Source organism: Podarcis muralis, chromosome 4, assembly GCF_964188315.1.
Source record: "Podarcis muralis chromosome 4, rPodMur119.hap1.1, whole genome shotgun sequence".
In the NCBI taxonomy this organism is placed as follows: Eukaryota; Metazoa; Chordata; class Lepidosauria; order Squamata; family Lacertidae; genus Podarcis; species Podarcis muralis.
In genome coordinates, this window is record NC_135658.1 from 103,452,916 (window position 1) to 103,741,273 (window position 288,358).

At 41.8% G+C, this 288,358-nt stretch overlaps 2 protein-coding genes across 8 annotated transcripts; one reads left to right on the forward strand and one right to left on the reverse strand.

The window, feature by feature from the left end:
• Positions 1-16,299: 16,299 nt before the first annotated feature.
• Positions 16,300-81,921, reverse strand: TDRD3 (tudor domain containing 3). Of its 5 annotated transcripts, none has more exons than XM_028728408.2 (14): positions 81,690-81,920; positions 69,165-69,249; positions 66,816-66,881; positions 61,747-61,907; positions 58,212-58,353; positions 56,185-56,256; positions 55,084-55,233; positions 53,541-53,675; positions 51,167-51,323; positions 48,981-49,106; positions 41,444-42,276; positions 40,352-40,477; positions 20,287-20,412; positions 16,300-16,521 (listed from the first exon to the last, which is right to left on the reverse strand). In XM_028728408.2, exons 1-13 carry the CDS (start codon positions 81,728-81,730, stop codon positions 20,293-20,295), a joined length of 2,214 nt encoding a protein of 737 aa, XP_028584241.2. In that variant the 5' UTR covers positions 81,731-81,920; the 3' UTR covers positions 16,300-16,521; positions 20,287-20,292. The 5 variants fall into 5 exon arrangements, with proteins under 5 accessions (XP_028584241.2, XP_028584247.2, XP_028584242.2 ...); XM_028728414.2 differs by lacking the exon at positions 81,690-81,920 and adding an exon at positions 67,479-67,513; XM_028728409.2 differs by lacking the exon at positions 20,287-20,412 and having other exon boundaries at positions 81,690-81,921.
• Positions 81,922-108,977: 27,056 nt separating this feature from the next.
• On the forward strand, positions 108,978-234,369 carry DIAPH3 (diaphanous related formin 3). 3 transcript variants are annotated; one of them, XM_077927788.1, is made up of 29 exons: positions 108,978-109,148; positions 112,124-112,156; positions 113,837-114,013; positions 115,756-115,860; positions 118,220-118,350; positions 120,305-120,379; positions 121,323-121,392; positions 124,728-124,864; positions 126,693-126,798; positions 129,765-129,875; positions 130,249-130,367; positions 130,705-130,821; positions 134,134-134,252; positions 134,693-134,757; positions 136,349-136,453; positions 138,732-139,061; positions 141,643-141,757; positions 147,757-147,846; positions 150,666-150,760; positions 152,887-152,988; positions 153,754-153,993; positions 158,639-158,768; positions 160,690-160,813; positions 165,865-166,030; positions 166,972-167,107; positions 169,628-169,723; positions 169,932-169,997; positions 195,456-195,514; positions 233,258-233,297. In XM_077927788.1, exons 1-28 carry the CDS (start codon positions 109,017-109,019, stop codon positions 195,497-195,499), a joined length of 3,336 nt encoding a protein of 1,111 aa, XP_077783914.1. In that variant the 5' UTR covers positions 108,978-109,016; the 3' UTR covers positions 195,500-195,514; positions 233,258-233,297. The 3 variants fall into 3 exon arrangements, with proteins under 3 accessions (XP_077783914.1, XP_077783913.1, XP_077783915.1); XM_077927787.1 differs by lacking the exon at positions 195,456-195,514 and having other exon boundaries at positions 233,258-234,369; XM_077927789.1 differs by lacking the exons at positions 108,978-109,148; positions 195,456-195,514 and adding an exon at positions 113,219-113,366 and having other exon boundaries at positions 233,258-234,369.
• The last annotated feature ends 53,989 nt before the right edge of the window (positions 234,370-288,358 follow it).

Here is a 288,358-nt window from a genome sequence, read left to right on the forward strand (position 1 = left end):
ATCCATTATTTAATGGCCAAAGGCCTGGGTAAAGAAGAATGTTTTCGCCTGGTGCCTAAAGACATGTAATGATGGCACGAGGCAGCTGCGGAGCTGGCCACTCAGGTGCCTGGAGCGGCACATGCACCCTGCAGCCAGGGACAGAGCATTCCACCTACGGCGGACATTCGATGCACCGTCTGCCCGCGACTCACAAGCCTCTGCTAATCTGTCAAAATGAAGGGGGAAGGGGGGAATGCCGCTGGCAAAGTGGTGCAGCTCGTCCCCCTTCCCCAATGGCTTGGGAGTTGTGGGCGAGTGACGTGCGAAAGTCACCCCCCTCTGTAATGGCACCTGGGGTGGAGTGCCCCCACTGCCACCCTTCCTACGCCCCTGACACTAGGGAAGCATCTCTGGAGAGAGCATTCCACAAAGGGGGAGCCACCACAGAAAAGGCCCCATTCTCATGTTTCCACCCTCTGGACCTCATGTGGAGGAGCCACACAAAGAAGGGCCTCAGAGGATTAATGCAGAGTCCGGGTTGGCTTATATGGGGTTAGGCAGTCCTTAAAGCAGTGGTTTTCAACCAGTGTGCTGTGGCACCCTGGGATGCCTTGAATGATGGCCAGGGGTATCATGGGCAACCGTGGCCTCTGTCCCTCTTTCCTTCCCTCCCTCCTCTGATGCCCTCTTGCGTCTCTGCTTCCCAAAGGCTTGCACAGCTGTTTGTTGCAGCTGCCCTGGCTACAACCTCCCCAGGCCAATGGTGCCTCTGGGGCTGGCCAGGAGGTGCTAGTTGCCAGGTTCATCTAGTGTAATCATCCACCAGTATGAGGTAGAATTGGGCCTTTCCTAAACTTAAACTAAATGGAGCTGCAAGTTCAGCATGGAACAGTTCAATAGGTCTAGTGGACTTCCTATAACTACCGTATTTTTCGCCCTATAGGACGCACTTTTTCCCCTCCAAAAATGAAGGGGAAATCTGTGTGCGTCCTATGGGTCGAATACAGGCTTTCGCTGAAGCTTGGAGAGCGAGAGGGGTCGGTGCGCACCGATCCCTCTCGCTCTCCAGGCTTCAGAAAGCTATCAGCAAGCCTGGGGAGCCCGCGGGAGTTCCCGCAGGGCTCCCTAGGCTGCGGACAGCAGCCTGCCGCCTGGCGCGCAAGGCGCCCTGAAGCAGAGCTCCCCGCGTGCCAGGCAGACATCTGCAGCCTGGGGAGTCCTGCGGGAGTTCCCGCGGGGCTCCCCACGCTGCGGATAGCAGCCTGCCACCCGGCACGCGGGATGCCCTGAAGCAGAGCGCCCCGTGCGCCGGGCAGACATCGGCCAGCCCCACAAGCTCAGCCGCCACCCCGCTGTTCCCCGACCTGGTTATTTCCACCCCCCAAAAAAATTAGGTGCGTCCTATGGGACGGAGCGTCCTATGGGACGAAAAATACGGTATGTTATGCTATTGGCTTCCCAATAGGCTGAAAGCCTAAAGCTCAAAAGGAAGTCGTCTGATCCTGACAAGGGACTGATGTCAATATCCCCCACTTTCAGATAATCCATTTCCTGCCCAGTTGAAAAGACAAGATCCAGAGTGTGACCTGCTATGTGCTCAGGCCACTGAAATGTTGAGGCAGCCCCATGGACATCATGGCAGCCATGAAGTCCTGAACAATCGGAACAACAGTATACCTGTCATATAGACATGCTGATAACATGGCTCAGAAATGCCATTTTGCAAACGTGTTTCTCAAAGTACAGACAAATTCAAATCAAACCATTTGATTAAATGATATCATGATGAAAAGCAGATATTTTGGGTGTTTTGTAATGTCATCTAAGTGTCCCAATTAGTTTCCTAGCAACACCAAAGCTGCAGCAACCAAGGTTTTAAGTAGAAAGAAAGATGGACCATTTTTAAGATGACCCAAAGTACCCCATACTGTTTGAGTGTTACACCTTTAATTACTACTGAAAGTATACCCTCCAACATTTCTACGATGAAAATAGGGATGTCCTATTTCATAACAACAACAACAACAACAACAACAACAACAACGCATTTATAACATTAATCCTCAAACAAGATCAGGGTGTATATATATACAGGGCTGCCTTCAGATGTCTTTTAGAGGTTGTATAATTACTTACCATATTTTTCTCTCTATAAGACACACTTTCCCCCTCCTAAAAATTAAGGGGAAATGTGTGTGCGTCTTATGGAGCGAATGCAGGCTCCATGGCTTCAGCTAAAGCAACATGAAGCCTCAGGAGCGCTCCCGCTGTGCTCCGGAGGCTTCGTGTTGCTTTCACTGAAGCCATGGAGAGCAAGAGGGGTCGCTGCGCACCAACCCCTCTCGCTCCCCTGGCTTGGCTTCGCTGGAGAGGCACTGTGCAGCTTTCCTTCTCTGCGCAGCACCCCTTCAGCGAAGTGGGAGGAGAAACGGAAGGGGCTCAGTTTCTCCTGCCGCTTCGCTGAAGGGGCGCTGCGCAGAGAGGGAGAGAATATTTGTTTTGTTGTTCTCCCCCTCTAAAACTAGGTGCGTCTTATGGTCGGGTGCGTCTTATAGAGCAAAAAATATGGTGTCTCCTTGGCTCAGGGGTCACATAACTCCATACCCTCCTAAATTTCTCTGATGAAAATAGGGACATCCTAGGGAAAAGCGAGACTTTCCGGGATCAAATCAGAAACCAGGATGGCTTCTGTAAATCTTGGGCTGTCCCTGGAAAATAGGGACACTTGGAGGATCTACTGAAAGTGACTGGGTTACTGGGGTAATTCATATTCAAGCTGATAAAGGCAGAGGGTTATGTGGTTTATTACTGTATAAGAGCCACTAGGTTGGGAAGACCCTGACTGAAATCTCTACTTGGTGGGCAGCTTTTGGACAGGCGCTACCATACTAAGTTCACAGGGTTCTTTGGAGAGCAGAATGAGGGAAAGAACCGTGTGTTCTGCTTTGAGCTCCTGGGAAGAAAGGTAATAAATAATGTGAGGGGAAATGAAGCAAATTAAGATCTGTTAAATATATTGCAGAATCTTCTAAATTCATTCAGCTTATGAATAAAGTTAAAGATGTGTAAACATCTGAGAAACAAACAAGCCCAGGAAGTGTTGTATCAGGATAAATGACAATGGAAGCAAGAACTTTTTTTCCCCCAAATTTCTCTCTCATTTCCACCTGTACCTGGCCTGATATGATCCCACGGCTATACTGAGTCATTAAGCATAACTTAACATCAGCTTTAATATTATGTAGCACAAATTTATGTACTATTGCTAGCATTTAAAGAAGAAGAAAAAAATAGGGACGCGGGTGGCACTGTGGGTAAAAGCCTCAGCGCCTAGGGCTTGCCGATCGAAAGGTCGGCGGTTCAAATCCCCGCGGCGGGGTGCGCTCCCGTTGCTCGGTCCCAGCGCCTGCCAACCTAGCAGTTCGAAAGCACTCCCGGGTGCAAGTAGATAAATAGGGACCGCTTACTAGCGGGAAGGTAAACGGCGTTTCCGTGTGCGGCTCTGGCTTGCCAGAGCAGCGATGTCACGCTGGCCACGTGACCCGGAAGTGTCTCGGGACAGCGCTGGCCCCCGGCCTCTTGAGTGAGATGGGCGCACAACCCTAGAGTCTGTCAAGACTGGCCCGTACGGGCAGGGGTACCTTTACCTTTTACCTTAAAGAAAAAATAGTTCAGTTAGAGGAAAATGTTGAATTAAATATAAACTCTCCCCAAGAGGAACAATTAGCACAAAACATAAGATGGCAACCCCGGTCTCCAAGGTTTGTTTTGTTTTGTTTTGTTTTTGCATTGCTGAGAAACGCCTGTCCTGTGTGTCATTAGTACAATCCCTGCCTGTGGCTTTGAGTAAAGAAACATTGAGTCTAAGCTTGCCATAGGTCAGGAGAAATCCTGACATGTCCTGAGTTTTGGATGTAAAAATGGTGTTTTCTCAGCAAAATGTCTGTGAAAACCCAGATGTATGGCAATGCAATGGAAAAAGCAGAGGAACCAGCTCAAAATGCTTTGAGGTGGTTTGTGGAGGTGGTTTCCCCCAAAAAAGTTCAACAACTTTACAGGTGTCAGGCAACCCTAATTGAAATATGGCAACCCTAATTGAGTTAAAACCTTGATTCCATCTAAGAATGTCTTTAGGAGAAGCCTTCAGAAGATTTACAAGATCCATGTGGATGGAGGCATCATTAATTGTTTTATTAATTGCGATATAATTGATATAATTGAAGCTGTGTAATGGCTCTCAGAGGTGAGGTATTGTTACAGATCTGGGGTTACAGAGTTTGGGGGTGCCAGGGTACCCATAGCTGCTAGAGGTTGTGGGTGGTAGAAATCAATAAAGGGGTGGAATTTAGCTGATATTTGGAGTATTGAAGGGAGGATGCCAGGCCAAGGTCTCACCAGGGAGAGACGTTTCTAAGAATGACAAAAGGTGCTGGAAGCAAGTCATTAACAAGTCATGGGAACTGTCAAATTGAAATTGCAGAGTTTTGAGAAACTAAAAAATAAAGTGCGAGATTGCCTTCATTATTATCAGATAATGGAGGCATATAATTTGGACAAGAAAATTGGCTTCCAGGTGGAAAAATCAAAATTGGAAACAGAACTGTTAGATCCCAAAACCAAGATTCTGTCAAAGATGTATAACTTGCTGTTGAAATGGAATACCCAGGATGAAACGGTGAAATCTGCTATGATTAAATGGGCACAAGATGTTGGACATAACATAATGATGGCTGACTGGGAACAGTTATGGACCACTGGTATGAAGTTTACGGTATGTAATGCCTTAAGAGAGAATATTATGAAAATGATATACAGGTGGTACATGACACCAGTCAAGCTTGCAAAAATCTATCATTTGCCCGATAATAAATGTTGGAAATGTAAAGAAACTGAAGGTACATTCTTTCACCTTTGGTGGACGTGCCCAAGGATTAAGGTTTTTTGGGAGATGATTTATAATGAAATGAAAAAGGTATTTAAATATACCTTTCTGAAGAAACCAGAGGCCTTTCTCCTGGGCATGGTTGGCCAATTGGTGTCAAAGAAGGATAGAATGTTCTTTATGTATGCTACAACAGCAGCAAGAATACTTATTGCAAAGTATTGGAAGACACAAGATTTACCCACTCTGGAAGAATGGCAGATGAAGGTGATGGACTACATGGAACGGGGGGGAAATGACCGGCAGAATCCGAGACCAGGGAGAAGAGTCGGTGGAAGAAGATTGGAAGAAATTTAAAAACTATTTACAGAAATACTGCAAAATTAATGAATGTTAGAATGATGCTGGATTGAAGTTAAGTGGTTTTTAGCAGTAATGTTAAAGGAATATGTAAAAATGGATTGTTAACAGGGGATAATTTAAAGCTATAATATATTAAGATAAAAAATTAAGATAAAATCAAAGAGGGAAAGGATTTGCTGAACTAACTAATTGAACTGGAATACAAAAAAGGGAGGTGTGAGGAGGTCAGGGAAACAAGCAAACGAAAGATAAGATATGGAAAGACTAATCTGTTTTTAACTGTTTTTACTTTGTATATTTTTCTTTTTTCTTTTTTCTTTTTACTTTTCTAATATGTGGAAACTTTAATAAATATCTTTAAAAAAAAAAAGGGAACTGTCGTGAGAGCAAGAGATTCTCTGCCAGGGAGGGGGAGGTTACCCTGCTGGAGTGCCTGCAAAGCCCTGGAATCTTGCGGCTGCTTGGCAGAGATTGGGGGTAGCTGCAACCTTAGAAACAAGATCTTTGTAAACATCCTATGACCTTGATACCTCAAATAGAAACTGCTCAATTTCATCCTGCTTTTCTAAAGAGAATGTTTATTTTATTTTTTAAAGTGCAAAAGTAGCATTACAAAAAAATACAAAGAAATGCAATAATATTTCCATATAGCCTAAAAACCAATTTAGGAAGAAGATTACCTCCTTTCTCTGCTGCCCACGCCTTTTGCTTGGTTGGTATAGACACGCAGGTGCCAGTCACAGTCGTCTTAGCATCTTGGCTTTTTATCTGTTCAGAAAACTGCCTGAATGGGTGTGCAAGTGTGTGTGTGTGTTGTACAGTTGTGTGGATGTGTTCCTTACAAGGAAATGTGGCATTTCCACTTTAAATGGCTGGCTATCCCTAATCAAAATTACCAAGCAGCAACTGAGTACTGAGCATGAGGACAAGAAAGTGCTTACAACAGAAGTGGGCGACCCCTGTTTGGGGAGCTTGATCCAGCCTCCCCCCCCCCACCAGCTCCACCCACACATTTTTTTCTGGTCTCCACCAATTTTGGCAACGAAAGGGCGGAGGCCTCGCACTGGGCTGGGTGGAGTGCCGTGCCCTGAAAGAGACGCAACACCACTGGCATTTGGGCCCCTGGGGTTTTTGCCAAGGATGAACAAGGCGTTTGGGCCAAAAAAGAGCACTATGTCTTTAAAGAGCACTATGTCTTTAAAGAGCACTACGTCTTTAAATCCTTCATCAACAATTCCACCCAACTTCTTGGGGCAAACCTTCATTTTTTGACAGAGTACTGGAAATCATGGAACTCTTACTAAAGGCAGATCTTTTCACGATATGTGGTCCTTAATTACCAACTGGCTCTATATCCTCAAACTTTTTTTATTCCTATTAAATCGAAAAACACTTTAGGATATTTCCCAGTGTTGTTTGAAAGTTTAAATACTCTTTTCTTTATGCATTATTCACAACAGCCAGATGCTTTGGGGAGTTTGGCTGCCTTTGGAAGGGATCTAGCATTTCCAATTTAGTGTTGTAATTTAAACTGAAATATCTAGGTCTGTGCATGCTTGCTTTCCATTCCCTGGCTTGAAGAGTGAAACTTACCCTTCCAGTGCTAGGTTGCTGCTATAACTTTAAGCTCCCGTTTTTGGAATCTTATGTGCTGTATTTCTTAAAGCATATATAACAAGCATTTTCTAGAGTACATTCAAATTTCAAAGGCATAATAATATTATTTATTTTTAGCTGCTCTATTGCAAAGTAGCTCCCTGAGTGATGTGAAGTTGTTGTTGTTTTCATTCAAATGCAGTATTAAAATTGGACATTAAAAAGCGAAAGGGAGACATGGCTGGTGGAGCAAAGTGTGCAGGCGCCAACTTTGCTAAAATTCTCTGAGCTCTTCTTCCCTTTCCAGTGCCCATCCTCCTGCCCTAAATGCAGTGTGTGTTTCTGGTTGTCTTCTGGGGCCAAGCAGGATTTTTAGGTCCATCAGCATATTGGCCAACCTGACATCGCCTTCTCCCCAGCCCCAGGCTGAAATGTGGGTGCGGCTCGCATGGTGGGGGGCAGCTGTTTGATAGGTTCATTTGGTCACATTTGGCAGGTAGGCATGGAATGTTATTAAGATTTTGTGAGTACCCTCAGGCACGTTTAAGTTGAGAGGTGTCATCCTGAGACTTCCCTTCTTGAAATATAGCAACCCTGAGACTTTTCTGCAGGGCTGTGGGGCTTGGTGGAAGGGAAAGGAGCACCTGTGAGGACAACCTGTAGTACCTGCTTGGGGTTGTGAGGATGGATCAGGATGGCAACTCACAGGGGGTGATATGATCACATAGGTCAGGGGGTGATTTCTCTCAGGAAATCCAGCACAGGGCCATAAGAATTGACCAAGGGCCCATCAAGTCCAACGCTCTACTTCCAATAGCAGCTAGACTAGGCTTCCTCAAACTTGGCCCTCCAGATGTTTTTGGCCTACAACTCCCATGATCCCTAGCTAGCAGGACCAGTGGTCAGGGATGATGGGAATTGTAGTCTCAAAACATCTAGAGGGCTGGGTTTGAGGAAGCCTGAGCTAGACTGAGTGCTCTGTCAAGCTGAGGTGTTCAGCTGATGCAATGGGGGAGGGGACACCTGAACATGGAGACAGCATTTAAGTATCATGGGTGACAGATGTTAAGGGAGCCATCTACCATGAATATCTTTCATTGATTTTAAAGCAATCTAACTTTGTGACAAATAATCTCATCTATTGTGTATGGTGTATATTTATACTCTCCACACCCCAGACAAAAAAAAAAAAAAAACAGAAAGCATATTTAATTGTATTTTACCTACCAGGCATCAGACAGTTTTAGTGATCAAAGTTGTCTACATAGTTCATAGTTACAGAGAGAAAGAAAATGAGCAAAATGTATCAGTAAAAATTTAAGAAGTACATCCTTACCTAGATCCGTTAAATTTTGATTGCTGTTAGAGCAAATTCTGCTGTTCTGAGTACCTGCTGTAAATAACTTTCATTCAGTGACTTCAAGTTTATTATTTATAAGATAAAGAGATAACATTTTCACTATCTGAACATTCACAATATGACCATATATTTAAAGCACATGGCTTTCCCCAAAGAATCTCGAGAACCGTAGTTTACCCTCATAGAGTGCAGTTCCCAGAACCTTTTACAAACTACAGTGGTACCTCGGGTTAAGTACTTAATTTGTTCTGGAGGTCCGTTCTTAACTTGAAACTGTTCTTAACCTGAAGCACCACTTTAGCTAATGGGGCCTCCTGCTGCTGCTGCACCGCCGGAGCACGATTTCTGTTCTCAATCTGAATCAAAGTTCTTAACCTGAAGCACTATTTCTGGGTTAGCGGAGTCTGTAACCTGAAGCGTCTGTAACCTGAAGCATATGTAACCTGAAGCGAATGTAACCTGAAGCGTCTGTAACCTGAAGCGTATGTAACCTGAAGCGAATGTAACCTGAGGTACCACTGTACAAGATTTTCTGAGGGAGTTGATGTGCGTTAAATGTATGGTGAAGATGTGATTGGGCTTCCTGTTCTGTCATGTCTGATATGTCAGGGTAGTTCTGTACACTTGATTTTGCAGGGCCATCTGTACTACCTTTGTAGGTATTGTAGTCCTCCTCTGTGCTTGTATGTTGCAGCAACTGTTTGAAAAATAACCACATGGGGAAGTTATAATTAATACGTACTTCTTTTCTACTGCTAAGAACCAGTCAAGATGTGCAATCTGAAAAGAGGAAGAGCCCAGTCTGGGGACATTCTGCTGAGAAAGAGCTTTTCACTGCTGAAACTCTTTCCTATTGGGAAAAGGGAAGCACCCGGGGAGCATTGCCCCAAATCCTGTGCATGGGACTGTTTTAAGGGATTGATACTTCTTTTTTAACAGAACTGTGCTATATTTCTCTTTGTTTGATGAGGAGGATGCTAGGCGTTTTGCAGATGTCGTAATGATTTTTTCATTGCACCATGAAGGAGTTTAATAACTTAGAAAAGTAGAGCTTATAGTTTTTAAAGGCACAAGCTCCCTTGCTAGGCAATCCTGAATGACACAGCCAAACTGGCACACGCAATAAGTCACAGCCATACACAAAGAACTGTGAAAACATAAGTTGGATTTATAATGCATCTGTCACTTACTTAAGCCATTAAAAAATGCACAACCTCTGGAACTTTCAATGTCACTGGGCAGGAGCAGGGAACCTGCTTTTTCTTCACTGTCTGACTCATCCTCTTCTTTCTCTTTCTCTTTCTCTTTCTCTTTCTCTAACCTCTCCCTCTGCATCCAGTGTGCTGTCATAGGAAGGTCAGATCACTGTGGCCAGAGGTCACTTGCAGAGGCTTTCTACCACTCCATCTGCGTTGGGTTGTTGTCGCTCATTTTCTCTTCCCATCCTTCTTCTCTAGAGTTTGAAAACCCCACAAGCAAACATCTGGATCCAGCAGGACTCTTAATCAGGCTCAAGTTTGTCAGGAAAATTGAATGTTACAAAACTAGGCAATGCTAACTTAGTGGGATCACCTTGACATTCATTCCTTCACATCTGCAGAGCTCACTGACCCGTTCTTGCTGAGCAAGTGAAAAAGACTGAGGATATATATGCTGTAGTTCTGGTAGGTATCTTTTTGGTGCCTGCCAGTGCCCCCTTCCCATCACAGCCATCTCACCTGTCCTGCCCCTCTACCAATTTTACTCTCTCACTATGATTCTTTTCATTACCTCCTTAGTGTGTCTGAACAACCCCCTACAGTTCCCAACTCCTCTCCACCTAAGTTGCCTTCCCATGCATCTCGGCTTGCTTGCAAAAATGCTCCCTCCCACCCCTAAATAGCTACTGCGATAGCCTATGCTCACCATCCCATTAGCCATTGTCTCCATATCACCATCACCAGTAGCAATTCCATGGTGGAATCTACACACATATAAAAAACACTGAGAAAATGTTTTTTTAAAAAAACATTTTGAAAAATATATTGAAATTGCCATAGTTCACTATCGCTATCTGGTGTCACATTTGTATATTGCACTTTACAAGTCACTTAAAATATTTTATTTGCAGCTGTATAGTTGAGCCTCATGTCTTCCTGTAAAGCAGGGAGAGGGATTCTGTTGCCCTCCAGATGATCAAGTCCCAGCAACCCCAACCATGGCCAACAGACAGGAATGATGGGAGGTGTAGTCCTACAAAATTTGGATGATCACAGCTTCCCCAATGCTGTTGTAAATGCTAGCAATTTGCAAAATTCCATGCTTTGTTTCAGCGTTCAGTTCCGTATATTTGCTACACTCACATACTGCTAATTTGTAAAGAGGAAGAAACAAAATAAATGGCACTGTTGTTGAAGAGTAAACCCCTTTACAACTAAGGTACATATTTTCATTAGCTCTGAAGATGGCTCAAGCACTTGCTTACAATGTAGATGAAACGCTATGAACCTTCTTAGGCACAGGAGAAAATTTGTGGAAGCAGCAACATTACTGACCACCACAGTCAGATCTTTGGTCATGGAATTAGGTTTTCCTACCCCATCCTCCATAGTGAAGGCCCTGCACCGCCTGAACCCCCCCCCATGTGAAATATGGAATGAGGGGAGTGTCCATGGGCACCACTTTGGCACTGCTCTTCAAAAGCCATGTCCCCATCCCGACTTCTGCTATTGAGGAGGGACACGCTGGGGAGGGGGCTCACCCGTCACAGCACAGAGGTGTGCTTTTATGCAATAAACAGCAGAGCCATGGACTACACCTGGAGACTGGCACCAGGAGGGGCAGCCCTCTGGTCAAAGTTCCACCAGGCCCAAGCAGAAAGTTGAGGGTGGGGTGGGGGAGGAGCTGCCCCCCCCCCGCCAGAGCAGAGGCCACAAGAGGCCTCAGATAGGCAACCAATGCCCACAGCAGCACATCAACTTCACCTGCACCCGCAGAGAGTGGAGACTTTGTCTGAGATCCTTGTGATTCCTGCATTGCAGGGAGTTGGACTAGATGCCCCTTGGGGTTCCTTCCAACTCTATGGTTCTATTACTCTATGATGGCTTCAGCTGGAGAGTGAAATCTGCAGAAATTGTGGACCTCCCTTGGGCAAGAGGAAATGTCTTCCATTTATGGTAGGATCCCCTTTAAATCAGCCCACTGAAAGCAGCAGCACTTCACATCATGCCCATAGGAGAGTCTTGCTGGATCATGACCTTTATTTTGTTCTTCACACATAATTTACTTTAAGTACATATCATTTTGTAAATGCACACTTTTGGATCTTTTGAAAACATGAACTTAGCAACCTACACAGAAAGCAGGTGGCATTCATCTTACTAATTGGGATGTCAAAGACCATTGGTTTTGATTAAATCTCTACACTTCACATTATGTAAATTATTCACAGCTCAGAAAAATAAATGCAGAGTTACGGGTGGCAGCAGCAGGAAAGCAGGCAAAACCAGCAAACACATTAGGGGCTGCCTGGTTCTTTAATTTACGTACTTTACTTATACTTGAGTCTTTGCGTAACAGCATTTAGTTCTTCTTGGTTTCACGGGAGTTTGCATTTAGCTAAATCTCTTCAAGAGCTGTTGTGTTATTAAGACTTAATTTCCTTCTTCTGAATTTCATCAGTTGAATTTAGTCTAATTACTCTGTGCTTACCTCCCACAAAGTCATACCTCAAAACCACACAAAATGCATCATCTTGAAATAATTAAAGTATGTTGTCCCAAAATCTGCAATAGTGTCAAACTAAGAATACATTAATACCATGTTCAAATATATAAAAGGATGTCATATAGAGGAGGGAGAAAGGTTGTTTTCTGCTGCTCCAGAGAAGCGGACACGGAGCAATGGATCCAAACTACAAGAAAGAAGATTCCACCTAAACAACTTCCTGACAGTAAGAGCTGTTCGACAGTGGAATTTGCTGCCAAGGAGTGTGGTGGAGTCTCCTTCTTTGGAGGTCTTTAAGCAGAGGCTTGACATGGAGTTCAAATGCTGCTGGCAGCCTGACTGACCTAACAGATCTATGAATGAGAGACTTGAAAACGAACTTAGTACACTGGAAGGTTATAGGAATTGAGTATTTGGAAGTGAACAAGTGGCAAAGACCACTGTAAGGCAAGCAAAGTTTAATCCATTATATCCATCTTATACCATAGACCTTGATACAATGACTGAAAGCTGGAAGAGCAAAGGGGATAGGAAGATCTATTTGTGGTGATATGTCCTCATCGGTGCATGTACATAATAAACGTGTCAATATGTCTTCACAAAGCACTACATCACACACACAACCCCTGAAAACCCAGGCCATTTCTGGCACCTTTTTCCAGAAAAATAGCACTGAGTATGACTCTGTTTACCCAGACTGTCTACTGAATAGGATGTGCCGGTTATGTAGATTGCACACAAAGTCACCTGTTTGTAACTCATTGGAATGTCAATGCCAGGTGTAAATTCTGTCTGGAAAGGTATAAGGCTTGTAAATTCCAAATGCTTTGATTGACACAGGCAATTTTGACCTGCCTCACCTGCTGTAACCCCTCCCAATTTTGGGATGTCTCTTTGACATTTGCCTACGCTTCACTGACACTTGTGGGGTGGGATTTTTTTACTGTTTTGCGCCAAATGTAAGACTTGAAAGGCAAAACCCCCTTTGTCTCAGGGTTCTCCTTTCTTTGCTTTTAGAGAGGTTGAATCTTTGTCACGACAAATAAACAATCAAAGGCTGAGCAGCCCATTGTGCTTTGGGATTTTTGCCTGGTTGTGTTCTCTTTATTTTTCACTCTGACCCGGGAACCTAGCTTTTGTGAAGTACCTCAGGTAAGGGGTTCAGCCCTAAAGCGAGCACCAGAGGAGAAATACCTGGTGCCCCCTTGTAGCATTCATGCCCATGGGGCAACTTTATAGTGTTCTGTTTGAAGCATACACGAAAAAGATTTTTTTATTCTCTTATCAAAGTTTCCCAAGAAAATACAGCCATCATGAAATAAGAGATTCTCTTTTGGATTAGCACAATAGCACTTTTATCTCCTTCCCTAAATGTACTTATCTTGCATTAAGCGACTGTAACTTTTTTCTTTCTTATTTGCTGTCTGTTATCTGACGTGTTTTATGCCATTATTTCAGACTAAATAGAATTTTTCGAAACGAAAGAAAACAGTTCTCATAATGGAAGTAATAAACAGTTATGTAGCTTGAGGTTGTGGATTGGAAATGACGACCTTTGACATTAATGGTGAAATCTTTAACAACGGTGCCTGGGAGGTGAACTTTCTGGTAGCCTCCATACTGAGACTGTCGTGATTGAAACATGGGGCTCGTCCACACTTGCACTTTCTCTACTGCTTTCCCCTGGGAAAGCACTGAATCAGAACAAATGGCAATCGGGTTGTCCACGGAGCGCTATTTGTTCAAGTTTAGCACTAAAGAGCAGGTTTTCCAGGGGGAAGTGTCAGAGCTAAGGCAAAGCTGCTTGGACCCATTCTTTCTAGGGACAGGCAAAGTGGAAGTGCAGATGATCCCATAGTTGTTAGCTTGTTGCTTCTCACTATGCCTCATCTAAGACAAGGTCACCAAGGTTTGCTCGAATCTAACTTTCAACAGCCCCAGCTACTTGACCAATGTGCAACAACATGTAGAGGTCCCCCATTCCTGAGCTAAATAGTCTCTTTTAACTAATTTCTTGATGTCTTGTTGCTTCTGCGACAACAGGCAGATAAAGTTAAACCATTGTACTGCACCTTACATTCCAGCAGAAATAGCTCCTCAACAGTCATGTCTCAATAGATGGCAGTACAATCCTATGCATGTCTATTCAGAAAAACAACTCACATTTAGTTTAAAGCGCTAACGGCTATGTGTATAGAATCAGGGGTGTAGCACCCCCAGCCTCAGCAGCTTCCTCGCGGGGGGGCACCTGATCTCACCCCTCCCAAAAATGTGCCTGAGGCTGCAGCCCCCTCAGCCCCCCCATGCCTCTGTATAGACTACATACAAATTTGCATGATTTGAAGCCTAAGAGTGTCCTCAGTTTATGAACAAATTTGGTGACAATCTACCTTTTCCTAGGTAGATATATTATGAAATATAAACTCTTGTATGGCAGTTTTTCTTGCTATGTATATAATACAATTACAATTATCTCAGCCTTTGTTGTACTTTGAAAAAAGGATAATGTGCTGCATTTTTTTATGTTGGAATACAATCTAAATGCACCAAAGTAGCATTTTTAAAAAAGTGGCCCAAGGGAATATCTAAAAGCAGGAGAACACTGAAATCCATTGACTTTTGCACATAAGAGCAATAATTCCTTTTTAATCCCCTTAAGGGAGCCGGGGAGTGGGGCTGTTTCTTGTCCAGACGCCCAACTCAAGGGCTGAAGGGCGGTGGGTCATATGCAGTGCGTGTCATACGGTGAAGCTGACCCTGGTCAAGCCCTTCCATCCATCAACCAGCAGGCAGTTGATTTAAGGTACACACCCAATGCCTACACCAAACCTGTTTACATCTGTAATCAATCAGATACCCTAAATTGGGCAAACTTTCAGAGAACAGGATTGCATGCTGGTGGAACAATACACCTTTGCCATGCACATTTGGCACAAAGACTGAGCTGCCATCTCATTGTCTCCCAAAGCAGCAGCCTAGTAGCCCATGAGTCTGTGATCAGAGTGATTCACATGCTTAGACCGTTGAGGGAAATTGAATGAGAGCATGGGAAAAGAGTGTTTCAGTGGTTATCATGCCATCTTGGGGTCCCAATGTCTGTTAAAGAAGCGCTTATGGCTCAATTCAGGAAGCAGCACTGTCAAACTATTGTTCCATCCACATCAGCAGTGCCTGGCAGCACCTCTCGGGGGGTTTGAAGAAGTCTTTCTCAGTCATCCCTGGAGATTGAGCCTGGTACCATCTGCATATAAAGCATCAGCTGTAACACTGATATGCAAGACTTAGAATGTGATCTGTAGTGTTTTTAGAAGTACAATTGCAAAGCATAATACATATTTCATATGTGCTTCAAGTGGTTTAGAACTTCTGTGCTACTTTGTATTAGAGTTTCACAAATCTAATTTTAGTTCTCTCCATGCCTTGACTGCAGAAGTCACAGCGAGACAATCCAGGCTGTGTTGTGGAAATGCAGCATTATGAGTCAGAATGAAAGGCCTATTGAGTCTCTAATCTCATCTGTAGGAGTAAACCTTTGGCTCAGTCCCCTCGCTCCTGTGCACTACTGCATGTAAGCCTGTAACTAAACCTAACCACAAGCAATTGAAACATTTAAAATTTTATTCCCGGTTTACCCCTGCCTCATCTCCCTCCCCTGTGTAGACTGTGAGCTCCTTTTGTCCTTTAAAATAGTGTTCTATGTTGGGTTGCCAGTGCAATGAAATTGATTTCTAGCACAGGAAGGTGTCTCCAATTGGGTGGGGTTTTTTTTTAAGTATTAGATTGTCCAGTAGAGGCAGGTGTTGTTAATTGGACTTCTGAGTAGGAGGGTATGGCTGGGCTGGCAAGTTGCCAGACCTCCCCCCTCCCCCAGTTCTTATAAATATCCTTAGTAAAACTACATGACACACTTTTTAGACTGCTGCTTCCTGGACCTGCTTTGTGATGCACTTCAAACGCTACCTCCTGGACTTGCTGTTTGGCTTTCTTTGGAAGACTACCTGTCTGCTAAACACTTCATATGCCATCTCTTTGTGGTACTTTCGTGACAGCCAGGTCATGTGACCAAGCTGAAGAGGTGTAAGAACCAGCCTAAGTCTTTCCTCTCTGGTGGGGCTCAGCCAGCTTCAACCCAGCCAGCTGAGCCCTGGCTGAGCTCGGGAGAGTAAGTGACTCTGGTGTAGCTTCAGCTGAACAGGGTTGGGAATTTGACACCAGCTGGGTCTGCCTGAGCTCAGGCATCCTAAACTGCTCATCTTGCCATAGGATTGCCTAATAAATGTACCACCACAGAAAATAATGTCCTCTTCAGATGCTAAAATATGAGGAATTAGGATTGCACTCAGTGATAATCTGTGCAATAAAAATGGTTGATTCCAGCCAAGTAAAAAAAAAGACACAAAGCAAGGACAGGGAAGATCATGGTGGCTTTTATTGATGGCAATATTAACAATGGTTTTATTTCATATGTAAAAAGTTTAGCTTCATGGAACTTTAAAAAAAATGTCTCTGTTGAATACATCCTATACGTACTCCCTGCTCGTACCAGCCTTCTTTATCAAGTGCCATCCATGAGGCAAAGTGAGACGTCTTGAGCACCAAGGAGAACACGGAGAACTTTTGCCACAACAAATACCTGAAATGCGGAGGAGAGGAAAAAGGTAACATGGAGATCTCATTGTCATTTGCACTCCATCTCCCATTGTTAATCAACAAAATTAGCAGATGTTGTATAAAAACAGGCTTCAAAAAACTGCAATTTCGTCTCAAATAACTTTTATTTTTTGAGGTAAAGCTGTTTTGACATTATGAGGTAAGACACACTGTTGATGGATTTTAAAGCACCTTTTAGGATTAAAGAAAGAACCCAATAGTAGGTTAGGTATTAACTTAATGAGTGTTCCTCATTAAGTTCAGCAGCCAGGTTGCTCACCAGGGCAAGACAGTCTGAGCATATTACACTGATCCTGGTCCAACTGCACTGATTACCAATTAGTTTCCAGGCCCAATTCAAAGTGCTGGTTTTGATCTATAAAGCCTTAAGGACCACAATACCTCAAGGACCGCCTCTTTCCATATGAACCTACCCAGACCCTGAGATCATCTTCTGAGGCCCTTCCTCATGTGCCTCCTCAAGAGGTATGGAGGGTGGCAACACAAGAACAGGGCCTTCTCTAAAGTGGCTCCCCCTTCTGTGGAATGCTCTCCCCAGGGAAGTTCGCCTGGCGCCTTCATTATACACCTTTAGGTGCCAGGCAAAAACATTCCTTTTTAACCAGGCCTCTGGTTGACTAACATTCTATGCCCTTTTAAAATGTGCTTTTGTGGGGGAGGAGGGTTGTTCTTTTTTATTTTGATTATGTATTCTGTGTTTTTATATCATGATTTTATCCTGTGAACTGCCCTGAGACCTGGGGGTATAAGGCAGTATACTAATTTAATTAATAAATAAAGAATGCAAAAATCACCACCCACATTCATGTTAGCAATGAACTGCAAAACGGAGAAGTGGGTCCACAATTTTGTAGTTTGTGTTTTTCCAGCTCGGGCCCATCCCAGGTACTTCTGATATTGACAGAAGCCCATGTTGCCCGGCTGCCATACTTGGCATCCCAGTAAAGCCGGGCATGTGAAGGTGGCAACTGCTGTCTCTAAGCAGCCCAACAGGCTACAGCTCTGAAGAAGAAACATGTCAGGAAAGAAATCACATCAAATAGTGTAATTTCTGTACACTAAATATGAAATATAGAAAAAGAGAAGGGCAGTTTATAACCTTGGAAGATAAATAGACCCACAAGAAAATGTTGCCATATGGATTGCTCCTGTTAAGTCCAAGCTCCAAGCCAGCCATGTCCTGTTTGTGGATATTCCACACTTCCGCTCCCTCTCCCCCCTCGTTTCCTCCCCCAGCCTCAAAAGCCACTTGGCATTCTGTGCTCTTTGGGCAAGGGCTGTGGCTGCGTGTTTCTCCATTGGTGAGAGCTTCTGGCTGAGAACATGTGACGCCATTGTCCACACAGCTCCACTGGCTGCCCATCTGCCACCAAGACAGGCTCAAGGTTCCTGTACACCTCAGGGATCGCCTGATATTCCAGCTCTAGCACTGAGAACATTTTGCGTCTTTGGTCGTTCCTGAGCTGGTGAGACTCGTTTGACAACCACAAGAAATCAAGCCTTCAGCCATCGGCCCAATCCTGTGGAACAGCCTGCCTTTTTAAAATTTACTGGGAAATCTTCTATCATCACAACTGGAGTTAGTGGGAAAATTACTGGTATCAACTTTCCTTTATATTTTACCCATATCTCAACGATGTTTCTTAATAAGGGATTTTCAGTATTATCCCACCACTGCCTATTTGGTTTGATGAAAAATCTATTCACTAACTTCTCCCTCATTTCCTGTGTACCACTCTCTAACCATTCTAACTCTCCTTGTTCTATTATCTCGTCTATGATATATCTTAACTCATTTGCTATATAATATAACTATGTTGGGAAGACCCAGTGCACCTATTTTCTGGGGTTTATACTCCATCTTCTTTTATTAATTCTGGGTTTCTTATCCCCATTACAGATTTATTAATCATACGTTGCTAACCCTTTATCTCTGTCTCCAATATCTTAATTGGTAACATTATAAATAAAAAATATTATTCTAGACAAAATTTTAATTATCACTATTCTTCCAAACCATGAAAGATTAATTTTCTAATATTCCTTCAGCTTTTCCTTAATTTCAGTCTAAAATTCTCTTGTTCTAAATTTTCTAAGTTTCTTGTTATATTTATTCCCATTTATTATCTTTATTACATTTCTTAATTTTATATCTATTTTATTTTTCTTCAAAAAAATGTTTTTCATCTTCACCATAATTAAAATACATCATCTCTGATTTGGACCAATTAATTCACAACCCTGTTATTTCTCCAATTTTTTCCCCAAATGTGCTTCTATTACCTGCATATTTTCCAATGGATTTTCAGTTGTTAGCAAGGTGTCATCTGCAAATAAGCTTATCTTCTCCTTTCCTTTACTGCTTATTCCTTTCATATTTCCATCTTCTCTAATTACATTGGCCAGAGTTTCAATGACCGATACAAATAAGATTGGGAAAAGGGGGCATCTTTGCCTTGTACCTCAGGCTAGTGTTATTTGTTCTGCTATACTATTGTTCACCATAACATATGCCTTGTTCCTCAAGTCTAAATCTAATCCTTTAAATCGTTCTCCAAATCCAAAACTTTCTATAATCATTTTTAACACCGGTCATTCTACACAGTCCTATTAAACTAGACATCTGTCTTCCTGCTATAAAGCCACATTGGTTTTTATTTATACATGAAAGTATTCATTCTTTTTGTCATTATTGTTGTCAATATTTTAGCATCTTGATTTACTAGGGAAATTGGCCTATACGATTCCGGGTCTTTCAAATCTTTTCCTGGTTTTGGAATTAAGATAATTATTGATTGTTCCCACAATGGTGGGCTCCTCTCACCCTCTATTATTGAATTATATAATACTTTTAATTTAGGAAACAGTATTTTTTAAAAATACCTTATAATATTCTGTTCCCATACTCCTGGGGTTTCCCTCCTTTTAGTTTCCCTATAATTTCTGCTGTGATATATTTTCATGATACAAAGATATATAAATATTTTAAATAAATAATAAATAAATAAACTGTAACCAATCAACACTAGCATAGATTTATACTGTTAATTAATATAAAGTCCTAAACCAATCAATTCCATGGTTGCCACGTACTTGCTTTAGTCACATTTTTTTATCCACAGACCCAGTGGTGGGTAATGCTTTTGGCAAGTATTTCTCAAATCAAGTATCTCACCATTCACGGTATATTGAGCCGCTTTGTGGTTTGGTTTGGTTTTTAGCATCTACTGAACAGAGAGGAATCCAGGCATGACCATGCTTTGCCTGGCGCCTTCACTGTACACCTTTAGGCGCCAGGCAAAAACCTTCATTTTCAACCAGGCCTTTGCCTGACTTGATCTACATCCTATACCCTTTTTTAAAATGCTGGCTCTTTTGAGGGTTTTTATTGGGTTGCTGGTTTTGTTTTGATGTTATGTATTTGATATTTTATGTGAACCACCCTGAGACCTTCTGGTATAGAAACAAACAAACAAACAAAATGCTTTAGCCAGGTCCACCACATTTGCCTCAGATACCCATTCCTTTTCAGAGGTTATCTCCGTGACTAGTAATTTTTAGCTGACTCAAAACAGTAGCCCCATCAGTGCAAATTTCTAGACAGCCCCGCAGCATCAGCTAAGTTCCAACAGAACGTCCGTGAGTTATTCTCTTATTCTAGGAAGTGATAAATGTTTGCAAAACCAAACATTAAAAGGTTTTGTGCACTACCATCATCAGTATTTACCCATTATCAGTTCCTAGCTCTTGGAGGTTGATAAAACTGTTGAGTAGGCCGTGTTGACCGCCGGGGCTGTCCATCACCACCTCTTCGGAATTCTAAAGTTTGTTCATAAGCCAATTCTTCCTCTTCCTGCAGGTAAACAACATTATTTAAAAGTATACACTGACAGAATTATACAGAAAGAAGTTCCCTTTCTAGGCAAAAAGATCTTTAGCTAAAATGGCCCTTACAAGAATGGCTGGGCCAGATCACACTCATGTTTTCTTAAGGACAGACGCCTGAGAAGTGAAATCTGGATACTGGAAACAGCAGGGAGAGGCTGTATGTGTAGCAAGGAATCGTACAGATAGAACATCTTTCCCCCCAAAAGTCTACACAAACTAATCTGCAAAAAAGGGCCAGAAAAGTGACTAGTGGGACTTTTAATGATTAAAAACATGGCATTGGAGTGACAACTACTTAATGTGCAAGATCCAACAGAGAAGCATCAAAGATGAAATGAAAACGTGAAACAGAAAAATGTTACTACTCTTTCTGTAGGAACCTTATCTGTGAGATAATGTCTGTAATGAATAAATAGACAAGCTCTGAAAACTATAGTTCTATGTATGTCCCACACTACTTTGAGGTTGGCTCAGAGTGATTAGCTAGCATGGTGCACAAGTTAATGACACATTGGAACTGGGGAGACCTAGCACTGAAACTCCTTCTGTGAGCTCAGATCAGTCACACATTTTTACTCTAGGCTACATCACAGAGTTGTGAAAATAAATGGAGTGCGGACAGGGGGCAACCATATACTGCATGTCGCTTTGAGCTCTTCGGAGGAAAGGTGGAACACACAAAAAACAAAATCATAGAATTGTAAAGTTGAAAGGGACCTGAGGGTCATCTAGTCCAACCCCCTGCAAAGCAGGAATCTCAATGAAATCATATGTGACAGAAGGCCATTCAACAGCAAGCACTTAAAAAACTAATACTAATTATAGTTTTTTGGCCGTAAATTGTTGCTCCTTACTGAATTGGAAGCTCACCATGACAATCCCCATAGTCATGCCCCAAAAAGAATCCCCAAATGCAAGCTGTTCTGTTGATGCCTTAATAGATAGATGATAGATACAGAGATACTGTAGAATGTAGATGATAGATAGATACAGTGCTTTTGGGGGGGGTCACAGAGGTCGCATAACCCTAAACATTTTGTGAATCTAAGTCTGGCCTCATTGAGGGGCAGTATTTCAATATGAGTAGGAAAATGAGAGTACCCCTAAACATTTTTTTAGATATTTTGGATAGATGATAGATAGATATAGATAGATAGATAGATAGATAGATAGATAGATAGATAGATAGATAGATAGATAGATAGATAGATGATAGATAGATAGATAGATGATAGATGATAGATAGATAGATAGATAGATAGATAGATAGATAGATAGATAGATGATAGATAGAGAGATGATAGATAGATAGATAGATAGATAGATAGATAGATAGATAGATAGATAGATGATAGATAGATAGATAGATGATAGATAGAGAGAGAGATGATAGATAGATAGATAGATAGATAGATAGATAGATAGATAGATAGATAGATAATAGATAGATAGATGATAGATAGATAGATAGATAGATAGATAGATAGATAGATAGATAGATAGATAGATATAGATAGATAGATGATAGATAGATAGATGATAGATAGATAGATAGATAGATGACAGAGATAGATAGATAGATAGATAGATGATAGATAGATGATAGATAGATAGATAGATAGATAGATAGATAGATAGATAGATAGATGATAGATAGACAGATGATAGATGATAGATAGATAGATAGATAGATAGATGATAGATAGATAGATAGATAGATAGATAGATAGATAGATAGATGATAGATAGATAGATAGATGATAGATAGATGATAGATAGATATAGATAGATGATAGATAGATAGATAGATAGATGATAGATAGATAGATGATAGATGATAGAGATAGATAGATAGATAGATAGATGATAGATAGATAGATAGATAGATATAGATAGATAGATAGACAGATGATAGATAGATAGATAGATAGATAGATAGATAGATAGATAGATGATAGATAGATAGATAGATATAGAGATAGATGATAGATAGATAGATTAGATAGACAGACAGACAGACAGACAGATAGATGATAGATAGATAGATGATTGATAGATGATAGATAGATAGATAGATAGATAGATAGATAGATAGATAGATAGATATAAGAACACACAAGAGTTCATAGCATTTGTATGTACTATTTATGAGGCTCAGAATGACTGCAATCCTATGTAGTTTCTGGAGGAAATTCCATTGAACACTTGGGTGCTTACTGCTCACTGCAAGTGTAAAACACTGGCTTGCAAGACACACTAAGCCTTGCCTTAGCGAGACCATGCAAGCACGTGGGTTCCCAAAGAAGATAAATTCTGCAGGGATTAGCTGCTCTACAGACTTCCTAGTTGTCAACTCCCTGCTGCAGCCAGTTCCAGCAGGGAGAAAGATATGGTGCTGACAGCACAGCCTCCTCAACAAGCCCTGCTGGGATCAGCTGCACGGAGTTCCTGACTGCACAAAGCAGGGCTTGCTGTAAGTGCCAATCAGCTAAAGGTCATAGTGATCTCAGGAGATTGACACAAAATGGGGATGGGAGTTGGTGGAGCTCAGGATGTGGTCTCCTGGTTGGATCTTGTTTCCCCACCTGTAACAGACTGTAATTAGATTGAAGTATCACAAATCAATTGAAGTCTGGTCCAGAATACCGTTTGTGTTTCTTTTTCACAATCTGTGCAAATTTCTCACTCCAGCTACACTAGGTGGAGGTTAAGATTGTAAGGGGAAAGAGGAGCAGTAGGCATTTCTATCAGTGCTTTTTTGTACAAACTCACATGTTTTGCTATGACATTAGAGAGACCTCTTGTTCACATCATTTATAGAAAGAACTAGCAGGGATAAATGGAACAAGGATTGAACAGCATGGGGGGGAAATAGGAACACCTGCTCCTATTTTTATTTCAAAGCCAGTTCAGTTCTCCTAGTGTAAAGGAAAAAACCAAAACATATTAAGTAGAAGATTTCTCACCTTTAAACTTCAGATACCTTTTTAAAGTGTCAGCAGCTCTTTCAACAGATGTTACATATAACAACTGCAATAGCTATCACCACTGAGCATGAATTTAAATTTAAACTTGAATTTTTGGCCTCTCATCTGCTTCCCCACCTCTTATTTTAAATTATAGTACAACCTCCTGTCAGAAAGATTAAAAGCAAAGAAAAGAGGAGGAAATTAGTAAGTGACCTAAAAAGCTAGCTCATAGTTGCTAGAAGAAGACTTCCCATTATTCTAAATGCAGGTTAAAATGCAGCTCTGTCCTTTTCTTGCTGTGCTTAAAGCACATGTGTATGTTTTAGTCTACACTTTTTCCAGGTGGCTCAAACCTTTTGGCCAGGGGTGTGGAGCTGCATTTGGCCTGTGGGAGAGCACCCTGGCATTCCTCTGCAGCAGCGCAAACTGGGATACAAAGGAAAAGCCAAGCAAGGCTTGAAGCTCAAGTCCTGGTTTGGCAAGGCATAGCTGGGCTATGAATTCCCTACAGGGAACTCTCTAAGGAAGCTGATGCTGGTGCCTTTGCTCTCACTGCAAGGGTGAGAGCAAGCCTGCATTGCCAATAAACCCTCAGGTGCACACGATATGGCTCACGACTGTGAGCTAACAGCAATGTCCCTACCTGTCCCACATCTGACATCACATATGATGTTGGGTAGGTATGTGTGGTTTCATGGAACTGGTTAGCAGACCTAATTAGGCCCACAACCCAGAGGTTCGCCAGCCCTGGCATAGGTGTTGCCCTACACCTCGCTTCAGATATTTGAAAGGGAATTGCATGTGCTACACTCTCAGATAAGGTTAACAAGAGACTTTGGGACCATGCTAAATCAAGTGGGGGTTGGCAGTGAGCTGGTCTGCAGTCATACCTCATTTCTGACCAAACATAGTACTGTTATTGAAGCTGTTTATGACCGGATGTGCTTCAAATAAAGTAGCCCCAAGTGAACTTATCAAATGCCCTCTCAGCATCCACCAAAGACCATCAGCAGCAAAAGTGTATTCTCCACAGTTGCTATTAAGCCATGTGAATGCTTTGCTAAGACAATGGTTAAGAATGAGCTTAGGACATAGATTTCAGCCTGCCTTTGTAAATCAGATCAGACATTAGCTTGAGCAGAAAAACTTGGTTTCCTCACCGGAATGACTGGGGCATGTCTCTTGTATCTTGCCTAAGACTCTGAAGAGCTGTTGATGTACCCCAAACCTTTTCCCAAAGCTACATTGTCCAGTGAAGCAGATAGGTTTCTGGCACAGTGGCAGCTAGACCATTTTGTGGCACATACCATGTCCATCTAGCGAGTGAGAAGTTTCTTACCACACTGACCAGCAAAGTACTATGCCAGTTCACAGCTACATTCTTGGGGCTCTCGTTGCAGATGAAAAAAGGAAGCTCATACTGGAATAGGCTGTTCTAAGAAGAGGGCCATCACTGCCTGGGTCATTATGGCCATGGCCTCCCACAACTGGCTTGTTCGTGGCAGATTAGCTCAGATTCAAAAGGTGTAGACTTTGAGGAAGCACAGACAGTCTTTCTGTAGGAGATCACTTGTTCAGTTGTTTTACCAGCATGAATTGAATGGAGAATGCAGATAACTCTGATTAAAAACAAACTTGGGGAGTGAATAGGTGGAGCTTGATCCTTTTTTGGTCTGCAAGCTTTGCAGCCTCTCAGAGAACTGAGAAGGATTTCTTCTAACTGGGAAAGTTCAGGCTAACAGGGTAAATGTTTACAATTCTTTGTCAGATTGTTTCCATTTCTAATTTAAAACTAAAGGTTGCATTTCACTAGGCTTTTTAAAGCTCAATATGTTTTGCTAAGAGGGACGCGGGTGTTGCTGTGGGTTAAACCACAGAACCTAGGACTTGCCGATCAGAAGGTCGGCAGTTCAAATCCCCATGACGGGGTGAGCTCCTGTTGTTCGGTCCCTGCTCCTGCCAACCTAGCAGTTCAAAAGCACGTCAAAAGTGCAAGTAGATAAATAGTGCAAGTAGGTACTGCTCTGGCAGGAAGGTAAACGGTGTTTCCAAGCGCTGCTCTGATTCACCAGAAGTGGCTTAGTCATGCTGGCCACATGACCTGGAAGCTGTACGTTGGTTCCCTCGGCCAATAAAGCGAGATGAACGCTGCAACCCCAGAGTCGTTCACGACTGGACCTAATGATCAGGGGTCCCTTTACCTTTACCTATGTTTTGCTAGTTAACCTACATGTTCAGAAGTAAGCAGCACAGAGCTCAAAGGAGCTTAGCCCCAAGTTAAGTATAGAAACAACTGCAGTTGTGTCGTAATTCTTTTTAGTTTAATGGAATAAAAATCCTAAATAGTTGAAAGGGTGGGGGGTGTCAAAAACTGTGGAATTAATACCAGCTGTCAAATAAATCACATGAATGATTCATATACTCATCAATCTATGTAACTGGCAACACAATCACATTAAGATTCTTGCCGTTTAGTCAGAAATAATCCCCAGGGAGCCAGCAGCCAATGGGCCAGAACCAGCCTCCTCAACAGGTCCAAACAGGATGTTTTGGACCACTGCTCTCTTAGGATACTGCTTGAAACTACTTGGGAAAGGCAAAGGACAAGGGAAGGTATCCAGAGCACCTTCAAGTGAATGTTCCCAATGGTGATTCTGCATCCCTTGCCATTTCTGTCACAAAAGGTGAGGGAAGCGGGATATGCTGGGAACTACTACCTCAAGGTTCCTGGAACACCATGAAGCTGTGGTTCTCAAAGGACCAGCATCCTCTTCTATTGTGGGGAGGGGGAAACTGGGAGGCCGTGGAGATCTCATTCTGTCTCATTGCTGCCCTGGTGATTGGGAACAGCTGAACAGCCGCACCTACCTTTGTCTTGGCCAAGATTACCACTTGAGTGTGGTCCCTTGCACCAAGACAGAAAAAAGGTTACCTACCCCTAAATCACAAACTGAGTTATGTAACTCTTGTCAGGTAATATCTGTGCTGGTAACTGCATGAGTATTGTCGCACTATCATGATGTAGCTATATGTTACAGCTGACTAGTAGAAAGTGGTTCTTAAGGCCAGTGATAATTTGTTGACCCATCACTAGTTATTCAAGAGGAAAGCACCACCAGACGTCTCCTGTACATGCCCTTCTGGCTGCAGAACTATCATTGCACTACCTGTTGGTGAAGGTGACAAAAACCTCTACCTGCAGCATCTCCTAATAGAGGAATAGGTAGTGGAAAGCACAAGGGTCCACCTGCCAGAGTAATGAAGTATGGTTCAGGTGGTCTGCTGGGTCAGTTTCTTTCACGGCAATATAAATCACCACAGGAATGATAACATTAGGTACACACCAGTTCCACAACTCCAGTGTAAGGGCAGGAGAATCCTTGAACCAGTGCCAGTTTGCTTGTTTATGTAGAGGCCGCTTGGATGGTATGGCTCCAAAAGGAGAACCTGAAGACTCTGGTGATGGCCAGCAGTTCAGGGGAATGTATGAGAAGCCTTGGCTCTACTCAGGAACACACAGCCTTGACCATAAGTCCCACAATGTGCCCCCACCCCACACAAAAGTGTTTGTGGCAACTACAGCAGTCAAGGACTGAGGGGTGAAAGAGCAGTACAAGTCGATCATCTGCATTCACCACAAGGAGCACTGAACTCCCAAAGGTGGAAGAAGACATTTGGCATGGGAGCCCACTCCCTGCTGGAACATATCTAGGAGCCAATGCTAAAGAAGGTGCCTCTTCAAACAGATGAAGAGGTGACACAGTTGAAGTCATTGATCCTAGACACTTTGGCAGCTGGCTGTGTGAGCAGGTTCAGAAACCACACTGGTAGCCAATACAATAAGGTTTTGAGGTATGCTAGAGGCCAGATGTGCATGACCATCCAAATAGCATGTGGGAAGAAGTCACACATTCTATGAATACTCTGGGGGCCATGGCCAGTAGAAATAGGAGGAGTTGGAAGCAATGGTCTCCCTGAGGATGTGAAGGATGTGATGTTTGTGTCAGATCGCTATGTGGAAGTACATATCTTCAAGTCTATGGGTACAAATTCCCAACATAAAGGAATGGAAGGATGCTGGCAATCCTGAATTTCCTTGGTCTCATGAAGGAATTATGTCAAGAAGGTCTACAATTGTCTAGAGGCATCTACCTTTCTCAGGATAGTGAACAGAAGCCCTGAAGTCTCAAGGCATCAGATAACGATTCCATTGTCTCCTTTCAGAGGAGGGTTCTGATCCATCTCTCTTAAGAGGAGACAAAGGTTTTGAACAGGAAATGTCATCTCCAGGAAGCAAGAAAAAGTCAACTGCATATTGCATGTGAACCATGGTGACAGTATGCCACACCAAGCAGAAGTGCCAGAGTCTGGTCCCAAATGCTGGTGGGTATAGCTCCCAACTATGACATGTCACAAGTCAAAACAGATGCTTGGGATATCTGCTGCCCTGGGATGGTTAGATAACTGAACTTCACAGATGGGAACGACCTCTTGGATCAATGTGAAGATGACTAACAGGATAATTGTGCCTCTGTTGACTGAGATACAGGACATCTGGAGAAACCTCCATGACAAGGGCATATGGAACACTGTGGGCCTAGGTATGGAGCTTCGGTACAGAATGTCATTAGTTTTAGAACTAATGAGTCCCTTACCACTGAAAGTCAGGCCTTCAGTGTGGGATCAGGCATCCTGGTTATGCCGCACTTAGTCTAGCAAAGTATGCAAGCAGAGGGCAACAGCACCTGCCATGCTCAAATTTGAGAAGGGGTCAAGTCCCTAAGGTGTGGTGTTGTAGCCATGTCAAAGGAAACTTGTGACCTCTCAGTCTGAAAAAACAGTCTGCTGTCAACAACAAAATGAATGGAACCAAAGTAGAGAAAACCCCAAGTTTGTGATGGTTGGAAATATTGGCATCGGTGTCAAGCACCACGGAGGCTTGCTCTCACAATGTCACTTGGTAGACGGCATGAGTGGTTTTGGTGTGCCTGGTGGAAATGCTGGCAATGACTGGGTACATGTCCACTTTTTGTCCCTCAACAAGACATTCATGCCCATCAGTGGAGGGTGGAATGCTACCAAAAGCAAACATGACCAAAAGGCCACCCATTGCATCATAGGCTCTGATGGAGGGCAGCGAAGGTGTCCATCAGTGCAGAATGGACCAAAATAAAATAACACAAATGGACAGAGAAAAATAAACTGTAGAAGAGAAAGTAAATGAAGGAAGAGATGCCCTGTTTCCTGCTGCAATGAGGCATTTTAGATTAAAAATATCTGCTCTTCTTGCTCTTCCTTTGTCATTTTAGTGCTGCAAGTTTGGGTTTTCCAAGTTTCCATGACATTGTTTGATGTCAAAGTATGTATCTTACATTAGCAGATTGTTTTTCCTTTTTTAAAACAACATCCTTTTCCTGTTTAAAAATTGAAGCCTTTCTTTGGGTAATTAAAAGAGGAGGAACAAAGAAGACTCAGAATCTTGGTGTAAGTCACAAATTGATGGAGGATTAATTTTTAATGAATAAAATTATTTGAGGATGTAACCAATGAGAACCAGATTTAAAATGAAATTTTTTATTTTAGGGAAAGGGCCTTCTTCTCTCTCTCGACCTTTCTCTTACAACTTCTAGTTCACATGGGATTTTCCTCCAGCAACATTTTCCTCTCCAAACCCACCTTCTATGAAAGCAGGAACAGTGGTTTGGTGTTTTGGAGAAATGAAGAATCAATCTATGCTTTTATTGGGCACACTGGTTTGTTCGCTAAGAGGAGACTTGTACTCCTTCCAGGTCAGGTCTCAAAGAGGATAGTTTTCTTCAGTTTTTTCCTGTTTTTGTTTCCTTTTTTATTCTTCCTGATCCTTGTGGACTACATTTGCTCAGAAATCTTCTAATGGAAAACAGTAGACCTCACCCAAGAAAGTCTGGTAAATAAGGTTGTTTTGATTAACATTTTCTCAATTTTCAATAATTTATTTACTCATTGTTCCACAAAGTCTTTACATCTATCTTTACATGTCATCTTAATCTTTACATGTCATCTTAATCTTAAGCAGTTAATGCAACCAGCTAAATTTCCCCCTATTTAGTGTTTGTAGTAGTCCCACTGAAATTGTTTCATCTATTATATTGCATTCATATCTATTTAATTTAGTGTTTATTTTGCATCATGTTTGCATTGAATATTTCAAAATTTTCACCACTTGTCAGTTGTTTTTCTTTCTGGTGTGGTTCTGGTCTTTGCTCACTATCCATATGCTCACTAGAGCAAACTAATGTAGACTTATTTGAAAACCTGTTTTTCAAAGATAGGTTTGGAGCCTAATGCTTTCTTCTGGCAGGGATTGGAGGTCATGTCCATTAACATTTCAATTATTCTAATGGCTCTGACACATGATGCTTTCATATTTAAATCATTCTAGCAGTCAGAATGAGAATATGAAATATCAAGGCTTTCATTGTGAATAAAGGATAACAATTGTTTGCAAGTGATTGGTTAGAAATACAACTATTGTTCATCTGGCACAGTTCATAAGGGCTGTCCTTTTCCAAAACAATTTGTTCACTTTGACAAAACATTTAGGGGTTTAAGTTTTGTTTTTGCAAAAGTAATGTACTGCTGTCCACATACCCATAATATCAATAAATTATCACATTTCAGCACAAATATGAATGCTGCCTCATAATCCTCTCACACTCTTGCACTGGCAACATGGTTTTCACTGGCTATTCCTATGTCCCAAGCAGGGAACAATATTTTTCTCCACAACAGGTCTTTTGACCTGAATAATATCAAGTTACCAAGATACTGGCTGTATTTGAATGTCATGCTAAACCAGAGTTTAATGCACTGTGAAAGGGCTTAGCCTCCTCCTAAGTTGACAGGCTCCTCTTGCCTTACCTTCTCCTTCCTACAAAGCTGAGATTTGTTTGAAAGCTCTTGCTTTTGGTTTTTGTTAAGTGCAGCCTCCCATGTCTTCCATACAAGGAACTGTAATTGAAACTGGCTTATTTTTTAGCTCCAAGTGACACAAGAAACTGTGCTATCCTAAAGAAAAAGGAGAAGCTTCGGAATTCCTCCTTTTGAACTTATGGGATGATAGGAGAAGTGTGCAAACACTGGATGAGTCTAGGACTATTCTCCACATGCTAAAACACAGTTCAGCCTGACATGCAAATGTGGTTCAGTTATGATGTAGTCAACAAGTTAGAAAAGGCTCCATCTCAAAACTCAATAAACTCTTCTCCCAATGTCTTAAAGATTAAAACAAGTGTGCTTTCAAAAGCATAAACTTACTGAATTTTTTAGATCTCTCTGAAAAGCAAACAGAACTGAATTAAAGCTAGAAAGGACTTGTAATTTATACTTGAAGGAATTCAATCAAATAAACCATCTTGCTTTGCTTACTAGACTAATTCTGACTTCAGGCTGTTCACAGCATATGCCTATACCAAGTGTTATTTGACAAGATTGGGAGTCTAGGCTCATAACAGACTCCAAAATTAAATAGCTTTCAGAATGGAATACCTTCCACCTGAAAAAATGAACCCTTTTTGAATCAATGTTGAATCAATGTGTTAGGTCCAAACAGCTAGCCTATATAACATTGGATAATATGCCTTCGTACTGGGGAGTGTTGTGGGATGAAGTGAAGCACAAATACTGAAAATAATGAGATACTTTGTTCAAATTCCTTTATTTATATGTTGCACTGCTACATCTCTCATCCCCTAACTGCTGCCTAGTAGAGAAGGCCCAGAAAAATAAACAGAATATGTGTTCATGCACATGTACCTGCATGTGTGTCTTGTGCATTAAGAGTGTGTGGTTGGTAAATCTGGGTAAACATTGAAAAAATATGTGATGAAATATTTTCTAATTTTTAAAGCAAGCAAAGTTTTTAAAAATACTGCTATTAATTGCTGATTATGCCCTCAAAATGTTTTCTAGTCACCATTTAAGACAATTTATAAGGCAATCTATCCCATTTACCGTATTTTTCGCTCTATAATACGCACCAGACCATAACACGCACGTAGTTTTTAGAGGAGGAAAACAAGAAAAAAAATATTCTAAATGAAATAGTGGATATATGATTTTTGTGGTTCATGCTGTGGCCACAGACATGTGATCTGACAGTGAGTTTGGAGTAGCCCAATGCAAAAATCCTGAGGATCCATGTGGATCCATGCTTTGTAACCACGGAGGAGGGAAGGAAGGGGAACCATGGATCCTCTGCTCACGACTGCAGGAGATCCCCCCCGCCACCCGCAGGCATTCGCTCCATAACACGCACAGACATTCCCCCTTACTTTCTAGGAGGAAAAAAGTGAGTGTTATGGTGCAAAAAATACGGTACTCTAGAGGTGTAAAATAAAAATCTTGTCAACCTTCATATTCCTATTGACACACGAAACAAACAGCTGTTTCAAAATATGCGTGCCATTTTTTAAAGGAAAAAAAACAAGCTAACATGCATAACAAAAAGCTTTTTTCAGCCTCAGTAAATATTCACTTTTGTTAGGTTCATGAAGATAAAAATGGAAGTCCGGAATCAGAAGCTATTGATCTTTCAGCAATACTCTGAGAGAGAAACCTGAGGGCTGTACTTTTAGTTTTTAAAATGACCCGAGTTTCTTGTGGCTAACTTTGTCTAGTTCCTGTGGAATTGTATAATGATGATATACTGCTGAGTACTTCAGTATCATCAAGCTAACTCAAGCATCTAGATGTACTAATGGTCCTTAATAATGTGATCAGTGGAGGCCAGGGAACAGACTTTTCCAAAGTAATTTCAACCCTCTGTAGAAAAAAGTGCTTATGGTGTATGCTGCTGGATCACGGTTGCCTCCAGTTAACAGGTTTCATTTCTTCTGTTTCTGGGTAATGTTGATGGCATGAAGGGAAGCCTGTTCCTAAGCCAAGATGGCATTAAGGCCTTTTATTTCAACTCTTCTTCTTCTTGTTGTTGTTGTTGTTGTTTAGTCGTTTAGTCGTGTCCGACTCTTCGTGACCCCATGGACCAGAGCACGCCAGGCACTCCTGTCTTCCACCGCCTCCCGCAGTTTGGTCAGGCTCATGCTGGTAGCTTCGAGAACACTGTCCAACCATCTGGTCCTCTGTCGTCCCCTTCTCCTTTTGCCCTCCATCTTCCCCAACAACAGGGTGTTTTCCAGGGAGTCTTCTCTTCTCATGAGGTGGCCAAAGTATTGGAGCCTCAACTTCACGATCTGTCCTTCCAGTGAGCACTCAGGTCTGATTTCCTTAAGAATGGATGCGTTTGATCTTCTTGCAGTCCATGGGACTCTCAAGAGTCTCCTCCAGCACCATAATTCAAAAGCATCAATTCTTCGGCGATTTCAACTCTATTTTTACTATATTCTCAACTGGCAAAACTGAAATATGCCTGACTACCTTCAGTGCAGCTGCTTCTTGCTCCTTCTCCAATACTGGAAATCCTTTTAATTACTAATTTTTAATATTCAGGTATTTTCCTAACAGGGACGCGGGTGGCGCTGTGGGTTAAAGCCTCAGCGCCTAGGACTTGCCGATCGAAAGGTCGGCGGTTCGAATCCCCGCTGCGGGGTGCGCTCCTGTTGCTCGGTCCCAGCGCCTGCCAACCTAGCAGTTCGAAAGCACCCCCGGGTGCAAGTAGATAAATAGGGACCGCTTACTAGCGGGAAGGTAAACGGCGTTCCATGTGCTGCGCTGGCTCGCCAGATGCAGCTTGTCACGCTGGCCACGTGACCCGGAAGTGTCTGCGGACAGCGCTGGCCCCCGGCCTCTTGAGTGAGATGGGCGCACAACCCTAGAGTCTGTCAAGACTGGCCCGTATGGGCAGGGGTACCTTTACCCTTTACCTTATTTTCCTAACAGTATCACTTCATGTGCAAAGCTAAAGAAAACTGTTTCTCTCTTTATCACTCTAAGTTTAGAGATGGCAAATGGGCACCAACAAAACCTTACAGTGCTGTCCCATCCCCCAATGGTAACATTCCTGTGCTGAGTCTCTGGACAGCACGGGATTAGGTCTGTGGAGCTGTTTGCAGAACACCTTAAGCTCACCTTCAGACCCAGTTCTCGCCCCATCTATTTTGATTTTTAAAATAGATGTGGCTTAGCTTCGTCAACTGCAGCTTAATTTCTAGACTTACAGTCTGCCAAGCTGGTGCCAAACATATTGCTCTACTCTCCTTTAGGCCCCATCAGTGAGGCTGAAGGGGGCGGGGTCCTGTCTGGGCAGCCCAGGACCTCCTTACACACTGCCCAGGCTTGTGCCCCAGGGATGTCACCTCAGTGCTGCTAACCCAGACGCACTTCATTGCCTCTTGAGACAGACAGATGCCAACAACAAAGGCCCTTGCAATTCCATAGGCTAGGGGAACCACTTCCATTGGATGTGTCAGATCAAAATGCAGCCCTCCACATTTGACAGATGGGTGGGGCTGTCCAACTATCAATCAACTTTTATAAGGCAGCTGTGGTTGCACTCTAAAGAAGCAGGGTGGCATTCAATGCCAAATGTAAACTGCAGCCAGGGCTGCAACAAAACAACTGAGAACCACCCTAAGGCTTTGGATTGTTCCTTTGCCACCATGACTTTAGCTGTTCCATTCCTGATGTATTGTAAGCAGATGAGTAGCAGGCGACTGTGGCTATGTGAACATGGTCTGGTGGGTCTAATTTGGGCATTCAGCTGAGGTTCCTCACTGCCAACTGTAGGTCCTGGAAGCTCTCTCAAACTGTAGAAGTAGAAACTCACCAGGAAATGATAAAAAGCATAGTAAATATTCTACTTTCTTCGAAAAATTTATCTTTCATTCTCTCCACCTGCCCACCCAAATGGGAGAGGAAACATTTCGTTCCTCTGTGACACTGAAGTTGATGGAATTTTTACTTTTCTAAGTATCCGAAATCCTGCTTATTCCTATAATTTACCAAAGTCTGCCTGCTTACAAAATACCGGTTTGGCAGAATTCAAAGACTATTCAGTGCAAAAATCCAGATTGTTGGTTCCATAGTTTGCACTTAATTTTTGATAATCGTCCTGTCATGCCCTCTTCCAGCCTTCCCCTAAGTCTCTATTTCAGATGCAGCAATAAAAAAACATGGTTGTATCTTATAATATTGTCCCACTAATGCAATAACTTCTGCCTGCAGAATGGGACTTCCTCTCCTGTCCCGAAATGTCTTCCCTTCCCTCCACAGTTTGTTCTGAGGGTTCTGCCAACATTCTACAGCAGATGGGAGAGACACAAGAAGCGAAGTCCCATTGTGCAGGCTAACATCCTTGCATTAATGGGATGTCTTTGCTGAATATAACACAGTACTTTGTTGTTTTACCACCACTGATGTGGTTTCAATGCATCTCTGCTCCAGTTACATTCAGAAGGCCATTTAACACATCACCTAAGAGCACACATAGGAATTTCCATCAAGTGGAAATTAAACAAAAAGCCATAGCCAATCACATATTTCTGAAAAGTGTAGCTATATATCTTCACTCACAAATGTTGTTGATGTTGTTGTTTTGGCTCCACACTATAGTTTTCAGGCATACACATAAAAATGGTGTATCTGAGTCCCAAAAACTCCTTCCACTATGAAAGAAGTGCATAATAAGTCTATGGAGTGGGGTGGAGTCCATGGGGTGGAGCATCTCCAGCCTGAGGCTTAAATGGGTCCAAGCCATGACCAAACCATGCCCATAAACTCTGCACCTGGCATCACATATGACATCAGGTGTGGGGCAGATAAAGACCTGGCTGCACTGCCAATCAGCTGATCATCAGGGGTTACAAAGCACTGGGTGTAGAGCTCTGCCATCCATGAGAATCCGATGATTATCTGCACAAGCAAAAATAAGTCACTGTATGTCATTGTGATAAACTTGGTCCATGGGGTCTATATGGATTCAGCCCACTGGCCAGATCTAGTTCCCCACCTCTGTGGCAGACTAACAGATGGATTGCAGCCATACTAATCTCTTTCAGAATGCTGTGTGAGTGATTACTTCCATTCAGCTATTCACTTCAAAGTTATAAATGCTAAGATGTACAAGCAGCACTTTACAAGACATAACACAAGTACTGGCCCATATAAAACTAATGCACTGATGTCACATAATCCATAAAGTCATCCCTGAATGGCACAGTAGTGCATCTGACTTCATCAAACCAGATGATTTCACCAATAACTGCTGCTTATCATTTGTGATTATCGCTATTAAGACTTCTGAAAAGACAGACAGTCCTATTTTAATTATCTGAAGCCTTTCCACAAATTGTGTGAGATACAGCACATGGATAGAAGAAGCCAGACCAAATGGCTTAACTGGGGAAAAATGGGCAGTTTTCTGGAGTTGTGAGGTAAAGTAGTCTGCTCCTAATATATACAGTGTGTGTGTGCATGCATGTGTGAGAAAAATGAATCCTGTCTCCAGCAGCATTGGGGGGAAGTGGACCTCCCTCTCCCTCCAAGGCTACTGGATGACATCATGATCAAGAAAAGAGACTGGCTACTGTTTACCCAATATTTTTGACTTCATGGAATATTTGACTTTAACCAAATATAGGTGGTGTGTTGACCAGCCAGCAGATCAGCATCCCAAACGAACACACATTTTTATGTCAACCGTGCCTAGTAAGTAGAAGTAGGTTTTTATTCTTCAAAAATCATATATACCCTTCTGTCACTTTGTATGGTTTGCACCCATGGCACTAGTTTCACTGCAATCAAATCAACAGAAAACAGGTTTTTAGAACTGTTTCAAAGTCACTTTTCAGTGCTACTATGGAAACTACTTGTAAATGAAGGCAAGATTCACATTTCACTGCTAATACAGGAAGTACATTTAAATCAAAGAGTTTTATTAGTTTATGCTAAAAGCCTTTTCCCCACACACCTCTAAACTGACGTGTAGCACTTGTTAAGAACCTTCAAGAGCAGCATGTAAACAGCAGTACAGGCCCCTATAACAGCTCACTACTTATTCAATAATAAGGTTGCTAACCCAATTTGAGTTCATGGAGAATGATTTCCGCGTGTGCGTGTGCGATTCAAAACACAACACAAAGGTTGGGCACTGTGTTCCTGGTAACCAGCACACAGCAACTGCATATGAACTGTTTTCTAATGTTTTACTTTCTTCCTATTACAAATAGGAGCCTTACAGATGATCATCTTACCACACATAATCTTCACCTTGTGGGTAGCAAAATTCTCCTTACCCCTCTCTAGTGTAACACAGGTGGTCCAGATACCCTGATAAGAGAAGTCCCTCTCAGATTGGTCACCTCTGTGGGATGGAGACAGAAGCACTTATCCTCATATACACAGAGTACAGCTTTGCTCATGTGGACAAGGATATGTTCCCTTACCTAGAGCATTCATGCCAATTCACTGTCTTATTTTACTGGTGGTTGCCAACATACCACCAATAAGCTAAAACTAAAGTGTGTGAATTTGGAAAGAGACTTCAGATATGCAGTAGTATTACTTATAGTGTTCAGATTTCTGTAATGACTAAAAGGCTGACAGAACATAACTAACTTCCAAAAGTTTGGTGTATTTGTTCTAAGGCACACGCAGCTCATCAGGCCTAGCCAGTGCCTCCTGTGAAGTTTGTGTGCAACCTAAAATATGCTTGAGAATGCACCAGAGCGCCTTGGCAGGCATGTTGAAGTGAAGTGTTCTCTGAAGATGAAAAGTTTCAAAATTGCTGACTGATGCAAGAGGTACTTGTTTGAAAAGATGTGCTCCTTTATTGAAGCACTGTCACTTGAAAGTACCTCATTATTTCTGTTGGGCTACTGTAGGGTTAAGAGTACTCTTAGACAGCAACCATAAACAGCTCTATTATAACCAGATGCTTAAGTTCTACTTCCAGAAATAAAGCCAAATGCTAGAGATTACTGAGAAGCACACGGACGTATGAGAGTAAGAAGAAAAACTAATACTGATAATGAAATTAGATGCTGACAAGTGCATAATCATTTGTAACCAATGTATTCCTGAAATCTGAGAAAAACATAACACTTTAGGTTTAAGTTATCTTGTGTTTATTTTACATTTCTACAGAACAGACTTAATTTAGCCTGAAGTCTCTGAACAATGCATGCTTTTCAAATTTATTTTAAATGTTGCAAAAGAAAAAGTTTATTGTTGTGATGGCATTTAATTTTGGGCTCTTTTTTGCAAACATATACCTTTATTTTGTGATCACTGCTACATTTAGCACAACAGTGGATTGCATATATAAGGGTACATATCTATAGCCAAGTTCAACGTTCAAACAATACTTGAGCGATGGAAAGTGCAAGCTTCTTCATCTACATTTTCTATTGAAAGACCTGCATGTCTGCTTGAAAAGAACTCATTCAAAATCTCACATTTATTGCTTTAGGAAATATACAGAATTCATATAGCCCTTTCTTTTACTTTTAATATAACTGAAATGCATTTATTACAGTAACATTCCTTGCCTTTATTCCTTATCAGATACTTTAGTATTAGTCAATGTATGCTATTTTTCTTCTGCCAGGACTCAAACAATATTGTGAAGAGCTTAAGAGTTGGAAGCATATCGGGATCGAACCTTTAAAAGACTATCCATTTTTGTTTATTTTCAACAAAATGGAAATTACTCAATTCCATGGTAAGGAAGCAAAAATTAAAAACTGCCATTTCTAAGTACACCTCCAGCTGCAGGATCCAAACAAAACAAGGGACAGCTCTCCTACTGGCCACTGTTTGGAGATTAGGCTGGATGCCTTCTGCAACCAGAGAATCATTCACATGCACTCTCCAAATCAACCAAAACCTAAGGGTGCATTATTTATGTTGCTTTGATGTCAATTTAAGTGTGTGTGTTATGAGTATCTTCATTATGTAAAATCTGAGGCAAGACAATTAGAAAAGGCCACCACGGGGTGTGGGTGGGTGTGGCACACACACCTGTCTTTCAACAGACTGCCTCCAACTCACTGAGCCTCTTCCTCTCTCTTTTCTCTGTCCTTGTATTTTCACCTGCTACTTGCAGCAGCTGCTGCTGTTTCAGGCCTGCCTACCAGTTTTCCTCCTGATGCTATAGACTGTGCATGACCATAGTCTCATAATGAAGCACGCTGGCAGGAACTGGTATGTCTGCAGCCACCACAAGCAACAAAAGCACAGTGATGTCCCTCAGATCAGGCAACAGGCTGACCAAGCCCATAATCAGACGAACACTGAACTAGCATAACTCATCTTTAGCAATGCATCAATACAAATGAGAGCTTTGGGTGGGTTCTCTTATTTCATCCTGAAATGACCCAAATTCTTTGCTGGATATCCACAGGACATCTGAAAACTAAACAGATTCTGAATGATGAGTGTACTGGGTCTCTAGGTCAGGAAACAGATATGACAAAAGTTGGGCTTTGCAGTGGCTGCCACAATATGGCCTGCAGCGTTCTTTGCTGCCTCCAACTGAGGCTCTGAATGTTGCACAGGACCAAGATGCTAGAAACCATGAGATGCATAATGCTCCTGGGTCCTATCTCGAGATCCTGCAGAGATGTGTGACAGCACTGATGGCTTCTAAACCTACTTCAATGTCATCTGGAAATCTGGGAGTCGTGCAAGAAGAACTGCATGGGGACCCATAACAGGGACTGTGACAGTACATGATACATTTCAGATTGGGCTGGATGCCAGAGAATCTGAGAGCTAATCTGATGGGACGGAAAAGAGCAGGAGACTCTAGACATCAGTTGACTGTCCCCATCCTGAATTACAGAACAAACCTCTTTGCTAGAAGAAACTAGTACTAAGAGAATGCAGAAGCTTGTATGGAAAGAAAAACAAGGTCCTCCACTTTAGATAATATGTTTGCAGCTATATGAAAGAGAATAAAATGTGAGGAATTATCAGCAGCATGAAAAAATGTAGCACGAGTTCTGGTAATTACTACTTGAACTGCTATGTTAAGTCATAAAATTTATAAAAAACCATAATGGATTTTTAATTTTTCTACTGGGTTGTCAAAAAAACTCAGAAAGAGAGCACAGAAAGGACTGAAAATGTAAAAGCCAATTCAAGCGTTCACTCTTCTGTGTACCATTAACAGGATAGTTATAAAGTGTCATCATAGCCAATTATACAGACAGTCCTAGTAAAATGGAGTTCAAAGCAGTGGGTGGTAACCAATGCTGCACTCATGCAAGGGTGCTTCTATAGGATCGGGAGCGGGGAGCAGTGTGAATGGGAAATTGAGAATTAATTGAGGGGGAGGCAGTTTGGGCTTCACTGGATACAACCCAATTGTTCTTGAATAAACGTGCACTAAACAAAAAGGTTTTTTAAACTCTAGTTTTACCTAAACAGAGCTTTCCATGAACATGTTGTATAAGACCTTTTAGAATGGCATATTTTATGAAGCACTTTAGGTCTTTATGGTTATTGTACCTATCTAATATACTTAAGTAGCATTTGTCAAAATAATGGGCACAATGAAAACAATGGTGGAAGCAGCTCTAATTTTACCTGACATACAGATAGAATAAAAAACCCTTTGGAATTTAAGACTTATGAATTCATCATCTCCTAAACTAAAACAGAACCATATGGAAGCTGTCAGTCAGAACCCTTAATTTGACAGAGCAATTTAAAAAGCATCCTGTTAATTTTTCATATAAATATTATTTTGCTAGTGACTCGAGAATATTGCCCGAACAATTTACATTTTATTACATGAGTGTAAGACCACATGCAGATTCTTTAAGGCATTGTTATGGATGGATATGTAATAAAGAAGGTCTTAAACCAGTTCTAGAATTCTCTTCTTCAGGCTTTTACTTCAAACTCTCTGCACGATTACCAGTCATCTGTTTATGGCTTCATTGTTCGTATGAACTATGCACTTTATCTCTTTGTATACAATTTATTATCACGTACCCAGGTGTCAGCTTGAATGGGTCTGATGTTGCTTAGTAACACCTCTTCATAGTTTCCATAATCACAGAACTTAACAACTGCAGTTGTCCCAGAGGAATGAAGAGCTTCAATTTCTGCTCGATAAAACTGGAAAAGACATTTAAAACAGAAGTTCACATATTTTAGTTGCAAAAGCAACAATATATTCACAAACCATGTAATAAAAACCAATCTGTAATAGGATTAGGAAAAATGTATAAGAAACAGCTGATAGTAACTTTATCCATTTTCTTTTAAAACATTCCTAGTGAAAGATTTAAATCTGCAATTTAATCAACAAATACTTTAGCTGATTAAATGACGGGACAATTTAATCAGTGATGTGTGAGTTGGCAAACTGCATTACATACTAGAGAATAATAATTAAAAATTAAAAGATGACAAATCACCCTAAAAATGAATGGTTGATTATATCAGTTGTAAATATTCTTCCATATCCTTGATTCTTAAAAAGGCATCTGCAGTTCAATTTTAAAGGTTTTACTAAATATGCAGATATAATCTATTGTTTAAAAATTAAAATATCCTTAAATTGCTCAAGTGCCTTACATTTTATACACTTTGTACAGAGGGAAAAACAAGGCTGCACATCTGTCTCTTTAGGATCACTTATTCAGAGAAAACTCACTCTTAAGGAGTCCCACCTTCTGTGTCACACCTATTACCCAGGATTACTTCAAGCCTACTGCTTTTAAGGAAATATCCTCTGAACACCCATTACTACAGATATGACAAAAAAATTCTTAGTTCCACACAACCCAACGGAGTGCCACCAAGGACAGGAAGCCAGGATAGAAAAACTTTACAAACCCAGGCAGCAAACTATTTACTTTTCTTATTTATTATCGTTTATTAAATTTGTATACAGCCCTATACCCATACACCTCAGGGTTCACAACACAAAACCACAATATAAAAAACACAAAATACATAATAAACAGGGATATTTTATCAACGTCCCTTTCCCCAAAACAATGGCCAGAGTTTGATAGTACAAAGGCGCCTCTTGCACTTAAAACAGAAGCAATAGAATTTGACTTGAGTAGGGCATACCTTGTTATCTTCCCAGTAAAGGGCGAAACATTCATCCCCTGGTTGCCAGCTTTTCCCATATTCTCTTGAAGTAGATGGTTCCACCATTTTTTCTGGTTTGATGGGTCCAGATCTCTTTTTGGGCCCAGTATCATAGTACATTTTTACATCAAATGCTGGGGCCATGTTGGGCGCAGGCAGTTTAATAGGTCCAACTCTCCTTCCTTTCTGAAAATGTTCCACATCGCCATTTGGTACAGAACTAAAACGATCAGTTCTAACAGGGTTTTGATAATCTATGTTCATACCAAAGTGCTGCTCATTTTTTAAGCCAGTTAAAGTTTCATTGGTTAGCATTAGTGTTTTCCTATCATAGAAATTGTCAGGATGGTGTATCTGGTTTTCCCTACTTCCCTGTTTCTGATTATTGTTGTCAGATGCATCTTGAGCAGCAGAATTCTCTTTCATTTCCATGGGTGATGCAACTTTCCCTTGTCTGCTTTGCACTGGGATGTCCCGCTTAAAATGAAAGTCACCAGGGTGAACAGCTGTGGGATAGGCAGTATCTTTTCGAGCATAAAGTCTATCACACCGATTTCTCTCCTCAGTCCATTGTTCAAGGCCCAAAGAATTTTGTCTTTCGGAAGCTCTGGCTCTCATTGAAACGCTCCCCTCCATGCCGTGCCTCAAATTTTGACTGTCTCGCTGAAAACGAGGTGGCTTCTCGTTCCTTGGCTGCCTGGTGTCATTTCGAGGAACATGCCTTTGCTGACTGTATACTTTTATGCCATTCTGCTCAGTATTCATTGCTCTGTGCTGCCCCTGATGCTGCAGTGACATCTGTAACTTTGGTTCTGCAAAAGAAAAACAACGGTTATTAGTGACACAGCTAATCAGTATCAAACAATTTTAATTCCTAAAGACAGTTTAGATATTTGACAACCGATATGTAATTGATCATCTGGTGTATAAATAATACATGGAGTCTAAGGTCACGTTGTCACTCTCAACCTGCATTTATTTTAGTTATATCCTGCCTCTCGGCAAAGATTCTAGGATGCCAAAATTACACATAAAAGTCAAGAATTCACGTGAAATTAAAAAGGGAGTTAAAAATAATAAAATCACAACATAATAAAACTTCATAGAACATTCTCATAGAACTATTCTATAAGGTGCAATCAAGAAGCATGTCAATAATCTATGTTAGCAAGACACATGGGAAAGTGTTCATATGGCATTAACCTGAATGACATTTTCACAAGCTACAGGAGTTAAACACTGGGGGATGAGCCACCTAAAGATAAGCACTTTGAAGCTCTTGATTTTGAAGCTGTTAATAGAGCAACCTATGGCTACCACTAATCAGCAACTGCTACCAAACCATGCTTTGAAGGGTTCATGGTTTGGGATGTTTCTTATTTTGCAGGTAACCATAGTCCACTCAACTCAAATGTCTGGCAAATCGCGTAAGGGAGAATGAAAACAATGCCTCAGAGGAAAGTATTTCATGGAATGACCACAACCTCTAAACCATGGAATGGCTGTAACTTCTTAACTCCATCAAGGAGAAAGGAAAGAGCCACAAGCCTAAAGGTAGTTTAAATCCAGGGGGCTGAGGGGTGAAATGGCCAGGAAAGAGACTATAAACAATTCACAGGCTTCATCTTGTGCAGGTCTAGCTTAAATAGTAAGCGAAGCAAACCCAATCTTTATTGTTGAGCAGAGAGTATAAAAGCAGAAGTCATAAACGTTTGCTTCTTTGTTGTGTCCAACACTTGCTTTAAATGAAAAGAATTCATATATTGGTGCACCTGGTAAGATATAAAGGTAAAGGGACCCCTGACCGTTAGGTCCAGTCGCAGACAACTCTGGGGTTGCAGCGCTCATCTCGCTGTACTGGCCGAGGGAGCCGGCGTACAGCTTCCAGGTCATGACTAAGCCGCTTCTGGCGAACCAGAGCAGCACATGGAAACGCCGTTTACTTTCTGCCGGAGTGGTACCTATTTATCTACTTGCACTTTGACGTGCTTTTGAACTGCTAGGTTGGCAGGAGCAGGGACCGAGCAACGGGAGCTCACCCCGTCGTGGGGATTCGAACTGCTGACCTTCCGATCGGCAAGCCCTAGGCTCTGTGGTTTAGACACACAAACACTATGTTAAATCCAAATATAAATCTGAAGGTGCATGCTTTGCTTTGAATAATATTAGATTTCCACCCCCCCTTCTCAAATCAATTGTTTATATTGCTTAATTAATTCTGTCTGAAATTTGTGCTGGAATTCTTGAGTGTACAAGGTATCTAATTTGGTTGATCTCCCTAGCAAATTTTACTAATTCAGGCTGAGCACAGACGAAAAACATTCATTAGAACTGTTGCAGTCAGAGTCCACCTTGAGACAGGTAAGTCAGTGGACTGGTGTAATTTTGCTACCCTGTCACTTCAGACTATTTGTATCTGACAGTAATTTTGGACTTTGAAAGCCACAATCCATTAAAAAAGCATTGATTTTATTAACCATCACAGCAGATGTTTCCAACCCAATGAATTTCTGTAGCTTTCTGCAAAGGGAAAGAGGTTAGTCTGGCATGATTATTTCAAGGTCACAGATTTATGGGAACCTAAGTGAATAAAATGACTGACTGACAACTTAAAAGGGAAATGCTTGTCATCTTAAAACTACCTAGTATAAGACAAAAGCTTTCCTGTCTTGCAATTAAGGCAAAGACTGAGCCATTTTCCAAGCTATTTTCCCCAATTTCATTTTACCATAATAGCTGAAGAGGTGTCTAGCTGTGTGACAAAACAGCATGTCCTGCTCTTGTGTCAAATTAGGTTTGTTACTACTGTCCAGCAAAAGCATATACGCCATTTGAGAGTTTGGGCTAATGGCTCACTGGAGAAGGAATAATACAAGAGGAAATGGTGGAGTTGGAGTTCCTGTCAGTTTCCTTTATGCTACGAAAATGAACTGCTGATAAGCTTCTAGGAGTGTTGGACCTGAGGCGAGCCCCATAATTGTGCAGCAATCCCCAAGTTCTTAGCTTAAAGCAGAGATGGGGAACTCATAACCATCATGCTGGCTGGGACAGAGGGGAGTTGGAGTCCCACGTCATCTGGAGGGCCACAAGGTCCCACCATCCCTGGATTAAAGTTCTCTGCAAAATTTCCTGCAGAAGACAATTCTGTTTTTGCACCAGGTCAGTGTTGTTGCTGCTTATTAAATTTGTATACTGTCCTTCATTTATAGATCTCAGGGTGGTTCACATGTGTTGAAACCATTTGGAACTAAGCTTCCCATTTTTGGACGGGGGCGGGCGGGGGGAGTGTGCATCTGAAGGAGGAAAAAGCTGAGTTTTCCCATTAGCAAGAATTCCATCTAGCTATACAAGACATCGATAAGGATGTCAGGTATTGCCAAAGGACATTCAACAACAAATCACAGAAACTGGGAGTAACAAAACTCAAGCATAGCTCGGAGCTTCATAAATTGTGTTTTACACAACAACAAGCTTATTTCCAGGAAGGGTGCCTCAAGTAGCTGCTGAAACAACTATCTCTTTGTAAAATTTGAAAGTGGTTCCATAACAAGTAAAATCTCCTTTTGCGTGTAGTCTAAATACTTCAAAATACTCCAAGTTAAACTACTTTTAGAAGGAAACCTTTCATTAAATAAAATGCTAAAGAATACTGAAAGCTTCTTCACATGCAAATAATGCAGTTCTTTTAAAAAATAATTTCTAGATGGTGCACAGGTTCTCTCCTCCCCCTTAAAGTGTTTGAAACTGTAACTTCAGACACCTTTCCTTAATTTTTGCAACAATGGATTCAAAATGACTGGAAGAGATCAACAATATAGTGCATAAGATGCTCGGAATAAAACTTGTGCTGTTGTTTTTTAACTTAAAGGAAGAAACAGCTCTTAGCCCCTTGGTCTTCCAATTGCACACTACATACCAAACTTCCTCTGTTTATCCCACTATCTGGAACTATGCAACTATCACATATTAGAGTATAATTTGTAATGCAAAATATCACACCCGTTACACCAGTAACATCCCTCACAGTAGCTTCAGGTTAATGCCACGTTTACTGTTTCACTTCATACAAAATAGTTGGGGAGCCAACATATGAACCATATGAACTGACCTGGACCCTGCAATCCTCATCTGAGGCCCTTCGTCCTGTGACTCCTCCTCAAGAGGTCCAGAGAGTGTCAACACGAGAACGGGCCTTTTCTGCAGTGGCTCCCACTTGTGGAATGCTCTCCGCAAGGAGGCTCACCTTCATTACATATCTTTAGGCACCAGGCAAAACTGTTTCTCTATAACTAGACTTTTGGCTGGTTAACATTCTTTAGTCTTTTAAACCGAGGGCGGAATACTTGTTTCTTACTATGGTATGTATTTTTGTGTTTTTATGTTGTAAACCGCCCTGTGATTTTCGGACGAAGGGTGGTATAGAAATTTAAGAAATAATAATATACAGACATTTCAGAACAACTTCAAGCTGCATATTCTTACACTGGAAAATCTCAATATTATCTGACAGCATTAAAGAAAAATCGAAAACACAAAGCAAAGGAACACAACAACATGAGCATTACAGCAACTCTCCCTACTTGTAATTCCCAGCAACCGGAATTCAGATGCATATTGCCTCCGACAGTGCAGACAGAACATAGCCAATGTGGTTTGTAGCCATTTTTAACAAGGGAAAAATATACTACATCAATTTGTCTTACCCTTTTTTTAAAAAAACAAAACCATTCTAGTTGGAGGCCATTACTACTTCTGTGGGAGGCTGGCTGGAGAGGGTATTAGGCTTTAGAGCTCAACCAAAACCATCATAGAGAAACAGACATTCTGGCACCACAGAATTAAATGAGTCCAAGTGTTCTGGTATATCCTATGAGCTGAGTCCCTTTGGGCTGCCAGTAGAGTGTAAAGTACTCCACAAGAATATCCCAGAGCCTCCTAGCCCTGAACTTTGAGCCTCTACAGTAAAGCTGGAGCAAGTCCAGTCTAAAATAAAGGAAGAGCTATTGGCTAGGAAAGTTTGGGTAGACTGTACAATGCAACCGTGGTGAAGTCTGAGCTATAACAAACACAGGCAAACCATACACAACCTGGCCAGAAAGAAGTCTCCAAGATGACCAATATGCGTTTTCTAATTAGATCTTGGTTAATATTCTGGGCATGAGTGGGAAAGACAAGGCAGCATACCAAAGGTCCCACCAGGACTGGTCTTGGAGAAAAAAACATTCCAGTCTTTTCACTAGATGATCCAAGTATAAGCCAATTCATGGATAACCCATTTGCTGGGATTAAAATGTTATCTGTTCAACCAGTTGCTTTTAAATTTTCCCTCTTTGCTGCCTTGATGGATTACACCAGAGGTTCCCAAACTTATTTGGCCTACTGCCCCCTTTTCAGAAAAAAAAATACTCAGCGCCCCCCTGGAAATCCACCGTCCTTAAGTGAACAAAGAGAAATATGCAGTGACAAATTTGCATCGTTTATGTATCTATATTTCTACCTCCGTCCTACACCACAGCACAGAAAAATGTTGCAAATAAGACACCTTGAAATTCGAAATTATAAAATTATTTATTAAAATCAACCATAGTAACATTTGCATTACACACACAAAATGAAGATAACAAAGGATAATATTAAAATAAAAATTACAAATAACATTAAAAATAGTCCTAATGAGAAGGATGAAGCTAGTGCACTGCCTTCAATTTATTAATGTTCAGCTCTATGAGGTGAACTAGGCCCCAGGATTAAAAACCCATGGGCCGTACCAGAGTGAAGCCGGCTGGCTCAGTCCGATCCGCCCCAGTGGTGGGGCTGGCGCCACTGCCCACCTGCCATTGGCCAAATAGGCAGGCAAGCTGCGATCTACTTCCCGAGCCTGGGTGAAGCTGAAAATGGCTCACCCAAGTCTGGGGAAAACCCTGGCCTCCAGCATGACCGCTGGAGCCAGGGGAGGTGGTGTCGCTTCCACCGCCCCCTCAGCTTTATTCAACACCCACCAATTGCACCTGGATCTTTGCAGCCTCCCCAGGGGGCGGTATCACCCATCTTGGGAAACACAGGATTAGGTCTACTGTTCTGCCACTCTGAAGAACCGTGTGGGCTCTGGGTGACGTGCAAGTGAGGAGGCATGTGGGTCTGGCGTCGTTATCCTCAACATCTGTCCTCAGTGTCGCTGGCAGTGCCAATGTAGGCTGCAGACCTCACTTCAGACCCCGCTCCAGACCCAAACCTGGACATTTCATATAAAATGCAAAAATCCGCCTGGATGGGTATGCTGGCCCCCCAAAAGAGGACATGTCCAAGAAAACTCAGACTTAAGAGGACAGCTATAAATGTTCAAGGTGATGCCTGCTCCACAATACTAGGTCTATACAGTACAGTGGTACCTTGAGTTACAAACGCCTCAGGTTACAAACGCTTCAGGTTACAAACTCCGCTAACCTGGAAGAGTTACCTCAAGTTGAGAACTTTGCCCCAGGATGAGAACGGAAATCGTGTGCCGGCAGCAGCAAGAGGCCCCATTAGCGAAAGCACGCCTCTAGTTGAGAACAGTTTCAGGTTAAGAACCGACCTCCAGAATGAATTAAGTTCATAACTAGAGGTTCCACTGTACAATGGAATGCCCAGAGGTCAGGGTGGGAGGAGGATCACTCTGCAGGGGCCCTAATAACCTGAATCAACATGGTATATAGATTCTCTTTGCTCCAGAACTTTCTCCTACCCCATTGATTATTACCCTAGATCAGGGGTCTGCAACCCGCGGCTCCGGAGTCGCATGTGGCTCTTTTACACCTTTGCCGCAGCTCCGGGGCGGATACTAGCAAGGGGGGGGAGGAGCATTGTGTGCCCCGACACTCCCCACTGTGGCGGGCGCTGTACTGGCTGTGACGTCGCATGGGGACGGTGCGTGCGTTAGTCACGCACTGTCCCGACGTCACCTTCCCGCCCGCTGTCAGATCGCGGCTCCGGAGATATATTTGTTTTAAATGTCGCAATGGTTTTGCGGCTCCCAGTTTTTTTTTCCTTCGGAAACGGGTCCAAGTGGCTCTTTTTGTCTTAAAGGTTGCAGACCCCTGCCCTAGATCAATCTTAGCCAATGGGGTGCCCTGTTTCAAACTAAAACGTCCATGAACCCCAGCCAGTGTGGCAATGGTCCGTATCCTGCTGTCAGGGAGAAGGATGCCAAGAGTCAGATTTCACTTACAGGGTGATTCAGAGTGAGACCAAGGCACGGTCCAAAGTTTGGGCAACAGGAATTCCAGTTAACAGTCTAAGATCATATACACACAGAGGCTCACAGCAAAGAGAGCAAATAAGTCAAGGAGATAAGTCAAGGAGTTCCAGCATCTTTCTATAAGGACTGAAGACATATGCAGGAGGTTTTCTAAGCCCCACCCTAGGCACAGCAGTTGGGACTTGTCAACTAGCCAAGGAGGTGGATCTACTCATATGGATGATGGATGTACTCATGGTGTCGTGCAAGAAGCTGCAAACTCCCACCCTGTCTACATACCTTCTACTGCAAGAGTACCCATTTTAGACTCCAGGAAGTCAAACAGTGTGCTTGGAGCCGATGGCCTGGCATTTCCTAGTTCTTCCTCATCTTCAGGTCGTATCCGGCCTCTGCCTTTCCCCTTCCCTAGAGATAAATCATATAACCTATTTAGTTATAGTCAAATGAACTTAGCTTGAAAAATAAAGCAATTCAAAGTATTTTAAAGTTAGGTATACAGAGAAACCTTAAAGGAATGTAGTAACTTATCAACTGGATTAGCTTCCACCAATCTTGTGTTCCCCGACGTTGTTGGGAGAACAACTGCATCACCCCTAGCCAGCATGGCAAATGCTCTCCAACAACATCTGGGACACAAGGCTGGGGAAGGCTGAAATAGATGGCTGAAGACATTTTCCATATTTTTGTTGACAATATCTTACACCTACCATGTTAAGGTGTATTAAAGTAGGATATATATTTCAGAGAAAATCTTTGCACCTGGATGCAAGGTAAGTTTTTCATGCTCTGGCAAATTCCAAATACTGTAAGCAATTAGGGTTCTAATTCTACAGGGAGCTCCCACAATTCAGCATGGGTCCATTAGAAACATTCATCCTCCAAAGCAGAGAGAGGAGCTAGGTTGGGAACCAAGCTAGTTATCAAGCTCCTTTTCTCCCTCTCATCATGTGAGATGATCACCTGACCAAGGCATGCATGGCCATTAAAATGAACCGTTTACCTTATGTCCACTCAAACTTATTTATCTGAGACTTTTTTAAAAAATTAGGTATACAGCAGTCTGTAACAACACTATTCTTATTTGACCAAAACAGCAAGCTTGCCTTGCCTCTTCAATGAATGACAAAACTTTTAAAAGTCACTGAACCTGACCACTATAGAAGGTCCCGTGGGAGTTAACTGCAAATATTACAGGAAGAATCCATGAGCTAAATGGGGTGGGATGGGGAGCCAGAATATAAAAGAAAGTGGAAGTAATAGCCAAAAACCTTCTGTAGTATCCACGTTTTGAGGTAGAATAAGACACAGAAGCTGGTAACTGAGCACATTCTACTTTTACCACATAGCAGTGATAGTAAGGAAAGTAAGGAAAGAATTGGTAAAATTAGATATGTTATTTACAAGATCCTGCCAAAGTTAAAAAGTGCGCTGATCACAGTGATGGAGTGTTCATCTCCACTGTGGATAAGAATTAACTCCTCCCTTTCTGACCCCTCTTTCCCAGTCAGTGCTACTGTAAATAAGCATATGTGAAAAATAAACCAAGTGGAAGAAATTCCAAGAGGTTCTGTTTAAACTGCTTTTTGGCATAATTCTACTAAAAACCAATCTGGCCTCTTTGATCATCATGAGGCCCTTCTTCATGTGCCTCCTCCATGAGAGGTCCAAAGGGTGGCAACACAAGAACAGGCCTTTTCCGCAGTGGCTCCATTTGTGGAATGTTCTCCCCAGGGAGGTCTGTTTGGCGACCTCAACATATGTCTTTAGGTGCTGGGTGAAAGTGTTCCTCTAATCAGGCCTTGGGCTGATTAATTTTCTAAGGCACTTTAAAAGTGTTTTTGGCAGGGTGGGGGTGCTGCTCTGTTTTTCCTCTATTTATTTTGTGCTTTTATCCTGTATTTTTGCTGTGTGAACCTCCCTGAGATCTTAGGATGAAGCAGAGTATATAAATTTAATGAAGAAAAAGGAGAAGAAACTTTACCCTTAAGGTTCCTAGATACGTGCACCTCTGCACACCCTTTCCTAGTTTTCCTGCTCCTGTATCACTCCCTTCTTCCAAACAACTTTTTCCTAGTTCCTTGTGCTAAGTCATTTCCTGGGCTCATGTGCCCCCTTTGGCCTTGCTGTCTGCCATGTTCCTCTGAAGGATCTCATCAGCTCAACCCATGGTAGCCAAAGAACATTCTAACTCTCAAGACCTTGGTGACATTAAGGCAGGTTAGACATTTGTTGAAAGAAGCTTTACAGCACCACAACTACAGAATCCCTTGGGGTGTTGTATTATAAATCCATTATGTACTGTGTTACAATAGCCTCATGCTCTACACATCAACAGCAATGTTAACTGGGCAGTAATTATAGTTGGTGGCTTCACAGAAAACCACCAGAAACCTTTGGTTGTAGTTCAGAAGTAATTTGTTCCTATTCAAATGCTTTTCTGTAAGAAGCAGCCTTTAAAGTTGTACCTCTAGGAGGTGGCCCTTGTACAGCCATTTGTTTATTGCTGTTCAGAAGGAAGTTCAGTGAAGCTTCAAGGTTGTTGCTGTTATCCATAAGCGCTTGCCTTGCTGCTTCCTTACTGAAACCCATTTCTGTTATATGTTTGAGAGCCTTTTCATCAACCTGCAATAGAAGACATGAATAAATGTAAACCATGGATACAATGTACCCCATAAAACTGTTTACTTTTAAAGTGAATATTTATATTAAATTAAAACACAAATTAGTATTTCATGTACACACAAGACAAGACACACAAGACCACAAGACAAGTCTGTTTTGCTAAATTAAGAGTAATTTCTTACAAAGTCATAATTTCATACAAACCACAGACAAAGGGAATATCGAAATATGCCCTTTATTTATTGCCTTTGATTAAACGTCTTTCCTGAATTATCTCCAAGGAGGGCAGGAGCAGGTAGGGGATGCCACCACCTAATTGTGATCCCTATACCGCCCACTAATTTGGAGCTCTTCCCATTCCACTGCAGTCCATGTGCCACATTTCAGGATATGCTCACCACTCAAGGGAGTCTTTTAAGGAGGTTCAGAAAACTGCAATGGATTGGAGTAGTCAGGAAAGCCTGGGATGAATACACTTCTATCCCCACATCATTCAATACAACCTGGTGTGTTCTGGGAATTGTGAACTGTTGCACTATGATGGAAACAGACCCGTCTTATATGCAGCAATCACACTGCAAGTATCACAGCCCTCTCACTGTCAGGGCTGCACACAGATCCAGCAGCTACTACCTGCCTTGAATGAATTCAGAAGAAGGCACTTTTCAGCCTGGCTGAGTGACCCAGTATCCATCTGGGTTCTTGCATTTGAAAGTGCTTTTCAACCAATTTCAAGAGGGATACACAAGCACAGGTAACCTCAAACATTTAAATTCCTCTTGAATAGCTAACCTCCACGCCAAACTGCTTTTGAAAGCTCCTTCAGCTTCAGAAGAAGTTCACAGTATAGCACAGGGAACTGCTGTTCAATAAAGACACAAGGTACTAGCTTTGCACATGATACTAGCTTTGCATTTCTCTGGATCCTGGCCACAGCTTGCAAGAACAGTTCAACTTGCACACTGCTGCCACAATGACTTTTAAATAATTACTAGCAAGGCTGATGTCAAACTACAGATTTGGCAAAAGAACAACATTTTAAACCAGTTTTAGTGGGGGACAGGGGGCGGGCGGGTGTGGGGGACTCCCTGGTCCTGAATGGGGCAACTGTGCCCCTGAAGGACCAGGTGTGCAGCCTGGGGGTCATTTTGGACTCACAGCCATCCATGGAGGCGCAGGTCAATTCTGTGTCCAGGGTAGCTGTCTCCCAGCTCCATCTGGTATGCAGGCTGAGACCCTACCTGCCTGCAGACTGTCTCACCAGAGTGGCACATGCTCTGGTAATCTCCCACTTGGACTACTGCAATGCGCTCTACGTGGGGCTACCTTTGAAGGTGACCCAGAAACTACAACCAATCCAGAATGCGGCAGCTAGACTGGTGACTGGGAGCGGCCACCAAGACCATATAACACCAGTCTTGAAAGACCTACATTGGCTCCCAGTACGTTTCCAAGCATAATTCAAAGTGTTGGTGCTGACCTTTAAAGCCCTAAATGGCCTCAGCCTAGTATACCTGAAGGAGCGTCTCCACCCCCATCGTTCAACCTGGACACTGAGGTCCAGCACCCAGGGTCTTCTGGCGGTTTCGTCACTGCAAGAAGTGAGGTTACAGGGAACCAGGCAGAGGGCCTTCTCAGTAGTGGCACCTGCCCTGTGGAACACTCTCCCATCAAATGTCAAAGAAATAAACAACTATATGACATTTAGAAGACATCTGAAGGCAGCCCTGTTTAGGGAAATTTTAATGATTGGTGTTTTAATGTATTTTTAATCTTTTGTTAGAAGCCGCCCAGAGTGGCTGGGGAAACCCAGCCAGATGAGCGAGGTAGAAATAGATGATGATGATGATTGTTGTTGCTGATGATGTTGTCACTAAAATCCAGCAATATTTTCATAGTTGAAAAGCTCAACATCCATCTGTATGGGGGAGAAATCTGGATTATAAGAAACATATCTGCAAAGATGTTACCTTTCAGCCATGACAATTGGATTTCAATTTTCTTGCAATTTAACATTTTACTTTAATCAAATATTGAGTTAGGCTGCACTCCTAACTGAAGTACCCTTCAGTAAGCTCCATGGAATATAACACATAGGAATTGTACTAGTAGTCAAGATGTCTGCATACCTTGCACAAAAACATCCCCTCACCTCCCCCTGAACATCCTTCATATAAAATACTGATGTTTGAAGGCTTGCTGAGATTCCAGCCTTACCAGTTCTCGATAGACACCTTCGTTTTTCCCCTCAGGCTTGATCTTCTCTTTTTGGAACACTTCCCTGATTCGATTCCCTCCTGTACTCACACTGAGATTGCTTCTAGTACTGCCACCTCCTCCAAACGTTTTAGTCTTTAGAGAAGAGATAAGGAAAATAATCTTTCAGTACCACCAGTACTAACTTTCTTTATATAACCACTATGGAAAGCCAGTCTGAAGATACTCATTTTTAGCATTCCTGCAAACAAAATTTTGATTTCTAGCTCCACTTCTGGTCTCTCTAGAAATCACAAAATACTGTAAAAAGGCTTTAACAAGCATAATTGGGGATTATTATTACTATAAAATTTATTACCCAACCTTCACAAACAGCTCCCAGGGTAGGTTACAACAATCTAAAACTCAGAATAAGAAACATGTAAAACAGATTATAGTTATAAGAACAGAGTGGGCTATGAAAACACACATTTCAGGTGTCAAAGGCACAGAATGAAGAAGCCAGACACACCTCTGTGGGGACAGAATCCCACAACTTATATAAAAAACAACTTAAATCAGAAATTGGAAGGAAGAATATTTCATCACCGATACATTATAGAGATTACACAGGCAGTACGGTTAGGCTTTTAGTTTAAGGGACCTTTTACATTACTAAAACTGCTTGCTTTTATACATAACAAAATGTTTTGGTTCCAAAACATTCTATGTACGAAATAAACCAGTCAAAACATCTACCCTAAGTCTGACATATTTATGTGATTCAATATACATATTCATTTTAATCTTTGGCTAGTGTGATATCTGAACAATCTACTCCTCCTGTATTTCTGGTCTTTCCAAAACAAGCAAGCAAGCAAGCAAACAAGCAAGCAAACAAACAAACAAACAAACAAACAAACACCTGGGTACTGAGATAAGTTACACTGAAACATATGTTTCCAATATCTTTCTTTCTTTCTTTCTTTCTTTCTTTCTTTCTTTCTTTCTTTCATACAGTGGTACTTCGGGTTACAGACGCTTCAGGTTACAGATGCTTCGGGTTACAGACTCTACTAACCCAGAAATAGTACCTCGGGTTAAGAACTTTGCTTCAGGATGAGAACACAAATCGCGTGGCAGCAGCGGGTGGCTCCATTAGCTAAAGTGGTACCTCAGGTTAAGAACAGTTTCAGGTTAAGAATGGACCTCCAGAATGAATTAAGGTCTTAACCTGAGGTATCACTGAACTCAAGTTTTCTAATTAGCTTAAATAACTATAATCAATGAATATAGAACAATGCATGCTTCTAAACTGATTGGGTGATTTTCTCTTCAGCAGTACTCCATGCCAAATTCCTTTAGAACCCCCTTTCTCCTCACAGGATAATTTATTTTGTGGGAACACAGCAAATACCTTCATATTCATTTCTCCATACAATACCAAGAAGAGAACGCACAGACATTATAGTACCTCCACAAATTACAAATTTACTGTAAATAATAATAATAATAATAATAATAATAATAATAATAATAATATACTGCAGACCCTCTTTCTAACCTCTTTGCTTTTTGCTACTTCTGCAATAGCAGCTGTTCGCTGTTTTTCAAACTCATCATTGTCCCCGGCAGGTTTCGCTGTGCTTGTCACTTGCAGAGTTTTTCTCCGATCCAGCTCCCTGCTGTCCACTTGAAGCTGAGATACACACTTCTGGAAATGTAAAAGCATATTTAAAAAGCAGCTCCATCTACCATATATTTCATTTTTAATATAATAGAATCAAATCACAATCCAGCCACATGCCAGATTCTCGTTGTGATCTGAACTTCCCAGTCTCTACTACACAGGAAATAAAGACAGATAAACGATAAGAGAGCAATTGTGTTACTCAAGCAGCCCAGCATGATCCCCTGTCTCTTCCTCTCCCTTAAAGGTCTTTTGGGACTGCGCAGGTTCCAAGAAGAGGACAAGAGGCTCCAGAGGAAGCCTCCCAGTCCAGCCCCACTCAGGTCTTGCTTTGATTAAAGAATCCTCTCTACTGGATTCTAGACAACCGGTTTGTACCAAATAGCGGAAATTGAAACTTTCTACCCCACAGATCAAGCTGCTTTTAGAATATAGTCTCATTGACATAGGTACGTGCACAAGAAACTGGGTGTGTGTGTGCGCGCACTCTAAAAACAAACCAATACTGATGGCCCATGTACACACAGCTAAGTACAAAGCAGGGGCAAAACTTAAAATGAAAAAAATATCTAACCAAACATTTAACTGCTAAATAGAAAGTATCACGTAGCTGATGTTCCTTGTGGCACTTGAAAGAATGGACTGGGAAAGCACTTGGCCGCCGCTTGAAAGTTCTCAAACATGTAGAAAAGCATTATGTTCAAACTAGTTTCTTACAGTTATATCAATTTGTAAATTAATGCTTAAATATCTTTTTCCTGCACCATATCCTGTTAAACACTAGACTCTAAAGAACACAATGCCAAAGTATTAAAATAAAAAGTCCTATATGTAGCTTTTTTTAAATAAAGCCTCTGGGTATGGGGCGGTATATATATTCAATAAATAATAAGAAATAATAAGAAGAAATATTCTAAGATACAACAGAGTCGCTTCTGTTTCAAAGTTTAAACCTATTTTAAAAGCACGTCATACCTGCCCAAAAGGCACAAAGGGAGGAGGTCCACCTTCCGTTCCTATGTTACTTCTGTTGTGTTTCGATAAGCTCTGTGAAATTAAGCAGCATTATCATTAACTGGTATTGCCACAGCAAGAGGTATGACATTCTACCTGTCATGCCCTGTATCTACCAACTTACTGATCAACCTTACTAGAAGCACCGGTGTCATGAGAAGAGTGTGAAGGCACAGGAAAGCTTGAAGGAGACAAAGAGAGAAGGCAAACTTTCTAAACAAGCAAATCAACTACCCAGTTTGAATTGGGCATTAAGCTTGTGCCGCTAGAAAGAAATACATATGAAGTCTTTTTACTGAGGAATAGGAAGTTCTGTGGATTCAAAGAAATGTAGGGTGGAAACATGCTACACAAACCACAGAACTTCATGTTTTACACACTGTGTCTTCAACCAGCGCTGGATATCAATTTATTAGGCAGGAGAAAGACCACCTTAGAGGCTGCTCCAGAGGGACTATGCCCTCCCACACCCCAAGATCTTTTACCACGTGACCTGCCTTCTGGGAAGGATCCTGCTTAATATTTTGATAGTGTGATTGCAGTTTTATTAACAGTTTCGTTACTCTGCAAGCTGCCTTGGAAAGATTTACATCATGAAAAGCAGGTTATACATTATTGCAATAAATGCCGTATTTTTCGCTCTATAAGACGCACCAGACCACAAGACGCACCTAGTTTTTGGAGGAGGAAAACAAGAAAAAAAATATTCTGAATCTCAGAAGCCAGAACAGCAAGAGGGATCGCTGCGCAGTGAAAGGAGCAATCCCTCTTGCTGTTCTGGCTTCTGGGATAGCTGCGCAGCCTGCATTCGCTCCATAAGATGCACACACATTTCCCCTTATTTTTAGGAGGGAAAAAGTGAGTCTTATTGAGCAAAAAATACGGTACATATAATCAGACAAAAGCCACTATTCAAGAGATGTACAAGGAGCGTTTGCTAAGTTCTTTCTGAAGTGCCTCAGGAAGGAGACAGGTTTTCCCACAAAGTGAAGAGGCAAAAAGTAGAAAGCCTCAGCAAGGAAATCAGAGAGCTTTATGACATTCACAGTGCCACACTGACACTGGATAGGAGGCTGGCATAGAAACGGCCCACCTCCAGTGTGGAACTTTTGCCAGCCCATTTTTCTCCAACACCTCAGAATGCTAACAAAATGCTAAATTTTCTGGGTTTAAATCAGGGATGGAGAACCCCTCATGAGCAACCTGACAGCAGTTTAGGGCCAGAGGCAAACATGGATAGAGCCATGGATGCTCTACTTTCCTCTGTACCCTCCCACATTCTGCCCCACAGACACCATGCATCTCTCCATCCAGGCCAGCAAGAAGCATCAGCACAAGGACACATTCCAGGAGGAAAATAACTTGAGGAGAGTGTGGAGCAGGACTGGTGAAGGCTGTGGTCTGGGGGGGGGGGTGGTCTTGGGGAGCCCCAGAGGCCAGGTATGGCCCCCCAAGCCTATGATTCCCCATCCCCATCTTAAATCCTGACCTTTCCATAAAAACATTTTTAATGCACATTACAATGTGACTTAATTAAATGTGCTTTGTAACACAATCACAATGCCTTCATTTTCATATACCTAATAAATAATTTGAAGTTTAACTAATATACCTGAAGGAGCGTCACCCCCATCATTCAGCCTCTGAGGGTCTTCTGCTGGTTCCCTCATTGGAGGAAGCGAAGTTACAGGGAACCAGGCAGAGGGCCTTCTCAGTAGTGGCAATCTCCCTGGGGAACACCTCAGATGTCAAGGAGATGAAGAATTACACAACTTTTAGAAGACATCTGAAAGCAGCCCTGTATCAGGAGGTTTTTAATGCTTGATATTTTTATTTTAGATATGCTGTAAGCTGCCCAGAGTGGCTGGGGGAAACCCAGCTAGATGGATGGGGTATAAATAATAATAAAATTTGTTGTTGTTGTTGTTGTTGTTGTTGTTGTTGTTGTTGTTATTCAGCTTAAGGTAGGAAAAACCATGTTACCTCACCCTTTGCAACTCCCACTTTTCTATAAGATGGTCCACTTCACCGCCAAGAATCACTGTGTTGCTGTCATCCAGAAGGAGGATGCCATTTTTCACTTCCACAATTCCCAGCAGTTTAATTTTCGTTCCAGGAGGAGTGTTCAGACTAAACACAAGAACAAGAGGAACTCCACAAGTATTGACGAAAGTATTATTTCAGTATTTTGTTCTGAATCACCATTACACTGAATCAGTTCTAAGTTATTTATTATGTGATACATATTAAATAATTTGGTAGTGTGAAACTACAGTGCATTCTGTTTTAATGCTAAATAGCTATGTGACTTATTTAGGTATCACTAGAAAGGACTCACTGCACTTGAAGATATCTGCATTTGAAGATGTAGTCATGAAAAAACACATGGCCCAGCACTATCACCTTATGCAGGAAGCATAGTAAGAATCCATCTCCATATTGCTTCTGGAAGCACTCACAGAAAACGTGTTTTACTGTACTTTTTTTCCAAGTGCCTCCATTGTTCAGTGGCAAAATAGGTAAACAAAAAACACATTTTCAGTGCTGCAGCATCTATAGAACATCAATCATTACAATGGTAGTTTTCAACTGTTCACTCATCTGTCAAATTGACAGAATATATTAAGAAAATCAGCTGTCAATCACTTCAGAAACTGAGCTCCGACTAGGGATACTTAGGTGAGAACAAACCCTGTTCCTGGAAATGGAACAGCACACAAAGGAGATATGTGATTCAGACATCTGAATATGGGGCATCTCATGACTGAGACACCTTTACAGTAGCATGTGAGAATTCACAGCCTTGCTACTGGGACCTTGAGGATCCAAAGCATGCAGCCCTCCCAATGAAGCAAAGGGCTTCAGACATTGGCCAAGCAGCACAGAAAGGAGATAAGAGACCCATCACATATCTGTAATCCACCAACAGCATCAAGACACCTCTAGTACAAAGTGTCATGAGAAATTCCAAATCCCTGTCAAGCATTACTGAATGAAAAAAGATGTTCATTCTACTTTCACCATTTGCATCTGCGCTGGTCACAGATGAAGGAAGGAGCCCAACTGTGGAGTTTGGTCTTCCATATTCCTAGTCTAGCATTTTATCAGATGGGCTGGTGGTCTAGATCAGGGATAGGCAAACTCTGGCCCTCCAGATGTTTGGGAGTACAATTCCCATCATCCCTGACCCACTGGTCCTGTTAGCTAGGGATGATGGAAATTGTAGTCCCAAACATCTGGAGGGCTGGAGTTTGCCTATGCCTGGTCTAGATATTGCTCAGTCCTGCCCTTTGCCAACAGCTCTATTAAGACAGTTGAGGTGATGCGAATTACTTCCAGATCTCCATGAATACTACAATCATAGTTTATTAACTAACATAATATGTGACAACTTCCATCCTTAAGAAAAAGAGTGCTGAAGTAAAGTCAGCAGGCTCCTTCTGCAGAGCTGCCATTTTGTTCTAGTTCAAAAACTGCAAATGGTACAAGGGTGGTCAGAGCATGTTGCAGTAATACATTGTTTGTTTCCAGGCTCAGTTTAAAGTGTTCTATTAATCCTCAAAATGTGTAAGCAGTCTAGAACCAGGTTACCTTAAGGACTGCCCAAGATCAGCATCTGAGAATCTAAACTCCAGCCAGTCATTAGCAAAATTTTGATCACTGGCACTGCAATCACAGAATTCTGAACTTGAAGAAACTAGAGAAGGCCCCGCCCGCCTTTTGGACAGATGCTGAAAATGTTTTAAAGATATTTTGTAGCCAATTTTTGCTTATGTAAAATCTTTTTTAAAAAATGCTGAGCATTTAAGCTGTGCTTTTACTGTCACTCTATTTTGTTTTCTTTCTAGAAACTGCTTTGAAAAAAATATTTTGACAAGCACATGTGCAAATAAACTTTATTCTTCACTTAGGTTTTATTTAAAGGACAACTTTTTCCAGAAAGAAACATGTTTCTTTTAAAGAACTAAGATGACAAAACCAGCATTTCACATTTTCAGAAACAAAAACGTTGTCTTTGAAACTATTTAATTAAATAGTATACAATATATTCAAATATAAAATTGAAGGTTTGTCCTGTAGGATCTTGCAAAGCTGGACCGATCTTTTGGTACTGGAGTACAACTTCACACTTATTTTTGGATGCCTAACATGCTTTCATCTACAGATAATGAGAAAATGGGCACATGAGCTCTGGGAAGAAATATGGGCAATTAAAGTCAAGCCACAGTGGTTCTTGAATGGTTTTATACTAAAGTAGATCTAAAGGATACATACAACTATGAAACCAAATACCTAATCCTGGCCACCACACTACCTCCAGTGCTGTCTTGTTGCAAGATTTAAGGCAACTGTGTAGATAATATAGGATAAAACAGGAGCATACCTCCTTGACCAACATGGAAAAGGACAGAATATCTAATATGGAGGCAGTGTTCCAGTTGTACTGTGGCCTCTAAAGCTGTGGGGAGAAGTTGTGTAAAGACAACAAGTCTTATGATTAATCACAAACTAGCACTAGGGTAAATGTATCTGGGTGCAACCTTGCACAATCTTGCATATCCCTATGTAGTGTAGCTATGAATGTACATGGGGGCGGCAGCTTTCTGTTAGAGAAGCTTCAGGAATGTTGCAGGGCAGTTTTAAATTGGTGCTGGCAGGGGTGCCAACTTGTATAAAATATGGGGGGCAGGTAAGTCCCCCCTGATGCGGTGCCTGCACACTATTTGAAGGGCAATGTCCATCAACTTTGAGGGCCCCAGCACCCTCAAATATTTTATTTGGGGAAGAAGCCCCCTCAGCCCCTAGAAGTTGGCTCTTACTCACAGAGAGAAAGGCTTTTGTATAATGTTAAGATATTCTTGATTTTGCTCACCAAGTAATTTCTTAGTGCACAAACTGCTCTGCAATCTCTTTATGGTTTACCATACGTGTAAAGCCAATGAGCTTTGCACATGGCTTCTCATCAAGTCACTAATTCATATGTAGTCTAATCCAGCGTACCTATTATGCAATTCATTAGCATTTTTAGTAATGAAATTCCACTCATTTTATGTACACAACTAATCAGCTGGCCAGATGGCCTTTCAGCTGTTATCACCCTATGTTAAACTCCAGCTGATTACTTGAATGGGTACCATATAGGCACACAATTGCCCAAAGAATCCGAAGGACAGCTTTAACTATAGCTGTGTATAACACGTAACACCCTAAAGTTTTCTATTAAATTAATTTCTTATAAATGTTTTACTTTTACAGTGTACTTCTGTGTTTTCAGCTATTGTAAACCAAAGACCACTATGAGAGATTAGCAGTCAATTTATTCTTGGAGGCATAAACCACAAACAGAAAAAGATATGAAGGATTTCTTCGTATAGGACTATTATTTCTTCACTTCTGGGACAAACTTTTTCTCCTTCAAAAGATATTGTAAACTCAGACATATTCTATATATTGAAATGCCTTTGAGAGTTCTAAAATGTAATGTGCTTTCAGTCAATATAAAGCAAAATAAGTATTGTTTACCTTATTTTGGACATATAATTATATTCTATTGCAGTGCAGCTTGTGTGTCCATCAGTCATCTGCAAACGCAGCATTCTTGGAGCAGCCTGAGATTCTTCATTATCCTTTGGTGCAGCTATATTGCGTACTTTTTGGATTTGTAGAACACATGGACCTTCTAGCTGTGAAGACCAATGGCAAAATTACTTTAATTAGCTTTGTTCTATTTTGTGTAACTACTATAGGAAATGGTTCTGGTAGGTATTAGGTTACCTAAAACAAACATTTTTAATTATACTTCATTATTATTGTTGCCAGAGCACTGCCATCATTTCTATGGACACTAGGGTTGGGCGATATCTGGTTTTCAACATCACGATATATCACCAGCTAAACACTGCAATATTTCAATATATCACGATATCTGAAATAAGGCTGGAGCTATGTAGAGGTGAACGTGGTAATGTCCTGACAACTGCTACTACTTATGAGTCTAATTCTAAAACTGATAATTTTTTACTTACCTTTAACATATTGTTACAACTGCTATGTTATAGTGGTACTGTACCAATAATGTTTAAATCAGCACATCTTCTCTAAAATTAAAGCTGTAGAAGTACCGTATTTTTCGCTCTATAAGACGCACCAGACCACAAGATGCACCTAGTTTTTGGAGGAGGAAAACAAGAAGAAAAATATTCTGAATCTCAGAAGCCAAGAAGAACAAGAGGGATTGCTGCGCAGTGAAAGCAGCAGTCCCTCTTGCTCTTCTGGCTTCTGTGATAGCTGCACAGCCTGCATTTGCTCCATAAGACGCACACACATTTCCCCTTATTTTTTAGGAGGGAAAAAGTGAGTCTTATAGAGCAAAAAATACGGTAATCAGTAGCATATATCAAAAGTAAGGTGAGAGAATGTTTACTAAAATTTTAATTACATTACTAAACAAGCAAAACACCAATTCAGTGTCACACTTTTAGATATTCAAGTATCCATTGAGTCTTATACATCCCACAAACCAGTTATCTGATTGATGGGTAATTTTCTTTTCTAAACCAGGCCAAACCAGAAAGAATGGATAAAATTTTACAGAACAAAAAATGATTAAATGAAAATTTTTGCAAGGAAAATTTGCATTTCAGCATTCTCTGGCAATAGAGATGCCATTTGTCTCTGAAGAACATATGCTGAACACACTTTCAGAAGGCACACTTGTTCCTGGGATAGCCCAAAACTTCTTTGCATGCACCATCAATATTGGGAAGGATGCCTCATGTGCCATTCACCATATCAAAGGGCATTCATCAATGTCCACTGTTGGCATAGCCATATAGTTATTTTAGGTCTTTGGTCCTCCACTTGAAATAAACATTTTTCTATGGAGCATGGTGAGTATTTGGCTCTGTATAAGCAGCAGAGTCCCATGCAAGTCTGTCATCTTCTTTATGGCATCCTGTCTGACAGCCTCAGGAGCCTCCAAGAAATGCAGGTGGAACCATGTTCAGATATATAAAAGGATGTCACATAGAGGAGGGAGAAAGGTTGTTTTCTGCTGCTCCAGAGAAGCGGACACGGAGCAATGGATCCAAACTACAAGAAAGAAGATTCCACCTAAACATTAGGAAGAACTTCCTGACAGTAAGAGCTGTTTGACAGTGGAATTTGCTGCCAAGGAGTGTGGTAGAGTCTTCGTCTTTGGAGGTCTTTAAGCAGAGGCTTGACAACCATATGTCAGGAGTGCTCTGATGGTGTTTCCTGCTTGGCAGGGGGTTGGACTCGATGGCCCTTGTGGTCTATTCCAACTCTATGATTCTAACCTTGGGTCACACAGAGGCTAGACCTATAATGGTTGCAGTAGGCTCACTTTCATTCTTTTCTAACTGTGCACCCAAACTTCACATTTAATATCAATGTATTAATTTGTTATTAATAACAAATGTGTGAGAAACCAAAAGGGCCAGGAGAGAATTGGGAAGAGTTCTAGGGTAGGGTATGGGATTGGAAGAGAAAATGGGGGGGGGGGCATAATGAGGGGGAGAGACACAGATGCAGATGGGGAAAAGGTTCAAAAGGCAGAGCAGAGTGTTTTGTTTCTTTTACTCTGAAGCAACTTGCAAGCCAACAAGCATCTCGAGAGTGTATTTCCCTCCTGCTTGGACTGGTAAGCTGGAAGACTCACAGAGTTAACATGGGGCTGGCTGCATAGGCTGGGTTAATAAGAAACCTGTGGGCTGCTTCTGCCCGAAAAGAAAGGTGCACACAACAAACACAGGGGCTCCCCCCCCCTTTATTCTGAAGCAAGTTGAAAGTCAAGCGGGGGGGGCAGCCCCTGTGTTTGTTGTGTGCACCTTTCTTTTCGGTCAGAAGCAGCCCACAGGTTTCAACCTCCTTGTTGAATTTACCAAATGATTCCTTGTCTAAGGACAATTTATCTCCCTCCTCTAACAAATGGGTCCATCTAGAGGCCATCTGACCCACAAAAGTGCAGCTTATACTTTGGCACCCTGTTTTTTCAGCTTCTCACCTGATAGTTACACCCATTAAACATATACATTTAATTACAGTGGTACCTCGGGTTACATAGCTTCAGGTTGCAGACTCCGCTAACCCAGAAACAGTGCTTCAGGTTAAGAACTTTGCTTCAGGATGAGAACAGAAATTGGGCTCTGGCAGTGCGGAGGCAGCAGGAGGCCCCATTAGCTAAAGTGGTGCTTCAGGTTAAGAACAGTTTCAGGTTAAGAACAGACCTCCGGAATGAATTAAGTACTTAACCCGAGCTACCACTGTACAGAGCTAAGGCTTCTGAAAAAATTCGCTTAAACACCCAGCACTAAAAAGACAAGAGAAGATCTAGTCTCACCGTCAGCATAACAATATATTAAAAAGATCCCTAATTTTGATTTGTACAACCAAACAGATATTAAAGATATTTGCAGAGAAGACCAAGACTGCTAACCTAAATTGATTTCAGCACTTAAACCTAATATTCCAACAATAATTTGGAAAAAATGCTAACTGCGCATAGTTTGGATTAGCTCTAAATTTGTTCAAACCCTTCATACACTGAGAAGTATCAGATTTCCTGGCTGGATTGGAGATGGGAAGTTGGATAGATCTCCCTACGCAGGGATGCCTTGACCTTTGGGATCTGGTTCTGGACCAGGAAGAGACTGGAGCTGTGGGGGCCTTTAACTTTGGAGGGACATTGAAGCATGATTTGAAATTTCTTTTGGATTTTAGTGCTGACCATGGAGAATGGGCTGACCTGTCGAGAAGGGCTAAAGACATTGTTAGGTTGGAGTTTCCCCGAGATCTGCTCCCTAGTGACAAAGGAAGGAAATTAAGAATAAGATCAGCAGAAGACAAAGTAAAGTGCAGGTATAAATATGAAGAAGATCTGCAGAAGGGACATGGAAAAGAGCTAAGAGCCTCGGATAGAAGATCACCAGGTTGATGGACTAGAGGGAATTGACAGAAAGGACTGACAGAACCCGAGACCAGGAAGAAGAGACGACGGATGAAGATTGGAAGAAAGTTTAAAAATTCATTTAAAGAAATATTGTAAAGTTAATGAGTATTAGAAAAATGTTGGAATGAAACTATTTGGCTTTAGTAGAAATGCTATAAGGAGATAAGTATAAATAAGTTTTAAGTTTTAGGGCTTTTTATGGTAAGATAAGGTTAAAATAGGGACGGGGTGGCACTGTGGGTAAAAGCCTCAGCGCCTAGGACTTGCCGATCAAAAGGTCGGCGGTTCGAATCCCCGCGGCGGGGTGCGCTCCCGTTGCTTGGTCCCAGCGCCTACCAACCTAGCAGTTCGAAAGCACCCCCGGGTGCAAGTAGATAAATAGGGACCGCTTACTGGCGGGAAGGTAAACGGCGTTTCCGTGTGCTGTGCTGGCTCGCCAGATGCAGCTTTGTCACGCTGGCCACGTGACCCGGAAGTGTCTCCGGACAGCGCTGGCCCCCAGCCTCTTAAGTGAGATTGGCGCACAACCCTAGAGTCTGTCAAGACTGGCCCGTATGGGCAGGGGTACCTTTTTAAGGTTAAAATAAGTTAAGATAACTAAATGACAGAATATAGTGAAGATGGAAAGGATTTGCTGAGATAATTAATAATTAGAATACAAAAAAGGGAGGTGTGAGGAGGTTGATGAAACAAGTTAATGAAAGATAAAGATATGGGAATAGTGGATTTGTTTTTAATTTTTTTTCTTGTTTTTGTTTTTGGTGTTGATGTTTTGTGGGTTTTGTATTTTTTTCTCTTTTTATTGACTTGTACTGTTTAATTACTTTTTCTCTTTTTTCTTTTCTTTTTCTGTAATTTTAAATTCTCAATAAATATCATTTTTTTTAAAAAAGAGAAGTATCAGATTTCCTGTTTAAATACAATAATCATTGTATTAAACACCATTTAACTCTACTCACGATAAGGCACGCTGTTACATTATCTGTCACATATGCTGAAGTTCAACATTTTCCTTCAAATTTAATGTAACACAGCCATCTTGTGGCTGAAGCTTGTATATCATGATTCTAAGTTCCATGAAACTGTACTGTTACACCCTAGTTATCGTTGTTCCGACAAGGGTGGGGATGTGTTTGGGGCTGTTTCCCCCACCTGCCCGCATGTGACATCATATGTGACGTCAGGTGTGGGGCGGGTAGAGAAGTGGCTGGATTGGACAACTCAATCACAGCAGGAATCAAGTTACTACCCAGCTGATAGCGAGTGAGCTCACCTTGCTGGTTTAGCTGTGCCACCAAGTTCCCTAGATAAAGGAACTAGATCACACAGCTGATCCATGCAGCAGGCAGCACTGTCATCCTGGTGCCCAGGGCTTGCACAGTGCTCTCCAAGTGCCTAAAAGCTAGCTCTGTTCCCAAGCACCTGACAATCAGCTGGCTCCCAGGCACCTGAGAAAACCTTGCAAGAGACTTTGACAACCCACCTGTTAATCACCTGATACCAGTAGCCCCTGCAGGGATGATGCCCAGTAAATGGAGAAGGGAGAAGAAGAGAGACAAGTTCAGCTGGAAAAGCTGCAGGAATACAAGTACTGTATGAACACAAAAGCCAGCAATTTTACCTTTTCCACCTTTCCGCCATTGATGTCACTTGGAAGGAACTTCTTCCCAATAGCTCTTAAATCTGTCTGAAGTCAAAATAGAAATTAAGTTTGAGTACTGTTTTCCAAAATAGATACCAGAAAGAAAGTAACAATTCATAAGAAATAATTTATTTTAAGAAGTAATAACAGTATTTCACAGTCACGCATACTGGTAAATATACATACCCATGAACAAAGTAAATATTATCAAGCTCATGATTCTCATACACAGCTCTTAAACAAAATAATCTTTTATGCAACTTAATGCAAATCTTTAAAAAGGAATAATCCCTACTTAAGAAGAGTAAAATAATTTATAAAAAACTTGTTGCCTTTTTACAGAAATTACAGTTCAGACCTCTAGCAGCTATGTATGCTTGGTTCCCTCCATATTTCCTAATGGTTTCTAAGATCCAGCTGTTTTAGTCTACATTTACTTGAAGCAGGTTTTGTATGTCATATCCTTTAGCTAGCTGTTACTGATATTTTTATTTTTATTTAGAATGGGTTTTTTTAGTTAATTGTTTTATGCACACACATACACACTATTTCATTGTTTTATGTTTTTATTGTGTAAAGCACATTGAGATGTTCACTTTTAAAAGGAAGTATACAGTATTTTAAAAAAATGAATATTACTACCCAAGACACTGCAACACTCAGATTACATTTTCTTCCTATAAACAAGCAGATGCACAACAGAATTAAATGATTTATGCTTCAAGTTTTTGTTTTAACTTTGAACTAAACATTTATAGTATTGTTCCAATAGCTGACCCAACGCCAGAGACACCGCTTGTTTTTAAAAATAGAAATCATTAAAACTCTGTGGTTTAAATGTTGGTTCTTTACCTGCACACCCTTTACAATTAGGATTTACATAACCTTCATTAGTTATTTACATAACTATATTTTGTTCATCCACTGTATTAAGCAAGTTTCTAGCATGCATGGCTGCAAAAACTCCTGTGGGATCATGTAGGTGGTATTATTGAATGAAATCTAAAGCATCCTGAAAAGAAGCAGAAATGACAAAGGAGTTGTGTACATGGGCGCTAGACTATTTTCCTGCTGACTGCAGCTCCTTATGCTATCCCTCTAGAACAGATTTGCAAGATGTATGAGACGCACCAGCAAAATATGGGTGAGGAAACCCAAAGGGAATACAATGAACACTATAAAAGACTAAATATATATATATATATAAATTGTCCAGTAGCACCTTAGAGACCAACTAAGTTTGTTCTTGGTATAAGCTTTCATGTGCATGCACACTTCTTCAGATACTATAAAAGACTATAATTCTAACGAGCGAAAGAGAGAAGGCATGACAGGGTCTTTAGTCTTCCATTCTGTTTCCTTAAATGTCTGCTCATAGATTCTGACTATCTGCTGGTTAATGATAACATATGCTTAGTCTATTACCTAAATATTCAACGGAGACAATACAGTACACTAGCACAATTTTTGTTGGTATAAAAAAATTTGCTGTGCTGAAGAGGTAATTTTAAATAAAGGCAAGAACCAGAAAAACTATTGCTTGCCTAGTATAGAAGCATGAACAGAAGGCCACAGTTAAATTTTCAGAGAACACATAAAGTTAGTAATTGATATACTATACAGAATTATTCTTAAGAAATACAAAGAGAATTGTATGAAGCACTAACAAAACTTAGAAAAAAATGCTTATATAACACGGATGCAGTCAACACCGATAGTTCTACCTTGTTCCCTTTGGGAAGAAGCAGGAGAAATAGTGATTTCAAAGAATGAACCATATCACTATTGTTTTCTATTTAACAATATTATGGCAGAAGAAACTGCCTCCAGTTAAATCCCCAGGTAATAGACTAAAGAATGCCTATACTTCTATAACAGCAATAGTATTTCTAACTTAATTTACCCAACATACTTAAGACCAAAACATAAAAACAAGGTAGAATATATACATAAAACGGCTTCAATCAACTTCTATTACAGATGGAAACCTGTTCTTTAAACCCAGCAAGTAAAAACAAAATTGCAAAACTTTATTTCCATAACTCAGAATGGAAATTAAATCTAGCAATTGTTATTGTGATGGGTCTATTTTATTCCTTTTAAGACAACAACTCAAGTCACCCACCCTAAATAATTACTAGGCAAAACTTTAATTTGTATAATACTATTCTAACCTATTTTGGGGTTTTCTAGTAATTATTTTACAATAATAGCACCTTTAAGAGCTATGGTATTTCATTTTGTATTATATCAGCCAACCCATAAGCTAATGATCACAATAAGTGACAATTAACAAGACAATTATGAAAGTTCACATATGCTACCTACATTAAGTGCAATCAGAATAATGTTGTTTATGTTGACTTTGTCAGATGAATTTGTGCAGGCTTCAATTCCTTCATCTGACAGATACCTATTAAAAGAAATGAAAAATGTTGATTTAGTATACGGATATCTCAAATGAAAACATCCCAAATCCTTAATCTATCCATGAAAACATTTTTAATGCATTTTAAGTTGTACAGCAAGTTACAATTTCACTGAAGCAATTCTGGGATGTTAAACTGTTGCACAGTAAGTCTCCAAAATACAGATGATGAGGAGAACAAAGGAGAAGAACTCTTGTCCTCCTAGTTTGCTTGTGAGCTTTTATGGAATGACTAGTTGGTCACCGATAGAAGCCTTGGGTGAGAGCCAATGTAGCAATGTGACCTCTCTCTCTCCCACAAGCCCCACAAGTGACCTCCAAAGATCTGCTCTGGAGGCTTATGGGACTATGAAACAGAGTTTAATGGCCTGGGGAGGTGCTGAATGAGGGAGTAAAGGAATCAAGTCCTGTTGCACAAGCACATAGGTAAAGTAAAGGTAAAGGGATCCCTGACCATTAGGTCCAGTTGTGCCCAACTCTGGGGTTGCGGCGCTCATCTCGCTTTATTGGCCAAGGGAGCCGGCGTTTGTCCACAGACAGCTTCCGGGTCATGTGGCCAGCATGACTAAGCTGCTTCTGGTGAACCAGAGCAGCGCACGGAAACGCCATTTACCTTCCTGCCGGAGTGGTACCTATTTATCTACTTGCACTTTGATGTGCTTTCGAACTGCTAGGTTGGCAGGAGCAGGGACCGAGCAACAGGAGCTCACCCTGTCGTGGGGATTCGAACCGCCGACCTTCTGATCGGCAAGTCCTAGGCTCTGTGGTTTAACCCACACCGCCACGCACATAGACACATAGGCACAGACAAGCACATAGACCTCACTAAATGTTGCTCATTATGCTGGACATTGTCCTGAAATAACAAAGTCATTCTTATTTTCTAAGTAATTCAACCAAGAATTGTAGCAGCTGAAGCTAATTCCTTTGCTTTCAAAACAGCTTAGTTGTAAGTAACTTTGACCTGATTGTTCCAAGATATTCAAGAGCAACACCCTCAATTAATATGAACTTGATTATGTTTTGTAATGCAAGGTTGATGCTTTTACCTTTTTTGCCAGGTTATCAAAATATTATTTACTGAAGGTGTTCCTCAGCAAATTCTGATGCCTCAACAATACCCTTACCATTCCATATACCATATTCCCAAATACTTATTTTCAACCCCCCCCCCCCCCATTTTCCTGTTTTGAAGGGGAAACAATATGGTGGATCACCATTACGATAATGGTAAAGACCAAACAGCCATGCATAAAATTCTACTGATGTAGCAGGGGTTTTCAGTTCAGCCTCTTGAACGTCCGGAAAAGACACTCCTTAAAAATCAGGAGACCCTCCATGTCATAAAGGGCTGCAGCTGGACAGGAAACATTGGGTGCTGCGCAATTAAGTCTTACTCACTGTAGATGTACTGAAATTAATGGTCCTAACTTTTGGATACCACCCATTACTTGTCCATGCAAACATGAACCTATCGGGTTCACAAACACCATTGTTTGTTTTTAAACCACGCCTTTATTGAAAAAGAAACATTTTCATGCAACTTAGTCAGAAATAATCAAAAATAAAAAAATGAAGCTGAAGCCTGATAGGAAATTTGTTTTCTACATTCACACATTACACTAAATGACAGGTGAGGAAATGGATCCAGCCAACCCTCCAAGAGCCGCACATCAGGTGACTTGGCTCAAGGGAAGAATTAGAAGTGCACTCTGGATTATTTTTAATTTTTACAGTCTCAGCTTGCACCAAATCACAGATGCAAATATTCCTGCTGAAAACAGGGAAGGGATTCAATCCCAAATGCATGCTGTGCTTTGGGTGGGGATCAATTTAACTCAGAAACTCTGGAGCGGAGCCAATCCCAGCAGGGCTTATAACTACAGTGGTACCTCGGGTTAAGTACCGTATTTTTCGCTCTATTGGACGCACCGGACCACAGGACGCACCTAGTTTTTAGAGGGGGAAATCAAGGAAAAAAATATTATTCCCCCCCCCAGCCCCAAAGAGCAACGGACAGGCTGCACGCAGCCTGTCCACTTCTCCCAGACCTTCTCGGGGCTGCGGGGGAAGCCCGGGTTCCCCCCCCCAGCCCCAAAGAGCAAAGAAGCCAAGACAGCGCGCGGGGTCCATAGCTGCACAACCTCTCCAGCCAGGAGCTAAACCTCTCCAGTGCAGCTAAAGAAGAAGACAAGGCAGCAAGCGCGATCCATCCCGCTCGCTGCCTTGGCTTCTTCTTTAGCCTTGCGCAGCATCTTTAGTCTTGCGCAACGGGATGGATTGTGCATGCTGTCCACCGGGGCTGGACTAGATGACTCCTGGGGTTCCCTTCCAACCCTGCAATTCTATGACCTCGGAAGGTGTTTGGGGTCTCCACCACTGGAGGCTTTTAAGCAGCGGTTGGGGGACCATCTGCCTGGCGTTCTTTAGCTGTGATTCCTACATTGTGAGGGGGCTGGGCTAGATGACCCTCGGGTGGCCCTCCCAACTCTATACAGTCCTACAGTTCTGCGGCAGGAGATCCACAGCCACTTCACACAATGCCCACTCCCAATTTTCATTGGAGAGACATGTGGCTTCACTGTCTAGGTAGGTACCCCCCTACCTGCCACACTTCCCCCACCCCACTTAAGCTGGGGGGGGGAATCTGCTTAAGCCTCCAGCAGCGGAGGATCCATGGTCCCCTTCCTTCCCTCCTCCGTAGTTGCTTTGAAGGAGGAAAGTGGGAGAGGAGCTGCTTACACGAGTGTAAGCTGCCCCCCTCCCACTTTCCTGCTTCAAAGCAATCACGGAGGGGGGAATCTGCTGAAGCCTCCAGCAGCGGAGGATCCATGGTCCTCTTCCTTCCCTCCTCCGTAGTTGCTTTGAAGGAGGAAAGTGGGAGAGGAGCTGCTTACACGAGTGTAAGCTGCCCCCTTCCCAGCTTCAAAGCAATCACGGAGGGGGGAATCTGCTGAAGCCTCCAGCAGCGGAGGATCCATGGTCCTCTTCCTTCCCTCCTCCGTAGTTGCTTTGAAGGAGGAAAGTGGGAGAGGAGCTGCTTACACGAGTGTAAGCTGCCCCCCTCCCACTTTCCTGCTTCAAAGCAATCACGGAGGGGGGAATCTGCTGAAGCCTCCAGCAGCGGAGGATCCATGGTCCTCTTCCTTCCCTCCTCCGTAGTTGCTTTGAAGGAGGAAAGTGGGAGAGGAGCTGCTTACACGAGTGTAAGCTGCCCCCCTCCCACTTTCCTGCTTCAAAGCAATCACGGAGGGGGGAATCTGCTGAAGCCTCCAGCAGCGGAGGATCCATGGTCCTCTTCCTTCCCTCCTCCGTAGTTGCTTTGAAGGAGGAAAGTGGGAGAGGAGCTGCTTACACGAGTGTAAGCTGCTCCCCTCCCACATTGCCGCCTCAAAGGGAGCCCGGGAGGAGGGAATCTGCTGCAGCTTCCCCCACCTCCCGCAGAAGCCGCACGCTCTTTAAAGGGGCGGTGCGGCTTCTCCTGGGTTTTCTGGGAGGTGGGCGGATTCCCCCACCTCGTAGAAAAGCCTGCAGGAGCCGCACAGCCTTTAAAGAGGGCGCCGCTCTTGGGGGCTTTTCCCCCAGGAGGGAGAAGGGACTGCTACAGCCAGTCAGTCCCTTCTCCCTCCTGGAGAAAAGCCCGCAAGAGCGCATGAAGCTTGTGTGCGGCTCTTGAGAGCTTTTCCCGCCTGCCTCCCCCCTGCATTCGCTCCATAGGACGCACACACATTTTCCCTTGCTTTTTAGGAGGGAAAAAGTGCGTCCTATGGTGCGAAAAATACGGTACTTAATTCGTTCCGGAGGTCTGTTCTTAACCTGAAACTGTTCTTAACCTGAAGCACCACTTTAGCTAATGGGGCCTCCCGCTGCCGCCACACCGCTGGAACACAATTTCTGTTCTCATCCTGAAGCAAAGTTCTCATCCTGAAGCAAAGTGCTTAACCCGAGGTACTATTTTTGGGTTAGTAGAGTCTGTAACCTGAAGCGTATGTAACCTGAGGTACCACTGTACTATAGTGCTAAATTTAAAAGGTGATGAATTCAAGCTCTGCTTGCAGAAGATCATTCAGGAGAGCACTCTAAGAGTAACACTACATCCAAACCAGTAGCTGTAAAAAGAACTGCATTTCCCCCAAAGCTATCTTCACCACTCTATTGAATTCCCTGCCACACACACACCCTTTTAACCATTAAGTAGGTTCAGAAGACAATCAGAACATGGCTTGTTTGGTATACACACATGCAATAACTTCCTTCTATACGTCAAGCTATCAGTTATATAGCCACTAGACATTTAACAGCTACACAAAGGAGTAAAATACTTGATTTTGCTGCCTGCCACTGCCGAAGCAAGGGGTTGCTAAGTATCTGGCAGGCTTTAGCACATGGGAGTTGAGCCGTGTTTGGCTTAGTTGGTCACAACTTGAGCAGGCTTACCAGCTTTAGATCAGAGTTAAGTACATCCTCTACCTACAAAAATATTTATTTATTATATTTATAAAGTTAAACAACTTTAGTGCAGGGAAGTGCACTAAAAACAAAGAATGAAAATAAATATTAAAAATATGATACAAAACAATTAAAGGAGTATGAAGATTTATTTCTGGCAGATACACAATAAGGATGAATCATAATTTTGAGAACCTCAGATTAAACAACTTGTCTGTTTAATCTGAGGTTCTAACTCTTTTAATGTGGGGGAAAAGTATTTATCTGATGCTGAAAAAACTATAAAGATGGTGCCAGGTAAGCCTCTTGCCTGAATCTACTTCATAAATTGCTGTCACCAAGACAGCCCTCTTTAGATGTCACCTATCTCACTTCATCTGCTGGGGAACTTAGAGCAGGACCGTCAATAAAGATTTTAAGGAGATACACACACACGGTGAAAAAAGTATTACAAAGCCTTGGCTTTTCTGAAGCAAAGCTCTGATTTGGACCCAAGTTGAAGCAAAGCAACATAAGCTGAACCATCCGGCTTTCTAAAGCAAAATCCAAACCAATGTAATCTTTGTTGTTTTAAAAAACACACACCTCAAAGCAGTGTGCACCAATGAAAGAAAATAAAGTATAATAATAATAATAATAATAATAATAATAATAATAATAATACTTGCAACAATAATTCATAATGCTACTCAAAAGTATTTTTGTTAATGTTTTGAAGTAGGAACTGGACCAACACTAAAATATGGAATGATGTAATTGAGAATGTCACTGAAATACTGTAATATACTGTTTAGTAAATAATAATAACATACAATATGCTGTGCTTACATCTTACTTTCAGCCTGGAAGCAAATTATACTTAAACAAAGCAAACAGAATTTTCTGGTCTAGGAAACATCACAATGTACAACTATGGAATCACCACTTGGTGGAACTATTGCTGCATGTCAAGTCCTTGTTCCTTAAAAAATAAACGAGTGTTTTAAAATTGGGGGAGAATGTCCAAGTATAAATAAATAGTTTTAAATTTAACACTAGTTTTATGGAGTTGCATGTTTGAGCAGAAGAGTGCAGCTAGAATATGTATTTTCGGTTCCATTTCAGAAAGTCTATAATTTATGCAGAGCAAAAGCATGCAGGCCAACTCAACAATAAGCTTCACTGAATTCTGTGGGACTTCCTCCCAAGAACAGGCACCTACAATTACAGCCTAATTGTCTTAACACATTATCCACAAAACACTCAAACCTACTTGACACAATAATTTCCTATACACTTACCAGCATTAACTAGAGCCAGGGGTAGGCAACCCTAAGGCCCATGGGCCAGAAGAGGCCCACGGAGGCCGTTTAACCGGCCCAAGAGGCACCCCCAAACTGAGCTGCGCTAAACTGGAGCAGCATGGCACAGGGACTCTCTTCCGCAGCTCCAGAAATTGTTTCTGTGCATGCCCAGACACCGGAAATCACTTCTGCACATGCCCAGACACTGGAAATCACGTCTGCACATGCCCAGACACTGGAAATCGCTTCTGCGCAGGCACGATTTCCGGTGTCTGGGCATGCACAGAAGCTATTTCTGGCATCGCGCTGCGCCGGCCCGGCCCACGGAGGATCTCTGTGGGAGTGATCCGGCCCATGCCTGGTAAGCCTTGCCAACCCCTGAACTAGACTATTATGTGCGGCAAGAACAGCACATAAATGCATGTTCTATGAGACTTCCATCAGGTCAAAAAGGAATAGGGGAACCAGGGAATACTTGGGTGTTAGAATAATGCATTTGTATAAAACAAAAATATAAAATATAGCACATTTTACTTTTGGGGCTTAACATCTTACAAAGGCAGCTTACAATATCATAAGAACACAATGAATACACCAACCACTGGTTGCACTGCTGTTGTGCAAAGCACTGCCTGCTCAGAGACACAAAAGCCCCTCTCGAAAGGCGTTCTGTTGGCTTTTGAAGAAGTTTCTGACAAAGACATTCGCTTGATCTCACAACCAAAATCTCCTGTACTTGATATATTGTTTTAATGCTATTGTCTTATTGCTCATTTTATTTATAGGTGTTTATATATTAATGTTTTCGTAACCTGGTTTTCTATATTTTGTAAACCACTTAGAAACCTAGTTTGGCATTAAGCAGTATATAAATTAAAACAGGAAAGTTGCTAAAATTGACCTTTTAGAGCACAATTACAGATACTGGAAGGAATTTTTTTTGTTTTGACTATGGCAGACCAACACGGCTACCCATCTGTAGCAAGGAACATTGTTCTATGTACGTTGTGGTTTATGCAAGAGATGCACTGGATGCTCACAACCTTTGTGTACAGTGGTACCTCGGGTTACATACACTTCAGTCTACATACGCTTCAGGTTACAGACTCCGCTAACCCAAAAATAGTACCTTGGATTAAGAACTTTGCTTCAGGATGAGAACACAAATTGTGCTCTGGCAGTGCAGCGGCAACAGGAGGCCCCATTAGCTAAAGTGGTGCTTCAGGTTAAGAACAGTTTCAGGTTAAGAACGGACCTCCAGAACGAATTAAGTTCTTAACCCGAGGTACCACTGTACTTTGAGTTGACTGTGTGCCCTTCTTTCTCTCCCCACCCCCCAGTTATGCACATCAGATTTCAAAACTATTATTTTAAACTATGCAGTGAGTTGGCTGGGGGAGCGGGTGCATGTGAATAAGCAATTAATATAGACTAACGTAATGAGCAACAGCTCTTCTCACTTAAGGTCTTAAATGTGTTAGTCCTTCCTTAAACAGAAAGACAGAATCTCTCATTTATCTCAAAGCCTACATAATTTTATTTCGGATCCTGAATCAGAAGCATAACTAAATTTAGTTTACTGCTACAAAAAAAAAAAAAGAATCTTGTTGAAATCACATGATTACACTCCAGTAAGTAGCAATCAAGAAAATTGTGCCAAAAGTTCAAAAGAGATATGTTCACTTGCATTTATGCCCAGAGTAGTATCATTTAAGCCATGTTTTTTCTAATAATTATTTTATTAAAGAGTTTCATGTAGATGTTAAATAGAATAGGGCATTGGCTATCAACCAGTGTTCCATGGCACCCTGGGGTGCCTTGAATGCTGGTCAGGTGTGCGGTGGGCAACACTGGCCTCCATCTCTCTTTCCTTCCTTCCCTCCCTCCTCTGATGCCCTATTGCATCTCTGCCTCCCAAAGGCTTGCATGGCTGTTTGTTGCAGCAGCCCTGGCTCTGGGGCTGGCCAGGGGGTGCTGGTTGCCAGCAGCTGAGGCAGCCTCGGAGGAAGCAAGCAAGTGGATGAGGGAGCCCAGTCTGCCAGCCCTTGCTGTTGGGAATGGACAGACAAGCGGGAGGCTGGGCAAGCAGGCGCCGTGCTGGCCTTTCTTGTGCTTGCTGCGTGCAGTGCCTGTCTGGGAGCTGAGTACCCAGCACTGAAGGGGTGCTTTTCTGCCATGCAGGCCCAGCGGCGCCTGCTGCTGCCACTCAAGGTGAGTAAGGTGATGGCCTCACGTTCACTTTCAGCTAGTCTCTCTTGGGCTGCTAAGGCTGGGGACATCCTCTTCCGAGGCCCCTGTAGGGTAGTATGAGGCACCTCTTTTGGGCGGGTGGCTCAGAGACCAGGGGTGGTGGCAGCGGCTGCCTGGAGGACTCCCAAAAAGAGGGGAGAGGAGGCTGGGGAAACACTCCACAAGGGAGGGTGTTTGAAAAAGGGTGAGGAGCTACAGGCAAGGGTTGACATAACTGGGCTCCTGAGCCCCACAGGGGTGCCGCACAAAGATTGCAGTCGGTCAAGGGAGCCATGGGCTCAAAAAGGTTGAAAACCACTGGATTATGTGTTGCATGAAGAATGACTTTCTTGAATCTTCCAATGTTCAGCTTCATTGAATGTCCAAAAGTTCTAATGTTATGAGAGAAAAAATTCTCCAGCCACTTTCTCCATGCCAGACATAATTTTATAAACTTCTATCATGATACCTCTTATTCCCCCTTTCTCTAAACTAAATGTTCTGAACACTGCAACCTTTCCTCATAGAGGAGTCGCTCCATCCCCATGATTATTTTGGTTGCCCTTTTCTGAACCGGTTATACAATATTCTTTTTGAGGGGAGGTGACCACAACTGTATGCAGTATTCCAAATGAAGCCACACCATAGGTGTGTATAATGGGGTTAGGAAACGGGCGGTTTTATTTTCAATTCCTTTCCTAAAAATCCCCAGCATGAGATTTGCCTTTCACAGCTACAACACACTGAGTATACATACTGGTATTTACCTAATTTTAAGACATGCTAAGGAACAATTGGTTGTTATTATGTCTTCATATGTAAAACCACAGAATTCAAAGAGGCTGCACTTTCTTTTTCCCATGACTGTAAACAATCTCAGCAAGCAATAAGCAAATAATAATAATAATAATTTATTTATACCCCATCCATCTGGCTGGGTTTCCCCAGCCACTCTGGGCGGCTTCCAACAAAAGATTAAAAATACATTAAAACATCATAAATAAAATAAAATAAAATTCCTTCCGGTAGCTCCTTAGAGACCAACTAAGTTAGTTATTGGTATGAGCGTTTGTGTGCATGCACACTTCTTCAGATACACTGAAACAGAAGTCATCAGACCCTTATATATAGTGAGAGGGTGGGGAGGGGTATTACTCAGAAGGGTGGTGGGAATGGGTGATTGGCTAATAGATGTGGTAAACCTGTTGACGACTGTTAATGACTGCAATTGGTCCTACAGGAAAAAGCAAGGGGTGAGATGGCTAAAAATAGCTTTATCATGTATAATGAGATAAGAATCCAATGTCTCTATTCAGACCAGGTCTCTCCATGGTTTTAAGTTTGGTAATAAGGTACAATTCAGCAACTTCTCTTTCCTGTCTATTTCTGAAATTCTTTTGTAATAAGACAGCTACTTTGAGATCTTGTATAGAATGTCCTGGGAGACTGAAGTGTTCTCCTACTGGTTTCTCTGTCTTGCGATTCCTGATATCAGATTTATGTCCATTTATCCTTTGGCGTAGGGTTTGGCCTGTTTGTACAATATAGAGAGCTGAAGGGCACTGTTGGCATTTGATGGTATACACAATGTTAGAAGATGAGCAATTAAATAGTCCTGAGATGGTATGTTTGATGTTGTTGGGGCCAGTAATGGTGTTCTACCATCTTGTGGGTTATCTTTGGGAGAAGAAAAGGCTAAGGAGTAAAAACTACACAAATCCAGAGTGGAATCCCCAAGACAGTTGGAGGGCACCTTGTATGCCTGTTTCTGGCAACTCTTGCAGCTGGTGCCAAACATATTGCTGTGCTTTCCTATGGACGGCATCAGTGAAGCCAAGAGATGGATCTTGTCATCTGGACAGTCCAGGACCTCCACACACACTGCCCAGGCTTGCGCAACAGGGAGGTGACTTTGGTGCTGCTAACACAGCAGTTTGAGTTCACCCCTGGAGGAACACTCTATTCTCTCTGAAGATGGGCACCAACACACACACACACACACACAGCATTAAAAGAAGTACTGAATTAGTAACATAATGCATGAATGTACATAATGCAAGTAAATATCAATTGTAACGTAGCTTTTTTCAGATAACTATAGCCCTCTTTTCAAGTTTTCATGGTCTATCCATATGTTCTATCAATATATGGTGGGCACCTAGACTGTACTTGTTGGTCCCTCATCTCTGTATGTTTAATAAAAAGTCAGAATAGGCTTTCCTCATTTTGAGTATGTGATCAAGAACCCTGGTCTGCACAGGGACTCCAAATTACCTGAGCATAGCTATACCGTATGCACAAAACCTATCTTCACCTTCTGCCTAACACATAGAACATGAGGACAGGGCTAATGGGTGGAAGTCTGCTCTCTCTGCACCTGCTGCCCAAAAGTGTTGATAGGAAAAGTAAACAGTATTTATTCAAAATATATATAGAATTCCTAATGCCAGTTAGCTCAGTTGGTTAGAGAGTGGTGCTGATAATGCCAAGGTTATGGGTTCGATCCTCATACGGGCCCCCTGAGATTCCTGCATTTCTGGGGGCTGGACTAGATTATCCTTCAGGTGCCTTCCATCTAGGATGCTAATGCACAGCTCAATGCTAGAGTTAGTGGGTGGGAGCCAGATTGTTGTGAATGGAAGGGCTCCTTCCACTCCTGGAAGGCACTGAGGTCCAGCAAAAGCTTCCCACTGGTGGAAGAGGGAAAGGGAGGCTTTTTAAAATGACTCCTTCATCCCCCATGCAGCCACTCGTGTCAGATGTTCTCTCAAACCTCCAAATCTTGAAGCGGGAAGACCTGGTGAAGTCTGCCTCTCAATCCTCTTCACCCAATGCTAGCAGAACTTCATTGAACATGATTTTGGATGCAACTCAGTTCAAAAGTGTATATCAGCCCCTGATTCTCTATCAAAAGTCAACCAATGTAAGGGGTCTTCTCCAATAAAAAATAAATTTTCAAACAAAGCTTTAAATGCTTAAGTCATATTATTTTACACATTTGGCTACTGGGGGGAAATTGGTATAGTTATACAATACATAAAATTAACAGGGAATATGTTTTGTGCATCAATACAAGTTAAATAAACACGTTGCTGGCCACATGCCTGCCAGGTACATCATGTTTTCACTGCAGCTTTCAAAATTATTTTAGAGTATATATCTAATGAAGAAGTACTGAAGGTAAACTTAAAAGCAATACAAAGAATTTCTAAATTTTCACTCTAGTATGATCACTTTTTCTTTGTCTATTCTACTTGTCCCTGAACTCCTGGCGGGCTGGAAGTGAGTGGGTGAAGAGTTTGCCTATCACCTCCCTCACTCCAAATAATTAGCAACATTGCTTCACATCAGTGACCAAATATGTTTTCATACTGTTGTGAACTTGTCAACCAAAGCCGTCAACCTCGTGGTTAGGCCCAAGTACTACTTTAAAATATTAGCTTTGCTAGAATACTTTAGTATTCAGCATTTTACATTATTCAGCTTTCTCGACCAAAGCTGCTAAAGTAGAAAATGGTTTGTTTCAACAGTACATATACTGCAAGCAATGTAATTATTAGTTATAAATATAGCACTGAACAACAACAAATGAAATATACCTTGCAAGGTTCTTCAAGTGTACTTTCATTAATCTCTTTACTGTCAAGCTAACCTCAGCACATATCTGATGAAAAGTAAAGGGTGAGGACAGATTTCCACAGAAAGGACTAAGAAAAAAATGCAAGCACAACTGCAAAAACCTTTAAATCGTGCCACCTTGATTTCCAATTGCACAGCAGCTAGTTTAACCATTCCTGGCCTAATCTTCACAAGCTGACAACATATCTTTAGGTGAAAGAGTGTACTGCGTGAGGAGTAACAGAAAGGTAGGTTCAAAAGCTGGGACAGCAGTTAAAAGACTGACATGATAGAAATGCCTCAAACTTCAAACTTTGACTCATCAGGTGAACTTAAGCAAATCTCTTTTCTTAGTCACTACACCTATGAGATTGCATTACTGATCTGCCATACACAGTTGTAAGGTATGCTAAAATAAAGTATACGAAATTCAATACAGGAGGCGACAAAGGGCTGATAAGAATATTTTTGGACGGTGAGCTGACGACAAGCCAACCCCAAGCCAAGTTCTGCAAACTTCCGAAAAGCAGCCCAGGTGCAAAGCGGTGCTGCCCTTGCAACCCCCCCCGCCCCCCCCGCCCCGCTGTCAAAGCCCGAGAGGCAGAAACCCCTCGTTTCCCCGCCGGGCACGCAGGACGCGATATTCCCACCCTCCTTCGCCCCCAAGCAGCCTGTCTCTCGGCCTCCAAGGGATAACTGAATGAATAAACAGACAGCGGTGAGAAAGAGGGACCCGCTCGGGAGGCCTGCGGGGAAAGGCCGCGCCAGGCAGGGGAGCCGCCAAGAGGGGCGAGAAGTCGCTGGGGGGGCTGCCCTCCTCCCCCCCCCCGCCGCCGCCCCACTCACCAGCCGGCCTCCGGGAGCGCCGAGGCGCCTCTCTCCGCCATGGCGCCTCCTCCTCCTCCTCTCCGCCCCCCGCGGAGAAAGGGCCACGCCGGGAGGCCCCGGCCCCGCCCGCCTCAGGCCCCGCCGCGCAGGCGCAGAGGCACCCGAGGGGAAGCACACGAAGCCGGGGGAGGGAAAAGGAAGAACGGCAGGCCCCCTCCCCCCTCCCGCCCGCCCCTCCCGGAGCGCCGCTTCGCCGACTCTCACGCTGCCGGAAGTCGGGGAGTCTCCGGCGCCCCCAGCTCCGCGCTTCCGCCGCTGCTTCCGCTTCCGGGTCGGAGGCGGGCCTTTCCGGCGAGCGGGCCGGGTCTTCCCCCAGCGCGCCCTTCGGGACCGAGGCTCTGGGGTCGGGGAGGCGCTTGGGGGAGCCAGGCAGCGCAGCCCGGGATTCCGCGGAAGGGAAAGGGCTCGGCCTCGGAAAGGGGCCCCGCCGGACACTCAGTTAGCCTTTGGCTGAAGGGGGGGAGGGGCGTGTTATTGTTTATTTTGTTTTCAGGTAATGTATTGTTCTGGTTTTATACTGTAAACTGCCCGTGATCCTCGGGGGAAGGGCAGTATAGAAATGATAATAATACTACTACTAATAATAATATAACTCCATGAATAAATTTAGTCCTGCAGTGTGTACCCCACCGTTCTTACAAAGAGAGGAAAACGTGGCTTGTGGTCCTGCAGTGTGAATGTGCTGATAATATAACAAGGTCAAAAAGGCTGAAGTTGGGTGCCGAACACCCTTCCTCCAGGCTGCTTGACCCGCTCCCTCTCAGACTCCTTAGTCCGCTTTTTCCATCACTGCACCAAGAAAGTGGAAGGACTCAGCCATAAAGGTTTGGGAGGCAATGAGACCACAGTCCGTGACTGCTGGGAGGAAAGGATTCAGTGGGGATCTTTGGCTTTTTTGTTTCTGATTTTAATAGTTTCAAAAAATGATATTTGATGGATGGCTAAAGAAACAATTCAGAAACAGTTATAATCAAAGCATGTATTCGTACCATCCATCATTCACACAGCAAAGGCCTTATGTTTCAGGAGCTAAGTTCTAGTTAAGTTGTTGTTTAGTCGTTTAGTCGTGTCCGACTCTTCGTGACCCCATGGACCAGAGCACGCCAGGCACCTCTTTCCTCCACTACCTCCCGCAGTTTGGTCAAACTCATGCTGGTAACCTCGAAAACACTATCCAACCATCTCGTCCTCTGTCGCCCCCTTCTCCTTGTGCCCTCCATCTTTCCCAGCATCAGTGTCTTCTCCAGGGAGTCTTCTCTAGTTAAGTAAATAGCGTCTAAAGGAGCTGAATCCTAGAGTGCTAACCCTGGAGAATCTACTCTAGCAAAGCAGTTTTGAGGGACCACAGTAAATTGCAACCAAAACCTAGATTATCAGTGCAATTCCAACCATATCTACTCAAAACTAAGTCCTGTTGAATTCAGTGGAGCTTGCAAAATGTAAGGTTTTGAACAAAGCCTAAGGGAACATAGTCCTATGCAGAAGAAGCTGGCCAGGGTAAATTAAGCCAGCATAATGTTACAGTAGTAGGGCTGTTGCTGCTGCTCTGCCTAACCCTGGCACAGTGGATATTTCATTTAATTCATTGTATCCCACCTTTCCCCCAGGGAGCTCATAGTGACTTACATGTTTTCCATTGCTCCCCATTTTATCCTCACAACAACAACCCTGCAAGATAGGTTAGGCTGAGAGGCAGGGACTGGCCCAAGGTCACCCAGGGAGCTTCATGGCTGAGTGGGGATTAGAACCTTGGCTTCCCAGGTCCTAGTCCAACAATATTAACCACGACACCACACTGGAACACAAGCTGCCATCGCCATTGTGCGCACAGCCCAGGAGGGGAAAACACATACAATTAAATTGGCAGAGACATTACAGTAGTGCCCAACAATCAGTGACTGCTGGTGATGATACCCACATTGCCACTCATACATGAAGGGAGACAGTGAATTCATAGTGACAGGGATATGTCACCAGCACATACCTTTGCACACAATATGCAATGCAAGACCTCTGTGCTGCCAATCTGTCAGTCTCAGTTGCACAGCCAGCAACAAATGCACTGCTGCAAATCTCAGTGCACCCCTGCAGGCAGGGGTACAAACCCCCTTACACTTCTCAAAAGCATATTTATGTTTAATTATTTTACTATATCAATTTTTTTGAAAAAATATATCTCCCATTAAAGTCAGTGGGAGAGAAAAAATCCATGTACCAGGTTTGGAACAGGAGAAAATTTGCACCATCAATAAGGCCTCCAGCCTGTGGGCCTAATCAGGCTTCCCCATTTGACCCATGAGGCCATTACAGTGAAACCACACCCACTGCAACTTACTGGGGTCAATTATATGAGAGTTTCCCACTCATTTGCCAAATTCTCTACTATTGAACCAATGATTTTGTGTGTCTTTCCCACCCAATCAGCCTGACCCTACATGGTTCTGGTATCTCAGTACCCAGCAAGCGTCGCCTATGCAAGTTTAGAGTATATGAAGAGGGATTTTGAAATCAGTGGGCTTTATTTCCATGAAAATGCATTTTGAGTCAGAACTCCAGCACAAGAACGTTCATTGTCAAGTATCATTTAACAGTTTGTTCATAAATAGCAGTTCATTCATGAATGGAACATTAAGTACCACTGATGGCATTGCTGTAGATCATTTATGCACACCATCTATATAAACTGTTAGTAGCCTGAAACTATCACCTGCATGAGATAATTGATTCATGTATTTAATAATAGGAAATTAAATTGTATCACAAAGCTGACAGATCTTTTAATTGATTACTTGCCCTTTTAACTGATTATTTTTAAAAAATTTAATCATGTACCAAACTTAAATATGTGTCTTTTTGAGACATTGAAAGAAGCATAAAGCAATGTAATTTCCAAAAGCTACCACTCATTGCAGTAACAAACTAGAAGCAACATAGCTTCAGAAACCAATGCACTTTATGGGCCCCTTAAATGGTGTTAAAAACAACAGATGCTGCAACATTACTGGAGATATGCAGGTACAGGTTGCTTCAACATTACAGGCCTTTAGTGCTGAGGCCTTGCTTTTCATAATGAGCTGAACTGGAATTAAAACAGAGCACTTAATATAATGCTATATAACCCAACATAGCCCCTTTCCCATGGCCAAGATCTTTCTATAATGTCACAACAAAGTCCAAGTCAACAAAGGTCCTCTCCAATGTTAATTAAAAGTCTTTTTTAAGTAATAATTTTTATTAAATCTGCAGTTTTACCTCTTAAAGTCAACATTTTACATACTGTTAGATATCCCATGACTTCCATCTTTCCTTGGTTCATTTTATTTATCTTTCATTCCTGCATATTTTGCTGTAACCATTTCAGTCAGTTCACTTTTACATCACTCAAACAATAATTACACAGTTGACTTTATCTTAATGCTACCAGCATTTTCAGTTGTGTACAGTTATTTTCCATATACTCAACAGATGTTTTCCACTTTTCTTTGAATATATGTTCTCCTTGCTCTCTTACCCTACATGTTAAACCTGCAAGCTCTGCATATTCTACCATCTTAAGTTGCCCGTCCTCTTCACTTGGGACCTCCCTCACTTTCCATTTTTGGTCTAACAATTGTTGCATACATAAATAAATTTTGTTGAAACTTAGGGACTTGCGTTTGAATTATTCCAAACAAAAATGACTCCAGTTTTTGGGGAAAGTTATTTTAAATATTTTTTTAACTCATTATAAATCATTTCCCAATATTATTTTCCCTTTTTACATGTCCACTACATATGAAAAAATGTTCCCTTCATTTCCTTACATTTCTAAATAAAACATTCTACCCGAGTAGAAAAAACGTTTCAGATCTACAATGGTGGTATACATAATATTTGTGCTTTTCTTGCAATATTTATTATTAGTTAGATGTGCCAAGATGAACATGCTACCTAAAACCTTGGCTCTAAAACTTGCTTGCTCATCTGGGGTAATATTACTTTTGCGCACCCAAACTTCTATTTTAAGAAGCAAATATTTAGCCTACAGTTAAGCAATGACATTTGTAAAATAATGAGTTTGTAATTTCTAGGTAGTGCTCTATGGCCCTTCTTGTAAAAATATATAATAATAAAAGCAATAACTCTCCACCACACACAAAAAGAAAAAGCTGATAGCATCAAAATGTTTAAGAATCAAAGGAACCCACCAATGTTTTTGTGTGATTCTATAAAAAAAAATACTGCAGGAAATACTCAAATAATTCATTTTTGGTCAGATAACCAATTAAGTTTTACCTTCATGTCAATTGCAAGATGTCATTTAAATTTCATGCAGTCAGTATGAACTACAGAGGTCTGAACTACTTTATTGAATGTGTAATAAAATATTACTCCTAGAACTATTTTGGAGATGTATAATCTATAATCAACTCGCATAATACAGCTGAACCCAAATAATGAAGCAATTATTTCAACAGGAGAGGAGTTGTCCTTTTTTGCATTTTCCAGGTCTATAGAATTCCCTTTGAAATGCAAGAATGAAATGATGAGAATTGTGCATGGCATTCAAAGTGCGGCTGCACCATATATTTGTATTAAGACATCATAATGTTGACAACTTTCCTAATGATCCTTCACACAGTATGCTTTTTTCACAGCTGCTGTTCACTGGGTCGATGTTTCATTGAGCTCCATCATAACTCCTAGATTTGTTTGCTTGGATATTACATCTTTTCAAATTTGCATCCATAACTTTTAGACAGGTTAAAACATAAAACTAAAGATTATAATAAATGTTCATTGATAACATATCAAACAAGTACTAAACCATCAAATAAAAATAACACTGTTTCAACTGGCACTGCTTAGAATTTGAGACTTTATGTGTAATAAAAACCCAAAACAAACAAATCATAGCGAGCAAATGTGGAGACAGCTTGTGGGCCACAAGCAGGCTTCCAGTGAAACATTGGCTGCCTGCTGGTTGCCTGGATGCTGGGAAAGAATCCTGGATCATGTAGACCTTGGTCTGATTCAGCAAAACACTTTTGAGGTTAAGGTGGCAAGGTGCAACTGGAATCAGTACAGTCCCTTAGCTTCCAGCCTGAATCTGCATTGTATTGCAGAGTTTATACCATTTTAATTAATAGTACCTTTACTGCTGAAAGTATGGAGAAAAGTCACACATCAATCCTGTTATTAGCCATCATAGGTGCTTAGATTGGGCAGGCTTGATCATGACCTTCTGCACTCTATCACTGCAACTTTCCCCCTTGTTTTGAATGACACTGCAGAAGTGTGATGGGCTGGACTTAGGAAACTTGGATTCAACTGGTCACCCAGACCTGAAGCTCATTAGGGGTTTCTGGGCAGATCAATAATTTGCCCAAACCCAGAGGTGTTGCAAAGATGAAATAGGATAGCCTCACATCAATTGCCCTGAGCTTGCAGGTGGTGCAGGGTATAGATGTGAAAAGTAATATTTTATCTGTTTTTGGCATTTATATGTCATTGCATAAATATCTCCTAATCAACTGTCATCTGAGAAGTTCACAACTTAAAAAAACAAAAATCTTACTACATACAAAGCTAAATCAATCACAGCAGCATAAAATCCAGCCAAGGGTGAAAAACAGTTCAAAGCCTAAACAGCAATAGAACCATAGTTGTTTAACAGCATTGGAAATTATAGCAGGTCTTCACCGGGTTTCAAAAAGTTCATAATGTAGGTTCTAGGCGAGCTTCTCTGGGGAGAGTGTTCCATAAAATGGGTGTCAGAGCTACAAAGACAAATACTATAAGAACAGTCCACCTAAACCACAAAGCATTGTTAGCACTCCATCTCTTTTTAAATCAGTTTTATTTATTTATTTTAAAAAAACTTTCTTACATTTATATTCCAGGTTGGCATTGGCTACCACCCCAACCTCAGCACTGCCACTGCTTCTCACTGGCACCGAGAGGAAGAAAGTTGGCCCTGGGCAATGGGAAGATGTGCAGGGCCAGCCCAGTGCCCTTGAATAGAGGAATTTGAGTCTCATGAATGCACAGTCATCTACCTGCCCAGCCGCTTTCCTTCCTCCAGGCCCCTGGTCTCTCCCGTCCTCATTACTCTCCCTATAAGAGCAGAAGCACTGCAGTGTTTCACGTGTCCCTGCACAGGGAAGCTGCTGTTCCCACTCTGCCCGGCTGAATTGCTCCTCAACGCGGCAGCAGGCATGCCCTTCTAGTCATTCTTTCTGCTTGGAGCTTAAATGGTGGCTCACAGCAAGGTGGCTGACACTCCCGAATGCCTCTTCTTTTTAGGCCTGCTTGGAAGGAAGCCTTTTGATCTGCAGTCCAGAAGCTTTGTATCACAGTGTGGTACGTTGGCTTGACAGCCATGGACAGAAAGTCTTTACAGAGGGTGGTGAACACAGCACATGATATCATGGGCTGTCTCCTGATCCCTCTAGATAACATCACAAGAGATTGTTGCCTTAGGAGAGCGAGGAAAGTTCTCAGGGACGATTCACACCCCGGCCAGCACCTCTTTAATCTTCTACCCTCGGGCAGGAGACATAGAAATATAATCTGTCGTACCAACAGGCTAAAAAACAATTTCTATCCGTGGGCTGTTAGGCTGCTGAATGGAAAATAATATAGTGCAACTGACTTTCGGGGTTGGTGTGTTGTGTGACAAGCCCACAGAGTGCAATGAGACTGAGTGTTTTGGAGGGGGAGGGAGGCTCAGTTAATTTCATTGTACACAGGTTGTACATTGACAATAAAAGTAGTATTATTTGCACTTTGTCAGTAGAAAACATTAAGCAAGTGAACAGGCAGTACAGCAAGCTTAGTTATTATAGAAGATGTTAATTTGCATTATTGCTGCTTAGAGGGAGCAGGGAGACACATCAACATCCAACTAAGGTAAAGGTAAAGGGACCCCTGACCATTAGGTCCAGTCGTGGATGACTCTGGGGTTGCGGTGCTCATCTCGCTTTATTGGCCGAGGGAGCCGACGTACAGCTTCCGGGTCATGTGGCCAGCATGACTTCTGGCGAACCAGAGCAGCGCACAGAAACGACGTTTATCATCCTGCTGGAGCGGTACCTATTTATCTACTTGCACTTTCACATGCTTTTGAACTGCTAGGTTGGCAGGAGCTGGGACCGAGCAATGGGAGCTCACCCCGTTGTGGGGATTCGAACCGCCAACCTTCTGATCGGCCAGTCCTAGGATCTGTGGTTTAACCCACAGTGCCACCCACATCCCTTAACATCCAACTACCGGTAATTAATTTAAACCACTTGCTGAAACTACTCTGTTGCTGACTCTTTGTGCTAGCTTCTGTGGATGATTTTGCCTCTCCAAAGTGAGCAGCTTTACCCTCAAAGCAGAGATTCTTTTGGTTTTGGTTTCTTGCTTTGCTCTTCATTTCCCCTCATAATCTTTTTGGAGGTTGGAGGAATAAAGGTTTGCCCACTCTGTTTGAAACAGGCTCTCTTGGTAGGCTGTCCTACCCTGCTACCCTGAGGAGATACAGTCCAAGAGTTAATAACTGGGTCTTCTGTATTGTAATCAGAGCAGATCCTTTAAAAAATCCACCATTTATTGATGCTACTGCATCAAATTTGCGTGAGATATAATTACTGGTTATGTGTTGTTTGCCATTCTTGAACCCCGACCTGTACTTCCCAGCTCCACCATCAAAATAGAAAAAGAAGAAAAAGCAGCCTTTCCGTTTCAAAGTGTTTTCCCTATTCATCAGTTTTGGCAGTGAGGATTTGGCAGATGCCAATACATACCCTATGAAACTGCATTTTGCTCAGTCAAGCCACCTGGCCCCACACTGTCCAGTCTCTGAATTACGGCCACTCCTCAGTTCCGCTTTTAAACTTGTTCACAATCTGAAGTTAGGGGTGAGCAGTGAAGTGGCCAAGCTTGCTGATTAGGACACCAGATTGCTCAGGGCAGTTAAAACTAAAAAAGAATGTGATGAACTCTCAGGGATCTCTCCAAACTGGGTGAATGAGCATTGAAATGGGAAATCTGGTTCAATGTATTCTAGTGTAAAGTAATGCACATTGGGACAAAATACACACATCTACACTCATGGGCTCTGAACTGGTGATGAGTGACCAGGAACAAAAGTTTGGGGCTGTAGTGGATAGCACAATTAAGATGGCAGCTGTGAAAAGGGATAATTCTGTGTTAGCAATAATGAGAAAAGGGGTTGAAAATAAAGCTTACACAAGGCTATGTTTCACCAACACTTGAAATACTGCATACAGTTCTGGGGGCCACAACTCTTCAAGGATATTGTACTGCTGGCAGATATCTAGAAAGGGGCATAAAAAGCTAACTCTGTCATCCTTACTCTTTAATCTCAGGTTCCCAGAAGGCCTTGGGGGCAGAGGCCAAGGCATGCCATACGCAGCTGCCTTTTGCCGAGGCAAACCAAGTCCCTGAAAGGGAGCCAGCAGGCTTGGTAGGTTGGAATTGGCTCCACTTGGAATTCCTCTGATTCCATCCAGAACAAACAGTGTCTTAAAACTGATTTGCTTTGTTGTGATGCTCATTACTATACAGTCCTTGTTTACTTTTCATATTTGCGCCCATTACCAAAGCATGCATTACAACCAGTTACAGGAAAACTCAGTAGCACATTGCTGTGATTCACAGCTGCAATATTGTTTTATTTTCAGTTTTATTGCTTATATTGTTTGTGTGTACATATGTATATTTCATTCTTACAAGGCAGTAATTTAAACATAAAACTGTGTTTTATTTATGTATTTACTCAAAACTCTGGAAAAATTAAAGTTAAAAAGTAAAATAAAGTAAAAAAGGGGCAGGTGAAAGTGAGAGTGAAGTTGTAAATCTTGCTTTATGTTTGGGTTGTATTCAGCTTAATTTGCCAGCAAGCTGCACCCTGCGTTTGTTAAATGTTTGCCTTTACATTTTCTAACAGATGGAACATGGGCATTATCAATGTTTCTACTAAACAGCAAATGGCACTGCAACGTAAACACAATATTGTGAGAGGTTGGTCTTACATTAGCATCTTTACAATCTGGCAGATAGTTTGCGCATTTAAAGGCATCTTATTTTTAGACCAACTGCTCCTGCATTTCCACATATTGATAGGGGGCATTACTGATGCTTCTGTACCAGAACTTGCTTTTCAAACCATGCCTAATGTCTATTCCAAACTGAAGCAGGAGACCCATTCTTTTCTTTAAAAAATAAAATAAAATTTATTTTATTAATAAAATAACTCCAAGATTAAAGAGCATAAAGAAATATTGCTATAGCAGGTTGAAAGCAGCATAGGGTTGGGCATTCTCATTGACCTTATTTATTTATTTAGGTCTGTCTTTAACCATTATTCTCCTATGTCTTTCGTCTCAAGGCATCCACAACTCTGGTATGAAAAAATATATATACTCAGTAGCGACAAACATTAAATATGCTTTTAAATCAACCTTATTTCTATCCCACTTCCAAACCATCTCCATCTCACATGATTTTCTCTGATACATCTTAGCCCATTTTGCACAGGTTTCAAAAGTTTTACCTTCCAGTACAGAATATTCCGCCTGGGCAACAACAGCAAGGGAGAAGCAATGCCTCTTCTTCCCTTTCAGCTCATAAACTCTAAACTCCAGCTGACCTTTTCTGGTAACCGCCCAGTTATACTATTGCAATGTATTTAATCTGTGGCTTCCTTTGAAGATGGTTCACAAACTACAGCTAGTGCAGAGTGTGGCTGCTAGATTGTTAAGTGAAATTAGAAGGTGTGAACATAGAACGCAGGCTCTGACCCAACTACACCAGCTGCAAATTTGTTTCCTAGCCCAATTCAAAGTACAGTCATACCTGTTGAACATTTTGGCTCCCGAACGCTGCGAACCCAGAAGTGAGTGTTCTGGTTTGTGAATGTTCTTTGGAACATGAATGTCCGATGTGGGTTCTGCCACTTGCGATTGGCTGCAGGAGCTTCCTGCAGCCAATCAGAAGCCGCGCCTTGGTTTCCGAACGTTTTGGAAGTCTAATGGACTTCTGGAACGAATTCCGTTCGACTTCTGAGATATGACTGTACGGGTTTTGACCTTTAAAGCCCTATACAGATAACTTGTGCACATTCAGCTTTAAGTGTTTGACAATAAAAAAAAAATGGAAAGGAGACGGACATCTGGGGAAAAAAACTTTGGCAATTCCACCCACCATTGAACCCAATGTGTTTTGACTAGGCACAATTTTGGCTTTGGAACATAACCCCCCACATGCGTGATGTCACAAACACTAGACTTTTTGTTATTTATTTATTTATTTATTCATTCATTCATTCCAATGATTTTCAGACCACCTTTCAGCCAAAGGCTTCCATTTCTTCATGTGGGAACCTATTGCAATAATTTACAGTGGTACCTTGGTTTTCGAACAGCTTAGTTCCCGAACAACTCGGAATCTGAATGCTGCAAACCCGGAAGTAGGTGTTCTGGTTTTCAAACTTTGCCCTGGAAGCCGAACGTGCTCCTGAGCTTCTATTTCACTGTTGCACCGCTCAGTTGAGTCCCCCATCATAATTAAAGCCTCTTTTCCTTGTGCTGCTCATTTGAGACTCCCCCGTTCGTAATTAAAACCTTCCGTTTCTGATTGCAGTCTTCTGAGGTGATATTTGGTACTTTTGTTTTTGCTTTTTTTTGTGTTTTTGCTTGTGTGGCTTTTTCATTTTCATGACTGTGGCTTGTTTTTCGTTTTATGATTGACTGATTGTGTAAATGCGGAAATGGATAAAAGCCACTCATCCAAACAATGACTATCATCAACGCAGGTAAGAAAATTTTTTAATTTTTATTTTTATTATCTACAATACTGTCTTATTTATTTTATAGTACAGAACTTTGATTATTGCTTTCATTTTATGGATCAATGGTTTTGTTAGATAGTAAAATTCATGTTAAATTGCTGTTTCAGGCGTTGTTTTTTAAAGTCTTGAATGGATTAATCCATTTTGCATTACTTTCTATGGGAAAGTGCACCTTGGTTTTGGAACGCTTTGGTTTGGGAACAGACTTCCAGAACGGATTAAGTTTGAGAACCAAAGTACCATGGTATCAAATAGAATGACTTTCTGTCAGCCTTGTTAACAAAAGTCAAGAGTACTTGCTGTTGAAGAAACTGAAGAATTTGGGCATTTGAGTGCATTGATAAACTATTAGAAAATATTTAAAGATGAAAGTAGGCATAATTTGCCACAGCTTATGTATGAGAACCCTGTCCAGGATCCAAAGGGTGCTTTAGGCATGCCCAAGTACCTTGTAGGGACACGGGTGGCACTGTGGGTGAAAGCCTCAGCGCCTAGGGCTTGCCGATCGAAAGGTCGGCGGTTCGAATCCCCGCGGCGGGGTGCGCTCCCGTCGTTTGGTCCCAGCGCCTGCCAACCTAGCAGTTCGAAAGCACCTCCAGGTGCAAGTAGATAAATAGGGACCGCTTACTAGCGGGAAGGTAAACGGCGTTCCATGTGCTGCGCTGGCTCGCCAGATGCAGCTTTGTCACGCTGGCCACGTGACCCGGAAGTGTCTCCGGACAGCGCTGGCCCCCGGCCTCTTGAGTGAGATGGGCGCACAACCCTAGAGTCTGTCAAGACTGGCCCGTACAGGCAGGGGTACCTTTACCTTTTAAGTACCTTGTGGCATTTGACCTAAGACATTTTGCAAACTGTTTTCTTTTTCCATTTCCAAAGCAAGCAATGGGAGGATGAAGTGGGGAGAAAGAGGAGGAGGAGGAGGAGAAGAAGAAGAAGAAGAAGAAGAAGAAGAAGAAGAAGAAGAAGAAGAAGAAGAGGAGGAGGAGGAGGAGGAGGAGGAGGAGGAGGAGGAGGAGGAGGAGGAGGAGGAGTAGTTTGGATTTGATATCCCGCCTTTCATTCCCTTTAAGGAGTCTCAAAGCGCCTAACATTCTCCTTTCCCTTCCTCCCCCACAACAAACACCCTGTGAGGTGAGTGGGGCTGAGAGACTTCAGAGAAGTGTGACTGGCCCAAGGTCACCCAGCAGCTGCATGTGGAGGAGCGGGGAATCGATCCCGGTTCACCAGATTACGAGTCCACTGCTCTTAACCACTACACCACACTGGCTGCTTGCCTGGGGATTGGGTCCAAAGTTCTCTTGCATGTGTGGAATTAGTCATGTAGCTCTTTATATCCTGGTCACTAATCATCACTCCCTCTAATTCCAGTTTTAGTTCCATTGATTAGGTAACCCTCACAAGAGGTGAATATCAGCAAGCCTGGGGAATGCCAGTGTTCAAAAGCAACTGTGTGTGCTTCGTGGCCACAGAATGCTAACTGTTGTGGGGAAATGGAATAGAGAAGTTGGAATGGCTGCTTACCCAGTCTCAAGGTGGGCAACTGTTGCGGCCCCATCTTGGCAGGCTCTGCCACCCCAGGGAGTAATGTTGGCTCAGCAGCTGGCATTTGTGGAAATTCCCTGGCCAGTCGATTGGATTGGCAGACTTTGCCACCACCTGATATTTGAATTCTGGCCAATCCGGCCTTGCTGGGTGGGCAGGGCTTGGGAGCAGACCAGAGTGGCCCACCCCCAGCCTATAAAAGCCAGCTGTGCCCAACCCTGGGGACTGCAGTCAGCCAAAGAACACCCCTCCCTCCCGCCCTATTCAGTAATGCTGTGGATTTTGTATGCCAACTTTTTCTTCCCTTGGGCATTGCGTAATGATTGCCAAATATGGGGCCAGGAAAAAAATTGCCTGCAAACAGATTGGCCCCCTTTGAAGGTTTTGCCTTCCCCATAGCCATAGTCACAACTTTGGCAGATAAGGCATTGGGTGGAATACTTTTCGTCTAACCTCAGGTGAAGGGTTAAAGCAGCGCATCACCCACCCATCCCAAAACAGTGCAATAACAGGGTACCCCGTTAGAGGGGTCCAGTTGGAAGTCTCTGTCCAAAAGCCAAGGTGTGCGGCTGATGGGTCACAGAGCTTCCTCCAGTGGCTTGAGAGGGCTCTCAGTGTAGTAATATTTACATGTGTATTAGGATAATAATATCAAACTTATAAAAGAATGTATGGGTTAGGGTATTTTTCATGTATGTTCATATTTCTCTACACATTTCTGTGCATTTTTCTTTTTCTTTTCTTCTTTTCTTCTTGTTTGTATCACTTTATTTCTTTATAACTGAAAACTTTTCAATAAAATATTAATATAAAAAAACCACACATGCCAGTGTGAGTTAAGCCAGCATAAAGTTATACATGTCCCTGATAGAAGGAAAGCAAACCTTTTAAAAAGTGCTCTTTGCAGGGTTGCCAGGTCATGTGACCAAGCAGACTGAGTTTCCAATACTGTACAACCTTAATCCTCTCTCTGTGGTCCCTCCGCCACCCGAATGCTCCCACTTTTAGATTTACACCAGCCTTGAATTAGCCAAAAAAACCACTGCATCCTAAACTGCTGATATTCATGGATCTTGTCATAGCTTTACCTCCTAAACACATGTTGTATCTCTACATACCATCCTTGCACTAAGATGCATAAGATTAATTTTGTTCACTGAACTAAAAACGGGGGTGGGATTATACCATTTGTCAACGTGGAGGGGCAACCTAAGTTTGTATCTGGATTGATATTAGACAGCAGGAAATTATTCTTGCATTAGCCATTTAAAGCACATCTTGAAATCTGAATATGAAGAAGATTTATATCTAAATGCAATACCTTCTCTTGATATTTATGCAGCAGTTTTCCTGGCACAACAGCAATAGCTGTCTGTCGTATAAACTCTGCTATTTTATGAATTGTGTGCTCTAGGAGTTTCAGTTTTATCCTTTCTGTACATATTGAGGCATTTATTACCATGTGTACCATATTTATTAAAATGACTCCTTGATAGATACCAAATTGCAAAAGTCTGTGATGTAACTATGCTATAGAATCCACAGAATCATAGAATTGTAGACTTGGAAAGGACCCCAAGAGTCCTCTTGTCTAACCCCTGCAATGCAGGAATCTCAATTAGATCATACATGAGAGATGCTTAAAAACCTCCGAGGATTATTCATTCGTTTCTCAAATTTATACCCCTTCCTCTGTGTAGGCATAGTTTCCAAAGGCTGATTGAACCAAGTATTTTGGCTAGCCAAACTCATGAGCTGGTGAACTGTTTGTTTGTTTCTTACATTGACGTTCAGAAGTATGTGGCATCTGAAGGAGGTTCAATCTGCCCATAGTGGACAGATCTACATCATGCATTTAAAGCTCATGACTTCTCCCAAAGAATACTGGGAATGGTAGTTTTCCCCTCCCAGAGCTACAACCTATAGTACCATTAACAAACTACAGTTCAAAGGATTCTTTTGGAGTAGTCATTTGCTTTAAATGCATGTTGGGTGTGCTTTAAGTGTGTGGTGTGGATCTGCCCACAATCCTATCGTCCGTGAGTTTGTTTGTCTAATCCCCTAGTAAAGCCATCCAAGATGGTAGTCATGTGACTCACCACATTTTGCAGAGTTGTGTGAAGAAGCACTTTATTTTTTGTCCTGAATTTACTTCTTTGGGTGGCTCAGAGGTCAAATAACATGTTTTGTCATGTTTATGTTGATTATATGTAATGTAAATAAATTTGAGACTTGTTTTTAGTAAAAAGCAATATGAAAGTCTAATAAATCTAATCAAGTTAGACTATTATGTAAATAACAACATCATGCTAAATAGACTGGTATCTGTTGTGATCCATTAGGACAACACACGTGCATGCAACTACTAGAAGTTAATTTGTTTCCTGCTTGGCAGCTTCCAAACTGAACCACCAAAGTCCATTGAGGGTGGGGTACTAGCTTAATGGAGGAGCAGAAACCTTTTGTGCAAAAGATTCCAGGTGCAATCCTTGGAACCTCTGCATGACTGGTAGAGATCCGTCTGAAATCCCGGAGAACCACCTCCAGTCAGTGTGGAAACAGAGCTGAGCTAGAAGGAGCAGTGATCTATAACTCATTAACAACAACAACAACCCACCCTTCATCCTAACATCCTGGGGTGGATTACAACAATTTAAAATACAACATTAATAACAATTTTAAATGAGGCAGCTTATTCTGTCCCAGTTCAGGAGATCAGCCAAGAAACAAATCATAGAGGAGTAACTTTGATCCTGTCCCAAGTTTGGTTCATGGACCATTCTGAATGGCAGCCAATGCTTTGTCACACAGTCTGCGAATCCAGAGTTGGGCAGGCATAACCTTTATTAGACTAACCAAAATGTCTCACAATAGTGGGAAAACTTTCAAGTTCAGGAGAATTCAAACACTTGCTCCCTATCGTAATAAAGACATTTACCAACATGGCTGCCTTTCCTTTCAGCATCTCATGAAGTAGCCGACTGTGTACCCTCTGCCTCATGCCTCAAGCCCACTCACTCACCCACATAAAAACACACCCAAAGAGATAGTGCTCTGTGCAATCGCCTGTGGATCTTGAAAGGCAGCATCTCTTTTTAGAACTTTAAGCCAACTGCCTGAGCCCAGTAGCTTAGTCCTTCTGTTCCAGTCAGGAAAGTCATCTTGATAGGAGACTCAACACTAAGCTGTGGAGAGAGTGGGGAAGCCGGGGGGGGGGGTGGTCTCCATGTAAAAGAAACAACTGGTTGCTAATTCATGGCAGACACAGGCCTGTCACAAGTGTTTCTCCATGCTGTAGTTTTGCAAAGAAACTTATAGTTGTAAAGTTCAGGGAGAAAGTTCTGCTCCCAAAGAGTCCAGTTTGGGCAGCCATCCCATAACTACTTAACTTGAGAGTAAGCCCATTAAACTCAGTGGAACTTTCTTCTTAGCAGCCATGTATGGAACGGCAGTGTAAAATTGGCTATTATTAAATGGAAGCAATTTATCTCTTTTGTCTTATTATGCAAATAACCTTCCAAAATCGAACTTAACATGCAATTTTTATCCAAGAATATTTTTGTGTGAAGCTATTCTGAAAAGATTTGTATCTTTATAATTAGGAAGGGCAAATATATTAAGAAGGATAAAAGGATAATTTTCTAATCTCCTGTTATGCAAATTAGTTTATAATTTTTATCATTTACTTCAGAACTGGAAGAACAATGGAGCTTTTGTTCACATGCAAGGGAGTCTCCGTTGTCTGCTTGACATGGTGCAACTGAAAATTATCTCAAGGAAAGTATTATTAATGGCATGAAGAGACTGTAAATACATATCAATTAGCTACATGCACACATATTAAACTAGTAAAATAAAAGTTCATATTTTACACACTAACTTTAGCTCTTAACCTCTTAGCCCTTCAGTTTCCAATAATGCAATTTCTACCCTTCTGTGTTCCATATTACAGAACTCTGTACTTATCTGTAAAGGTAAAGGTACCCCTGACCGTTAGGTCCAGTCGCGGACCACTCTGGGGTTGCGCGCTCCTCTCGCTCTACAGGCCAAGGGAACCGGCGTTTGTCTGCAGACAGCTTCCGGGTCATGTGGCCAGCATAACTAAGCCGCTTCTGGCAAACCAGAGCAGAGCACGGAAACGCCGTTTACTTATCTTAGACGAAGCTTATTTCATTAGGGGTTTTCCACTCAACATGTATTCCAAAATGTTAAGAATAAACCTCAACAATAATTGATATAACATGTTCTACATGTATTGAGTATTGAAGTAAATTATTAGAAATCAAAAGAACAATATTGTTGGTCCGATCACAAAACATCCCCAGAGTGGATTATTATTATTATTTTCTTGTTTTCTCAAAATTAGCCAATACGAAGGAGGAGTTAAGCAAGAAAGGAACATAAAGGAGGTTTTCCCCTGCTGGATATACTATGAGGCATCCTGTCTTTGTTGGTTGAAGGAATGGATGACATCAGAGAATTCTCATATTCTAGACTTAGAAGGTCATTACTATTTTTGGTTGGCACGCTTATTTATGGTATGAAAAGGTGAAAGTTCATAAAGGACTTACAAATCATATAATTAGGGGGGAAATGTACAATGTATGAGATAAATACAAGAATTTATTAGAGGTAAAAACACCACTTTAGCTCTCACCATTGGAAGCTATAGCGGTAAAGAAAAAGAATATGATAGAAGGGTGGGTATTATTGGAATGGGAGACAAAGGATGAGCAAGGATCCTCAATGATACATTGGGCAATAGATATTGGTCATAATATAGACATGGAAGCATGGGAACAATTGTGGAATATGGATATAAAATTTACAGCATGTTAGGGTCTAAGAGGAAATTATATGGGTCTTAGGGTCTAAGAGAAAATGATATGAAAATGTTATATCGATGGTATCTAACACCGAGTAAATTGAAAAAATGTATAAATCTAAATCAAATAAGTGTTGGAAATGTAAAGAGAAAGAAGGTTCTTTTTATCATATGTGGTGGTCTTGAGGTAAGGTTGAAGCTTACTGGGAAATGATGTATAATGAATTGAAAAGGATGTTTATAATAACGCTTGTAAAAAACAACAACCCAGAAGCTTTTCTTTTGGGAATTATAGGGACAGAACTACCTAAACTGTATAGAATCTTATTCATGTATGCTACTACAGCGGCAAGAATGTTACTCACCTCAAAATGGAAAGAAGTCCCAGCAAAGGTAGAATGGATACAAAAACTTATGGAATATGTAGAAATGGCGAAACTTACTGGAAGAATAAGAAATCAAGATAGCATTTTTTTTTATAAAAGAATGGAAATGGTTTATTGAATATTTACAGATAAACTGTAAACAGATAAGAACATTGGCAGGAGTATTGTAATAACTTGCAGTTTTATAAGAGTATATATTTAAAGTCAATGAATAAATGAGCAAAATAAGTTAATTTGGATATACGGAAGTTATTAAAAATAAATTTAAGGAATCGCAGAAAGAGGGGGAAGGAAGTCAAGTTTTGAAATGTTAAAATGATTGTCAAATCAGTGAAATATATAAACCTGAAAGCATAATTAAATTTCTTTTTTAAAAAAGTAAGTGCTCATTCTTCTTCAAGAAGGTCTTCTCAGTAACTGATAGTAAATAATGCCATGTTATGAGGGGAGGGCCATTTTCACTTATTTCCAGGGTGCACCTATCTGTATATGTATGTGCATTTCTGTTGGATGAGTGATTTCAGCAGGATACAGCAGACAACAGTCATGATTGATAAACATGGCTTGCTTTAAGCTGGGCCCTTTTAAATGGAGAGACTCCTCTCACGGAAGGTGGAGCTAGCTTCTGAGCTAGAGCTCAGCTCCTGTTCAAGGCTCAGACAGAGGATGGCTACCTATCATTGAGTCAGCATCTGAACTCTGCTTTTGCGGAGTCTCCAAACTGAGATCTGTATGGAACTGTCCAGGGTGCTGCTGAAGCCTCACTTCGCATCTGCATTGCCCAGGTGCTCACCAGTCACACCTGCTGCCAGTTACCTGGTGATGGGACTTTGGTACCACTCCGGTGGGAAGGTAAATGGCGTTTCCGTGCACTGCTCTGGTTTGCCAGAAGCGGCTTAGTCATGTTGGCCACATGACCCGGAAGCTGTACACCGGCTCCCTCGGCCAAGAAAGCGAGATGAGCGCTGCAACCCCAGAGTCGGCCATGACTGAACCTAACGTTCAGGGGTCCCTTTACCTTTACCTTATGCCACTACTGTCTCTGGGCACTTGGGCTGTGTCTTCTTTGTATGATTCCGCCCATGGATGGTTAAGTCCAGTCAAAGGCAACTATGGGGTGTGGCACTCATCATGCTTCAGGCCAAGCTGGTATTTGTCCACAAACAGCTTTCTGGGTCATGTGGCCAGCATGACTAAACTGCATCTGGCGTTTATCTTCCCGCCACAGTGGTGTGTATTTATCTACTCATGCTGATATGCTTTTGAACTGCTAGGTTGGCAGGAGCAATATACCATGAATTAGACATTGTATATAGTAAAAGTTGAATCCATCCAAAGGTTATTTGTAATATAAAAAATGTTATATAACATTTGTAATATAGTGTATAGAAAGCTTTTCCAAACATGTCAAGTGGCTATTAAAACATTCCTTCCCCCTCCACCCACACCCACACAGTTTGATATCGATAAAGTAACTTATAATTATATGTGCTATGCATATGCTCTTTGTGTTGCTGTAGTGGCATTAACAGTTAACAGCCTGAATAATGTTTCAAGACATTAGAGATATTGCAGAATTTCTACAGAGTCCCTATCATCCACTCTTGCACTTTATTTTCTCTTCTTTCAATGACAGAAATTAACCCCCACATCTTATTCAAATGAGTGTTTCTGGGTTGTTGTTTTAAATTCCCAAATGCATTATAAATGAGTGCCACACCACAAATGTGTATACAGTACTGAGTGATTAAACATAAGCTGTGAGACATTTGAAATAAATTCTTGAACAAGTGAAGCTGTACAATGAGTGTACAATGGTAGTTCAAGGTCAGAGGATCAAGGCACAATCTTGAAAGAAAAATTGCAGGAGAGAATCAAAGACAAACTGCTGTGGGAAGTGTTTATCATTCTTCCTTGAGTTGCTCTTATGTGTGGCAAAAATCTGAGAAGGAAAGTTTTGTCTCATCTCTCCACAGAATTTGGGTGGAAAATTGTTCTTTCTCAAAAATATCATTGGCATGTGGGGTCAGAGCAGGGCTCCATCTTTCCCAATATCCCAACACTGCTCAGTTAGATGTTTCTGTGGTGCCCACAAGAGCAGCAAGCCTTCCTTATTGCTTACCTTCCAGGAACACGTGTTTTCTCTTACTGCCCAGAAGTGAAATCTGAACTGATACTTAGGTGAAACTTTAATTTAACCACATTAATAAACCAGAGGACAGAACTTTAGGTCCTAAGCAACCAACAGAGCTTAACTGAATGGCTGGGGTACTTTTTGGCCCAAAGGCATTTAAATATTTAGGACTATATAGAGTACATATTCCTATAATACTGGGTAAACTATATAATTTATATTAAAAGCCTTTAGTGAAAGCCATTCAAAAAATATAAAGAGGTAGGGAAAGAATAATGTATGCTGGGCAGAAATAGAATGGCAGAAATGAAACTTATTCCAATATTCCTTTATTTGTTTCCCTTTCCCGACTCCCACTATTAAGGCTAAAAATATTCAATTTTTTTCAGAGAGAAAGATCTAGAATTACCATGCATTTTCTTTTTTGTTTTTTTAAGTGAATGAATGGGGAGTCTCTAATCTGGCTATATATGAAGATGCATTCCATCTTCAGCAACTGTGCTACTTGATTTTCAAAGAAGAGTAACCATGGATAAAAATAGAATAAACAAAAACTATGGCAAAGAATCTTTATGTGTATTGTCATTCCACCCATTGTACCTCAGCAGTTTGGAATAAAATAAAAAAACCCAATTATCAGGTGCACTTTTCAGGTCTGGAAAAACTAGCAAAGCCTCACCTCTCCAGGAATTTCTCCAATAATGCCACCTGATTATCACCCTAGATTCAAATATGATATACCCAAAGGTAAATTAGTAAAATGGGAAGAAAATTGATATTTTAGACCTAAATATATATTCTTTACCACAGAGCTGATATTGGACAATTTGAATACACAAGTTAGAATGATGTACTCTTAAGGATGATGGCATTGCTATTTACTGGCTTTGAAAGAATGGTAGAAGTGAACAATGTTTCTGAATGGGGGCTAATATAAAAACTAAATACACAATATTTTCTTTAACAAGCACTATGACTAGTTTAAAGATAGCATGGGAAACCAATGTGGAGCAGTCTATAGACTATTATGATTGGAAAGCTATTTGGTTAACCAAGCAATCAGTTTTTGCATATAAAAAACACCTTGAAATTTTGGGAAACATATACAGTATGGTATATGACTCCCATGCAATTGTAGATGGGGTTTCCATAACGTGGGGCATCTGCTACCACCTATGGTGGACCTATCTGATGAGTGTGACTTTTGGGGGGAAAGTACAACAGGAATTTACTTTGAATTTGAAAGAACCCATTAAGTTTGCATTTTAGTGAATATTATTCTCTTAGGTGAGAGGCCAGGTTAGATATTAAAACATAAGAATTGCTTATGTTTCTTATTATAGCAGCTAGACTATCTGTTGCATAAAATGAAAATCCCTAGAAGAACTAAACATAGCATTTATAGAAACATTTAAAAGGCTGCAGTGGCTGTAAAAAATAACACAGGCTATCTGATGAGAGACACCGATAGACAAAGTGTTTTATGTAGCATGCCATGCCTTTATTTTATATGCAAATCAGAAATATATGCAATATCCACCATCCTCAGCAGTTCTTAAAATATGGAAACTGTAACTATAAAGCAATGTTTTGAAAAGAAGCTATTTTCTGTGATACATCTATGTAATTTACTTAATTTTCAACTTGCTTTTACATGGTTTTTTCCACATCAGAAGGAGGAAGAGGAGAAGAAGGAGATATTTTACAAAGATTTTACAAATTTTACAAAGAATATTCATTTAAAAATAATATATTTTAAAATAATATATTATTTGCAGAGCCCAGGAACTACTAAATAATTGGTGGGTTATTATATTGGTTTTATTTTCCCTCCATTTTTGTTGTAGTAGTGCAGATTAACATACCTAAAAGATAAAGAGATGCATTTGGTTCTATGAAATTGAATTCTTCACAACAGCTTGGATCTGAAATTCATGGTTATCCTTCCACTGGGCCATTTGATACATGAGGCTGGTCTCCCCCAGATTATTTCATGTAGCCCTGTCAGCTCCATGTTTTCCTCATCAGCCCCACTAGAACATGCTTCTGCTATAACCCTTTAACCCGTCTCTTTTCTTTCAAAGCAACAGGTAGTGGAAGGGTATTCTTCATCCTTGGAGTGACCAAAATACTACATTAAACCCTTTGGTGGCTGCTAGATAGTCATTCTAGGGCACCTGAATCTGAAAACGGACGATAGCTTGCAGGTGGTGTGGCAGCACATTCATTGCCTGTGACGCACATGCTTTTCCATCCTCAAATCATGCAGGATTGATGGTTCTTCAAACACAGGTTACAAAGGAAATGGCAACATATGGCCTCTATCACACCACCACCAACGCTTTAAAATTATTGGCTGGTATCCAAATAACTAATTTAGATATGCCCAAAGACTTCTGCATGCCCAATGGGAGTTTTGCTTTTTTAACTTTGGAAGACCCTACCTGTGCATCATATCACAGCTTACTTATGAAAGTATTTTCCATTTTTATGAAGTGTTTTTTTTCACGTGACCAGGTATGTGTGCTTATTTTGAGAAATATAATCCTGATGCTAATGTGGCTATGTATGTCACTTCAGTTATACCGGACCATATTGGCACTCCAGCCTTGGAAATGATGGAAATACGTAACAAAACCCTGTTCTTCTTGTGCACAGACATTTAAGAGGGCACTCATTTGCCTCTAATTAATTGGTCCGCAGGTTTTGTGTTTTTTTTAAGCATGCAGCATACCAGAAAAAGGAATTCCTCCTCTCTCACATAAAGGAAATTGCTTTTCCAACACATGCATACAGAATCTAAAACATTTCTCTCCTTTGGAACCCTCCCCCCATATACTGTCCATACATGATTGGTCAATCAATTACTGATAACTTATACATTTAATTAGTTAAGATTTCTTTAATCAGATGTTGTTGGCATCTGCCTGTCTTGGGAGACTATGGAAGGGTGTGCTTTCAAGGGTAAAGTCAAACCACTGGAGAGTTACAGCGTCTGCTGAGGCTGCAGAAACCTATATGGGAGAGGCATGTTTTATTGCAAGTGGGACAGATGAAGGCATCCAGTTTTGCTGCTCCAGGGGCACCATGGCATTTTTTCTCTCTGAGTCCCTTCCAGCCATCAGATGTCATCTCATTTTCACACAAGAGTTAAAGTGTTCAGTTTTTTCCTTTATTCCCCCCACCCCACAAAGAGATTGCTTTGTAATACTGTATCACTGTACAACCTTCACTGCCTAGACCATCTATTCAAATTACAGATTTCTCTATAGATTTAGCAATGATGACAATCACATAAAAAGCACAGGCAGGCTTGAAAGTGATGTAAACCTCCTGTGAGAATGCTCCAAGAATTAGAAACACATTTGAATCAATTGCAGACCAAGGTGCTCAAAGAATAAGCACACAGAAGTGAGTTCTAACATACAGATGTCCAAACCGTAGCAAAGTCCTGCTGGCAAGGGAAGACCAAGTCATCTCAAGCCACAGGCATATGACTGCCACACTTTATAACTGCCATCTTTACACACCTATGGCACACTTTTTTTGGTCAGCAGTTTGTGGCACTCATTATTTTGATCTTCCCCTAATTTTATTATATTGGAAGCTAGTGTATTAAAAGCATTTGTGACCTGATTTCCATATTAGCTATATTGCAACAGCTACACAGCCATTTGTCTTTTTATGCTCTTTCTCTCTCTCATATTTATTGGCCCATTTTTATTTTATGGTTTTTTAATTGATCTTATACTCATTTGTGTTGTATTGCTGTTATTTTTATTGTATTTCTATGTTTAATGGTGCAATTCTATACTGTACACACTTATATGAGAGAAAACCCATTAAAGTCACTGGGAATTACGTCTGAAGACAGGCATTGGATTGCATTGTTAACTTGGAAATTACCCTGGGGATCTATGGGAGTGAGAAGTCGGGACCAAAATATTTAGATAAATTTTACCTGTGGTTCTGTCCTACATCATTGTAGCACTGAATTGGTTGGGACCATTCTGATCATGTTGCCCTTTCCCATGCCAGAATCTAGATGGGTAGGAGTGTGTGCATGCATACCACAGATGAAACCAAACCAAGAAGGCTTGAAACTATGTAGGCCTCAAGAGTGCAAGCATGAATAACTTCAGCATAAAGTAAGCAAAACTAAAAGATAAAAGAATTAGGAATCACTGTTCCCTCCTGTTAGAGTGTCAGTGCCAAACATCAGTTTAGTTTCTGCTTATTTAAAAGCAGCTTTGTATAATTTTTTCCTGACACTACATGAAGCAGAACATGCCTCAGGCTATATCTTTTTAAAGCTTCTCAGATGCTTTTGTATATAAATTCTTAGTTGTCACAAGGTTGACCAATTCTTGGCATGCATTCTGCAAAAGGAGAAATCCGTAGCAATGTTCTACAAATTGAGATACTGTACCAAAGTTTCATTAAAATGCCTGGCTCTGCTGCTGCATCCTTTTTCTGCATATTTGAGATATGTATAGATTTGGTACATGTACGAGATAAATTATTTCGGGGGGGGGGGGGGGACTCTCTTCCTAATAATTTTAAAAGCCTGTGTGAAGTTTAAAGGAAACCAATTTAACTCATAGTTTCTGTGTAAACTTTTAAATAATGAGATAATATTTTATAACACTTATGAATTATGTTGTAAAAATTAGAAGTGGTTTAGTGGAGTTTGGGCCATTTTGAAAGTATGAAAATGCATAAATCAGAAAGCTGGCAGTAATTTGGCCTAATTTTGCTACTTCATATTTAACTCTGAGTAAGACAGTAATGGAACATCATTACTCTTTGGAATCTAGATATCACAAAAACCTCATGATAAAAGCGAAGTAGACTTTCATTATGAAAGTTCAACCTTTGGTGCTGAATGGTAGGTATATTCAGTTTTAAGTCAATCTTTTCTGTCACCATTTTGTAATCATTTTTTATTTTAAAAAGTTTTTATGCCTCATTCAATAACAGCACCATGATCCTTATTTGCTCTACCAAGTCAGGGGAGCTAGCTAGACTTTTTGAGGCTAGCAAGTGCTGAAGGGACACAGCAGGACAGCCTCCCAAAATGATGTTACAGTGAATGCCTCAGAGGTAAATCTCAAAGGTGTTACAGTGCTGGCTCCAGAAATGTTCTATGCACATCTGCAAACTCTTCTCCACCTTCAGCAAATAAGTCCTTCTGCAACACAAATAGCACAGGGGTGGGATCTGACCCAGTGCTAAGGGAACCTTATAAAGACTGCAAGCTTGTCTTTATATTGCTGGAGGACAGGCTGCCATCTGTCTAGTGGAGCTGGCCCAGAAACTAGCACATTTATGAAACTAGCTGTACACAGGATGAAGAAGAAGAAGAAGAAGAGTTTGGATTTGATATCCCGCCTTTCACTCCCTTTAAGGAGTCTCAAAGCGGCTAACAATCTCCTTTCCCTTCCTCCCCCACAACAAACACTCTGTGAGGTGAGTGGGGCTGAGAGACTTCAAAGAAGTATGACTAGCCCAAGGTCATCCAGCAGCTGCATGTGGAGGAGCGGAGACGCGAACCCGGTTCCCCAGATTAGGAGACTACCGCTCTTAACCACTACACCACACTGGCTCTCGATGTGTAACTTAGGGATGTCTGGGAGGTGGAAAGCCTTGCAAGGCATCCAGGGGAACAACAAACACAAGAGTGCTCCCAGAAAAAGAACTTTTACTGAAAAAGTAAAACAACATTTTGTTCATTTTAAGTTACTGAAGGGTCTCATGTACAAAGTTAAGGGAGGATAATAAGGCAGACAATGGCAAACCCAAGTGGCTATATGGTTATGCTTTAGTATTTGGAGGGGGGAAGGAGGGTGGCTGCTGACATGGAAACTGGCAGGAGAAAGAGTGTTGCATCTGTCCTTACTTGTCTTCTCTTCAACACATGGCGTGGGTGGGGGTTCTTCACACATGCGGATGAGAAACAGTGTACAGGTGGTTTAATGTTTGTAGACACTAATGGAGTTATGAAATGCAAGCAGGGAAGCCAATATAATTAGCACCTCATTTCTGTATGTCTCATCACAAATAGTTGTTAAGGACATGGGGCAATATGGGCTTTGGTTTGGAGAATATTACACAAATAGGTAACATGGCCATGATTACACTGTTCTGTCTTTTTTTCTTCCTCAGCAGTAGATTAAGATTTTTCATTTCATAGGCCATCTGCCTCACAAGTATGATACACCTGTTGCTCTGAAATTCTGTTAGGATGGAATGTAAATCTGCAGGTTTTTTTCTCGGTATGTGTTCAGATTTTTTAAAAAAAAAAAACATTTTAGCAGGAAAACAACATATTGGCCAAAGTAATCTGAACAAGTGGAATTTCTCTGCCCCAACCACCAAAAAAAGATTGATGTTTGGTTTGTGACACGTTTGAGAGCCTCATGGAACAAAACGATGATTGTATAAGCCTAGACTGTCAAGTAATGATTAGAAAAGGCAGATGCTCTGTTTTCAGCACAGCATCTGCCAGAGTGCTGAACTTGTTCTGCTCATTAGAGCGGGCCCTTCGGAGAGGCAGGAGTAATAATGTTGGTTCAAGTCCAGTTTTCAGTTTTTACCCTTGAATATCTCATGTCAGAGAGTGGAATAGAGAAACTGTTGCTTTCCCCATTTTATTTTCCAGGTAAGAAGAGAGGGTGTTGCCATATATATATGCACCCCTGGGTTGCTTCCTAAGTGGCCGATGGGTGGTCCTGATTCCATCCCATCCCCTCTAGGGCTCAGGGGGGACATTGGGCTGGAACATATTCCCCATGATGGAAGCCCAAAGCAGCCTCCCCAACCCACTCTCCCCCACCAGGCAGGCTGGAAATCAATGGGAATGATGGTAGTATACAAACTTTATCAAATAATATAAATAAAAACAACAAACATTTGTGTGCACCTTGCTCCCCCCCCCCGTGGGGACTCAAGACAGAGTACAGCTAAAAACAGCAATTTAACATTGATAGAATTAAAACTATATTGATAACCAGAGAGAGAGGGAGAGAGGTAGATATGGGGGAACCAATCATTAAAAATATATATAAAATTCTAGAATCCAAACAATATTTATTTGTTTGTGTTTAATAACTATGGAAAACAAGAGAATTTTTGTTTGCATATAGAGAGAGATGAAGCACGAGCTCTCTCAAGCACATACAGGCCCAGAATAAAGCGCCTAGTCAGTCTTGGGTCCCGCGCACGCGCCCAAGCCAAAGGGCAGCCAATCGGCTCAGCGATTCCCTGGCGCCTCCGACTCCCGTTCCGCGGACGCCGCTCCATCCGGGACTTTCTTCCTCCCTCCCTCCGGAGAGCTCCGTCTCCACCTATCAGAGAGGAGAGAGGCTCCTTGGCCATGCTCGGCGGCCTGGGATTGGCTGCGCAGAGGCGGGCGAGGGAGGGAGGGCGGGGAGTCCGTGGCGGGAAGATTCGGATGCCCGGGATTCGAGCCGGGGCGTGGCGGGAGTTTCAACGGCCCGGGGCGCGCGGGCGAGAGGGGGCGGGGCCTCGCCAACTGCCCTCAGCCGAGCGCGCGGCTGCCATGGAGCCGGGGGCGCCGCCGCGAGGGAAGAAGGGCCGAGGAGGGAGCAGGATGCTCCGCGGCGACGGAGACGAGCCCGGCTGGGAGGCGGCGGCGGGCGGCGGCGGCGGCAGCACTAAAAAGCCCAAGTTTGTGAGTAGCCTGAGGCAGCTCCGGGCTCCCGGGAGCCTCTCCTTCCCTCCCTCCCCAAGGCCCGTCTCTGGAAAATGCCTCTGTTTGAAAAACAACAGCGCGCAACTGATTTCCCTCATGGGGGGGTTGGCGACCCCCCCCCCCCCAATTATGCTGCCCGGGAACTTTCCTTCGGAACTCGCTGCCTCTTGAGGTCCAGGAGGCGCCTTGACTCTTTCCTGCAGCTGCTGAAAAAGATAATTGGTTAGACCAGTGTTCCCCAACTTTTTTTGGGCAAAGGCACACTTGTGTCATGAAAAAAATCTCGAGGCACACCACCATGCCAGATGGGGAAAGGTCACTTTTTACTTATGTAAAAAAAAATAAAAAAATAGTAACAGCATAGAAGGTAATGGTAGATGACTGTTAGGGTCTCCCCCCAAATGCAGAATTCTATTAATATCTTCCTTAGCGAGCCGCGTTAACCCCTGTAATGCTTTCTATAGAGTAAGCATAGGGGACACTGGGGGATGTGGAACCAAGGGGGCAGTGGGCCAAAAGAGTTCGGGATCTACTGCTTTAAACAGAAATAAGAGCCAGTGGGTTCTTCCTTTTTTAAAGTATCGTTTCAGCGGGTACAGCAGTCCGGATTTCCAAAAAGCGGCGCTTTTTTGCGTCTGAGCAAAGAAGAGAGAGGGGGGGGGGGAAAGAGAGAGAGATTGATTTGTGGCTGCGCAAAGGGGGGAGGAGCCCAGGAGTAAAAGTAGGAAGGACGAAGGGAGGGGAAAGGAAAGTTAATAGGAGGAAAGGCGGGTGGGAGAGAAAGAGAAAGGAAGAGGGAAGGAAGGGGGGAAGAGAAGTGGAAAGGAGGGAGACCGAGGCGGGGGAGAAGCGTCTGGAGAGTTGCTCCGAAGTTTGGGGGGCCGCGGGGGTGGGCGCGCGTCCCAGGAGGCGGAGGCCAGCCCGGGCTGGGAGCCGCGCCGCAGCCCGGGGGCGGTAGGCGGACCGCGGCTCCTAGGATGTGGAAAGGGGACGGCGGCGCAGGGGGAGGAGACCCGCACGGCTAGGGCAGCGCGCAGGGGGAGGGGAGCGGGCCGGAGGCGGGCGAGGGGGGCCGCGATCCCGCGTGCCGCGAACATGGCCTCCTTCCCCGCGGGCCCCGCCGAGCCCCCCGGCCGGGGAGGGCGGCGCGCCCCCGCCGCCGGAGGAGAGCAGAGGCAGGAGGAGAAGGACGAAGGCGCTGCCGAGGAGGCGTGCCAACTTCTGCCAACTTCGGCGCCCGCCCCGTCGCCGCAGGCTCCTCCCGGCCGAGAGCCAAAGGACGGCGGCGGAGCAGGAGGAGGAGGATCGGGTTTGGCGACGGCTGCTGCGTCCTCTCCAAGCGCGGGGCTGGCCTCCGCCGTGCCCGATCCTCCGCGCTCGCCCGCTTCTCGGCGGAGCAGGTCTCGTGCGGGTGCGAGGCGCTGCTGCAGGCGGGCGACCCCGGCCGGCTGGGCCGCTTCCTGGGCTCGCTGCCGCCCGACGCCGAGACGCCGTGCGACTCGCCCGCCTCCCTCCCACGGCACACCAGGCAACGTCTCGCGGCACAGTAGTGTGCCGCGGAACACCGGTTGGGAAACACTGGGTTAGACAAGCCCACCCAGAGGCGGGGAAACTTATGCCAATTCTGAGGGCTGTGCATTTTTTATTGATATTCTCTTTTTGTAAACCGCTTTAAGGGTGAGGTTTTTTAATATATAAAAAACCTATAACTAGGATATTTAAACAAAAGCTGCTTGAAGGCTTTTTCTTCCAGCACGAGGCCAGTCGGGAGAAGGGTCTTTGGGCGTCTCTAGAGATGCTGCCTCTGCTTGCTTCCTCACCCTCCGGCAGAGGTTTCCAGACTTTTCGAGTCCCTTGACGAAGCACGTTCTTTCTGCAGCTCCCCTGTGGGGAAACATGCCTCAGAAGTCCAGTTTGGTTCCCCCCCCCTTGCCTGCAGAGCCAGCAGCCCCTCACCCCTTTTCAAACATCCTTCTTTTGTGGAGTGTTTCCTCAGCCTCCTCTCCCCTCTTCTTAGGAGTCCTCTAGGAAGCTGCCTTGTTCTCCGAGCCACCCGCACCCTGCCCCAGAGAGAGGGGCCTCCTCACCACGTCCCACTGGGCCTTAGCAGCCCAACAGAGACTGGCTGAAAGTGAACGTGAGGCCATCACCTTACTCACCTTGAGTGGCAGCAGCAGGCGCCGCTGGGCCTGCATGGCAGAAAAGCACCCCTTCAGTGCTGGGTACTCAGCTCCCAGACAGGCACTGCACGCAGCAAGCACAAGAAAGGCCAGCACTGCGCCTGCTTGCCCAGCCTCCCGCTTGTCTGTCCATTCCCAACAGCAAGGGCTGGCAGACTGGCTGGGCTCCCTCACCCACTTGCTTGCTTCCTCCGAGGCTGCCTCAGCTGCTGGCAACCAGCACCCCCTGGCCAGCCCCAGAGCCAGGGCTGCTGCAACAACAAACAGCCATGCAAGCCTTTGGGAGGCAGAGATGCAGTAGGGCATCAGAGGAGGGAGGGAAGGAAGGAAAGAGAGATGGAGGCCAGTGTTGCCCACGGCCATGGCACACTGGTTGATAACCACTGCCCTAGGGTGTTTTACTCTGATACTGATAAAGGGGACTCTTAGCCACAAGTTCATACAGAGTTCGCAGGGAAGGGATGGTTGTCTCCTTATCTGCTAGCTTTTCTGGGCATAAGCAGGTTAAAAAAGGGGGGGCAGCAGGGGCAGTTCTTCACTTACTGCCAGTCAAGCCAAGCCAAGGAGGCCAGGGACTTGTGGCTGTTCCATGGGATGGGTTCTTGAGGTTGTCCAGTGGGGTATCATCAGGGTTACCTCCACATTTACAGAGACCAATATGATGATGGAAAGTGAAGGAATATTGCTTGCATAGTGAAATTATACCTAGAATTTCTTTGCTAATTTTTGGTAGACTATCTGAACTGCATTAAGAGCTTGTTTCTTTATTTACAGCATTTGCACATCAAGACACTGACAGATGATGTGGTAAGATTATTTTGCTTTTATTCTGCTGTGACTATGTTTTACCACACAGATAACGGAAACTTGTTTGTAAAATAATTCTGGTACTTAACTGAAATGCAGTAACTCACTTCAGATGTAATGCCAAATAATGATTTTGTGTTACATGAACTTGCCTAGGGCTAATGTGCTCTCCCACTGCCCATAATGCCATCTCATATTTTTTCTTTAGTTAATGGGTAAGTGAACCAATAAATGGATAAATGTGAGTAAGAAATAATAACAATAAAAACTATAACAATTTGCTGTGGCATCCTACATTGGCAAGTTTGCTTGTAAACTAGAATTGGGAATTAAATGTTTGGTTGTAAATAATAGTTTGCCCAGATTGGATGTAGTGATAAACTATAGTTTGTGACAAAACAAGTATAGGAGGAATAAATGGGTATCCTAAGCGTTGTTCATGCAAACCAAGCCAATAAGTTGAGTGTGCCATTGGTTAACTATGCTTTAACCATGCTTCCACGCTTATGAAAGAGATGTCCTGTTTATTGTGTTTTGGCTGGAATTCTCCATTACCTATTCAGCTAACAACTTTCTACGTCTGGGAGGTCAGAGTTATAGATGACAGTTCTGGGTCCTACCTTATTTTTAGGTATTTTGCATTGCAAGATTTTGCTGTAGGAATGTATTTAGGGGTCCTATTAGCTTCTTTGGGCATGATACTAAATTATAGTTTAGAATTATGTGTATGAGCCTAAGTTTACTTCAGGCTTGCATGCCAGATCACCTTTCTAGTGCTGCTGTGAGGAGATTGGAAGCTTTAACTTGTGTGTCCAGTCAACTGCTTATTTAATTATTTTAGAACCCTAAACTGTAGTTTATATTTACTATGGTTTGTTGAGTAAAGCTATTGCTGATTAGGTAGAGAGTTGCATAACCCCAGTATCACCATACTAATGTACATTTTTGTTGTTGAAGACTGCCACATGTGGTTGGATATGCCACAGCAGCAAATTGCAAAGTATGGGCAGAGGTATAAGGAATATGGCAATTTTTAAAGTACACTTGTGCCATGTTTTTCAGGACTTTATATACTTACCTTGATAGCATGCTTGGTAGCATGCTGACATACAACGCAGGTGTCAGTAGCTAATGCCCATTAACATCTAGATTACAGAATTCTTCAGTGGCTGCAGCTTAGAAACCAGCTTCAAGGGTGGCTCACCAAAGGGTGGGTTATAATACTTTATATTCAGGGCTAGTGATGCTTGAACCCATGCAGCCAAACTATCCGAATCCAATAATGGTTGCAGCTGATGTACCAAACGAAGCTGATAAAATGCGGTTGTAGCCACTGAGGTAACCTGAACCTCAAGTGACAAAGCTGGGAGTACCCGTAAACTAGGTACCTGGTATATCAGACAAAGTACAACCTGGCTCGTCCAGGCTCAGTCCTGTAATATCAAACCATAGTTTAGTGTTTGTCTAAGCAAAGCCACAATGAGTCGGAGTCACCTAATGATGGTAGGAATGAAATAGTACTAGGTAAACAACATTTTTTTAAAAAAATGTTTTTGCTTTTTTGTATTTCAGTGCCACTGTAAAGAGATACTACTGATCCCACATATAAGAAGTATTTTTAGGATGCACTGTGTATAATATGAACTTGTTTAGACATATTCATTCTTAGTTCTTGTTCAGTTTGATAGATTTTCAAGTATACGAATTCCTGGGAGCAAAAAAGATCGACCAACTATAATGAATCTGAAACAATTGCATTCCACAACCAGCAGCTGGCCTACATCTGCAGATTTGGATGACTTCATTCCTAATCCTTTATCAGATGGGGAGATCCTATCACTATTTGAAAAAATGATGGTAAGATAAATTGTTCAATTGGCTGTGAAGGTGTAATGATATCTTAAACAGAATACTAAAGTTCACACTATGCTATTGGGTTTCTCTTTCTGCACAATAAAAGCACTGTTAAAGTTATATCTGCACGCCAACTCATTAAAAAAAATAGTTTCAACTAGTTGTGTTTGAATTTTAGCAGTGGCAGATAGTATTACAGTCCATTATATGAATGGCTCTCTCCTACTAAGAATCTTGCCTGTTGATACAGCCTTGTCCACTTATGGCACCAGCTTAATTTTCATATTATTCCATAAGGGTGAATGGTACCTTTCAAAATAGTTGTGGCAAAGATTATACTAGTACCATTACTCTTGTTTTATATGTATGCGACAAAAATATTTTTGACCATTTTTCCTTGAAAAATCGACGAGAGCAATTTATAAATGAGCAGCAATAATGAAGGAAATGGTTACCAATAAATCATATATATTAGTAAACCCTAAATAGCATCTTTCTATAATTTCTACCAGTCCCAACTAATAATAATTAATAATAGTAATTTAATTATTTGTACCCTGCTCATCTGACTGGGTTGTCCTTGCCACTCTGAGCGGCTTTCAGCATATATACATAGTAAAACATAGTAAAACATTAAACCTTGAACAGCTTCCCTATGTAGCGCTGCCTTCAGATGTTTCCTAAATGTTATATAATTACTCATCTCCTTAATATATGATGGGATGGCATTCCAGAGGGTGGGCACCACTACCAAGAAGGCCCTCTGCATGTTTCCCTGTAACTTCACTTCTTGGAGTGACAGAACCGCCAAAAGGCCTCAGTGCTGGATCTCTGTGTCTGGGCTGAGTGATGGGGGTGGAGACGCTCCTTCAGGTATACAGGGCCAAGGCTGTTTAGGGCTTTAAAGGTCAGCACCAACACTTTGAATTATGCTCGGAAATGTACTAGGAGTCAATGTAGGTCTTACAGAACGGGTGTTATATGGTTCCAGTGGCCACGCCCAGTCGGCAGTCTAGCTGCCGCATTCTAGATTAATTGTAGTCTCCGCGTTACCTTCAAAGGTAGAAGTGCATTGCATAGAGTGCATTGCAGTAGTCCAAGTGGGAGATAACCAGTGCATGTACCATTCTGGTGAGACAGTGCACAGACAGGCAGGGTCTCAGCTGGTATACCAGATGGAGCTGGTAGACAGTCGCCCTAGACACAGAATTAACCTGTGACTTCATGGACAGCTGTTAGTCCAAAATGACTCCCAGGCTGTGCACCTGGTTGTTCAAAGGCACAGTTACCCCATTCAGGACCAGGAAGTCCCCCTTTCCCCCAGAAACATTGCTTCTGTCTTGTTGGGATTCAACTTCAATCCATTAGCTGCCATCCATCCTCCAACTGCACCCAGAAACTCACACACGGCATTCCCTGCCCTTCACTGGTTCCAATTTAAATGAGAGGTAGAACTTGGTATCATCCACATCTTCATATTCACTGTAACTGAGTTGAGCTCACAGTCCTTCAGCACAAAAATCCACTCCAGGTTAATCTAATCTTTCTACATTTCAATAGTTAATAGGATCATTTTGTTGCTTTTGTTAAATAAAAAAATCCTTGCAATCTACAGCAAATAACTCAGGATTGCCAGCATATTCTAATGAACCTTTTATTCATTCCTGGTTTATGGTAAGGTGATTTTGTTTGTAGAAGGGAGGTAAATCATAGTATGTAATGTCTGTTTTGCCTTTTCCCCTTAGGAAGATATGAATTTAAATGAAGATCGAAAGGCACCATTGAGAGAGAAAGATTTCAGTACCAAAAAAGAAATGGTGGTGCAATATATTAGTTCTGCTTCTAAAGTGGTAAGCACTCTTGAGTGGAGTGGGTGTTTGGGTGGGAGAAAAACTAACGGATATTAAGAGGTTGATGCAAATCCAGGAAAACACTACTTTTATCAGCAACTGCAATCACAGCTCCCAACAAGTACAGTCCAGTTCATGCCAGACTGCATGTTATTTAGTTAAGATGTTTATATACCACTTAATTATTCACATTTCTAAGTGGTGTAAATAAAAACAATCCACAGAAAATGGGACAATAGAATGATAAGACTTTATCATGAAACCAAATATCACCTTAAAATACCTGCTAGAACAAGAAAGTCTGAGTCAAGTGTCTGAGGTTCAGCAAGGAGGGCGCTCACCTGGGAGGGAGTTCACAGCCTTGGGTCCACTATACTTAATTCATAATGGGGGACCACTGACAGAGTGATTGGACCTGGATATAAGGGATTATGGACTCACTGTTACAAATTAACTTTGTAAATTAACGCACGAACCTTGAACCTGGACCGGTTAAATATGGACAGCCAGTGCTTGCTTTTAGGCACTGGAATTATGTGCTGGTAGAAGTCCTCCCTACCTCATCAGCAGACTAGCCACAGCATTTTGCATCAGCTGGAGCTTCTGAACCAGGCACAGGGTAGCCCCACATAGAGAGCCTTGCAATAATCAAGTTTGGAGGTTATCAATTCAGGAATTTCCACAGCTAGGCTAACCCTATTGGTACACTAGCTATAGTTGGTAAAAGGTACTCCTGGCTATTTAGGCTACTATTAAATCTGAATGTAAGTTTGTTAGTTCTGCTATTTTTAGAAATTGAAAACAGTGCCTCTTTCATTTAAATGAAGTATGAATGATTTACAACACTTTATCTACCAAACAGGTGTGTTTCATTTTCATCTGATGAATTGCTTTAGTTTGCCCAGTAACTATCAGTCATGGCAATTTAGTTTTGTTTGGGTAGGACAAGGCAGAATGAAGCAGAAAGAAGCAACTCTTGAAAGAAGAGAGGACAAAGCTGTTCAGTATAGTTTCCTAGGTTGTCTATTTCTACTGCCTAGGAATGGAGTGGATTCAACCTTTAATTCCAATTTGGTCTTGCTCCCTGAAATGGTGCTTTCACAGATGTCTTAGTGGAAACTAGGGCCAGAAGTAAAGATCTCCTCTCAAAAAGAAAGAAAAGAAAAGAGGCTAGATTAAGATCTAGGGAATACCCAAGTTGTAAACCCTCCTGTGTCCAGAGACCTATTTACATGTCCTTATAGGCCCCTCCTCCCCAAAACACAGGGGATTCATAAGGTTTGAAAGACAAACCAGTATTGGTAAAGACTCTTCAATTCAGTTAGCTTCCGAGTCTTTTCAAAATGAACAACCTGTGCCTTAAAGGCATTTAAATTTACCTATATTCAGAAATGCATCAGGTTCCCCTGCCGTTCAAGGTCCCACTAGGACCTGGCGAATACCTTAACCTGTCTTCAACAATATGGCTTCCTGATAAACTGGCAAAAGAGCCACCTTTGCCCCTTGCTGCAGATCCAGCATCTGGAGGCTACTATAGATATAGCATCTGGGTGAAACTATAAATACAGCAACCTTTGCTCATGAAATCCATATGGCTTTTGTTGCATTTTTAAAAAGCTGCTGCAAAGGGCTGGGCATCATTCTGCCCAGCTTGATGCAGTTGTGGCCACAGTGTATTAGATAAGTATTCATTTTTTAAAATATAGAATTTAATATGTTTGTATTGAGATTTAATTTTAAATTGTATACTCCTCAGTATGCAGGTGGGTAATGACACGTTTCAGTTTGTTCTGTACTGCAGGTCCCCCAGCACATGCCAAGCTAGCATGTTTGGGAGGATACATTAGGGAGGCACTTGCAGAAGATTAGTGTATTTGTTCTTAGAGTGAGTACCCAATCTAGTAGTTTTAAAAGTGTTACTGACCATTATGTGTTGCTTTATGGTTAGTTGTTTTTAGTTAATTTTATGTAACTTCTGTACCCCAGCCTGGAATCTATTGTAATGTAGGGCAGGCTATAAATACATTTTTTATTTTAAAAAACAACTACTTGTATAAATGTAAGGAGGTAGTTAACTTTAAACATGTAATTCTCTCCAAGTAATCCTATGTACCATGTGTAATTGCTTAATTTTTATCAGCTATATATAATTTTAAATTATCATTTATTTTATTGCATCTATATTCCAGCTTTCTAAGTTATACATTCTTCATATTTTATGATTTTAAACTAGCTAGAAAATTGCTTTAGTTAAACACTGAGTTTCTCTAAAAGTTAGTAGTTTAATGAGATGCTTGTGAAGTGTAATTGGTAAAATGCAGTGAACTGAGATATTGAGCAAGTATTACTTTCGTTGCAGGGGTGCCTCAAGAGTAGCAAGCAGATTTCACCACAGGAGTTCATATATGAACTGAAATCAGGAACAGTAGATGAAAAACTTGTCAGTTGCTTAGAATCCCTCCGCGTGTCGTTGACTAGTAATCCTGTCAGGTAATTCAATTAGTAAAATTTTATAAGGTGTTGTGTTTTACAAGGTGTGTTTATGACTTTAAGGTAGAGTTTCTCCAGAATCTTGATCTCTGAAAATCAGTGGTAGTCACTTTCCTCCAAATGCCTTTCCTAGATGTCTTGTTAATATATACAAGTGGTATTAGAAATATGAAGTTGCATGTCTAATATTTTTGCTGAAGTTGTAGGGATAGCAGAATTGGACTTTAAAGTAGGAACAAGTGACTACAGTTTGTGTTGTGATCCAGAGAAAAGATGGTGCTTTTGTTTTATAGCAGCTCAATGATTCTCCTGTGTGTGCATTGCTATGCTGCTCGTGTACTTCATCTGTGTTGCTCATTCACTGGATACTAAATTAATCTCCATATCATTATGATGTTGCCAAAAGGTCTCTTGAACTAAAATTAGAATTTGATTAAATCAACAGTTTTAATACTAGCTGTGATGTTTTATGGCAATGTCTACATATAAATTGTTTAGAGTCATTTATGAACACTAAATGTTCACGCATTTCAGAACTTATTCTCTAGCATTGTCTATGCACCTTTTCAAGGCCCTTTCTGTGTCAACTATTTGTGTCCCACAGTAGGGCTACTGAGAAGAGATGTTGAGCAGAGCTGCAATATTAATGCTGCATGATCGGCATTCTTACTATAAAGCATGAATCCTCCTTATCCATGTGCAGATAAGTTGATACCAAACAGCAGTAAACAAGTTGGGAAATGATATATGAAACACACACACCCCTCTCAAATATCATACAGGTTGCCTGCAAGTCTTTGCCTATTTTTGAGTGGTGTCACATGGGGAGTTTAGATTTCGGAATGTGTAAAGATTTTCAGTGCTGTTAAAACTTGTATTTCCTAAGTATGTGACAGCTGTTTTTAAGTGGTAACTACTGTTACATGGTTAAAATATTTGGCACATTAGGCTAAGAAATTTAGTTTCCCATGTTTGTGTCTGTGTGTACATAGGAAGCATTGTATCACTAAAAAAGTTTGGTGCTTGGTTGAAAAACATTTGGTCAAAATGATACATTGGTGTTAATCATACATAAGCATACTTTTGTCTGTTTTTCGTTACCTGTTTTTCAAATTATTTTTCTATTTTCTGTGGTTATACTGTATTTAATTGTATGTTATTTGAGGGGTTTTTTCTTCTTTTCTCAACTTTTTTGCTGCTGTCTTGTTTTTTGAATTTCAGTTATATACATCTACATTTGTTTTTTTCTTTTGGTACCAAACATTAGCTCATGAACAGCAGTCAAAATGTTGTGCAGGGTATGTACTGCAATTATTCACTTGCATAGTTTGCTGCTGTTGGAAACTAACTTGCCCAAGACCCACTAATCATTGTGGGTTATATTGGAAACAATTAGCAACGCCTGATAATTGCCTTGCACAAAAAAGAGGCTGTGGAAGCCCCAGCCCAGATTGTGACTGCAGCATAGGATAGAGACCTTGTGCTCTGCTTTCTTGCAGCGAAATATCTCTGCTTAGCTGTGACTTGCCATGATTGGGAAAAAATGTATGCTCACATAGAGGAAATAGTATCTGTGGGAGGAAGGGACACATTTAAGTGGAGATGGTGGTGTGGGTTAACCCCCACTGTCCCACACCATAGTCCTGGTCTAGATTACAAGCTCTACAGCCCCTATAAAGAATGAAAATAAATAAATAAATAGTTGAGCTGGGAGATGTAAACCTGACATCTCTTTCTCAAAACCAAGACTAACATTCCAATCTAGAAATCAAACTGGCCTGCAAAAAACTGTGCCTCCTGGTCTGTGGGTGTCTTGCTGCCCAGCACAGGGAAAGGATTCTGAGCTCTTGACGCTATCTCTTTTTATATAACTATAGTAATTGCTTGAAATAAAAGGTCACCTAATGGATACAATATTCAAAATGTCTTTTTCACCACCTCTTAATACTTGCAGTTGGGTTGAGAACTTTGGACATGAAGGACTTGGATTACTACTGGACATCTTGGAAAGATTGGTTGAAGCAAAGCAGTAAGATTTTTTTCTACAATTATACAGTCTAGGCCTGGGTGATGTATCGATTCATTGCCCAAACCCAGTTTTGAAACCTGCATTGCGGCAATGATTTCACAATTTTAGGCCAGGCAATATACCATGAATGCCAGCAGGTGTTGCCAGTGTTTCAGGCATGTCCTCCTCAATCCTCAGCAAGCCCAGCAGGGCCACTCAAGACCCGCTCCCTCCCTCCACAGCCCAACCAGCCATCCCCAAAGATACTGGAGTGGGGTTGGGGGTGGCAGCGTGCTTGCACCTACCTCTTGTGCTTTGCGCTGTGCTCGCTGCTTGCCCGCCCATCATTTCTTCGGCTGAGCAAGTGGGCTGCTCCTCCCTCCCTTCTGCCTCACACCTGGTGCCTCCTGCAAGCCCCTGTGATGGGAGCATGTGGGGAACAGCAGTAGCAGCAGCACTGGCTCCTTTTCCTCACCTCCGGCCCTGTACCTTCATGGTTGATTGGTGGTGACGGTGCCCATTTCCCTTCAAGTCGCTGCTTGCAAGATGGAAGTAGTGGGGCTGGCTGTGGTGCTGGAGCTGTTGGGAACGCAGTGAGGTGGCAATGGCCATGGGGTAGGCTAGGAGGGAGCTGGTGTGTCTGCTTGGGGGCGGTGAGGTGCTTAGGCAAGGTGATGCTGTGCTGTCAGTGTATGCTGTCCCATTGGTGCAGATGGGAGCTGCATTGTGGTGTAAATGAGCTATGGAGGGTTAACTGGCTACTGTACTGAACTCGTTCAAACCACTTTGAAGTCCTCCTTCCTCCTGATTTTCAGACATTGTGATATATCAATATATTGTGATGCTTTGCTGGTGATACATCACAATGTTGAAAAGCAGATATTGCCCAGCCCTAATACACTCCTCAGTAAGAGTAGAATAGCTTGCATTATGATATAAATTTCTTGTCCTTAATTTGTTTCAGACAGGAACAAATTCTGAAGAAGTTACAGCACAAGATCATACAGTGCTTGAAGGCCTTTATGAATAATAAGGTTAGCAACGTCATTTGCTTATTTAAGACTGCTGTCGTATACAGTACTTGGTTACTTGGAAATAAGCCCTATTAAACTCAGTGACGCTTTCATTTCAAGAAGAAATGAAGTATAAACACACATAACTGTTGCTGTTAACAGTAGTTAAGTGACATGCCAACCTTTGTCTCATATCCTTAATTCTACTGGCACTTACATAACTAGATACACAAATTGAAGCTGCAATCCTATGTTCAGTTCTTGTTGGGGTCAATATCTGGTATGTTATGGTTTAACTGTTGTCATGCCTAACAGAAAGCTATGCCTATGCCAGTGGCTTTAAAGTGCTGCAGTAGTAGTAGTAATGATGATGATGGAATATTAATTTCATTTCATTTCTATATTGCTTTATATTTTAAAGAAAAATCTCAAAGCGGTTTACAGCATATTAAAACATCAATAAAACAATCCAGAATTAAACATTTCTGAAGAAAGTCAAATATAGAGTATACAGTCAAAGCAACATGATTGACAGAAAACTAAAATATTGCCTTAAAGATTTCAAAATAGAACATTACAAAGGAAGTCAACTACAGAATACATATTTAACACAAAGTTAACAAAAAATACCTTAAACATTTCCAAAAAAAATTGCTAAGTGAAGTCAAATATAAAAGGCGCATTTAAAACAGCATAATTAACAAGAAAACAAAATATTATCATAAGCATGACACGGCTGTTTGGCAGGCACAAAAAGATGGGGCAAAATAATCCAATAATTAGGATTTTTTGTCAGGCATAGTAATGCCCCTCTGGTCTTACCAGGAGCCTCTTTAGTAGAGCTGGGTGAGTCTGGGCCCTGTCCTCTAGGCCAGGTGGAAAAGGCCTTGCAGGGAGCGGCCTTCAAGACTCACAGCCGGTTGATGTCTTATCTTTTCTGTAGCATTTTTTATTTACAGTTGCTGTACCATCTTTATTGGACCCATTTCTGAACAAGCTCATTTTATAGAACTGCTGATTCTGGCATGTGCAGCTAATAAAATGCGTGCTTTGCTCCTCTCCCACTACAACTGTTGTTGTTTCACCAGGAAGCAAGCCAGATTTGAACTTGTTGTGATATCTGAACCAGACTCATGGTTTGTCTTTCTCCAAACAAACAACATGTGATAATCCAAGACCAACCTTGGCTTGCAATTGTGCTTTATTTAGAAAGAAACCATGAGCCCAGGTTTGACATCACAACAACCCATACTCTGTCATGTTTCCCTGTGGCATAGCAATAGTAAGAGTGAGGGTGGAGAAAATTGAGCACTCTCTTAGCTGTTAGTACTAGCATGCTGCACATTTCCATTCAATAATAGTTTATTTTTTGCATTACATGTTAAGCATTATCTGCGAATCAAGCCAGTGAGGTGCCAAAAGATCATAGTTAATCTACAAGTTAATCTTGTAGTGTCCAGTGGGGCTCCTCTCCCTTCCCCTTGTGTTTAGGATTTCAACCTCATGGTACTAATTTAGTTTCCTCATTAGGAGGCCTTCATGCATTTTTATGAGGTGTCAGTTGGAAAAAGAAGGTAGCTTAGTCCACTGGTAGAATCAAACTTCAACATTTACACACTGAAACTAACACATTTATTTTAAATCCAAGTCCAGTTTCCTTTCTTTAGGACAGCATTGTTTCTATATAAGACCCTACGCATGTTCCAAAAGCAGCAGAAGATACTGTATCTGTTGCACTTCCTGCTAAATATTCACTTAAAATTTAAATATGGCAGGAGTAAATCAGTTGGCACATACAGAGTATATTTATGAAAAAGTAACTTTATGTGCTTACACAGATAGCAGATGATGCATATGAAAATGAAACATGTAAAGCCAAAGACTGGACGTGAAACGATGGGATTGTATAAAAATATTGAATGTTGCAAATTAGTCATTTGCCTACGACAGTGGTTTTCAACCTATTTGAGTCCATGGCTCCATTGACCAACCACATTCTTTCTGTGGCTCCGCTGTGGGATACAGGAATTCCCACTTATATGGGGGTTTGTGCTGCCATATACAACAGTTCTTTCCAAGGATATCAGCACAAAAGGAATGAGGAGGTGGAAGGGGAACAAGAACAGTTTTATTAACAGGCATACAAAGCATTAGCAGGCATACAAAGCATAACATAAAACATACCCGACAAGGGCTACCCAATCTCCCCTTCAGCTGCCTGGAGCCCCAGGTAGAGCAGTAGGAAAAAGACCCCGACCGGCAGTGTCCCATCATCAGGTCCTTTGGTCTGGGCAGAAGCTCACCGGGCCCTTCCCACCTATGGCTTTCATAGCCTGCCTTGATGCAATCAAGTGCACCTGGCATTACTCATGATTAATACAGAGCGGCTGAGAGTCTCCCACTACCTGCAGCCGGCATCCAGCCAGCACTTGCAACACAGAAGAACCCAATAAACTCCTGACAGGTGAGAATCCAGCAGACCTCAAACTGGGGATGTTAAAGGGAAAGGGACATGCCACCTCACTCCTCAAAATACAATTGTCTTCCGCATTTCCACTACAGGGTTGCATTCCGGCCCCCTACTTGCATCACTTGGATGTGCGTAAGTGGGGATGTCCCCCATTCCACCCCACATGTATGATAGCACACATACAATAGCCAGGTTCTTTAAAAAACTGAGCATGCAAGGCTTAGCGACAGATGTGGAAGGACACAGTGTGGCGGTATTAGGCAATTATTAGACTGCGTGTATGCCTGTAGTATAAGTTTACTGTGTGTGAGTAATGTGAAGGGTGTGTATAGTGTGGCTGAGTATTACCGTATTGGCCCGAATATAAGCTGCGTCTGCAAATAAGCCACACCTTTAAAATTCGGGGGAGGGGAGAAAATAAACTACCCAATATATGCCACTCCCTTAAAATTCCACAGGCTCTCACACCCATTCCATTTTACTATATGTTTGTTTCAGCAGTGTTATCGTAAAAGCCAATTTTTGCAAGGTCGCAAATTTTAGCTGCTCTTTTAATGGTTCATGGTCAGAATTTGGAAAAGAAAAGACTTATATTCAGGCCAATACGGTAAATATTCTGAGAATTGTAAGAGCCTAAGCAAATTTCCACTTGTGTATTCTTCCTTGTTATTTTATTCTTATTGCTATAAGGTTTTTGTATGAGTGCTTCAACAAAATACTACCTGGTAGTTTTTCAGTCATTTGAGTAGTGTGCAGTCCTGCCTACCTGGAATATTTGTATTTTGAAAGTGGCTAGGAGAATTGATAAACTAATAGAAATTACTCTTTTTATAAATGGATGGCACTTGCCTTCTTTCTGTTAACTATCGCTTTTTGTTTTGTCCAGTATGGTTTGGAAAGAATAATGGGTGAAGAGAGAAGCTTTTCATTACTGGCTAAAGCAATTGATCCTAAACAAATCAGCATGATGACTGATATAGTTAAACTTCTTTCTGCAATATGTATTGTTGGAGAGGAAAACATGTAAGTACAGCACTGAATATCTAAGTTGGTTGGTGACTTAGAAGTCAGTAGGTGAAAGTTGTTAATTGGAAATGGTTGTATTGAGACCTAAAGTTTAATCTTGAAAATACCAATACCTTGGCAGTAAGCATTTTTAAACAATGCACGGAAAGCTTGATCCATTAGCACACATTGCTTTGGTGGTGTTTGCAAACAAGGTTTTGCCAGGATGTACAGAAGGGAGGCCTGTTTTACAAACATCTGTACAATCACAAGGGTTAAAGCTAGGGAACTGGTGCTTCACTCTCAAAGGTGGCAGCAGCCAGAGACCCTCAGTGGAGGAGGTGAGCTGTTTATCAGGCCCTCTTCCATAACTGCTGGAATTCCTCCTTCTCTTAAGAAAGCCAGCCTTTTTGCACCTTTGGCTGGCAGAGGGAAGCCTCCCCCATCTCACCCCCTGCTGACTGAACGATTGAGAGCCCATCTGGGCTCAATCTACAAAGGAATTGGGGGCTATATCAAGACAATGGGCGGTTGTCCCTTGGTGGGAAATGGCTTCAGGAGGAGGCAAGGGCAATCACCCCCGCTCCCGCCCGTAACATCATCTTCTCTGGTGATGGCCTTGCCTTATTTGTTTAAAATGTTTTTCAAATTTTTTTTTAATTGCTTTTAAATTTGTGTTTTTTAATTTGGGTTTGTTTGTTTATATTAAGGGAGGTAAGATGTGTATGGGAAGAGAGGAACTGCGGAGAGCAGGGGGACTCCAATTACAGTGGCTCTGGGCAAGGGGAGGTGTGGTGTAGGGGTGGGGCATGCCTGGTAAGGGGTACACTGCACAGGCAGTTAGTGACTGTGACTGTGCCAGCCCTCAGAGGCTGATGGATTCAGTTGGTTTCCAGAGGGCCCTGGTTGATGTGACTGGCACACTTGTTGAAGCCCGGGCTGACTTGTAGAACATCCAAATGGTTCAGGCCATTGAAACAATCACATGAGTGCACTTTCCCACTTCGTAGAGCCCACTTGTGGCTCAAGTGTTCTTGGTGGTGCAGAGTGCCTTTCATTGGCTTCGACTAGTGGCCCAGCTGCACCCCTGTCAGGGCAGGAATAACCTAACATATGTTGTCTATGCTCTGGTAATCTAGGTTAGATTATTGGAACATGTTATACATGGGGCTGCCTCTGAGGACGGTTTGGAAACTTCAGCTGGTGGGGAATTCTCCCAATTCTCCTAAACAATCTGGCCTTTTAAACTGGGTGGGTGGGTATTGTTTTTGTTTGTTACTAAGTTGGGTATTTTTGTAGTGTAAACTGCCCTGTGATCTTCGAATAAAGGGCGGCATACAAATCGTAGTAGTAGTAGTACAGTGGTACCTCGGGTTGCAGACGCTTCAGGTTACAGACGCTTCAGGTTACAGACGCTGCTAACCTGGAAGAAGTACCTCGGGTTAAGAACTTTGCTTCAGGATGAGAACAGAAATTGCGTGGTAGCGGGAAGCCCCATTAGCTAAAGTGATACCTCAGGTTAAGAACAGTTTCAGGTTAAGAACGGACCTCCAGAACGAATTAAGTTATTAACCCGAGGTACCACTGTAATAGTAATTAATAATAATAAAAAAAAATGATGATGGTGATAATAAGTAATAATAAATAGATAAATAGATAAATAAATATAGAGAAGATTCCATTCCAGTTGGTAATCTTTATATAGAATTCTGTATGCATAGTCCTCCTCAAACTTGCTTTAAGGACATTAAATAAAGAAATTGCTTTAAAATTAGTTTTATGCTATTGTAACCCATTTCTTTTTATTGGTAAATATAAATTATTTATTTGGTTTTTCATGTTATAGCCTTGAAAAAATTTTGGACGCTTTGACTACAGCAGCAGAAGAGAAAAACATTGACAGATTTTGTCCCATTGTGGAAGGTCTTCAGGGGAATTCCATCCATCTGCAAGTAAATGATATGTTTGTGTGCTTTTTTTTTTTATAGCAGAGGCAGCGTCTAAGGAAGACTAAAAATAAAGCTAGGGTGGGGTATATGTACCAGTTCTATTTGTAGATGGGCAGACAGTGACATTTCTGTGCAATCAATTGTATTGATTTGTGGCTCTATTATGATGATGACTTAGGATGTCAGAGCTTATGTGCAACATTAGTAACATGTTGCAATCTACTGTACCACTTGGAAAAGCTACTTTTTCCTGAGACCAATAGCGATGGATTTTTTAAAAAGCAAAACCAGAAGTTCATATTTTCCCAAGTGTTATGGAGTTTGAGGGTTTGAAGTACTGTGGAACATGTGCACTAAAAGTCTTATATGCCCAGATAACATACTTGGTCTGAAAAAATAAATAGCTGAATAGTGGTTGGGCTTTTTATCTTAATGGCTAATGGTCTTTGGGGTGTTGGATTTAGAACTGCAAAAGCTTTTTTCTCCTGTTGTAAGAATGTTACGGTGTGTAGGTTACTGAACACCCACCTTCCTTTGCATTGGCAATTAATTTTAAGACAGCCTGTGTTGGTGCCAATGGAAGGCTGTTGTTGATGCTTATTGGCTGAGCTAACCTTCTCCTCCACAGCTTCAATATATGAATATCCCCCTCTTCCAGCAATTAGGTTTGAAATTTAATAAATTTAATAAAAAGATAGATGTATAAAAAAAGAAAAAAGCCAAACTGTTTTCTGAAGCCTGAGTGCTTCATGAGAGAGTATGAGAAACTGCATATGGCTTGTGCTGCATTTATTTTGAAGTATTTTATCCTGCCCATCAGCTGCAAAAAGCTCCCAGAGATCAATAGCAGCACCCTCAGACTTCTGTAACAGAAAAAGAAATGGTACTGGGGGAGGAGGAAAAAAGCAAACTTGGGCAACTGCTCTTACATGCATTTTGTAATGGGTATTTGCCTATGGGTGGGTGTGCACCAGCTCTGACCTCACCTGTTTTGGCCTCGCCCATTGCAGTCATGTGGATCCTGGAAGGTTGGCTGTAAGAAAATGTGGCCCTTAGGTTGAAAAAGGTTCCCCACTCCTGATTTAAAGGAAACTTTGTACTAATGTGTAGGTTTACTGTGATGTGTGAAATGTATTAAGAATTTACATACATTCTATGTGTAGCATACAAGGTAAAAATATATATACCATATTTTTCTGTGTAGAAGATGATTTTTTTTGCTAATTTTTTTTAGTCAGAAATTGGGGGTTGTCTTATACATAGATGGTTAAGAAAAACACTACTTACGAGTAGCATAGGAAGCCTGGGGGTATTTCAAGGTATTATTTGGGGGGGGGAGCACACACACACACGATGCTCGACTAAAGCCTGCAAGGGAGAATGAGGAGGGTCACTTTTGCAGTAGGAGGTTTGCAAACGAACAAACAACCACCGAAAGGGCGAGAGCGCAACGTGGCTTGGAAAAGGCACTCAAGACAGTGCACCAAAAAGGGGGATGCCCCCCATACACACACACACAACTGAAAGGGGGCTGAGCAGGCCCTGGAGCTGAGACCTAGGTGGGCTGCAGCTGCGGTTGCCGGCCTCTGCTGCTGCCTCCTTGCTGGTCTTGGAGGGAATCAGTCCATTAAGCTGCTGCCTGCGTTGGCTATGAATGGAGATGCGACGTGGGCCAGAGAGGCAGCCAGCAGCTCCTTGTCTCTTATGCAGTGCTTCCTTCGCAGCCTCAGTGGAGCAGCACGACTGCCCAGGCATCTCATACTTGACGTGTTGCTGTTGTCACCGCTGCTGCTCCCAGTTCCTCCAGCCTCTCTTACTTTCCCCTCTCTGAATCTCTCTCACACACTCACAAACAAGACTCTTCAACTCTCACCCACAGGGTCCTACCGCCTGACAGGCTCCACTCCCAGTTTCCATTCAAAGGGCATGCAGCTACTTGGCACAAAAAAAACCTGGACATTTTGCCAGATTAAAGAAACCCACTGCAGGCGCCATGAAGAACCGCCTGTCATTTCACTTACCACTTCTGCCAACCAGTGCAGACCACTGCGGCAAGCCAGGTTAGGCAGAGCAGGAGCTCTCCCTGGCACTCTAAATGAAAAGAAAAAAAAGTTGTTCTGTTTGATGTTTAAAATACTGATTTCTTAATTTCGGGTTCAAAAAAATACGGGGCGTCTTATACACAGAAAAATACGGTATATTTTTTGTAATATATGTATATATATAGAGAGAGGACATGGGTGAAAAATTTAATTGTTTTATTCATCTTTTGTTGTTTGAACTGGTAGGTTATTGGTTTATGTTGGCATACATTTCCAGATGTGTTGGTTGTGTCCTATTGAGTCTAACATATATGCAGTAGTCATCTAAAATGATTTGGATCAAAGTGGCCCAAAGTTTCATGCCAAGTGGGCTGCAAGAGTACTTTGACACGGAACCTGTAGACCACACACTGCCTTGTCACGCAGGGGGCAGGAGCAAGGCCAAAATTTGACACACACCCCTAAGCCTTCACACTGCCTTCCCTAAGCCAGGTGCTGAGCTTTGGGAAGGAACCACAAGACTCTGGCAGTCCTAGTGCCCTCCCACCTCCTTCCCAAAGCTGGGAAAGCACTAACTAGGTTTTGGGAAGAAGGTGGGAGGACTCCTGGACCATGCCAGAGTCCTCATGCCTTCTTCCTAAAGCCCAGAATCTCCTTACCTGGCTTTGGGAAGGCAGCATGAGGGCTGAGGGCGTGAGTGTGTCATGTTGTTGAGGGCTGCCAAAAAAGGGCCGCCCGTTGGATCACCCTGATTTAGATACTCTCTAGCAATATTTAACAAGTATCACACTGGGTTGCATGTCATGGCGACTTGATACTCCTGCACTCTTAGTAATAAAATATCAAGTCATAAATGGTTGTAAGCTGAGCACATGCAATTTAGTATTGTTTGGTCTGTTTTCTTCTCAAATATTATTTTTCTTGCAGGTAGCCTGTATGCAGCTGATCAATGCACTAGTTACGTTTCCTGATGATTTGGACTTCAGACTCCACATTAGAAATGAATTTATGCGTTGTGGATTGAAAGAGCAAGTGCCAGTAAGTCCCCTCTAGTGTGTGTGTGTGTGTGTAAGAGAGAGAGAGATAATTAATATTTAAATTAGTTTATTTTTCTTGGCTGAGGAAAAGTTGTGTTAAGCCCCTTTTGGTGTAATTTATTAAGACAGAGAATGAAAGATTACATATAAAAATTGATCCACAAATGTATAGATGAAAATAATCTTTAGTACCAGTTTTGTTTTATGTAATGTATTCCAAATTTTAAAATATATCATTTGTTTATTTGAATAATTAATGTAAATTCTCCCAAATAAATTCCTTACTATGTTAAAAATTGGATTTTGTTCAGAATAACTTATATTTATACACAGTCATTAATTAAGCACTATTGTATTCTCCCTTCCTGCTGCAGCAACTGAAATGCTTAAAGAATGATGCTTTGGATATTCAACTAAAAGTGTTCTGTGAACATACAGAAGAAGACATGATTGAATTTTCCCATCGTTTAGAAGATATCAGATTGGACTTTGAATATCCTTTGAAAGAGGACAGAGAACCCAAAAATTTTAGACCTGGGATTGGTAGCAAGCATCCCATTGGTGATGCCTTTCTTTTTTCCACTTTAAATGGAAGTAAGAGGTGCTGATGTAGAAAATGAGAGTGTGCATGTTGTTCCAGGACTATGGGTCCGGGCGAGCAGGGAAGGCAGTTTGGGCCAAACACATGAAGTAGCTGTGCTTAACTTACACATCTCAGCTTTGTTATTTAAATGTTGAAATTATAATAAAAAATAAATTTTGCTTTGAAAGAGTAAAGTACTTGTATGGCCTAGAATACAAATTAGCTGTATCATCCTTGACCTGGATACTGAAGCAAATGATGTTTACAATGTGGTGTGGAACACTGTAAAGGACACAAGTGCAGAAGGCTATTTTCTTTCTATACTTCAGCATCTCTTGTTGATCAGAAATGACTCTTTTATAAGGTAAGGAAAACTTGCAATAGCTCCTACCTAGGTATTTATTATAAAAGATTGTATAATGTTTACCACCTGGAATTTTTCCCTGCATGTTTTTTTTCCCCCCTGTGAAAAGGGAATAACTTGTGAACTGATGCAAGTTACTTAGTTTGATAAGAGGAGGAATTCCAAGGGAAACTGGGCTTTTCCTAGACTAAAGTTAAAATGGGCCATATGCTTGCCAAGGAAAGGTGGTCTTTGCTGCCAGCATATCTAAGAACCAGTTCATATACAGTGGTGCCTCGCAAGACGAAAATAATCCGTTCCGCGAGTCTCTTGGTCTAGCGGTTTTTTCGTCTTGCGAAGAAACCCTATTAGCGGCTTAGCGGCTATTAAAGGCTTAGCGGCTAAAAGGCTATTAGCGGCTTAGAAAAAGGGGGGGGGGAGCGGAAAAAAATCGCAAGACTCGCAAGACGTTTTCGTCTTGCGAAGCAAGCCCATAGGGAAATTCGTCTTGCGAAGCAACTCAAAAACGGAAAACCCTTTCGTCTAGCGGGTTTTTCGTCTTGCAAGGCATTCGTCTTGTGGGGTACCACTGTATTGGAACAAGCTCACTTGTAAACAACTATTCACATGATCACCCATGGTAGCAATATAATTCTGAAAGTGACATATGAGAAAACTCTGCTCCCTTCCATTATTTTGTTTTTTTAGGTAGTGTTTTTTCTCATCATGAAAGAGAAGTCTTGATTTGCAGGTGTTCCCTTATCTGGTTACATGAGTAGATTGAGTAGTTATTTGCAAGATTGAGCTGTCTCCAATGACACATGAACTGTCACTTAGATTATGATGATAATGATTGATTCAATATATATACTACCCTTTATCAAAAGATTCCTGGGTGGTGTACAACATTTAAAATATATTCTGTGGAACATAATAATAAAAACACAATACAAAGCATAATAATAGGCAGCATAATAATAATAAAATCATAATATCAGTCCCCCTTTAACAGACCATAAATTATTTAATGACCAAAGGCTTGGGTAAAGAGAAATGTTTTTGCCTGGCATCTAAAGACATGTAGTGATGATGCCAGGCAAGCCTCTCTTGGGATAGTATTCCAGATGGGCCACCCCAGAAAAGGCCTGTTCTTGTGTTGCTACCCTCTGAACTTCTCAGAGAGGAGGGACATAGAGAAGGCCTTGGAGGACAGGTCTGGGTTGGTTCATATGGGGAGGGGCGGTCATCCAAGTATGACTGGAACCAATGCAAAATAGTGGCCATCCACCCCCAACTCGGATAGCCTCTCCAGGAGGATACAGTGCTTGATGGTATCCCTGAAAAGTCAAGGAGGATTAACAGGGACACACTGCCCCTGTCTTTCTCCTGACAGAGGTCATCATGTTATGCAAGCAGGGTGGTTTCTGTGCCAAATCCCAATTGACAATTCTAGAAAATGAGTCTCTTCTGGACTTCCCAACCTTACCTCCACAGTGTTTATACTCAAACCCTTTCTACTGCATTATATCTTCATTACAAAAAGTTTCTCTTTTACAATTTATCATTTTTCTTATACTGCTTTTATCTCAATTCCTGCCTGTGATTTCACTTGACTGTAATACTTTTTAAAATAGTCCATGAAAGTCCTCCATTCTTCTATAAAAAGTTCATCATTTTGCTCCTTGCCATTTCTGCATAGTCCATTATTTTCAAAAGCTACTCCTCCTTTGTGGGAACACCACATAGGGAAGAATGATGCATCTATCTGCATACATTTCCAGTATTTACATGACACATTTTTATACATATTGGCCAGTTTATTTGGCATTAAATACCACCTGTACATCATTTTAAGATACTTTCCTCTTAGTGCATAACAAAGCAGTAAATTTCATATCCTTTCCCCATAACTTCTTCCAAGAAGCCATATCAATATTATGGCCTATGTCTTTAGTCCATTGTGTTATTTTTTCCTTAACCAGTTCATCATTAGTATCCTATTCTACTAACATTTTATACATTTTAGAAATCAGTTTTTCATTACTCTCAAGCAACCCCATTAGGAAATCAGGTCTTGGTTCCAGTAAACCAGTGGTTTTCAACCAGTGTGCTGTGGAACCCTGGGGTGCTTTGAATCATATGGTCAGGGGTGCCATGGGCAACACTGGCCTCTTTCCTTCCCTCCCTCCTGATGCTCTCTCACTTCTCTGCCTCCCAAAGGCTTGCACAGCTGTTTGTTGCAGCGGCCCTAGCTACAAGCTCCCGAGGTGAATGGTGCCTCTGGGGCTGGCTAGGGCATGCTGGTTGCCAGGAGCTGAGGCGGCCTCGGAGTAAGCAAGCAAGCAAGCAAGCAAGCGGGTAAGGGAGCCCAGCCAGCCAGTCTTCCAGCCCTTGCTGTTAGGAATGGACAGACTTGTGGCAGGGCAGACAGACAGGTGCCGTGCTGGCCTTTCTTGTGCTTGCTGTGTGCAAGGCCTGCCTTAGAGCTGAGTGCCCGGTGCTGAAGGGGAGCCTTTCCTCCATGCAGGAGGAAGGGCACAAGCCTCTATGAGGGATAGCAACTATGGCGGTTTCCCTTTAAGTAGATTCTTATACCTGGACCATACAACAAAAAAGCTTCTCCTTACAGTTTAATTTAAAAAGTCTTTATGGACCTTTGCTTTTTCATGCCACAGATATGCATGCCATATCATACCCTTACAGATCCAGCAATCTAGTATTTTTTTAAATATCATCCATTCCTTTATCCATGTCAAACATGCTGCATCATAATGGATGACTATGTTGGAAAAAAACCACACACATTAAAGCCTTGTTTCATGTGAACATATTATTGTTCTCTTGGCCTGATTTATGTAGTGGGACAAGACATATTATGACACTTTGGTTGTAACCAATGTAGCACTATGTAAAAGGCCCTTAGCAGTTTTCTTTTCTTCTCTGCTTTACAAATAGTCAGCTGTTACATCATTATTGCAAGTAACACTAAACAGTTCAATCTTAAATCAGATTTTGATTGTTAAAATCAAACCACATAGGACTGGCATGTATCACATGAGGCAGAATAATGCTAGGGTCATAGAAAGTAATGTTTGATCAGGCCTCCAGGCTTCAAGAGTGCTTTTTTCTGAAATGAAGTTTCTTAAAAATAAATAAAAAACCTTAACATACCACTGTGGGCTCCTTTGGGGGAAAAGCAGGATATAAATTGAATCAATATTAATAATAAACCCTGTAATATGAAACCTTTGCTTCTCAGAAGCAACATTACTTGTAGAATGAAGAACTTTCAGCTTGTTCTGCAACATGTATTTTTCTCTTTCACCTGTATAGGCCACTATATTTTAAGTTAATTGAAGAGTGCATTTCACAGATAGTCTTACATCGAAGTGGAGTAGACCCAGATTTTAGTTATCGTAAAAGACTGGATGTAGACTTCAGTCATTTAATGAGTAAGTCTTTTTATATTATTATTCTTCCTATAAAAAGCATGTTTAAAAAGATTAGCTGGTATGTGGTTAAAAGCAAACCTATTCCTCTTTAAAAAAACTGCTTAGAAAGCATAGCTGTGGGCCACAATAATGGGTCACAATTACCTTCCCACTTAACACTGTTTTCTGGGGTTTCTGATAGCTACTGGGCTTTCTAGCTATCCTGATATCACAGCTGGCTATGTGTTGACATGTCTTATTATAAGAAGGGAGAGAAGTAATACTGGGCAACTGAGTCACCATTAAGCAGTCTTCAATACTCATCTTCTGTTGATTGCTCTGACACTGCTGTGTGTGGAATGTGAGCCAAATAGAGCTCAGCCTTGGGGCAGGCTGACTAGGAGCTGAAAGCTTGCTTTTCAAATTACTTTTTAAAACCCCAAACCTTGGCTTCCTATTAGATATTTGTATTGAGCAAAAGAAAATAGAAGAACTTGAAGAGAGAGCTTCAGAATTTTCAAAAAAGGTTAGTAATTTCAGGTTGTTTTATTCAGATATGCTTAACTTTAAATGTATACATTACAATGTGTTCTGAGACGTTAATAATTCATGATTTTAAAGAGCTAAAATAGGCCTGATGCCCTAGACCTGTGATTCAAATCCAACATTTTAGTTTTAACATAAAAAGCAATCAAGTGATTTCTGTTTCCTGGATTGGTGCAATCGTTTGGGAAAGGGCTGTCTAAACCTTCTTTTCCATGTCATTCTCCTGATGAAAATCCTCTCCCAACTGCTATTACGAATTCCACATGATACTTGTTCTGTGCTTGTAAGGTTTTGGTCTGTCAGTGGGACAGCACCTGCACTTTGGAACTCCCTGCCCATTGATATTATTATGCAGGAATATTTGCTGTACAGTGGTACCTCGGGTTAAGTACTTAATTCGTTCCGGGGGTCCGTACTTAACCTGAAACTGTTCTTAACCTGAAGCACCACTTTAGCTAATGGGGCCTCCTGCTGCGCTGCCGGAGCACGATTTCTGTTCTCATCCTGAAGCAGAGTTCTTAACCTGAAGCACTATTTCTGGATTAGCAGAGTCTGTAACCTGAAGCGTATGTAACCTGAAGCATATGTAACCCGAGGTACCACTGTACTGTTTTCAGTGCCTACTAAAACTCTGTTGTCTAAGCAACCCTACCCTGACATATAATAATTGTTTTATAGTGTACATTTATAAAATTGCTGGTTTTATTTTGAAATGTTTTAGGCTAATTTTTTTTGGGGGGGATATCTGTTTTTATTATAAATATTAATGTATATTTTATGTAAACTGCGAAGAGGTTTTTATGATTAACTAGTACGTCAACCTGTGGAATAAGTAAAAGACCTGCTTCACCCTGCTAGGAACTAGACAGGTATTTGTACTGCATTTGTCCTTATTTCCCCAGTGTGGCTAATGGAAGATGGTAATTATCATGATTGGAAAGACAGTTTTGGGGAACACTTAAAAACAAAATAAAAAGACCAGCATGCTTGAGTGCCCCTTGAAGTCTGTGTCTGCACAACAGTACCTTGGGAAACTACCTGTTTCCGATCTTCTGAATTGCCATAATTTTTTGGAAGTGGTTGAAGAACATAACACACTAGAAAATGGGCATCTGTGTAGTCTGACTGTCTACCATTTTTATTCCTACTTCAGATTTAAAAGCTATTTTACATTTAACTGGCTATTTTCCAGTTACAGAAGTAATGGTCTCATTCTACTGAAAAGAAGATAGAGTGTGCTATAAAAGACCAGTTAAATATGAGCACACAGTCATGTGCATAACAGGTTATTTCTGTGGAAACTGTATGTTCTTAGTATTCAAATCTATTCATCTTAGTCATTTTTTCCACTGGTGTCACACTATTATTGGCCATATTCTATCACTGTAGCTTAATTTTTACCTGTTCAATGGTGTAACCCTGTGTACACTACACTATGACATATTCCCAGGTAAATATGTGCTGAACTTTAGTTTAAATGGATATAAGTAACGTTTAAGGACCGAGGAGTTATATTAAACATTGAAAGAATGAATAAAATGATATATAGCACTTTAATGCTTGTATTTCAGTTTGAAAATGAATTTGTAGCACATCAAGAGACAAAAGCACAACTTCAAAAAATTGAAGAAAAAATTATTCACACTGAAGCAAATGGAAAAGTTTATAAGCATAAGGTAAATGATTTTTTATTCCTAAAATTTGGTTTTTAATCAAACTATTTGAAAACAAGTTTTCAGATAATGATACAACTAGTTAAAGGTAAAGGTAAAGGTACCCCTGCCCGTACGGGCCAGTCTTGACAGACTCTAGGGTTGTGCGCTCATCTCACTCTAGAGGCCGGGAGCCAGCGCTGTCCGCAGACACTTCCGGCTCACGTGGCCAGCGTGACAAGCTGCATCTGGCGAGCCAGCACAGCACACGGAACGCCGTTTACCTTCCCGCTGGTAAGCGGTCCCTATTTATCTACTTGCACCCGAAGGTGCTTTCGAACTGCTAGGTTGGCAGGCGCTGGGACCGAACGACGGGAGCGCACCCCGCCGCGGGGATTCGAACCGCCGACCTTTCGATCAGCAAGTCCTAGGCGCTGAGGCTTTAACCCACAGCGCCACCCGCGTCCCTTGTGGACTATAATTAGTTGTTATAGTAGCAACTAGTTACTATAATACAATTAAATAAAAGGTCTTTCATTTTTATAAATACATTTAGTTGTCTTTATATAATATGTACATGATATTTATATTTGTCAGGTCTGTAGATAGTTGCTCGTGAGTAAACAGTCAGGACTCCGACCTGTCTTTTACAGGTTTTATTAAGTGCAAACTATGTACAGTTCAGAGATTCAAAGTTAATGTCTGTCTCACTCACTTGCAGATTCCTGGGGTGGCCTTTTCCGGTCCGTCCCCCCCAGCATAAGAACTTAGACACCCCAAATCTCCGCCTTCCCTCCTTACGTTTGACCCCCTTGCGAAAACTGGGCATCGGAAGCGGCATGTCCATTTCCCTACCAGCCTGGCTGAGCCGAGGTGCTTGGACTCACAGGAACGTCTGTGAGCCTTTGCCTCTCTTTCCTCCTCTGCTTCGCTGGAGGCATGACTCTCCACTGCCTGGCGAAGTGCTACTGCTTAGCAACTTTGGAGGCTCCCTGTACTCTTCTGCCCCCTTCTCCCCTTTTGATGGCAGTCCCCTGACAATATTTTTAAAACTAAAATTTTTTTAAACCATTGGGCAGAATGGTTCCAATGTGGAGATAAGAGAATCTTGAACAAGAAGCTGCTGTTAGTCCATGCTAGATAGAACAGGAAGAACATTTATGCATTTCAGATAGAATTCTAATATTGGTAGTGTCTTGTGCTTTGTTCATATTTTTACGTTATACTTTTATTATCTTCATAAAAGTACAGTATTTTTTTTTAAGATAGACATATTTCATGGAGGAAGCCTTTTGGGAAGGATAACTAAATGTAGCCTCCACATGTGGAGACAATACACTTCTGAGTAGCAATTGCTGGTAGACAAACAAGGTTGGATGGGGACTTTTGCTACTGTGCTCTGCTTGTAAGCTTCTTAGGAACATGTGATTGGCTGCTATTGGAAGCGGGATACTAGACTAGATGGACATTTAGTCTGATCCAACAAGGCTTCCAAGTTATTATTGTCAGGACTGGTCGTTGTCCTCTTCAGATCACCACAGAAACGCTTCTTGTTCTTTTATAAAACTTTTTATTGCGTATTAACAAAACATTCTTATAAACAGTTCTTAACTATTCTTCCTCAGAGTCACTTCTTTCAGATACCTTCTGAGCTCTGCTTCTCCATGACCAGCCACTCTCCAAATGGCGAAGGCGCCTTTCCCTTCGCTTTCCCGCTCTTTTTTCTAACCTCCTGGCTAGAGCTGGCTTGGATCTCCCCTCCTCCCAATCTGAGCTAGAACTGAACCCTGGCCTTTCCTGGGAACAGCCGGTCCCTCCCGGTTGTTCCTCTTGCTCCCTTCTATTAGATTCACTGCTCTCCTCCCCCCCCCCCCTTGGGGAATGCTTTCTCCCTCTGATAAACTGAAAACCTCTAACTCTTCCCTGACAATTATGTTTCCTAACTGGAAACGTCTGAGAAAGTTATGTGATATGAATAACATACAGCATTGTAGCATTACTAATTTGCACAAATGTTGGGTCTAAGCTGCATAAGGCTTTTGTACACAATGCTAGTTCTTTGCATTGTGGTTGGTAGCAAATGGCTAAGCAACACAGTGGACCTGCATGTTATTGATGAGCTTTGCCATCAATATACTGGTTAGGGAATAGAATTGCCTCCTAAACTGTCTCATCACATGTGTAGGCATTGTATTTTACAGTTTTATGTCAAATTTACAACAGAGTAGTTATGCTGGGTTTCATAAGTTTAACTTGATATTATTAAATGATTGTATTCATAAATCGGAAACTTGCTTTTCAGGATGGCTCAATAATGAACGGCGTAGGTGCCTGTCCAGTGACATCTTTGGAAGGAGACGTGACTCCAGTCCCATTAGCTGATGCAGCACCCAAGTCATTGCCACTTTCAGCTGGAGCTCTGCCACCGCCACCCCCATTGCCACCTTCATTGACTAGTAGTTCAGGAAAGGCTCCTCCTTTTGGTGTGCCGCCACCACCACCACCACCACCACCACTACAGACATTGCCAGGAGCACAGTGTTCTCCTCCTCCTCAAGTACTGCCTTATGGATTGAAGCCCAAAAAAGAATTTAAACCTGAGGTCACTATGAAAAGACTGAACTGGTTAAAGGTAAATAAACGGAAAGCATATTTTGCAAAATTCTAAGTAGAACTGAATTATTAGACACTGGTATTAGTTTATTTATTTTTATTCCTTTATTAAGAGAACTGTATCTCAAATTTTAGCACAAATGTCCTCACAAGGTGTTGTACGGAAATAATAAAACATTAAAACCGGTTTAAAGTGAAAACAGAGACCTTTAAAATGAACCATAAAACGGACATAGGTGACTTTACTTTTTTTTTTAATCAATTGAAATAAAAATGTTTTGAGAGTCATTTTCAACATTGCTAGGTAGGGTGCCATGCATACTTCCGAGGTGATTTTATTCCGTATGTACCACCACTGAAAAAGCCCGGCCTCTGCTTCCCATCAGCCTTCCCTGTCTCCTATTATTGGCTAGAGAACAGGGCCACCAATGGGAAAGTTTTGGCAGGCTCATATAGGTGCAGATGGTTTTTCAGGTAATGTAGTCCTAATTAACTAGAGCTTTAAAGGTCAAGGGCAGTATTTTAAAGTGTGTCCAGAAAGAAATAGCAATATAAACTGCACATAATAGTTATAATAGACTCTGGTGGTTTAGTTTCTAAGCATTGTGTTGTACCAACTGAAGTTTCTCAAATGTTTTTAGAAATGACTCTTATGTAGAGCACAATACAGTAGATCTAGCCAGGCTATAACCAGAGCATGTGTCGTTGAGACAAGGCCTAATTTCTCCAGGTAGTGTTATGGTAAAGTTCTAATAACTGTTATACGGTAGTAAATAACTCTGGTAAGGTACCATATAGCTGGAAACATGCTATAGTAGTCCCAATCTTTAAGAGAGGCCACCCAAATGTACCCTTCAATTATAGGCCAATTAGCCTGCTCTCAATAATTGGGAAGCTGTATGCCCGATTCCTCAGTAGCAAACTGACAACTTTTCTAAATGAACATAATATACTATCTGAAGCCCAGGAAGCCTTTTGTCAGAACCATTCAACATCAGACCACTGTAATGCTGTCCTTCCTAGCCGAGAAGTATGCCAGGCCTCTACAGGGTAAACTCTTTGTGGCCTTCATGGATTTGAAATCAGCGTTTGACTCCATCCCCAGATCCCAGCTATGGTCCAAATTAAATCTGATTTTGCAGGACAAACGACTCCTCTTTCTTATAAAAGCCCTGTACAATGGAACCAAAATGCAGGTCTGAGGGTTGACAAAGGACAGATATCGAACAGCATTGAGATCACTAGGGGGGTGAGGCAGGGATGCATTTTGGCCCCCACATTGTTTTGTCTATTCTTAAATGACCTAGAAGAGAGCTTAATGGACCCAGACACCTTCCAAAAATAGGAATAAGAAGGACCCCCTTGTTGTTATATGCTGATGACGCGGCCATCATCTCACGTTCCAGACCGGGTTTGAATTATCTGCTGAGGAAATTTTCTGATTACTGTTCTGGAAATGGTTTATCCATTACTTATGAAAAATCTAAAATTTTGGATTTCGAAAAAAGCTCCCAGTCTAAATGGGTGCTAGATGGCCATAACCTTGAACAGATCAAATACTTCAGTTATCTAGGGCTCACATTCCATCATACAGGATCTTGGAAGCACCACTGGCAAACCTCCCTTCAAAAGGCGGAGATCACAAAGCTAGCCATATTCAGATTCTTTTTCACAAAGGGTGGCAAATATGTTCCAGCAGCCTTAAGGGTTTTCAACGCAAAACCCGTTTCCCAACTCCTGTACGCTGCAAATGTCTGGCATAATGGGAACCTGCCAAAGCTAGATGGCTTTCAATCAAAATTTCTATGATCTCTACTGCAGGTACCCAACTGTGTCCCCAACTCCATACGTCTGTTAGAAGCTGGTGAATGCCCAATTTCAACTAAAGCGTGGTGGGCTGCCCTAAAACATTGGCTCAGAATTTCAGTGTTTGATCTAGGGAAGGGTTTGTACCAGCACCTGACCAATGAGGAATTTGTCAGCAAATGGCAGAAAACCATGGCTAGAAAAGCCACCTCTATTGGTCTGTCACCCCCCAACTGTATTACCTGGGTTATGAAGGCGCCCAAAAGATACTAAAGCAAAGATTCACGAAGTGAACGTAACGTCTGTGCGTGCGTGGGTCACGTTTCGACACTTCTGCACATGCGCGTGACGTCATTTTGACGGTCTGCGCATGAGCGAACGGCGAAACCCGGAAGAAACGCGCTCCGTTACTTCCGGGTCGCTGCAAGCGCAACCCGAATTTGCCTAACCCGAAGCGTATTCGTCCCGATGTATCACTGTATTGTCTATCCTTAACGTATACTTTGAGGCTTCAAAGCACCTACATTTCAGTAATCCTTGAGTGTCAGCCAAGGGCAAAAAATGGCACCCAGACTTTCTGAGGTGCTCACAAATAGAGAATCTTTAGGTGAAATTCACCTGGCGCCCTGCTAATTTCGAACTCTTCTAAGTCATTGGAAAGAACTAATATTACTTTCTCTTCATCGTTATCAGCTATATTAATGATCAACTTCCATATTTCGTGCGTGACTTCTAGTATTATATATCTGTAGCTAATGTGATATCACTCAGCAGTTATGTTATTATATTTGCAGATTAGACCACAAGAAATGAATGAGAACTGTTTCTGGATTAAGGCAAATGATGGCAAATATGAGAGTGCTGATCTTTTAGGCAAGCTGGAGCTTACGTTTTGTTGTAAAAAACCCCGTAAGTAACTAATTGTTTTGTTTTAAATTCTTATTAGGTTAGAAAATGAGCCTAGTTGATTTTGATTGAAACATCAGAATTTCTTACAACTACAGTTGAATATGTCTACACGTGCTGTCTGAGAACCAAGTTGAATAGTACTTTGGCTTACCTAAGGCCTTTTATAAGTGATACCATATGAACTGTAATTAGGAAGAATTAGGAAAAGGAGCATATAACATACGACAATTTTGGGTCAATGTTTTGTAATGGGATGTACAATGGTTCAAAGTTGGGGATGCAAGACACAGATCTGTGATTTTTGAGGGTGTGTGTGTGCGCGCGTGTATTAAACTGATCGTGACTTGATGGCCTTTATTGAAAAACGGAGAAAGTAGGGAGCCCAGGAAGTGACTGGCTAGAGCGCCATGTGCTTCAGTGGTATAAGAGAAGTGCAGCTGAAATCAGAATATCACTATCTCCATCTCCACGTTAATCTTCATTGGCTTTAAATAGATGAGTGGTGCTCTGGTGGTGGTTCATGAAAAGCTGCTATTCATACTTTTGATTTTGAGTATGAAACTTGTTCAAGTTGCAGATGCTTGCTTGATAAACAACTCTTGATTGTTGATTGTGTATTAAATGCACTGTACAGTGGTACCTCGGGTTACATATGCTTCAGGTTACATACGCTTCAGGTTACAGACTCCGCTAACCCAGAAATATTACCTTGGGTTAAGAACTCTGCTTCAGGATGAGAACAGAAATAATGCAGCGGTGCAGCAGCAGGAGGCCCCATTAGCTAAATTGGTGCTTCAGGTGAAGAACAGTTTCAGGTTAAGAACAGACCTCCAGAACGAATTAAGTTCTTAACCTGAGGTACCACTGTATTTGGTTACAGTGATTTGAAAAATAGCTCAGCCCATAGCAGTTTGATGTTGTGTGGGCATAGCTTAATTTACATTTTTAATCTAGTTTAGCAATACTTTTCTTAGAACCAATCAAATCAAGGCAATCTACAACTGTGTATTTGGGAGTTTTTTCTTATGAGCTAACATGGCTGCCTTTCTGGTTTTTTGTTTGTTTGTTTGTTTTGTTTTGTTTTGTTTTTGTTTCTTTAAAGGAAATGCTGATTAAACTTGAGTAAATTGGTTTTATAGTGGTACCTTGGTTCTCAAACTTAATCCGTTCCAGAAGTCCATTCCAAAACCAAAGCGTTCCAAAACCAAAGCGCTTTCCCATAGAAAGTAATGCAAAATAGATTAATCTGTTCCAGACTTTTAAAAACAACCACTAAAACAGCAATTTAACATGAATTTTACTATCTAACGAAACCATTGATCCATAAAATGAAAGCAATAAACAATGTGCTGCAGTCACACAATCAATCAATCAATCAATCAGTAGCTGAACTGGGTTCAACACAGTCATAAACTTAACAAAAAGAGCCACAAAAACACAAAATAAATAGCAAAAATAGTCAGACCTCAGCATAACACTCAAAATGGAATTGTGGCACTCAAAATGGAAGCATAACAACCAAAATGGAGCATGTCCAGCTTCTGAAAAAAGTTCGCAAAGCGGAACACTTACTTTTGCAGTGTTTTGGTGTAGCCTTATTAATCCATGGGTAGGAATAATTGTTGCACCCGAGCAGAGACAAAAGGAGCCAAACGACACCAAGGGGTTAATCCAGAGAAAGAGCGTTTTATTCTGCCATCCGGGGGGGCAGAAGGCACCTGTGTGATTCAGTTCACAAAAGACAGGCCGCACCGAAAACATTTTACAAGCAGGTTTTATCCTTTTTTGCAAACCCCTTTTTTCCTCTCCCCCTTCACAGGTTCTTACATAGAAATGTTGCTTTTCGTTCTCTGGCTCTGTTCCCGGAAGTATGTTGCAAGTCAATGTACCAGGACAAGGTTATTTGGATCTGGGAAGCGAAAAGCTTTTCTGTTCTCAGCTATGGGTTTGTTACAGCGTTTTTGTTACAGAGAGGACTGCTTAGCTCGTGCTTTTTGTCTTAGAGGAATATGCAGTTTTAAAATGCGTACGCCGAGGCCTGGCTGGGGGGGGGGAATTCACAAACAGTTTTTTTAGGGCTTTCTGGGGTAACCCTAACTGTACCCCTTCATTGGTTCCAAGTTGTTTGAGTACCAAGGCGTTTGAGAATCAAAGTACCACTATATATTTATCCTCAAACGGTAAAATAAAGAGGCAGTGGGATAATCCTCTAAACTTGATAGTCCTTGAAAGCAAATAGAAGTTCTTTTCATTTAAAAAGTAAAAAGTAGAAAGAAAGGGGAAGGGATCCCTTTTTTTTAATGATAAGCATGTGAACCTGCCCTGTGGAGCAAGCTGCTCTCTCTCTCTCTCTCTCTCTCTCTCTCTCTCTCTCTCTCTCTCCCTCCCCCTCTCCCTCCCCCTCCCCTCCAATTGCAAGAGCCGCAAGAAACTGTGTCGGAGTGTCATGCCCAATCCCAACTCACTTGCCACCCAGCAACTCTTTGACAAGTTTTCCCCTGCCAACAAGCACGCCCTGGTTGCGAGCAGAGGTTGGGTGATCCATGGTTCATCATTGTGGCTTTCACTGTGCAATTAACAAGATAAGTAAGTCCCTTGCAGGGGATGGTGCCGCAGACCTCCATAGTGGTGTTCCACAGACCCTCAGGGTCCCCAGACCCCTAACTGGGAAGCACTGTTTTAATAAGTTCACCTCCCCCCCCCCCCCGACTTAGGCATGGTTTTCAAGCTTTAATTTTCTTTCATCCTTGTTCAAATCCAAATTCTATCACTGGTTAGCTGATTATTTGCAGCTCCTGTTTCTGCTTGCTCTACCCAAGGTCACAATAAGTGAATTCTTCCTTCTGCAACACCAAACACCATCCAGAGATGTTCGTAAATATAAATTACATAGTCACCCAGTCACTCCTTGGTCGGAGGGGGCAGGCATAGTAAAACCTTATCCAATTCCTTATAAAACATAAAACAGACATCTGATCCCCTCTTTTTTCTCTGTAGAGCAGTCCTTTATCCAACAACACATGCCATTTTTTTCTCATTAATCAGGAGAGGGCAGAGACAGAAAACCAGAAGCAAAAATTGTAGCAAACATGAAGCAGTCTGCCTTCTTCCTCCATTCACAATTGCTGTAGGGATTTTTCAAGACATCAAAATACAATTTAAGTACCTTCAAAAGTTCCCGTTCTTTCGGCAGCTGATTTAGTCTCAGCTTTATTTGCATATCTTGCATAGAGAGTGCTTCTCGGTTTGCCCAGTTTGCCAGATTAAGGAGGAACCTTTCCACAGATCATGCCAGAAGTGGAGGCTCTTTCTTTGGCAGCGGGCATGCTCCCAGTGTCTCCCCAGTTCTGCCTTCTGAAGGAGTAGACACAGGGTCAAATGGCATTTGCTGGTGCCTTGGTCTCTCCAATACTTCTCAGAGAGGTTTGGGAGCGATGATGCCTCTTTCCCTCCCTCGCCACTGCCTTAGGGGCTGTGAAGAACGTTCACCATGAAATGTGGGTGTGGCTGGAAACTGAGATACAGTGGTACCTCGCAAGACGAATGCCTCGCAAGACAAAAAACTCGCTAGACGAAAGGTTTTTCCGTTTTCGATTTGCCTCGCAAGACGAATTTCCCCTATGGGCTTGCTTCGCAAGACGAAAACGTCTCGCGACTTTGTTTTCTTTGTCTAAAAACAAAGACATGTTTTGTTTATAAAGTTAATTTATTTTCCCTTCAATTTTTGAACTGCTCTTTACAGTATGTGTGACTTTAAAGAGCAGTTAATAAACTGTTGTTGTACCAAATTTGGCTTTGTTTGGACTTTTTTTGACCATAGGAACGCATTAATTGATTTTCAATGCATTCCTATGGGATTTCGTGCTTCGCAAGACGAAAAATTCGCTAGACGACAAAAATTGCGGAACGAATTAATTTCGTCTTGCGGGGCACCACTGTAACGGTTGTTTTAATCTCTGGAGATACAGCAATGCTGCTGCCGCCACCTCTCCTACACTCCTGGTTTAGACCTGAGGCTGGGCACGAGGGAGCTGGCAGCAACTCTGCTGCTGCCACTTCTCCACTCCGCCCCCCAAGTCAGACCTGATCTGAGAGCGGAGCTGTGGCTAGGTGTGACTTGCGCCCCAGAGCCAGTCTCCAATAATGGAGCCTGGGGGGGGGGTGCCTGGTTGCGCCTCCACAAAAATACCCCCCCCCAACCTCCAACAGATCCCTGCTTCAATCCCTTCCATTACCCCACTGTTTTCTGGTTTCTGCTTCCTGTACCTAATCATCTTAATTCTGTGGCTACTGAGCAGGCTTAGTGTTCATTGGGCTGACTTTGGTATGTGGGCACGTGTGTTGTCCTCTTGCAATTTTTTAAGTGATTACAGTGGTGCCTTGGTTCTCAGATGTAATCCGTTCCATAACCAAGGTGTGCTTTCCCATAGAAAGTAATGCAAAACGGATTAATCCGCTCCAGACTTTTAAAAACAACCCCTAAAACAGCAATTTAACATGAATTTAACGGGACCATTGATCCATAAAATGAAAGCAATAATGAATGTTCTGTACTATAAAATAAATAAGACAGCATTGTAGATGATAAAAATTAAAATTTAAACAATTTCTTACCTGCACTGATGATAGTCACTGTTTGGGTGGGGGGTGTTTATCCATTTCTGTAGTCACACAATCAGTCGTGACAATCAGTCACAAAAACAAATTAACCAAAAAACTCAAAAACAAAATAAATAGCAAAAACAAAAGCGCCAAACTTAATCCGTTCCAGAAGTCCGTTTGACTTCCGAAATGTTTGAAAACCAAGGTGCAGCTTCTGATTGATACAGGCACCTTGGAAACAATAGCTGACAGTCGCTATTTGGCTTCCAAAAAACGTTTGAAAACCGGAACACTTCGGGTTTTTGGCATTTGGGAACCAAGGTACGACTGTTTTTTGTAATTTTGCAAACCTGAGGGTTCTCTGAAGCATGCTAATACCCCTTTTGTTTTTCATTAGCCCAGTTTTAGCTGGATAACAGTTGGCACTCACAACATCAGTATGCTGTTAGAGAAAGTTGTAGGCTCAAACCAGAAATAGAGATGGGCGTGCAGTAGAATTCATGTGTAAGAGCTACACATGTGATGTACTGACTAGTTATTCTTATGTACCACCAAGCTATGTGTGCTACTGTAGAGTCATTAGATTGGTACCTTGCCTTGGTTCCTGCTGCTGGTTTGGGGTTGCACATTGTGGTCCCAAGCAGATGGCTATATGAAACCTAACTCTGTGTGTGTGTGTGTGTGTGTGTGTGTGTGTGTGTGTGTGCGCGCGCAAAAAAATGTATGAGGAAGCAATTTCTTTCCACAGCCATAGTTGATTGTGCTCTTGAAGCCAAATTGCTGTCACAGGTGTGTGTGTGTGTGTGTGTGTGTGTGTGAGAGAGAGAGAGAGAGAGAGAGAGAGAGAGAGAGAGAGAGCACTGTTGGGATAGCAATCCAAAGCCCCAACTGAGTTGTGGGGCAGAACATTGACCACTATGAAGTTTTCCTGCTAGCGCCTCCTGTGGTGGAAGGCTTTTACTTTTTTGCTTTGCCAGTTCCAGGTTGGCACAGTAGAGAAGTTTGGATTGTGATCTTACATGGCAATCAGACTGGCTTTGGTACAGTGAATGCATCACTGTCCTGCTTTGTCTTCAACATAATGCCACATTTTGGGGCCTTTTGTCACCCATACTGCCCATGACTTTAGTGGGAATATCTCCACCCATTCCTAATCTCCAGCAGTGGTGCAGATTGGGGCTTAGGGTTGTGGCTTTACTGCTTACTTTTAAAATCTAGCAACATGAATCTTGTTATGTGCTTCTCATATGTAAGGAATGGAACTTTCTGCACTTGCATATTCATATTTAATTTCAAAACCACAACAAAATATGTATCTTTAGAGAAATATTTGATGCTTAACATTATTGTGTGCTAATAACATTGTGTGCTAATAACATTGTTGTGCTTTTTGACAGTAAAAAAAGATGAAAATATTGAAGAGAGAAGTATTAAAAAACGAATCAAAGAACTCAAAATTTTGGATCCAAAGATTGCTCAAAACCTTTGTATGTAAATGCTTTACTTTGTTTAAAACATTTTAGAGTATCAGATTTTTTTGAAAATAACAGTGTGTTCTACTTACTGAATTGTATTTATTATTACTATATTTAGGACTCAATGTGGCTTACAGCTAAAATAGAAACGGCTTAAAACAGAAATTTTAAACTTTTAATTTGTATTAAAGCACGGATTGTCACCATGGTGTCCTCCATATGTTGTTGAACTCCACCTCCCATCAGTCTCAAGCAGCATGATTCCAACATATGGAGGAAGTTATGTTAGCTTACCCCTGTATAACAACAATATCAACAGTAGGTTTAACTTATGTAATGGTGAGCGTAGGATTCATTACTGTACATACCAGAGCTTTCAGACATTTGAAACTAAATTGCAAAAGTACATAAATTTCTGGAAGATTATCCATCAGAAACAAATATAGCTATCAGTAGATGGTTGTTGTTTATATTTAAAATCAGAAATTCTCTTTATTCAGTATTTGCCATCTTCAATGGGGATTTTTCTAATGAGCTTGTTTCTCTTGGCTTGTCCACACTTCAGCTTGTCCTGTACTTTCTGAGAGGTTTTTCATTTGCCCTGCCGCTTCCCCAGGGAAAACCCTCTGTTTACAGTGAATCGTAACAAACGGCAGATTGACATTTGAAACAATTCAGTGGTAAACAGCAGATTTTCCCAGGGTAAGCAGTGGGGCAAACAAAAAACCTCTTGCACTCTTACCTAGAAAGCATGGGACAAGCAGAAGTGCGGATGAGCTCTCAACTTGCTCCCACAGCAGAATTAGTAAGTTTCTCCAGTGGCTTGGGAGAAGAGATAGTTATTGACTAGACAATGGTGACTTCACCATCCATGCTGTTGAGGTGAGGAAATTCCAGTCATGGCACAATCTCGCATCCCCTATGGTATTCTTCTGGAGCAGCTGTTTTGAGTTGGGGGGTGGGCAGTCAGGGGCATAGCTATCTTCTCCGGTACCTGGGGCAACCCGCCCACGAGGCTGCTGCCATGAGCCCTGCGCAGGGGCCACCATCCTCCTTCGCAGCTTTGCTGGCAGGCAGCGGCCCCAACAGCACCCGGAGCGCACTGCACCCACCTTGTTCCGCCTCTGGGGGCAGTACTGCTTTGCAGACGTTTTGATCCTACTTGGCTGACCATCTTCAGAAAGTGGTGATTGGGCTCATGAGCCGCCTTTGTGAGGTGCTGCAGGTTTCAGAGTTCATGAGCTTAACATCTATGTGGAAATGCTGAGTGGGATTATCCAGAGTTTTGGAGTGCATTGCACTCCTTTTGTTTCCTGAAACAGACAGATGCCGTCCAGCCCAACCTATCAGCTCCTGGTACACAGCTCTATTCCTTCTTTACATCTGCAAGTGTGGCAGTGAGTGTGATAGCTCTGTTTCTGACCGCAGTAATGAACTGGATAAGAGCCGTTAAACTGAAGTTTAAACCACATAAGATGATAGAGTTAGTGGGTGTTTCTCTAGACTGGAGGGTGGGGTGTGATCTGCCATGGATGGGGTTGCACTCCCACTGAAGGAGCAGGTGTGTAGCTTTTGGGTACTTCTGGGTACTTTAGGCTCACATGACTTCTGTGGTGCAGAGTGCCTTCCATCAGCTTTGTCTGGTAGCCCAGCTATTCTCCTTTTAAGAAATGATAGTCTGAACACATAACCCCAATCTTGGCATGACTGCAGTGGCTACCAGGCACGATTTGAGTTGTAAAGCCATATGCAGTTTGGGAGTCTCGTACCTCAAGGACCGCCACTCCCCACTTCAACCAACCTGAACCCTACTGTCAGGTGTTGGTGTGGTTGCTCGAGAGCAAACAGGCAAGACTCCAACCTGTCTTTTCCAGGCTTTATTATCTGTACAAAGTATTTACAGTGCAGAGCGTTGCAAGTCCATGTCTGCTCAGTCGCTAGCAGAATCTGGGAGTTGGCGGTCCTTATACCTTCCCCAGCATAACAGTCGTGTGACCCCCATCCTTCTCCTCCCCTCTCTGCGCGCAAACCTACTGCGCAAAGTGGGCATTGGCAAAGGGGGACTTGCCTCCCCTGCGCTTTGCTCAGGCTCGGTGTTGAGGTCTCCCTAGCATCTTCTGATCCCTGCACCCCTTGCCCACTGGAGACGGGGCTTTCCTCCTTGCCAGAGGAAGAACTGCTTCGCAAGATTTTTAGAGGCTCCCTGTAACACAACTGCCCTGCCACCTCTCGCCTCTAAGCTGATGGCAGTTCCCTGACACCTCCATTCATCATTGTGGGCCCTTCTCTGCGTGCGACTTCCAAAGGAGGTGGCAACAAGACAACAGGCCTTCTCAGTAGTGACTCCCCATTTGTGGAATGCTTTTTCCTTGGGAGGCATGCCTGGCACCATTGCTTTCTGTTTTTAGATGCCAGGCAAAAGCATTTTTATTCACTCAGGCCTTTGGATCCTAATTTTATGCTTAGCTTGTAATGGGATAGGGTTCAGTTGGATTTGCTCTCTGATGCATATTATTGATTAATGTTTTAGATTGTTTGTAATGTCTGTTTTTGTAAGTAGCTTTGAGATAACTGTTGTGAGAAAGGCAACTAATAGGTTTAATAGAGAATTTTATTTACTAATTTATCTTCCATTTCTCTTTCCTTATTTGAGCTCATGTATCCTGCTAAAGTTATTGATGTGCCACAAATTTATAAAGTGAGCAAGTGGTCACTTTAAAACTTTTGGTAGACATCTCAGCAAGCACTGTAGCTGGACAGCATTACTTTTGCTTAGCCAAAATGTGTTCCCATTTGATAAGCATAGTTTGTGTTTGTGTGCTTTTCCTTAGCTATCTTCTTAGGTTATTTTCGGGTACCTTATGAAGAAATAAAAATGATGATACTGGAAATAGATGAAGCCCAGTTGTCGGAGTCTATGCTTCAGGTATGGTGAACTGATAAGCAGCTTTATAATCAGGTTTTTATGAATACAAAACTGTTGGTTTAATGTTTAGCTGACTTGGCTTCTAATGCAGAAGGGCAGGATGTAAGTTTAAAATAAAACTAGCCTGATGTAATTCCAGTGATGAAAAGAATACTCTCCTAAACGTCTCCTAAATCATCATCATTCCTTCATCTTAAGGTCCCTGGGCTGGTTACAACCATTGAAAAAGCTACAATAAAACATGGAAGGAGCAAAAGGTCATGAAGTTCAAGCTAATGCCTCAAAGCACTATTCACTGCAAAGCCAATCCATTGCAGATGTAGTCACTTAGTAGGCTACATGATATAGCAAATAGGGATAGTTGAAATATTGGGGACTGTCTGGAGTTTTGTTTGTTCCTGGGCTTAAAGACTTTGGGGTGGAGGGAAGAACTGGTTTTCTTGAAGTGTGGAGAGTGATGGGATGATATTCAACATTGTATAAGCAGAATTCATTTTCCTCTTCACCTGCTTCTCCAAGCGCCCCACTTCTACTTTGGAAGGTCACATCAACTCTCTGGAGTCGATTTGGAAACTGCACAGGTGGGAGGGGAAGAAGTTGTTCTGTTGTGAGAGTGTAAGCCACTTTTGCCTGTGGATGGGCTTCACTAAATATCACTGACTATCCATATTTCAGTGATCAAGTTTTCGAAGTGGCAAGTGTACTCTATTCTTGCAGTTCAGTGACAAACCGCCCCAATTGCTTTAGCTTTCTAAAAACATTCAGTTTAAATATCCCAAGTGATAGGAAATGAATAAAATGGCATGAAATCTCTCTGAAGCAACACAGCAGCCAGGAATTAGAGCAAGAAGCGTTGTATAAATTGTGGTATATATTGATACCTCCCCCCCCCCAGCTGTGCTAGTGAATGTGATGATGTAAGTGGAGATGGGTGTAATTAGGCCTTAACTAATGTATGGTCTCTCTTGCCAGCCATCTAGTAGCATAGGCCACTAGTGGGAGAAGGAGAATGTTCTAATGAAGGTTCTACATCATTCACTTTCTATTAGGCCATGTGTGATATGAATATCAAACCCTCCCACCTTTAAGGTACAGGGTTTTGTTGTAAAACCTCAGGCTTTATTCTGTCAAGTGGGCTCACACAGCATTAGTTTGTTGGTTAAAACCTTTGTGCAAAGCTCTACAGAGCTACAGAATTTCCAGCCCTTTTGTTTATATCATCTGGTACAATTTGTAGCTTGAATTGAGTGCCATCATGCTGTAAATTTGTTATTTGTGCTGAATAATGCCATTGGTGTAGATTGAAATCCTAGTGCTAAATACCTTGTCTAGATCAATTCTTAAGTTAGACTGTAATGATGTACTTTTAATAGTTTACTTTTATTTAAAGGTTATATGTTTATTGGCACAAATTTTCTACGTGGTATCACCATACAAACAAAAAGCAGTTTGCCCAAATAAACAAGCATAGTAACTGATGTAAATAATAACATTTTTGGCTTTTTTTAAAAAATCACACAACTTATGCAACCGTGTAATCAGAGTAATAACATAGTCAATGTTTAAACTCACATAAAATTTAAGGAATATTTATTGTAGCATAGAAATTCAACATTGGTGTTTTCTGGGAATTAGAATTGCCAGGTTCTGACTAGGAGGCCAGTACAGTAACCCACTTAAGAGTTCACTTCTCCATGAGAAAATAATTTCCAGTTGTCAGCATTCATTAAAAAACTGTTTCCCCCCACCCCCATATTCTTGTATGGCATTTCTTTTGAAGGCTGTTTATTGACTGCTACTTAGCTTTTTTTTCCTGGGGCTATGATTACAACAGTTTTCAAGTAGTGAAGAAAATGGAAACTTGCACTTTTAAAAATCAGGAATTTCCGCTTTTGCACTCAACACTTGAATTCTATTTTCTCACTGGAGTCAGTTTTAGTTTTCATTTTTTTAGTGATAAAATCCTTTTTTCATGCGTTGCTGTTTGAGCAAATTCCTTTGATTCTTTGTGAGACTGAATTGAAATTTTTTGAACTGGTTGTGTAAAATAAAACCTCATGGGAACATTTACTGAGAAAAGACCGTGAAAACTCTAAATATATTTCATATATTTTCATGATACATAGAATCTAATAAAACACCTTCCTGAACAAAAACAACTGAATGAATTGTCCAAAATGAAGAGTGAATATGAAAACTTGTCTGAACCAGAACAGTTCTGTATTGTGGTGAGTAGAACTGTTCCTTCTGCTTCATATGTGATGCTAACAATATCACTATAATTTTTGAATTTTTGAAAAGTATTTTAGTATTTTACCTCAAGCTGTATTTTTGGCTCTTCTACATAAGAAATGTAGAAAACTGGACACTTGCCTTCTAGTTTCTTTTGGTTGTTCGATGGCAGTAAGGGCTATGAGTGTTTGAACAGTGTCCTTGTTAGAGGCAAAAAAAGTCCAAGATAATGCTGGGGTTTTGATATACTGCAGGGATTTTGCTTCTGCCACCTTATCCCCTGAATTTAGAATAGTGAAGCAGAAAAAGAACGAAGAGACTTGCAGTCCCAAGAACACATGTACACAAGTAATTCTCCTATAACATTTTCTGAATAATGATGCTTAGAACTATATGTGTCACTCAAACTTTATTATGGCCTGAGCAACTGCTTATGCACTAATGTACCCCAGTAGTAATGTGTGGTGCTGTGCAAACAGCTTGATAAGAAGCACCTGGAAGACTAGAAGAAATGCTAGTGGGCTTTTTGGCTTAGTATATTCACAAGTTAAATATAGCTGAGAAGGATAATTATTCACAAGTTAAATATTGCTCAAACAAGTGTTCCTCGTTCATTCATCTATTTTGGGATAGTATATAGGCATGAGCTTTGGCTTCAGTCCATTTGTCATACCTGTAAATCATCCAAGATTAAACCAACCTGCTCCATGCTAAAGCATAACATAGGTTTTAAAAGAGAACTTTTTTCCCTTTTCAATCAGATGAGCGGTGTAAAGAGGCTGAAGCCACGGCTGAGTGCTATTCTTTTTAAGCTTCAGTTTGAGGAACAGGTGAATAACATCAAACCTGACATCATGGCTGTCAGTGCTGCCTGTGAAGAGATAAAGAAGAGCAGGAGCTTCAGTAAGCTTCTGGAACTAGTATTGCTAATGGGAAACTACATGAATGCAGGATCTCGAAATGCACAGACGTTTGGATTTAACCTCTGCTCCTTATGTAAAGTGAGTCTTTTTAAAGAGCTGTGAATGCTGAGTTCAGTGCTGCAATCACTTGCTTTTCATATTTACAATGCAGTTTAAATTGCTTTCTGTTTTTTGACACCTAACATCTTCAATAATTTCAGCTTAAATGTCTATTCATTTACCCCCACCCACTTATAAAAGCAGTTAATTTGTTTTGATCTAGACAATAGTAGATATTGTAAATGTGTATGCTCGGTTTCGAGATTGCTGTACAGTTTTAAAAGCTTTGGTGTTTCAAGCCGACAGAAAAAGGTGTGACATGGTGAGCTGTTGTTGCTGCTCATTGTCTCAATTACAAATATTTTTAGTAGTACATCAAAAATGAAACTGAAAGCTTGCACTTAGTGAATTCTGTTAAGGGTTCAACGGAGCAAATAATTGGTCCCAGTTCTGCAAGTACTTCAGATTTGTACAACATGGAGTATACTCAGTCAGAGCTGAAATACATTTATTTCAGCTTTTTCTTCTGATTTTGAAGGCTGATATTCTCCAAATATGCACTGGATATGTACATATTTGGCTACTATCTGATACTAAAGCATCAATATTATAATTGAATCTTGCAGTAAAGATAAAGGGACCCCTGACCATTAGGTCCAGTCATGACCGACTCTGGGGTTGTGGTGCTCATCTCTCTTTATTGGCCGAGGGAGCTGGCATACAGCTTACTGGTCATGTGGCCAGCATGACTAAGCCGCTTCTGGCGAACCAGAGCAGCGCACGGAAACGCAGTTTACCATCCCACCAGAGCGGTATGTGGCAAATTGGTATTTTGGGACCCCGCTAATTGATTTATTGGTCCTCAATTAGCTATTTATGGCAGCCCGGTCCGGCGCGCTTCCCTCAGCTGCGCCACTCAGCTCCGTCGTCCGGTAGCTCTCAGTCACACCTTAGCAGAGATAAACACAGCGGTGATGAAACTGTCACGTCCTTTGACAAACACATACAGAGTCCAGGTTTGTCCATTTCAGTTCTTTATTCCGACATTCCCCCAGGGATCTCCTGGGCTCCTTGCAGCCATTAGGAGAAACTGCGACTTTCTCCCTCAAAGACCAGAGGGGAACAGACAGAAACTCCTCCCAGGCTCCTCCCAGCTTCTACAGCTGACGTCTGAATGTTGAGGCATCATGGGAACTTCTTAACCTGTTAAGTTCCAAACCTGACACCCCCTCTTGCCGAAACCATTCTGACGAGACCCTTTGAGTTCAACACCTTTCCCTTTGCCTTGTGCCACTTCCCGGCATCTTTCCCAGGCACCTGTTGAACCCCTTCAATACTCCCAGAATCACACTGTGCAACACTTTTCCACGCACCTGTGACCTGATACCCTACTGACCCATTAGGGCCAGTAGTTGTGTCTTCTCCGTCAGACTCTTCCCCCTCTGACCTGACAACCCTTCCGTGAGCTTTCTCCATTACCGGAGATGAAGCCTCACACCTGGACACTCCTTTCACAACCCTTGGAGATGCCCAAACCTGCCCTGAACCCTGACCCTGGACTTGGTCCCCATCACCGGGTTTTGAACCCTGATTCTGGACCTGATCCCCCGTCACCGGGTTCAGCCACAGCCTCCCTTCTCCCTTGAGAAGACTTTGCACCCGTCACCTGGTGACGTATTCCCTTTTCCTTGAAAAATTCCTCCAGAGCAGACCCAGTAAACTGTGACCCTCGGTCGCTCTTGAACCCTTGCACCTTGGTGGAAAACCTTAGTTCCACCTCCGCAACCCAATCCTTGATCAGTTGCGTCGCCTCCCTCTGTGATTTGAGAGAGAGACACCAGCCAACCTGGCTGTGGTCATCTGTCAGCGATGGCACATACCTGGCCCCACCCAGACTCTCACACCTCATGGGTCCTGACAGATCTGTGTGTGAACAAGCTCAAAGGGCTTCTTTGGCTACCCTCCCAAACCCGGGAAAACCAAGTACCTTTGCACCTTTGCATGCCCTGCACCCTAGGGACCTCCCACATTTCCGGAGTTTACACCCTTTTGTGCACCTGTGCAACTTTTGCACATCTTTGGGAACCTTAGCACACTGCACCTGTGCTTTCCCAGCATTCCCACCACCCTCCAGAGGTGTCTCCAGAACAAAGAAATTATTCTTGCTCTTCGCCATGTTGATCCGTTGTCGCCCCCCTCTGAAAATGGAACAGGTGTCATTTTCAAAGCATTTTTGAACCCCTGCTTCGTTAGAGCAGATACAGATAACCGACAACTATTCAGTCCCGGCACAACGTAGACCTCTTGCTCCTCCTGTAAAGGAGAGAAAAACACGTTAGCCACACCACAGACTGATTTTCTGTGCTCCGTCTGCGAACATAACAGTCAATCCTGTTGAAACAGCCCTGCAGTTCCGCATTTTGCCTGCAGGCTTGCCTATCAGGTGCTGCCTGATAGTAGAGTCCAAAACACCCAGCGTGTCACCGTGTCCTGGCTGGAGTTGTTCTTCACAGTTGCCATAGAAGCAACAAACGTCCCGCTGCCTCTGTCCTTGGCAGCGTCCGAAACCGCAACATCCTGCGTTGCTCTGAAGACTGGACTTATCTCAGAGTTCCCAGACAACTCTGCAGCACGTATCTCCCTCTGCAGCAGATGGCTGGCCTTGAAGCCTGTAGCTGTGTCCTGTTTCCCAGGCTTCGACTTTCGACGCAAACATCTCTTGGCAGCCTTTGGAAAAAGAGGCTTTTCTGTGCTTTTACTGCTCACCGCCCCCCCCCCCCTGCTCCCAGGGCTCCCAGGACGCTTTCCTGCACCCCCAGTGGTAGGTAAAGGGCTCCCAGCAGCTTGCCTCTCTCCAAGCTCCTCACGCAGATGTTGAACTCCAGTGGAAAAACACTGCCTGGGGCTCCTCCCGCTGGCCTCCTTCTCCTTCTTCCGGAAAAGCACTCCTTGCCAGCTCTGCCCCCTCTGAGCCTCCACTGCATTCCAGCAGGCTTCTTAAACTTGCCTTTGGAAACCTTCGCCCCCCCCTCTGGGGCCCACAGCCCTTCCCAGCTGTGCACCGGCTCTCACGAAGGTGGTCAGCGCCATCTTGCCTTTCTGTTCTGAAGCAGCCATCTCCCGGCCCTTGCTGTCCGCCTCCAGCCTCACAAACTCCCTGGAGCACTAGCCAAACGGCCTCTGGCTTCCTGGCACCCAGAACAGTAGACTTCAGATCAGCAGCCAGGTTGCCCAACTTCTTAAAGTGAGCATGGAATGTCCTCCAAGACCTGGCAGCCTGCCATCCTCTTCCGTTCTCCCAAGGGGCCCCAAGCTGTACTTACAGTTCACAAGCTCCTCTGGCACTCCCTTCCGTGGAGAAACGATTTTCCAGCTGCTCTTCAGCTCTCCGCAGCTACTCCTTGCCTCTTAACACCAGGCAAAAAAACCCACCATCTCCTGCCGAACTTCAAACGCATTCCGGCAGCTCCAGTGACAGTTTTACAAGCGGTGATTAGTACCCATAACCTGTGGCAAATTGGTATTTTGGGACCCCGCTAATTGATTTATTGGTCCTCAATTAGCTATTTATGGCAGCCCGGTCCGGCGCGCTTCCCTCAGCTGCGCCACTCAGCTCCGTCGTCCGGTAGCTCTCAGTCACACCTTAGCAGAGATAAACACAGCGGTGATGAAACTGTCACGTCCTTTGACAAACACATACAGAGTCCAGGTTTGTCCATTTCAGTTCTTTATTCCGACATTCCCCCAGGGATCTCCTGGGCTCCTTGCAGCCATTAGGAGAAACTGCGACTTTCTCCCTCAAAGACCAGAGGGGAACAGACAGAAACTCCTCCCAGGCTCCTCCCAGCTTCTACAGCTGACGTCTGAATGTTGAGGCATCATGGGAACTTCTTAACCTGTTAAGTTCCAAACCTGACACGGTACCCATTTATCTACTTGCACTTTGACGTGCTTTCGGACTGCTAGGTTGGCAGGAGCAGGGACCGAACGGGAGCTCACCCCATCACAGGGATTCGAACTGCCGACCTTCTGATTGGCAAGTCCTAGGCTCTGTGGTTTAACCCATAGCGCAACCCGCGTCCCTGAATCGTGCAGTATCTTCCAGGAAATGATTCCTGGTGTGCAGTCTTATTTAGAAATTTTGCAATATCTTCATCCATTAAACATTTTGGGAAACATTCCCTGAATAAAAAAATTTAAACTTTGATGTCAAAATCTGAAAAGCTTATTATTTTATTTTTATTTTAAACATTCCCCCCCCCCTTTTCCATCAAGGAACTCAGAGCAGATGGTCTCCCACCTACTCAGGCTAAACTTGGTCCTGCTTAATTTCAATAAGGTTGCTACATCGTGTTCCTTTACAAAGCTGGTATCTTTTAGATACTTTACACTGCATCATGGGAGTTGTAGTCCAAAACATTTGGATAGCACCAAATTGGCAAGGACTGCTTTAGACCATGTCCGTGCAAATTGTAACTCTGTATTAGAAAACAGAATTTGAATATGAAAATCAAATTTTCAATTAAAATGGCAAATTAAATGCAATTAATTTTTTTAAATGGTTCAAAACTCAGTTTTCAGATATTGTGCAGGTAAACTGATTTCAATTTCTATAGTGTGTAAATCATAAAATATATGATCAAAATGTATTACTGCTTCTGAATATTCACTTACTAATTTCTAGTTAAAGGACACCAAATCAGTTGATCAGAAGACAACGCTGCTTCATTTTCTGGTGGAATTGTGTGAAGAGAAGTATCCTGAAGTCCTAAGCTTTGTTGAAGACTTGCAGAGCTTAGATAAAGCAAGCAGAGGTTTGTATTAAAGAATGGGCTAATATATTTTATTCAGCTGTTGTCCAGAATGAATAATTTTTTATTTGAGTGTTGAAGTTTGTATCCACACCCAAGAATTTACATTGCAGAATCCACACCCAAGAATTTACATTTCAGAATTTTCTACTTTTCAAGCTTCCTTGTAAGCGGAAGGTCATTTCAGGAAAGTTCATATTGAACTAAGAAAATGTCCAGAACAGAATAGTCGTGTGCAATAAGAAAGCAGCAACACAGAGTTGGAAATATTGTACATGATACTGGTATGCATCTTTGAAAGGTAAGAAGCTACAAGACTGGCACAAGAATTGTCAAGATTCCAAATCTGAAAAAGATGAGTAGTCCTGCAGTACCAGAGGCTCAAGCAGATGTATATCCAAACTGACAAGCAGCAAGCCCTCAAGAATTCTTCACACTTTCAGCCATAGGGATCCTCCCCCCTCCCCCTCCCCCCCAGAAAGAAGAAGCCATGCTGCACTTAATGCCAGGTTATCCTGCACATCCTGTATACTTTTGCTTTGCACCACAGTAGCAGGCCAACATGAATGTATGGGCTGAAAAGTTGGTCACTGAAATTTGCCAGGAGTGTAAGGAACAGATTTAAGACCCCCCTGAGATCCAGAAATGAGCGCCATTACTGGCTCACGTGCTTAGTCATCAAACATGCTGGGCATTGTACCTACTGAACATTTAGTTTCACAGGCCAGAGGCACTCTGGAGTCTTTTTTATGGTGCAACAGAATGGGGATTTGTGGATGATTCTGCTCCAAAGTGGTTCTACATATTCTGAATAAAAGAGTCAAGATGAAAATATTGAGGTCCATTCGGATAGTGCTTGAACTACAGAGTACCCAGGCACACAGAAGAAGACACATATTCTGATATGGTGCTCATGAAAGTTCAACACTTCCCCCAGTATCTCAGCCACTTCCAGTACAGGTAGTTGCTATTTGGGTTCATAGTCACATCCAAAGTTTCACTAAGGTACTAGTGGTGCTTGGGGCACATCTCAGGATACAAGTGGTGTTTTGTTATCCCAGGGGCAGCTAATCTGTGGTCTTTCAGATATTTTTGGATTCCAGCTCCCAACAGCCCAGGCAGCAAGAGAAATAGTCAGAGATAGTGGGAGTTGTAGTTCAGCTAGAGATGGAAGTTCAAAGGTTAGACACCCTGCTCTACTTAGCTGACATTTTATTTTGAACATAACTCAAGTATTCTCCGTAGAGAGGATTATAAATTCTGGAATTCATATTTATTTGCTCTTGCTCCTTGAATCAAGTGCTTCAGCCCATTCAAATATATCTCACCTATACTAGAGACCACAGTTTCACGGTGATCTGAGAGAAAAGTTTTCTGGAGCAAATCCTGAAACACAGGAGAGCAAAACTAGAAGTTCAAAATTTTAACATGTTTCTATCTGGAAAACAGACTGGCTGGTACATGAAGTCATGTGCACCTCATGGTTATTAGTCTACTCTTGGTAATTATATGCTTCACCAGGATACTATAAACAAGTTTTGCACCTACCACTGAACAACTTTCTCCCTTTAAGATGAGAGAGTCTGGCAGAAGCATATGTCCCCATGAAGAGTAAGTACTATAGTATGTTTGGTACTAATTGTATACCTATATACTGTCTCAACTGTGATCAGTATGCCCTCTCCAAATCACTCAATTGGTGCATTAACTAGTCAGAGCCTGAGTACATTTGCTGTTTCCGGTGATGTGACTGAGTAAATTTATTAAACTGATCATTCATGAAGATATTGAGTAGATGGTAGAACTCAACACATGACAAAAGTATTTCATAATGTGGACTTAGAGGAATCTTTTCAAGAAAGCATCTACTAACCGTATTCACCTTTTGATATGTGTGAGGTTTTAATTATAAATATATGCTTAGTTTCAGCAGAAAGCTTGGAGAAGAGCCTGAAGCAGATGGAAAGGCAGCTTATACAACTTGAGAAGGATTTAGAAACCTTTCCCCTTTCTGAAGATATTCATGACAAATTTGTGACAAAGATGTCCATATCCTTTTGCTGTTAAATAACTTATCTGGCTTTGTCTAAGGTTCTTTAACACTTTTAAAATTTATTTGCATAATCTTTATTAAAGTTATAGCCATCACTTCTGACAACCCTGACCTCATTTCTACCTTGAATTACTAAGAACCTAAAACGGCTTTAATGAAGATTCACCTATAATTCATAATCTGAAGGTAGTCCTGTGTCATCTCCAGTGGTTTGGCGTTTTCATCATATAGGCATGAAAGTGCTCATTGAATGGAAAATATTACTGGAGGAAACAGTTGAGAAGTTGACTAGTTAAGCACTACAACTTAAATTGGATGGAAAACAGCTTAATTTAGCAATGAGGGAAGAGTTGCCAGCTTGGGGTATCAATTTAGATTGCCCATTTTGATTATTTTTTTAGTCTGAACTACAAACTAATTTCAGTTTTTTAAAGCTTCTTTTCTCTTACTGTTTGGAATTGTATGTGTAATTATTCCTTTGAATTTATAGGAGCCGCCATCATTCTTTTCCATAAATCCTGTGCATCTTACCTGCTAATTTTGGTTCAGGTTTTTTCCTTTCAGATGCTTTTTGATGTGATTTTTTTCCCCTGTGTCTGGTTTGTAATTCACTAAGAAGCAAGTAGCATTAGCACAAAAGACAGCACCGGGGGGGGGGGGGTTGCACAAAAAGCAGATAGATGTGCTCTTGTGGGTTTCTTGTTTTTGTTGGCCTGTAGGAAGGTTTAATGAAGGTATGAAAGAACTAATTCTCTGCAGCTCTAAACCATTATGCTTCACATTCAGTTCCCATGACACTTCATGTTACTAACCAGAGTAATGTTAGCTGTTGGCCATTTGAGGCTACAAAATGTATTTTCATATTTAACACTTGGTCAGTACATTGGTATTGTACATAAATATCTATTTATTTCTTAAAATGTATATACTACCTGGTTGTAAGAAACCTCAAAGAAGATTACAAAAAGAATAAAACAATAAAATTATCAATTAAAACAATTAACAACAGTTTTAATCAGCAATAAAGTAAAAACAGATTAAAACACATCAACATGCTAGGTATCTGGTAGGCCTATCTAAACAAAAATATTTTAGCACATGCCGAAAAGTGTACAGTGGGGGCACCTGTTCCATATCAATAGGCAACAAGGCCCAAAGTATAGGTGCTGCCGCAATAAAATATTGATTTCTTATAAATGTGGAACAGGTATTATGTGGCACCTTCAACAGCGCTACTTCTGTAAATTGAAGCAATCAAATGGGCGCATGTGGGGTAAAGTGTCTCTGAGGTGAACCAGTCCCAAGGGCTTTATATACTAATTGCAACACCTTGAACTTGGCCCGGTAGCAAATCTGTAACTAGTGCAGATCACTTAAGAGCACGTATTATATGCTGACAATGCCTTATTCCTGTCAGCAATTGTGCTGCAACAATCTGCACTGACTGCAGTTTTCAGATCAAGCACAAGGGAAGCCCGACATAAAAGCGCATTGCAGTAATCTAGTCTTGAAGTAACCAGAGTGTGAAGTACTCTGACCAAGCTTTTCCTGTCTAGAAATGCTCATAGCTGTCAAATCAATTGTAGTTGACAAAAGACACTTCTAGCCTCTGAGCAACTGAGCCTCCATTGACACAGCTGGATCCAGAAGCACCCCCAGAATGCAAACCTGCTTAGTGCAACCCCATCCAGGATGCGCAACTGACCAATTTCTCGGACATGGGAACCACTTGTCCATAGTGTCTCTAACATGCCCAGATTCAAGTCCAGATTGTTTTCAGTCATCTTTCTCACTACTGTATCCAAGCAATGGCCCACACAGTTGCATGTCCAGGCCTGAACCCGGATTGGAATGAATCTAAATAATTTGTGTCATCCAAGAATACATTCAGCTGCCACACCGCAGCCATCTCCACCACCTCCCCCCAAAGTGGGTATATTCAACTGGTGAATAGTTGTTCCAGTCTAGGGTCCAGAGCTGGGGGTTTTTTAGGAGCAGCCGCACTACTGCCTCTTTCAAGGCAGCAGGGATCACCCCTTCACATCCACTGAATGGATATAAATGCATTCCATTTTAAAAGAGTCCTGCCTGAATGTCTCTTGCACCATACTGAGCGATACAGTTTCTACTGGCACAGTCACCAAGGTGTAATGACACTTCTATAGGTATTTCTGCCTTCTAGCCTATGATTGTCCAGAATCAGCAGTTGATAATCTGAATGATAAGGATTTGAAGCTCTCAGAATGGTTAGCAATTTTCTGTGCTTTCGCATGTAAGCATGACTATGCATGCACATGGTAATTTTAATTTTGTCTTTGCTATCTTAACTGCCACCTTGAAAGCATTCTAGCATATACATTGCTTACCTGAAGGACAGCACTGAACATGGAAATGTATTCATAAACCCTACCTACAGGTTTACACACAGGTTACTCTTATTTATAAGAGAGTGTATTATCTGAAACTTCACAGAAATACCTCACCATTTCAACCAAATTCACATGTGACACTTAAACAGATGGTTTGATCTTTAAACACTGTTAAGATGCAATAGTTAGCTCTCTTCTGCTAACACTCCCTATAGGCAGGGAATAATTGAGGAACAGTGGAGTTACATGTGGTTTCTGGTAATGGCTGAGAGCTTTCTAATTAAAGACACTCACTTCCAGGAAAACTGGAGTTACGATAAATTACAAACCAAAGGAGACTTGATGTAAAGGTTAGATGAACCTGCACAGCGTGAAGAAGTTGGGGCCTGTCCGAGCTCTTATTGTTATGACAGGGGAAGTTGAATGATGCTGATTTCTTTTGAAAGGCACACAGCTCGTAAAAAGCATTCGGTGGGAAAGCTGAGACAGGAAGGATGGGGCTTTGTGAAAACTAATTTCTCACTTGCCATACAATTACGCTCTGTAGGCAACTTGGCTATTACATCCTGTCACTAAATATCATAACCTGGAGCCGGCTAATGAATTGATTAGCATTCATAGTTCTTTTAGAAGTCAGATATGTGCACAGTCAGTGGGTTCTATTATTGATAGAATCTATAATTATATAAAAGACTTCCTTGCTGGATTATTCTAGTTAGCTGTCCATTGCAGTTGTGTACACTACTTTACATGCAATTAAATCCCCACCCCCGCTTTTTTTGCTGTAGATGGGAATTCCAGAGAAATAAAGCATAGAACATTAAAACCATTTATGCAAACATTATGATGAAATGTAATTAAAATTACTTGATAGGTATAGATGTGCAAACAAGTTAAATGAAAATTGGGTCCTTGAACAGTTTTGAGAAGCTCACATTTCTCTTTGATTATAATACAGGCACACCATTATCAAAATACACGATAAGCTCTAGAGCTCTTATCTACAAAAACAAATTGATAAAATACTTTTGTCAGTTTTTCTTGCACTACTTTGTCACTTTAGAAAGCCATTTAAATATATATTGCAAGAGACGACAAATCTATAAAAATAATTTTATGAACTAAATGGTATTTTGTACTTCTGTACTTTTTCAGAATAGCAGGAAAATAGTGTCTCATTTTATCAAGAAAATGACAGTTTTGGAAATAAAGCATTTAGTACCCTGCTAAATTTTGCTTGATTAATAATAGTAATACGTTTTAATAGTGTGCTGATCGTTAAAGGGATTTGTATAAATTGTTCTCTGTGAGATGATAGTATTGGCTATGTATGATGATCTGTTGATGTAAAATTAAATTGCCAGTGGAGCCAACTTGATATAGGTACATAGTGAAAATGCTATCTGAATGATGACTTCCTATTATGCTTAGCAAAATTATAAGAACTGAGACTCTAGAAACACAGGAGGCGAGAAGTTTAGGAATATTGGTTCGGTTGTAACAAGCACCTTTTCATGTTTGATTTTCATTGTGCATTTACTAGCATGGTTTAAGTATTAAGAGGCTTTAAAGATTATCAGAAATTCAGCCAAAAAATCACAAAATGACATGTGTAGAGGAATACTATGAAGAAAAAATAAAGTACCAGCTGAGAGTGTTGCAAGGAGATCTGTAACATTGTGGTATACTAGATAAAAGAAAAAGTGATGATTACTAATTGTGAAAAATATAGATATGTTTAAGAAAATGTTGGCAATGTTGTGTATTTTAAACCCAAAAAAAGTTGCAGAGGCATGGAAGTGAACAATTATGTGAGTGAACAGAAGTGAAAGTTTAATTAGAATATTAAAGTGCTGAACTGTTTCCCAATACTTTTCTTTATTAAAATTACTGACAAACATTTATTTTTGAGCATTAATAAAATATTAGTTAGAGAACAGTAATTCTCATTGATTTTTGAGAAGGATCAGTAAGTTTGTTACCAAAGAAGTTCACTTGTTTGAATGTTTCAGAGGACTAGCGCTTTGAGTAACTAATCTATGTATTTTTGCAGCGTTTAGTTTGTGTTGTATTGGTGCCCAAGAAGAAATCTCTTAGAGTATTTGCTCCCTGCTCTTCGAGGTGGGGGGAACAGCCTCCCAGAGCAGCTTACATGCAGTTAGTTAAAGCAAGATATTCCCACTAGTTTGTTATCTAAGTGGGACTTGGGTTGTGCAGAGGCAATTAATCTTTGAGGTATGAAAAATGTAGGAAGAATAGAAAGGAAAAATCGAAAAATGCTGACTATGAGAAGAATCACATGCTATTGGAGAGGTGTTGTTACTGCTGATAACTTGCTATTTCCTCTTTCCTGGAAACTTAGTATTCTCTATTTATTTTGATTGATTGATTGATTGATTGATTGATTGATTGAATTTATATCCTGCCCCTCTTCCTGAAGAAGCCCAGACTGGCAAACAAAGCAAAATAATTGTAAAACACTAAAACTTTCTAAAAACGTACTCTCTTCCATCCAGTGATCTTGGAGTTGCCAGGAACAATATTCTTCAGCTACCAAACACCTGAGTAAATGGGAATGTTTTCAAATTCTTCCTGAAAGTTAGTGAGAATGGAGACAGGTGCACCTCAATATGGAAGTCATTTGACAATCAGTTTTGTAACCTTAACAAACTTAATACACCTTTGCAATTCAAGCACGGGAACAGTTCCAGAAACTTTCGAGGATGCATAACAGTATGGAAACACTCTATCGAAATGTAATGGAATTTTATGCCGTCGATTGGAAGAAAGTTTCAGTGGAAGAATTTCTAACTGACTTGAACAATTTTAGGACAATGTTTATGGTAAATCTTATTACAATCAAATTCTAGACTCTGCAGAAGTAGTATAGATGAATATGCTTTTGCTTCACAGGTTCAGCTATTCTTTACATCACTAAGAACAGCCAGCCACAACCTTGTGTCTCCATATATTGTTGGACTACAATCTCAGCATGGCCAGTTGTCAGACATGTTGGAAATTAACAGTCCAACATCATCTGGTGGACTGAAGGTTGGGGAAGGCTGACTAGAAAGATGAGTATATATTTTGTTGGTAGCAGCAACCTAATATGCAAGCATGGTGGACCATTTTACCCCAAGTTACATGAGAACCAGATACATTTGAAACAGCAGCTACTAGTCTAGGTATATAACTCTGCTGCTGCCCCTTACTTCAGGTGTTCAGGGGAGAGTGCTGATCCTGATTCTTACATAGCCATAATGGTATGATCTCTCATATCAGTACAAGAGGCAGGTCTCTGCATGCTTGGGGTTTCCCAAGGTATGCACAAATACAAAAAATATTTGTCATAAATAAATAGAATGGGGCAACCTTTCCCTGCCACCCCTCCCCCCTAAACAAAACATAACAATAAAAGCAGGGAGGAATAGCAAGTGGGATGCACAGGTGAGAAGAGTGGTCTACAAAAATTGCCCACTCACTGCTTGAACATCATTTTTTAACATTAAGGCTAAACAGCTGGGCTGACTTGGATGTGTGCAAGAGGAAGAAGCAATAGGTTGAAGGAGTGAAAGTGGGGTAGGAAAGGCAAGAGATGCCAGCTTTTTAAAACAACCCTAGTACTATAACAGATTCTACTGCTGTGGTGGTGTTTTATTGTTGTAAACTGCTTTAGGATTTATTTTCAAATGAAAAGCAGCATAGAAATGATTTTAAATAGGCATGTATACATTTTTCTAAGTCATAATTGTTTATGCTGGTGAAATTTAATATATTTTGCTAGCAAGCTGCAAAGGAGAATATGAGAAGAAAAGAAGCAGAAGAAAAGCAGAGACGTGCTAGAATTGCTAAAGAAAAAGCAGAAAGGGAAAAAATAGAAAGACAAAGAAAGAAAAAGTGTTTGTTGGAAATGAAAACAGGTAATGTGGACAGGAACCTTGTTCTTGTAATATTGCTTGTGTTACTAGCTCGATGACTTCTAAAAGCAGAACTGGTTGTTTCACTTCACAAATGTGCTTAAATCTGACTAATCATTTCAGGGCAATATTTTGCTTGTGTGGAGAATTAAATTCCTATTATTTCCCGTTAATGCCACACTTTCTTTGCTTTCCACATTTTTCTTGCCCTCAAGCTAACATTAAGATGCTCGGGAAATGCGGTGCACTTTGCCCATGCTCTGGCCCCTCTTGCCTTACCTCTGGTTGTGCTGATGTTTGCCTCTTGGCCCTTGGCTTAGGGGGCTAAGTAAGGTAAGTTCCTTGCTCACCCATGCCAGCACTCTTTCCTTGATTCAAGATGCTGCATGCTCCTACTTTCCAGCTTTGCACGGCACACCTCCCACAACATGTAGAAGTAGTGGGTAGGTACCTCCCAAATTTTAAGTGGACCTGAAATTGGAAAATGCTGCAACTATATCCTATCCTAGGCCAGCCTTTCTTGACCTTGGGTCCCCATGTGGTCTTAACTACAACTCCCATCATCCCTGACCTGGCTGGTTAGGAATGGATTGAGAACAACATCTGGGGACTCGAGGATGAAAAAGACTGTCCTAAACTAATCTGTCCATGCTGAAAATCCCATTTACTTTCTGAGCTGGAGGAGAGTTTACTGGGGACATGGTGCTCAGTTCATAATGTAGATTGTCCTAAAAACTATCATTTTTAATCTTGATTTCTTCATCTTTTGTTCTGCTTATACAATTTCCTTAGCATAGGGGAAAAAAACTACTTATGATGTTATAGGTTCAGAGCTATGCAGCAGTACAATCAGCATATACCTAAATTGTTAAAAGGGGGGTTGGCATTAGCTCAGTTTGTCAGCTGGCTCAGCAAGCATATCGGTTTCATTTCAGTAGGAGAAGAATATTACTTCAAAGTTAGCAGTAAAAATGGTAACTTATTGCTGCCTACAGATTGTCCTTTGATCGAAACATTTAAGGCAGTTTGCAATTCTGCATCCCAGCTCACCTGGGGTTCATAAAATCATAGAAGGGACCCCAAGGAAGGGAAGGGACCTTGGAAGGGACCCCGAGGGTCATCTAGTCCACCCCCTGCAGTGCAGGAACCTCAGCTAAAGCATCTATGACAGATGGCCATCCAACTTCTGCTTAAAACCCCCCCAAGGAAAGAGAGTCCACCACCTCTTGTAGGAGTCTGTTCCACTGCCAAACAGCCCTTACTGTCAGAATGTTCTTTCTGATGTTTAGTCAGAATCTCCTTTCTTGTAACTTGAAGCCATTGATTCGAGTCCTACCCTCCAGAGCAGAAGAAAACAAGCTTGCTACATCTTCCATGTGACAGCCCTTCAGATGTTTGAAGATGGCTATTATATTTATTCTCAGCCTCTTATCTAGGCTAAATATACCAAAATCCCTCAACTGTTCCTCATAAGACTTGCTTTCCAGAACCTTTGTTATCTTGGTTGCCCTCCTCTACGCACATTTCAGCTTGTCAATATCCTTCTTAAATTGTGGTGCCCGTTGCATATCTTCTGTCTGAGAAATCGAAAACAATTTTGTGCAGATTACTTGACGTAACTTGAATTACATTTTTTTGAAACAAACAACTGCAAAATTATTGTTGAATGGGAAGTGTATGTGCATATCTGCTTTAAGTAGCTCTTTTGAAATTGTATGTAGCTGTATAAGACCCTATAGCAGAGAAACTAAACTGTGTTGGCTCAGACGTAGTACTGGCTTATGGACAGTCCTCCCAAAGGCTGCAATCCCATGGAGGGTGCAGCCAGTGGGAGTAGGCGTTACTAAAGTTGGTATGACTACTTTGTACCAGCTATCTCTGGTCTGTGTCTCTGCATATGTGTGTGTGTGTACGCGCGCATGCGCGTGCACACACACACACACACAAGTGTGCATAGTTTCAGATCAAACTATACTTTGAATGAATTCTGCTTTTTTAAATGCAACGTTAAATGGTTAAAAAAATACAGAGGGTCGAAGTATTTAGTGAATGAAAGTATATTTTCATGAGTGGACATTCACAAATCCATAAATGATCCATTTAGGGAAGCAGAATCTGAACATCTAATATACTGTATGCAAGTAATCATTTTCGTCTTGGAAGATGATGTAACCTGCTTCTGCAAACCCACATGGCTTTAGGATGTGGCTTCATTCAGGGTTCAGAGATATTAGAAGCATATGAATGATGTTGCATTATATTTAAAGTTACTGCTCTATTTCATTTTAGGACGCAGTGGTGTGAGGTGAATCAAATGAACTTTGGTCTGCATTAGTGGACACAATATGAACACTAACAGGGCTGACTTCTTGGAGATCTGATTTATGAGTAAATTAAAGGCTTGTCTGAATTTGGAATTGCCAGCTTTTTATTGCTACGGTTTCTTCTCCAGCCCTGTAAATCCTTTGGCATTGCTATGGTAACCATGAAAGCTGAAGGAATTCCCTCCATCTCTTTTTACAGAGGGTGATGAGACAGGTGTGATGGATAGCCTACTGGAGGCCTTGCAGTCAGGTGCTGCTTTTCGAGACAGAAGAAAACGCACAACAAGGGCTAAAGGTGAATACTCCTCCCCCTTCTTTTATAGATTTAGGGCACAGGACTATTTACTACAGAATGCATCAGTTGGTGGAGAACTACTTATAGTAACAACATTAAATGATAATTTGTAAAGTTTTCAGAGTACACCTTCCAGGAAACTACCTTTTGGAAATACACTTTTGTGTAAATATTAAAAATACTTGTTTTTTTCTTCTTTTTCCTTTAGATACAGATGTGCCACAGAATTTCAGCCCAACCTCTGAAAGACCTGTTCTGAAAGCTTGTAACCATGGTAATTCACAAATCATATGTTTTTATTGTTGATTCCTATTGATTTCCATAAGGGTCTGTTATATTCCTTGTTTACTGTCATATCTGGAATAAGCCACTGGGATTGGCTTGCCAAATGGAAGTCACTTAGTGTCTACATTCTTAAAAGTTTTCTTCTTATCTTTACATATCTGACCTGCATTTTTACTTTGTCTAAAATCTGAAGAGTTGTAGATGCCAAATAACATAATTCAAAATACTAGTAAAGTATGTCTTTAGCTCTTGAATTTAAATATATTGTCTTATTTATAAAATAGGTCAAGTGTTACTTTGTTTTAAAATAGCATTAAAAAAGAAAAGGTTTTTTATTTATTAACTCAGTGGTTTATAAAATATCATTGTTAAGGACCTGAGTATGATTCAGGAAGGACTGTATTTCATATTATGAAGAATGTAAGTACCATTTCACATGTTGGGCAAAAAATAATAATATTAAATATTCAAGTTTGTGAATTTAAGCAGAGGATTTTATCTGTTTATTTCACCTACAAAGGAAAAGAATATTTTCTTTACCTTATTTTATTAAGTAATTTCTTTTATTAAGTAATGCTTACTTAATATATGCACAAAAATCATGGGGGGAATATAGCTAGCCATTTTATAGTTTTAGAATATGATGCATTCCCTGTTCCCTGTGGTCCGAAGAACCTTGCTGAAGTGAAGCAGGTTTAGAACTGGTCAGGACTGGGAGACTGCATAGAAGTCCTGTGTACACTGTCTTGAATTCCATGGGAAAAAATGCAGTGAAATACATTTCACTATACAGTGGTACCTTGGGTTATAGACGCTTCAGGTTACAGACTCCGCTTACCCAGAAATAGTACCTTGGGTTAAGAACTTTGCTTCAGGATGAGAACAGAAATCGTGCTCCGGCAGCGCAGCAACAGCAGGAGGCCCCATTAGCTAAAGTGGTGCTTCAGGTTAAGAACAGTTTCAGGTTAAGAACGGACCTCCAGTGGTCCCTCGGGTTAAGAACTTAATTCATTCTGGAGGTCGTTCTTAACCTGAAACTGTTCTTAACCTGAGGTACCACTTTATCTAATGGGGCCTCCTGCTGCTGCCGGAGCACGATTTCTGTTCTCATCCTGAAGCAAAGTTCTTAACCCGAAGTACTATTTCCGGGTTAGCGGAGTGTGTAACCTGAAGCGTCTGTAACCCAAGGTACCACTGTATGTGTAAGCTATTCTACTTGGAGTGATCTTTGTAGAAGCAATACATGGTTTGTTTTTTGTTATGAAAATCTCCCTGTTGGGAGGTTAAAGCTGATTATTTGCTACTGCTGCTAAAAACCATTTCCAAGGCAAGCTGATTCATCTTCCTTTTTTATGATTCTGGAAATACAAAACCCTCCTAGAACATCTGGGTTACCTTGCTGGCTCAGTCTAAAATGCATCTAATGCAGCATCTGCTTTCAGCAGCAGTCAGCCAGATTGCTCACAAGTAAGGTGTGATGGCCTTCTTCTGTCTGTCCCAGCATCTAGTCTTTAGAGGTATACTGCTTCTATATGTATAGAGGTTCTGTTTCGCTACTATGGGCATTGCTTGGTAGTTTATGTGGTGTCCGAACTTTTTTCAAAGAGGGCCAGATTTGATGAAGTGAAGGGCCGTGAGGACCGACCAAAGGGCCAACCAAAGTTGTTAACCTTTTTTAGGATTGAAGTTGTTGGGGTTCTTTTTACCCCAGGAAATGTACTACTGTACTACTGTGGGGGCCAGAATAAACTGACCAGCGGGCTGGATTAGGCCCCTGAAATGAACTTTCAACATGCCTGGTTATGGCCATTGCTGCACCCTGTAGCAGTGAATTCCATAATAGTGTGTTGTGTGGTTCAGCACTTGTTTTTATTGGTCCCAACCCTACCGCTGATCAACTTTCTCTTGTTGGAAGATTCTTAATTTACTGTTGCAGTTGGTTGAGCCCTGAAACCGGGATGGATAAGTTCTGGCATGCCTTTAAATATGCAACCTTTTGATGTCAATCTAGTTTTAGAAACAGTTTTGAAGGACAGCAGAAGCTGATCAGACTGTAAAATGGGATCAGGTAAATCAACTTTGTAAAAAGGGAGAAAATGTCTAATGCACCTATGTCACAACTCAATATTGTTTAAACTGTCTTTGTAAGTATTTTTAATGGCACCTGAAGAACTGAAATTTTCAGATAGTCAATAAAGAGAAGTCTTATGAAAATTGTTTTAAAAAAGCAATTCTAGACATTGCATCTGTCACTGATCTCATTCCCTACCAACAGTGACCCTTTCCGTCTAGACTCTGACTAATGATTTTCAGAGCTTCGTTAAACCAGTTATAGAAGATTGTTGTCAGGCATTCTCCACTAAATTGCTTACCTAAGCTATGTAGACATTCTGGTCAGGAGTTTTCAAACACTGATTTTAAGTAGCAATATTCTGCAGAATAGGTTCATGGGGGAAAAGAACACAACAGAGAGGAAACATGGCAATGTGTGTGTGTAATTTGTAAAGATCACATGATACTCCTCCTATGCAAGTAAGGCACCAATTGTCAGAGATGGATGTGTTGGCACTTCTCAATGCGTCACTTCTCCCTGTATGGGTGACTTGCTTCCATTCTCTTATATGGAGAATATGGCCCCTGTTCCTGGTGTCAATTGTTATGTGAAGGGCTAGATCTTGGTATTCTCCCAGTGCAAGTGATTTGTAACGTTAATTCCTACCTAAGATTGTGTATACACAGACTTATGTACATAGAACTCTGTAGAGGCTACTTCAGTGCAGCTAAGGGGAAGGACCATAAATAACTGGTGGAGACTATGTTCTGCATGCAGAAGGTCCCATGTTCAATCCCTGGCATCTCCAGGTAAGGCTGGGAAAGATTGGTCTGAAGCCCTGGATAACGATGCTGTTGATGCTGACAATACTGAGTAGATGAATCAGTCGTCTGATTTGGATTAAGGGAACTTTCTATGTTCCCTTGTAGGACAGAAAAGTGGATTGATGGAATCTGGAGATTCAGTAACCATGGCAGCAAGACTTGTTTTAGCTAGTGGGCTGCAATCACCAAGCTCACCTGCTACAAGATATGGTAGAACTTAGGGTATCCTGGGAAGACTCCACAGTAAGAGTAATCATGAGTTTTTTACCTTTCTGGTGGCAACTCAGAGAAGAGCTCTGCTACTAGCCTTGCGAAGTTGAGTGGCTCAATAGTATGGATGCCAGATGGAGTACAGGAAGAGGCATGTTGCTAGGCTGATAATGGACATTAGCCTAAGCCCCCACAATAGCATTTCTTTCTGAGTAGTGGAGCCATGTTTTCAAAACCTTTCGTAGCTAAGTAATAATCTCTTTGAGTGGTGGCAGAAATTTCTCTCTAATAATTTTGAGGGCCCATATTTGAAAGCCTTTCCGTTAGCAATATTTCCTCCCAGCATATTTACATTGGTGATTTTTTAATATATATATTATAGTGTATTTAAGACCAGGTCTTTACAAAAGTTTGTTTAAAAACCACCTGTCTCATAAGCATTCATTTCCAGACTCCTAGTCTTGAGAAACTTGCCTATATATCCAGAAAGCTCTTTTGTTAATACTAACACTAGGGGGTGCCATTCATCCATTGTTTAGCTCTAGATTGCTTTGAAAATGCGGGCAGCAAAATTTTCTCACGTCAGAATGAAATGAATTCTATAATGAAATAATGCATAAAAAACTATTATGAAATTCATGTATAACAAGCTAGATATATATCGTATAAACTAAAGACGTCTGCTACCTAGCTGTTATTGCCATACTGCCTGGTAAAATAATTATTACTGTCCTGACATTTCATAAATATACATAAATGAAGAGGGTACAAGCATTAATTTTAAAGTTTGGAGAACAATATAATGGTAATATTTACTTTCATGATGCTGTATACTACATGCACTTCATTCAGTTGAAACTAATTTTATAGTTTTTAGCTTAATCAGGTTTGTTCTTGGCCTTAGGCACATTAAGTATTTACAGCTAGCATAAACAGCACTTAAGTGGTATTATAATAATGAACAAAATTTTTGGTCATTGTTGGATAAAGTGTTAAGATAGCAAGGGAAATGTATACTTTTACAGTTGTACTGTAGGTGGTACTCTTTTACTGCTTCTTCTGAGGGTAGGGGCAGAATAAATATATATTCAATTCAGTGCGATCCATCATCAGGCAACTGTTCAAAAAGTAGCATTCTTAAATGCTCTCAAATGTCCAGTAGCAAAAATAAATGAAGGGCATAGTGCATTAAGGGATTTCCAGTGGAGTCTCTCAGGGCAGAGGAAACTGCTGCGAGAGAGAGCTCATGGGACAGATTGTGCTCTTACTGCCTTTAGCAATAGCTTCCTAACTAATCAGTCTCCAGGCTTACACCCTGCTTTAACTTGAGCTGCTTTCTGTTTGCTAGGCACTGACTGAAAACAGGACACAGCCAATTATTCTCTGCTGAGTTAACCCATTTCACTTTATCCAGTGGAAAGCATGATTGCCTCCGTATGGCAACATATTCTTCATGTGTTTTCATTTTTAGTTACACATCTTCTAAATTAGGGTAAATAACAAATTATTTCAAATAAGTTTTAATTAAAACATTCACATATTTCTGTTAGGTACTCAGAGGTTTTTCTGTTGAGCCAGTTAGCACATTGAAAAAACCAATCCTGTACATCCGAGTTACGCAAATAATGTGAAATGACACCAGAAATGGACCATCACTTATGCAGAAATAATTGTCCAAATAAGAACATAAGAAGGGCCTGCAGGATCAGGCAAAAGGGACATCTAGGCCAACATCCTGTTCTCACAGTTGCCAACCAGATGCTTGTGGATAACCCACAAGCGGGATCCGAGCACAAGAGCTCGTTTTTCTTGTGGTTTTCAGAAGCATTACTGCCTTTGACTGTGAAGGCAGAGCTTAGCCATCCTGGCTGGTTGGCTATAAACCGTTGTGCTTTGTGGTTTTTAATTTAATAATTTCACCCCACATTTTTGGTCTCTACTTTATTCAAAGACTACTCTGTGGCTGGTATTTAAAGCAGAATGTAAGTACATTTTCCCCTGAAGTGCTGGTAAATGATAAGTATATGTTCCCAATTGGCAACATCATTTATTTAGAAGAATTTAAACATAAGAACAACCTGCTGGCTCACACCAAAGGTCTAGCATCCTGTTCTCACAGTGACCACCAAATGCCCATGGGAAGCCCACATATAGGAGATGAGTGTGCAATAGCAGTCTCCCCACTTGTGATTCAAGCAACTGGCGTTCGGAGGCAGACTGCCTGCCACAGGGGAGGTGGAAAGTAGCCACCGTGGCTATTAGCTATCAAAAGCCTTGCCCTCCTTTAAAGCTAATCAAGTTGATGGCCATCATTACTTCTTGTGGGAACAAATGCCATTGTTCTGTGCGCTGTGTTTTTTGTCTGACCTGAATCTTCCTGACTTACAGTATTATGAAAGATTGAGAAAAACTTCTTTGTGACCACATCATGCACAATTTTGCAAACCTCTGTCATCTTCCCTCTTTACTCTCCTTTTCTGTAAACTAAAAAGTTCCAAGTCAACCTTTCCTCAAAGGGCAGTTGCTCCATCCCCTTGATTGTCCTGCTTGGCCTTTTCTGAACCCTTCCAGCTCTATAGTGTCCATTTGTTCTCAATCAGTTTGACAACACTTAACATAAGAGAAGCCTCCTGGATCAGGCTGGTGGCCTATCGTGTTCGGCATTCTGCTCTCCCCGTGGCCAGCCAGATGCCTCTGGGTAGCAGGAACCAAGTATAACCCTGCTCTTCCCTCCTGCGGTTTTTAGTCACTTGCATCTGGAATCAGGTCCTGGGGCACAACTTGGTCAAAAGGAAAGAGGAAAAAACCAGGGAGTCTGCAATACTTAGCTAATTTGGAACCGCTGGCATAAAGGACTTAAATGGCTGGACCACATTGCTTGTTTTCAATGTACTACTTTGTTATTTTGTTCATATGTTTATTTGTAAATCACTTTTAAGACTATTCCGTGGTTAAGTTTTGAAATAAAAAAAGGAGAGAGACAATTGCTGTGTTTGACTAAATCAGCAGTGAGCAACCTCAGTCTCAGGGACAAAATGTAGCCCTTCAGACCTCTTTATCCTTCACTCAGGACCCTCCCTAGGCCACATCTCATCAGCCCTGCTCCATCTCTTCCTTGAGTGCTTTCACCTGGCTGGCATATGGACTTGAAATGTGACATTTGATTGCCTTGAGAGAGAGGTTAGAGGAGGGGCAGTAGAAACCTCTGTGTTTTGCATGGTTGGAATACTGTACAAAGGTACTAAATGTCACATCTGTTGAATCACCTACTTTGACTGTGGTCTTGGCCACCACTGGTATATCTCCACTCGTCAAGCTAGTCCCACCCCCCACCCCCACTTGACTAGTTTCAACAAAGCATAGTTAAGATGAACTACAGTTTAGGGTTGGGTTGTAATACTGAGCTGTAGTTATTCAAAAGCGAACATGAAAGCTTCATATTTCATGGATATGCTGGGAGTTTCTTCTGCAGCTTGTTTCCATTATGATAAACAAAGGTTTATTGTGATATCCAAATGCAGATCAAATGAGAGGATTTTAACTGACCTTACATTTGCTTTCTGTACTAACCAGAGGAATCTAATAAGTGTGGGACACTAAATTCTGTCAACAGGGGTTACTCTAGTAGCTGATACCTGAAGCTTCTTTGTCACAGTCACATGTTGTGGGTGGTATCCAACCAAACTGTTAGTGCAAGCACTTTTGACTGTGCAACTGAATTCCCTCTCCACGAGCCCCCTGCCCCCTCCCTAAATCTGCTTCAGAGGGTTGGGGGAAACCCACAGCAGATGGTGGGGAGGGGAGTGGGGGTGGTGGTTCTGTTTCACAGCCCAGAGTGTTTGATGTAGCAGAACTATTTAGTTGGATACTGCCCTTAATTTGGATTATATACTTATAAAACATAACAACCTGAAAATTAACAATAGTGGAGCAGTAACAGTTGGGTTTGCAAAATGTTCTACCAGCGAATTGGTACGTAGTTGCTTGTTCCTATGTATGGTATCAAAAATGTGAATAAGGAGTGTTGTGCTATTTGTGGACAAGTAGTGTAGAATTCAACATTTTCCTTGTTAAAGGATATATCTTGGTCTTATCCAAAGTCCTTAGCTAGACAAGTTTTATCTTGTGAGCAAACATTGAGAGCTATATTAGGTCTTCTGTAGGAGATTCAGTCATCAGGGCTGGATGTGTAGGGAGCTGCCACAGTAGGGTGTCATAAATAGCTGGAGAGCCATCTGGCCTCAGTCTGTTAATACATATTTCCCTTTTGCAGGCAACTAGTGTGGTTTTTCCCCTGCTGTATGCAGCAAAGATGAGGTGCCAAAGATGAGGCAAAGGCAGTGAGGTGCCTTTTTGGAAGGCTGATTAGATTCCATTTCAGGAGGTGTGGTACTGTTTGTTGGTGGCTGCAAAACAACAACAACAACACAGTAGCTTGTGCTACGTTAAAGTGCACGTTTTCATAGACTTGAGGGAACTTCATCAGATGTGTTATCCTCAGTTCACAGGTGTGCCTGTATGAAATTATAAAATTCACACAAAACCCCTAGTATATTAAAGGAAAACAGAGACAACTGGCAATAAAATGCAAAAAGTACAGTCTGTGACAATTCTGTGTAAAATTTAAGATAAGCACACACAAAAATTAATCACAATAGAAGAAATAGTGGTAGTGCAGTCATCCCAGGCTTGATATGTTAATTAACACTTGTGTTGGGACTGGACACTATTGTCTCAATTCAAGCCTAAACAAATAAGTCAAACTTCTTGAATAGGTCTAATTCAACAATTTCACACCAGTCGTCCCTTTAAATTATTTTGTTAGAGAATAACAATGTTCCTGTGGGCAGTGGAGTGTCCTTGGAGGCTGAAATGTTCTCCCAGTGGGTTTCTGAACAAAAGGTTGTGTAGAACCATAAAAACAGAGAAAGCTATTACAAGGTTCTGAGGAGTAGACTGTAGTCCACAAAAGCATAATCTTCTGGGGGGTTTTGCTGCTACAGATAATGGTGTTAGGCAACTGGGATTGTTGCAACGTCTGCTTTTGTGTTGTGTCTCCGTTATGTGGCCTGTTGTTGTTCAAACACTTTCAATCTAAATTTGATATCCTGTAGTTTAAAACCACTGTTTTTATGCTGTAGCTATGCTTAGCTATTACAGAATCAATTTGCCTCTCTCGTATTTTAATTCTTGCCTGGTAGTCATTGGCAACAAGGAATTGCATGCAACCAAGTGCATGGAATTCCACACAGATTCGTGAGCAGGTTGTCAGTGGAGGGATGTCGTAATCCTCTGCACTCAGCATAGGAACCAAGTGGGATTCTAGAAGTGAGAGGCTCCCTCCTCTACATCCAGAATGGGAATAGTTAACATTTGCACATAATTGAATAGTGGAATTCACTTACCACCAATTTGGAAGGCTTTAGAGGGGTATTAGAAAAAAATTATGAAGGGTAAGTCTATATCTACCTCTATAACCAGAGCATGCTAGGGAGCAACAGCAGGAACAGGCTATTGCACTCATGTCCTGCTTGGAGACATGTAGCTGGCCCTGGAGAAAACAGGTTGCTGGACTAGATAGGTCTTTGCTCTTAATTCAGTAGTGCTCTTCTTGGCTCTTAAATGCAGTAGGCTTTTACAGGAGAGATAAAGTTGTCCGCCTCTTGTCTGCCAGCCCACAGCAGGCTAGTAACGTTTGTGTGCTTATTTACTATGTTTAGAAATGTATATTTCTCTGTTTTGAGCTATGCAATGTATATCCAGATGTTAAAATTTGTTCTCCTGATTTTGTCATTTGAAAGCTGCCTTAGGAGCATTTTTTGTCTGGCGAGTGTGATAATAAAAAAATCCAAATAAATAGGAACAAAGGAAGTTGCTGATACTGAGTTCAGAGCATTGGTCTATGTAACACAGTATTGTCTACATTGACTGGCAGTGGCTCTCTGGGGTTTTGTATAAGGTTTTCTTCCAGCCCTACCTAGACATGCCGGTGATTGAACCAGGCACCTTCTGTGTGCAAGGCAGATGCTCTACCACTGAGCTATAGCCCTTCCCCTGGTACAGAGATGTGGGTGGTGCTGTGGTCTAAACCACTGAGCCTCTTGGGCTTGCCCATCAGAAGGTTGGTGGTTCGAATCTGCGTGACAGGGTGAGCTCCTGTTGCTCTTTCCTAGCTTCTGCCAACCTAGTTCTTCAAAAGCATGCCAGTGCAAATAGATAAGTAGGTACCGCTGCAGCGGGAAGGTAAACAGTGTTTCTGTGCACTCTGGTTTCTGTTGCAGTGTCCTGTTGCACCAGAAGCAGTTTAGTCATTCTGGCCACATGACCCAGAAGCTGTCTGTGGACAAATGCCAGCTCCTTCAGCCTGAAGCGAGATGAGTGCTGCATCCCATAGTTGCCTTTGGCTGGACTTAACCGTCCAGGGTTCCTTTACCTCTTTACCTTTGCTAGATTACAACTCCCATCATCCCTGACCAATGGCCATGCTGGATGGGGCTGATGGGAATTGAAGTTGCAACACCTGGAGGGCCACAGGTTCCTCATTACTAATCTAGGCTAAGCCCTTTATAGCAGACCTTGTTTTTGGATGTGCATCTTAAAAATATAAAGCAGGTTTGTTTTGAAAACAAGTGTATTATGTAAGTACACTCAAGAGGTCAGATTAGCTATGGCTCCCTATTAAGTGAAATGTATGTTATGGCCCTTGCTACTTCTCCAGTTTTAGGAAACTTTATGAGTGGCTCAGTATAAATGCATTAAGTGCCCAGATAGGTGATATTTCCATTTTTGTTTTTTAAAATGTGTTATTTGTCTTCATTGAGCCTCAGAGGTTGGTAGGAAATAAGTTCAAATACCGTATTTTTTCATATATAAGATGCCCCCTATTTTTGCAGCAACAACCAATCGCCAGTCCACCCTTGGCACTATCCATGTATAAGAAGCCCCCTAATTTTTGCCTTTTTTTAAAGGAAAAAAACCCTTGTCTTATACACAGAAAAATATGGTAAATAAAAATGACTAGGCTCACTGATCATCAGCACCCTCATAATTTTTGTCTAAATGCTTTCTAGTGTAAAGGGTAAAGGGACCCCTGACCATTAGGTCCAGTTGCGGACGACTCTGGGGTTATGGCGCTCATCTTGCTTTATTGGCCGAGGGAGCTGGCGTACAGCTTCCAGGTCATGTGGCCAGCATGACTAAGCCGCTTCTGGCGAACCAGAGCAGCGCACGGAAACGCCATTTACCTTCCCGCCAGAGCGGTACCTATTTATCTACTTGCACTTTGACGTGCTTTTGAACTGCTAGGTTGGCGGAGCAGGGACCAAGCAATGGGAGCTCACCCCATGGTGGGGATTTGAACTGCCAATCTTCTGATCGGCAAGCCCTAGGTTCTGTGGTTTAACCCACAGCACCACCCGCGTTATATTTATATTCTTAGTAGAACATCCTTTACTGGAACAATGTTGTTAATATAAATCAAGTAGTATTGTCTTTGTTGATGAAGCATTATAGTGTTGAACCATCTTCAGTTTTCATAGAATCATAGAATTGGAAGGGACTCCAGGGGTTATCTAGTCCAACCACCTGCACTTGTAGGTATCTCAAGTAAAGCATCCATGACACTTGGTCATCCAACCTCTGGTTAAAAACCTCCAAGGAAGGAGAGTCCACCACCTTCCAAGGCAGTCCATTCCACTGTTGAACAGCTCTTACTGTCAGAAAGTTCTTCCTGGTGTTTAGTCAGAATCTCCTTTCTCGTAACTTGAAGCCATTAGTTCAGGTCCTAGCCTCCAGAGCAGGAGAAAACGAGCTTGTTCCCTCTTCCATGTGACAGCCCTTAAGATATTTGAAGATGGCTATCATATCTCCTCTGTCTCCTCCTATCCAGGCTAAACATACCCAGCTCCCCGAACTGTTCCTCATAAGACTTGGCTTCCAGGGAGGCTCGCCTAGTTCTTTCATTACATATCTTTAGGCGTCAGGTGAAAATGGTTCTCTATACCTCTATAAGGGGACGCGGGTGGCGCTGTGGGTAAAACCTCAGCGCCTAGGACTTGCCGATCGTCAGGTCGGTGGTTCGAATCCCCGCGGTGGGGTGCGCTCCTGCTGCTCGGTCCCAGCGCCTGCCAACCTAGCAGTTCGAAAGCACCCCCGGGTGCAAGTAGATAAATAGGGACCGCTTACTAGCGGGAAGGTAAACGGCGTTCCGTGTGCTGCGCTGGCTCGCCAGATGCAGCTTGTCACGCTGGCCACGTGACCCGGAAGTGTCTCCGGACAGCGCTGGCCCCCGGCCTCTTAAGTGAGATGGGCGCACAACCCTAGAGTCGGACACGACTGGCCCACCCGGACAGCGGTACCTTTACCTTTACCTTTATACCTCTATAACTGCATCACAGTCATTGGCTCATGCTATGTTTGTGGTCTTCTAAAACCCCTAGATCCTTTTCACGTGTATTACTGGCAAGCCAAGTGTTCCCATCTTGTATTTGTGCAGCTGGTTATTCCTGCCTAAGTGTACAACCTTATATTTGTGTCTACTGAAATTTATTTTGTTAGTTTTGGCCCAGTTCTCCAATCTTTTAAGGTCATCTTAAATCTCAGTTCTGTCTTCTGTGGCATTAGCTATGCCTCCTAGTTTGGTGTCACCTGCAAATTTGATGAATATCCCCTCAATTTCTTCATCCAAGTAGTTTATAAAGACGAGCAACGGGCCTAGGGCCTCCCTCATATGAAAGCCCCCAGAGCTATTTGCAATGAACAAAAAGGAAGAAAGTCCCACTTCTTTTGGCTTTATTAAAATAATTGTGTAGGGCCAAACCATACAGTCCTTAGATCTAAGGGACTCAATGTGGGAAGCTCATATATTTCCATTGCCTGCCCCTCTTACTAGGGGATAAAGTCTCTCTTCATTTGTTAATGACAGTGATGATGATTCTTAATGTCACTGTTGACTGCTGTTCACTTTACATGGTTGAAATATTATTCTGATATACCGGTAGTTTATTAATAGTTTAGTAAAACATTTGATTCAGAATAATTTTTTTCTTGTTTTCCTCCTCTAAAAAACTATGGTAGGTGCGTCTTATGGAGTGAAAAATACAGCATTTCAATCTCAGTGCTGTGGTTAGTTGATACTGTTTTGAATGTGGGACCCATCCTCTAAACTGCTTACTTTATTTCCTTTATCTTTTACAAGAAAGCAGTTGCAATATGCTTGAGATTTTAGAAAAATTCATTGAAGATTTCTGTTAAATGTGTGTATCCTAACAGCCTGTGTATGTGAGAGAGAAAGAGCTCTGGCTTCTTCAATTTCCATGGTTCAACAGAATTACATAGAAAACAAATGACCATTTTTATCATTTCTTCATTTCTGATAAAATCATTTTAGTTAACCTAAATTCATTTTGAATTAACAACTTGCAATGCACTCTGAAATAATTAAATTGCAGTGTGTGCTTATCTTGGTTTTCCAAACAGACTTATCCCACCCATATAGAAGTCTACTGTTTGGTCAGCTCTATTGCTTAAGAATAAATCATTTTTTTTTTCTTTTTACATCAGTTGCTATAAAATATTAGCCACCTGTGAGAATTTGCATATTTGGAAGAACCTTCTGTTTGATTTTTTTTGGCTGTATTCCAAGGTTTGTATGTGTGTTTTTAAATGGTTTATAAAGGAAAGCAGAAATTGAGCCATTTCAAATCTTTCTAGTTAATTACTCTAAGAGGTACTGTATGTTAGGAAAATAAAGACACAATTTCTTAATTAATCTAGAAAAAATAAAGCAAACATTCTGAAATGCCATTGGGCAAATGCATGGGACAGAACCATGGCTATTCTGCTTAATAGCGATTATGTTGTACACAAGCTGAAGCCAGAGCCCTGTGTCGTCTGGGCAACTCCAGTTGCCATAGCAATGGAACTCTGTTGCAGGAGCAGGGTGAATGCTAATTGTAGCCATTTGTTGTTCCCTTTTGAGTCTTCTTTAACTTGGCACGATTGCAAAGCAGTCTGAGGTGCTGGGTGAGCAATATTGAGAACCCCAAAAGTACTGTTACTCAAGGAAACGGGATGCTTGGCTTGAAGTAATTATTTTAGCAGTCAACAGTGCTGACAGTGCCACTGTGTGGGCAGGGATACAATCTGATAGGGATAGAGAGCTGTTTAAAAGCTGGTTTGTTATTATTTATCTACTTCCAGCATTTGTATGTCATTCCATACAGTTTACAGTTAGTAAGTAAAAATAATGCAAATATAAGACTAAAGCACAAAACTGTTTTAAAAAAATGAGATGCCCATTTAAAAGACCTGGGTGTCCCAAAGGCTGCAAAGATGGTGCCAGATGAGCTTCCAGTCTGCTCCATTACCAGGGTGTCGCTAATTAAAAGGCCTTTTATCTGGTAGTTATCCACCTCACATTAGAGCCAGTGTGGCACAATGGTTAGAGTTTTGGACTAGGACTTGGGCGAGCAGGATTCGAATCCCCATTCAGCCATGAAGGTCACTGGGTAACCTTGAGCCAGTCACCATCTCTTAGCCTAACCTACCTCACAGGATTGTTGTGAGGATGAAATGGGGAAGAGGAGAACCATGTAAACCATCTTGAGATCCTTGAAAGATAAAGGTGATATATAAATGTTAATACTGCTGCTGCTGCTGCTGCTGTTGCTGCTACTACTACCACCACCACCACTACTACTACTACTACTGCTACTACTAACAATATATGGTGGGTGTACATGGAGCAGGATGTCTGAAGACTATTTTCCTGCATTGTAGGGACTTGGAGTAGATGACCCTTGGGGTCCCTTCCAACTCTACAATTCTGTGATTCAAGATCCTTAGGGGTTTACCAGTTAAAAGCAGCAATTTAAATTTGGTCAGTGCAGCCAACAGAAGACAGAATAAATATTGTCAAATGACACAGTCCAGTTAATAATCTTGCAACCTGTTTAGACAACTGCAATGTCCAGACCACTTTTGATGTCATTACAGCCTAAATGAAAGTTTACCATGGCACCAAAAGAAGCATTTTTCTTTGTAGATTTGGCCTGAGTCTGCAAAGAAAAAATGTTACTTTGCATAAATGACTCCGCATAGGAACGCAGGAAGCTGCCTTACTGGTCAGCCTGGCTCAGTATTGTCTACACTGACTGGCAACATCTTTCCATGGTTTCAAACATGGACAAGTGAAACCAATCGCCTGTCTCTTTGATCCTTGCCCATGTTGGCTAATAAAAGCAAGCCCGGAAGGACAGGACGATGGGCCCCACGGGTGGTGAATGCTTCCCTCTGTGTTGGGAGTCTTCCTAGACCCATTGAAAGAAATTGTAATTAAACTGCTTCTTAAAAAACCATCTTTGTACCAACCACTATGGCCAACTATCGTCCATTCTCCATTCTTGGGTAAGGTGATTGAGTAGGTGGGTGCTGAACAACTCCAGGCATGCCTGGAGGATGCAGACCATTTTGATCCCCTCCAGTCGGGATTCAGGCATCATCATGGGACTGAAACTTGGTTGTACTGGTTGATGATCTCCAGCAGGCTAAGGATAAAGGTGAAAGCTGTTTCACAGTTCTGCTGGATCTCTCAGTGGCCTTTGATACCATCAACCATGGTATACTTCTGGACTGGCTAGAGGGGTTGGGAGCTGGGGGCAGTATTATATAGTGGTTCCGCTCCTTCCTCCTGGGTCGTGTCCAGAAAGTGGTGTTGGAGGATGAGTGTTCAGATCTCTGGGCGCTCACTTGTGGAGTGCTTCAGGGCCCCATACTCTCCCCCATGCTTTTCAACATCTACCTGAAGCCGCTGAGAGGGGTCATCAGGGGGTTTGGGCTGGGTGTTCATCAGTATGCGGATGATATCCAGCTCTCCCTCTCTTTTAAATCAGAACCAGTGAAGGTAGTGAATGTCTTGTGTGCGTGTCTGGAGGTGGTTGGAGGATGGATGGCAGCTAACAGATTGAGGTTGAATCCTGACAAGACAGAAGCACTGTTTTGGGGGGATAGGGGGCGGGGGGAGTAACTGTGCCCCTAAAGGACCAGGTGCACAGCCTGGGTGTAATTTTGGACTCACAGCTGTCCATAGAGGCGCAGGTCAATTCTGTGTCCAGGGCAGCTGTCTACCAGCTCCATCTGGTACACAGGTTGAAACCCCATCTGCCCGCAGACTGTCTCACCAAAGTGGTGCTTGCTCTGGTTGTCTTCCTCTTAGACTACTGCAATGCGCTTTACGTTGGGCTACTTTTGAAGGTGACTCTGAAACTACAACTATTCCAGAATGTGGCAGCTAGACTGATGACTGGAAGTGGCCACCGAGAGCATATAACACCAGTCCTAAAGGATCTTTACTGGCTCCCAGTATATATCTGAGCATGATTCAAAGTGTTGGTGCTGACCTGTAAAGCCCTAAACAGCCTCAGCCCAGAAAAACTGAAGGAGTGTCTTCATCCTGATCGTTCAGTCCGGACACTGAGATCCTTCTCTGAGGGTCTTCTGCTGGTTCCCTCGCTGCGAAAAGCGAAGCGACAGGGAACCAGGCAGAAGGCCTTCTTGGTAGTGGCATCCTCCCTGTACAATGCCCTCCCATCAGATGTCAAGGAGATAAAGAACTACATAACTTCTAAAAGACACCTGAAGGTGTTTGCATTCAGCACAAGTGACCAAATGCAAACTCTGCTTGCAGAGGAACAATTAGGAGTGCACTTTAAGGCTCATGGTTATTCATTTGCAGCTGCACCTTACCCTTCCCATACATTTCACCATATCACATCAGTTGTCAGAGGTTAGGGCAGCGGTTCTCAACCTGTGGGTCCCCAGATGATGTTGGACTACAACTCCCACCATCCCTGAGCTCTGGCCTTGCTAGCTATGGGTGATGGGAGTTGTAGTTCAACAACATCTGGGGACCCACAGGTTGAGAAAGGCTGGGTTAGGGCATGGTGGGGGGGGGGGCTTGCAGGTCCAGTTAAGATTCCAGATGGGCCTAATTTGGCCAATGGGTGAAGGTCCCCTATGCATGCTTTAGGGGAAATGTAGCTCAAACTAGAAGAATCAGAACATCATTCAAGTGGATGGATGAACCAACAATATATCTGCCTGTCTGGATTTAGTCTCTGTTTAATCATTCTCCACCCAGTCCATTACTTTACCCAAGCACTATGTCAGGACAGATGAAGCCTCACTTGAATCTGATGAAAAAGAGAGATAAACTAGGTATCATCCAGATAATGGTGACATCTCAGACCAAATCTCCAAATGACTTCTTCCAGGGGTTTCATATAGGGAAAAGAATAAAACCCTGAGGAATCCCAAAATGTGACTGTCAAAGATTCAAGCAGTAATCTCCCAGCACGGCTTCCTGGAAATAGACATCCAAGTAAGAATAGAACTACCACCAAGCAATGCTTCTCACACATAATCCAGCCTATCCAGAAGAATACTGTGGTCAATGGTATCAAAAATGGTTGTATTTTGCCTTTCAGCAAAGGTCTTCTCAAAGGGTGGTCAATGGTATTCTATCCCCAAACAAGACCTGAAACTTGAATGAAATGGAACTAGGGTACTCTTGGATGAAACAGTGTCTGCAGTTGCACAGTCACTATTCTCTCAATCACCTTGTCCAGGAAGGGAATATTGACCTTAGGTCCATCATTGCCAATGTCATAGGGCATGAGGTTAGTTTTCTTCAGAAACAGCTGAATCAAGATTTATTTTGATAAACTGCAAGTGCCCTCTTTCAGTGAGTTATTTACAACTTCCTGGATGTAGGTGGATATCTCCTCCCTGCTAGATTTAATAAGCTATTAAGGGCGTGAGTCAAGCATACAAGTGGTTGATCAGATTTGAACAATCACCTTGTCAATGTCATCAGGCTCAAATAACCAAAGGTCACCCCACAAAACTGGACTAGGTTGTTTACCTTATACTGCAGTGACTGTGAAATCAAAATCATTATGGATAAACACATCACAGTGTTCTGAGAATTCTATTATATCTTCCACTCAGCAGATTTCAAAAGGTCCCACACCATCGGGGAAAGATCCTTTGCAAAACACTGAGGGGATGCAACAGCATCTCTATCATCGCCATATAAAGGTAAAGGGAAAAAGGACCCCTGACCATTAGGTCCAGTTGTGGCCGACTCTGGGGTTGCGGTGCTCATCTCACTTTATTGGCCGAGGGAGCCGACGTACAGCTTCCAGGTCATGTGGCCAGCATGACTAAGCCGCTTCTGGCGAACCAGAGCAGCGCATGGAAACGTCGTTTACCTTGCTGCTGGAGCGGTACCTATTGATCTACTTGCACTGGTGTGCTTTCAAACTGCTAGGTTGGCAGGAGCAGGGACCGAGCAACGGGAGCTCACCCCGCCGCAGGGATTTGAACCGCCGACCTTCTGATCGGCAAGTCCTAGGCTCTGTGGTTTAACCCACAGTGCCACCCGCGTCCCTCATCGCCGCCATATAGTAGGCCCAATAATGGGCTCTTGCTTGTTTGTATGCATTCATCTTGAGTTTATTTATTTGTTCAGTTCTTTAAAAGGCACTTCCTTGGTTAAGATCCCAGTGCAGCTTACAAAACACAGATAACACAATACGTTTGATAGAAATACTTTTTTACAGCCAACATCGTATTGCTTTAAATATTCAAGCTGACAGATTACTACAGATGAAGGCAGTTTAAAGACATCTGATACGAATCACAATACAGTGGTACCTCTGGTTACGAACGCTTCAGGTTCCGAGCTCCGCTAACCTGGAAGTAGCTGCTCCTAGTTGTGAACTTTGCTCCAGGATGTGAATGAAAATCGCATGCGTGCAGCGGGAGACCCCATTAGTGAAAGCACACCTCAGAATAAGAACGATTTCAGCTTAAGAACGGACCTCAGGAACAAATTAAGTACTTAGCCAGAGGCACCACTGTGGTCTTTTCCAAAGGGATGATTGAAGAGGTGGGTCTTAGGGCTCTGACAAAAACTAATGAGAGTGACAGCCATATTCCAGAAGAGGGAAATCTACAGGTGGCATGCCATATCAGGGAATACCCATCTCTGTGTCACTGCACAGCAGACAGTTTTTCTCCACCTACGCTCTAACCATCTTCCCTCTTCATTGCCCTTAGCTCAGGTATGGATCAAGGAGCTGCATGGGCTCTAATCAGCAGAAGGGGCACTTGTTAACCCCCACAAAGTCCTTTCTCAATTCCAGAGAGGAACTAGGGCTTCCACAGGAGCAGCAACCATACCAGCAGGAAAATTCCCAGGAACCCTTATGATTTTATCAGCTTAATGGAGGAGGACTATTCCAGTAGCACTGCCCCCCCCCCCGCCCAGCCTGTAAAGGGGAAGTGATTCGACCATGACAAAAGAGCAGGTGTCAAACCACCTACTTTCAGATCACTCTTCTCCTGTTCAGCTGAGAGAACCAAGTGGTATACTGATGATATGTTGGGATTATTGGTAGCCATGATATCCTGATCAGCCCCAGGCGAGATGGTTTGGGCATGTTTTTATATGGCGGTTACTTTGACACAGTGTGTGTATTGCCTTTAAAATAGTTTAGATAGGCCTGAACATAGCACTGGAGTTTGACACTAGGGAACAAGTTATTTCACAGAGTAGTACTTGATTATGTCATATTTCATGAGGATATTGTTGTTGTACCATAGATGCCAGTTAGAGCACTGGCTCTCAGCCATACTTTTATACTAAGGAATCTTAAGAGGCTTCATTATTTACTCATTCAGAAAGTTGGGTTGCAGTTAATCACCATCTACAACTGCACATCTAAATTGAAAATTACTCAGTGTTCTTTCTATACCCTTAATAGCATGTCAGTGGAATTGTTTAATAATAATAATAATAATAATAATAATAATAATAATATGCAAGAGGACTCTGTAGTACATAGCTTCAAGATGAGTAAAGAGTAATATTATTGAAGTATATATTGGTGTTCAAGAGCCAATAAGAAGATGTGGCCAAATACTTTTAAAAATGCATGTCTGGTACTGGTACTAATTATAGTTGCTAAGTTGTAACTTTTCTTGAATACATAGCATATGTAGAGAATTACAGACTGTGCAATCTACATAGAGGAATCAATTATTTGTGTACAGAAAAATATGTGCTCTGGTTGTCCACCCTTTTTTCTTTTTCTCACCATGCCTGTTTTATTGTACAACTGGTTGTACATTACTGGAGCAAGAGAAACTTCTATTACAAAGACATACCATATTTTTCCGTGTATAAGACTAGGGTTTTGGTTTTTTTTACCAAAAAATTAGGTTTAAAATTGGGGCTCATCTTATACATGGGTAGTGCTGAGTGGTGTTTTCTTAATTTGGAGTCCCCAAAAATAGGTGGCGTCTTATACACAGAAAAATACAGTATGTACCTAAAAGAATACTAAATGATCAGAGCACATCACCTACAGTAGGCCTGTATCTGACCTATACATATGGAAACATCCTAAGAGGTGGCCCAACAAGTAAAAATGTCATTGCTGGTGGAATGCTTGTACATCACAGAGAAAAGTCGCATCCCAGCTTATGTCCCTAACATTCTAGCTTTCTGCAAACATATGGTGCTTGTGGGCAAGTGTCTAACCTAATCCCCTACCTTTTGTTCTGCAATGGTATAGTCCCAGGAAAAATGCCATGTAATGTTTCTGAATATGTGAAGATATTCTGACTTCAGCATTGAAAAATGATTCCTCAGGTTCCCAAGTTCTTTTATAGCAAGGAAACACAAAGAACTCTTGAGTGTGTTTCTAATAGTTAGCAGATGTAACATTTTGAATTGCTTGGAATATTAACTCATATGGACTTACTTTGATTAAAGTTAGTAGCACTATAATGATCATGTGATAACTGATGAAAATGTTCAGATACTATATGAAACTTACAGTTTACTGTGGATTTACAGAGTTTGAATAAAAATTAGATGGTTCTCTGATTCTGATAGTAATATGACCTTTATTCTGTGTGTATATGTTGAATTTATTTCAAATACAGCAAATGGCTTCTATCCCTTTATACTTGGGATTTATTATGTACACAGCTGCTTAAAATGAAATTGCATTACTATTTCAAAAGATGATCTCAGCCAAAAGACATTTTGATGAGGTCTTCATAATGTTCTCTTCCTCTTCCCAAATCATCTTCTTACACTTCCATTTCATGTCAAGCTTCCTATGGATTCAAAGAGCCCTGTAAAAGCACCTAAAGCACTTATATATGTTAACAGATGTTCTCTTAATTTTTCTCTCTTTATGCAACGTTCTTCTCACTTTATTCTGTTCTACTCCAAAAGGGCCCCACACTCAAGAACAGCTGGGGCGTGGAAGCACATCTGAATCTTTCAGGTGTCATTGGTGGCCTTTACAATCCCCACAGTATCCGAAATAACCCCCACTCTATTTTTGTCACCTTCCTCCATCTCTTCCACGTCCCACTTCAAAAGCCACTGCTTTAACAGTGCCTTTCTTAAGGTATCCCATCCTTGAACTCAGTTTCCACTGCCATCTTGCACTTTTCATTCACTTCTCCTACCCTTTATACATTTGCATTTTAAAGCTCTCTAGACCGAGACCATGTAGCTTCTGAGTTCTGTGCAGCCCCTAGTACACTCTAGCTACTTTAAATAGTATTATTCATTTCCTTTTTGTCTGTACTGTACCTGACAGTCCTCAACTTGAGTATGTCACAATTTAGTCATCATGAATAGCTTTTGAATAACATTTGTCCTTTTCTTGATTTATGTCCTAAACGATTCCTTCATTATAAAATGATCAGCATATTATGAAGTGGGAATGTAAAGAGAATTTATCAAGATAAACTGCAGCTAGTTATCCCATTGAAGTTATGTCACAGATATTTCAGCAAGGTCCCTGCCTCTGGCATTTACTATCTAAATGACTTGTGGCAGAAGATTATAGATCTTTCTTAGGAGGTAAAGGTTGGAGTGATTCCAACCCCCCAACCCCCCCCCCCCCTTATTGAAGGCAAGTCTTGGCTTATTTAAGAGTTTTTCCTTCTGTGAAACCTGCATTCATTATGTAACATTTGGCAAATCTTACAGGTAAGGAAATACACATTTCTATGAGTTCATGGCCTCTTCTCATCTATGGTAAATTTGACTTATCAAGGGCAAGCCATGAGAGCACAGCTTTTCTGCAGGTTTGATGGGGAATGTCAGCTGCTATACCTTTGCAAGGATCCTTGGGGATTTTAGTAACAAGTCTGATATAACTGTAAAAAGCATCAGCTATTCTGGCTGCTTTAACCTCATACAGCATTTGTAGTAGATGGGAAGAACACCTGCGTATGGTTGCATAAATAGGCAAAATGCTTCAGGTTCTTTTACATGGTTTTATATTTCTTCCACTAAAAATATAAATGAAAAACACAATGGATTACATAGGCTGCATTATGAAAGGCATCATATAGCAAGTTTTGAGACTCTTTTATCATTATCTCTTGGTTCCCATCTGCAATGGCTGCCCCTCTTTTTACTCTATCCAAAATATAATGCCGCAGTCCATAAATCTATGAAATCCAGGCTAGGACATTGCTTTTGTGGTAAATTAAAGTGGCTACCATGGATGAGTAGTGCGAGCTAAGCTTGGCTTCCTTTCAAAAATGGCACTGCCACCGCCCAACACTAAAACACTGCCTGGAGGTCTGATGAGGAGGGTTGTAAATGGTGCTGCTACTGTTGTCGTTGTAGAAGCAGCCGCCAATCACAGGGCGGGAACACAGCCACATTGGGTCTGTGTCTATGTTGGGGGGGCAGCATTAGAAGCTCGTTACCTAAGCCCCCAAACTCTGATTGGTGCCAGCCTTGCCTCAAAATATATCTTCACATATTTTCGGCATGGAGAAAATGCCTTTTCTCAAAATGTACTTTAAAAAAGTACTTTACAATTATTTATATAATGCCTTAAAACTAAGTTTTCGAAGCAGTTTACGTGGTAAAATTGAGCAACAACGTACAGTAGTACCTTGGTTTAAGAACAACTTGGATTAAAAATGCTGCAAACCCAGAAGTAGGTGCTTTGGTTTGTGAACTTTGCCTTGAAAGCAGAACGTGTTCTGCTTTCTGTTGAGTGTGTTTCATTTGTAAATTGAGTCCCCTGCTGCTATGGGAAAGCATGCCTTGGTTTAAGAATGCTTTGCTTTAAGAACAGACTTCTGGAACGGATTAAGTTCGTAAACCAAGGTACCACTATAAACATCTGGAAAGTAGCATCTTAATTCTAAAGTTTTCATTATAGTTTGATAACTTCCTTAAAAGAGGATTTTAAAGTTTTGGAACAGGTTGTTGCTTGAGTCTGTTAAGCCGCCTTAGAAAGATTACACCAGTGGCTGTTGGGGGAGACTGGGAGTTGCTAGGAGAGCAGTTGCATTAAAATTTCTTCTTCCCAGTCCTCTTGTTGCTGTTGACACACCACACCCACAATGGTCACATGGGAATATGAACACACTTCCATTCAGAGACGTGTTGCTGAATACCAGGCCCAGGTACCACAAGATTCCCCAAAGGAACAACGTGTCTCATCCAGACTGAGGCTTTCATTAGCTTCTAGTTCTCAGAACTGTTTTATTCTTGTAGTTATCTAATATTTATGAGAGCCTTTTCAGTGATGAACACTTTACATGCACAGGGACATTCACCTGTACTCCTGCTGCTTTTTCGGCTGGCCTCTTCTAATCAATATGCTGCAAATCACAATAGAGAAAAAAGATCACTTTAGTTGAAATTTATTCATTTTTTTATTCCACATTGCTACATTGTAATGCAGAATTTTGTATCTTTAAAGGTGTACAAGTTTAATACAAAATATATTTACCTTCAAACAAATTTGAATAAAAGCAATGTGTTGTCTATAAAGAAAGGAATTTTTAAAAACCCTAGTTATTTGCTTTTTTCTGTAAAAAAAAGTCAGTATAGAATAATTAAAAAATCTAGATGCTGTGTTTGCTTTTTTCAAAAACTGGATAGCTCAGCAGATACAAATAGTCAAATGAACAACTTTAAAAGTCAGCACCAACAGTTTGAATTGTGCTCAAAAATGTACTGGGAGCCAATGTAGATCTTATAGGGTCTGCATTGTTATGCAGGTGTTATATGGTCCTGGCGGCCACTCCCAATCACCAATCTGTTTGTTTTTTTCCAAATGATATTTATTCAAAGTTTCATCAATACATATATAAAACCCCAACCCTAACCCAAAAAGAAAAACAATAAAAATAGAAAAGGGGAAAAAAAGAAAAAATACAAATCTCAAATTACAGTTTTTCATTTGCTTAATTCTTGAACCTCCTCACACCTCCCTTTTTGTATTCTAGTTTAGTTCGTTATTTCAGCAAATTCTTCCCATATTTCTCAATTTTAGTTTAAGTAATTAATCTTCACACTCTACCTTATTTATTAATCAACATAACCTTTCCCTCTTTTATTATCATCTGTTATTCAATTTACCTTACTCTCTTTAACCTTATCTTATCTTAAAAATCTTAAAATTTCAAAATCACATCACATTCATGCATTTCTCCTTAAAATCATTTCTACTAAAGCCAATTTAGTTCCTTTCCAGCATAATCCCTCATATTTCAATAATATTACACTAATTCCAAAATTAACAGAGTTTCCCTTCATATCTCTGATTTTCATCCATCCAGCCCTTACAGAGTATCATTAATAAGTTTATTTAAGCATGAGCTATACAGTATGAGAAAAATAATATGACATCCAAATTAACATTATTTTAAAAATATATCCTAAGTTCATGTTACATTAGTCAGTTTTAATAGAATGAGATAAGGTTCTCCATCTCTGTACAATGATGTAGGCTTCTACTGGATAAATCAATGAAATGTTGCTCTTAATAGTACACAGAAGAGAATGCCTAACAAATCTGTAACATCTTAACTGCTTTTCTTTCATAAGAAATGTTAAAGTGCAGGTGATAACTTTTTAACAAAATCTTCTAAGGTGCTATGTAGGAAATGTAAACTGCTGTGGCATTCTTCTCTCATCATATAGGCAAACATGAAAATGTCATAAATTTAAGTGCTTTGCATGCTTAAAGCTTTTACTAGTGACAAATGACATAGATGTCAGGAATGGGGATAGGGGAGAGAAGCTATACACTGCCACAGCCTTTTAAGGTTGCAACACTGCACAATACTGTGAGGAAAGTGTATTAATATGATAGTCCTTATAATGTTAGTAACATTCACTTGAATAACCTTTGCTGATTTTATGGGGTTCTGTGTGTGGTTGATGGTAACATGGATAATGTCTGGTCTGGAAATAATTCACACAGACCTCCCTTCAAGAGTTCTCACAGTGGCATGAAAGCTGCTTTATCTTGGTGTGATTCTACAGTACATTGGAGCGTATGAATGATGCAGTCACAGAAATGGACAAGTCTTTGCATTTAAAAGGAGAAGAAAGTACAAAAAGATGTATGAGCTTGATAGGTCATTTCACAGTTATTCACAAACTTTATAAATTACTTAGGCTCTGCATGCTTCCATACTGGGCAACCTAGAGATGACCAACTTTATTTTTTAAGATCTACTGAAATAAAATGGAAAAGCAGAGTATCCAAAACAAATTTCCTTGGTAACATACTACTATTAATTTAGAGAGCATGCCAAGTTCACAGTGTGAAAATGTCAGTTCTCTTATGCCATTCCATTCATAAAGAGGTGTAGATTATTTATCTCCATTTTCCATTCAAACACAGTATGAACAACCTGAAGGAAGTGCCTCAGCAATCATTGTCATTCTTTTGAAATACTGTGTGTACAATGTATTTTTATGGGCAATCTAAAAAACAAATAGGTAGATTGCAGCAACTAGATACTTGCAAGGTATTTATGATTTATGGATATATGAGAAACCAATTAATCATCTTTTATGGCAAAATTCTGATATAAGTCAACGTGACTCATGTTAATGATATGACAGAATAGTTCTCATCGTCTTTCATATTCAGATATTAGCTTCAGGGTGTATTTACCAGTTTACTTGAAGGCTCACCTTGCCACATACATGCCTACTTGTCTCCTTGGCCTGAGGAACTTATACAAGTGCTATAAATTTTCCTTCCTCATCTGTGAGGAGACAGTCTTTTAGGGAAGCAGCCCCTATGTTTTGGAACACCCTGTCTGTTAACGTTAGGTAGGCACCCTCATCAAACTATGTTAAGACTTTTCCTAAAAAGTTTTTGTTCCTGCAAGCCTACCCAAACATTTAATTTAGTTATATATTCTTGTTCTTAAATGTTTGCTGATTTTAACTGTGTAATATAAGTTGATATTATTTTATGTAATTATGTATTTTATGTAGGAAAGAACAATTCACTTTTACTCTGGTTTCACAACAATACCTAAGACCTATTGAATTTGGTAGGACTTTATTCATTTCTTGCCTTTATTCCTTTTGTTTGCTATACTTTGAGTAATGAAGGGCTTGTCCACACTTCCACTTGTCCTGTGTCTAGAAACTGGGTCATTTTCCACTTGCCCAAGCAATTTTGTGTTTGCCCTGCCACTTTACCCAGGAAAACTCACTCATTAGTGAAAAATCAGAACAAACAGCAAATCCTGGAAAACCTGATTGCTGTTCACAGTCCCAAGCTGTGGGTTTTCCCAGGGGAAAGCAGCAGGACAAATGGAAGTGCAGATGAGCCCTAGCTTGGGAAAGCATTGTATCAATTATTTAAAGAAAGGACCATATTTTTTGCTCCCAATGGGGTGGCCGAGCGCGGAGGTGGAGGGATTACACGGCTCCCGCTGTGCTTGCTTTACACGGGTGTAAGTGGCTCCTGTCCTGCTTTGCTGCTTTAAAGCGAGCCACGGATGAGGGCTCCGCTTCCTTCCCTCCTCCGCGGCTCCCTTTAAAGCAGCAAAGTTGGGCAGTAGCTGGTTACACCCATGTAAAACCACATCAAAGGTGGTTTTAAACAAATTATCAATTAATGTTAATGGTTTTTTAAATGGATAATTATAATTTCTGCTTTGGAAGTATGTGTCTCAACTTCAGGTGTAATGTGGTTTCCTTTGAAATACACTTATTCCAGATTTGTAGCAAAAGCTACAAGTTTGTCTGTTGTAGCTGTTGCTTAACATTTCTGTTTTGTTCCATGTTGTGAAAAGCCCTTGTATGGGTATTGATGGAATGCGTGTGCTTGAAGTAAATCTTCTACTAGCCAGTTAATACTGCATAAAACGAAGCTATTCATTTTAATATTATGTGCAATTATTTTTTTCAGTAGAAGTCAAATTAGTTCATTGAACTTTTTATAGGGGTGTAATAACACTCCTGCCTATTGGTCATTCTTGAATGGAAGATGCAACTTGTCTTATCTAAACATTTTATGTTGGACTTACATGAAAAGGGCATTTCATAGATGAAAACTTTCATTATCCTGTCTGCATACCCATAAGACAATCTCATGCAAAGTGGAGATGCTGGTATGTAGTGTAGTTATTTTGGAGACACGGTACTCTTAAAAAATCTACAGTACGCATCTCAGATCAGCCATGAGCTCTCCCTGCCCAAACGTTACTGAGCTGCTGTAAACTAAGATAATATATGTGTTTTGCTTTAAGCACATAATTTCAACAGAAATCGAGCTTTAATTATTATTTTTCCTATAAATGTAGAAAAAAATGTGTCTTAATTCTGAATTGTTGTACTTGCATTCTTTATCATACCTTAAGAATTGAAGTCTATGCATTAATGCTGTTGAATAGTTTTAGCTAAAATTGAGACTAAAATGAAATCTGATGGACTGAACAGAGTTGACAGCACCTTTTTGAGTGATGAAATTGCTATTGATTTATGACAAATACCAGTAAAAGCAGTCAGGGGCTGTTTTGCTGCTGTCACTTGAGAACTGAAAGTAGGCAGGTTTTGTTATCAATCATCTCTTGTCGGTATAAGACAGCGGCAAGCTGTTATAATTGATTTGATAGCTACATCTGAGTTTTGCTCTAGTGGGCACCATGGATTGTGGCAGAGCAGTGGTGCAGAGAATTGACATGGAAAGGAAATGGCATTACTCCTCAAAGGCAAAGTTATATGATGATTAGAAAACATGTTGATCAAAATGCTTCTCTATGCGAAAAATTTCAGGCTAAGATGTAGCTGGGCCTGAGTTTTGTGTAGAAAATGTGTACAAGGCTAAAATTTAAGAAAGAATGTTTTGGAAAATGCTGTTGACCATCAAACTCTGAATACCAGGTCAGAATGTCTTTTTCCTAGCTACTTTGAGGATGACTGTTGAAGGCTACTCACCAATTGAAACTTTTCTCTGGAGAGGGAATGTTAAAGACAAATCTAATTGCCGAAGTCACGTTTTTGTGGGCAGAATATTTGATTGGGGAGGTTTATTAGGTGCAGACATAGTGCCAAACCATAATGCCTGCATGTTAACTGTTAACTGTTCCTAAGAGTTGTTCTGTTTTTCTACCTTCAGTAAACCTATTCCATATTGAATTATTCACATATCAACCACAAATTCCCAGTGCTCTGAAGTGGATTCTGAGCCTTTCCTGCAAATGCCCATTTCAGGAAAAGCCAATAGTCATGGGCAGGCAGCCATTCAGGGAAGTTTGCTTGATACTACGGACTGATTTCTTCAACTGAAGAGCTTTTTGAACAGTTCTGACTCTGAGGAGGAAATCCATGATGCTTCCAAGAGACTTACCATATTTTTCGCCCTATAGGACGCACTTTTTCCCCTCCAAAAATGAAGGGGAAATGTGTGTGCGTCCTATGGGGCGAATGCAGGCTTTCGCTGAAGCCTGGAGAGCGAGGGGGTCGGCTTCAGGAAGCTATCCGCTAGTTGCACAGCTCTCCCACAGCTTGCAGAGAGCTTGCCTGCACCCAGAAGCTTGGGGCGTGCTGAGCTTGCGGATAGCAGCCTGTTCCGGGGTCGGGGGAAGCTCAGGCTTCCCCCGCCCCAGCCCCGCACCTGGGGGAGAAATAATTTTTTTTCTTTATTTCCCCCCAAAAAACTAGGTGTGCCCTATGGGCCGGTGCGCCCTATGGGGCGAAAAATACGGTAAGCAGAGTAAAATCATAGAATCTTAGCGTTGCAAGGGACACAAGGGTCATCTTGGGTCACAGAGATCAGGCAGGTGGGTGCATGCAGATCAGGCGTGGAGATGAGGGAAAGAGCAGCTGCAGAGATTGGGGGGTGGGGGGAGGAAAGGAAGTGGAGTTTGAGTGGGAGGGGAGGGGCGTCAAGCCACTGTCAGCGGAGCAACTAGCAGTGGCAGCCAGCAAAGGTGCATGTCCACTATGGCTGCTGCTGGTTTCCTGCTGACTGAGAAAAGCTGCTTCCGCCTAAATGTCATGGGAAGGTAGTACCACAGTGATTAGCTGCACTGTTCTCCATCAGCATGAGGGGAAGGCTGCAGCATTTCCGGCTGCCTTGGTTTCTCTCAGTGTAAGGGAAGGCGGCTCAGATCAGCAGTGAGGAGCAATATATTGCTGCACATTGCTGGGTCAAAATCATTATTACGCATTTTAAAACTGATTTTGGCCAATATATTGAAAAATTGCACAGCGTTAAAACAGACCATAATTGGGAACCACTGGTTTACGTTCTCTAACTACTCTGAATTCTAAAGGCTTGGTATCCAATATTTACAAATTACAATATTTACAAATCAGGCAATGGGCCCCTTCCAGGGTCTTATGATATCCTGGGATGGTGACCTTAAATGTCAGATTGGTGAACATAAATGAGGTCAAATTTGGGTAAATGTTCCATTAAAAACTGTTATCTTTTAGGATTCAATAATCTACTCTAAAAGCAGTACTTAGGTGATATTGTACTCTGGCACGCCTTTCCAAAATCAATACAAATATCTCTTCACTATGTTGGCAAGGTTGTAATACTATTGGAACTTATACACATGTGTGTTGGGAATGTGAAATTTCAAATAATTTTTGGGTCAAGGTTTTTACCCTTATCTCTCATAGATCAATCATTAACACCAGATCCAGTATTGAACTTGCTTCCAATAGAAAGCAGTACAAATCCCAGAGTATCTCATAAGATACTGGTCTTTCTATTACTAGCAGTGGGAAGAATGTCAATAGTCAGTCAATGGAAAACTTGCTCACCTCCCTTGCTTGATCATTGATTTGGTAGAGTATAGGATGTAGCTCTCTCTGAGGATCAAAGAAAAGTAAGCAGGGAAGAGTCTAAATCAGATCATTTTGATGCTATTTGGTCTAAATTTTTGATACACGTCACTGCAACATAGACCCCCAATGGTTCAATTGAGTTTGTGGAGAGAATGTATTTTATAAGATTAGGATAAATGCTTTGGATTGTGATTATAAAAGATGCATCACATGTGTTAATGTAGGGTATTATCTTCCCTCCCCTCCCATTCTTTCCTTGCTTTTGTATCAGTATGTTTGATTTTGTTTATATTTTGACTTTATTTTTAAAACTAAAACAATATATAAAGTAGGGTAATCCTGTCACACCTTCCTAACATAGCTCTATGGTGCTCTATATATCAAACAGCTGAAAAATAGTTTGGTGCACACAGGACTGATACTGTAATAGCAAAAATATATTTGATGAAGGAGGAATAGTATTTCTTTTCAATTGGTATATATTGTACTTAAATTTTTTAAAGAAAATATCTCTGAGAAACAATAGAAATATAGGTTAAAACAGGTGATACAGTAATAATATAGAGGTTTCAGAGCTAGTTAAGAATTTCCTTTGAATTACAAGACTGTTCTCCTAGGAAGAGCAAGCAGAATTGTTGCTAGGACTTATTCTTGAGGGACTGAAAACTCTCCATAGGGAGATAGCAGAAAACATAAGCTCTTTATATAGTGATACCTTTGTGAACAATATGTAAAAATGTAGACTTCCTTCAAGTTGCTTGCCTCAATGTTTTTTATAAATTTCATGAAGCAATATTGTTATAATGTGAATATGCAGTTTCTTCATTGTGTTTGTTTTATGTGTGTCACAAATCCCCAGTGCGCTGAAGGGGATTCTGAGTCTTTCCTGCAGATGCCCATTTTAGGAAAAGCCAAAGACTGTGGCCAGGCAGCTATTCAGGGGAGCTTGCTTGACACGACTGATGTCTTCCACATAGGATAAGCATCCACGGAACCTTGATTCTGTTGAATTGTCCTAAATATGCCTGTCTTCATGATGGCTCATGATGCACAATTAGGTTACACCCCAACATAAGGTGGGTTACACCACTGGAACTGCTGCTACTGTTGTGGATGTGGGTGTGTATGAGGGTGTGGGTGTGTGAGAGAGAGAGAGATAGGAGGAGGAGGAGGAGGAGAAGAAGAATGGAGTGAGATAAGAAATGAGTTTGGTGTTGAATTCTTCTGTTACACAGGATTCCAGAAGGATCAATTGAATCAAATCTCCCCATTTATTTATTTAAAGTGTTTTAGGCAGTCTTTCAGAGTAAAGGCCTCAAAAAGTCTGCTTACCTTAATCAGTGGGTGGTTTTGCGGCAAGGGGCCGGGATGTGGCTGACTACCTGCCAGTGATTGGCCAGTCCAGCAGGCTTTGGGCAGGCCTCCCCTGAAGGCGGACCCGTCTGGCCAATCATTGCTGGCTGGGCCTGCTCCCGGGCAGGATAAATTGTGGCCTGGCTTGGCGGTCACTCCTTCTGCCTCTCTTCACCAGTCATAGCCCCATCCCAGCGGTGGTTTACCCTTAGATGCACTCCCAGCAGAATGGCTAGAATTGTATAATCTGGCTTCACCCAATGCCTATGCCCAACCACATCTGTAACCAATAGAGGTTGTGGCCTATTCAAACCCATAATGCCATATACTGTTGTTTTGAACTGCAGGATCATGGGGTCTTGGCACACAAATGCCATGCATAATAGAAAAAGATACATAGGTACATTGGACAAAAAAAATCGGCATACATTATTATGAGACAGTACTTTTGCTCCGTACTTGTCATGAACTGCCCTGTGATCTTTGGATGAAGGGTGGTAACATTTAATAAATCAATTGTAGGTAGTAGTGGCTGGCAAGGGAGCATGAGTGAGACTCTCCTTGATTTCTAATGGTTATCAGGAGTTGGTAAGTTAGTGGGGAGCTTGGTGCAGTGTGGTCATAATGTGGAGAGAATAGGATAGGCTCCAAGCTCTTCACTGCCTCTCCCCTCTCCTCTCAGTACAGTAGTACCTCGCAAGACGAATGCCTCGCAAGACGGAAAACTCGCAAGACGAAAGGGTTTTTGGTTTTTTGAGTTGCTTCGCAAGACGATTTTCCCTATGGGCTTGCTTCGCAAGACAGAAACGTCTTGCGAGTTTGTTTCCTTTTTCTTAAAACCGTTAATACAGTTGCGACTTGACTTCAAGGAGCAACTCATAGCACGCGGTGTGATAGCCTTTTTTGAGGTTTTTGGAGACTGGTGATTTTTGAAGCTTTTCCAAAACTTTTCCGAAACCGTGCTTCGCAAGGCGAAAAAAATTGCAAGACAAAAAAATCGCAGAACGAATTAATTTCGTCTTGCGAGGCACCACTGTAAATGCTTGTGATATCCAGTGTTGGAAATCAGGAGAGCAACATAGCCCCACCTCTGCCACCCTGCAAGCCAGCACTAACTTCAAGGCCTTTCACCATCATAGCAGATCTTACTAGTGGATGTATGAGCAAGACCTCCGAAGCTGCTCATAAGGTACAAGCAAGATCGTACATATTGAGACCGTTTAGATTGTCTGGTTCCAAACCAATTGAAGGTTAACGTCAGCACTTTGTTAGAAGAACTTCTGTACAATTGATTCCATGTTGTGGCTTCCTAATTCCCACCAACATCCTGCATTTTGCAGCAATTGGAAGTTTCCAAATCATTTTCAAAGCGCATTACAGTGGTACCGCTGGTTAAGAACTTAATTCGTTCTGGAGGTCCATTCTTAACCTGAAACTGTTCTTAACCTGAGATACCACTATAGGCATTTCCCCTCTTAAAGCTGAAAGTGGTTTTTTTAAAGGATTATAGAAGTAGTCTCCTTTTCAAGATATCCCATAAGAAGAAGACAAAGAATCATTTCATATTGATACTGGATTGCTCTTATAGTTTACATTAATGGCAATTAAAAAACGATTTCAGCTCCAAAAACTGCTCATGAGCTTCAACTATGATAATTGTTCAACATTGAAGCAATACAAAAGAACCATATGTGTGATATGAATTGTAGTAGTAGTAGTAGTAGTAATTTATTATTTATAGCCCGCCCATCTGGCTAGGCCTCCCCACCCACTCTGCACGGCCTCCAACCAAATATCAAAAACACAATACAGCATCAAACATTAAAACAGGGCCGCCTTCAGTTGTCTTTTAAAAGTAAAATAGTTGCTTATTGCCTTGACATCTGCTGGGAGGCATTCCACAGGGCAGGCGCCACTACCGAGAAGGCACTCTGCCTGGTTCCCTGGTTCTCACAATGAGGGAACCGCCAGAAGGCCCTCGGTGCTGGACCTCAGTGTTGAGGCTGAATGATGGGGGTGGAGACGCTTTTTCAGGTATACAGGACCAAGGCCGTTTAGGGCTTTAAAGGTCAGCACCAACACTTTGAATTGTGCTCGGAAACATACTGGGGGCCTATGCAGATCTCTCAGGTCCGGTGTTATATGGTCTAGCTGCCACATTCTGGATTAATTGCAGTTTCCGAGTCACCTTCAAAGGTAGCCCCACGTAGAGCGCATTGCAGTAGATGTGTACCAGATGGAGCTGGTAGACAGCTGCCCTGGACGCAGAATTAACCTGCACCTCCATGGACAGCTGTGAGTCCAAAATGACTCCCCGGCTGTGCACCTGGTCCTTTAAGGGCACAGTTACCCCAATCTGCCATAACTTGAAATCTGATGAGGAGGCCCTGCTAATAGATCCAGCTTAATGGGATATGACCCATGACCCACCAAAGGGTCTTCCCAGTAATGGCAGCTCATTTGTCAAATTTATTCCCCTTTAAGGTTTGGCTGGCATCTAAGTTGTTTAGTTTTAGGAACCAGCTTGAAGTCTTGTTTTTGCTACCAGGTTTTTTAATGCAGAAGAAAATTGACAGAATTTCAGGAAGCTGTCAGGCTGTCTCTATTTTTTATTGTATAGCTAATATTTTATATTTTTAAATGTTGGTTGTTTTATATTTATTTTTGTAACACAACCTGTCATTAGGATGAAGGGTGGGATAAAACTTTTAAAAATAATATTTAAAGCTATATTATACAAATTTATAACATGAGCACCCCTTTTTATTGTTAGTTGTTTGATATACAGCATTAATTTTCAAGGAGTAATTACACAATTGTAACTTATTATTGTTGTCATTATCATTATTCATTATCTGCCCCACTTCACCTTGCCTGACTCCCATTGTGACACATCATTTTTGAGAAAGTTGCTTCAGAAAATAATATATATATATATATTGAAGCTTTTTCTTAGAAGCTGAAATGGGGCAGGGTGTGTGTGTGTTGAAACCACATTTCTAACAAATGCAGAACTATATTTTCCAAGTTTCTTCTGGGCAAAATTAAGTGCTGAATGATGTCAAATGGCCTCTTCAAGTTCAGAAGCTTCTTGCATGATTATAACATGAAATTCTAATTATTTGCAATAGGAATGTAAATAAGGTGGCACCAAGCCTTATTTGCAATGACTAATGAAAGCTGTTGACTGTAATCAGAGAGATGCAGAGCAACAGGGGCAATTCATTAGGAAAAATGTGGCTGGCAAACAGCAACTGCATGCCAGTTCGGGCCTTTCTGTTTTTACATCAAATTATATACAGTATTTGTTGTTGTAAATGATAATAAATAACTCCCTTTATGAGGAGAGTAAGTAGTGATAAGACATTGCTGCACAGTTAATCCTGCCAACTCCTGCAAAATATCTACAGGGTATATGTCATACTTGGCTTTGCCATGGATAGCTAAAGATGCTTGCCATATTACATTGATTAAACACATTTTAATTGTGGATTTCTTCTGTTGGGTTGAAGTTCAATATATTAAACACGTGCTTCAAGTCTTATTGCTTCATGCAATAAGCAGTTCCTTTAACTTCTGGAATTAATCAGATATTAGTGTATTGCTTGTATATCTTAGATTTATGGTGTATTTAAGTCATACATGTTATTGTGACCTTATTAAAATAATCATATGCACATTACATTCTTTTATGAATGCATGCCTGTAACACTATTTTGGATTTGTAATTCTGAGTCTTCTGTTTCTGCATGAATATAATTGCATTTGTTTCTAGAAAATATACTACTATTTACTAGTTTTTGTGTCTCTAGTTAGTACAGTTTTCTAACAAAGCACTCTCATATTGCAGATAGTGATATAAGGGGCCTTTTCCTTAAAAAAGAATGAGGACCCATTTAGCTGAGATTCCTGCACTGCAGGGGGCTGGACTAGATGACCCTCAGGGTATCTTCCAACTCCATGAATCTGTGACCCAAGGAATAAGTCTATTTTAGACCTTGGTGGCATATGGCAAACCTATTTTTAATCTGATGTTCCTAATTCAGTATTAAAACATGTTGTGATGTTCTAATATAAGCCGAATGGAGACTTTATGATTAGAGGTAGTGTATGCTCTCTGGCTGATGGGGGCAAACGGCAGAGCATGGATATTAGATTATGACCTACTTATAAATTTTGACTGGAGTATGATAGTTTGAATTATTATTTTTTATGACTATCAGCAGCAGTTTGCTATGTCCAGGGTTTTCAGAATGAGTACTGCTATTCAAAGAAAATTGCCCCCCTCCCCCCCACACCACACACACTTCGCATCCTGACTTATTTTTCTAGTAGTTCAGGTGATGGTGTCTTAACCAAAGTGTCTTAACTGACAATAACTTCAGCAACTAGAGATGCTGGCGCAGATCAACAGCCTTGGCTCCAGACAGAAACTCAAGGACTCGTAATGCTCATTTCAGGCATCTGCATTATCCAGCTTGGATTAAAAACAGAGTCATAGAAGAATTCACATTTTACCCATCCAGCTCCCTTAAACACTTAGACACCATTTCCTTTACACAACACTTACTCTGCAAGGGCCATGGGAAGAGGGAGGATCCGATCTCTTATTGTCTCCCCTCCCCTTACACTGGTAACAGGTCAGGAAGAAAGATCCCCATGACCCTTGAGAAACAAAAGGGCTAACTCTAAAGGAACTGGCCAAATAACAAAAGCCTTTGTCAAATGACCTAGTGACCAGTAGCAAAGTGGCCAAATGAGAATTATAGTTTCAGAGTATGCACATCACAACTGCAAGGTCCTGTCCTATGTATCCCTTAACCCTAATGGTGGGGGTGTGATCCATAGCGGCCACTGCCCACAAGAGGTCATAGAGGCTGACCAATGATCGGTCACAGGATTTGGCCAAATTGTTCTGGTTTTGTCCCCATTACTTCCTTGGAATGATACTTTAGAAATAAGCATTGCTACTTTATTAGGAAGTAACTAAACTGAAGAAGTCTTACTTTGGTTCAGAAGGAGGCCCTGTCGTCACAGCTGCGTCTCTGCCAGGAGAAAAGACGTGTGGCCTTCATCTGTTCTGGTTGTTTCTGTATCCTCCTCTGCAAAGAAACTGGACATTTAAACCTCACAGTTTTGGTAATACTTAAAGTGCCTTATGTTGGTTCAGAAGGGGTCCCTGCTCTCACCATTTCTAGTGTGTATTCATACCACAACAACCATGCGTTACTCAGCAGGAAGCCCTTGTCAAATGGTGAGCAATTGAATGCAACCCAGCAAGTTTCATGGCTGACTGGGTCTGATTAACTGCAATTCCACAAGCCCCAGCCAGCCAGGCCGGGGATGGGAGATGTAGCTCAGCCACAGGTCAGCCACTCCTAATATACCGTATTTATTTGAATGTAATGCACACCTAAAAAATTAGGGTGCACATTAGATTTTATGACGCCAGCAAATACTTTTTTGGTTTCAAAGTTTTGAAAATTCAGGTGCACATTAGATTTGATGGCACATTGTGTAAATACAATAACAGAACATTCTTAACAAATACCACCTCTCAGCGTGTACAAGTAAAACTAACTTGTTATGTGACACCCCCACCCAGTATTTTCTTAATATTTTAAAACGTTTTAAACCATTTATTGATAATTTTGATGTTTTCTTTTATATTTTTGTAAACAGCTCAGAGGCAGTTTGCAAATTTTGTTTTTAAGAAATACATGGAATGAAATACTTTTAGCACCTTAGAAATGTAAGTGTGAAGTATCTTATCCTGGTGTTGGGAAGAGTTAATTCTAATGCACATTTCTATGGCTGAAGGGAAATGAGTTCACTGCTGCTCATTCATTGATTGATTGAATTTCTATGCCGTTCATTCAGATGAATCTCAAAGCTGCTTGCAAACTAATGACAACAACATAATAATTATAATAGAACATCACAAATGCAGCATAAATCATATAAAATAATTAACAAATAATCATCAACCAATCTCCTTTATTGGCATAGAAAAAGTGCATTGTATACATGGACTAGAACACAACACAGTTAACGAAACATAGTTGGAGATACATTAGGATAAAACTGTCCAGACATCACAAGGTACGAAAGTGGCTCTTAGGACCTATGGTGACGTAATTTCATGGCGTCACTCAAAAATCTTGCCACATCCTCCCACAACGTCATTCCTACAATTGATGAACAAATAATCAGTAAAACAATTGCAATCTATAAAACACTATTAATGAAACAGCAACTGAAACATAAGCTTAACACCACAATTACAGCAAATTACTTGCCCTTTGAGTGAATGGTCGAAGATTCCTGAAGTATAGTTTTGATTTAACCAGACAGCTAGAAGGAAGGTCAACCTCTTAGGAATCTCAAAAGGAAAATTATACCCTGTTAGGTATGTCTACTTGACTCAGCCTGGCATTTGACACTGGGTTATATGTTTGGCAAGACCCGAAGCGTTTCAGGCTCAATTTGCTCACAAAGCTTGCTTATAGCTAGCCGCAGTTGCACCCATTATTGCTGCCTCTTCTCACCTAGATTGCTTCTCCCTTTAAGGGATGCGTCAGAACTCTCAACGAGACTTCTTCACAACGAGCTTTTTCTTGTTCTAGAAAACACTGGAATGACTTTCCCAACACTAAATCTGTCCTATTTACCATTATCACTATTTAGTAGGAGGAAAAGTAGTAGTAGTAGTAGTATTAAAAATTATATACCATCCTTTATCTGAGGATCACAGGACAGTTTACAATACAGAAACACAAAAATACATAACATAGTAATAAGAGCAATTACACCCCCAGCTCACCCCCACAGTTTATAAGGCTATAAATTGTACATCAAAGGCATGGGAGAAGAATGTTTTTGCCTTACAGCTAAAGATATGCAATGAAGATGCCAGGCCAGCCTTCGACACGCAGGGCACCACTGCAGAAAAGGCAGGTTTTCCTATTGCTGCCCTCCGAGTCTCTCGTGAAGAACACACCTGAAGACGGGCCACAGATGATGATTTCAGGGTCTGGATTGGTTCATATGGGGAGATGCGGTCCATATGACAAGCACTCACATTGCCCACTCATTTTTCATTAAACCAAGATATGAACCACCCTTCTCTCTGTGCGTGCCTCCCCTTTTTAAAAAAATTATTTGTATTAAGTTTTAAAATTTTATATTGATTACAATGACATTCTTTCATAGAAAAAGAAAAAATACAATTCCCGTATCTCCCCCCCCACGACTTCCCTCAACTTCCTCTTCTGTTTCATTGCATATTAACTTCTCCTGCTTGTTTTATTATACCTTAATAATACATTTTTTATTTTAAATATTGTTCTGTTCGTATCCTTTTTGTACCATAATTGTTTTCAAACTACCTCTTACACTTTTTTATTTTTGAATTTTTACATCTTAACTTCTATGTCCATTTTGTTAATTGTGTTTACTTAAACCCTGCTAGTGAGTTCACTTCTTTACAATATTTCTGTAAGTACAACATGAATGGTTCCCACTCTTTTTTGAAGTCTTTATTGGCTTTGTCTCTAAGTTTCCCAGTTAGCTTCCCAATTTCCCCATAGTCCATCAGTTTTTCTTGACATTCTTCTTTTGTTGGTATCTTGTCTTATCTCCATTTTTGGGCTAGTAATATCCTAGCCACTGTTGTGGCATACATAAATAGTTTCTTCTGCTCCTTTGGCAAGTCTTGACCTATAATACCTAGCAAAAAAGCTTCTGGTCTTTTAACAAAGGTTATTTTAAACATTCTTTTCATTTCATTATAAATTATTTTCCAATTTTTAAAAATTATGTTACAGTTCCACCACATGTGATAAAACGTGCCTTCCTTCTCTTTACATTTACAACATGCCACCCCTTTTAAGTTTACTGCATTTTGCTCTGGAAATCTTCACTTTTCATTTTTCCTAACAGGTTGGGATTGGTAATTGAAAACTTACATGGTTAATATTTTAGCTTTTAATAAAAGGCTTGTTGGAGAAAAATGATCAGCCATAAAAAATAGAAAGGTTAAAAAATGGTCAAATGCCATGAAAGGATTCACTGATTAACAGTAAAAATAATGTTTCGTTTCTTCATTAACTTAGATGAAGCATGTAACTTCATTATTAGACTAATGAAACTGATATCTGTTTTGAAAATGCATATAGTGCTTGTAGGGACCATGATGGATTGGACTTCACTAGTGGGTAATAGAAGGTTTTTATCCAGCCTACCTGCTATCTCCAGGAAAATATCTCCCTAGCGAATTTAAAATGTTACTTTCAAGTCTAATTGAATTTAAAATGTTACTTTCAAGTCTAATTGCTGGAAATGTGTGTTTAGAATTGGCTACTCTACCACGGGTGGTGGCACTGTGGGTAAAAGCCTCAGCGCCTAGGGCTTGCCGATCGAAAGGTCGGCAGTTCGAATCCCTGCGGCAGGGTGCGCTCCCGTTGCTCGGTCCCAGCGCCTGCCAACCTAGCAGTTCGAAAGCACCCCCGGGTGCAAGTAGATACTAGCGGGAAGATAAACGGCGTTTCCGTGTGCGGCTCTGGCTCACCAGAGCAGCGATGTCACGCTGGCCACGTGACCCGGAAGTGTCTCCGGACAGCGCTGGCCCCCGGCCTCTTGAGTGAGATGGGCGCACAACCCTAGAGTCTGTCAAGACTGGCCCGTACGGGCAGGGGTACCTTTACCTTTACTCTACCACTGCTGTTGTAGGGTTCCTGTATGGTTGGTCAAGAGGAAGTGCAGCCCTTGGGCCAAAAAAGATGAACCACCACTTTATTATACTGTCAATATCCACAGCAAGGCTCATCTGGCACTTTTGTTACATATCTTTAGGCACCACGCAAAAACACCCCTCTTTTCCCAGGCCTTTGGCTGCTTAAACAATCTACGACCTTGTGAGACTTGATGTTGTATACAGTTTAAGGTTGGGGGAGAAGAGAGGAGGTGATCTGTAAAAAGAATTTATGATCTGAAAATAGAGGTGATGTATGTATTTCTGTAACCCAAGAAAACCTTTAAGAAAAATATATTTTTTTTAAAAAAATGGACTTTTAAACAGGGGGTATTGTTTTTATTTGTTATTATGGTATGTATTTTTGTGTTTTACAAGAGACAGCTAGCAGACTAGTCGTCTCTCACAGCAGGAGAACTACTACTGTATCTTCCACCACTCTCACCGAGGGATGAAGCAACCCATACCTGCTGCAGTTCTAAACCAGCAGGTGAAGTATGTTCCATAGGGAGCTGTGGTGTTAGCATCTCTTCACACCTCCAAGCGGAGGTTCCATTTGTTTTTATGCTTCTAAATCTTCCCCATGTCTGCTTCACATACTTCTAAGCATGAGAGGCCTTCCAGTGAAAGAAAGATAGTTAATCCATGCCCATTCTAGTAGGAACTGCAATTGAGATTGTACTAAGTATTTTGGATAGAAAGCAAGCAGGTCCCTACCTATTGTTGTTGTTGTTGTTGTTGTTGTTGTTGTTGTTGAGTCGTTTAGTCATGTCTGACTCTTCGTGACCCCATGGGCCAGAGCACACCAGGCACTTCCACTGCCTCCCGCAGTTTGGTCAAACTCATGTTAGTAGCTTCGAGAACATTGTCCAACCATCTCGTCCTCTGTCGTCCCCTTCTCTTTGTGCCCTCCATCTTTCCCAACATCAGGGTCTTTTCCAAGAAGTCTTCTCTTCTCATGAGGTGGCCAAAGTATTGGAGCCTCAGCTTCACGATCTGTCCTTCCAGTGAGCACTCAGGGCTGATTTCCTTCAGAATGGATAAGTTTGATGTTCTTGCAGTCCATGGGACTCTCAAGAGTCTCCTCCAGCACCATAATTCTTCGTCGATCAGCCTTCTTTATGGTCCAGCTCTCACTTCCATTCATCATTACTGGGAAAACCATAGCTTTAACGATACGGACCTTTGTCGGCAAGGTGATATCTCTGCTTTTAAGATGCTGTCTAGGTTTATCATTGCTTTTCTCCCAAGAAGCAGGCGTCTTTTAATTTCGTGACTGCTGTCACCATCTGCAGTGATCATGGAGCCCAAGAAAGTAAAATCTCTCACTGCCTCCATTTCTTCCCCTTCTATTTGCCAGGAGGTGATGGGACCAGTGGCCATGATCTTCGTTTTTTTGAGGTTGAGCTTCAGACCATATTTTGCGCTCTCCTCTTTCACCCTCATTAAAAGGTTCTTTAATTCCTCCTCACTTTCTGCCATCAAGGTTGTGTCATCTGCATATCTGAGGTTGTTGATATTTCTTCTGGCAATCTTAATTCGGGTTTCGGATTCATCCAGTCCAGCCTTTCACATGATGAATTCTGCATATAAGTTAAATAAGCAGGGAGACAATATACAGCCTTCCCGTACTCCTTTCCCAATTTTGAACCAATCAGCTTCTTGTCCCACATAGAGATTTCTCAGGAGACAGATGAGGTGATCAGGCACTCCCATTTCTTTAGAAACTTGCCATAGTTTGCTGTGGTCGACACAGTCAAAGGCTTTTGCATAGTCAATGAAGCAGAAGTAGATGTCTTTCTGGAACTCTCTAGCTTTTTCCATAATCCAGCGCATGTTTGCAGTTTGGTCTCCGGTTCCTCTGCCTCTTTGTAATCCAGCTTGCACTTCTGGGAGTTCTCGGTCCACATACTGCTTAAGCCTGCCTTGTAGAATTTTAAGCATAACCTATAGAATACCTGTAAAAGCATACTAGCCTGTCTATGTGGTTAATACATGTTGTAGATTACTGCAGTGATAACAAAAAGCTTTTCTGTTAAGTGAAATTCTGGGTTAACCCTATCCATTAGCCAGAGGGAGGTGATCCATAGTCAGTGGTGATACAAGGGGTACTATTAAACATGTTGTATCTTGAGCTGTATCTACTTGAGCAGGAGAATGTGGATTTTTCTGATTTTTTAACATGGGGGGTCTTAACTTTTGTGTGGTACCCTTGGGGTACCTAGCTTTCAGTGAGTGTTTGCTTCTGGTGCTAGGGTTGTGTTTTTAAGTAATTTTTCTTTAAAATTATGCTATCTCATTCAACCATTTTCAGCCTTCATTTCAATTAACAGGCTATGCTTTCAGTTAAATTTAATATAAATTCAGGAGGCTTACCTGTTTACATTGAAATTGAGAAAACAAAGAACTTTGTCAAATTCAATTTAGCATTACGGAGATTACTGCAGCACATCAGCCTTTTATCTATAGTAGTGTATAAAAGCACTTTGAACAGTGCATCAATTTTCACAGCCATTTAGTAGATTAGAAAGCAATTGTAAGCAAAATAAAACCCACATTAACTCCTGTCAACAGCCTCCCTTTTTCTCTGTTATGGATTGGTTTGAAATAACGATGAGGTCGGAACTGATTGCATCAACAGTACAGATGTATTATAAAAATGAATGAAGCCACTGTACGAGAATTCAGAGTCATCAGTAGATATTTGTCCTATCTATGTAGCAGCTTTCATGTTTGCTTTTCTATATAGTACTATGAGCTTTTTGGGGGTGGGGGAGAAGAAGAAGGTAGGCTGTATGTGAGACACGTCTAATCCCTGGATCCCGCAAGTGTTAAAATATAAGCCAGGCTACCTTCCTGTGTTCAGGTGATAGCCTGGTTGATGGACTATTAAGGGAAACAAAGGAAATGGGCTCTGTGTGAGATGGCAGGTGGGTGGGGTTAGGACATTAGAAGGGCAAAACCTGAGTTTAGAGTGGAGTTGCTGTGATGGGACCTAGAAGTAAAGCAGCAAGCTTGAGACAGTCAGAGCAACGTTTGAGAGCAACGTCTGATTTCTGTTTCAATCTAAGGCTGCAGGTATGGGAGAAACAGGACCTTTTGGGGGTGTAACTGCTGTGAACCCCCCTGTATTGTATATATGTGTAAATAAACCATATATCATAAACCACTGTCTCTGCTGTGTTCCCAAAGGAAACAGAAACCCTGGGTGGGGGCCTGGAACTCCTGGAATCTTGCACTGCTCTGAGATTAGGGTGATGTGCAGCAATGCAAAAACAAAACCAAGCTGTGACATTAAGGGAACATGTCCCTGTCACCAAGAAACAATTGCTTATGTTTTGAAACAGTAATTATATCTAGTGACAGCTTTTTAAACTGTGCTCAATTTTCTATTCTAATAGTATTGCAGCTATAGCTGTCTAGTGTTTTGTATGCAATCAACAAAATACTTACATAAATAGAATCACATATTTTATTTATTTATTTGTTCATTCATTCATTCATTCATTTTAAATGAGCACTCCTCTGAACAATTGTTCTGATCCATTTGCAACATTATTTCCTGGTGCTGTCTTAAAAGCAATTAGAGTAACTAAAAATGACATTTTATCTGAGCTTAAAAGCAATTAAAATAAAGTGTACTTTTAATCATAGATGGGAAACCACCTATAAGCTAGTATTCAAGGTCCTTTATATAATTTAAAATAAGGCTTGCTTTTTAAAAGAAAAAAATAATGTGCCCCTCTTGTTGTTCTGTGGGTGAATTTAGAATAAGAGATTTTTAGGGGGGGGGGCATGAATTACTGAGGAGCGTACCATGGCATATCTTTTTAATTGCTTGCCTAGGTTGGAACAGTAATTTTCTTTCAGATAACGAGTATTTCTATGCTGCTAATTTCTTTTTTGTTTTTTTGTAAAAAGAAAAAGCTGCCTTGACCTTCACTAAAATTTTACCCAACAAGCAGTGTCTGTCCTGCTACAGTATGAATAATCACAGATTGGTATACTGTGGTACCTTGGAAGTCGAACGGAATCCATTCTGGAAGTCCTTTCAACTTCCAAAACGTTCGGAAACCAAGGCGTGGCTTCTGATTGGCTGCAGAAAGCTTTTGATGTTTGGGTTCCAAAGAATGTTTACAAACTGGAACACTCACTTCTGGGTTTGCGGCATTCGGAGTCAAAATGTTCGACTCACAAGGCGTTCGCAAACAAAGGCACGGCTGTATTTCATGAACCCAAAACACAGCATGGTAATTTTCAGTATTAACTACCTAAATCTAGTGAGAGTTGTTCAAAGAAGACTAAACAATTCTTGGCTTTTGTTTTTCAGTTCAGCAGCCTTATTGCATTAACTGTATGCTGTTGCAAAAAGAAAAGAAAATAAAAAATTCTTGCAAAAATATAAACCGTGAACCAGTAAATTGTCCTAGACACATAATAGTAATCCAAAATTTTGCGAGTTATAATTCATTGGGTGTGTCATGACAATTTAACTACATTGTGCCCTTGAACCTGAGTCACATTCTTAAGGCTACAAAGGCAATTTTAGCTACTTCCCTGGTTACACTAGCAACAAGTCTTACAAGACTCATTCAGTGAATGGGACCATATAAATGGTGGTGTGAAAGTCTGTCTTACTCTAGTGCTGCCCACAAAAAAGGCCAGGTCATTGCTAGTTTTAATATAATGCCCCTTTCTCATAGATCCAAACCTTAAAGCAGGTAACAAGGAATCACAAATTACAGATTAACACACACACACCCAATCCTCATGTCTGCAGAGGGAGTTTCAGAACCCCTTGTAAGGTCCTACTGAGGAGCAAAATGGGGCAAACTAGGCATATATACTCAAACCTTCCATGCGCTGAAGGGGGCTCTTGGAGCGCTTATATTCCATTTTGAATAAAGATGCTGCATATGTTCAAATGAGGCCGTGGTTAATGGCTCATGTTGAGCAGAATTTTTGTTACTAGAATGTAAGAATGTTAATAATTATGAAGCAATGGCTGTGATTTGCTGGAAAATGAGAGGATGATTAAGGTATTTATCTTTTTATTAGCTACTGCTTTTTATGATACTTATGGAAATGCACTAAGTAAATTATTAAAACTGAATAAATTTTGCATGAAATTCTGCCAACAGCTAAAAATATTTCTGGATTAAGTCATAGATGTGTTGTTGTTTCTTCTTCTTCAGGTGTTTGGCATTCCTGTCTTGATACCTTATGTGGCATGTTTCCTATCAGAAAATATTTTTAAAAATTACACTGCACTTAACAGCTTGAGCTATCAGTTCTAGCCATTTTGTTTCTATTCTTTTTGCCCTTCCCATCTGAAAATCCCTTGCAGGGGGTTCCCAATGCTGTCCCATTCAGGCACTCATCTGGTCCACTGGGAAGCTTTAACACCTTGGGCTTTCCTAGGCCATGGGTTGTTAACCAGTTGCTGATAATGTTGTCACGTCACATCATCCCTGATCATTGGCCACTGGCTGATGGGAGGTGTAGCCTGGCAGTGTAGAGCCACAATTTAGCCACCCCTTCATTTTAAAAATAAAAGAAATACTAGCTAGTTCAACTTAATTCATATCATTAATATTTTTTCAATTTACAATTTGTAACACCATCAGAGAGGGAGAGGAGGAGGAGCAAAAAAAGCACTTACATCAGGATGGAGATGCTGATGTCTTGGCAAAGTGAAGCATCTATTTACCCCATAGTAAGAAGGCTCGGGACGCGGGTGGCGCTATGGGTAAAAGCCTCAGCGCCTAGGGCTTGCCGATCGAAAGGTCAGCGGTTCGAATCCCCGCGGCAGAGTGCGCTCCCGTTGCTCGGTCCCAGCGCCTGCCAACCTAGCAGTTCGAAAGCACCCCTGGGTGCAAGTAGATAGATAGGGACCGCTTACTAGCGGGAAGGTAAACGGCGTTTCCGTGTGCTGCGCTGGCTCACCAGAGCAGCTTCGTCATGCTGGCCACGTGACCCGGAAGTGTCTCCGGACAGCGCTGGCACCCGGCCTCTTGAGTGAGATGGGCGCACAACCCTAGAGTCTGTCAAGACTGGCCCGTACGGGCAGGGGTACCTTTACCTTTATTTAAAGGCAGAATTTAAATATAGCTTTCAAACACAATTTAAGCCCAGGATTCAAGTCATGCTGGTACAAATCCAACTCTAAATCAAATGAGGTAATGTACTGCAGAATGTACACCAGTGGGTGGAGGAGAGAAGGAGGAGCCACCAGGTCATGAAGGACTCCCGAATAGGTCTGCAGCAGATCTTAAGGTCACTTATGAAAGTGCCCTTACATGCAGTTGAAAGTGTCCTGTATGTTATGGGTTTACCTTTGCAATCTAAAATAAGTGGTCCAGTTTTTAAATGAAAGGCATTGATGAGGTTTTTGAGGTTTGAAGTTTTTTCTACAATCAAGTGGTATGTAAATTTTATGAAAGAAAAAATAATAATTCATCAAGGTTTCTTTATAAAGCAGCACCTTCTCAATGCTTCCGTTCCCAGTTAATCATAAAAAGCAAAAAAATAAAAATAAAATATGTTCATTGACATCCTATTAAACTAGAGTTGAGGATTGGACAGTGAAGGATGAAGTAAACTGTGTTCCCTGAACTTCCACAACCCCAGGGAAGTAACAGTAATAGTAGACTGGGAAGCAGATACATTCTAGAAGCACGGCAACTGGCTGCTAAATCCCTTAAGAGCAATTCTCAGACAGAATATATTATATGATACACCAAAGAACTGAGATGATGAAGCAGAGTTGTAGAAGAATCCTTACTACCTTGTTTTTCAGAGTTTGGGTGCTAGGTTTCACCACATAATTTCACTGTTGCCTATCATATTTTTGTGTGTTATTTTTCAGACGCTGTTCTGGTGTATTGTACAGTATAGGTCAAATGCTTCTTTTGTAGCTAGAGATTTTTCAGGAATAAAAGCATCAGAGCCATGTTTGTGCAGTACAAGATGTGATATTTCAGTAAAAATATGTGGATTAGTTTCATATAAGTCTGTTAAGGAAGGAAGAAGTTAATATCAGGCAATATGAAAAAAAACATTAAATGTTGCTTTTAAGTGCACTATTCATACTTAAATTAGTAGGACTTACTTCTGAGTAGTAGACACATAAAATTCCACTGTTAACTGCTGTGAGTAAAATCATTCTGTTGAAAAGATTTAGTCATAATATACAAGATGGCGGCGCGCATAGACGCTGCGGCTTAGTGCTCTCCTTTAGCGTTTTGTTTTGTTTTTATTATTTTTACTTGGTCTGAGTATGTCTGGCCGGGCAAGAAAGATTTACAGCAGGCAGGAACTTCTGAAGGTCGGGTTACAGTGTGAACAAGCTGTAAGAGCTGATTATTTTCGCCCAGATAACGTTCCTGTGGGAGTAGCCAGGCCACCGGGCTCTCCATGGATTACTATGCCTCCAGGGAGGAGGCGAAGGCGGCGTAGAGACAGGAGGCAAAGGCGGGGTTGTCGGGCTGGCGTCCTGGTAAGATTGCAGAGGAGTCCATCTAAACCACCGCTCCCTAGCATATTTCTTGCTAATGTGAGATCTCTTGCCAACAAGATGGATGAATTGAGGCTGCAGGCAGCAAAGAACAGCCTTGTAAAAGATTGCTGCGTTTTATTTGTCATTGAGACATGGCTTCAACCGTCCATACCAGACACAGCTATTCAGTTGGAAGGCTGTGCGGTACATCGTCATGACCGAGGCATGGACTTCGGAAAAACCAAAGGAGGGGGGCTGTGTGTATATGTGAACAAATGCTGGTCCAATAATTCGAAGACTGTGGGCAGTCACTGTTCACCGGATTTGGAATATGTGGCTGTTAAATGTAGACCAGCCTATCTCCCTAGGGAGTTCACAGCTGTTATGTTAACTGGTGTGTACGTGCCACCAGATGCCAATGCCAACTTGGCTTTGGGATGCCTGCAGAGCCTTATCAGCAGCCAGCAAGACAAGTATCCTGAAGCTGTGCACATCATTGCGGGAGACTTCAACCATGTTGAACTTAAAACAGTGCTCCCAACGCTCTATCAGCATGTGAAATGTCCCACAAGAGGGGACAAGACACTGGATAAAGTTTATTCGAATGTAAATCACGGCTATAGGGCTTTACAGCTGCCACACTTGGGCCAGTCCGACCATATGTCTCTGTTCCTGGTACCAGCATATATCCCACTCAGGAAACGGGCTCCCACAATATTAAAATCTGTTAAAATCTGGCCTGAAGGTGCTATTCACCAGCTGCAGGACTGTTTTGAGAGAACCAATTGGGATATTTTCGATCGTTCAGACCTGGAGGAGCACACGGCGGCAGTTCTGTGCTATATCAATCACTGCACAGACACTGTCACAGTAAATAAATCCATCCGGTTTTACCCCAATCAGAAACCCTGGATGAATAGAGAGGTCCAGTGCCTGTTGCGGGAAAGGAACAGGGCTTTCAGGTCAGGCGAGGTGCAGCTTTACAGTGTGGCAAGAGCAAACTTGAAGAGGGGTATTCGACGGGCAAAATTGGATTATAGGCTGAGGATTGAGGATAATTTAAGGAGCAACAACACAAGACAGATGTGGCAGGGGATTCAGCATATTACCAACTACAAACCTAACCTTGGTGCTGTCGACAGTGACCCTTTGCTGGCGGAGGAGCTTAACCTCTTCTTTGCTCGCTTCGAGAAGGAGCCACCTGAGACGCCGGTATTACAGCCACCAGCCCATAGGGGCCCCTCATTCACGGTAGAGGAACATGAGGTGAGACAGGTATTGAGGATGGCGAATCCGAGGAAGGCGGCTGGACCTGATGGCATCACTGGAAAGGTGTTGAAGGGCTGTGCGGATCAGCTGGCGAGGGTCTTTACTAAGATCTTCAATAAGTCCTTACACCAGTCTATTGTCCCACCCTGCCTGAAGTCGTCAACTATTGTCCCTCTGCCTAAAAAATCCACAATCAGTAGTTTGAATGACTACAGACCAGTTGCACTGACTCCAATCATCATGAAGTGTTTTGAGAAACTGGTGCGCCGTCACATTATTTCCTGTCTTCCATCAACTTTTGACAACTACCAGTTTGCATACAGGGCAAATAGATCCACAGAAGACGCTATCACCACCACTCTCCATGCTGCTCTGTCCCATCTGGAGCAGCCGGGGAGTTATGTGAGGCTGCTGTTTGTGGATTTTAGCTCTGCTTTTAACACTATCCTCCCCCATAGACTGGTGTCCAAGCTAGAGGCGATTGGACTCTCCAACTCCACCTGTCTCTGGGTTTTGGATTTTTTGTCAGAACGTTCTCAGAGGGTTAGAGTAGGGTCACATATGTCCACAGCCCTTAGCCTTAACACCGGCTCACCACAGGGTTGTGTGTTGAGTCCCCTGCTCTATACTCTCTATACGTATGACTGTACAGCCATCTATTCCAGCAACAAAATCATCAAGTTTGCTGATGACACTACGGTGGTAGGGCTCATTTCAGGAGGGGATGAGTCCGCCTATCGGGACGAGGTGGAGCGGCTCTGTGTTTGGTGTGGAGAGAACAATCTGGCTCTTAATACGGCTAAGACCAAGGAATTGGTGGTGGATTACAGGAAAAAAAAGGCGGACATTCAGCCCTTGTATATCAACGGGGAACGGGTGGAGAGGGTGGCGGAATTCAGGTTTTTGGGAGTAACTATTGATCAGGGCATGACTTGGAGCGCAAATACCACTGCTCTGGTGAAGAAGGCCCAGCAGAGAATTTATTTCCTCAGACTTTTGAAGAAGAACAATCTGAGTGAGAGACTGCTGGTGTCCTTCTACCGAGGCTCCATAGAGAGCATTCTTACATACTGTATTTGTGCTTGGTTCTCCAGTTGTACAGCTAGGGAGAGGAAGGTGCTCCAGAAGGTCATAACCACAGCCCAAAGGATTATTGGTCATCCTCTCCCATCTTTGGAAGAACTGTACGGTTCCCGTTGTCTTAGGAAAGCAAACAACATCCTGCAGGATTCATCTCACCCGGGACACAGTCTGTTTGCACTACTGCCTTCTGGCAGGAGATATAGAAACATCAAGTCAAGGACAAATAGACTGAAAAACAGTTTCTATCCAAGAGCTGTGGCCTTTTTGAATGCTGTAACTCGATAGTGCGACCTGGGAGTTTGATGGGTGTGGGTGTGGGTGTGGCTGGAATGTGGTTTGTTTGGTTGTTGTTGTTGTTTTGCTTTTGTTGTTTTTAAGGGATGGCATCCAATTTCGTTGCACTTGTGCAATGTTGCACTTGTGTAATGACAATAAAGAATCTATTCTATTCTATAAATCCCTTTATAAAACTTTTGTTGACTTTTTTCTCCATAATGCTTTCTATTTAATTCTATGCTATGGTTTATATCAAATATTTATTGAAATGTGACTTGAATACCCAGACACTGTCAAGATGGTTCAGTGATTTAGTGGTGCTTCTCCTACAGCTTTCCCTGTAATCAGCAGATGCTCTGGTATTATCATAAATATTTCCTTTACACACACACAAACTTACATGCTTCTGATTGAATTCAACTTGTTGCATAATAAATATCCCATGATGATCTCCAACCTTCTTGGTCTAGACATCCACTTTTCAGGGCTGCTTAGTTAAACTGAAGCAGGCAGAGAGAAACAAAATATTGTTCTATATACACCTACTGCCGCCACCCTCACTGGAGTGTTAAAGACTACCAAAACTCTAATTTCTTTGTTGGGTTAATTTTCTGCTCTGTTTCCTAAACTATATACAGTGGTGCCTCGCAAGATGAAATTAATTCGTTCCGCGAGTTTTTTCGTCTTGTGATTTTTTTCGTCTTGTGAAGCACGGTTTCGGAAAAGTTTTGGAAAAGCTTTAAAAATCACCAAAGTCTTCAAAAAAGGCTACCACACCGTGTGCTATGAGTTGCTCCTCGAAGTCAAGTCGCAACTGTATTAACGGTGTTAAGAAAAAGGAAACAAACTTGCAAGACGTTTCCGTCTTGCGAAGCAAGCCCATAGGGAAAATCGTCTTGTGAAGCAGCTCAAAAAACAAAAAACCCTTTTGTCTTGCGAGTTTTTTGTCTTGCGAGGCATTTGTCTTGCGAGGTACCACTGTATATAATCTTAAATTTCAGACATCAAGGTGTTCACTACAACCACAAGATAATGGCGTTCTAAGTCAGTCACTGTCAGTTCAAACCTCATAAGCATATGTGTGAAATTTAGAATTTTTTTTGCCTACGTCACCTTACATTGGTTTACATTGAACTGCCTTTGGTATTTTACCTCCCATTCGCTCACTTTAAAGAGATCCTTTTGGAGCTTTCCTCACCCATCACTCTAAATTATTTAGGAACAAGTTAAAAGGCATAGGTCCCAGTACCAGTCCTTGGGGGTCTCCACTTTCTATAGCCTTTCATTAGGAAAACTGACCATTTATTCCTACTCAGCTGTTTCATTATCAGTTACTGATCTGCAAGAGTTCTCCTTTTATTATTAACTTCTAAACCTATTCAGTCTTTGGTGAGCTGCTTTGTAAAACGTATTTTTGATTTAATTTATTTAATAAACTTTATTTTTATTTTTCAAAACATAAACATAGAAAGTCATCAGAGAGATGCTTATATAATAATGGTATGTGTATAGCATTATTCTACATAGGTATATTAAGCTAACACATAATTTGAACCATATTTTGTTTTTAGGTATAGATAAGGAGTTATGGAAGTCATTCATTGAAAGAGTTTAGTACACAATGTCAACTGAAACAACTCTCCGATCTAATAAGTTAGTGAAACAGGTCTTACCCAGGGGTCAGCAAACTTTTTTTGAGGGGGCCAGTTCACTGTCCCCCAGACCTAGTGGCGGGTGGAGGGGGCTTATCTCTCTCTCTGCCACTGTGCCTGCGGTTGGGAGGTGGCGCCACCGCCTCTCCTTTTGGGGCCAGCTTTCCCAGGCACAGGGCCAGCAGGCACGCCAAGCTCCAGCCCACAGCGCGGCCATGGGGAGAAGCCGGCAAGCGGGCCGTGAGGCTTCCTATCAAAGCCCAGCCTCCTTCCTCCGCAGGGCGGGGAGAAGCCAGGAAGAGGGAGGGAGGAGACGACGACGCAGTGGGGGGGGGGTTGCAAAAAAAATGGTGATCATGCCGACCCAAGCAGTGATTGCAGAACCGTTTACGGGCTGGATCCAGAGGGCAGTTGGGCCGGATCCGGTCCACAGGCCTTAGTTTGCCGACCCCTGCCTTACCCTTTCAGTAGCCATGCTGGTTAGTTCAGCAACACTTGTTCTTCTATATACAGTGGTACCTCAGGTTAAGTACTTAATTTGTTCCTGAGGTCTGTTCTTAACCTGAAACTGTTCTTAACCTGAAGCACCACTTTAGCTAATGGGGCCTCCTGCTGCTGCTGCACTGCCAGAGCACGATTTCTGTTCTTATCCTGAAGCAAAGTTCTTAACCCGAGGTACTATTTCTGGGTTAGCGGAGTCTGTAACCTGAAGCGTATGTAACCCAAGGTACCACTGTACTTGGTAATTTTATCCTTGATCGTGCTTTCCGCTAGTTTTCCTGGAACAGATGTTGAGCTAACTGGTTAAGCATATATTTTTAAGCATATATTAAGCACTTTTTTTTTTTAATGGAAACTTTCCGGTCCTCAGATATAGAGGCTGATATTAGGGACAGCTTACATATTTTTTGTTAGATTAACAATTTTGCATTTGAGATCTTTAGTGCTTTACATTTTTTGTATTAGCAGTTTAGCAATTTTGCATTTGAATTCTTGGGTGGATGGTATGTGGATCCAATGTTTTGTCAATTGTAATTTTGCCAATAAGGCCTCAAACTCATAAAATCATATTCTTTGTTCCCCAGATAGAGAAGGGAGCAAAGCTAATTTTCATATAAAATGTTTGCTTAGTTTTAAGCATTGAATATGTAAGATGTGCTCCCTTGAGCTGTTTCACATGAAGGCCTTAACATCCATATATTTTTGTAATCATCCATGCAACTATGTGGTCTCAATAGACCACAAGGTGCATATCTATATATAATAAATCCATCTTGCCAGTAATTACGCTGATCTTGCTTCAACAGATGACATTTGTAACATGCCCTTTGAGCTTTCCACCTCACCTAGGACTTTTGCAAAAGAGCTGTTGTTTCTGTGGTAGGGAACAGGTTATCTATGTATCGAGTGAGACAACAGAATATCTGTTTCTACTAGTGTTTATATAGTCTTTTAAGTCCAATAAGCTTTCCTGCTTAGCTGGAATGTATGCTGCTCCTAGAATGCAATTCAGTACAGTTGGTGTGTGCTCAATAGGACTTACTGTTGATTAGGATGCAGTGCCTGCACACTGTCTCACCAGAGTGGTGCATGCTCTGGTTATCTCCCACTTGGACTACTGCAATGCACTCTACATGGGTCTACCTTTAAAGGTGACTCAGAAACTTCAACTAATCCAGAATGCGGCAGCTAGACTGGGGGCGGCCGCCGACACCACATAACACCAGTCTTGAAAGACCTATATTGGCTCCCAGTACATTTCCGAGCACAATTCAAAGTGTTGGTGCTGACCTTTAAAACCCTAAACGGCCTCGGTCCTGTATGCTTGAAGGAGCATCTGCACCCCCATCGTTCAGCCTGGATACTGAGGTCCAGCTCCGAGGGCCTTCTGGCGGTTCCCTCGCTGTGAGAAGTGAAGTTACAAGGAACCAGGCAGAGAGCCTTCTTGGTAGTGGTGCCCACCCTGTGGAACACTCTCCCATCATATGTCAAGGAGATAAAGAACTACACAACTCTTAGAAGACATCTGAAGGCAGCCTTGTATTTTTATTTACAGTGGTACCTCCAGTTGCGGACGGGATCTGTTCCGGAAGTCCAGCCAGATCCCAAGGTTTTCGCAACCAGAAGGACCACTTTTGTGCACTCGCGCACGGCAAAAACCCAGAAATATACTTCTGGGTTTGCCACTTACGTATCCTGAAATTTATGTAACCGAAGGGATATGTAAGCAGATGTTTGACTGTATTTATTTATTGAATTTATATTCTGCCCTATACCTGGAGGTCTCAGGGTGGCTCACAGAACAAAGCCAGAACACAAAACATATAATCAAAATAAAAACAACCCAGTAACACCCCCCCAAAAAAAATTTTTTTATAAGGGAATGGTGTTAAATAGTGGGTAGACATAGCAGACGACACAGCGATTTCTCCAAAGCAGCTCTTTATTTGTAAGCTGGAACAGAACTGAACAGCAAACAGCTTAGCCGGCCTGCTTTTATAGGCAGCCGGCTGTCAATATTGTAGCAATATTGTAGCAACAACAACCCAGGGTTTCCCACCTAAGGTAACTGACGTGGACCTGAGTGAAAACTATATACACGATACTCCTGGTGGCCAGGGTGAGAACTTCAATACATAACACATAGGATGTCAATCAAATCAACAAAGGCCTGGTTAAAAAGGAACGTTTTTGCCTGGTGCCTAAAGATGTATAATGAAGGTGACAGGCAAACTTCCCTGGGGAGAGCATTCCACAGACCAGAGTATTGGGAAGTTTTAAATGTTTGACGTTTTATTATGTTTGTATAGGTGTTGAAAGACGCCCAGAGTGGCTGGGGCAACCCAGCCAGATGGGGGGTAATAAATAATAAAATCATTATTATAGGATTAAGTCAGATTGCACTGTTGCTAATATGTCCATTCTCGTGCCATAATCTGCTTTTTATACCCAATTAGGCCTATTCCCCACTTTTCCTATTTGGTTCTCTCTTCATACTTGGCAGCTGCATTATGTTTCTAAACACATTCCAAGAGCGAGCTTCACTGTCATCTCAAATCAGATATTTTGCTTTCCAACACCTTTAGGAGAAGGTGACATAGCTAGTACCTCACTGATAACCACAACTCTTCATGGATGCCCCTCAAATACAAATGACAAGTAAAGTAAAGCTAGCCTAGAGCTGGCTTGTTCTACTTTTTAAGCTCTGCACAAGTGTTTAAAAACATCAACATTCTGAATTAAGCCAGGCTGTTGTAAAGTTAATTTGATTTCTATTCCCAAAGAACAATATTAATCTTGGGACATCAAGTACTTCCAGGAGCAAAGAAAGACTACCCTAGTTAGAGAGATTGTGGACACATGCTTTGCTGTATGCCCCTAGAGCTTGATTAGACCTAGAATCTGTTCTACTCTCCAGATTTTAGGTGGGGGAGAACTACTACTGTACTTCCTACCTTACTGCTAGACTTTATTAACCTCTTACTAACATGGATGCCACTCCTTCTGTAGTGGATCCACACTCAAATAAAGCCTTTACACATTTAATTTGGCTTCCTTATGTATTTACATACCATGCCAACAATAGACTTCAGAAGGGGCTGCTTTCTGAAAGTGGTTTATAGCCATCCAAACCGTATGCGTGGATGTCTTTGCCCACTACTAATAGGCAAAGGAGAAACCTGGAAGACAGAAGCAACCACTTTGGGAAAGTCAGTTGTAAATACCGCTTCAGTTTGGAATACAGCAAGCAGCCTCTTGCAATTCAGTGTAAATGTAGCACTGTTAGCTCAGAATCTGAATGCTGATACATGCAGCATGACACTGACTTCCAGTATCTAGTGAATCCACTGCCTCATTGTAAACAGCTGCTGGCAGTTGCTGAACTGCATCAAATGTTCCTCTCAACAAATTCTCAATAATAGATTTTCATTTTCAGAATTTCTCTGCTTATTTCGGTATTAGCCCACTTTACCTCTCTTGCATGCCTGCTGCTCCTGTTCTATACTACTTGCCCTGGAATCAATTTGTGTGAGTTCCAGCCCCCACCCTTTCCCACACACTACATCTCATCGCTCCACCACCTCAGATCTCCTGCTTTCTCTGTCAACAGCTCACAAAGCTTCTTCCTTGAAGTAGTTTGACAATTGACCTTACTCTGTCGCTTCTTCTTAGTTTAGGTGAAGGGTGATGCTGAATAATGGAGGGAGAATGTAGTTTTAGAGGAAGGGGTTCAGGCTAACATTTCAAGGTTGCATGGATTGTATAAGCTGACCTGGCATCATATTACAGCTGCAAGCGTGAAATAGTTGCATGACTTTTACTTGCGTGTTACAATCTTATTCTTGGTAATCTTCAGTTTTCAGTCCCAGAATTTTTAACTGTACCCTGGAACCTATTCCTTAGGAGATTTTTTTGTGCTTTTTTTTGTAACCATACTTTGCCAACTTCCAGCTTTCCTCTCCAGGACAAAGAGTTGTAAGAGAAGATTGAGTTTCTGTATCTTTAATGATTACATAAGAGATGGAATTTTTGTAGGTGTGGCTTGTCATATAGGGTGAGAAAAGTTTGTCTGTTAATTATTATTATTAATTTCATTTGTATACCATTTAATATTTTAAAGAAAAAAACTCATAATGGTTTACAACACATTAAAACATCAAATAAAGCAATCCAGAATAAAACATTACTGAAGAAAGTCAAATATATAGAATAAATTCAAAGCAACGCAATTAACAGGAAAGTAAAATATTAGCTTAATAATAATAATAATAATAATAATAATAATAATAATATATTACTTATACCCCACCCATGTGGCTTGGGTTCCCCAGCCACTCTGGGCGGCTCCCAAAATAATAATAATAATAATAATAATAATAATAATAATAATAATAATAATATAATGTGATCAAATATCAAACATTAAAAACTTTCCTAACTTCTTAAAGATTTTAAAATAAAACCTTACCAAGACATCAACTACAGAATGCACATTTAATGTAACAAAGTTAACAAAAATTATGTTTGTTGTTGTTTGTTGTTGTTGTTGTTGTTGTTGTTGTTGTTGTTGTTGTTGTTGTTATTACTATTTCCCAGTCACTCTGGGCAGCTTATCTGCCTTCAGATAAAGGGCTGCCTTCAGATGTCTTCTAAATGTCGGATAGTTGTTTATTTCCTTGACGTCTGACGGAAGGGTGTTCCACATGGTGGGTGCCACTACCGAGAAGGCCCTCTGTCTGGTTCCCTGTAACCTCACTTCTCGCAGGGAGGGAACCGCCAGAAGGCCCTCGGTGCTGGATCTCAGTGTCTGGGATGAACGATGGGGGTGGAGATGCTCCTTCAGGTCTACTGGACCGAGGCCGTCTAGGGTAAGGTTACCAGATTTTTTTCAATGAGTCTGGGGGCACTTTTCAACTTCAATGGATTTTGTATGGGGACTGATTTGTAAATCCGGGGACTGTCCCTGGGAAACGGGGATGTCTGGTAAACTTAGTCTAGGGCTTTCAAGGTCAGCACCAACACTTTGAATTGTGCTCAGAAACGTTGTTGTTGTTTAGTCGTTTAGTGGTGTCTGACTCTTTGTGACCCCCTGGACCAGAGCACGCCAGGCACTCCTGTCTTCCACTGCCTCCCGCAGTTTGGTCAGACTCGCTCAGAAACGTACTGGGAGCCAATGTATACCTTTCAGGAAATCTTAAAAGAAAACATTGCTGAAGGAAGTCAAATATAAACTGCACATTTAAAACAGAATAAGAAGAGAATAAAATATTATCATTAGCATATAACGTCTTTGCTGCTCTTGCTGCCAGTGGTGGTTCATGGCCCTTGGTGGTTGTGGAGGCTCAGGCCCAACTGCGTCTGCACTAAGAGACAGCCAATAGGTTAATCCCCTTTTCCGCCTAACTCGTAACGGCACAGGCTTCCTGCTTCCTTCCATGGCCTCTGGTCCCCACTAAAGGAAAAGGGGAAGGGGGTGACAGGGCCATTGCTATAACCCAGCTGAGGTCGGGATGTGACCCATTGGTACACTGTCTCTCTCTAGCGACTAGTACTGGCAGTGCACTTTCGAGTACTACTGGAGTAGTACAGTTATATAATATATATATATAATTTATTTTTATATATTATCATGACCATATTGGAAAGCTTGGAAAGGGGTGATGTAGTCATGTTAAATTAAAAGTAAAGGAAAAGGACCCCTGGATGGTTAAGTCCAGTCAAAGACGACTATAGGGTGCAGTGTTCATCTTGCTTTAATACAATGCCCTCACAATTCTTACATTAAAATTGAGCATTAGTTCAATTCCCTTTTAGGAATTAAAGCAGTGGCCAGACATTCCTTAAATATTCAGAAGCTTTACTTGCAGAGCAGATGATAAAAGAATATATTCGCATTCGAAGACATGCTTATCCAAGCATAGGCTCAGCTTCACTTAAAATATAGCTTCTTGTTTTAAATCATAAACTGTGTCTCCCTCTTCCAGCTCCGCACTCAGTCTGCACTTTCCTATAGGCCTTGCAGCTCCATGAAGAGATTCACATTTCAACCTTTCTCTGTTCCATTCAGAGACCCAATAGCTGCTGCACTGCTGTCTCTCTATTCATAGAGAGCCCTCTCTGTATTCTCTCTTCAGAGAAAAAACATTAACACTTTCCTTCTAGCAGTGTTCAGAGAAGCTTCTTTATACAGCCATCTCTTTATGCTGTGACATTGCAGTGAACTCACACAAAATGGAGTATGTGACTTGGTACTTCTCATGTGACCAAAGTTAACTAACCACATGAAAGCTACTTGAGCTCATGCTAGAATCAGCTAGTAACTAATCAAAACTTGAAATTGCTTTCTGTAAACACACAGCAATATCTATTTAAGCAATCCCATTTCCACAAATGAAATCAGTATATCTAACAGTATGGGCATTTCATATGCCTAATTGTCATATGAATCAGCTTTAGACACATTCTGCAATTATCAGATTTAAAACTGTTCAAAACAACACATCTAAATGCTCACTCAGTTCTCCTTTCTGGTGCTGGGATGGACAGATGGACAGCCACTGTAAGCTTAGAAACAAGTTCCTGTGCACAGACCACATGCATCTTTGATCCAAGAAAGATGAGTTCCAGTAAGCATAATCTTGAGTTTGAGACCTTTCCAAAATCTAGGATTCAAATAAGCACGACTGTAAGCAATGACATAAATACAGTTTCCCCTCTCCTTTTTTCAACATGAAGATTAATATTCATGTAGAAAACAGCAAGTGCAAATCACAAAGTATCTGTTTCTCCCTAGGTATCCTTGTTGGATACCTATTACATTTATCTGCTTCCTGATGCATATACCCAGAGAGAAATGCTGAAAGTTCCTTGCATCTTACATTTAATGCTCCCTTCTTGACATGAGTAATTATATCCAAGTCAGAAAAAATAATGTGAATCAGCTCTGAGCCATATAGTGAACCTGGCTTTCAAACACAATTTCCAGCAATCAAAAGTGAAGCGGCAGGAAAGAAAAAGAAGCCCAAGAAAATATCTCTGAATGGAATGCGTAGAGCTAGAGGTGCTCTAAGATGCTGCTATCAACTTACCAAAGTGGAAAATGTCAGACTTTGCCACTCACCACTAAGAATTAGATTATGAAATCGAACAACTACTATTTAATACCCATAGTAGAAAGTGTATTTTTGCAGGACGTAGGGGATGAGGTGTACAACATGTTTGGGCATATAAACATTCACTATGGTTTTATGCAATTTCACAAGGCCTTTTCAGACATTATAGGGTTGCTAATCTAGGTTTGCCCCAGGGACTTTATTGAACAGAGCTACAACCAATCCCAATTCTGATGGGTAAATCTACATTGCTTTACTGTTGTTTTTTAATGGTTAAGTGAAGGAGTACTACTAACTATTAAATGGTTTCTAATATTATTATTTATTAATTGCCTTCCACCTATGCCCCAAGGCAATGTACAAAATATAATAAAAACAGTTACAAAGGAGCACAACAAATAAGATGTGTTTAAAACAATTCAAAATGAGCAGCTATGGCAGAGCCCTATTGCTCTACCCGGGAATACATGTTAGAACAAAAATGTCTTCTCTTGTTTCCATGGAGTACAGATACTGGGTATCTGTTGTAGCTCAGTGAGCATGCTGTTTCACAGAACAGGGGAAGCCTTACAGAGAACCTACTTCTGAATCACTGTAGAGTGGACTTCTAGTATTTTGGTGCAACTGGTTTAGAATTTCAACAGCCAGGTTGCTCACCAGGGCAAGGCAGTTTGAGTATTTTATACCGATCCTGGTTCAACTGCACTGGTTACTAATTAGCTTCCAGGCCCAATTCAGAGTGCTGGTTTTGACCTACGTATAAAGCCTGAAAGGGCTCAGGACCACAATACCTCAAAGCCTGCCTCTCCCCATATAAACCATCCCAGACTCTGTGTTTATCACCTGCGGCTCCTCCACGTGAGGTCCAAAGGGCGGCAACATAAGAATGGGCCTTTTCTGCAGTGGTTCCCCGTTTGTGGAATGCTGTCCCCAGGGAAATTCATCTGGCACCTTCATTATACGTCTTTAGGCACCAGGCAAAAATGTTCTCTTCAACCAAGCCTCTGGCTGATTAATATTCTACGGCCTATTCTATGGTGCCCATGTATTTGTGGGAGGGTTTGGGGGTTTTTTTTGGTTTTGTTCTAACTATTTCTTTTGTGCTTTTATCCTGTATTTTTATCTTGTGAACCACCCTAACATCTTCAGATGAAGGGTGGTATATAGTTTTTTAACAATAACAGCAGCAACAACAACAACAACAGGAACTTGAAGGAGACACTCTCCTACAGAACATAGTGACCTGATGTGTATATAAGGGGCAATGTGGTCTCTAAAATAACCTGGTCCCAAGCTGTATAGGGCTGGATGTGTTAGTACCAAAACTTGAACTTGGATTGGGAGCAAATTGGCACTCATTGCAAATACCACAAACAAGGTGCTGTATGCTGATGGTAGTTTGCCCTCACAAGCAACCTGGCCACCGCATTCTAGCCACCACATTCAGTACTAGCTGCAGCCTCCAGACCAATCTTGTGGGTAACCCCACACAGAGCACATTGCAGAAATATAACCTTGAGGTTAGCAATGCATGGGCAATGTGGTCAGGCTGTCGCAGTTCAGAAATGGCATAGACAACTTCCTGTACATGGGAGCTGCTCAAAGTGCCCAGCTAGTCAGATTCAGTTTATTGAACCTTATCCAGCCCACCTCTGCCTCTAGACACCAGTACAGGACCTGCACAGCCATCTCAACTGTTACCGAAAAGTAGAGTTGAGTAGCATCACTGTAATAATGCCCCCTCACTTCGTATGTCCTGTTGACTTGCTCCCAAAGGCTTCCTATAGAGGTTGAATAGCATTGGAGAAAAGAGGCATCTCATAACTCAAGAGCCAGGGAACTGAGGGACACCCTTCCAGTGGTATCTTCTGGAACTGTCCCTAGAGATAATCACTGAGACAACCCAGGAACTACTGCAGAACAGTGGCCCCTGATACCTGTTCTCCCATTGAAAGCCCAAGACTAAGACAACCCAGTTCAAACGCCAACCCAGCTAGGAAGCTCACTGGCTGATCTGGGGTAATTTTTCTGAGTCTAGCCTACCCTACAGGCTTGTCTTGAGGATATAAACAGGATGGGGAATGTGTACTGCCCTAGACTCCTTGAAAGGACTGTCACATAAAAGGACTAAGATGTACTTGAATCCGGGCTTTTGTTCATATCCAGAGCTGCTTCACAAAATGCACTTCACACTAACAACAATCAAAACAATCTACAGTAGTTATGCACCCTCATGGCAATTGCTACAGCTTAAGATGGCACAAACATGGGATATGAATGTAATACATCCATAAGAATTATTATTTTCTCAGACCCCCTGATGCTTATTCATACATTTTTGTTTGAAACTGAAAACCACATGCAGTTTTGGAGCTACTCGTATATGCAATAAAGAGCTAAGATTACTGTTCATCAGTGCAAGGATTTCCCCCTGCATCCTGGAACCACTCTATTCCCCCCCCCTCCTCCGCCCCACACCACCTACATCTGTTCTGAGGTTTCCCCTAAACTGCACTGGGCATCTATGAATCCTCTTGTATCAGTGTAAAGAGTTAATTAAATACTGCCCCATGGATATTGAATGGTTAACATTTGCATGTGTTAACTGTTGCATCAACAAAAGAAGGTCTCTCACCATGTTGATGCCCTTTTAAGAAACTTTAAAATTAAAACACACAAATATATATAGACAGAATGGGGAGGGGAGTTTCAGTACCACAGGACAGCCAATTCCTGCACTTTAAGGAAATAGCAAGCGGTCTTAAGTGGAGTAGGCGAGTTTTGCATGTTTTAGGGTGAGTTATGACCCCAAATGTGTAAAAAGGTTAAAATGCCCTCATATCAAAGTCTAGCTGCACATGGGAATTTCTACAAATTGCATGATAGGAAGAAAATAGTTTTCTTGTTCAAGAGCCATACCAGGAGCCTTTATTAAGTTTTGAATTGTCTTTAATATGGCTATTCTTCTTTTTCAGGCTAGTATAATCATTCCAGTATTTATCTCTTTTGCAGTTGCATATTTAAATTCATACTATGTAAATTCAAAAAGGCACAATCATCTTACATGCTTAGTGCCATTCCTTTGAGTCTTGTGTGTATCTAATTCTGGTTATATGTTTGTGCAATTTTCTCATACAGTAAATGAAGCTAAGTGAAAATTGCTTCTCTCTTATTGGATTTTAAGTAACAATTGTCCCCCTGATGCAGGAGATAGAAGAGGTTATTTTATTTTCTCCTAACAGCCAAAAGGTGATCATACTTCTAAAATTCGTTGAGATTGCCCAAGAAACTGTGTAAAAAACTCATCCATCATTGTGAGCCCCTGGTCAGGGAATGACAGTGCAGTAAATATCTTCAGCAGCAGCCTTTTAATGTACAAGCTGTTTTCGGTTGGGATTTTCAGCACTCACATAAAACACACTGTCATGAGTGACTGCCTGTGCTCCAAAGTCATTACTATTGGGATGATGGAACATCTTTCAGCGAATAACCAAAAAACTCTAAATGTCATGTCAAGTTTGTTGAAACCATTTTCAAGCCTTGTTCAAGGTTACATGAATATTGAATATGCCTTTTTTTTAAAGAAAAAAGTATAGGATCTATCAGAAGGTTTGTTTAGACAGGTAAATTGAAGAGTATATTGATTTTTTATAATTGCCTTATGTATTGTTTAAGGCCCCAAGTGAATCTACACTTCATTTTGCCTCTTTAATAGATCAAATTACAGGGACAATAATGAACTGATATTCCCAACTGCATCTGGTTAGGGAGTTTTGAAGTCAGAATACTAGAGTAGATGGGCTGATCCAGCCAAGGGACCTTCTCAATGAGATTTTTGGTGTGTACAGGGAGAGGAGAGGAAGATGACATCCTTACATCATTGGATACAACCCTGTGTATCTGGAAGCTGCTATGTTCACTTTCATGAATTTACAAATGTAAAAACGCCCAATATCGGTTTCATTGACAAGTGTACTCATCTGAGCTAAACTGTTACTTGGGGGTGGGGGGTGAGGCTCACCATTCTCTTGTTTCCTCTGGGACTAATTCTTTGTTTAGAAGATTCCAAGACATTATTGGTTTCAATGTGAGGGATGACTGTTCAGCATTTGAGAAGCGCTCCTGCTTTATATTTATGAAATGTCAGGCTAGGATTCCAAAGACCACCCTACCATTTCCATGTACCCAAGCGTGCCTTGGAAAGTCTAAACATCCCGCTGGGCTTGCTTACATACAGTATGTGGCTCTTTGGATCCTAGCCATAAATTTTAACTTGTCCATGGGTAGACTTCGTTATTTTTATTAACAGTTTTTCTTCAATGTGTTTTTGATAGATCACAGTTTCAACTTTGCTACTCGGTTCTTTCAGTTCATTAACCAAACACCCGCTCTTCTCTTTAGAATGTAGAATTGCACAGCTTTGCCAGTTTTCAGCAGTTGGGGTGCTTGAGTCAAAAATAATTGTGATTTGTCTGTTTTCTACCTTACAGAAAACCAGAAAGCACCAACAGAAAAGTTACATTTGCACCACAATATGAACACAACATCAACAAGGAATCCAATGAGCAAGGACCTTAATTTCAAGATGGAAACTAATTCATCTGTAGAAAAGAGAGCAGCTGTTGGAAAGAAGGGCATTAGTAATGGAGGAAGTAGAGGGAAAGAAATGGAGCTTGCTGGCTTTGTTTCTAAAGGAGAAGCAATTCCTGAAGTAGAAGCTCTGCTAGCAAGATTACGAGCACTGTAATCTTTGACTTCACCGATCAAAGCAAAAACCGAGTCCCTTAAGATGTTCAAGAAAAATGTATGTCTATAACAGAATATACAACTTCAGAAATGCAGGTGGACCAATTCTCCAAATCAGAAATACCTGCAAGTAAAAAATTAGCATGTTCCCCTCTTTCAGAAAGACTAATTCATTAGCTTTTCACATGCTGTGAGTATTTGATGTAAATGAGCTTTTGAGCAACTGATCTCCATTAGCTTTCTGAAGCAATAAATGTTTATTTTCTGATTGGCACCATAAAGAAGCTTTTCATGGCTGTTACATGTTTTGCATGATGCACATTTGATGTATGGATTTATAATGTTTTGTGCCTGAATACAAAATTGTTCTTTGTATTCCTGTAATATGGCATTGATGTCTTGCGTAGTTGGAAGACAATTCAAGGATAATGAAAGGGGGGAAAGTTTGGTTCACAGATCTGTTGACTGTTGATTAACACTCATTCCCCCCATGTGCTCCACTTTAAAACAATTGTAAGCTATTGACTTAAATTTTTAAAAATGCAAATCAAGCTATGTACATCCTGGGTATTGTGCATTGCAGAGTCTGAAATTTTAGTAGAAAAAAGTGCAATACAATATTACATAAGTTATAAATAAGTTTAATAGTATAGCTTGATTCTTCATCAGGTAAGTGCTAAAATGCATTCATTTATTGTTAATCTACAGACAACACTGCGTATCTATGCATAAAGTAATATCAAATGTATGATAAGATGTATATCCAACCTATACCTGTTACTCAAACTTGAAATATAAACACAATTTTGCCCTAGCACAAATTCATGATTATTAAAGGAACTTAGTTACTCTTTGACTGTGACTGATCTTAATTTTTCTGTTGCACACAGAAAGACACCTAAGGAAATATTTGCCAGAATTGGCTTTTTAAATCACTTTGTTACAATGCATGCTGTTGGATTTGGTAGAGATTTCTCGCATAATTAATCAATATTGGTGTATTTTTAATTCATTTGTAAATTGCACATCACTTCAGTGTAGACTAATTAATTACTCTTGCAATAGTATATTGCTTCTGGTTTTAATTGGGTTGGAAAACTGGATCCATTTATGAGATCCTTATAAGATCATACCTGCAGATTATTTGGACACACCGATTACCGGTAATAATTTTCTTCAAAATGTTGTGTAGGAGCTATTTTTAAAAAATGCATTGCCTTAATTATTTTTGAACAAATAAAAGCAGAATGTTGAAACAGATCAAACTTCAAATTCCTCACCAAAATGGTTTAGGGATTATTGAATTTAGTATATTTCTTTGTTACACATCTTCTTGTACTGTATTTATTTGCTCCTTTAAAAATCGGACAAATATGCCTTTGAAAGATGTGAATTGCTTTTTAATGTAAAGAACTCAGATCACTTTTCATTGTTAAATATAGATCATTTCTGTGTCTTCCTAGCATTAAGAACCAAAGTGGACTTTGTTGTTGTTGTTGTTACCATTACCTATTGCAGTTATACCCAGATTTCCTCCAGTGGCTTAAGATGGTATACACAGGTCTCTAGCTTTCCCATTTTATTCAGGCAGTCCTTGCTTTGCACTGTGGGGCAGTGCGAGGAGGCACGTCTCTGTGGGGCAGGGGGGCAGCTCAGAGACCAGGGGTGGCAGCCGTGGCTGGCCAGAGGACTCCCAAGGAGAAGGGAGGGGGGAGAGGAGGCTGAAGGAACGCTCCACAAGGGAGGGTGTTTGAAAAAGGGTGAGAGACTGCTAGGCAAGGGGGGATATAACTGGGCGCCTGAGCCCCACAGGTGTGCCACAGAAAGAATGTAGTTGCTCAAGGGAGCCATGGACACAAAAGGTTGAAAACCTGCCATAGTGGCTTTCTTTGATTACCACAATGGTGCTCAAAGCAAAGCCAAATCACAGTTCAAATTGCACTGAACTCCTCAGTGACATCTTCCTACAGGGCAGTTGGTGATAGGCAACCTTGTGGGGAACAGAGGGGAGGGCCAGTTGTAGGAGGCTCTGTTTGCCTGCACTTTCTTCTTAAACTTACATTTGCAAACAATGCTGATAGAAAAAATCCAGTTCTTTGAAATATCACAGCATGTTCTATGGTCTGAAACCTTTTGCAGTAACTTCGGCAATATATTATTAGTAGTTGTAGTGTTTAGGTGTGTAAAGGTAGTTTCTTTCCCCACTATTGCAATCCCCACCCCTCATTTATGAGTTGTGTGGTCTTATATTTGGACAGATTCTAAAGTGATGTGTGATCTTACGATTATAGAACAAGAATACCTTCAGTTAGGTCAATATTGTTTCAACTGCTTCAACATACTATGAGAACTGTTATGCTTGAACGTAGATCTTCTAAAAGGCTGAAAAAGCATTTCATCATCAAAATTGGTTTTCTTCCCTACATCTAAACAGGCTTATCCTGACGATGATGTAAGAATGAAATGTGTTTTGAAAGGCCAGGATCTTCATGCTTCTTGAATGTATGCTGCACCTGACATATAACGGCACAGAAACAGGGAGGTTAGGAAACAGATCTGATAAATGTGCTACTTGATTTCACTTTGGGGACCTGAAATTGCATCTTGCACAGAATGAAGCAACTGGAAATGAAATAGTTTCAAATGACATCTTTAAAGGTCATGAAGGAAATGATGGTAGGTGATCCAGACTTTCTATGGCCACAGGTGTCTTGTCTATTCAAAGAAATATACCAGAACACACCTATTTTATGGCACTATTTTCAGACTGTTCAAAATGAACAAAAGGATAGAGAAAGGACCCCATGAAATCTAAGCAAAACCCTAATATTCTTCAAATTTATTTTTTAAAGTGCAGGGGGTTGTGACCCTGAAGTGATATTCTTATTTATTCCAATAAAGGGAGCACCAAAATGTCTGAGATGGTTCAATAATTGAAGCCTGGTTTAGAGAACCTGGTGGTTGTGGTTAAAACTGTTCCTGACCCATAACATTTCAGAATGCAAAAGGGGGTTGAGTCTTATAATGTCTACCTTTCCATACTTACACATGCACATTTCACAGCATGGGGGAAACTTGGGTAGAAGAGTACTAATCTAGCCTTCTATCTAAAATGCTAGTTTTTGTACATACCGTATTGGCCCGAATATAAACTGCATTTTTTTTCCAAATTCTGACCATGAAAAGCTAAAGTGCGCCTTAAATTCGCAACCTTACAAAAATTGGCTTCCACGATATGAAACAGCTCCCAAGCCTCCCCTACACCGGCTGAGAGGAGGAAGGGGGGAAGGCTGCCAGCAAAGCGGCGTGGCTCCCCCACCCCCCGGAAGCAGCCCTAGAGCGCGGGGGAATGGTACCCGTAAGATTTTCTTCTACATTTGCCATTTACAGGTGTGAGTGCCTGCAGAATTTTAAAGGAGTGGCTTATATTCAGGTATTGCTTCTCCCCCCCCCCCCGGCTTATTTGTGGGTGCGGCTCATATTCTGGCCAATACAGTACAGAGTTCCCCCTCCCCTTATTGGGGAGTATTCAGCTATCCTACCCCTCAACTCCTGTCTGAAGAGATGTGGTCCAATATACCACAATATCTGTGTTTTATATAAACTAACTGAATAGTTGTGGTTTATAGATGCTATGTTGGTTTGGGCATGTCCTTTTGGCATTCTGTTGCATCTTTAAGTTCAACCAAAAGTAAAATATATGTGGACAAAAATAACTCTAGTTTTCTTTATTTGAAAAGAATAATGAATTGGCAACACTCCCTAGTATACCTGAGTACTATGTTGAACATGGAAATGACATTAGTTTTTTTTAAAAAATATTTTTTATTGCGTTTCTTTTCATAGTTTTATACATTCCAAATAGTACAGAAGAAACCAAGTACAAGAAACAATTTTTTGATTTTTTTTTAACAAAAGGAAAAGAAAAAACCTTAATAAGGTTATAGATATATAAACATTCCACTTTCCGTAAATCCCCATTAGACTTCCCCGCACCTTCCAAATCTGCGTTCTTTGTAATAACAATATCAGCAATTTGTTACCTTATTTCAAACCTTGTTACCACTTTCAATTATTATGCCTCCGTATTCAATATATTGTATCTCAATTTTGATATCTTTAAAATAAACATAATATGTTTGGTTCACTTATCTTCTTTTCTCATTTGTCACTTATTTTACCATTTGCTTAATCATATTTGCTAAAGCATAACATTTCCAATAACATGCACTATCTTAAGATTCATACAACTTATAATATTTTTGCAAATAGTCTTTAAATTTTTTCCAGTCCCCCTCTACTGATTCTTCATCCAAATCTCGGATTCTGCCGGTCATTTCAGCTAGTTCCATGTAGTCCATCAACTGCGTCTGCCATTCCTCCAACGTGGGTAAATCTTGTGTCTTCCAGTTCTTTGCAATGAGTATTCTTGCTGCTGTGCTAGCATACATAAACAAAGTTCTATCTTTCTTTGACACTTTCTGGTCTACCATGCCCAGCAGGAAGGCCTCTGGTTTCTTAGGGAAGGTATACCTAAATACCTTTTTCAATTCATTATAAATCATTTCCCAGAAGGCCTTCACTTTTGGACAGGTCCACCAGAGATGAAAAAATGTCCCTTCTGCCTCCTTACATTTCCAGCATTTATTATCAGACAGGTGAAATATCTTAGCTAGCTTGACTGGGGTCATGTACCACCGGTATATCATTTTCATAATATTTTCTTTCAGGGCAGTACATGCCGTGAATTTTATTCCGGTGTTCCATAACCTTTCCCAGTCTTCAAACATAATGTTATGTCCCACATCCTGTGCCCATTTTATCATGGCAGATTTAACTGTCTCATCCTGTGTGTTCCACTTAAGCAGCAAGTTATACATTCTCGATAATATCTTAGTTTTTGGTTCTAGTAGTTCTGTCTCCAATTTCGATTTTTCCACTTGGTAACCAACTTTTTTATCCATCTTAAAAACCTCTTGAATTTGAGCATAATGTAACCAGTCTCGCACCTTATTTTTTAGAATAGAATAGAATAGAATAGATTCTTTATTGTCATTACACAAGTGCAACATTGCACAAGTGCAACGAAATTGGATGCCATCCCTTAAAAACAACAAAAGCAAAACAACAACAACAACCAAACAAACCACATTCCAGCCACACCCACACCAACACCCATCAAACTCCCAGGTCACACTATCGAGTTACAGCATTCAAAAAGGCCACAGCTCTTGGATAGAAACTGTTTTTCAGTCTATTTGTCCTTGACTTGATGTTTCTATATCTCCTGCCAGAAGGCAGTAGTGCAAACAGACTGTGTCCCGGGTGAGATGAATCCTGCAGGATGTTGTTTGCTTTCCTAAGACAACGGGAACCGTACAGTTCTTCCAAAGATGGGAGAAGATGACCAATAATCCTTTGGGCTGTGGTTATGACCTTCTGGAGCACCTTCCTCTCCCTAGCTGTACAACTGGAGAACCAAGCACAAATACAGTATGTAAGAATGCTCTCTATGGAGCCTCGGTAGAAGGACACCAGCAGTCTCTCACTCAGATTGTTCTTCTTTAAAAGTCTGAGGAAATAAATTCTCTGCTGGGCCTTCTTCACCAGAGCAGTGGTATTTGCGCTCCAAGTCATGCCCTGATCGATAGTTACTCCCAAAAACCTGAATTCCGCCACCCTCTCCACCCGTTCCCCGTTGATATACAAGGGCTGAATGTCCGCCTTTTTTTCCCTGTAATCCACCACCAATTCCTTGGTCTTAGCCGTATTAAGAGCCAGATTGCTCTCTCCACACCAAACACAGAGCCGCTCCACCTCGTCCCGATAGGCGGACTCATCCCCTCCTGAAATGAGCCCTACCACCGTAGTGTCATCAGCAAACTTGATGATTTTGTTGCTGGAATAGATGGCTGTACAGTCATACGTATAGAGAGCATAGAGCAGGGGACTCAACACAAAACCCTGTGGTGAGCCGGTGTTAAGGCTAAGGGCTGTGACCCTACTCTAACCCTCTGAGAACGTTCTGACAAAAAATCCAAAACCCAGAGACAGGTGGAGTTGGAGAGTCCAATCGCCTCTAGCTTGGACACCAGTCTATGGGGGAGGATAGTGTTAAAAGCAGAGCTAAAATCCACAAACAGCAGCCTCACATAACTCCCCGGCTGCTCCAGATGGGACAGAGCAGCATGGAGAGTGGTGATGATAGCGTCTTCTGTGGATCTATTTGCCCTGTATGCAAACTGGTAGTTGTCAAAAGTTGATGGAAGACAGGAAATAATGTGACGGCGCACCAGTTTCTCAAAACACTTCATGATGATTGGAGTCAGTGCAACTGGTCTGTAGTCATTCAAACTACTGATTGTGGATTTTTTAGGCAGAGGGACAATAGTTGACGACTTCAGGCAGGGTGGGACAATAGACTGGTGTAAGGACTTATTGAAGATCTTAGTAAAGACCCTTGCCAGCTGATCCGCACAGCCCTTCAACACCTTTCCAGTGATGCCATCAGGTCCAGCCGCCTTCCTCTGATTCGCCATCCTCAATACCTGTCTCACCTCATGCTCCTCTACCGTGAATGAGGGGCCCCTATGGGCTGGTGGCTGTAATACCGGCGTCTCAGGTGGCTCCCTCTCGAAGCGAGCAAAGAAGAGGTTAAGCTCCTCCGCCAGCAAAGGGTCACCGTCGACAGCACCAAGGTTAGGTTTGTAGTTGGTAATATGCTGAATCCCTGCCACATCTGTCTTGTGTTGTTGCTCCTTAAATTATCCTCAATCCTCAGCCTATAATCCAATTTTGCCCATCGAATACCCCTCTTCAAGTTTGCTCTTGCCACACTGTAAAGCTGCACCTCGCCTGACCTGAAAGCCCTGTTCCTTTCCCGCAACAGGCACTGGACCTCTCTATTCATCCAGGGTTTCTGATTGGGGTAAAACCGGATGGATTTATTTACTGTGACAGTGTCTGTGCAGTGATTGATATAGCACAGAACTGCCGCCGTGTGTTCCTCCAGGTCTGTACGATCGAAAATATCCCAATTGGTTCTCTCAAAACAGTCCTGCAGCTGGTGAATAGCACCTTCAGGCCAGATTTTAACAGATTTTAATATTGTGGGAGCCCGTTTCCTGAGTGGGATATATGCTGGTACCAGGAACAGAGACATATGGTCGGACTGGCCCAAGTGTGGCAGCTGTAAAGCCCTATAGCCGTGATTTACATTTGAATAAACTTTATCCAGTGTCTTGTCCCCTCTTGTGGGACATTTCACATGCTGATAGAGCGTTGGGAGCACTGTTTTAAGTTCAACATGGTTGAAGTCTCCCGCAATGATGTGCACAGCTTCAGGATACTTGTCTTGCTGGCTGCTGATAAGGCTCTGCAGGCATCCCAAAGCCAGGTTGGCATTGGCATCTGGTGGCACGTACACACCAGTTAACATAACAGCTGTGAACTCCCTAGGGAGATAGGCTGGTCTACATTTAACAGCCACATATTCCAAATCCGGTGAACAGTGACTGCCCACAGTCTTCGAATTATTGGACCAGCATTTGTTCACATATACACACAGCCCCCCTCCTTTGGTTTTTCCGAAGTCCATGCCTCGGTCATGACGATGTACCGCACAGCCTTCCAACTGAATAGCTGTGTCTGGTATGGACGGTTGAAGCCATGTCTCAATGACAAATAAAACGCAGCAATCTTTTACAAGGCTGTTCTTTGCTGCCTGCAGCCTCAATTCATCCATCTTGTTGGCAAGAGATCTCACATTAGCAAGAAATATGCTAGGGAGCGGTGGTTTAGATGGACTCCTCTGCAATCTTACCAGGACGCCAGCCCGACAACCCCGCCTTTGCCTCCTGTCTCTACGCCGCCTTCGCCTCCTCCCTGGAGGCATAGTAATCCATGGAGAGCCTGGTGGCCTGGCTACTCCCACAGGAACGTTATCTGGGCGAAAATAATCAGCTCTTACAGCTTGTTCACACTGTAACCCGACCTTCAGAAGTTCCTGCCTGCTGTAAATCTTTCTTGCCCGGCCAGACATACTCAGACCAAGTAAAAATAATAAAAACAAAACAAAACGCTAAGGGAGAGCACTAAGCCGCAGCGTCTATGCGCGCCGCCATCTTGTATATCTTGTATCCGGTTAGTTTTCTTGGTCGCTTTCTTGCAGTCGGTTCATGCTTCTTACCCGCCCATGAGTTCTGTTGCTTCAAAGCTAATTTTCGGTCCTCTTCACAATCAGGAAGGTGCAAATCCCGTGTAGACAAATGGCATCCCAAAGCCAGCGCCCTACAGCAGTTGAACTGCCAGTTGGACTTTAACTGCCAGTTGGACTTTACCTGGCTACTCCCACAGGAACGTTATCTGGGCGAAAATAATCAGCTCTTACAGCTTGTTCACACTGTAACCCGACCTTCAGAAGTTCCTGCCTGCTGTAAATCTTTCTTGCCCGGCCAGACATACTCAGACCAAGTAAAAATAATAAAAACAAAACAAAACGCTAAGGGAGAGCACTAAGCCGCAGCGTCTATGCGCGCCGCCATCTTGAAAGCATTATTTTTTAGTTTGTCTTGGCTCTGCAGCTTCCAATTGTCTCCATTTTTTTCAATTATTTCCCAATATTTCGGCCATTGGGCCTCCATATTGGGCCTTTTTCGAGCCTTGGCCTCCATCGGTGATAGCCACCTCGGGGTTTTACTCTCTAATAAGTCTTTGTATTTCATCCAGACTGCAAAAATTGCTTTTCTCACAATATGGTTTTTAAACAATTTATGAACTTTAACCTTGTCGTACCATAGGTATGCATGCCAGCCAAAAGCATTATCAAAGCCTTCCAGATCTAGGACATCAGTGTTTTCTAACAAGAACCAATCTTTCAACCAGCAAAAGGCTGCAGATTCATAATATAACCTCAAGTCCGGCAGGGCAAACCCCCCTCTTTCTTTCGAGTCAGTTAGTATTTTAAACTTTATTCGGGGCTTTTTGCCCTGCCAGACAAACTTAGATATATCCTTCTGCCATTTTCTGAAGCATTCCACTCTGTCCACGATCTGTAGGGTTTGGAATAAAAATAACATTTTCGGCAATACATTCATTTTTATAGCTGCAATTCTACCTAACAAGGAAAGTTTCAATCTTGACCAAATTTCTAAATCCTTTTTAATTTCCAACCAACATTTTTCATAATTATCTTTAAATAAATTCAAGTTTTTGGAAGACAAATAAATCCCTAGGTATTTCACTTTTTTAACCACACTTAATTCTGTTTCTCTCTGGAACCCCTCTGTTTCTGTAAACGTCAGATTTTTGGTCAAAACCTTAGTTTTTTGTTTGTTCAACTTGAATCCCGCAACTCGACCAAACTCTGCTATAAGTTCTAACACTCTTTTTGTACTGGGTTCTGGCTCCTGTAATGTCAAAACTAAGTCATCTGCAAAAGCTTTCAATTTATATTGTTTCACTCCGACCTCTATCCCTTGTACCAACCGGGCCTCCCTAATCATGTTCAGCAACACCTCCAGGACTGATATAAATAAGAGAGGGGATAGAGGGCACCCTTGTCGTGTTCCTTTTTCAATTTTAAACTCTTCTGTCACCACATTATTAACTATCAGTTTAGCTTTTTGCTCTGAATAAATTGCCTCTATTCCATTCTCAAACCCCCGTCCCACTCCCATGACCTTCCAAATTTTTTTTCATAAACATCCAAGAAATGTTGTCAAAGGCCTTCTCCGCATCAATAAAAATTAACACTGCTCTTGTATTAAGGTTAGTTTGCAAGAGTTCCAAAATGTCAATGATGTTTCTAGTGTTTTCATATAAATGTCTACCAGGGAGAAAGCCTGCTTGGTCCTTGTGAATTACTTCATTTAGGACCTTTTTAAGTCTACTTGCCAAAATGTCTGCAAATATTTTGTAATCCACATTCAGGAGTGAGATGGGACGGTAGTTCTTAAGCTGGGTCTTTTCAGATTCTGACTTAGGTAAATGACATTAGTGAGTCATCCTTTGCCAAAGCTAGTGAGATTGCATCTATTTGCAATCTTCAATGCATACATAGAGACACTGAATGTTCTTTATTGGGCCAGCTGGAAGGTTTCCAACCATGGTTGTTGTTTAGTCATTTAGTCATGTCCGACTCTTTGTGACCCTCTGGACCAGAGCACGCCAGGCACTCCTGTCTTCCACTGCCTCCCGCAGTTTGGTCAGATTCATGTTTGTAGCTTCAAGAACACCATCCAACCATCTCGTCCTCTGTCGTCCCCTTCTCCTTGTGCCCTCCATCTTTCCCAACATCAGGGTCTTTTCCAGGGAGTCTTCTCTTCTCATGAGGTGGCCAAAGTATTGGAGCCTCAACTTCAGGATCTGTCCTTCCAGTGAGCACTCAGGGCTGATTTCCTTCAGAATGGATGCGTTTGATCTTCTTGCAGTCCATGGGACTCTCAAGAGTCTCCTCCAGCACCATAATTCAAAAGCATCAATTCTTCGGCGATCAGCCTTCTTGATGGTCCAGCTCTCACTTCCATACATCACTACTGGGAAAACCATAGCTTTAACTATACAGACCTTTGTTGGTAAGGTGATGTCTCTGCTTTCTCTACCAACCATGGTAGAGACCCACTACTTTGGGTGTGGGAGCAGGAGATGACACTCCTCTACTGCCCCCGAAATTGGTGCAAGTGGTGGTTGCAAAGGCTCCCTCATTCCACCCAGGAACATCTTCATCAGCAGAAGGCAGAGAAGAGCCAGTTCCAATCGGCCTCAAGGGCAGGATATGGTTCATAGGTTTGGCTTGAGCCCAGTTACCACTTTAAATTTTGACACAAGGGAGTGCAAGGGAGGGGTGATAATTGGGCGCTTCAAGGGGTGTGTCTACTTGGTCCTAAGTTGCTCCCATGCCTCCTTGCTTTGTGTAACTTTTCATGGGGCAAGAGCTATAGCTCCACTGAGATTATTGTGAGGGTAAAGGGGATCCTGAGCCATGCATTTAAAGCAGTGTTTACCAACTCGGGGCCATATGGCCCTCTGTCATAGCTGTCAACGTTTCCCTTTTTTTATTCCGAATAGGATTCCTCGCAAGAAAAGGGGAAAGTTGACAGCTATGCCCCCTGCCCCCCCCCCAATATTCCAAGGGGGCCACAGGTGAAAATCACGTAAATGGGGGGGGGGTATAGCACAAGGCTAGAGGGCTAAAGGGAGAAGTGAAGAAAAATAATCTTTGTATTGGTTTTTATTGGGGGGGGCACCTCCCATGGGGGAACCACAGGAAGGAAACAAGGTCAGATGGGGAGATGGTTGGGAAAAGGTTGGGAAACACAGATTAAAGGATATTCAGTGAAACTGCTTTACCCATTTTTTTAAAGTTTCAGCATGCCAATTTTCCTGAATATGATGCAAAATGCATTTGACAAGGAGTTTGTCACAGCTGCAACATTGAAAAGTGGTCTATCCACATGATCAATGCAAGCATCATCTTAAATATCAACTAAAGCAGTTGATGTCCAAATTGCGAGGTTGGGAAAAACTTCTGGGTGGGTCGGTCCTTTTGCTGGTGCGCTAACTGACATTTATTGGACTGACAGCATTTGCAAGCACTTGATCTTCATCATGCTGATGAGCAGATACATGCTGGGTTTTATTTACACTCCCAACTTGATATTTGCCCCTGAGAAAAAAATGGTATGTTTGTCAGTTTCAATTTCAAGAACTTTCTGACACTTTGGTGGTTTGAGAGAATGTACTGATAGCATGAGCACACTCTTCAGTCAAGAGGTAGGTACTTCTTTATTTAATCTGTTCCTGTTCAGTAACATAACCCTAAACATGATGAATATGACAATTCTAAAATAAGGACATAAACATTTGATAAACAGTATCGCAGAATGTGAAGTGTGTTGCATTCAGCCAGCCTGTTGCTAAATAGCATGGACACAATTTAGTCAGTGATGGGTGCAGTGTCCAAGCACGCAGAATTTCTACTGGCACTCGATTGCACACACAGGCATGCCTCCAGACAGCTGTGGAGGCTATTAAGATGAATGGCAGACCTGCATCCTTCACCATTATCCCCTTCTAGCTTTCCCCTCTGCTTGGTGCAAGTTCATGCCTGCTGTGGAACACAGTTTACTTGCGTTGAGGCAGGTGAAGGGACTTTGTAAGTCCTATTTACCTTCATGCCCCCCACTCACTGCCTCTGGGCCCAGTCTAAAAACCAATGTGGGAAATGGTTTTGTTGAGTCCGCATGAAGGTGCAGCACCCATAGTTGGCTAGGTTATGCCCCATGGTAGTAAATCCTGGATTCCTAGGTCATGTGGCAGACCAGTCTGATCAGCTACAGCAACAGAAGCTCATTTCTTATTGCAGTCCCAGGAGCAGTGAGCATGGCTTTTACTGGAGGGGGGGGGGCAGGCACTAGCTCCAGACAAAACTTTTTCCATGGACTCCTTTACCGGGGCACCCTAAACACTTTGTTCCAGTTTTGACTAAGGATCCAACCCAGTGTCTTTCCCCCACAAAGTTGTGACTGTTGCTATGAGGTAGGCAAAACCTCCAGACAGGCCCAATTTGTCTGTAGGCATGTTCCTCCCTGGCCCCAGATATGGCGATTGATTAATTCCCAAGCAAGGTCGTGCTAGCTAGAACAACTGTCCACTTACCTTCTGATAGGGCTGAATTGCGCAGGATGGGTAGGTCGGATGTCTGACACCGACTTCGCTGCCCACTCACAGTGCAGTCATAATTCAAGCCACAGAGGTGGACCTGAGTGGAAACTGGCTCCCCCAGGTCTATCTCCAAAACCTCACCCACTAGTCTGGCCATGATTGGCAAATATGAATTTCAATGCTTTGCAGGACATCCCAGAAGAGCCCTTGACCAGCAGAGGCTGTTAATGCTGCCAGTGGTCACATGGGTGAGGATTTCGTCTCCCCCCCAGCTCCCCAATGGCTGCGTCACATCACACCATCCAGCAAAAGGTAAGCGGTCTATATCGATTTCTAATTGGCAGATCTACAATGCTGGATTATCCTGTTGAAACAACATCAACCACATTGCAGAGTTTCTCTGCCTCTAACAAAACCGCAACAGGAGCGTTCTGCTCTATATAATATAGCAGAGTGACCTCCCATTAACTCCACCTCTGAAATACAGGAACCTTTTTCCTTTGTGATTGTCAAGTCCCCCAAGAAGGATCAGAGCATTTTACTCTTTTTCTTTCTTTCTTTTTTCCCCTTGGAAGATCTGCAGTGCAGTAAATCTTTTGACTCTGACAAACTGCAGAAACCAGTAAACAGCTTCAGCATAACACTGCTTGGATAAAGCATCAAATATCAGACAGGTTCAAAAACGTAGCTCTCATTGGAAAACATTATGCAGTTGTCATTGCTCATCCTTCTACTATCTAAGGCTGAATCTTGTTCAGATAAACCTCACCCTTGCTTAAGCAGCTAGGTACAGGGAAATGTCAGTATTTCAGCATTCCCAATTTAGCTTGTGTTAGGCTAGTCTGAAATCAGAGCTTAGATTTGGTAGGTAAACACATACAGCTGATCCTGAAAGGTTCAGTGCTTCAGCTGCATTTAGTACTTCAACTGCTTGGGGGAACATGAGCACAGAGGCATCGAAAACGAATAACTATAAACATTTTAAATGTAATAGAAGGTGGTGAGTGAAATGTGTCCCTGATGGGCTGACTAATAGTAAATTGTGCCTTTTGGAGCAAGCTCATTCTTTATGCCCTTGATAAAAGAAACAGAATATTTCTTCCTTCCCACTTTATCTTTGCTCCTCTATGTATTCTAATTTCCCATAACTCTCTCTCTCTCTCTCTCTCTCTCTCTCTCTCTCTCTGTGTGTGTGTGTGTGTGTGTGTGTGCATGTTCATAGAGATGGAATTTGTTTCCATGATTCTTGTGTGGTAGATGTGGTTTTGATGGCAGGTGCATGTCTGACTGTCTTCATCAGGCTTCCTCAACCTCAGCCCTCCAGATGTTTTTGGCCTACAACGCCTATGATCCCCAGCTAGCAGGACCAGTGATCAGGGATGATGGGAATTGTAGTCTCAAAACATCTGGAGGGCCAAGGTTGAGGAAGCCTGGTCCTCATGCTTCTTCCGCACAAAATACTTCCTAGATGTACAAAAAGACAAGCCCGTGAGCTGCTCTATAGCATTCTGCATTTGTATGCAAGGGTTATGTCTAAGACCATTCAAAAATCCATTCCCCACCTGAAGGCTGAACCGGTTTCTGCTGTTTTATTTCACTTGGGGAACTGCAACCTTGAGTGGGATGTGCAGGTGCCGGGTAGGCTTTGCAGATAAGGACTAGATCAAATCTCACTGGGTGCCTTTTAAGTAAATGGCTTCAGCAAAAATTACATTTTGCAATTTTGCCTGTGTATGCCTGAATCCTTCCCTTAAAAGACCTAAATATTTAAGCCTGTTTTTAATTGATGCTGAGTTTATATTTTACATTTATGATTTTTGATTAAAATTTGAATGTTATTTTAATGCTGTTGGTTTAGTAAATTGTATTTTAAATATATCTTCCTCTTAGTCACTTTCAGAAGGTTTCTACCACTAAAGGCAATTTTTATTTATACACACACACACACTACTAGTTTTTACATAATATCAATGCTTTTTTCTTAAAAAATGTTTAGGGGTATTCTCATTTTGACTCAAGAAAATCACCATTTTATAGTTCAAATCAGGAAAAAATAAATACAGTAAATGGACAAAAGTACAAAGATTCACAAAAAGTTTAGGGGTATGTATACCCCTGCGTCCCCCCACAAAAAAATCACAGCATAGTATCAAAATATTTTGGGTCAATACGTCATATTCTACCATATTGTATCAATTTCAAAATGTGTGTGTATGTGTGTGTGTGTGTGTGTGTGTGTGTGTATGGACGTGGGTGGCGCTGTGGGTTAAGCCTAGGACTTGCCAATCAGAAGGTCGGCAGTTCGAATCCCCACAACGGGGTGAGCTCCTGTTGCTCGGTCCCAGCTCCTGCCAACCTAGCAGTTTGAAAGCATGTCAAAGTGCAAGTAAATAAATAGGTACTGCTCCGGCGGGAAGGTAAATGGCGTTTCCGTGCGCTGCTCTGGTTCTCCAGAAGCAGCTTAGTCATGCTGGCCACATGACCCGGAAGTTGTCTGCGGACAAACGCCGGCTCCCTCGGCCAGTAAAGCGAGATGAGTGCCGCTACCCCAGAGTCGGTCATGACTGGACCTAATGATCAGGGGTCCCTTTACCTTTACTATATATATATATAATCAACCTAAAAATAATCAACCTAAAAACAATGGGCCACGGTCTTATTCATAAATATTTCAGGTCTCCGCCTTCCTTACCAGGCTCTGGGAGACAGAGATTAAGCTTGCTGAAGCCGATAGTAGTAGCACTGGCCTAAAAACAGAAGCCGGGGGTGGGGGTGGGGCGGGCAGAGGAAACTATTTTTCCTCATTTGTTTCTTATAGCTTCAGATATATTTTCTAACATATAAGATTATTAGAATATGTATCCTTGCCTGTTCTTAAAACAGAAACCTGTAGTATTACAATTCTGGATATGCCCTTGCTCATATTCAGGAGTGAGACGAGGCAGAGTAGTTCCCCAGTGAAAATATATTTAAGAAATACAGGGAGAAAATGTCTCCATGTGCAGCATTATAAACTACATCCGCACAACTTACTTATTGGTGGACTGTAAACCTTGAAGAAGCACATCAAAGAGCTTCTTTTGTTACCAGAAATCTGACATAAAAAGTACGTCTCGACATATTACGTTTTCTCTGTTTGATGTCCTTTAAGGGAAAGAGTTCTTGGTTGGTAGTGAAAGTAGTCATAAATAGTGTTTATGGAGGCCTGAATGGGGCGAGGAAGAACTGAGTCTCTTGCAGGAATGATTTCTTGTAAATATCCTTTAGGCTACATAGTGTGGGCATGGAAATATTTGCTTTTAGTCTTTGGAAAGTTGAGTTCTTCACTTCACTTTAATGAACCATTTTCTGAGGCTTATTCTTTTGTCATTGGCTTAAATTAGGAGACTCCAAATGCTGACCTTGTGTGCTTTCCAAAGGGAGTCCATAGCTCATTTGTGCAACAAAGGCCTTTGCCGTAAGCCTAGGAGAGCCTTTGCCAATCAGAGTGAAAAATACCAGGTTCGATGGAGCAAAGATCTAAGCCAGTACAAGGCTGTTCTATATGTTCAAAGTCAGTGGGGGGAGGGGGGGAGCACTTGCTTAGCGGCAAAAACCTTGACATAATGGTGTGAATGCAGTTAACATGTGTGTGTGTTTTAATGCTGATAGTACCATAGCTGTCAACTTTCAGATTTGAAAATAAGGGATCAGCAGCCTCGAAAATAAGGGATCAGCAGCCTCACCTGTCCTGGGGACAGTCTACGGTCTACTTTGTAACCAGAGGTTCAACTGAATAGAATCTGAATCACATGCACCACAAGGCCTATGCAGCCTCAACTTAAGATGGCTGCCCAGCCTGGCTTTGCAGCAACACGTGCAACCAAACAGCGTCCAGTGTTCAAAAACCCCTTCAGCTTGCATTAACTAGCCACACACACACAAGGTGGTGGCAGCCTCCCGCCCGCCATTGTACTCAACCAGCTCCTTTCCTTTCCCCCCACCATGTGCCCCCCCCGTCCAGACAGACCTTATCCCCGGCAATGGTGAGTGGGCCATCGATGATGTACCCATCCGATTCTGAGCACAGGTACATTCCGAGCCCCTCTGAGCCAAGGCCCAAAGGCAGAAAGCCCAGCCAGCAGCCAAACGAAGCCTCGAGCGGTGGTTCCCACAGCGCAGCAACCCAGCAAAGGGATACAGCAGCAAGGAAAACCACATCGTCACCTCTCCGCTGGGAAGGGCTGAAGCAAAGGCGAGTCCCCAGGCAACGTGGCTGATTTTATCTGCACAAGGCATGCAAGCTCCACCCCCCAGTTGTTCTCAGACTCCTTATTAGTGAGCAACGCAGCCGAGCAACGCAGTTGAGGGGCCTCCCTGGCCAGCAGGGAGGGAGAGGAGCTGCTTCCTTTGAAATCCGGGAAATTTACAGGATATCAACAATCCGGGATAGCAGCAGGAAACGGCGCTGGAATAAAGGAGTTTCCCGCCAAAGAAGGGAAGGTTGACAGCTATGGATAGCACCCACTGGGAAGGGGGAGCAAGAAGAGAGAGCTCAAGACCTTTCCTCCTGCCAACAGAGGCTTCCCTCCCAATGAAGGCTTCTTCGTGATGTGCTTTGAGCATGTGTGTGAAGGACTGGACTGGATTGTTCCTCCCCACCCCTGCTCAAACCCCACTCTGTGGCTGTTAAAAATGTGCACATTGTGAGAACTTAAATAATTGCCATCACATCTAGTTCATCCCTTTGTTTAAACCAGGGCTGGGCAACTGCCTCCTCCCTGTCAAAGGGGGGATTTCTGGGGGGGATCACATCCTGACAGCAGCGCATTGCCCCCCACCCCACTTCTCTCTCTGCCACCACACTCCTTCCCTTCCTTCCTTCCATCTTTCTCTCCACCCAGTCTGCTGCCAGGAGTGGGACAAAGCCAAAGGTCTGAGCCTACCTGCTGAAATAGAGGGATCTGTCTGCTCTCAGCTGGGTGGGAGTTCCACAGAGCCTGGTCCACAATCTATCTCCTGGTAGAAACGAGCCGTGCAACTGAGCCAAGTGGGGAATTCACTGAAGATCTTGTTAACTGGGCAGAGATAGAAGGAATCAGGAGGACTGTAAAGTATCCTGGACCAAAGTCATTAAAGGCCTTGCAGATTAATTGGCCCAGTAGCATATAAGCAGATGCAGACATGGAAATTCCCCGTTTGCATTTCTGCTTCAGTGTTCAGGGCCAGGAAGGGGCTGTACTGCTTTTCAAATTTAATTTGAATGCTAATTTTTAAGGCCCTACAGGTCTGGGCCCCTGGATATCTGAAGGGCTATCTGCTCCAGTGTGGATCTCCATGTGCTTTTAGATCACCTGCAGAGCTCCTGCTGTGACAGGAGTCAGTAAGATCTAGAGCATTCGCATTAGTGGTGTCCCAGTTATGAAACTGCTCAGGAAGGATTTCCTAACTTTCTTAACATTTGCTGCTTTTAGGCTGATAGCCAGCACAACTCCTTTCTGGAGGGCATTTGGCCTCCAGGAGATCTAAACCAAGAGCAGCAGTCTCAGTATCTGCTTCTTAGTGCTCCATCAAATCGAGATGCTTGTTATATGCTGGATGTTTTAACTCTGATTTTACGGATGTTTTTACATGGTTATATTCTGTTCTAAACTTACTGCTTTAAGAATAAGTTACTTACTAGTTCATCCTAAATTATAAATAAATTGATTTTATTGAAATTTCTTGCCAGATCTTCATACATTATGATTTCCAGGCTGTGCACACATTATACCTTTAAAGCAGATTAGAAACACACTCTTTCTCTCAAAGAATTCTGGGGCCAGTAGTTTACCCCTCACAGATTTATGATTCCCAGCAACCTTTAACTTGGGTTGCCATACATCCTCTTTTTCCTGGACATGTCCTCTTCTCCATGGGTAAAACGCCAAACTGGGAGTGGTTGTTGTTGTTTTTAAAAAAGCCCAAATGTCTGGGTGTTTTGTTTTGTGTTTTTGGCTTGCTCCCCTTGCTCCCCCCTTAGGTATCCCTCTATTGGGCGTGCCTCCCATCATTAAGCAGCTCTGCAGTGCTCCTTGGGTCAAGGTGCTCTCTTACCTACCTATGTCCACACCACCATTGGATCTGGTGTCTCCCGCCTGCAGACTTGACTCGCTTTAGGGCCTGCTTTTCAAGTGGCTTGGCAAGTCCAGTTGGGTGGCGGAAGTCCATCAACCCTCCCTTCAAATTAATTGGATGAACACAAGGTCTCTCCAGTCGGCATCCCTCCCCACCGCATGGGAGCTCAGGGAGGGCTGTGGTCTCAGGAAGAGGCGCAGAGAAGCTCAGCGGTTTCCCATCCCTTGTTTCTCCCCCCCCTCGTTTTCTGTCTCATTCTCTCTTCTCCCCCCTCCCTACCCCCCTTTCCCCCTCCCCTGCCTCGTCTCCCCCTTGCCAGGGCTTCACCTCCCCCTTTTCTCTGGCAACCTGGTGGTCCCTCCTGGACTCTTTGGGATTTTATACCTAGTGATGTGTAACTTACAGGATGCCCAGTAGTGGTGGCAGCGGGTGTGTGTGTGTGTGTGTCTTCCTACTTCACAGAGATTTTTTGGTTATTTAATTCACATCCTCTTGCTCCAGCAGCCTTAAATATATATATATATATATATATATATATATATATATATATATATATATATATATATTATTATTATATTATATTATATTATATTATATTATATTATATTATATTATATTATATTATATTAGACTCATAAGGAACCACCGTTTCATGGCAAATCAGCTGTATCAGAGAGCCAGTGTGGTGCAGTGGTTAAGAACGATAGACTCGTAATCTGGGGAACGGGGTTTGCGTCTCCGCTCCTCCACCTGCAGCTGCTGGGTGACCTTGGGCCAGTCACACTTCTCTGAAGTCTCTCAGCCCCACTCACCTCACAGAGTGTTTGTTGTGGAAAGGAGAATGTTAGCCGCTTTGAGACTCCTTCGGGTAGTGATAAAGCGGGATATCAAATCCAAACTCCTCTTCTTCTTCTTCTTCTTCTTCTTTTGCAGCTGCTTGTCTGTATACATTGAAGGCATCAAAAATAAAAAAATCCTTTTTTATTCTTTAAAAAGGGAAATGGTTGCTGTCCTCCAGTTTTCACACAAAGGAAGGGACTGTTAAAGTAATTATAATTATTTGCTTTTTTAAGAAATTCTCTATATAGCTTTAATTCCAACATTGTGCTCTGAACTGTTTGTTGGGTCTTGTAGCTCTCTGAATGGTGAAATAATCAATTGTTTATTTTAAAAAGACATCACTCTCTGCTTATCATCTGTTAGTATGCGGTCTTGTTTTTACTGGATCTGAGCTGAAGGGAGGGTATTTATGGGTATGTAGCATCAAATGCAGGTCGACTCTAGCTTGGCTGCAAAAATGCACAGTACATGCGTTAACATACAACACGGGTTCATGTCCTTGGAGTCATTGTTGTACCTTGATGGTAAAATGGGGTGTTTTCAGGAGAGATCAGTGTTGGTTGTGTTGCCTAGTGTAATGGTTTTGGGCTTGTTGTTTTAGTGCATGGGTAGGCAAGCTAAGGCCCGGGGTCTGGATCCGGCCCAATTGCCTTCTAAATCCAGCCCGCGGACGGCCCGGGAATCAGCATGAGTAGAATGTGTCCTTTTATTTAAAATGCATCTCTGGGTTATTTGTGGGGCATAGGAATTCATTCATTATTATTTTTTCCAAAATACAGTCCAGCCCCCTACAAGGTCTGCGGTACAGTGGACCGGCCCCCTGCTGAAAAGAATTGCTGACCCCTGTTTTAGTGTGTTTGCATTTACAGTGGTACCTCTGGTTAAGAATTAATTCATTCCTGAGGTCTGTTCTTAACCTGAAACTGTTCTTAACCTGAAGCCCCACTTTAGCAAATGGGGCCTCCCGCTGCTGCCACGCCACCGGAGCACAATTTCTGTTCTCATCCTGAAGCAAAGTTCTTAACCCGAGGTACTATTTCTGGGTTAGCGGAGTCTGTAACCTGAAGCATCTGTAAGCTGAAGCATCTGTAACCCAAGGTACCACTGTATTTGCTTTGAATGGCACATTGATTGAAAATGATTTTGAAAACTGGCTATACTTTCTGGATGAGACATAGACATAACTGGTGATTGAAGACTTGCTTTCCTCTTCTCTTCTCCGGCCACCTCAGCAATATAGCACAGCTTCTATCAGGGGTCAGCAACCTTTTTCATCAGGGGGTCAGTCCACTGTCCCTCAGACCTTGTGGTGGGCTGGACTATATTTGGGGGGGGGGGGGATGAAGAAATTCCTATGCCCCACAAATAACCCAGAGATGCATTTTGAATAAAAGGACACATTCCATTCATGTAGAAACACACTGATTCCTGGCCTGTCCGCAGGCCGGATTGAGAAGGCGATTGGGCCGCATCCGGCCCCCGGGCCTTAGTTTTCCTATCCATGTTCTATAACCTACATATAGTAGGGATATTTAGAATGAGAGTTGTAATAGCAATCCATAGTTAAAGGTAGAAGTCGGCAAACGTGTCCTCGTTTTTGCTCTTCAGAACATGGTAACCCTACTCAGTGCCCAGAATTCTTGAGGGAAAGAAAGTTATTCCAGTGTTCTTAAAGCTTTAGGCCTAGATTCAAGGAAACAGTTGGGCTAGGAGGTAGCCGTGCAGCCAGGCTTTCTCTCCTCTCTTATTTTTCATTGCAGACAAAACCTCGGCCTGTCCACACAATTTTCCAATTTTGTTCCTGTTTATAATGTTACAATATAGGTGTATATTTGGATTACTTGAAAACAGTTTGTGTGACCTGAGGAAAAGTCACCACTCAGCTGAAAGATCTATAAAATTCATTCACAGGTATCTCACTTCCTGATTCTGTAGCAGCCGCATAGGCAAAAACTGACAAAACGGGACAAGGTTTTTTTCAGAAGGCTTGCAAAGAATAATGTAGAGGTGGCAAAAGAATTGATTCAAAATCACTGTAGAAGATTAATTGTGTGACATGTGGGCAATTGGTTAATGGGATTGGGCTGGTTCCCATTGACTGATGCTTTGACAAAAAGAAGCTTTGCATTGCATTTCAAATGATGGAAGAGATTCGTTTTTCTACGCTTGTTTACCTCAGTGTAGTGAAAAATGTAATGTGTGAAGCAGCCCTCAGAATGCAGTTGCTGTTATTTGAAAAGGGACTTTACAAGCCAAGAGATTCTCCGCTCTGTAGCTTCCATGCTCTGAAAAATGAAACAAATCTAAATGGAAATTACAGGCTTAGCTGACAAACTTTGCTTTGGAAATTGACATTTGTACGCTCTATGCATGAAACCATTGTCACATATGAACTGAATCAAACACACCACAGTGTGTGGGGGGGGGGGGAATGGTCAGAGCAAATAAACCTTGTATATGATTGGTCCACTTTTGCAGCCTCTGACACATTCCAGCCACTTCTCTATTAAGCTTGCCAAATTACTAGAAAAAAGTAGCCTAGCCTGCTCTTGTGCCTTTAACAGCAGCTTAATGTACAAAAATCAGCAGGTGAGTTTATCTCTCAGGACAGAGATAAATATGAGCGAATGCCTGCAGCACAAGCTGCTGCTAAACATGCAGCTACAGTGGTCATCTGAACAGTCAGCAGTCCCATTTTCTGTTGCAGCCAAAGCCTGTTTACTCAGAGGAGACGTTAATCTTATGCTCCTCTCTCAACAAGTGTGTCAAGAGGACAGAGTCCATGATGGCCAGGCGCCCCCCATGTAAGAAGCTCTGCTATAAAAGGATGGATCACTGGATACGAGGAAGAATTGATTGGTTTGGCAACACTTTTTGAATGATTTTAATGGACTAGAATTTTGGCAGGACACTCAGGTACTAATAACCAAGTTTCTAGATCCAAATGGATGCAGAAGGGGTTATTGACTGTGGCAGATGGTCAGTGGAAGATGGCTGGCAGCCACAGTATGCATCTGGAGTTTAGAAGATACCACCCTTTCAACAGTTTTCCACTACTGTGAGCAAAGATGTTGTTATCACAGTTGGGGGAGGGGAGCCAAGTGTAGTCCTAAGCACATATATATGGCAAGGATTCAACTCTAGGCTGCAACTCTTGACTGACTGACTGATTGATTGATTGATTGATTGATTGAAGCTAAGCTCCAGAAATTGTGCGGGAGCCTTTCACTATTGCTTCATCACAGGAGGCTCTCAAAATCTTGCTGGACTACAACTCGTAGTGTTATCCCTGACTGTTGTTCCTGCTGGTTAGGGCTGATAGCAATTGTTATCCAACAACTTCTGAAGGGCCACAGGCCCCCTGTCTCTGATACATCAAGCTCTGCTGACAACATCTGGGCTGCCTCTGCCATGAAAAGAGAGCAAGTTATCTTAACTTATCAGACTAATAGATTATAATTAACTGCAGCTAGAGAATACCATGTTTGCAGGGCTTTTCAATTTACTGCCTGCCAGTTCCTTCTTATTTTCATTGTGTTGGTGGCAGATGATTCCTTAGCTTCTTCTCTTTTTGCTACAAAGTTGATTAAACAGTTACAGAATCCAAGTCTTTCTGAGCAGTGGTGTTTGCCAAGTAGAAGAAAATGGCCTTTGGCAGATGTGGTGCCACAGAGTCCATCTTCTCGTAAATTCTTTTTAAACATCTATTCTGCATGAATTTGCTGAAGGAAGTCACCCAGAGGTTTGGGCTGAAGTGTCAGCAATATGCTGATGAAATGCAGCCCTGTCTGTTTTCCATCTACACATCTCAGGAGGGCTACAGAAATCTTGAATGGTGCCTAAAGGAGGGTGCAATGTGGATGCTATGGGTAGGGAAACCAGCTGAACTGAGTAAAGGGGTGCAACTAGTTTTGAATAGGATTCCACTCCCTCTAAAGAAGCAAGTTCACAGTTTGGGGGTTCTTCAGGACTTGGCACCTGTGGATGCACAAGTGGTGGCACTGCCCAGGAGTGTCTTCTACCAGCTTAGGGTGGCATGCAAGTTGTGATGCTGCTTGATTGCAATAAACCTCCAAGTGGTTTACAAGAAATATTAAAGTTGTTATTAAAAACAGTTTAAAGATTAAACATAATTAAAATTAACAATAAAATATTAAAACGCACCAACATCTACAGGTCTGGATAGGCTTGCCGAAACAAAGATGTTTTAAGCAGGTACCTAACAGAGAACAATAAAGGTGCCTTCCTGAGGCCAATATTTAGGGAATTCTAAAGCATAAGGGCTGCCACATTAAAATATTTGTTACAAGTGTGTGTGGGGGGGTATTCTTCAAATTAAAACGATCAGCTAGGCACATCTGGGGCAAGGCAAAGCTGCAAGTAAGCTGGTCCCGAGCTATTAAGGTGCAGATCATGAGCAGAGGTGTTATATGCTGTCAGGGGCTCACCCCTCTCAACAACTGTGCTGCAGCATTCTATACTACCTATAGTTTCAAGGGAAGCAGAAGGGAAGCCCCACTGAAGGGTACATTGCAGTAACCCAATCTTGAAAGTCACCTAAGCCTGACCTGTTGTGGTCAATGTCTCCCAGTCCAGGCGTGGCCAGAGTTGTACCAAGTGCAGCTGGTAAAAGGGATGCATGCACAATGTACATCTAGAGTAAACTACTATAACGCATGCTTTGTGGGGCTGCCTTTGATGATGACTCAGAAACTTCAGCTGGTTCAAAATGCGGCTGCTGGTTGGGGCCAGGTAGTCATATCATATTGCACTTGGAAGGAAGTATGGGTAACCATCTATTTGAAGGGCTAAACCCCTTTTTAGAAGAGTTTCAAGCCCAGTCTAGCCTGGATAGAATGTGTATGTATCACTGTAAGGGGGATTCAGTGCTATGTGATAGACAGACCCCCATAAAGTGATGTTGTGAGACACCTGCTGCATCTCATGGCCTGTGCTGGGCCAAGTGCTGCAAGGGCCCAATTCTCATGACATGGCAAACCACAGGACATGAGACACAGCAAGTGTCTCTACTGAGGGAAGTCATCCATAGATTTGGGCTTGGGTGGATGAACCTTGTATGCTGATGACACCCAGATCTATTTCTGATTTCCATCTTCTGATCCTGGGAAAGTGTGGCAGTTGAGAACTGGTGTCTAAAGCCAATATGACATTTGATAGAGAGCCATAGCTTCCATTTTGCCTGCGTCTCTTCTTGTCTCTAGGTTTGCATGTGGGGAGACAGCGCCAGTTAGGGGGCTCCTGGGCCATCAGTTCTAGACCCTTGCAATGTACATGAAACGTATTTCACCTTTCCACTGAGGTGAACTTATAACTGTAGTCTCTGTGTGGAGCCCATGCATATTTTATAAACTATCTCATGTACTGTATTTGAGCCCACATGAACAATGAAAAAATTATTTGCCATTGCTCAGTGCATTGCCTTGATAATGGCAGGCTGCTGGTGCAGTCTCTGAGTTCCACAGGACAAAGAGAATGTACTATTTCAATTTTGCATTTTAAAAATGTAGCTATAATGAACATGCCTTTTGGCTTTCAAAGCCATTTTTCTTTGGGGAAAGTATTGAAAAGAGAAAGAGAGGAAGATGGCTGAGGAAGCTGCCAGGTGTTGGCATGAGATGAGCAGACATCTCACCTACAGAACAATTATCCGGAGTTCCACTTTAATTAAAGAGAGAATGCACCAGCAAAAAGGACCAGTTCTTTTCTTTGCAGAGAAGCCTCCTCTATAGCAGCTTGTTCCTTTGTCCAATGGACAGCCAGATTGTAACTAAGAATAGTGCCATGAAACGGTGTGAGAATTAAAAAGGGGAACATGACGTGGACAGGAAAGATAGCGTGATTCTTTTCCCTGCCTTGTGAAATTCTCTTTTGTAAAGAATAAATAAATAATAATTCAGGGTGGTCACCCACAAGATGATCTTACCATGCCCACTTAGGTTTAATAATCTGCTTTGCCCCAATTAGCATAACTTGTGGATATAGATGAACAAAGGACTGGAAGTTGGTGAAAGTGCCCATCTTGTCATTCAGTTTCTGAACAGGAAAATCTAAAGACATACGTTGAAAGTGACACTTTACATCTGAACTAGAATGTCCGCATCTCTTGAAATTTCACAAGCTGTTGCCTATCAAATATTATACAATACTAAATTCAATTCAAACACAGTTTAACTATTTCAAAAGCGCTGTGTACCAGCCATCTAACATTATTACATGGTGCCATTGCCTGGCATTACAAACTATCCAACATTAAAATAAAATACTGTAGGATCCAAAGTACAAATATTCATCCATTTGAAGTGCATGAAGTACGTTTGGTGTCAAACTTTCTGGGGGAGAATTTGGGAGAGAATTATTTGGAACAAATTAGGTTTGGCTCTAGGATGGTGCTGATGCCAATTGAGATGGTCGTGATCACTTTGAAAACCACATAGACACATTTTGCCCCTCTTTCACTAATGTAAATTACCTGCTGAAGAACATGGTAGTATCAATCATTCTGATCTTGAGATTGAAGAAAAGTGATCCAATCTGTCTGTAAATCATGTGGGCATCTGTAACCACCCAACTGTGATTTAATTTTTTAACATTGTGTTTGGGATAGAAACAAAAAATGCAAGTCCTTTCTCATAAGTACATGATCTGGCAATGCCAGACTCTATTAAGTTAAGTAATTCATTAGAAGCACGTGAAAATTGCCAAGCCAAAGCTGGACTAGGAAGTGGTAGTGTTCCAAATTATATTAAATTTTGTCCCCATATGGTTTGACACAATGTTGAATAGTAAGGATGGAGAGAGGAGAGAGGCCAGCAGAGCCAAGACTTGAAAAGGCTTCTCGTGGGCTGACTGAAATATTATGCAGATAATCCTTTGAAAGTTGGCAGATATTTCCCTCACAAATAATTGGTCATCTGTGCTCCTTTTGCAACTGTTGTGAGTACAGATCACTACACTGTAAGCTCTGTAGTATTCGCCATTCCTGACAGGTGTGTCTTTGGGGTGGAGAATTGTCAGCCCACAGGCAGGATGTGGCCCAGAGTTCTGCCTTCATCCCATTGCCTTGCACATGATTTAGGTTTGAAAGAAACCACAATTGCCTTGTTCAAGTAAAATTACAGCATGGTTGCTCTGGGAGAGAAGGTCAAGCCTTCCTCATGTGCTGCCCCCCCCCCCCATGCAATTGTGTTTGAAAACAGCCAGCCTTCTAGGCATTTTTTCAAGCCTAATTGTGGTACAGGCATTGTTGTTTGGAGGAGATCACAACTGGGGACAAAAGGGTTTCTACACCCCATGAGATCTCTCTCGCTGACCCACGTGCATATATCCCACTGCTCTGTTAGTGCCAACAGGAGGCTGCATTCAAGCTTAACTGCTGCAGTGGAGGACCTTGGGGGAGATCAAACACACACAACTGGACTTGAAAAATGTGGAGATTTTTTAAAGCCTAATTGCGGAGGGTTGGGGAGAGTTTGTGATGTGATGTGTATATGTATGTGATTAGTGCATATGCGAAATGGCTTTTTAATTTTTTTGGACCTGCTCACCACTGGGCTTGCACGTTCCTATGACCCTTGTGAGCAAAGCCGTCAGGAATCTCGTACTCCCAGCAGGGTCACCCAAGGCGGTAAGGTCAAAGGGAAGGAGCTAGACAAAGAATGATCCAAGAAATCCTCAATGGCAGAACAGGTGGAAGATAACAAGTGGTATGTTACAACAGCTGTGAAGGCGGATGAAGGCTGCAGCGGATAAGAATCTCCCGGTCGTCATGACAATCTTACTTGGCTGTGAGTGATTGCCGACGAAGAAGTGATACGTAACAGTATGCAACTGATGATCCCCCCTACCATTTGCATTGTGTTTCTTTTGCACTGAAATCAATGATGTGCAAAAATGCAATGATAACATAACTGTAATTACATAAAGTTTCTCCACTGCAGACAGAGAGAAATGAATAACATAGGTTTTGTTGGAAGCTGAACTGTAGCAGAATGGAAGCAGCACTTGCATGCAATAAATACAGGGCGGAACAGAAGTCAATGCCTTCTTACATCCACACTTCCTGATCTGCTTCAACATGTCCTCCCTTCCAGAACAGTTTCCACCAACTTTGTTATATTTTTGGAACCAGCCAAAAGACGCTTCTAATCACCCAGGTTGTTTAAGTTGCCACTTGGTTTGTTTTATCTGCTGCTTTACCTCATTGTCTTCACTTGCCCTCTTGAAGTTGCTTTACTTGTGAAAATGTTTTGCTGGTTTTAACGTTTCCTGCCCTGGGATTATTCATTCAGTGAAAGGTGGGTAGAAATGTTTTTAATAAATAAATAAGTTATCATGGCCCATGCAAGTACATGCTACAATACCTTAACCTCTAATATGCCAAATCACATTATTTTTTATTGTTGTTGTTGTTATTGTTCTTGCCTGTATAATAGAACAAGATGATCATAAGTAAGAACAACTGGCAAGTGAGTTCTATAAGTTCATTTCTGCCTCTTCCACAAAGAAACTTCAGATTTTGCTTTCAAATATTCAGAGCACAATGTTTTAGTGACGCCAGTTTCTCATTAGCAGGGAACAAGCTGTCTCTTTTGGGGGGCTACTTTTATGGGAAACTGTATAAATCAGGAATTAGCTTTAAGATAAAGTGCCATTTTGACAACAGTACATTACAATTAGCATTAACAGTATTGATTGGCCTATAACACCGTGCCATTTGCCTGGGAAATCTCAAAACATCTGCTCCTCTGTACTGCTTATTTAGGTGGAAGTTTATGGGTTTTCTATGCTAAGTATCTTTAATTTTATATTTTTGCACTGAAAATTGCTTCCAAAGGAAGCAACCCACCTTCCTTTTTATTTTTAGTTGTGCCAGTAGCAGAAAGTGATCAATAAGTTACTAGCATCAGGGTGGCCTTTTATTTCCCAAGAGGAGTAATAAAAAGGAGGGGGGAACTATTGCCATGCTTGGTTGCTGCCAAAGAATGGAGCTGTGGTAATGAATTTTAAATTGTACTTGGAAGAGGCTATTGGTGATAACCATTTTAAATTGGTCCTATGCTACTTGCTACTTTTTAGGGTCATGCACGTGATCCGTGAGATGCTTTGCCTAGGGCTGCCACCTAGCTGATACCCTTTCCCCCGCAAGTCCATGCAGTTTGGTTGGATTGGAAACAATGGCCAACCCCAACCAATGGAAAAGGCTGGGCAAGTCAGGGGTCTCTGAACCATTGCCTTCGCTCTGCTAAGAGGCAAGCATGAGAATAGTGGCCATGTGGCTGTAGTGAGAGGGGGCTCCCAGGTCCAGTCCAGGAGACCCCCCTGGCCTTGGATAAAGCAGCACTGGTCACTGGACTCTGTCACTGCCAGGAGGAGGAGTCTGTTGGCTGTCCACTGAAGGGTTATTTTGGCCTTTAAAGGTTGGAAAGCACTGCTTGGTTTTGCCAGAATTGGCATCTAATTCTGATAGTTTTACGCTCTGGTTTTTATTTGTATCTTGCTATTCTTGTTGGTTTCATTTCCTTTTCTGTTTTGGTCTTCACAGTATCCTATGATTTGTTGTAATCACGTTGAACTCCACAAGGATATGCCAGGATAATAGTATTTTACAATAGACACTTGTTCAGTTTCCAAAGAACCTGTTTTTTTTAAAACAGATTTTATTTGAAATAAACATAAGTTTCTAGTCCCTTTGCTTGAAAAAGTATGAACAATGGCTGGTGAGATCCCAAAACTGAACACGTGTTCAGGAGGATGAGTATATATTTGCTTCTTGGATAATATATTTTTTAAAAGTTTTAAATTACATTCCAATAAAGTGCCTCATTATAACAATACCAATTTATAATATAATTATTAATACCAATTATTCAAATACCGAATTATATAATTTAGATAAAGTGGGCACACTCAAATTGATGGTTTGATTATTTGCTTTATTTCTGCGTTCCAAAATATTATTAATTTACATTACATTCCAGTCATAATATTCCCTTATACAACAACTGCAATATGAATAATTCCTATTTGTGTTGACACATTAATTTATAAAACCACAAGTGAGGAACTCAAACTATATCCTCATTGAAATAAAAAATTGTCCAGTAGCACGTTAGAGACCAGCTAAGTTTGTTCTGGGTATAAACTTTTGTGTGCATGCACACTTCTTCAGATACCCTGAAACAGAAGCCACCAGACCCTTATATATAGTGGGATGGTGGGGTGGAGTTTTTCTCAGAAGGGTAGCAGGAGATGGGTGATTGACTCAATGGTATGGTAAACCTGTTAACAACTGCAATTAGTCCTACAGGAAAAAGCAAGGGATGCAGATGACAAAAAATAGCTTTAGCGTATGTAATGCTACAAGAATCCAATATCTCTATTCAGACCAGGTCTCTCCATAGTCTGAATAGAGATAATAGATTCTTGTCCCACCCCACCCTCCCACTATATATAAGGGTCTGGTGACTTCTCTTTCAGTGTATCTGAAGAAGTGTGCAGGCACACGAAAGCTCATACCAAGAACTAACTTAGTTGGTCTCTAAGGTGCTACTGGACAATTTTTTATTTATTTTGACTGCATCAGACCAACACAGCTACCTACCTGAATCTATATCCTTGTTGTTCCTGTGTGTGACAGTTATTCTGTCCATGGTGTTTTTTCCTGTCCTTGTAAGAAAGAGGTTATGTCTTTCTTTCCCCTGATTGTTGCTGTTATCCATCATGCCTTGGGTGGAGCCAATATCCCACTGTGGTTCCAGAAATTTCTCCATAAGTATATCTTTGCTTCTCATTGCACCTAGCCTCTCCCCATGCACTGAATAAATTACAAAAAATGGTTTAGGTTGCCTTTTTTTTTTGCAAAACAATGCAAATTTACATAATTTAGCATTTCTAAATGCAAAGCTATGACCTAGAATTTAGATTCTTTTGCAAAGCATCACGTTGCCTCTTTGGTGGAGCACCTGTCACACCTGGGGGCCATGAGCACTGTTGGCTCCTTAAGGTGATGCCTTTTAAGCCAACCTAAAACATACATTAAAAAATACAAGTGGGAATTCTAATGATAAGCAGGGAAGGTGGATGCAAAGTAGGTTTCTCTGAGTGGTGCACTCACTGAATTGATAAGTGGAGGAAGAGCAGGGCAGCGTTTGATACTTCAGATCAAGCAGATTCAGGATCAAAATGTTTTCTGCCCAGCTGGGGCTTGACAAGACTGCAATTACTAATTATTTCTCTGAGCTTGTGTAAAATCCTATAGCAGGTTCTCTTTTAACCTGGCAAAATAAATGGGTTCTGTGGCCAGTGTAACCAAGCTGGCAGGGAAATAATTGGCACACACTCCTGTTCTTGTTCCAGCGCTAGGTGCCTTCAGTTTTTTACAGGTGGTGTTTGTGATTCCCCTGTGGGTGTGTGCATAAGCAGGCAGAGGATGCTGGAGGGTTGCAGACAAAGTCGGCTTTGCTAAGCAGCATCTGCAGGAAAATAAAAACAATACTTTTGCATGCTGCTGTTGCTGCTTGCTCCTGCTTCCATTCACTCTTGCATGCAAATGAATGTGCCAATTAACAACAACACAACCCTAATCATGCTTATTTGGAAGTAAGTCCTGTTTATTTCAGCAGGGTTTGCCTTTAATGTGAAAGTACTTAATGTTGTAGCCTTTCGTTTTAAAAGTTAAGCATTAGAAGTTGTGTGCCCAGCTTGCACAGGAGCAACTGCCTAAATAGTGATCCATCTTCCCCTTCTTGCTTATGCAGAGAAGATAAATAACAAAACCAAAATGCAAACCAAAACCTAGAACTATTCAATCATGAAATATTTAGAGCTCTTCCAGATATCCTATTTATTGAATATTCATCCTTATTTGCTTTCACAAAGCTTACTGTGGAGGTTAGATTACTTTACTGAGCATTCGTTCTGATTTGATGGTGGGGAAGCTACAAGACAAAAACAAGCATTTGTTCCCATCTGCTTGCTGAGTGTTAATAAGTCGTCCTATTGATCACTCATTCACACACATTCTTCAATGTATTTCCCTGTCACTTTCCAAGTGGCAAGAAGTCAAATTGTTTTCTTTTAAGTGGATGTGTTACACTCAGGCATCAGAGCACTTTAATCCACTTTAATTGTGCAAACCTGAATTTGCAGTATGTGCTTCAAACCCTCTCACAAACCAATGCCAGCCTGGAGACAAGTCAAACTCACTGAGTATTTTTTCTCTATCCCAGCTCCTTAAAAAAATAATTTAAAAAAAATCCCAGAATATTAGGCCCATCTCTCTGATTTGAATTATCTTGTATTTTTAGTGCATTAACTCTCCCCCAAGGGTCAAAGTGTTGGTTTTTTCAAAATTTGATTAAAGAATAAAAAGAGAATTCCCTGGATGCCTAGATCCAGGTTTGGGGCAAGTACTCTTTGTTGAGAGAGACTCAACAGAGATTTAAAATCACAAGACATGCAGCAAATTAAAACATGGAAATAAAGGCTGTTAGACCCTTAAAATATCCTCTTCTAAGTTTCTTCCAAAGTTACCCACTTCCCCTTAGCATAGAAAAAGACCACATTAAAAAGTTAAAAGTGGTTTGCTTACAAATTCTTCAAAGGTCAGATTCATGTGCTGCCCCATGCAGCAGCAAGAAAAGACATGCAGCAGAACTTAATTTCAAAAATTGTAAGAGTTTCTAAATTATTTGTATAGAAACACAAAGATGGCTTGCTAAAGCCACACAGTCTAAGCTTGGAACATCTAGATCAGACCTCCTTACTGGAAGGGTTCACGTGGTGCAAAAATGGTGGAAAGTGGGCAACCAAGGAGTTTGGTAACCCTTCCTCCCCAGTTGAGGGTGTGTAACCTAGCTAAGCTTGGCAGGACAGCTTACTGTATGGTTTAACGCCTTCATGCATTAGTTAAAGTTAAGCATTTTGGTTATATGAGGCTGGATACGAAGAGTACCTTTCTTCCATCTGGCATTTGGTGTGACAGATTCATTTCCTTTGCTGTGGTGTTTTTCTGTCCCCCTCCCCCTCCCCAGTATGATATTAGCTTTTAATTATGTAAGCTGCCTTGAGCCTTGGATAAGCAGCTAACAAATGCATTTTATAAAATGCAAAAAACAAATCTGGTTGCCCCTTTGAGAACAGAAGGTTGGACTAGCTGGCCATTGGCTTGATCCATTTAATGGCTCTCCTTATTTAATGTCATTCTCAGTTCATGTGAAGGAAGAAAAGCAGCCGCCTTGTTTAAGGGCAATTTCACAGTCCAGATATTTACAGCAAAATACCCAAACACCCCCAATAAATACTAACAAGCAAATACTGTTTTCTGCATAAATATCACCCCAGTGCTGATAAGCAGACCGGTAGTGACTGTGTGCAGCACATGGAAAACCGGGGGGGGGGGGGGGGCAGGGGGCGGGAAGCCTACAATATCACAATTTGTTCTCAGTAGAAAGGAAACTTCATTTATTTTAAGGGAGTTACTTCAGAGTAAAACCTACCAAGGCCAGCCAATTGTGCTTTATTCTGTAAGGACAGCACACCTGAGGAACAAACGAAATAATGTGGACATGAGGAAAGTGCTTTAATTTACTCACTCACTTACTTAGTATTCCACCCTTCATCCGAAGATCTGAGGGTGGTTCACAGCATAAAAATACAGCTGGGCTCTATTAGCAGTGCATCTTGGGGAGGGGAGAGGCACATTCCTGATACTGGTGGGGCTTGAGCAATGGCAGGGTTGGGCCATGCAGATGCACCACTGGGAGCACTGGAGGGTATTTCAGAAGTGGGGAAATGCTACTGAGAAGACCCTGTTACGAGTCAAGCAACACCCAGCAGCAGAACCATCGACAGGGCCTCCGTTGCTGATTCTAAGGCTCAGGATGGTTGATACTGGATGAGACAATTTATTGGGGCTTTATATGCTAGTACTAATCCCTTGAATTGGGTCCAGTAGCTCATGGGCAGCAAAGTTCAGTTGGGCTGTTCCACTCACCCAGCTGGTGGCAGTTTCTAGGCAGTCTTCAAGGCACGCCCCCCCCCCCCATAGAGGCGCTCCAGCTCTTGGGACAATCAGTAAAGAGAAGACAACATATAAGAACCTGCCAAAAAGCAAAAAGAGAGAGAGAGAGACTTCGAAAGACAGCAGTGGTGGTAGTGTTCAGAGGGGAGGTCATTAGAGTATGTACTGACTCCTAAGACCCAACTATTCTAGTCCAGAAACAGCCATAGCTGGTGAACCATTCTAAGCTTGGCACAAGTACTTCTAGCTACAGAGGCCCCTTGGAACTCCAGGGACAGATTGAAATACAGGCATAGTCGCAGTTGCTTCAGGGGGAGTGCAAACCATATATCAAATTCCCAAACATGAGAACCACCCACTTATAGCACCTGTCTACGAGAATTCAGCCTCTTAAGACAGACCATTCAGCCCATCACTGGAGATCATCATGTTTCTGTGGCAACTGTCTCTCTCTCACACACACCAGAAGGAAAGATGGTGACCACCAGTGTAGTATAGTTGTGTGGTTGTGTGTGTTGCTGTTGTTAAAGGGTTCAATGTGGCATCAGTGATGGGTCCCTTAGCCAAATGTACTATTTAATGTGATCCTCTAACAAGGAAGACTCCAGTTCAAGACAAGCCATTCTGGAATAGTTTTTTCTCCCTATGCCCTTAAGACTTTCCCCACTGAAAGCACATAGGACCAGGGCTGGCTGCCAGCCCAGAAACAGATCACTTTATTGTTTTATATAAGTGAGAAGAACCTTTTGCTTTTAACTTCATGGCATGCACTCTCCCAACCCCAGTGCTTTTTTCCAGGTTGCTCTAAGCTATCAGGCACTCATGCAATTGAGAACTGGATTGGGGCTAGGAGGAAAAGTTAAGTAGAATGGCCTTTGCTGTAACCTGAGGGGAATTTTGTACAGAGGATTTTTGGCTAGAAATCTAAGCCATCTCCACATCTAACTGCAATATTAACCAGGGAATTTGCTGTTGGGCTGACATAAGTAATTGTCTCTCAGCTGCCGTCCTTAGGTGGTAAAGGAAGAGAGGCTAGCCTGTGACCTTCCAGATGTTGTTGGACTACCACTTCCATTGTCCCTATTGGTCATGCTGGCTGGGGCTGATGGGAGCTGGAGATCAACAACATCTGGAGGGTCACTGCTTCCTCATCCTTGATCTAAGTGAACTAGGAAGTTCTACCTTCAGGCAACAGGGATGCTTTCCTGTGATGCTTTAGTTCAACTATCATTAACATTTGGCGAGTCCCAGAAGATCTCAAGTACTTATTTGGACTATTTTAAGAGTTTCATTTTTTCCCTTTTTCTAATTTAGAGATTTGCTTACCTATAGAGTTTCAAGTATGCAGAAACAGCTACCTTATTTTTAGGTGTCTCTGTCTTCTCTTCCCCTGCCCCCCCCCCCCCGCTCTGGGCAACAGCCTGGGGAAGCGAAGGGAAGCGAGGGTGTTTATGCAGCTGACAAACATTTCCAAGTTGGCATTTCACTGTATGATGTGTGGCGTGTTGTTGCAGGGTGCTTCATGTGATCTTTCGTATGTGGAAGGGGGTGGGCTGGGGTTCAGACAAAAATTGGAACACTTAGCTCTCACATTTGCCTTTGGGAATTTCTATAGAGGAGAGAGCACTGATGGGACATAATATTTGGTCCAAAATAAGGAAATTGCTTGTTATAAAGAAAAGGTATATTTCCCTATGAATTGCTACCCTGTATATTTCTCTTTTGAAAATAATTCAAGCCTAAATACTTTAATGTACTTCCTTTGTAGCTCAGCATGTGTTGCTTTTATCACACTTCATTGGGATTTGTTTAGGAATGCTAAACTGATAATATAGGAAATGGTCCAACAATACTAATGATGTTTATTCACTTGTAAGTCCCATTGATTTTTGTGGGACTCCTTCCCATGAAAGAGTGCTTAGAGTTGCAGCCAAAAGCTTGTGTTTCATTTTTGTTTCATTATTAGAAAGCTATTGTAATTCCTTAACCCATTGTACGCGGCCGTTAGCACAACTATAACAAGCATTTCCTGTTCAACCAGAATTTGAAGGACCTGTGTTACGGTGGATGATACTATAATGAAGAACAGGCACTTTGCAAGGAAAATATATTACATGAATTCCATTTCTTCTCCAGTGCCACAGAGTGTGTAGTCAACTTTCCTCATTCCTAACAAGGATTGATTTGGCAATAAAATGCATTTAACATTCCTGCATAAGCAGCAGTAAATTCAACTGTTAGGGCTTCAGAAGGAAAACAGGGTTAACTAGCTGGTTCTTTGAAACATAATTAAGCATGAATTAAATACGATGAGTTAAAGGCTAATGCTAATGAAGCTAAAGATAAGTTATGGAGATTCAGTCTGAAATGTTAATGGTTGACTTTCAACATATGTCACATATTGAACATATGTCCCTCTGGACTCTCATGCGCTGTGCAGCTGACATAGGCCAGTCAAAACAGGCTGCAGCGCTTCTCAAGCTCAAAGGAGACAACAAATAAAAGCATTAGGACTTAATCTTTGGGTTAGGGGGGGTCACTCATTGCCCTTGACACTGATGAAGAGAAAGAGACCTTTTGCTTTTCTAGCAGGTTGTACTAACTATAGATTTCTAGAGCCACAGCTAAAATGGATACATAATAGTACACATTTACTCAAACAAAGAAACGGGAGAAAGTGAATGCAAAACCTCAGCTCTTTGCTGGAGGCAGGGCTGTGTGCAAAACTTCCATCCCTTCAGACACAGCTAAACAAATGCACCCTTGCTTTGCCCCATTTAAGTCAATGGTGATTACTTGTGCCTTGGAATACCATGTTAGCATTAAGCACAGCCTGGAATCAGATTCAGAGTTCAGCTCCATCTAGTCTTTTTTATGCTTACAAATTGCCACATCAAAGAGCAAAAGGGAAAAGGAAGTATGTTTGCTTCTCATGCTGCTCTATTAGCTTTCAAATTTTCAATTTCTTATTTAAATGTGATCTTAGATGAGAATGTTATGTTATTTCCTTGTATTCTTTCATCATAACCTTTTGAGTATGAGCTCGTTGGTGGGGGGGGTTCCTCTGGTTTTGACAAGCAGTATGGAAGTTGTGATATAATGTACTAATTATAACAATTGTATGCTATAGGTTTCCACTTCTGCAAGGGCCAGACTAGATGTGACGTTGGCTGTAATGCCTGTGTCTCTGCCCATTCACATATAAAGCGGGGGTCGAGAGAGTCTCTCTCACAGGGGGATGTTGTGCTGGAGAGAGATGCTGAACCTGACATGTGTTCCTGCATTCTCGCACACCTCTCTTCCCTACTATTCCAATATTGGCTACTAGATACAGAGCAAAACTGAAAACGACTCTCTTATAAGCCCTTTTCAGACATTACAATTAGGTTAAAATAAACATAGGGAGGCAGGGAGAGGAACAAGAGCTGAAGGCTCTAACTCTACTCTGCGGTTGCCATTTGTATCACCCTCCAACCCTTGGAAGGCAAATTTCTGCAAAGGGGAGCCTTTGTATTCATGGAGGCTCCCTGTAATAATAATAATAATAATAATAATAATAATAATAATAATAATAATAATAATAATAATACGCCGCCCATCTCAGCCACTCTGGGCGGCTTACAACACATAGAACCCCAATTACATGCGTTGAGCTGATTGAAAGCTCCAGTGTTGACATGGAAAGGGGCACCTGGAGCAGCAGAACGAGAGGGAGGTAAATATGGGAGACAGATCCAGGGTTCAGTGCATCCATCCTGTGTTCTCCTCTTACTTACAGAGACAGACGTCTGCTCTATGTATCAGTGAGGCAGACACATGAAAAGAAAATGTTTGCCACTGTCATGCCTAGCCTGGCATGTCCAAGACGTTTTGGCACTTGAGGTGAGCCACAAAATGGCCCTGCCACCCCTCCAGAGAAGAAAGGGTGAGTGACGTTCTACATCAAGAACAAGGCAGGGGGCGATGAATATCCTCATCCAGAACAAAGGTGGGAGGAGATGAGCAGTGCCTTCTATCTGCCAAGAGGCTGCTGAAGAGGTGGCAGATCCTGTCTCCAGTGAGCGCACTGCCACTGCTGCTGTGGTGGCAGCAGTGGGTGATACATTACTTGGAGACTGGATGTGCTGCCCCTATGGATCCTGCCACCTCAGGCGGTCAGCTCACCTTGCCTCAGGGGTGGGCTGGTTCTGTGTCTACCCTTTCTCCAAGTTAAATGTCTTGAAAAGAGGTTACATTTGTGTTAGACGCAGTAACTCTTGCATTACACAGCTTGTGATGGTGCTGCATTTCTTGGTGTTCTGTGTATTTGCATTTGTTGCCAACAGTAGCCACACTTGGACTCTGTCTCTTGCTTGCTCTGCCTCTGCACAAAAGAACCTTCTGGATCAGGCCAAAGGCCCATCTGTCCAGCTTCCTGTTCTCACAGTGACCAACTAGATCACACCACTCAACTTGCCCCAAATTAAGTGGGACACAAAGAATTTACAGAAGCCACTCCGGCACCTCTTTGAAGTCTGTGATGTCCTGTTTCCGCTGCCTTCCCTTCTCCACCTCTGGTGGGGCGGCCACAGCCAGAGGCTCCACCACCGCCATGACTGACCTCCGCTGTCGCCATATTCCAGTAAGTGAGTGCAGCGCATCTCCACTTCCAGTGGCTGCAGCCAGGCCAAGGCCAAGCTGTGGTGGTGGAGGAGAAAGAGCTTGCGAAGGTAAGGCTGTGGTGGGATGGGTCAGCTGCAGCACGAAGATCGGGCGGGGGGAGCGTGTGCGGATCAGGAGGGAAAGAGTGTGTGGGTCAAGCGGGCTGGGTGGGAGAAAGAGCAGATTGGGAGGGGGGGGTGACAGGAAGAGCATGCAGATGTCCCGCTTTCCTGTCCCAAAAAGTTGGCCAGGATGCTAGATTCCCCAGGGAAAATAGGAAGACCTTTATTTTACCCCCTACACACCCTTGTAATTACTCAGGTTTTTTTTAAGCAGAAAAGCAGGGGGGACATAAATATACTTTAAACAAACAGGCACACACATCTGGGGAAAGTTGGAATGTGTAGAGTAATCCCTGGTCTAAGGCACTGAGCTTTTCCCAACCTAATGCATACGGGCTTCCATTTTAATACTATTCACATAACTTCTATATAGTGACAAACCTGTAGAAACAAAGGACTATAAAAAAAGTTGAAGCAACCTCACTGCCACCTGTGCAAATATTCTCCCCCCCCCCCAGTTCTAATATTGGTCACTTTATACAGCCTAAAACTTAAAATAGCTTTATTACAGTCAACGAGAGCCTACGTTAGATTAATAGCTCCCTGCGATGATGGCTTGTGACCTGTTAGGTTCAAGGCTATTCCTTTCAGGCTGAGTGGCCTCCCACACACTCCACTCTGGACAATAACACAGACAGACAAAACTCAAGCTGAGACTTTTGCTTCAGCTAGAAAATGAAAAGCAAAGTTGTCTGTGAAAAAAATCATTTGCCATTCAGTTGTATGTATCTGTGTCTTGGGGAAGGCAGAGCAACAGCTTTCGAGGTGAGAGTCATGTGTTACCTGAAGGAAAACCGACCACAGATTGCAGAAAATATTTTTCAGCTAATCAAAGCTCCAAAGCTCCAGAGCAGAAGCCCAGAGCCAGGGGGCTCTGCAGGACAGGAAATTTTAAGAAGAGCTTGCTTTTCTACTGCAACCATTTCTTACCATCTCTCTCTCTCCTCTTTTTATTCTTTGCTTATGGTATACTTTATCCCTCCTGTTTAAATGACAAATTGCTCTCAATAATCACCCCCCACCCCTGTAGCTTTTATGAACACTTTCCCCCTTGAGACTCGGGATTCATTTGTTTTTGATATAGTAAATAATGCATTGTTTTCTCTCTGGTTCAGTCCTTTATATTGTAGCAAGAGTGCTTGTCCAGAATGATTATCCCTCTTTATCACCAGAGTTTACAGCAGGTGAGCTCCTTCACCTAATTATGATTCTATAATTTATCACCAATCCAGCCTGCATTGGTGTCTACTGCCTGGCATATATCATGAGTAATATGTTGTTTGAGGAAACAATGTCCCACTTTGGTCAGCCTGCTCCACCGAAAATGCACTATTCAGCATGTATGTCTGCCTCCTTTGTTTTCTCCCACGTGATTTATTTCAGTAAGAAGCCCAAATAGCTTGCACAGTCCATACCAAGTCCCACGACGTGCTCCAACAAGTGTTCCCTTCCATGGTTATTTACTGCTCAGATATAGCATTTTAGCTGTACAGCGCCATCAGGGCACATAGTGCTTTTACAGAGTGTCCTATTCTGCTTACTACAGCACACTCTTAAGTGGGGCTGTCCTCTGAAGAACATTTGCATATGTCAGCAAATGCAGAATTCTACAGTATAATCATTCTCCTAATAGTTGCTGAGATTCTGGGAGCATGTTAACATCTATTCTCCAGTTGCCGTGTGGCTTTCTGTGTGCTCCACAACCCTTTGCAAAGAGCCGGTTTATGGCATTGTCGCTCCTGAAAAACCTAGAGCTCATGCAGAGTGAAGCCTCCAGAGGGGCGCCCTTGAGACTCCCAAATGTGTGGTGGGGAGGGGCAAACTGGGTCTTTGACACGGGTGAAATAAAGCCTAGTTTCGCCCCTGCAACATGCATGAGCCAAACTCCTGGGCAGCCAAGACGTCACTCTGCAGGCAGAGGCTGTGCAGAGGGACCTCTCCCTCCAAGCCAATGTAGCACCTCAGCCAGGAGGGCAGCCCTGGTCACTGGCTTTGGGCAGTTCAGGGTCCAGGGAGCCGTATGTCAGCTGCTATGCTTTTCATCTGTATGTGCTGCTACTTTTTCAGAATGTTTTAAATGCTTCCTTTATTGATGGTTTATATTTTTATCTGTATTGTCTTTATTTGTCTGCAAACCACCCAGGGGTTCATTGGAATGAAAGGTGTTTTAGAAGTGCAATAAATAAATAAAGCCTTGAAACTAAATTAACTTACATTGTTCATTTGAGAAAAAGACGACAAAACAAACAAAAATTTGAGCAGCTTTTATTTCTTATATGAAAACAATACAAATAATAACACATAGAGAGGATTTTCATTATTGGTACAAGCAAACCTTGACAACTCCAGTCATTAATTATATATTATTGTGTTATATTGTGCTGTGTATAAATTACCATGGAAAACCTGCAGGACAACATATTAATTTATTATGAAAGGCATATTCGATATTTATGGTGTATATTGTTTTATATTGCTTCTGATTGTATACAGGGTATGAATTTGGGTATATTTTGTACATCTTATATGCTTGGCATTCTATTTTCTAAAAAACCCAAGAAACTTTCTAGCTAGTTTCATTACAGAACTGGACTTTCACACCCCCAAAAAATTCTGTTTGTTTTTCTATTATTTAGCATTAATGTAACACGTGTTTTTAAAATACCGAGTACATCCCACTGAGTGCTCTTTTTAGGCAGTTAATGCAGTATATTCTGTTGCATAAATCTACGCTGTTCTTCCCTTGAATAGATCCCCCCTCCCACCCAGGAAAGGGAGTCAGACCTTCTTAGAGGCAGAACTCAGCTTTATTCAGATGAATAAAGAAGAGACAGACCCCCGACTTCTCAGGTCAGGAAAAGGGTCTGTGTGGTATAGAAAGAAATCACAGTTTACATATCAAAAATGCATTCCAAGGAAACGGTGTTAAACAAAGGAGTATTTGCCACATTATCTGTCCTGCAGTGCTCTGCCAGCTCATCTCTGGCTGCCAAATTTGTTGCAAACCCAGCCTGTTCTGTTAGCCAGTCCTGCCAGCTCCGTCCTTGATGTGATCTGCTTACACGGAGCCTGCATTCCGTTCCCTCTCTGACTGTCCCATGCCTTAGAAAAAATATACTTAGAAGCAAGCAATTAATACATAAGCAAATTAAGCATGATTGATTAATTATAATAAGCATAAATGATTAATAATTCTGATTATTGTAACAATTAAAAAATGTTGACAAGCTGTCTTCTGAATAGCTTAACATAATTAAATAATTAAATAATTAAGATTCAATAATCAAATTTCTCAAATATTGCACAGAAAGCAGTAAAGCTGCTGTTATAACCCCTACCACTCTGCAACGGAATAGCACGGTTTGAGCACCTTATGAAAAGGCAAAAAGTTGAGTTAGGTAGGCTATGCAGCTGCGGTCATGTCATCTAAGTATCATATCAGAAGCTTAATTCTCCCTCTCATTTTAGAAAATGCATTTATTCCTAGTACCAGAGTCCAACATAGTCCAACATTTTGGGGAAACGCTGAGGCACCTGCTAATGCTGATTGATCTAAACCTGAGAAAGAAGATGGACATTGCTCTCCTTTACAAGTGTGATGTTTTGACAATGCGTAGCAGACTACGTTAGATGATGATGATGATGATGATTCAGAGTTCCTGCTTTTGAACTGCAGCTTTACCTGCTTGACATTTCACTTGGCAGGGCAAAGCGCTAGCCGCCCTAATGGAGCAGCTTCCACTGACTTTAACTGGGGAGCGAGAGAAATAAAGAGTGGAAGCGATGGACTAAATGACTAAAATTCACCAAAGGGCATTTCATTGTTTGTAGTCATGTTTCAAAGTTCTCTGTGTTAATGATGCATAGTAATGGTTTGGGAGCCCCTCAGCCCCCCCAGGGCCCAATTCTGCACATAATCTGCATACCCATAAATTCCACACCTGATGTCAGGCGGTAGACAGGTGAGTGTGGTTTGTGGCAGATCATGTGGAGGTGTGGCTGATCACAAGGTTTCCCACTTCAGCCATAAGTGGTCTTCCATTAGCAAGGAAGTTCACAGAACAGCACTGATATTTTCTCTCTCTGCTCATGCTTTTAGATCAAAGTAATTCTTTTTTATAGAACCTTTAGAAGCAAAGTCACTACAAATTTTGAGAATGTCATTCATCTTAATTTTAAGATTAAATATCACCATCACAATAGCTGACTGTCCTCTTTCCACCCCTGGCCTCTGCTCCCAAAGACTGGGCTTTGTTACTGGACCAGGCCCTCACAGTGGTGAACCAGATGCCAAGGGGGAAGACGGCAAGCGGGACATGAGCGCAGCAGCAATTCCCAGGAGTGGCATTCAGAGGCTTCATGCCTCTGGGGGTGACATACAGCCACTGTGGCTACTGGGGACCTTCAGAGATGCTGCAAATTCTCTCTGCTGCTTTTGGTCAACACACTCTCAGGCTTATGATGCATTTCAGCAAAGCACAGATCTTACTCCTACTCACTGGTGAACCATGCAAATATGTCCTTTCCCTGAGCTCATTCAACTCCCAAGGTGGTCATTACATGCATGAGAGGGAGGAATGAAAAGCTTAGCCGAAAATCAGTTACCCTGAAGTTTTGCTCAAAGTGACAAGAGGCTGGAGCATGCAGGAAGCAACATGTTGTGTAACTTTTTTTTTTGTACTCGTGAGACATCCACTGGTAAAATTTCAAATTCAGCATGTCTTAGCATATGTGTGGTTCTTAGCCCCATTCTGAGATTGTTTGTTTGTGTGTGTCGTAGAGATTCTGGTAGCAGCTCCTGTCTCTGAAGATCTGCATGGACTGCATGTATAGGGTTCCCTCTGCCTAATTGGGAACACAGCTTTTGTAGGGTTACTGGTTACATGGACTCAATCATTTGTCATAGCAGCCTTCCATACCCTCCAACATTCTGCTGATGGAAATCAGGATGAGATTCTTTTGGGGTTGGACTAGATGACCCTTGGCACCTATTCCAACTCTACAGTTCTATGATCTATCAACTCTGTGAGGCAGATTGGGCCTGTGTGGAACTTGCCTAGAATGGTGGCTTCAGCCAATGGGGGGTCTTGTTGTCTTGTCTCTCCACCATCCCAGTCACTGCTTTCCTTTTTCCTCAAAAGCCTTTATTCTCTTCTCTTTTTTCTCTCCCCCACTGCCTTTCCTCGTGCTCTCCCCCCCTCTTTGGAGTCGCTCCTGAGGGCCCTGCCATCTGCCATGCTCTCCGCTCCTCCATGCTGGGAGAACATTCGGGGGGGGGGGGTGTATTGATGTGCAACTCCTCCCAGCCACCTTCTTGGCTGTTATGAGGAGGAGATTCCACTTGGGCAGTTCTCTAAAAGTCTGGTAACGGCAAGCACGGGCATCTTGTCCGGGTCCCAGCAGACATCACGGAGGTGGAACATCCTGCCGGCCTCCTCCACCGGCCGGCACGCAAACCACACTTCTCACTTGCTCCTGCCTTGGCTGCTTCCATTTCCTCCACTGACTGGAAACAAAAGCTGCATGTTGAAGTTCCGCTCTTCAAGTGAAGCTCGCATGGCTTTGAGCAGGAGGCGGGAGGGCTCTGGCAGGGTCCGAGAGTCCAAATACCTCCTTCCCAAAGCCTAGTAAGCACCAGGTGGGCTTTGGGAAGGAGTCTTCATGCCTCCTGCCATCCTGGGAACTGCTTCCGCAGTCATAGAATCATAGAACCATAGAGTTGAAAGAGACCACAAGGGCCATCGAGTCCAACCCCCTGCCGAGCAGGAAACACCATCAGAGCACTTCTGACATATGGTTGTCAAGCCTCTGCTTAAAGACCTCCAAAGAAGGAGACTCCACCACACTCCTTGGCAGCAAATTCCACTGTCGAACAGCTCTTACTGTCAGGAAGTTCTTCCTAATGTTTAGGTGGAATCTTCTTTCTTGTAGTTTGGATCCATTGCTCCGTGTCCGCTTCTCTGGAGAAGCAGAAAACAACCTTTCTCCCTCCTCTATGTGACATCCTTTTATATATTTGAACATGGCTATCATATCACCCCTTAACCTCCTCTTCTCCAGGCTAAACATGCCAAGCTCCCTTAGCCGTTCCTCATAAGGCATCGTTTCCAGGCCTTTGACCATTTTGGTTGCCCTCCTCTGGACACGTTCCAGTTTGTCAGTGTCCTTCTTGAACTGTGGTGCCCAGAACTGGACACAGTACTCCAGGTGAGGTCTGACCAGAGCAGAATACAGTGGCACTATTACTTCCCTTGATCTAGATGCTATACTCCTATTGATGCAGCCCAGAATTGCATTGGCTTTTTTAGCTGCCGCGTCACACTGTTGGCTCATGTCAAGTTTGTGGTCAACCAAGACTCCTAGATCCTTTTCACATGTACTGCTCTCAAGCCAGGTGTCCCCCATCTTGTATTTGTGCCTCTCATTTTTTTTGCCCAAGTGCAATACTTTACATTTCTCCCTGTTAAAGTTCATCTTGTTTGTTTTGGCCCAGTTCTCTAATCTGTCAAGGTCGTTTTGAAGTGTGATCCAGTCCACTGCCGGGAGAAATCAGGGGCCCTGATTATTACACTTATTACAGGAAGTGCTGTGCGATGGCGGCCAGCACACAGAGACCCTTGTTCTGTGGCAAGCAGTCTGCATGGAAGTGGTGCTGAGAGCAAGCTCCGCGCTGCTGTGAGTGAACCCAGGGAAGGCTGGTGTACAGAGCCTGTGCAGGCTAGCAATGAACATGCCTAGGGCAGGGAGCCTGCTATCGTGACCTTACTCCTGCACGCGTGTTCATTGTGTGTGTGAGACAGTTCTGGTGGAGTGTGGAATGCTACTGAGTGCAGAATTCTGCTTCCCAGAGGCCAAACCGTACTTAACACAAGAGATCTGTAATAATCCAGTTGGACCTGCTGTTGTCTTTCTTTAAACATTACAATGTTTAAAAAGTAAAGATTTTACCTCAGCTTGTTTGGTGCACCAGTGTTTGACCTTTTCCTGATCTAACAGGCTCCTAGAATGTGCTATTAGCCCAGGAGTGATGAACATATGCAAACAGACAGCCTCCAAAATGTGCTTACTTAGCATAATTTATACTAGAGCACAGAGTCCAGCTTTTCTTTCTCAGCCCTTGGATTAGCTGGGCAGGGAAGTTTAAATTCACTAGCATGGACTGCAGCAAGTCCCAAGGGTATACAAGGTTTGTTTCAAAGGCTTGATTTGAAAGAATATCTTTTTGAGTCTCAATTTTGCCTGGTTTATAAGATTTCATGGCAATTTTGCTTGTGTTGTGCTGAGAATGATTTCTTTATCACATGCAGATTAAGCCATCTAATTTCCCAGTTCCCATTTCTGGTGCTCCTGTAGAGGAGATGCACGGATCTTAACAGAGAGCGCAATATAGGGAAGAACAGCCCTCTGGACGGTTCCAGGGCTAATGGAGATGGACGGTTTGGATTAAGTGGAAGAGAAACCCACTTTCGAAGTAATATACTTTTGGTCTCTATTGGCAGCAGGTTGCCAATGTTCTCTTTATCATTGCTCCAACTACAGGCACAGGTCTGGTCAGAGGGGCCTAGTAATTATTTCAGAAAATTGCTGTTTCTCAGGAACAGGACCAGTTGGAGTAATTTCTTCATATAGTAGTGCTTGCAAAACAAACATTATCCATGGCTGAAGGAAATAGAAGGAATGTAACAGTTAGTGATTAACATTTGAGTTCATTGCACTGGTCTAAGCATTTAATAACATGAGAGACCCTCTGAACATTTGCAGAGTGCTTTCCTGTCTAGTGCTGCACTGCAAATCTACGTAAAGGCACCTGAGATTAAAGAAAGGGCTTCCACAGCAGTGGCATGGTTTAGGGTAGGGACCCATGGCCCATGTGTTGTCCTCCAGAGGTTGCTCATCTCCCACCAGCCCCAGCCCGTACCATGGCCAATGGTCAGGCAGGATTGCATTTGTAGTCCAAGAGCATCTGGAAGCACCACATTGGCTACCCCTTATTCATGGGGTTTGGGAATTGACTCAGGGAATTGGCTCCCCACCACCACCTCCCACCCTGCACGTGGATATTCCTTCAGAGAATCTCACGTTTTGTTCAACTTCTTGATTCTATAGACAGACTATCGTTCTGTGCAGGCATCCCCCCACTTATGCATGTTCCATTGCATGTGGCCACGTCTACACGTGGCACCGGGAATAATTAAATAATTCAATTCAAACCCAGAAATGGCGGGAGAGAGCTGGAGAGCCCTTGTGGCTCATGAGGAGACCCTCCCCAGAGCCTGAAGAGGATGTCATTGAGGGTGGAGGAAACCCCAAAGAGACCGGAGGTGCAGTGGGGCTTTGCTAACGCTGCTCAGCCTTCCTGCCTAACAGCTGGTGCATGCGGTAGCGCAGCAGCCGCCAATGCCACTTTCCCACGCATCCTCCAGCAGCCCCCAGAGCTTCAGTTCTCGCTGTGGATATGTTTGGATACTGTACTTTTAAAATGGATTGGAGAGCAACAGAGAATGCATTTAAAGGGTGTTTAGAGGGTGCTCCCCACTTTACGCAATTTCACTTATATGTGTGGCGGCCTGGGACTTAACCCACGCATACAGTGAGTTGCCTGTGCAATGAATCCTGTTTGCTTCTGGGCTCAATTTGAAATGCTGGTACTTACCTTTGAGATGCATATACCTGAAGGAACTACCATTCCTATATTAAGCTGCCTGACTCTTCCGTTGAGACCCATCTGCAGGTGCTTCCCCCCTCAGAGGTATGCTCTTTAACCACAAATGAGTGGTTATTTTTCTTTTTGCAATGAAACCCTCCCTAAAGGGGCTTGTCTAGCACCAACATTGCAATCTTGCTGACACCAAGCAATATTATTTTTATTTACCTAGGGATTTTACTAATGCATCCCCCCCCCCCTGCATCTTATGATATAAATCTGGTTGCATATCATCCTGAATTTAACAGGATGGCGGGTGTTCATAATGTTTGTTATGAATAATAAAACAAATCACTTGGTTTTAAACTGCTTTCGTTTCTCTTCAATTTAATCTCCTTTCTCTCTCTCTCTGGGCTTTAGAATTGAAAATCACACCCACAATGCACTGGAATGGCATCTTGGTGGTAGTTAGGCAGGTTTAAGCCTTGGCACATCTCCCATTATAAGTTAATCAGGGAGCAGAAACCAGGTGTTCGTAGCTCTAAAAAGCAACCAAAGTTGTTGGCGTAGACACAACAATGGGGTAAAACAAGTGTGTGGGGGAGAAATTAAGCACCCAACACATTTTCATTTACTTATTCTAAGATTGTCTCCATCATGTAGCATCACTAATCCGTTTCAAAGGTACAGCTTTTCAGGCCTACAGAAGTCATGGAATTTCTTGGGCACTGCATTAGCAATGTCACCCTTCCATATCGTGTACAGAACAATCTTTGCTTTGGCACAGTTTCTTGTTCTATACTAAATCTATCTCTCATACCAAAGAAGTTCAACTATAAAACCATTCCACATAGAAACCAATCCTCTTAAGTGTGATTTTGAGCTATCAGCTCTTGTTTGAGATATTGGAAATCCTCTGATTCAAAACTGCCTGTTCTAAGGCTTTTGAAAGCTCTTTACCCATTTATGAAGTTGGCTAAGATTATGCATTTGGTTGCCTAAACAGCAGAACTGCTTAGTATTGCCGTAGCAATAACCTGCAGTTACTCTGTGCTTGCTACCCTGTGCAGAAAGGTGCAAGCAAAGTGCTTATGGCAAACTGTTGGGAAATTGCAAAGTTTCTGCCCTTGGCTACAAACTCACACACAGTCTTTTAATCGAGGGACTGTTTTAGTCTTCCAGTAATTCGTGATGTGGGTGCTAGAAGTTGCTCGGAAGGTTGCAATCACTTCTAGATCTATTGGTCTTACCTCTGTTTTCAAGCAACAGAGAAGAGCAGTTTTGAAGCACTACAGCAAGTTGAGGTCAGTGATGTCATGCATTATATTAAATATACATTCCAGAATCGTTACAACCTTTTATAGTTCTTAAAGATCCACACATCTAGCTGGGAATTTTACTTTATGTATTCTGGTTAGTTTATGAGGCGTGAGATATCACTGGGATATTCTCTTAAAGAAATGCTTTTTAATGCTGGAAACTTGTTAAATGTTTGAGGATATTATTGAACACCCAAGTCCATTCTTGTTGTTGCATGTTGGAGTTTATGCTTAATAGAACTTTTTCTATAGTCCCATTTTAACTGTTTCTATAATCCCATTTTATCTTGCATGTGGACTACGTTCAAACGAGTTTAATTTCCAAAAGGGTTATGTAGATGTTAGTATAGTAATCTGTCTTTTTGGGTTGAGTTTCATTAGAAGAGCTTCAAATGCAGTCAGTTTCTGCTGCTTTCCATATTTATCTACTATTTTCTCTGCCACATGTCTAAGTTGAAAAAGCTGAAATAATGGGAGAGTATATTGTCAATGCTTGGTGATGAGAGATCATATTTTCATCTTAAATCCAAGCACATACACACAACATATTTATCCATATTGCAGTATTGATTGTCCTATATAGTTCTTTATCCACCAATTCATCCTGTAGAATTGATGCCAGTGGTGAGAAGACAGAGACTAAATAAATAGGGAGCTTAATCCAAACTTTAATTGTTGCTTTGGTAGAAAGTATAAATTTTTAGTTTGAGATGTTTTTGTTGTGGCTTATATCAAAGTGTATTCCGCAGAGATTTTCTATAAAGAATTATTCTACTTATATAGGAGACATATAACATCCACTTAATTAGAGCTAGTTTAGATGCTTGATGATAGCAAATAATACAGGCACCTCAAGGCTGCCTTTGTTAATTTTTTGGTAGAGATTTTCATTAGCTGTTCTTGAAGGTCTGCTCCTTCAGATAAATTTCATTACTTTCTGTTGCCAAAGTGCTAGGTTTTTTTTTAAATAACAATTTCCAGCAAAAACGAACAGAAATATCAATTTTGCTAAGTAACCAGGTTTATGATAGCTATCCTCCCGAGCCATGACACTGGATATTTTCCCCAGTTATTTTAGTCCTTCTATATTTGTGTATAAAATAAATTGCAGTTATATTCCTTCATTAGTTCAAAATTTGAGTGAATCCAAATCCCCAGATAACAGAGCGGACTTCCAATTTAGTTTAGTAGTTTCTAGAAGCTTATTTTGTTGTTCACTTGAGATGTTTACTCCAAAAAACCAGATTTTAGAATATTTACGTTATAGCCCAAGGCTTTCCTATATACAGCTGGAGGGCATTCCATCCCCCCCCCCCCCCCATTCTGGCTGGGATAGATATAATATTATGTCATCAGCATACAAAGATATTTTTACCTCTTAAGTTCTGGATCTAATCCTTTAATCTTCTTATTTTCTTGTATGTGAATTGCCAAGAGTTCAAGAAATATAGTTAAGAGTAAAGGGGATAATGGACATCCCAAACGTGTTCCTTGGCAGATAGGTGGCATTTTTGGCATAGGATTATTTATGTAGATTTTTTATTTAAAGCACTGATACAGAAAATTTGTCTATGTCTTGAAAAGGCTACCTAAGTTCAGTTCTTGTGTGGCCCTGGTAAGAAAGCTCCACTGTAATTGATCAAAAGGCTTTTCCATGTCAAATAAGAAAAGAAAAGGGGGGGTTGTTGATTTGGTTCTTTACTCATTTCTATGCAATTGATCAGTCTTTTTACATTTCTTAGAAGGGTTTGTGATTTTTTTCATAAAGCCTGTTGGAACTTAGTGTGTGTATATAGCATAATTTTATGCAATCTTTTACCAAGAATAGCTATAAAATAATCTCTGCATCTTGGTACAGTTGTGAGATTGGTCAGTAGGATGTCGTGGTCCTTATTTGGTTTTCATATAAGCTTTATGGTTGCCTCTCGCCATGTTTCAGGAAGCCATTTTAAACAGAGTTAATTGCTTATCATTGTAATATAATGTGGTGTTACAATTTTAGAGTAGCTTTTAAATGTTTTCAATCACTTGGTTTTAACTGTTTTGCTGATAATTTTACTATTTCTTACAAACTGCTTAGAGCTTTTATGGCAAAGCCTTATTCTCCATCTTAAATATGGTGGTGGGAACATGACAGAGGTTTCTTGGAGATGGAATGGCTTCCTACTTGTCCTTCTTCCTTCTAGCCTTTTGAAAGATGTGGTTTTTCCAGCATTCATTGCTGGCATAACTTTAGTTTTTTTATACCCTTGTTCTTTAACTCAGTTGTCTATATCACTAAAGCAGGACTCTTGTGGCATCCTGCCCTACCATATTTTTGCAGGTCCCCTGAGCACACAGGTAGTGTGTGCTACCTATAAATACCATAGATCATGTCCCCCCCCTCGCCCTATAAAAAATGTTTGTATGTAGGACTGTTCCATATTGTTGTGCTGTGGTTGTGCTCTGTCTTTGTATAACCTCTAGTTGGCTATGTATTCTTACTTTATTACTATTTTTACTATGGATGGCATTACCTGCCTCAAGAGATCATAGATCAAAGGCAAGGTTAAAATGTTTTAATTAATTAGTAAATTCTGGTAGTTCTTTTATAGTGGACATCTGGCATATGGTTACCAGATTTTTTTCAATGAATCCAGGGACACATTTTTTGGGGGGAAGTTGAGTAGCAACAGGGAGTCTGTAGTGGGGATGGTGAGGCAAAAGCCCCTGGGCTCAAGCACACATGCATGTTGTATAAAGGTGCAAAGCCCTTCTTTCGCACCCTGTGAAACATAAATGTGCAGAGTTTTCTGAAAAACTGGACAACGCCCACCCACCCAAGACTCCCAAGCCTCCCCCGATCTGTCAAAACAAAGGGGGCAGGAGATCTCTACTGCCGGAGGTCCCCAGTTCCCCTTGGGCAGTGGTGGCGGCAGCGAGCAGCAAGCAGCTCCTGAAGCCAGCCAGAGCCAACTGCGCTACCAGGCTGACTTTGGGCTGCTGAGGCTGCCGCTGCCACGGTTCCCGGGGACAGATTTGCAAATCTGAGAACTGTCCCCAGGAACCAGGGACATCTGGTAACCCTAATCTGGCAGGAATGTATACTTGTTTGTTTTATATTCCACTGTTCATCTATAATGGCCACATCATAGTTTTACAACACACAATCCCACAAAATATGATATCCACTAAAATGCAGCAATGAAAATTCTAAAACCATCCTTAAAACAACAAACTTCAAAACTCTGGTATCTATATATGGCCCACAATTTTTATTATCTCTGAAAAGCTTGATTAAATAAAAGCACCTTAAGTTGACATTGGAAGCTTACCAATGAGAGGGACAGCCAAACTTCCAAGATGAGGAGCATGTGTGCTATGAATCTATAGTGTATCTATCTATTTTAAGCTGAAGTGGGGCTCTAGAGTGTACAGTTCTGCAAAGCTTTCAGCTTTGAAGAAACTGGGCCCTATTTGTCCACAGGGGACCTAATGATTTACTAGAATATATTTCACATCTCCTGTGCTCAGCCTTTATTCAGAATTATTTGAACCACTGCTGCGCCTGTGTCATGCACAACTGTCTCTGCTGCATGCCGCTAAACTATTATTGGTACTGACTGCCCCTCCAGGGATAGTTTCTTCACTCTACTGATTCCATTCTTGCATTTAGGTTTAAATAGTTACTGCAACAACTGAAATTGCACTCATTTACGATTATTCAGACTTACTTGCTTGCTCAGCTTCTGTGAGTTAGGGTTACATCTCGGCAGTATCAGCAACTGTATCTCTGAAACATTTTTCAATGCATATCGATTATCTTGTGATTTTTACAGATAGATCTAAATCCCAGGGAGCAACATTCATCCACAATGGACTGGAAAGTAGTAAGAAAGATGCCAATTGGATCATCTGTAATTAATGCTGAACTTCTTTCATCCTTTGGGGAAAACTCTGATTTGTGTTGAATTCCTGAAGTAAGGCAAATCTGGACTTTATCTTGACTCCCTTAGCTAATTCTTCTTTTTCTGCTTCATATCCTGATTGTTACTTCCTATCACTGTCTGTCATTGGAGGCTCGTAATGTTGTTGTTTATTGGATGCCTGCAGACATGAAAGGCAACAAGCTGGCTAACCAGACTGCCAGAACGTTGACCCAACTTGCCACCCAACATGTAAGGTGTCCCAGGTGGAAGAGCTGTCCCCTGGTGACAAATACAGCCCCCCACCCCGCTTCTAATTGTCATACAAGAACTGAATGCTTCTGAATGGCAAAGTGTACAATAACCTTTTGCCAGACACAGAACTAAGTGAATGATCAGTCTCTAGACTAGAACCAGAGCAATTCAGATATGTATGTGACGGACAGCTGAACTAGACCAGTCTGGTGATGCAGTGCCTCAGAAATCCACTAGCGGGCTGGAACCTCTCTCGGATTGGCCACCAAGACTGCCAGCCAGATGATGGGGGTGGAGCCAGCACTTTGGGAGGGGAAATAAAAGGCGGCATTTCTGAGAGAGGGTTCAGATAGTTGAGAGATAGTTTGTGAGGGAGACTTAGCGAGTTGATCTTGGTCTCTCTCTGTGTGTGACATCCGCTCTGAGGGAAAGGAGTCTCCTTAGCTTAGACTGGAAGACAGAGTGTCTTGGGAGAGTATTCAGACAGGAATGAACTGGAGGGCTGAGTCTGAGCAGGAGAATTAGAAGTTGTGAGGATCCAGTCGGGAGGAGAGAGATCTTCTAGGTAGAGAAGACTCCCAAGCCCGTTAAGAGGGGATTCCCTGGGTCTGTTGCACTGCCAGAAGTACCTCAGGAGTGTCATTGACAGAAGGTTGGGGATCTGACAGAAAGTTCCACCTTGCTTAAGGACCAAAGTATTAAGCTGTAACAGCTATGCAAAAACTAAGCTAAGGAGCTGAAGTGAAGTAACTGGAAATAAGCTGAGCATTCACCATCTAGGCTAGAAACCTGTAACATGTAACTGAAGCATAAGAACTGAATTAAGCAACAAAACTTTAGAAGAAGTTGCATCTAGAAGCCTTGTGTAGAAGCCTGTAGATATAGTGTAATATCAATAAGTTAACTGTTTCCTGAAAGAACATTATCTCCTGACACACCCTTTGTTTTATCAACTTTGTTCTGTAAATTTGTTCTTTTATTTGTTCAGCTTCTGCCTGAGTCTCCAAAGATCAAAGATCACAAAAGAAAACCCCATAAGATAACCCATGGTGGTTATGTACAGTGCCCACATAGGTGGTATCTGCCACAACTGGTGACAGAGGAGTAGGATCTGCTACAGTCTGCTCCAAGGCGGTGGAGGAAAAGGAATGAGAAGGCTAGGAAGATGGGTAGAGGAAACAGGTGGAGGAATTGCACACGTAGCAGAACTAAATATTTTGAAGTGTGGATGTGTAAAATAAAAACAAAAGGGAAAAGGGTTCCAGCACTGCATACCGCTAACTGCCCCCTGGAGCTCAGGATTCCTCCACAGGGACACAGTAGCACACATGGTTGAACTCAGCCATGTGTGCTACTGTGTCCCTGTGGAGGAATCCTGAGCTCCAGGGGGCAGTTAGCGGTATGCAGTGCTGGAACCCTTTTCCTCCACAGGGACACAGTAGCACACATGGTTGAACTCAGGTTTGATCCCACCCTGTTCTGAGTCCAACACTTTATTTCTCTTTCTACAAGTCTCACCTTATAATTTCAGGGGAGCACAGTGTTTTTATATAGGAATTTTGCTATGGCTAGTGGCTGATGCAAATAAAGATTCTTCTGGTCTGTTCTATTGTAGGGGAGGGAAAGCTGTAACCCTCCAGATGCTGTTGAACTCCACCCTCCCCCTGCCAGCATGGCTAGGGATCGGGGTGGTGGGAGCTGTAGTCCAGCGACATGACCCACATCTGCTATATTAGGTCATTTTTTACACATCAAAAACCCTGGAATTCTACTCCCAATTTATGATTTGTTCTTAACCTTCAGTGCCAGGGAATGCATGATTAACCTAAAGGCCATTGAAATTCCTTTTGGGGGGTGGGGGGGAAATGAGACAAGAAAGATGTTAGCTGCATCTCAAAGCTGCCATTTACATGTCACATCACACAATGAGAACTTGCAATACACTTTAAAGATTGGATATGTGGGTGGTGCTATGGTCTAAACCACTGAGCCTCTTGGGCTTGCTGATAGGAAGGTCGGTGGTTCGAATCCCTGCGACGGGGTGAGCTCCTGTTGCTCTGTCCCAGCTCTTGCCAACCTAGCAGTTCGAAAGCATGCCAGTGCAAGTAGATAAATAGGTACAGCTGTGGCGGGAAGTAAACGGCATTTCCGTGCGCTCTGGCTTCTGTCATGGTGTTCTGTTGCACCAGAAGCGGTTTAGTCCTGCTGGCCACATGACCCAAAAAGCTGTCTGTGGACAAACACTGGCTCCCTTGGCCTGAAAGTGAGATAAGCGCTGCAACCCCATAGTAAAATTCAACTAGACTTAACCGTCCAGGG

Coding starts and splice junctions, on each gene's coding strand:
- TDRD3 (XM_028728408.2), bottom strand. CDS start 81,730: ATGGCGGAGAGAGGCGCCTCGGCGCTCCCGGAGGCCGGCTG. Junction 66,882..69,164: donor TTATTCTGATTGCACTTAAT/GTAGGTAGCATA, acceptor TTTTGACTTCAG/ACAGATTTAAGAGCTATTGG. Junction 61,908..66,815: donor ATGGCGGAAAGGTGGAAAAG/GTAAAATTGCTG, acceptor TGGTCTTCACAG/CTAGAAGGTCCATGTGTTCT.
- DIAPH3 (XM_077927787.1), top strand. CDS start 109,017: ATGGAGCCGGGGGCGCCGCCGCGAGGGAAGAAGGGCCGAGGAGGGAGC. Junction 158,769..160,689: donor CTTAGATAAAGCAAGCAGAG/GTTTGTATTAAA, acceptor ATATATGCTTAG/TTTCAGCAGAAAGCTTGGAG. Junction 169,998..233,257: donor TCTGAAAGCTTGTAACCATG/GTAATTCACAAA, acceptor TCTACCTTACAG/AAAACCAGAAAGCACCAACA.